We start from the raw sequence: 288,358 nt of genomic DNA, 5'->3' as shown, positions 1-288,358 counted from the left end.
AGAAGTATAGGGGCTTCTTAAACTCATGCAGGATTAATTCTGATTTACAATCCAGAAAAATACCAAAATAATTGGGCAGTGTTGGCAGGCAATGCTCACAGATTACTGCACACGCAGCCAAACAATTCCAGTCTGAGCATTCAAACACAGGTCACATTTAAGTTGGACATGTCTGTACCAAAATGATTACTGCATACAAAAGTGGTCTATATCTGATCTATATAATCTCAAAAGTTCTATTAAAAAAATCCAAAATAGCCAAAAATATTTTGCATCAAGTACTAAACACCTCGGCAACACTGAGTATTGAAGGTCAGGCTCTGCCAAAGCATTAGACTTTTTAATACGGTACCTTGTTTAAATAAAAGCATTATCTTATCAGTCAGGAAGCTTTGAAAAAGATTTTCTTTTGCTGTATTTTTTTAAATTGTTTATTCAGAAAACATATTCCCACTAAAACGATTTTTAGACACCACATTATTAGTAAATTCAACTGAACTGATTGAAGCAGCTTATTCTCCTACATCTCGTAATGGTAATAGAAAGCTCTTCATTCTACTCAGTGAGGTATTTAGGTTCAGGTCATTAGACTAAACGCTTTGGTCACGCTAGGATAAAAATAAAGTTTGAAATGGATGTTATTTCTGCTGGCGAGCGACGTCACGTGATGTCTGTGATTATGTCAAAGCCTGTGATCAGAGTGGTAAATAAACAGCTAGTGTATCCACTGGACATTTACAACCTGCACCAGTTCCAATAGACCATCAATATGGATTTCTTCACAGATCTCCTCCTTTCTAGCATTTCATGATAATTTTAGCAGTTGTAAATCTAGTTATGTTTTAGCCAAGGTTCCTCCTCTGGCTTGAGTTCAGGCTCCTTTCTAAGGTCCTTTTGGTTCATTTTTTATTATTTTGTTTATGTTTATATTGTTGTTCACGTTTATTGTCTGTATAATTATGTATTCTTCATCAGTATTGTTGCTCATTTAGTTTTTATGTGTCTATGTGTTTTCTATTAAGTTCCTTGTGTTTTGTGAGAGCTTCCAAACAGGCAGTGTTTTAAACGAGGAGTTCCAAAGCACATAATCCCAAAGAGCTGCAAAAGCCCTTTTAATAATGTCCACTAGAGGTGGATATACTGCCAAACTCTGGCTACAAAAATGGGTAAACAGAGAAACTTTATGTAAATAAAAAGGTTTTATTTCCACAAAAGATGCTCTGTGATACTGAGATGTTACAAAGAGCACAATGGAAAAATGGAGTTGCCTAAAACACAAGGCAATCCAAGCCAACAAAGTCCCAATACAGCAAATCAAAGAAAAGACCAAAATTCAAAAACACAATAATTCACACAAATTACACAGCATAGTAAAATACAGAAACTCACCAAAAACTCCCTAAAGCACTCCAAATGAAACGTTAGGAGCTATGGGAGGCCCTTTGGATTTATAAGGTGGAGAGTAATTAATGGTACTGATTGGCACCCACAAAACACACGGAACATAACCCAGACAGCTTATACAGAGCCAATCAAAAATAAAGAATAATGCAAATAATCAACTAAGGCAACATTAACATAAATAAGAAAATCAAAAACAATTAAAACGGACATAAAATATGAATCTGAATCCCAGCCAGAGGGGAATTCCGGGCTGAAACACAACAGGCAGTGCCACCAGTCCGTCAGCATCAAAGAACTGCCCTTGGCCATATAAAAGCCGAAGAAACCTAAAGCCTGTCGTGGTTAGTTTGCTCTTTATTTTCATAAAAAAATACAATTTAACTTTAACTGATTTCTTAAAGACTAATTTGCAAATGAACAGTGACTTCATGTTTCTCCGAATATTCTGACTGGAAATTCACGTGAACACACTGATGTGGGAAGCTGAAATGTCACAACTTGGAGCTCCGGATACTCCAATGGAATGTGAACAGGGATATTACGTCTGACATAGAGTGCCTAGAAAAACTATTCTTTGGAAGTTTTCACATGTTCTTGTTATATAACATTGAATCATAGTGAATTTAATTTGGCTTTTTTGATTCTGATCAACAGAAAGAGTTTTTAATGTGAAAGTGAAATATAAAAAATCAAATTGTTCATACAAGTATTCATCCCTTCAACTTGTTATTTAGTAGATGCACCTTTGGCAGCCATGATATGCTACAGTCTGTGTCCTCAGGTCTCTATCAGCTTTAACATCTGGATAGTACAATTTTTCCCCACTTTTCTTTGGCAAACTGCAAAAGCTTTGTTTGGTTGCATGGGACTCATAAGGGAACAACCACAAATGCTCAAATGGATTGAGATCTGGACTTACCTTTCCAGGATATTAACATTGTTGTTTTTAACCCATTCCTGTGTAGATTTGGCTTCATGCTTGTTCAGGTTTCCTGCAGATTGCATCAGGTTTTCCTCCAGGATCTTTTACCATTTGGCTGCATTCATTTTACCCTCTACCCTTACAAATCTTCAAGGTCCTGCTGCAGAGTAGCATTCCTACAGCGTGATGCTGCTCCCTCCCATCATGCTTCACAGTGGGGATGACGTGTTTTCAGGATGGTGTACCAAACTTGGTGTTTAGTCTAATGGCTCAGTTTTGGTATTATGAGACCAGAGAACCTTCTTCTAGCTGATTTCAGAGCAAATTCTAGAGAAGATCTCATGTGTGTTTTTTCTCTTAGACATTCTCCCTTAAAGCTGTGACTGGTGAAGTACCCGAGCAACAGTTGTTGTCTACTTCTTTAGAATTCTCATAGGTTCCTTAACAATCCTCCTCTCTAGTCTTTTTGCATGATCACTCAGTTCTTCTCTTGACAGATTTACAGCTGTGCCATACTCTTTACTTTTCTTAATAATTGGTTTAACTGAACTCTAAGGGATATTCAGTGACTTAGAACATAAGACCATAAAAAAATTGCCAAAGGAAAGGAAATTATTTATTCCATCAAGCTCCTTTATTTAGCTAATTGCTAAGTTGTTCCAATATCTCATCCAGTTATTTCTTAAAGCTTGTCAAAAGTTTTGCTTCAAACACATATCCTGGTGGTTTGTTCCAGATTCCCAAAACTCGCACTTCCACTTAATTTCCACTGGTGACTTCGGATATGTGATTCACCAGAAAGATCAAAGAGTTCTGCATGATGTACTTTATCCGTGCCTTTGAGGATTCTGAAGACGTGGATTAGGTCCCCACGCAGTCTTCTCTGCCTGAGACTAAACAGGTTTAATTCTCTGAGTCTGTCAGCGTACAACATGTCCTTAAATCCTGGGATGCAGCAGCTTGTTCTCCTCTGCACATCTTCAAGTGCTGCTATGTCCTTTTAGTATTGTGGTGACCAAAGCTACACACAATACTCCAAATAAGGTCACTGATGCATTATATAGTCTAAGCATAACATCCCTCGATTTACATACAACAGTTTTTTATGTATAATCTTACATTTTATTTTCTTTTTTTAAAAGCTTCTGCACATTGCTTAGATGATGTGTCAACATAAATCCCTAAATCCTTTCCACAGGTGTCTTCCTGTATGGCAGTGTCTCTCATCTTGTATTTATAATTGACCTTCCTTTTGCCCATGTGAAGCACTGTATTAAACTGCATTTTCAAAGTGTTTGGCCAGTTCTGAAGCATTTTAGGTCTTTTTGAATTTTATTGCTCCCTCCCTAGTGTCTTGCCATTCCTTTAATTTTAGTGTCATCTGTGAGTTTCACAAGTTTACTAACGACACCAGAATCCATGTCATTGTTATAAATCAGAAAACAGACCCGGGAGACTTTATTCACAACCTCACTCCATGTGTAGCATTTTCCTATTATTTGTACTCTTTGTCTCCTGTTGGTCAAACAACCTGAGGTCCAAATATTTTGATGCAAGCTGTGCTACCCATCTAAGAAGGGTTCAAATCTAAGTATCATGGTGAAACAGGGTGAGAAGCCTCAGTTGCACAAACCAGGCCAAGACCTTCACTGACCTGTATAAAGATGGCCTAAATGCAGGCAGCCTGACCCCAAATTCCACAGGCTGGCTTCAGCCTACACAAACCTGAAATGGGGAGCTGGTTTTAAAAGTTCATAAAGACTTTAAATGTTCAAAAATATATATCAAAAATGCCTTTTGGGGAGAGGATACACTATAAAATTTGAGGCTTGAATAACAAGACCAATGAAGAAACTTTAGAAAGGGAGGCTTTATTTAAAGCAACACTTCTTCAGCATTTTTTTTTCTCATGACCCAGTGGGTGGCAAACTGTGATCCATTTTGGGTTGGGACCCACAGCTTACAAAACAATGATTTAGAATAAACAAAAACAGAAAAAATCTAGAAAAAAAGGGAAAACATTCCTAAATATGATAATCCAAAGCAAACTAGTACAAATCCATAACCTAATACTCAGAATCCAAAGACAACAGGAAAAATTCAGAAAACGAGAAATATCAGTAAAATATTCACAAAGAACTTGTTATGTTTTGGCCAGGATTGCTTCCCTGTCTTATGTTTATGTTTCTTTTCCTTTTTCATTCATTTTTCAGTGCAAATTATTATTTTCATTAATATTCTTCTGTTCATTTCTCATTCAGTTAATATGTTTAATGTAAGGGGCGACACAGTGGCACTGCTGCCTCACAGTCCAAAGACATGCATGTTAGGTTGATTGGTGGTACTAAATTGGCTCTAGTATGTGATTTGTGTGGGTGGGTGAGTGAAAGTCTGTTCTCTCTGCAATGGGCTAGCACCCTGTCCAGGGTTTGTTCCTGTCTTGTACCCTATGCTAGCTAGGATAGGCCCCGGCACCTCCTGCAACACTATTCAGGAGTAAGCGAGTTAAAAAATGACTGACTGTTTATTGTATTATTGGTCTGTTATTTTTAAAAATGCCTTTATGTCCCATGTATTTTGTGGGTGGTTCCCCAAGAGGTGAGGCCACCTGTCAATCATTATTCAGGGACTGCTCCTAGCCATACAAAGACTCAAGTGATATGCAGTCCCTCTGTGCTACACACCTTGAGCATGGGAAAGGCGCTATATACTGTAAATAAAATGTATTGTTATTATTATTATTATTACACTGTGTATGCACTGGTGATATGGTGAGTGTTCCCGTTTTAATATTGCTATTCTTAGTATTAACTGGTTTTTTGACATTTTTTCTGTTTATGAAATTTGACTTGTGATTTATGTATTGGGACTTGGTTACTGTAGATTGCCCTTTTCAGCCAACTCTCTTTTAAACATTTGCATTTTTTAACCTTTTGTTAAAAAATCTTAATTTTATAAAGATTCCTTGTGGGACTTCTCTGTACTTCAATTGGAGTACACAGTTCTTCCACAGGTCAGAGAATTTTAAGAGATTTGCCTTTTTTTTCAATTTTAAGACTTATCTCCTTTTGAGGCCTAGTTAGGCGTTAGACCTCCCATTTTCCTGGGTCAGGCTTGCCTTTTTTGAAATCTTTTTTTGTGGGCATTTTTAATTGCCTCACCCCTTTACTATTTAGTGCAACCAGAAGCACAAGACAACTTTTTCTCCACAAACCTCAATATTTCATTGCTGGGGCTAATCTTTCTGACCTTAATACAAAGTGGCTGGCACGTAGCGCAGTGGGGGAGGGGGTAGGCAAGTGAAGCGAGTTTAATTAAAAAATTAAATTTGGCAGGGTGGTACATATAGGGCAGTAGGCATCTACTAAGGAAGGACATTTCAACATATCAACATTTAAGGGTAAAAACCCCAAAAATAGAAAACCTAAATACCCAAAATCTCAAAAAAATTTGATTTGATTGAAATTTGGTGAGGTTATAGAAAAAAGAAAATGAGCCAATGTATGTTTTTTTGTGTTTCTCGATATTTGTCAGTAAAAAGCTGTAGCAAGTGGGATATTCTTATGCAGCATGTCTCTTTTTTGTTTCTGTTGTGATCATGCAGAGAAATAAACACCACAAGCAGAACAGTGCAAAGTACAAGCAGAGGCTGTAATTGTGCAGAGAAATGGGGCTTCTGGTGAGTGAAAAAGGGGAAACAGCACTGCACAGGAAAGAGACAAGATGGCGAGCTGCATGAAATACGAGATGTGAAGTGGATGAAGAAAAGTTAGGTGAAACTCAAAGAAGATAAGATTAGCAAATGGCCTCTTTGTGTACATGCAATAGTTCCTATTCTGTAAGTTTCTCCGTACACCTTGCAACAAAATACATTCAAATTCAAGCCACACTGGATTGTTGAGCACTCATACACATAAACTTCAATGAACAAGATGGATCTGAGGTAAAATACATGCAATTTTGCAGAGAACTGGGGTGACCCTTTGGAGGTCAGATTGTGATGTGATGGTATGCTTCAGTTCACAAAGCAGAGGCAGAAACCTGAGGCCCACTTCAAGCCCTATGTACAGTACAAGCTGGGAGTGATGCCATGCCTTGGTTAGTTGCACAGCTCACTAAAGGGGTCCCCCACGGACAGAGCACAAAGGAGGTGGACATTCTGCATAGTTCAAGATATTATTTCATCTGTAGAATCCGCAAGACTCTTAGTTCATTCTAAGGGACATGTAAATATACAGTCTGTGAATGGCAATGCTCTACTGTATTAAATAAGTTAAAGGAAACCACGATTCAGTATATATTGCTTTTGATCTAAACTCTCCAAGACTATTCAACATTTCAAGCTTACAGATCAAAATTTTACATGCAAATCTGACTGAAGCTACCACTTTTACAGTATCTGCTACAGGGTGAAACTATACAGTATTTATGCTTACAATTCCTATTATTCCTACTGTTTACCTGCTTGAATTCAAAATAACACAGTTTGCTCTAAAATTGTGTTTTGCAATGGCCATCAACAAAAGCCAAGTTCACTCACTAGAAAAAGGAAGAATTGACCTACAGTGGGAAAGTTTTGCTCATGCGCAATTGTATGTCACATGTTCATGAGTAACAAGTGCCAGTGACTAACTTTAGCCCCTGGGAGGAAAAATAAACAAATATTGTATGCAGTGTGACTGGTGGCAAGAAAAGCAGTCAGGAGCAGGAGGAAATGGTGGGGTACCACTCTGGTAACCCCAATAATTGTAACAAAGTATAAAGCAAATGGGTGTGTGATGCTGATACAACTATCAGCCAGCTGTGCTCTCAGTGGTTCCTTCTTTGCCAGTTCTGTAGCTCTTAATGGACTTGGCTCCTGGTCGGTAATCAGGTACCACCTTCCTGACCTGATGTGTCATATGTCAGATTCACCAGAAGGTGGGGCCAGACTGACGTTTGCAATCAGCGGGAACCTTCCTGGTGGACTGCTGCCTGGCCTGGTCTGGCATTCAGAACAACCAATGAAATAAACTAGCAGTGAAATTATATCATGTTATTATACTGGAAAATGAGCAGGCGTTACTGCTCGGTAGTGGGCACAAATCCTTTAGATTTAATGTTGGAGGGTTTCTTTTCTGGTTTCTGGTTGGATGGTTTTTTGTTTTTGTTCAAGTCAAGTTTTGACTTTGCGTGCATCTCACGCTCTGACAATTAGACAGGAGCGCTATGATGAGAGGTGCATACGTCTGGTGCTTTTGTAATTAAAGTTGTACATGAAGATTGTTTAAAAGTTTATAATATAATTTGGATTATATTTGGATGTTGTATGGGTTTTGGTATTTGTTACTGTGTATTTATTTTGTTTTATTTTTGTTTCAAATTTTAATGAAGTGTAGCGTATGGTCAATTTTTAACATTTTCCTTTTTCTCTCAGAGTGACTAAATAGGCTACACAAAGTGTTTTATTTTATTTTATCATTGATGAAACACGTATGTGAGTGGAATGATTTGTGTTTTTAAATGTAACTGTTGTTCTTTATTTCATGATATGTTTGTTAATGCACATGTCTTGTTTTTACTTTATTTTAATATTTTTAAAGTGTGTCCCTCACGCTCTGACAGTTAAACCTTAGCGCTATGATGAGAGAGTGACTGAACAGGCTACACAAAATGTTTTATTTTGTTTTTTTATCCATAATACAGAATTAAACGATCAACATTTCAACAGTGGCGATTCATAAACAACTCATAAGAATAGTGCGGTGAGACCGGTGTTCGTGTAGTGACGCTACTGTTATTTAGAAAGAATTTGAAATGGAGTCAAAGAAGAGAAAGGATGGAGCAGAGAGGGAACAAAAAAGGAAGAAAAAAAATCTTGAAAAAGAGGCTGAAAGATGCACAAAAATAACAGATTTGTTCAGCAAGATGTCAGGTAAGAAGTGTTCATGCTGGCGATGACTGCAAAATATGAGCGTTACTAGTTTGGATGACCGGACGTTCAAAATAAAATGAATGAACTGGAAACCTATCATTTTTTTCCACTTATAGTACTGAATTGTAAAGTTATCTTTACCAATTTTGGTAGTGAGTGGTGTGTGCAACAATCGATTTCATTAACATCAGTTATCTATGTTGTCAATTGTTTTCATTTTAATGGTATGCACATGAACAAAGTTAAACTCAGCACTGATGCTGTGTGGAGAGTGAAAACTTTATAAAAGCAGAGTCTGCTTAAAGTTTTCATGTAATGCATATCTGTTTTTGTTCAATAATGAACGAATGCACGCATTATATTAAATTAATTTTACATGTGGCCTTTAATGTTGCAACGATGCTGTGTGAAGAATGCAAACTGGCCAGAAACAGTCAAATTTTCACAAAATGCATACCTGCATGAAACGTTATAGTTATGGTTTAGGGTAAAACTGTCTTTATTATATATAATGTTATTGTTTAAAGAATGAACGAATGCACAGAGTAAAACATGTTTTTGATGATGCCTTTTTTTTAAATAAATATAACTATTGGTGCCTGTGGCTTTTCAGCATTGGTTCAGTACCTTATTTTTATTACATTTAATGGAATACATACAAATGTTGTGCATTGTTAATAGAAAAGTATATTACATATCAAGTTTTTCTGGGCCTCTAGGGTACAAAGGGTGATCATGAAATGCATTAGTACATTCATTATTTTCATAGCCTACTTTAAAAAATTCCAAGACAAAATGGTGTTTGTTGGTTTTTTTGAGTCTGTGCCTGTACAAGAAAACTGATGTATATTGTGTGGCCTGGGTTATTAGACTTGGGATTCCGGGCCTGAATAAGCTTCCCAGTCCGGCCCTGCCAGAAGGGGTGGGGATGGCTTCAGATGTCACGGACGGGAGTTCCTGTCGGGGTCTTCTCTGGGCTGTGGAGAAAGAAGAAGATATCATTGGTGACAGCGCCCCCTCTGGCTCCAGAGTGGTAGTGCTTACCTCAGTCGAGCTTGAGGAGACCTCCGGATGCCCAAGTCTGACAAAACAGAAGTACTCAGTTTATGTAAATAGTACTTCTGACACATCCATTTAAGCATCTACACTATAACTGAGGCCCATTTTCCTAGACCAATGGGTAACACAGCTAGAAACAAATAACAAGCAAACCAAACAGAAATTATAAAAAGACCAGTAACGGCGCACTGCACGATAACGTGAAGTGAATACACTTGACTTGAGCATTCATAGTATTCATCCTCTTCCTCTGTACGTTTACCATTCGTTTGCTCAGAGGTTGATGTGCTTGCTGCTTCCTGAGCAGCTCTTCTTTACTCCACCCTAGCGGCCTGCTGCTTCTCTTCTTTTGTTGGCATCTTTTCGTGTTAAAACTGATTAAGTTAGTTTTTGTGTTGCAATTACTTAGTACATTTTCTTTAATTTTTCACTTAATCTGGCACTTAAGTCTTCAATCTGCCTCAAGAATGATTAGCGAAGGTGGCTGCGCGCTGCCGAGAGTTGATTCTACAAAAAAATAAAATAAAAATAAAAAGAGTAATAAAATCATCACCCCGAAACCAGATAGTAGACGTCACTTAGTATATGTGTACCAAATTTCAAGTCAATAGGTGAAACGGTTTGCGAGCTACAGGTGATTTAAAATCCTGGACAGACAAATGAACAGCCACCGTAGCATATTATAAAAGAAGATACGAACAACAATAATATAATAACAACAAAAAACAGAAAATAAATCTGCCTGAAATTTAACAGTTCTTAGTTAATTTTGAATATTCATTTGCAAAAATTATTTTTCCTCTGTTGCCTCCTTATTTTTAAGATTTTCCTTATTGTGTCTTGCGAATTTTATGATTTCTTAATAAATATTTTTACTGTAAATCTTCATCAGTTTGCATGTGTTATGAGTGGTATTGTGGCTTTGGCCTGCCCATTATGAAATTACTCTTAAAATGCAGGAAAATATCTTTCACTTGTAGAGCCGATGCCTGATCACAATTCAATCACACTCAGCTGACAAAACAAAGTGCATCTGTGTAGATGACTGCATTTTATGCCATATTAGCAAATGACTTGCCTAATTTCATCTAATATTAAAAGGATTTTTTTTATCCTCTGCCTGTTCATCCATCTGATTCATTTTGTGGCAAAGCTTGTATTTATTAAAGTACAGCTAAGCAGCCAGATGTCTGAGCTGAAGGATAATCATCATGTAGGAATATATATACAGCGTGCTAAACACCAGAAAGCCATTCTGATTTGAACAAGAAGCCCAAACAGGAATTTAACATCAGTGAAATTCACTACCCAACAGTACGTAAAACATTATCATTGAGTCTCATCTTTACATTTGTTTCCTGTGATATTTTTAGCTTGTTTGCTGAGCAATTAATTAAAAACCTAAATTCTCACAGAAAAGCCGGCACCACATGAAAATAGTACATCCACCTCATTGAAGAGCCAGACATATGTAAGGTACATATTAAAACAAACTATGAATGGAACGTAAATAAAGATGTGTATTTTTAAAATACCAAAATTCACACTAGTACATTTTTTTGAACTCCTCAATGTAAATGTTGCCTCCTCCATCTGTGTGCTTTGCATCTCTTGTGGCTGTTTGCCTTCACTTAAACACAGATGTGTGAGGTGGCCGATCTTTCTAGTGTTCACTCAACCACAACTTGCAGTTGCATAGCTTAGCAAAGAGATGTTCACTGGTCTGAATAAAACTGAGACTGTGGAATGATGAAGTGGGGTCATCGGGCAGATTACACTGCCCCTGCATGGTTCATAATGTGTTTAAAGAAAGGAGGTTTTCACTGGTCTAGTCCTGTATACAGGCTGCAGGCACAGCCTTAGCTATTTCATCATTATATTATCCAAAAAAATAAAAAAGATTTTATTTTCACAAAAAAAAAAAAAGCAATATCAGTCTTTCAAAAGCTAGTCTCAACTTCTGCTGGCATGGAGGTTGAAGAAAACATTGCGTTTAAATATTGTTTTTTTAAACAATCAAAGTGCTTTTTACATAGAGAGGGGAGCCACTTCAACCACCACCAATGTGCAGCATCCAACTGGATGATGCGAAGGGAGCAATTTTGCACCAGTTCACTCACCACACATTAGCTCAGTGCTTTTCAACCAGTGTACCGTGGCACAGCGGTGTGACATGAAAGCTACCCAGGCCATGGAAATAATAGTGTAGTGCATGTGGGTACAACCTGAGAAGGACAATCTCCTCAGGTGGTCGAGATCTTTCTGAGGAGGACAAGTTGCAACCCTGGCATGGTAGATGTCTGTCCTCTTCAGTTTCCCAAGGTGAAGTTACTGTAGTACTTCTGATTCTTTCTTTTATGGCTTACATGACTGAAAGTGGCACTACAAAAGCAGGCTCTCTAGGGCAGAAGAGGAAATCTGGAAAGGTGATATACCGCCACCTGTGAGTGGAATATTCAAGTAAGAATGTCACGGTATTCTGTACATGGGGCAATATGAATGCTAGTAATACTGAGAAGGGGAGCAATGTTTTTAATGTCACGCACATTTTGACCCTGAACTTTCTCCCAAACTGACGGTACCATATGAGGGAGTTAGCTAGGGAGACAGCTGTGCTGGAGGTGGCTATGCAAGCAAGCCAATGTACCACTTGATTGAAATTAATTAAAGTAATTTGTGACATCATTACATCATTATTTTGTGCATTTGTTTCTTCCTGGTTGCTGTCATTTTGTCATCTAGTTTCTGTGTGGTTGCTTGACAAGATGCAGTAGCCATGTGACAAAGGGCATTATGTTAGCCATGATAGTCACTCATTAAACAAGTGCTTCCCCAACAAAGAGAAAAACATTTTCAAAAAACTGAGTCCTCAAACCCTTGTATTGTTTTGCTTTCAGTTCATATTTTCAGAACGTACACTAAGATAGACCAAACGTAACACCTGAGAACACAGAAAAAACATTATTAACTGTAATGTTTATAAGTATCCATCTATCCATCCATTATCCAACCTACTATATCCTAACTGCAGGGTTGCAGGGGTCTGCTGGAGCCAATCCCAGCCAACACAGGGCACAAGGCAGGAAGCAGACCCCGGGCAGAGAGCCAGCCCACCGCAGATGATTGATTATAAATATTTAACTCACAAAATACCAATGACTGAATTTTGTATTAATCATGCTGCAGAGAACTATATGATTTTATAATTCTATAAGATTTTATCTGCATTTAGGTAGGAAATGAATTATGTTTATACACAGAATATGAGACTGATTTAATTTTTCTATGTGAAAGTGCTAACCTCTTGATATTAACAGAACACCCTGTGATGTTATAATTCAATGTGATCTTTCTTTATTATTGTTTAATATTATAAGAAAACAAGTCACTTATGAATTAATAAATAAGAATTATTAATCTAATCAAACAAATATAATCTAATGAAGATATAAAAAATTAAAAGAATGTAATCTCTTTATAATTAATGCAATGAACTTTGAGAAAACTGCTTAAAATGGGTTGTACTGAGACAGGCACATTCTTTAGATAATGTAGGAGCCTGGTACTGCTGTTGTTTTTCTGTACTCAATTGTCATAAATTTAAGATGTCCCCTAATCTATGGCTGACCTCAAAATGAACTGTTATGTTTTTTTTCTGTTCTCTCTTTAGCTAAATGAACAAGCTAGGTGATAAAAGGGGAAACACTTTTTTCTTTTGCAGTCTGCCTGCATTCTCCAACAGGGCAGTCTCACAGTTTTTTTTACTCACCAAGAATAAAGAACAAAAAAATAAAGAAATTGTTTTTTATTAAAAATTGGTTTTAGACTCCCATTGTTGATTTCCACTTCAGCGCTCACACACCTTAGAATTTTCACCTTTGTTTTTACTATTATGTGTTGGTTTAAAAGTATGCATTTTAGCTGCATAAAGGCCATTTTTGCCATTGCAACCCTTCTGTTGATTTCCTGATCACTTATTCCATCTTGTGTTAAAATATTTAAGTTCTGCATTTGTCATGGCAATTATTTCTTCACAATCATGGTGTGGGCTTTTAACCCTTGAAAAAACAACGCTGGAACCAAGAAAAAGGTTTGGGGATTGTCCCCGTATATTGCCCTATGACAATATATGAAAAAAAGAGATAAAAGTATTTTAAATTACAAGAACATTTGACAGTCTGTACTTTGTGAAAATGGTGGATTTATACAAAAAGGATTATGGGAACAGGAAATGGTTGCTGTTAGGAACCGGAACCGGAAGTAACGTCATCAAGGTGAGCCGGAAGTGATGTTATCTGGATGAGCCGGAAGTGATGTCATTGTGGATGGCCAGAAGTGACGTTGTTGCGGCCATTTTTATACCCGGAAGTGGAGGCAATCATTTTTCTTCTAGCTTTCTGTGGAAAGAAAAGATCCAGGTAAGTACCACGTGACCAACTCATATCTCGCGATAGTTTACTCACCTTTTGGCTCTTTGACTGCCTCCTAATCGCACGTGTGTGACAATGGTATACTGTGTATTAGTTTGCATGTCAAGTTGTGTTGTAAAGTAAAGTGCTATTTATAAATTTAAAATTGATCCATTTTTCAAAAATGTTATCAAGTATTGGTACATGTCTTCAGATTGCACACATATTGCCAAACAGTGTCACTTTAAGCAGGAAAAAAATACACAAAGCAAAGCACTGTTGTGACATTCAGCCATATTAAAAGGAGACTGTGCACTATACTCCATTGTTTGTCTTTTTCCATGGCGTCTTTCAGAGCCAGGGGTATACATTCACCTTGGAAAGATATCACCTAGAGCTGCTGTTGACACTGAACAGTGATACCTAGATGTGAATTGCTGTCTGTTTGTAGAAAACTAATAAATAAATAATTGAAAATTTTACACATATGATCATTTATATTCTTTTACTATACAAAAGCTTGTTTCACTACTTGAGGGGCTGCTTCCACGATGCAGCTACACATGCTCCCTCCTCACTCTGTCCATCTAAGGTCAGAGGCAACCCATATGTCATTTTTTTCCCTGGCTCCTCATCGGTGATTACACATCAGGAGCACAATCTCAATTGGCATTTGTCTACCAAACATGCAAACCTTACTAATAATCTGTCATGCATGGTACAGCTAATAGAGCCTCAAAAGAAGGCAGAAGAATTTGTAGGTTCAGCAAGTGCTGTGTCAGTGGCCCATGCACTTAACCTCCAGTCTTCGGCACTGGCACTGTTGCTGTTGCCACCGCTGCTCGTAGAGCTACTTTTATTCTGGCCCCTGCAGGTAGTGCAGAGCTGTCATTCCAGCCTCACAGCGCTTGGGTCTATATGAGTTTGGCATGTTCTCCCCATGTATTTACAGATTGATTAGTAGTTCTACAAAGTACAATGAAACTTGTATGTGCTGTTTTCACTATGCTGCCACACAGTGTGAATCTCGCTCTATAGGCAATGTAATGTAGGAAATATAATGGGTGAAAAGCAAGCACCATTTAGGACAAAATCTATTTATATATGATGTGAGCAGAGTGTCTCTTTGGCTCAAAAACTAATCAGCACATCGTCATCTCATAACTGGCTTAAGTGTTGAGTTTGGTATTTTTCTGTCCAGCCGTTTTAGCTCTAGACCAACTCCGGGCCTGGAGGGCCACTGTGGCTGCAGGTTTTCATTCTAACCCTTTTCCTAATCAGTGACCAGTTTTCACTGTTAATTAACTCATTTGCCCTTTTTTTTTAATAGTCCTGTTTTTAAGGATTCATTACTCTGAATTGATTAATTTCTTCAATAAATGACAGCCAAACAGAAATGAGATGCGAAACGAGCCAACAGATGACCAGCTAAATTGGGTCTTCAAACTCCAACCAATTTCACTCCAACCAATTTCTTAATGAGAAGCTGATTCTTGCTGTTAATTAAACGCTTTCTCTAATTCCATGGCTTGTTGCTGCTCTCATTCTGCCACAGCAGACATTTCCAAAATTGTCTTTTCTTTTTGTGCTACACTGCCCCAGGGAATATGCTGTCTATATGGAGCATAATTATTATATAAATATTAAGAGAATTAACGTAATAACACATATTGTAGATAACATTCTGATATTAATTCAATATTGCAGGCATCTAAACCACATCATTTACTGACATGCAGTAAAAACTACAACCTGTCGGTGCTTAAACATCATGCGAGTTCCAAAGGGTAAAAAATAATTAAATTGTTAACTTATTGTATATGTCTAATCCTCAAACAACACAATGCCATTCCATTGCACCATGTTTTGTACAGGATACTTCATTACAAGCTGAGAAGTTGAAATTCTTATTTTTAAAAAGAACAAATGAATAACAAACTAAAACTTGTTTATATCAGAAGCTGAGGTGCAAACAACAAATTTCGCCAATCATTCTTTATGCTGACAAAGTGGAATTGTGTCCAAAGATCTTTTCACAAACAAATGATTGCTGTTTAGTGTTTAAGAAAGCCTGTCAGGTAGGATGCCTTTGATGCTGTTTATGTGTGATTCCCACATTAGATATTTGATTTTTATTCTAAATCATGTTTTAAATCTTTTTTTCTGCAATTTATCATATTATATGGTGCAGAAATTATTAACCTATACCACTGCATTTTGGTTTATAAGGGAACTTTGACACCATTAGTAATAACTATGCCTTAATGAACTGATCAGCCTTTTGAATATTATTTTTAAATCACATTCTACAATTAAATTGAACAAAAAAACTATTAAATATATTACTTATTTAAAAATTCGCCTTCAGCCTCTGAACCAGCACTTTTCAGACGCACCTTTGACAATAACTTTGGCATCAAGTTACAGTATGTTGCATGATCATTTAATGTCTGGATTTGGACCTTTTTCCTCCTTGTTCCTGGTTATTATTGTGAATTTAGACAATGGTAGCTTTCAAACAAAATGTATTACTAGAGAAAGGACCCCTGAGTGAACAAATAACACATTTAAAAAAAATCTTTTCTATTGAGCAAAGGGCCATCAATGGCAAAAAAAAACCCCACCATTAAGGGGAATTAATTTCAGGTGTAATAAGAACGAGCATGACCATAAAACAGTCAAAAATACTGTATTTCAAGGTTTAGTTCAAACCCAAAATCTCCTACAGCTAACCCTTATGCATCCATGGGAGTACTGCTGTGATACCAGGTTAACAGACACTAGGTATCTTGATACACGTAGGCATGGTTCATGTTATTTTATTTATATAATAAAGTGGCCAGTTGGTGAACAGCAATAGAAAGAACACATGTAGGATACTATTTAGTAACCAAAATGAAAAGGGCAAAGACAATTATATTTCTCACTTTTACCACATGGTTCATAAACTCATTACTGTCAGACTGCAGTGAAATTTACCTGCATTTGCAGAATGACACTTTTTTGTTTGTTCCACTGGCTTATTCTAACCAACGCATTTACGATGAGTGAGACGTCACTTGCACTGCATATGCTAAACGACTGTATGTGGAAACCACATAGCCAGACAGAATTAAGTGTCTAAATAAGGTATACTATTGCTGCTACCCTGAATTTAAAATGTATCTCTCAGCAGCAGAAGAAAGATGACTTAAACGGGTTGAAAAATGTGTTAGTCATTTCAGAGTAACCAAAATGTACACATCATAAAAGTAAATAAATCATGCTTTATTATTTGATGCATAGAGCAAGGTTGTGTGCTTGGAAGTTTTCAAATAATTTGTAACTTTTTAAATAGTCACATCCATTAAAAAATACAAAAGGCTAAGCGAAACATTCATTAAGATTAGTCTGATATTAGCATGACATTGGTCTCTTGGAGGATTTATTTCAGAAACGAGAAAGAAGCTTAAAAATGAAACACACTTTTTACATTTTTTTTCATAGGTGGAATGTCAACACAGCTAGTGACTCAATGGATCCAACATACTGGGTTAGAATTTAATGAGTTGTTATTGTCTGTGTGGAGCTTGCATGTTCTCTATATGGGCTTTCCTTTCAGTTTTAAAAACTAGGGGGCTTTGCCCCCTGCTTGCTTCACTTGAGGGCCATGGAGGTAACACGCTGATAAGGCTGGACCAGAGTTCTCTGTCACTAACAACAGTATCCTTTCAGCTCCTGCAGATGAATTCATTGGTGCTTCCAAGTGAGTATAGAGGTAGAAGCCCACCAGATTGTCATGTATGTGTCTTTGGGATCTCCTGCCAATAAACCATGACCAATGCTTCAGCAAATCTACAAATGAACCTTTTTTCTGCATAGTCTAGTAAAAAAATAAATAAGTGGATGATTATTGTAAAGCTTTAGGATTTATACATTTTTGCTTTATTTTAGAGTTAGGTACAAAGGTGCATTTTTAATACTCTTCAGCAGTATACATCAGACTGTTGAAAAGGAAGGTATGGCATCACTCTGTTAATACCTGCTATTTTTAGTTTCTCTCCTACACTGTGGATTGCACTGAGTTGCTAATAAACATATAATTTTTAATTAACCTTTTTATCTTAGTGTACAAAATATAAACACAGATTTCGAAAGATACCTTCAAAGATACACCCCAACCATGAGTTGTGTTATGACTCACCTTCTTCACCTCTGGGCTGAGCCTGGGTGGTTGTTTTATATCAGGATGCATTTAAATAAAGCTTTTTGAATTTCTTGATTAAGTAATAGAAAACACACACTGTACACTGTATCAGTATGCTGCTGCTGGAATATGTGAATTTCCCCATGGGATTAATAAAGTATCTATCTATCTATGACCAAAAGGACGCATGCAATTACAATATATTCATCAAATACTTCATAAATAATCAACAGGCACTAAAATTAACATATTTCGACTATAAGAAATGTATTTTTGATAGCACCTTAGGTGATGTCAGGAATTATTGGATACATTGAAAGCCATATGATTGTATATAAACATGGATATCTGCAAAAAATTAAACATCCACGTAAGGCAGAGAGTTTTTCATCAAAAATCAGTTTATAGTGGGTAACTCATATAAGTTGATGGAATGACCTTAACTCTGGTAAGCTCTAATCTATCCATACAGTTGCATCCACACCCGCAATTCATGTGCATGTGGGAGTATAAAAAATGCTTGTTTTAAGCTGCTCCAGAATAATAAGGCCAGCCTACAGCCAGACCCTTGCAATTTCTGGTAACAGTATTAACATTTGTGTAATTGTTCATTTATATTTCATGAATCCTCATAAAAGACCTAAATGTGAAGTCTCCACATTGGGCAAGGAGAGATATGTTGATTAGAAAAGGAGTTTTTGGCCTCCCCTGTATAAAAAGATTTGATTGCATTTACCTGGACTGTCTTTATATGTATATGTAACTAACACATAAAGGGGAATCCCATAAGTCTGAAATTAAAAAATAAAGATAAAAGGAACTTCATTCTATTGACTTGCAGTTTGGAATCTGTCAGTCAGCGACATTTCAGTTAAGTTTTCTTACTTAAAGATACCTTGGGTCTACAAAGGAAAACATGAAGTAGTTATTTTCCTTTAATTTCCAGACTCAAGATACACTCTAAATATATCTGTCATGTCCAGGTTTGCATGTTCTAGTATCTGTCCCACACAAGACAACAACCACCCCTAGACAGGCTGCCAGCAGTACCAGTGCTAGGTTACTTTAGACCAAGCTCATTGGTGCGCCAACCAACTGTTCAGTAGCTAACCTGTGTGGCTGGGTTTCCCAGCATGATCTGTGCCCTAGCTGAATGCCTAATTTGCCTTAACAGCGGTGCCGACCCTGGATGCCAGTACAATATCTGGTACACTCAATGAACCCAGCCACACTTCAAAATACATAGTTGGAAGATATACAGTTAATAACTTTGTAAATACATCTTTTGTGCTGTGAATGTGAGATGAAAACTGGCATATCCACCAGAAACTTAAATAAATAAAAATAATTAAAAATAAAAACACAGACACAAGAATAACATGTGAACTCTACAAACTAACATAACTTGGATTCAACCTCTTCTAGATCTGTGAAGAAGCAGTGCTAACCACAGCACCATTGTAACCCATTACTGGTCAAACCAAAAGAGTAACCTCATTTTGAACAATGAAAATGACCATCACAGGAAGACCTGTGTCAAAAAAGGCTTTTTTGTGAGTAGTACATTTATAAACCTGTGTGCCCGCTCTCCTTTCCTGTCGCAAGCATCCTGAAATCTGACTCAAATAACCTTACAGAATCCATAAATTACACTAGGAACTTACAGTACCTTAAGAAAAGAATCATATTATCTAAGTTGTGAGCTGATGCTGTCACCTTCAACAAGAAACAGGGACTGCTGAATGCTTGGAGGGGTGTATATTCTATGAGCTATGGCGATCATTAGCGAATACAAATAAAACAATTAAGTATGGTGTATATTCTATGAGCTATGGCGATCATTAGCGAATACAACGAAAACAATTAAGTATTAACTGGTGAATTATTACTCAGTTCTCTCAACATCATGTAACTAACTGCAGATGAATCATTTGAACATGGGAACAAAGCCCAGCATTTGTTTTCTTCACACTGTGAAAGGCATTAAGATTTTAAGTGGTTCTGCTGACATCTACTGGTTTACTGATAAAAACTTAAAAAAAAAAAAAATGTCTTGTATGCAACTTCAAAACTAAAGCAAATTAATATATCTGTTAATAATTCGTATCTGCTATGTTATATGGGTTGGGGACAGGGGCACTGACCAGAAACAGGAGATAGCATCTTCTACTCTGCCATCTTCAACTCTAAGATTTGCACTGGGTGTGACGAGGACGGACAGAATTAGAAATGAGTACATTAGAGGGTCAGCTCAGGTTGGACGGTCGGGAGACAAAGTCAAAGGGGTGAGATTGCGTTGGTTTGAACACGTGCAGAGGAAAGATGCTGGGTATACTGGGAGAAGGATGCTAAGGATGGTGCAGCCATGCAAGAGGGAAAGAGGAAGGCCTAAGAGAAGATTTATGGATGTGGTGAAAGAGGACATGCAGGTGATGGGTGTAACAGAACAAGATGCAGAGGACAGAAAGATATGGAAAAAGATGATCCGCTGTGGCAACCCCTAACGGGAGCAGCCGAAAGAAGAATATTTACCAGTAAGGACTGAAGCACTCTATCAGAACCTAAAATTGTGGTAACCTGACGGCTTGTATTATTTAAACGACGGTATTTCGGTCCTAACATACTGAATAAAATGTCGTGTTACTTACAATAAATATGTTCTTTGTAGTATTTTAAAACTGGCAGTCACGAATTACCCATCCACTGTTTTGGTAAAACCAAAATTGTAACTGTCAACTTTTGTCATGTGAATCGGATTGTCACGCTCTGACAAACTCCATCATCTATGCAAAAAAACCAAAAGTGTACTTCAGTTATTCGACTTCAGTCATTTCGATGAATCTAAACATACCTTGATCAAAAAACACCTTTGACAAATCTATCTTGCCAAAATCTGTTCTGCCCTTGTTGGACAGTAAACACTAACAATAATACCTGGTTGTTCTGTTTGAATTATAACCTCACCCTGCTCAAACGACAACAAGATTCCCTCTGCTTCTTAAGTTAGGTGCTAGAACTGTAGTCCACCCAAGCAACGTAAACCGCAAGCAGGTAACACAACTTCAGATGGCGGTAGCTCTTCGAACTCGCCTTCGCAAAATGACACACAGGAAAGCTTCTTTGAGTGAAAAGATGTTTCTTTATTCTCTTAACTAGAAAACACGCCTTAACCTCTAATCTTAAGTGAACAGATTCAAAATGTCAACTTCTCGACGAGCCCAGCTCTCTTATAAGGCATGCGTACACAGGGACAGAAGGTCCGTCCTACTTGGACAGGGACGCGCTAAACGTCTTGACGTCACACGTACGGCGGTATACGCGAGGGGAAATTTGAAAACAGCCCTGTCGCGAAAGCTTGTAATGTTCTGAACGGTTGTGGCAGTTGTCTTCTTTTACTTACAGGTACATGTGTACAACATCAAAAGGAATTTTTCTTTTCCTAGTTTGTATTTGTAGAATTATTGCGTGCGTGAGAACATCGAATAAAACCCCTGAATTCTATTTATGGAAGCAGTTCTGTTTCAGAAAGGCCAACTGTAACTTTACCTTAAATCTTCATTGTCGTAGATTGGGAGAAAAAGTAAAAAAAAGTGTCACGGTGTATTTATACTTCGGAAAAGGAATATGTGGTATTTTATATTTGTGTTGTAATTATTAAAAATCTGCTAGAAGGTGTTCTATTGAATGCATGGAAGAAGACCATTTGTTATGGTAATAATTATTCCTCTGTCCGTTCTGGAAAGTGATCATTTTTATTTTTAATGAGCAGATCATTATTTGATATCCGATCCTATGGCGAGTGCATAGAACTATGTATATAGACTTCTTTAAGCAAGATACTTGTATGTTTTAGTCTTGATTTTAATGAGGCGGCTATATTTAAGTTGATTGTTGTAGTATACAGCATTCAATATTTTAGCAAAAGAGTAACGTGAACGCCTAACCATAAGGTTTTTTTGTTGACCAGGAGATTATTCAGGTATATAGTGGATATTTCGTACAGAAACAGCACTTGCTCCAATGTTCATCCTGTAGTCTGAATCAGTTGGCCCATTGTCAGTAGTTTTAACAGTATTGTTTTTAATCATCGTGCACTTTTGACACGATTACTCATTTCTTTGTGTTTATTATCACTGTTTTTTTTTTCTTTCTATGTTCTTTCAAATATTTCAGCTTTAGAGGATATTTCATTGATTTGGCTTCTTCTGCAACTTAACTTCATGCACCCCAGGTTCAAAGCAGCTGGCCTATATTTTCAAGCATTTTAATAGAGCTTGAAGCATTGTTGTGTGCTTTTAAGCTTGCAGAATGTACACAATGCATTCTAAAAGCTATGATAGTTTACTTAAGCAGAGCATTAAGAATGCACACATTGTAATGGATAAAATGCTGTTTTCATTTTTTCAGCATGGATACAGCTTCAAGTCTGAAGTCTTTGTTGCTTGCTATCAATCAGTATAAAAACAGCAAGACTGTACAAAATGCATCACAACTGCAGAAGCATCTTGATGTAAGTAAATGTTTTCTTTTACTATTTCAATTTAATGAGATGTTTACTTATCAAAGATTACACACTAAGTCATTAGGTTTATTTCACAGATGTTTTTGGCACTATCCAACTAATGAGGAGAAAATGTGCCAGCTACTATTGTCAAATTCTTCCATCAGTGTTTTATAGTATAGTCAACATTTTGCACACAACTGATCATTTTTTAAGCCAGATAAATAACATCAAAATTATGCACATATTTATTTTAATTAAAATTAAAACAGTTGAAAAATTCTATGTTGTTAACAGGTTATATATTTTCTTCTCAGTAGGTTGCTCCATCCATCCATCCATTGTCTCCCGCTTATCCGAGGTCGGGTCGCGGGGGCAGCAGCTTGAGCAGAGATGCCCAGACTTCCCTCTCCCCGGCCACTTCTTCTAGCTCTTCCGGGAGAATCCCAAGGCGTTCCCAGGCCAGTCGAGAGACATAGTCCCTCCAGCGTGTCCTGGGTCTTCCCCGGGGCCTCCTCCCGGTTGGACGTGCCCAGGGAGGCGTCCAGGAGGCATCCTGATCAGATGCCCGAGCCACCTCATCTGACTCCTCTCGATGCGGAGGAGCAGTGGCTCTACTCTGAGCCCCTCCCGGATGACTGAGCTTCTCACCCTATCTTTAAGGGAAAGCCCAGACACCCTGCGGAGGAAACTCATTTCAGCCGCTTGTATTCGCGATCTCGTTCTTTCGGTCACTACCCATAGTTCATGACCATAGGTGAGGGTAGGAACATAGATCGACTGGTAAATTGAGAGCTTCGCCTTGCGGCTCAGCTCCTTTTTCACCACGACAGACCGATGCAGCGCCCGCATTACTGCGGATGCCGCACCGATCCGCCTGTCGATCTCACGCTCCATTCTTCCCTCACTCGTGAACAAGATCCCGAGATACTTGAACTCCTCCACTTGAAGCAGGATCTCGCTACCAACCCTGAGAGGGCACTCCACCCTTTTCCGGCTGAGGACCATGGTCTCGGATTTGGAGGTGCTGATTCTCATTCCAGCCGCTTCACACTCGGCTGCGAACCGATCCAGAGAGAGCTGAAGATCACGGCCTGATGAAGCAAACAGGACAACATCATCTGCAAAAAGCAGTGACCCAATCCTGAGCCCACCAAACCGGACCCCCTCAACGCCCTGGCTGCGCCTAGAAATTCTGTCCATAAAAGTTATGAACAGAATCGGTGACAAAGGGCAGCCCTGGCGGAGTCCAACTCTCACTGGAAACGGGTTCGACTTACTGCCGGCAATGCGGACCAAGCTCTGGCACCGATCGTACAGGGACCGAACAGCCCTTATCAGGGGAGCCGGTACCCCATACTCTCGGAGTACCCCCCACAGGATTCCCCGAGGGACACGGTCGAATGCCTTTTCCAAGTCCACAAAACACATGTAGACTGGTTGGGCAAACTCCCATGCACCCTCCAGGACCCTGCTAAGGGTATAGAGCTGGTCCACTGTTCCGCGACCAGGACGAAAACCACACTGTTCCTCCTGAATCCGAGGCTCGACTATCCGACGGACCCTCCTCTCCAGGACCCCTGAATAAACTTTTCCAGGGAGGCTGAGGAGTGTGATCCCTCTGTAGTTGGAACACACCCTCCGGTCCCCCTTCTTAAAGAGGGGGACCACCACCCCAGTCTGCCAATCCAGAGGCACTGTCCCTGATGTCCATGCGATGTTGCAGAGGCGTGTCAACCAAGACAGTCCTACAACATCCAGAGCCTTGAGGAACTCCGGGCGTATCTCATCCACCCCCGGGGCCCTGCCACCAAGGAGTTTTTTGACCACCTCGGTGACCTCAGTCCCAGAGATGGGGGAGCCCACCTCTGAGTCCCCAGGCTCTGCTTCCTCATTGGAAGGCATGTTAATGGGATTGAGGAGGTCTTCGAAGTACTCCCCCCACCGACCCACGACGTCCCGAGTCGAGGTCAGCAGCGCACCATCCCCACCATATACAGTGTTGACACTGCACTGCTTCCCTTTCCTGAGACGCCGGATGGTGGACCAGAATCTCCTCGAAGCCGTCCGAAAGTCGTTCTCCATGGCCTCCCCAAACTCCTCCCACGCCCGAGTTTTTGCCTCAGCAACCACCAAAGCCGCATTCCGCTTGGCCTGCCGGTACCTATCAGCTGCCTCCAGGGTCCCACAGGACAAAAGGGTCCTGTAGGACTCCTTCTTCAGCTTGACGGCATCCTTCACCACCGGTGTCCACCAACGGGTTCGGGGATTGCCGCCACGACAGGCACCGACCACCTTACGGCCACAGCTCCGGTCAGCCGCCTCAACAATAGAGGCACGGAACATGGCCCATTCGGACTCGATGTCCCCCACCTCCCTCGGGACATGGTTGCTCCAGTGTCATGCAATACATAACAATTTCTTTTACTAAATGTAAAGTTAAATGGTATGAAATGTGCTAACCTTATTTAAGTTGCTATACATTCATTTAGTTATTTTTCCAACTCAGTTATGTTATGATCTTCAATGTAGTAACTTGTTTTTAATATAGTTTTAATTTTTGTTTAGGTCATATCTGGGTTCAAGTCCTCAAAACTCTTTGCATCCAACCAAGTCTTGCCTAATGAATGTTTGACCAATCTTGTTGAGCTTGTTGCTGACCCAAACAGCAATACTTCCCTGACTCTTCAGATTACTGGCCTGCTCTCACATTTAGGTACTTATTGGATAAAAACCTTTCAATGTAAACCTATTTCATAATGTTATTAAAAATCAAATGTAAATTTCTATAATATGTTTTCACAGGAATAATACATATGTGCTAAAAAAAATGCTGTTTTTCTGAACCTATTTTGCTGTTTAATCTTAGTTTTCTCTAGTAATAACCAGATCTACTCTCATTTAAATGTTTATAATTTCTGTGATATGTAAACAATGTCATACTATTTGTCCATTATATGGTTTTAAAATGTGTGTTTTTTACTTTCCAAATTTAGTTTCAGATGATGAAACTAGAGATACTCTACTAAATAGCTGCAATCTTATTAGTGCGCTTGCCTCTGCAGTTCACTCCAACAGTTCTACTCCTAAAGCACAAGTTGTGTTGCAGGTATTGCTTATTTTCCCTTTAAAGTAAAAGTGTTTGTTTTGAAATATTACATTATCTTTTATATTGTTTCCACTTCAGTTTAATTAAAGTTAAGCTAAGAAAAACAATTCCTCACAGTTTCATGATCATGTTATCAGAAAGCTGACTCTTGAAATTTCTCCAGATGCAGCAATTCTGACTACACCACTTTTTAAACTGTATTTTTTTTTAGTATTTATGTAGTCAATTTTAAAGAAGATGGTCTTTATCCAAAGATTAAAGGACAATAGAATACAAGTTTTATTGTAATTTTAATGAGTTGAATACAGACAGCCAAACATTTTAAATAATACCCTGGAGAGCCAGAGGAAAAAATGCAAGAACTGTAAACTGTCAATACATTAATGTAGAATGCTATGACATTTTAAAATGATAGTTATTTAAAATTTGAGGAGTATGTGATGTAGTTTCAGTAGTTAACATTCTCAGCATTGATCGATAATAGGATGATACAGCAAGTTTGTATTACAAACTTTTCTTTTAGCTTGCATGCTTTATTTCTTCAACAGAGTCTTCACCTTTTACAGAAAATTACATACAATGCACGAGTGTCTCATTCAAATGCTAATGTTGATGATCTTCTAACATTTTTGATGCAACACATGTAAGTAGCAGATTGTGATATTGTATATAATACACTTCATATTTGTATTGTTAAAATTTGCTTCTCCAAATCAGTCCAACACATACAGTATATACTGTACACTAGCATTCAAAATTTTGGAATCACCCAGAAGTTTATTATGCCTTTGATAGAAACATGTTTTTTTATTATTTAATCAAGGTACCATTATATATGATTTTTAATATAGCCATTACATTGCTAATGGCTGTTACTGCTGTAAAGGCCAGCCCTGACACAGACAGATGTAGGACACAAGTTCAAAGTACACAGGGCTTTTATTTTCTTTTATACCTTGTGGGCAACGCTTTCCCCATTCCCATTCCCACAAGCTCAACAGAGTCCAGCACAAGAACAGCACAATACTATAAGTCTTCCTTCTTTTCTCATTCTTGCTCCAAGCTTCGTCTTCCTCCTCCTGGAGTAGTGTCTGCTGGCTCCTTTTATAACACACCCCCCGGAAGTGTTCCAGGTGCTTGATGACGTATTTCCGGCAGCACTCCTGGGTGTAGCGGAAGAGCTGCACTGTAGGGCTAAGCAGCAGCTACAGCATTCCCTGGCGGCGCCCACGCTTCCCAACAGGGCTGCACCAAACTCCAACTCCCATGAAGCACTGCGGCAGTCCTAGGCACTGCTGCAACCCAGGGGGGCTGCCATCTAGCGTTCCGGGGAAGGTTCTGTCCTTACCAGGCCTGCTCCCCCGGTCCATACAAGGGAGAGGCGTCCCATTGGTCACACTGCTTAAATAACTAATTTATAAATTATTATTCACGTATAACTGGAAAGCTCCATTAGTTCCGTACATTTTTACATTTTACTGACTAAAAGTATAAAGCTGGAATGGTGCCTACTTTAGTGCAGTCTTGTTTAATAGCACATAAGCTGACAAAACATTTCTTAAATTTTAGCAAGCTGTTTATACCTGTACACTGCATATAGAAAATATTTAATCTTAACAAGAGAAAAGCCCATTGTATAGCAATGAATATTCATAATACTAATCACTGCAAAGCTCAGCAATCATTTTTGCAACTTGTTTAAAACATGTGCCTTCTCTATATTGTTTTAGTTATGAGTGAATATTCTTGTACCTCATTAATAATGTTCCAAGGACACTCGGCAATGACTAAAACATGTAGTTACCCTCAGTACAGTTTGTATATATTTCTGTGGAGTTTGTGTCCATTTTTCTATTTATGAACAGAAACTGTTCTACAAATCAATTTAGGTTTTCTGACATGGTAGTTATTTACAGTGGTTAACAGGGCCATGGAGTTGGAATTGGAAGCAATTATTGGGTTACTGGATTCGGATTCAGTAAAAATGTGCCGACTCTAACTAAATGTAAATTGTAATATAATGTGTTACATTTTCTGATTGCACATATGCTCATTTGATTAAACTATTTTTTTCTTCTAGACTTTTTTTATACAAATACAGGTTCTTTTTTAATTTTGTAAGTTTATTCTTGTGTTTTAATGTTACAGTGTTTGTAAACCAAAAGCATTGCAGGGACCTCCTCACTCACGCACCAACCTTGGGGCATGTACCTTACCTCCGCTTAGCTAGCGAATGAGAGAACTACTTAAGAGATTGTTTTTTTTTTTGTTTTTTTTCTATAATTTGCTTGAAAATTCCAATTGATTTTTTGACTTCTTTCATTGCTGTATCAGTTTGCTTGCCAGAGTGATATTTTTGTGCTAATCCGAGACAGAGGCTGTGGGCTGAGGGGAAGAGGAAGCGTGACGTCAGGAGTAGGGAGCCGGGCAGGGCCCTCCTCACTGTCCTGTTTCACAACTACGTGGGCGGAGCCACAGGGACGGCTAGTAGTAAATATATTTGATTCTTCTATTTTTCATTAGACTGAGTTGTAGTTGGTGTTACCATAAATTGAGGAGTCACAGTTGGAGTTGAATGTTCCTCAGCCTTGGAGGTTAAGCTACTGGTAAATTGTATCAAAGAGGCGAAAGCTTTATTTATTTTAAGAGCATTCAGAATACCTGAGTAGGGATGCAGCCGTTAAAATCTATGCCCTTTGCTTGATACAAACCTGTCGCCCTCGATTTTCTATTCTGCTTATCCTTGTGGGTTATGGTGCTAAATAGGCTGAGTAGAACACCACTTTTTCCAGTCCCAGAAAGTGAGAAAGTGTAGTGAATAGTGACTAGACTGATTCCAGGTCAGCAAGGTTTGAGGTATGCGCTATTAAAAAGTTTAAAGGTTTTGAAAGAAGAAAGTTATAGCGAACAAAAGTTAAGTGGTTACATGACTGATGTTCTAATTCTTAAAAAAATGTCCATGATTTGTTTCAATCTATTTATATAGTACTTATGTGAAACTGTTCTTAAATCTCAAGTACATTTAACCTCCTTAATGTTATGTTTATCCCAGGAAAAACAAGCCAATAATGTTACATTTTTTTTCAATACCAAAGCGTCAACATACAGTAGAAAAAGTGTGTCTCTTGTCCACTGCTGTAATGACGCAGATTTAGCACACTCCTTTGTGTAATATATTTTGATTTCAAGCTCTGTATAATGCATATTGTGTGAGATCTCCTATCAGAGCTTGGAACACCCATACAGATATCTCTATGACACTCCAGAGTAATACAACATGGAAGAAACTGGGCGCATCTTTCAAGGCATACTTTTTGAACATCGCATTTGAGCAATTTCTTAATTATGTATACCAACTCTTGTCTTTTTATTGAAGATTAGGACTTGAAGTGGACTGTTACGCACTAGTACGTTTTACTGGCATTATTCCATTTTTCACCATGGCATACCAGCATCTCCCAATCTGACTTTGAAGGGATGACAAGCTGTCTGATCTAATGTGCATAAATCATAGTAATTAAAACTCTGAGAGGGAACCAATCAGTACATAAAGAAATCATGTAAAATTTGCCAATCATTGAGAGGAGGACCAAGAAGAAAAATATTTTCGCGAATTGTTTGTGTTGTGTGTGTGGGTTTTTTTTTTTTTTTAATGACTTTGAGGGAAATGCATTTGATTCTGTACTACACTACAGTCCAAACATAAATATAAAATGTGGTTTCCATATTTTTTATATGCCATAGAATTGCATCTTCATGTCTGTAGCAGCCTGTCTAATGTGTGTAGAATTCATTTTGTAACATTGCCCCCTCTACTAAGTCATTTTAACCTGCTCATGAGGCAGTCTAAGTTAATATGCAAACTCCAAAAAGCACACTGCAACTGCATGTAGTCTTGGTCTTGGTCAGTTGCAGCCATGTCCAGTTAGTCTTGTTACAGTAAATATGTACTAAGAACAGAGCAGCACAGGATCATCCCCAGTTCATAGCACACTGTTTTCTTCATATACAGTAGATTAAAAGGTAATTCACAGAAATCAGAACAGTTTATAAACTGTACAAGAGAAACTTGTATGTTCTTAAATGTTTAGAAAATGACTGAATCTAAAGTGCAAATCAGCAAGGATACTTTACATAAAGACAAAACTATCAAAGTAGATGCTTGGTTTGAGTTACAGTAGTTTTAAAAGTACTTCATTACTCATTACGTACAAAAAAGTAAATATGTTACAAAGTTATATATTATAAAATGGAATTCATTACTTTTAGATGGATGTTCTTAATCATGCCATGTAACTGCTTTGATTAACATGGTTCTACCTCATCAAGTATAATTTTACTAGCTGTGTTTGCCCATCTAAGACTGGTTGAAATCTAAGTAATTAACATAGACCTCAGTGTTAACGTTTGCAGTGCATATGTCTGTGTTATATGCCATTTGGTATGGGATTCGTAAAAGCAGCCCTCTTGAATGACAGAACCATAACAACTGGGCAGACACACAGACACTTATTAGATTTTCTGAAGGGAACATACTCAATTCATTCAATGGATTAGTGTAACAGAAAAGGAGCAACTAATTTGATGTTTCTAGAGTCTGCTTGCAAAGTCTGTTTTGATTGTTAAAGATTGTCCTGGTAAGTGATGATTGTTGGCTTTATATATTTGGTGGTAATGTATTGGTATTGAATATTATTTATTATTTGTACTAGTTGAGGTCTTTGGTTTATGTGTATTCTGTTATGGTGTTTCTTCATTATGGTTATGGGTTTAACATGATTCGGTTTATGTAGAGTATGTTTATAAACACCCTGCAACTGTCTTAAGTACCTGCAAACGTCAGGGAGAAAAGCACCTATGAACACAGTTGTTCCATTTCTTTGCACTGTAGACAGACACCTGATGAAGATCTAATGATACCTTGTCTTGGACTAATGGCAAACCTCTGTAGGCATAATCTTTCAGTTCAAGCATACATCAAGTCTTTGGTAAGAATATCATTGTCTCGGATAACAAAACATCATAATCATTTGTGTTCATTTATGTTTTATGTTTTAAAATAAATCATGTAAAGCATTTCCTATTTGTGTGTTTTAATACTTAGCTGTAATCAGTTTTATATATTTTCAACAGTTTGAATACTCTTTATATTACGAGATGTTTTATTTGATTGAAAAAAGTATGCATTTTAAAAAAATTACAGTAGATCAATTGGTAATCTGGTTTTATTTGGTTTATAAGTCAGGTAAAATATTATAGGGTTAGTTGTGAAAAGGAAACCAAATGCTATCTGTGTTCTCCAAGTAAATTGTTTTTTTCAGTACCTCACATTTTTTGTGTGCTTTTTCTTGGGGATATTAAATCATTTTTGACCAACTGCACAGGAAGCCATTGTTAATGGCATTTGGTAAATTTAGTGAGTTTTATATTTAATGTAAGAGGGCTATTTTAAGTTAGTACTGTCAAAATCTGTAATAATGCTGAATTGTATAAATTGTTAACTTAATGAGAAATTAGAAATATACAGTATGCATTCAGGGTGACTTTTTCCCTCACCATACTGAAATACTAGCATCAAGCTAGAATTTACTTATTTTACAATACATTAATTATAATTAACTGTTAAAGAGTAAAGTTAACAATAATTAATGCTGTAATGCTGTTCTTTGTTGCCCACCACTTTCATTTACTTTTATTTGTTTTCTGTTGTAATTGTGTAAATCTGTGTTGTGTTCCATTGCCATTTTTTAGTTACTACAGAGCTATCTTGAGAAAAATCATTAAAGCAATGCAAAATTATACAGTGCTGTTTTCAAATTCAAATCTGTGTTGAGGTTTCCTTTATTTTGATTTGTTTTTTATATTTTTGCAGAGCAATGTAAAAAGTTTCTATCGAACACTTATCACTTTTCTGGCACATAATAGCTTGACAGTTGTTGTGTTTGCCCTTTCTATACTAACAAGCCTTACTTTTAATGAAGAGGTTGGTGAAAAGGTAAGCATTGTACAGTATATTCTTGAATAATGATATATTGTTTTTAAAATAGATTTTAAAAACATGTCTATAATTTTAAAATAGACATTTTCCTTATTTTCTTTATTTAGAATTGACAGATTTACATTTTGCAAAGCCTTTTTTTTTTGGCTCTAATGTGTTTGTTTTGGTTTCAGATCTTTCATGGAAAAAACATCCATCAAACATTTCAATTGATTTTTAACATTATTGTAAATGGGGATGGCACGTTAACACGAAAATATGCAGTTGATCTCTTGGTGGATCTTCTCAAAAATCCCAAAATTGCAGATTATCTTTCCAGGTAAATATGTTCAGTGTCATAATATTTAACCTACAGTTTTTAAAGACTGATGAAATTCAGTTTGTACTTTTCCCTCTGTGTATGGGTCCACACAACCCTGAAACAAAAAAGGTAGTTTCAGAAACTGGACAGATAAAACATTGTTTTCATCTGCTTTAAATATCAAAGAAACAAAACCCATTTATGGCTGATTTTGTTTTTATTAGCTGTGATAATATATTTCATACACTGAATTCTGTTGTAAAAGAAAAGTTAAACTGACACAAGAAAATAAAATTTAATTTGTTATTCATTTTAATTTATTTTTTTACTAAGATGTTGTTAACTGCATTTTTGGGGGAAAATTATGTAACCTCTTTTCTTTTTTTGTAGATATGAACATTTTAGTTTGTGCCTCTCCCAAGTGTTGGGCCTGTTACATGGAAAGGATCCTGATTCTGCAGAAAAGGTCAACTTATATAACATTTGAAAAAAAATTATTTGATCAGAATGGGGTGGTGCAGTGGGTAGCGCTGCAGCCTTGCAGTTAGGAGACCCGGGTTCTCCCTGCGTGGAGTTTGTATGTTCTCCCCATGTCTGTGTGGGTTTCCTCCCACAGTCCAAAGGCATGCAGGTTAGGTGCACTGGCGATTCTAAATTGTCCTTAGTGTGTCCTTGGTGTGTGTGTGTGCGCGCCCTGTGGTGGGCTGGCGCCCTGCCTGGGGTTTGTTTCCTGCCTTGCGCCCTGTGTTGGCTGGGATTGGCTCCAGAAGACCCCCGTGACCCTGTAGTTAGGATATAGCAGGTTGAATAATGGATGGATGGATATATCGGAGTACAACATAAATGTAATTTGAGTTTGTTTTCTTTGCTTTGTCCTGAGCCATTTTACTCATTTAGTAAGCATATCAGTGCTTGTGTCCCCCCATTCCTCCGTTGATATTTGTGAGGAATCTGTGAAATGAGTGGTTAAATCTATCTATAAATCTATAAAAGTGGTTTTAATCTATTGGTGCTATTTTGGGGGAGCATGGGTTCAATTCAAAAGGTATTGCCAAAAAAGTAATGTAAAGGTACAGCCATAATATAATTTAGAGATTTATAAATAGCATCAGTATTAGTTGACTTTTTGATGTAATTGTAGAGTTGTTCACCCATGACAAGTGGGCTTGTTATAATATGGCCATTGAACATGTTCATTGCTTTAATATCTGCTTTGAAATTTATATTTAAATTATTATTTTTTTTTATTTTAAATATTTGATAAAGGGCTCAATAGTTTACCATGCTATTAATAGTGCATCGATGGTCAACATTACATTTAAGAAAGGTTGCTGTTTCATTCTGTTCTCGTAAATATTTTTGTTAACTTAAAGGGATTCTTGCCGGCATATTTCAAAACAAAAATAAGACTTATTGTTTGTTGTCAAAACAGGCAATACAAAGTTTAGTGGTCCAAAGATATATTTGCTAAGTTAACATCTCACTATTTACCCCATTGTGTTCTTATAAAATCCTACATTAGAAGTCATACATTGGTGGTATCATTCTTATAATTTTTAATGTAAAAACAGAGCATAATACAACATACTGAAGTATTTAACTATTTCTAACAAAAGATCATGTTAACATTCAATTTACAAAGGTATTACTGACATAAAAAGGAGAAGAGTTTTTGAGATACATAGGATGGCATTTAACATTGAATGTGTTTTGTGCTGAGCAGGTAGCATAATCTTTTTAAACCATTTTGTAGAAGCAATGACTATGAAACTGATTTTATTTTTTAGGTTCTCCAGCTCCTTATTGCTTTTTGTTTGGATGGAAACCTGTGTAAGATTCTTTGCAAGACTATATTCGCAACTCGCATTTTTGCTGCAAATGATTGCAAAAAAGGTAGCAATGGAAAAGTTATTGAGCCTGTCATTTCACTTCTGCACTGGTGTAGCCAAGATGACCATCAGAATTCCTGCTTGCTTGCTCTGGAACTTATCAAGGAACTGTTGCTGGTATAGTAGATTTTCATACAAGACACGTTTTGATCACGATCTTGCCATTTGTAGGTCTGTAACATACTATACACATTCAATTCTGATATCTGCTAAGTTTGATTTTTTTTTTAAGTTCAAATCATGTTTCTGAACATCAAGGTAGATCTAATTCTACAAGACATTAATAATTCTTTTTTAGGTACTCCTTTTTTTAAGTACGTACCCTTGGAGTCTTCTCCAGGTCTGTTCTTTCTGAAAAGTGTTTATTACTGTTTTCTGTGTAATCTGTGGTCTGGGTGTCTTTTATATTAGTCCACTCAATGCTGAGACTCCATTTTCAAAGGCATTAGAAATTCATTAGGGAATCTTCGTAATTTCACTTTAAATAAGTACAGTGCATGCATTTTTTCAGTACTTGCTGCATATAGTGAATCTATTCTAATAATTCCTGCCATCTCTGCTTTCTGACTGTACCCAGCATGGAGGTGGGGTGGGTTCACTCAGGGGTTTTGTTTCCTGCTATTAAGTGCTGTCTAATGTTGATCATATTAATAAAGAAATGTTATCCACCGAAAAGAAGTAGAGGGTGATTCTCAAACTTTGACCTTGTTTTGTAAAATACTCTAATCCTTTAGATTACAAATTACTCCCTAATTTAGCCTATTACCTTTTAAAGTTCACATATATTTTCTCTTGGTAGAGCTGATATTGCATTAGTATGGTGAATAATGCATGAAAAATGTATAAAGATAATTACATCACATTTTCAATTAAGTAAATGCAGGGATCACAAACTTTTTTTTTTGCCATTCTATATGCTCAAACATAAAACTTATTGCAGACTTAAAGTGTTTTATAGACACTTAACAATAAAATAACTTTAACAGTACTGGTTTAATTGTGTAAGAATATTTTAGCATAAGTATGTATTTTTTTTTCTTAGTTCTTAAAAGTTGTCAGTCTCTTAGTCTGCTCAATTAACTCTCAACTTCTAAAATTCTTCCTCTAGCTGTTCAGTATGAGAAACTGACCAGTTCTCTGCTTGTATGTGCATATATAATATAAATATCCTTAATCTTTGTCTAGGAAGCAATTGATTCAACACTTTCAAGTTCACTGCTGCCTTTTGTTGATTTTTTGCTGCCTATTCTTCTGGAGCTCCTGCAGGTACCAGTTCAGCCACCACATGATTCTTCTGCAAAAAAGAAATGTGCAAGAACTGTCAGAGCTATTGATATTTTACTTGATATCCTTTTCTCAAAGCTTATTCATATATTTTTCAGAGCTAAAGATATAATAGAAATGAGCAGTTCCTTATCCAGTGTCAAAATAAATTGTAAACTTTAGCATATACTTTCAACCCAAATATACATTTTGTGTGTATATATTTTTTAATACATATATAGTTTTTAATCAGTCAGTTAAAGCTTTAATGCTGCCATTTTACAGCTAAGCTTCATGTGTTACTATGATAATATTATTAGACTGCAGGATTTTCACAGGAGTAAACATGGTGGGATTAAACACACTTGTTGTCCTCTTTAAATGTAGTAATTTAAAATGGAGATTTGATTACCATATGAAATATTTATTTGGTAATGTAGAATGTGGTGGCATATAATACAGTTTATGTTGTGATTATTTCCTTAATTTACTTTATCCACTTCTTACTGATGATGAATCATTTAAAATGAATATTGCTAAACGAATTACTGCAAACATGTGTGTGTCAATATTAGAATATCAGTTTTCTAGTAATTCCATGGAAATTGACTTTGGGAGTTATTTTTCTGTCTTTGGGTAAGTTTGTTTTGTTTTCTATGAATTGAAAAAAAAGACTATATATTTTGCAATGCAATGAAAGGTATTTTTTTATTAAACTAACTATTAAACTAGGACTAAGTAAAGTCCTTACTTTATGGCACACCAAGATAATGCAATGTCTTTGTAGTCTTAAGGTTTCACTTTCACAACCCGCCATAACTAATTCTTTGTTCTCACTCTGTTATGTTCTTGGTAACTTATTCACAGTTAGCTGAGGTCAAAAGTAAGGTTCTGTTCAAAGTAGCTCTGGTGCTACTGCCTTTTTGAATTCATACAAATTATTTTCTTATATTTTGTAACGAGCAAGCTTCTTAACAGTGCAGATGATACTAAGTTTGATGAATTTATGAATATTTTAAAAATGGCCACTTCTGAAGAGCAGGGTTATATTGAGATATAGGCAGATATTTGGCAAAAAGTGTAACATATGTAAATGTGAAGTCTTAAACATAATATTCTCAAATCATTATGACAAAATTAAGCATCATGGTAGGCCAGAGCCTATCCTGGCAGCATCGGAAGCTAGTCAGGAACCTGCTGTAGACTGGACACTGAGCCATTGTAAGGACCACTCAAGCACACACTCTAAACACATTCTCAACATTCTCTTATTTTGATGTACGCATTTTCCTGTTTTTTGGGGAATGCATATTTTCAAGCTTTAACCCACACAGAGTTTTATAAATGAGACCTAGGAAACTATACATTCTGTACTTTGTTAGGCAGAATGGGTATAAAAAAGCGATATAAAAAGATACGAGACTGTAAGTTACAGAAAATATAACATTTTCCTTGCCACAATTTTTAGATAAAGATAAATTATTGGTCAGTCTTAAGTTTAGTCATTTTCTAGTATTTTTACAAGTTAAGTACTGAATATGCGGTGTTTGTATATCAGATTGTTTTTCTTGGACCTTCTTGTTGCAACAGTACTAAAGGTAAAGCTAACCAACAGTAACACATTGCTCTCACTTTTTATTTATTTTTGTGCTAAAAAATGTGTGATTATCTTACACAAGAGTATTAGATTATCTGACATCTTTCACTGAATATCATCTGTGAACATTCCTGAATGTATTATATAATACCTATACAACCTTTATTAGTAAGAAAAAAATTAGAAACACATTTTCATGGTTTGATTATATCATTGTGTCTAAATTTAATATTGTGATGGTCCCTAAATGCTATGTAGTAGTATTTATACAGTTATTATAAATTAAAATGTAATTTTTTTGTTAAAAGTGGTCAAACTATAAATTAGCAGTGAGTGTTAATTTGTTGTATTTCATTTATTTTAATTTTGGAATGTAAATGCTATTGCATGCTTATATAATTATTTTTTTTTATCTGTTTTTATTAGCATAATTGATGCTGATATTGTGCTAAAGACTTTAAATCTAATGAGCAAGATAAAACATTTGGTGCCTAACTTGGAAACAAGTTTTTATAAAATACTTCAGGTAACTATACCCCATTTAGTCTTCCACTTTTTTGGTATAGACCTTTTTTTCTTTTTACTTCATATTCCTATTTATGAATATTTACACATGGAATTTTGTAATGAGAAGTTCTAATTAATAATTGCTTGTATTATTACAGTATTAAAATGCATTTATTTGCTTCATACAATGACTGGTTTTAACAGTCTGTATTTATAATTTATTACAGTTTAGGCTTTTGTATCTAAATATAGCACATATAGCATTTTATTAAATGGTCATTGTATTGATGATAAACATAATTGTGCTTGCTTTTTATTATTGCTTATTTATCTTATCAGATGTTACTGGTTAGTTTTTTGGTCAACAACATGTCAAAATGATCTTGTTATTAATCTGTGTCAACTTAAAGGTGTTTTTGTTTAATAGGATCAGCGCCTCATTACACCATTGTCGGCTGCTTTAACATCAGATGACAGACAGAGAGTTCAAACTGCCTTGAGGTTACTGTTTGAAGCTGCACCACTTCCTGACTTCCCTGCAATGGTGTATGTAAAAATGTAAAATTAAGTTTTGTATCAGTCAGGTGTTTTTTATGGAGATGTTAGGCATCTCCAGGGAAATCTGTTATTTTAAAATTAGATTATGAATGTCATATATCTTGGTTAAAGGAGTATCATTTGTTATTACAGTTTTATTATTATTATTGTCATTTTTTTGCCCCTAGGCTTGGTGAAAGTATTGCTGCAAACAATTCTTACAGAAAGCATACAACAGATATTTTAGTAAGAGGAAAGCCTTTACACGACTCATCGGCCATTATGCCTAAGCAGTGTTGTCAGACCTACAGTACTGACGGTCCACCAAAATCAAATATTCAAAACCTTATAGAAAAGCTACAGACAGGAATTGAGGTAGGTTTTTTTTTTCTTTTTCATGCAGTTAACAACCTCATCTTTAAATTTAAAATATTTTGTGTAAATGATAAATGTATTATCCCATTAAAGATATTATGTAATATACAGCTGCTATATTACTTCAGAAATTACTAATCAGTTTAGCAGATTGTCCCAGCTAGATCTTATGTCTAAGGAAGACACTGTGCTGTTGAAGTTAAGTTATTGGAGTTTACACCACAATACTGTATGCCAGTTAAGTTTTTGCTTCTGACTCACTCTGTGGCATGTTGCATAACCTGTCTGTTTTCTATAGGTATTTATTAAAAAAAAAAATTATACACTAACTGTCCCAGTTCATACATTATGAACTGTTGGTCTAGCATTTTAAACTAAGTGCAGAAGTATTATCTAATTGATATAACAGAATGTAACTGTAGTACCTACCTACAATCAAGAGTGTCATATACTGTACAACATACCAGGTTCAAGGCATTTGTCACCTCTATCATTTCAGCAGATGGTGTACACAACCAACACTGTAACATAAGGAAAATTTTAAATATAAATAAAAGACAGGAAATAATAAAGATTCATACAGAGACGTAGTAGAAGGGTATGAATGATTCAAGGTTGGGGGGTTACAAAATCTAATGCCCTCTTGGTAGCTTTTAATGATATTTGTTACACAATTTATTCCTGCTGTCATTTTTTGAAATTATTGAGGACATTAATATATGTATTGAACTTAAATGAGTTTAATACGCCCACCATTTATTTTTCTTGTATTTTTTTCTATTTAAACTTTCCTTTTAATAAATAACAGTGTCATTTTGTCTGTTGCCAAAAGTATATGGTGTTTGGTATAGGATTCTAATCCTCTGTGGTGACATTTGCAATGCCCTTTTTGGAATGAAAAATGCAGTACATTTTATGACTTGCATGCCTTTCAAAGTACATTTCAGCAGACGCCATATAACAAATGTTAACACAGATTATGCCCATCACAATATAACTGGCTAACAGACAGAAATCTGCATATAATGCGTGTGTTAATGTAGTAGGTTTTGTCTGTTAGTATAATTTGCATAGGTTTTGACAATTGTTTTTCTTGTGTAACTTTATTTGGCAATATTGTGTTGCATATAAATTTGATCTTTAACATTGTTAAATCTTGTTGTATGATGTTTAAGAATAAAAGTATTTTAATGTTTATTTTATTTTTGAATAATTTTGTTTTTTCACTTTCATTTTAAGTTAAAGGACCAAATCAAGGATAAAAGGGTCTCTGACATAATAGATGTCTATGAGCAGAAAATCTCTGCATTAGCTGTAAGTTGATTTTTTTTTTTTTTTTCCATTTTTATGTCAATACTTGATTTCATGCCTTTTTGAGGGAATTTAGATGTACTTCGGTTTTTTCTTTTTTAAATATTTAGCAATTTTTTTTTTTGTAAAAGGATTTTTAAAAATAAGCAATATCATATAAGATGGGGATTGAAAGAATACGAATTTTCCATAGTAGTCTTAATTCCTCTGTCATCCTGAATATTTTAAGTAAATTTGTAAATGTAAATTTCTGTGTTGTGGGTGTGGATTGGTGTCCTGACCTGAGATGGCTTTTATGGTCTATTCCTTGCTGCTTCTGTACTTTTGTAATGTAAAAAGACTAGATGTATATTTGTGTGTAGCTGGAGGTAAATAGGTCAGTGCTTGTTTTGAACTGTCCAGCTAAATACATTGTATTGAAAGTGTTTCATTATTCTTAAGAACAATTTTTTATATTTACATTTTATTCCTGAAAATCTTTAATTTTGTGTCAGAATTGGACAGAGAGGGAAATAGTTAAAAATGTGTTACTTTTTTTATGAAACCATATAACAAATACATAGTAACTACAATTTAAAGATATTGTAATTTATTTGCAAGTATAATTATTCTACAGTTTGTGTTATTTTGAAAAAAGTATTATTTGTATGTTCTTATGCTAATATGTAACACTTTGTATTAGTAAATACAGAAGCCAAAGTTCATATGGTTTTTAAAAAAACTGACCTCAGTTTAATTAATTTTTTTCCTAAAATCTGACAAAGGGTTCTAATGAGTCTTATGATTTTTGTTGGTTTTATAGTTGGAAGAAGGACGATTACAAGATCTTTTGGAAGCAAAAGCTTTAGCACTTGCTCAGTCAGACCGATTAATAGTTCAATACCGCTGTCAAAGGGTACAAGCAGAAGAGGAGGTATGAAAATATAGTAATACATTTCTCACAGTTATTACAATCAAGTCTGTTTTACAAGTAAAGGTTTTCACTTGAAATACAGATATTGTTAATCAAGTTGTGAAAATGGATTAAAAATACTCCCATTGTCACTGCAGGTGCGAAAACTGGCCAGTCTTCTGAAGGATGCAGAAAGAAAGAATGAAGAGTTTTCTGTACTACTTAATAATCAGCAGCTGGAGTCTGAACGTGCAAAAGATGATATTGAACGGCTTTACCAACATAACCGGAAACTGCAAATTGTTGCTGAGGAACATGAATCTTTAAAAATGTCATTCTCTGATTTGGCTAATACGTAAGCAATTTTATTCTAGTAATAACTTTGTTTCATTACAATGTTTTTCACTTAACTTGTATCAGTCATCTGTCTTTTTATATTTTTAAATTTTAGTTTACATTTGTTTGTGTGTATGTATATTTATATAATATACCATTTTGGTGGGGAGGGGTATTGGGAATGAGTCTTTTTTTTAATGATAGATTTGGCAGAAACCATAGTTAAACTCTGATATTGTGTTGCAACATTTTTTATGCTATGCATTATTCTATATAAATGCTGTCCCCCATTCAGGGTTAAGATAATGTTAAATAATAGATCCTCTTTGTAATTCTTCAGAAACCTTGTAGTTATTTTGACGTGATTATAAACTACATGGCATCTTCATTGGCTTATCATTTATCAAATACATTTAAAAATGCAGTAATCCATTATTTATCATGAAGAAAGCGGAAGCATTTTACCAGTGTGACCTTCATTATGGTGTGTGATGAAGGTGACGTTGTTGAAACATTGTGCCTTTAATATTCTTTCAACATATGTGTATGTTTTCATTCCTTATATACATTAACTCAACAATAGTAATTACTGATCTATTACTGTAATAAAATGGTTATATATATATATATATATATATATATATATGTATGTACACACACATACATATATATATATATATATGTGTGTGTGTGTGTGTGTGTGTGTGTGTGTGTGTATATATATATATATATATATATATATATATATATATATATATATATGAATGTAATTACCCCAATCTACATGCTGTCAAATGAATGAACCACACGCCGTGGCGCAACGTTAGAGGCTTTGCCTCTGGCGCTGATGTCCGAAGTTCAATTCCCCGAGAGGGGGGTGCAGTGAGTGTGTACGCCTGATGAGCCCAGAATTAGGGTGAAACACGTGTTGCATACTCTTTGCATTATTTGACAGTAAACTATTTCAACCATATATATATATATATATATATATATATATATACATACATATACAGCTGGAGATCCACGAAGGGAGAAAAAAGAATCACGTATCATAAAATGTTTTTTTTTTTAATTTTATTCCTGAGCTTTCAACCCCTATCAGGGGTCTTCATCAGAGGATAATGCTTAGACTTACAAGAATCATAATAAATAAACTATACAACCCCCCCCCCAATATCATACTGACTTAGTCACCTCCACCACCTCCCCCCCCACTGGATGTGTTGCTATATATTGCCTTTGATTCTTGTAAGTCTAAGCATTATCCTCTGATGAAGACCCCTGATAGGGGTTGAAAGCTCAGGAATAAAAAAAAAAAAAAAAACTATTTTATGATACGTGATTCTTTTTTCTCCCATCGTGGATCTCCAGCTGCAAATATGCAAACCGTATCACAGACCTTCTCTTCCATTCATATATATATTATATATTTATATTTATATATATATGTATAAATATATAATATATGAACCTTATTTTGGGGGGGGGGGGGGGGTGGATGGAGTTTGACATCTACCACTTTGAAATGTGATATTTTGTATTTCAGGACTACTTTTAATATTTGGAATTTTCTTTTCCTAGTAGTTTCTGTGAAGTTATTTCCCTGTGCATTATCCAGTTACCCATCCATTGTTTCCTCATTATCCTTTAGGTATCCTATCAAAATAATAGTTGTTAAGATTTAAATAATTTAGTTTTGGGCCTAATGTTATTTTAAATTGCCAAACTGCTCTGAATTTGTTTATTTAATATTTTGTTGAAATAGGTATGATGGAACTGAAAAACAACTAAAGGATCTCCAGGCTTCACACAATAATTTAAATAAACAAGCGGAGATGATAAAAAAGCAAAATGAAAACTTAAAATTTCAACATGATAAGTAAGCAATTTTGATAATATGCATAAACCCATGTAAAACTGGTATATTTTACTATAAATACATACATTTTCTTTATAATCACTTTCTTTCATCGTAAGAAGAATCTGAGGCATTTAGGTTAATTTTGAAAGAGTATGGTTTGTAAGTCTTATTTTACAAAATTCTGATCACTGTTTACTGGTGTTGGAGAATGTTAGTTTTAAAAGTAACTTAGTTGCATTACTCATTGCTTACAATAAAGTGACTAATAAATAACTACTGTATGTAACATATATATAAATGTAATGCTTTATAAACTGTGCATTACTTTTGCTTTACATTTTTTCTTCTTTTGTATGAAAAACTGCACAAGTCATTGGCCAACATTTGTTAAGTCCTAAACCCATTAACTTTCATAAAACTGGCAATAAAAGCAGCCCCCTGAGCAGCGGAGGGGCGAGTGCAGACACAGCACTTACAAAGCACTTTGAATCCTGTCTTCTGGCAGCTAATGCCTAACAGCTTCTTGCTTTACACCCAGTGCTGCTGCAGTGATCGCTGGCTCCCTGTGTCCCAGGGTAGACACATGCACAATGGCACTGAGCCCAGCAGGCAATATCTTTTGTGAAAAAAGCATTACTTCTGCAAAATAATGCGTTTTTTTTTTTGTTTGTTTTTTTTTTATTTTTTATTTTTTTTTTGGAATAAGTACAATAATTTTCTGTTCTATCACACATGTTTAAGCAACACAGATATTTTTATTTCAAGGAAGTGTTATGTTACATATTTTTAAAAAGTAATCTTACTGTATAATGCATATTATTTTTAACGTGTTACCCCCTCCCAGCATTGCTATCCACTAGTAAAAGCCAAGAGCATTGTGTGTATTCTACTTTCAATGGCATCTGTCACATTACTACCAAAAATTCTATGTTTTAACTTCTTTTTATTTTCTTTTTTATAATTGAAAATACTGATAATATGCCATACCATACAAAATTTTGCAGAAGTTGTAACAGGTTTGTTTTTGTAGTTCTAGACTGAAATTCATAATGAAGCTTCCCAAGTAGTAGTAATATTAGAATGATTACTTCCTCTTAATGACTGCTAATTAATGCAGAACATTACTATGTTGAGACCTCTGTCTTTTATAACAGGATGTAGAATCCTTGCACCAGCATTTGTAAACACAGTATATTTGTGTCCTTTCAGAACCTTAGCACAGTTATCAGAAGTGGAAGAGAAGCGTAAGGAGGTAATAAAAGAATTACAGGATAAAGATAATCTAATATCAAGTAAGTGATTCTACCAATTGCTCATCTAACTTTTAATTGAAAACCATAGTCCTCTTGATTTGAAAACATCATCGGTAGCAATTGGGATTTTTATTGTGTAATTTATTTTTGTTTAAGGTTTACAACAGAGAATAGTACAACTAGAGAGAAATGTAGAAATTAAAGAAAAAGAAAAGGAAGACATGGAAGAAACGATTGACATTCTAAGAAAAGAATTAAGTAAAACCGAATTGGCAAGAAAAGAGCTAAGTATTAAGGTTTGTTCAGAGCTGGTCCTTTTTGCACTTAGTTTCATGATATTCACACTTTTGCATATAACGAGAATGAATTAAAATCTTGCAGTTACTCTGAAGTCATCAATAAATAGCATAACCAGTAACTTTTCATCTGTTAAAAATTTTACACACTTAATACATTTCCTGATCACAAACATATGAAGCTGATTTTTGTCACAAATTGGAGTATAATGATAAAACTCCTCAGATGAAACCGTCGTCTGCCGTAGGTCACACACAGACATTGCCAAGCATGTAGTCATGCTGGGGCAATTTAGATCTTAGAAACTGAGTACATATATTTAGACTGGGAAATGAAACTCCCTATTAAAAAATAAATTTAATGGTGATTTTAAGAGATATGACAGAAAACCATTAATGCAGTGCAGGTGAGTTAATATCCAAATTCAGTTTTGGCAATGTGATATTTTGCATAAATATTACAATAGAAATTATGCATACGATGCATTAATGAACAGTTACAAAGATTAAATTGTTGAATATTTTATATAAATGGAGAGCATTCTGGTGAGTGTGAGTGCTCATAGGGTGATGCATAAACATCCAGATACATTTGTTTATTTTTAAAATGATGGAAAATTATCACGTAAAGGAAGAATTAATAATACAAAAGAAAAAAACATCACTCTGGACCTTCCATTTATTTTCTCCAGATTACCTCAAAAATACTCAACTTGCATATGTCTTCCCTGCTTGGTTCAAGCCATTCTTTCTTTCTCCATTAGGCTTTTCCTCAGATTTTTCCCCAACACATAATCCAGTTTCTGTTCTGATGTGAAACAGAAAACCCCTTTCAAGCAAATACTGAAATTACATCTTTTGTCAGCCACAAACTTGCATTAGAATCCCTAGTAGCTCCAGCACCTGCATCACTAAACATTTAGGGGCCTTAAAGAGGTGAAGTCTGCAGGACTGTGCTACCCCCTAATTTGTCAGAATGTTATGGCTGATGTCTTAACTTTAAAAGGGCAATAACTATTCATTGTTAGTTGCTTATATTTTGTCTTTAGCAGGAATTTTTTTCTGAAGAATATTCAAACAGCATTATTTTGGTTTTTATTTTATTTGCAGTTCTATTTCTGTTCTTTTCATTTTCCTACCTTTTAGTTTGTTTAAATATGAAAATTATATAGCTTTACTTTTTTGGAATCAATTGCTGTAACAGCTTGATTAGTTTAACCCTAGCTACTCATATTGCTGATTGGTAGTAATTTTAGTTTATTCATAGATTTAATTTTGTTTTCAGGAATACATCATTTTATGCCTTTCAATGTGAGAAAAAAAATCTCATTACAGAATATGTACATTTTTAAATATTTTTTTAGATATTTGCAAACTGAAATATTGTATATCATTTATTTTGTGCAGCAGTAGTATTTAAATTTCAACTCATTCTTGTTTACTCTCATTTTATTTCAAAGGCTTCATCTTTGGAAATTCAAAAGTCTCAGCTAGAAACACGACTGACAGAAAAAGAAACCGTGCTGAAGTCTCAACAGGAAGAGCTAAATAAACATTCTCATATGATTGCCATGATCCACAGTCTGAGCAGTGGAAAAATGAAGGCTGATTCAGTAAACCTTAGTCTGTAAAATTACCATTCTACAGTGTAGAACTTGTAAAGGATTTTTTATGATATAGTAAAATATAATCTATTTACATATTACCTTTTGTGTAATGAGACAAGTATCTTATCGATCATATGCAGAAAATAAGCAGCATATTTATGTATACAAATAAATGTTTTGCTTGGTCTATACTTTTTTGCAAATGTAAACAAATAAAATAACGTGTTTTGTGTTTTATTATCTCAGGTTTCATTTACAAAGGTTAGTGTCCTCAGTATAAATTTTAGAAGCCAATACATTTAAATGTATATGTTTTGATTTCCCTTTATAATTTATAAAAAGCAAAATGGCAAATATACGGCACAATGTTGTTTTGAAACTGTTTTGTAATTTTTTTATGAGGTTTTTATTTGGGAATTTTCATTAACAGTCTTCCATTTTTATATTTGTGTGTCTTGTTTTAAGTGTTTGTAATGTTAGTCCTAATAAACTGTCCTAAAAACCCATCATACATTGTTCTGCCTGTTTAAAACGGGGGGGGGAAGGGGAGAAAATAATGAATTAACATTGCATTGTGTTTAAGCACAATGTATTCTGTTTTTGATAAACTGACTCTGCAAGTATTATTTGAATGTTTATTTATTGATAGTTTTAAAATCAAATTATGCATTCTCTTTGTACCATGGCACCTCTAGCACAGTACATATAGCTTGTTCATAGTACTCTTTATTTTACATGAACTGGAGTTTATTAGGAAAAAACTGTTCATTGGCATCATTTACTTGTAAGAGAAGTGGGGAAAATTTTATTGCATAAAACACTGTTATTTCATGCTCAACAAAAATCTATATATATAATTCACTAAGCCGCCGACAAGTAGCCACCCATGGAAAGCACGCAAGACAGACACGCCCACCAGCTCTACCATTGGATACGACGACAACTCGCAGAGCCACGCCCACCAACTCGGACGCAGCAACTCACAACAGGGGGCGTCATTCACATTCGTCTCTGCTAGACTCCACATGCACCTCTGAGCCACGTTGACTTTTCATTAGTCAACCTCAGTGGAACCTCAGTTCACACACAGGCAGCGCGAGAGAGAGAGCCGCACACACACACAGGCAGTGCCAGAGAGAGACAGAGGCACACAGGCAGTGCCAGAGAGAGACAGAGGCACACAGGCAGTGCCAGAGAGAGAGAGCCGCGCACACACACAGGCAGCGCGAGAGAGAGACACGCGCACACACACAGGCAGCGCGAGAGAGAGAGCCGCGCACACACAGAGGCAGCGCCAGAGAGAGACAGACGCACACACACAGAGGCAGCGCCAGAGAGAGACAGACGCACACACACACAGGCAGCCCGTGAGAGAGAGACACGCGCACACACACAGGCAGCGCCAGAGAGAGAGGGGGCTGGACTCATAAGGTAGGAAGGCAGTTAAAGAATGCACTGGGCTTGATTTTGTTTTCACTTCTGTTTACAGCGATCGGTTCGTAGTGTGCATTGTTACAATGTTACTTTTCTTGGTGGTTTATTAAATTACGGATTTTTTCAAATGTTCATTTTTTTCCCTTTTACTTAAAACTCATTAAAAAAAAAAAAAAAAAGTGTTTTTAGCCAGCGGTTGGTAGCGCTATAGCGCAAACTATTGCAGTGTTAGTTTTCTCTGTTGTTCAAGGTTTTCTCAGTGTCATTCAATGTTTTTACATTTAGTTTACTATTATGCTGTGCATTCTATGGTTTAATTAACTATATTTGTGCTTAAAAACTTAAAATATATATTTACATACAGTTCGTAAAGTCTGGAACTGATTAATTGTATTTACATACAATCCTATGGGAGAAATTGCTTCGGTTCACGACCAAATCGGTTTACGACCAGAGTTTTGGAACGAATTATGGTCATGAACCAAGGTTCCACTGTATTCTTCTCGGTTATGACGCACGACCGCGTCCACCATTGCAAACTGTTTTACACGGCATGGTCTTAGAGTTGGTGGCCGGGTCTCCGTGAGTTTCTCTTGAGAGCAGGCACATGACCAGGCAGTGTGTATGCTTCGAGTGCGAGAGTGGACGTGACAGGACCATCTAAGAAAAATCATGTCGTGGATGTGAATCGCTGTATGCAGCGTGTAAAACAGTTTGTCGCAGATGTGAATCGCTGTATGCGGCGTGTAGAACAGTTTGCGAGGGGTATCCCATGGTCTTACAGTTGGTGGGCGGGTCTCTGTTAGTTGCTCTTGCGAGCAAGCACATGACCAGGCAGTGTGTATGCTTCGAGAGCGAGGGTGGACGTGACAGCACCATCTAAGAAGAATGATATTTGTCGCAGATGTGAATCGCTGTATGCAGCGTGTAAAAGAATTTGTCGCGGATGTGAATCGCTGTATGCAGCGTGTAAAACAGTTTGGGAGGGGTATTCCATGGTCTTAGCAGTGTCTATACTTTGATGTGAATCACTGTATGCAGCGTGTAAAACGCTGTATTGTATGTTGCCCTCTCCAGAGTTGCATCTTTTCATTCACCTACAGTCGTATCCTCAAAACCAACCCCATTTGGACAACTGTGTCTTTCAGGAAGTGTTCACCCATCAATACATAATTATGTGACGTATGCTACGCCGCGGGTTGGCTAGTATTTAATAAAGTTATATAAAGGTAATAAACATAAAATGGGAACATATTGTTAGTTGATCAGATGGAAGCAACTGAACATGAAACATAATTTAAAATAACTGAAATTCACATGTTCTGGGTGCATAAATCCAGGTAATGTGTAAATGTAATCATAATAAGTTATTTTTTTAATGGTACTTCTTTTATTGTGAAAAGAAGAAATGCCCCTATACTGAACCTTAGCTTATTAGCTTGTGTTTAGATCTACATCACGCAATACTCACCCCTGGAAACATCAGCAATAGCAGACTGCCTGCTGCTGGGACCCCAGCACACAATCTGCTTCAAGTCCTCCATCACTGTGAGGACAAACTCAGATGTGTCCCTGTTTTCAATAAACAGCACGGTTGCAGGGAAGCCAGACATACAGTATTAAATACTAGGAGTTAAACAGATGAAAACATACGACCTTAAGGATTTAAATCAAAGTCACACAGCAAGCTCTGTATTGGGTAGTTATCCTTTAGTTACAAAGTTCAATTAGTGTTCAAGTGTCAAGAGCCAGGAGAAAAGTATTTAGTTTCATACTGTAGTACTTCAGATACATCCGATTAACCAACAGCACTATAACGGGGCACATTATCTCTGGTGAAGCTTGACAACACTGGTAGTATTCCTTTATGAACACATCACGCAGATTAAATATTGTACGTCTTATTACCTTTGAAGGTGCCCAGGCAGGATGTTGCTCGTGAGAGAAGGAGGTCTCTTACTGAGAAGGGATGCCAGAATGGAAGAACAGCAATGGACTGGCATTCCATCTGGGGTGGGTATGAAACCCTTACCCGGACAGGAGGGCAAAACAAAAGAGCAGTAGGGAAAATGTTTATCCCCCTTCTGCTAGATGGTAGCATCCCAGGATGTCAGTAACTATGTGGACACCTGCAGGGCATAATGAGAGTTGTAGTGTTATGAGTCAGCCCTGATGGGTCCCATGGATGCTGCCAGGGGGTGCTGCAGAGATTCATTATCCCTGTTTTGTTGGACCTTCTGTTTGACCCAGATGTGTTTCCAAAGGGTTATGCCCTGGCACCGGATGTACTCCTGGGTCCAAGATAAAAGGAAGCTGCCAAGCCTCCTCCAGTTGAGTTGGAGTCAGGAGAAAGGAAGACAAAACTCGCTGATGGGAGGTGGACAGAGAGAGAAGAGAAGGAAGAAGAATATTGTTTGTAATTGAGCTTGTACAATCTTGGAGAAGCCTTTCGTGAGGTATTTTTTATTTCAAAAAACTCTGTTTTGAAGGTTAAAAATGAGAAATTTCTAACACAAGCATGTGAAGTATCTCTTTAGACTTTTTCAAGGTCAGCGATTGCAAATACAGTATGAGGATATTTTTGATCCTTTACTAGGATTCCATCCCTCTAAGTACCTCTATCAAAGGGTGAAAAATGAGAAATTTCTGTTACAATTGAGTGTTTAGACTTTAGTCATTGAAATTGAAGTACACATTTTAATGTTTCAAATATTTGATGCGGGGGCGGCACGGTGGCGCAGTGGGTAGCGCTGCTGCCTCGTAGTTGGGAGATCTGGGGACCTGGGTTCGATTCCCGGGTCCTCCCTGTGTGGAATTTGCATGTTCTCCCCGTGTCTGCGTGGGTTTCCTCCAGGCGCTCCGGTTTCCTCCCACAGTCCAAAGACATGCAGGTTAGGTGGATTGGCGATTCTAAATTGGCCCTAGTGTACGCTTGGTGTGTGGGTGTGTGTCCTGCGGTGGGTTGGCACCCTGCCCAGGATTGTTTCCTGCCTTGTGCCCTGTGTTGGCTGGGATTGGCTCCAGCAGACCCCTGTGTTCAGATTCAGCGGGTTGGAAAATGGATGGATGGATGAATATTTGATGCAAAATTTTTTGTTTATGGTGACCTTTTACCTCATGAAGTAAATCATTACATTTTTTATGAACACTCCCAAGATTACAGGTTCATTGAATTAACATGGTAATTTTATGCATCTCTAGTTTATTAAGGGCAGAATTAAAATGTAGCAATGAAAAAAAAGTAAGTGGTGTGACCATAAGGGGGCCCCAGAGAGCCACAGACACAGCAATGCCCAGAACACTTTTGGGTTCCAATAAAAGATGTTTGTTTAAACACAGCACCTCTCCAATAATCACCCTTTCAAAGATAAGCAAAATACACTAAATAAACAAATTCTTCCTACTTCCTTCCTCATTTTGAGTGTTGCCCACTGCCTACTGACTGTGACTCAACTATATAAGGCAGTGTTGTCCTTTTTGTGTTGGTCCCAGGAATGTTTCCAGTGCCACGCCATGTCTTTGACATAGCACTTCGGGCCATAAAGAAAGTAGGGAGGTCCTCCCTGACAGCACCCTCTCCCAATCCCCAGGGACCCTGATAGGGCTTCACTTCCAGACCCTTGCAGATGTCCCAACTGGGTCCCTCCATTAGCTTACACCAGCCAGGTACAAAGTTATTTATTTGTTCCACCCTCCAATCCAACCGCATCATCACACTGGCCACCCGTCTATTTAATGTATTTCTCCCCGTCTCATCTGGGGTGTCCATTCTCTTCCTACAATGTGGTTTTAGGAGTTTTTGCTATTAAATGTTCCAAAGTATTACCCTGGTGTATATTGGTAAAGGTTTTTGGTACATGACAGCAAAAGGCTGCCTCACCACGTCTTAAATGATTGACTCTTGGAATTATGAGCAGACCATGATAGAGTCTAAGGTTAAAATTTGAAACATATGGGGTCAGGTACTCCAATATATAGGAAGGAGCAAAATTATCTGAAGTATTATCTACCATTAGTATTTTTAAATTTCAGTTCTAAAGGACACCGGTAACAAACGTAATGATAAATTTGGAGAGATGTGTTCGGATTTTCTTTTCAAGTTTAAAATTCATTTTCATTTATTGAGAATTGGTGTAAAATTTAGGAGTAGTGGAAGTATGAGTAAAGAAGCAAATATATATTTACAGCAGTGATATTATTCTTTTCCACAAATATACACTGATGTGTCAAATGATCCAAAAAGTGTTCTAGTTTAGGAATTTTGTATTCCTTTTTTTGTAAGTTTGGGTCGAAGACTGAATGCTGGTTTATCAGTGTACATTGTGGAGATGACAGCATTAATTATTGGTTTGCAGTAGATGGCACAGTTCATACTTACTGCCTTCTTCTCAGTCCTGTCTGTGTGATTTATTAAGGGATGTTTTTCCATGTTGTACCCTGCTCTCAGATGGTTTCTATGTTTTTTGCAGATCCTATCATGTGTCCTTGTTTTTTTTTTTTTTTAATATCCAGGACTCTTAATTAACCAGCACCCAAACACTATTTTGGTGTAAAGTGAGTCAACAGATGATCAGGGATTCCCAAGGACCAGTGCTTGGTCCTCTGCTCTTCTCTTCCTACACCACCTCACTGGGCTGCATCATCCAATCCCATGGTTTCACACATCAGGAGAGAACAACTATGTAAAGCTGTGTTTAAGCTTATCACTTACAGGACATAGCTATACTTGTTGTTCCCTCCTGAGGAGAACACGTTATTGGCTAGAGTTTCTGTATGTCTTACTGATATTTCAACCTTCATGAAGGACCACCGGCTGCAGCTCAACCTTGCAACGCTGGAGCTTCTCGTTATCCCAGCCAGCCGGTCTATTCAATTCCCCAACTCTGTACTGCTTGACTCATACTATTTCTCACACATATCAATTCACTCAGTATAACATCTACAAAATTGGACCTTATCTCACTGAGCATGCAGCCCAACCTCTGGTCTGAGCTTTGGTCTAGTCATATCTCACACAATACAGGAGGAGCCTATGCACTAACAAGCCACTACAGGTGCTCCACAATGCAGCCACCCATCTTGCATTCAACCAACCAAGACATCTGCATGTCACTCTTCTCTTAAGGTTTTATATCAAGTTTAAATACTTGATTCTTACCCGCAGAGCAGTCAATAGGTCATCACCTGTGTATATGGAGTCATATGTTCCTTCTTGCCTACTCAAGCCTGCCAGCGAACAGCGTCTGGTGATACCACCTCTTTCAATCCACACTCTTTTCATATGTAGCTCCTCGTTGGTGGAACGAGCTGTCCATCTCCTGCTGACTCTGTCAATGGGTTTAAGAAGTAATTGAAAACCTTACTGTTCAATGAATATCTCTCTTAATTGTTAATTAATATTTTTTTCTCTCTGGATATCTGTCATATTGTTAATTGATCATTTTCTTTATTATGTTAGCTTTAAAGCTGTTCAGTTGTGAGATTGCGCAGGTGGTGTACAAGCGGAGGATAGGGAATGCTGCAGGGGTCTGTGGTATCTGGGATGAACTTCTCTAGGCTGGTGGTAAGGCTGTTCTTCTGTCATTGCAAGTAATCTTTGCTTCCATTTGGGAGACTGGTGTCATCCCAACTGACTGGAAAATGGGTCTTGTCATCCCTATCGGGAAAGGGAAGGGTGATCGCCTGGATTGCGGCAACTACAAGGGGATAGCCCTGCTCTTGGTGCAAGGTAAGGTCCTTGCTAGGGTTGTCCTCAATAGGATCCATGATCACTTGTTCACCTACCAGTGCCTGGAGCATTCTGGTTTTACGCCTAAGAAGTCTACCATCGACTGCATCCTGGCACAAAGGGTCCTCATGGAGCGCAGAGTAGCGGCAGAGTTTCTTTGCAGCCTTTGTTGATTTTTGAAAAGCGTATAACTCAGTTGATTGAGTTACCCTCTAGGACATCCTGAAACTTTGCAGAATGCCCTCAAGGTTGCTGGATATCATGGTTGCTGGATATCATAGCCGGCCTGTACATTGGTATTGTGAATGCTTTACAGAGTGGAGGCAGAACCTCTGTTTTATCCCAGTTGATTCTGGGATTTGTCAGGGGTGTGTTCTTTCTCTTACTCTGTTCAATGCTTGTATGTAGGGTCCATTGGCTCTGGGGCATCTGTTGGCGAAAAAAGATTCACTGATCATGACTTTGCCGACAATGCTGCAATCTTCACAGAGTCAATGGAGGCTCTGATCGGGTCTCTCGAAAGACTGAGTGAGTAGTCTGAGTGTCTGGGCTTGCGAGTGTCCTGGATAAAAACCAAGATCGAGGCCTTTACTGACCTCATGGACACAGCTTGGTGTCTGTCTGCAGAGAGAGTGTCGACATTGTTGAGAGGTTTACTTACCTTGGCAGTGACATTCTTGTCTCTGGTGACTCTTCCTATGAAGTCAGTAGACGGACAGGGAGTCATGAGGTTGCTGGAAAGAGGTGTTTGGTGCTCCGGCTCCCGATATCTATGCAAAAGGACAAAGGTCCAAGTCTTTAGAGTCCTAGTGTTTCCTGTCTTACTATGTGGTTGTGAGACATGGATGCTATCCAGTGACATGAGACAAAGACTGGATGTCCCTTCAAAGAATCCTTGGGTACCGCTGGTTTGACTTTGTGTTGAATGAGCGGTTGCTCACGGAGTCCCGAATGAGGCACATTACCTGCCTTGTGAGGGAGCGTCAGTTACAACAATATGGCCATGTGGAGTGATTACCCAAGGGTGATCCGGCTTGCAGGATCCTCATTGTTGAGGACCCAAGTGGCTGGACCGGGTCAAGGGGACACCCATGTAACACCTGGCTGCGGCAGATAGAGGGTCATTTCCGAAGGGTGGGACTGGACCGCACCGCATGTCTGCCTAGGGGGTTGCCAACCAGGATCCCAAGCTGTTTCGCTGTGTGGTAGGTGCGGCGACACGCAGTACTAATGCATGCTTCCCAACCTGACCTGACCTGACTTGACTTGTGGTGATCATTTGTAACCTGTCCTGCTGCATTTGTTTTAAACAGTCCCTAGAATGATGTTGCTTGATTATGTTGACCTTCTTTATAAGTCACTTTGGATAAAAGCATCTGATAAGTCAATAAATGTAATTTATAATGAGTGGGTATTTTAGCAGCAAACTCTGTTATTTGCCACTTTAAGCAGGACAGGAGATTATGACATGCACTTCAAATGACTCATAACTTCCTAAATTGTAAAGAGCTTTACTAGAAAAGTTAAAAAAGACAACAAATTTAATGAACATACTTGGCCTAACCTAACTGATGTATCCTGTGTACATTACAAATTACACTAACCTGAAAAACTAAACCATTAAAAACTGTTGCTCCATGTTCCTCTCCACAGTAATAACTTTATGTTCAACCCTCTGTACAGAATTAACGTTTATTGCAGGTCAGAGTAATGGAACACAGATCTTAACATAAATGGATCTCACAATTATAGTGGCCAGTTTAGTTTTGATCCTGCATGGGTTTCGGTAACGAAAAGGTTGATAGTGTTGTTGAAATAGTCATTAAAAGGCCAGAGGTGGTAGTGTGGGGAAGGAGGCAATAAAGTCTATTTTGAGGTTGGTTGTAGTTAATTGTTATGATTTTGACACCAACAACAGGTGAAACCTACAAAATTAAATAAGTAAAATTTATTTATTTAACAGGTCCCACCCCAAGCCAAGCCCCAGGCAAACTGGGAGGCTTCAAACTGAACAGTAGACTATTAAAGTTCAAAAAAATCACAAGACATTTCCCATAATATAGTGAAACCCTCACCGGAGGGAGGATGACCATAAACTTCCAGCTTGTAGGTGAAAGGGCAAACAAAGAATCTTTGGAAATTGATGATTTACCAACAAAAGTTAGGAAAATATATTATTGGTGCAGTCAGTGATGCATCAGATAATAGGCCAATTAAATTACAGGCTTTTTTTAAATTTAATTTTTATTTTATTTTCAAAAATTAAAACATTACAATGGCATGCTAGTCAGTCAAACAAGTAACTTTAGCTTGACAGATGGAGTCATTTACTTTTAAAAGGATACAAAATATGAAAAAAAAGCAAAACAAAATAAAATTCAAACCCCACCCAAGAGAATGAAAAAAAGAAGAGAGATACAAAAAAAAATACAAAGCTTGGTATGCTATACCTCAGGGGTCTCAAACTGAGATCCCGGAGCGCCACATTGGCTGTGAGTTTTCATTCCAGCTGTTTTCTTAAAAAGTAACCAATTCTGCTACTAACAGAACATTCTTCATTTGCCTTAAATTGAGTTTTTAGATTGGGAACGCTTATATTTTTTCTTTCTTTCTTCTTTAACCAGCACCCAATGAAAAACTCCAAAATAAAAAGAAGGAAACAGAAGAGCAGCAACATCTGCCGACCGTCAAGCACAGGTAAATTAAGTAAAAAAGAATGAGAACGAATAAGCAGACCAGGCGCTGAACCACACTCACAAGCAAGAAGTATCCTGAACAGAGAATAATGGAGCAGCCAACAAGTGCAGTGGCTCATAGGCATACAAGACAAAGTCCAGGATACGGAATTCAAGAATGTCCCAGAGGCAGAACCGCACAGTGAGAAGATTGTCAAATCTGGCCTCTTGTGGTAACTATTTACCAAACATGATAAGTATCAACAGCTCTTTATTTTTAACTTGTTTTTTTTTGCCTTTTACAGTATTTTAGGTTTTTTTATTATTACTAGTGAAACACATCCTAAGTATAAACCATGATGCAGCTGTGAATAAAAAGAGGGTGAAACAAGCAAACAGGAGTTCATCATAACACAGTCTAACAGTTCTTGTATCATCTAAAAAAAGAACAACGAACTGTGGCAGATACAAAGCTGAGCCTGGAAGTCCTGCCACCTTAGTTCTCGCACCCCTGTTTCAATCCTGCCTGTGAGGCCTTCAGAGTGAACTATGAATGAACTCCTCATATTCACATGAATTTCCTCACGGGAACTGTTGTGATGTAAGATTTTGCATATAACTTGATAAATATTTTGTATGTCCTTATTTGTAATTTAGGCAAAGCAATGTAATTTAGTGTTACATTAGTGAGTGTTTACCTCCCCCCCCTTTAGGAATGGGTCTTTTTGAATTTTATGACAGAGATGGGGGGATGTGCCCTAAACCAGTTTAGCAGAGAAACACTCACCAAAGTCTTTCAACCCCCGCAAGGAAGCCAAACTGCACCTTAACATATGGTTTTGGGGGATGGCAGGTGTTAAGATTGTCTTTGCCCCATTGGTCTGAAGCATGGCTGTTTGGAATTGGCTTCTATCAGAAGCTTTTAAGTACCATAATGTCCTATTGGCTGTAGGGGTTGGACAGAGAATCTATAAATCTGCTTGTTCAACCACATTCTCTCTCTCTCTCTTACCAACCTCTGATGATGAAGAAGTATCTCTCTTACTAACCAACATATGATGAAGAAGCATCTCTCTTACCAAACTGATGAAGACCATCACACCATGAACTGAAGAAGACAACACAATGGAGAGCACAACTCGGCAGCCATATTGAACAGGCTTGCGGCCTGTTCTGAAGAAAGCTGCGCACCAATGATGCTTTAACTAGAGACATTTTAAATAACAAGTCTGTGTGCCACCTGAAACTACACATCACCATTTAATCAGGTTGTATGGTTGCCAATATTCAAATGTACTTTGCATATTGTTATTATTTATGAATATTATCAATAATACATTATTTTATGTGTAGCTTAACTCCTGCTTGTCTTTTACTATAGATATAGAAGGGAAGGTGGGGATAAGTTATATACTATAATACCTTATAAACAGTGGTAAGTCTGGGAGATTAGGCATTCTGATAAAGGCTATATATTAATAATACAAAAGGGGAAAGTAGAGCAATATATTACTTCACCAAGAAAAACAGGAACTGTGTTTCCAAGCAAAGTTACAAACCAGGCCGTGTGATTCAGCCTCTGTGTGCCTGATGACATACCCGTGTCTTCTTTAGGCCTGGTATTCCTTGTGCCCATTTCTAAAGGGGTTAGCCTCTAAAACTCTGTGACCTTAAACAGCAAAGTGCAAGTATGGAGGCAGATGGATTGATGACGGAAGGCATGGTTAACATGGCGCCTGGGTCTGCAGCCTCTGTGATGCAAGAAGCTTAAGCAAAGCTGTGGATTAAAGGCATATGATGTGAACAGGCGACCTTCACGTGCTCTCAGTGAGGGAATTTATATACCTACGGCCTCAGTCAAAGCAGAACCATGTCTTCATAACGCTACTACCTGTGAAATACTAGCTGTGACGTTCACAATCATCTAGCTGGCACATAATATATTCAGGAAAATGGAAAAAGGCTAAAAAGAAACCACATAAATGAATTTTGTTTTGTTTTTGTGAAAAATATCAGTTTCTTGTTTTCTGTGAATATGTGGACTTTGTAAAAAAAAAAAAAAAAAAAAAAAAGACTTCTGAATTCCAACTTGCAGTCAAAGCTCAAGCTTTGAGTTTTAAAAGTTCAAAATATTCAAACCCAGTGGTCACAGCAGCTAAACTCTATTTGCCAAATTTTTTTTACATTTATTAGCATAATAAATGTTCCTTTAAGACAATTAACAGTGCATATAGTAATATAAACTGCAATTATATACTAGAACATTAGAACATTACAAAAATTGTGACAAGCGCCAGCCATTCAACCAAACATGCTTGTCCGTTATATTCAATGCTGCTATTCAATAATGCTGTACACAGGTTGTGAATATGAAGAAATTTTGCGTGCTGGCCACTTTGGGCTTCCTTTTTAATGTTAAGTTCATATTTTCTCTCAAAATTTCCACTTAGGTCATTTTCTGTGTCGAAAGGCACTTACTGTATCTGCTGTTAGGTAAATGGTAGATGCTGAATGGGACACCACCGCTTCACAAGGCAGACCAATGGTTGGATCGATCTCAGTCTAAATTACACTAAACATGACATGCACGTTTGGTTAACCAGTGAATCAAAATGGACCTGGTGCAGGTGTTCCTCTGACGGGATGTCTCCCCATCAAGGATTGCTTCCTACCCTGAACCTAACCGCTCTCAATCTTGAATGGAATGAAACTAATATTTGTGGCTGTGCAATAGAAAACCAAACGGGAGAACATCCACAAAAGAAATTTTACCAACTCCCCTCAGCCTGGGGGAGGAGAAGACTTGAAACTTGCAAAAGTTAGACCTCATATAACATTGCAAGATGATGAGAAATGAATGCATACTTTTGTTTTTAATTGACTAGATTACTGTATTGCACTCTTAACTGGACTAAGCTAAGAAAGATACTGACTGTTTGCAATTATTTCAAGATGCAGTAGCAAGAATATTAACCACAAAAAAGAATACCTGAGCACATCTCACCAGTCTTAGCATCGTTACATTGGTTACCAGTGTCCTTTAGAATTAACTAAGTAAAAATACTACTAATAGTATAGAAACATTTAAATAATCTTGCTCCTTCCTATATTTTGGACTGTCTCTCCCCCTGTATGTCGAGTCATAACTAATGACTTGACTCTAATGGCGGTCTGCTTATTATTCCAAGAGCTAAGTATATGGCAGAGTGGTGGTTCTGAGGCTAGGGATCTGCACTGGCAATTGGAAGGTTGCTGGTTCGAATCCCGTAAATGTCAAAAGGGACTCTGCTCTTTTGGGCCCTTGAGCTAGGCCCTTAACCTGCAATTGCTCCATCCTAGGTATGACGTTAATCTGCATCCATCCCTGCATGTAGGCCCTGCAGGGAAAAACTTGGGGGTTGGTGGCAGAATTGGCACTCCAGTCACCATTAAAAACCTCACACTGTCTCACTCCATCTGAACTTGTGTGGTGTTGAGGTATCACCCATTGCATGGCTGCACTTGGGTCCTAACCTGGGATCCTGAGTTGGTTTGCCATGTGGTGGGTGCGGCAATGCACTGTATCAGCGCATGCTCCTAACCTCCTCTCTCTAAGTATAACATAGATGGTGAGGCAGCCTTTTTGCTGTGTTTTTGCTTTGGGAATGGTAATTTTCCACCGATCCAGAGGCTGGTACTGTGTGATAGCATTCCCTCTTTTCTTCCCTTTGCAGAAAGAAAGATTGACAGTTCTCCTCCTCAGACATCACTTCCAGGACCCACCTCTTCCTGCCCGACACGTCATAACTGGAGGAGCTGCCATCCTAGTCAGTCACCTTGACAGGACTCTTGTCTGAGGGAGACTCAGCATGGGTTTGACACACTTTTTTTTTTTTGCATTTTCTTTATTTGAATTATATGGGCTTTGCCACAAGGTGCCCCAACACATTCACATGGCCTTGTCTTGTTGTTACACTGTTAAGCAGCAATATTCAAGGATACTTTATTAATAGAAATATGCCAGGCTAACACTGTGGAGTATTAAAAAAAAAGCTCCTAAAAACACACTTTTTAAATTTGCTTTTTTTGTGGCTGCATTTTAGTTCTGCTAACAGACTAGACATCTATAGAATGATCCTATTCTTCAATGAATTCACAATCATTATTAATCTCTACTTTTCTCCACTTTCTTTTCTGGTTTTTCTGAATGAAAGCGGATACCCCAACTTTCCACAAGACCCTCTGCGTCAAGTCCACTAAGACTGTGGTCCCCAAAACCTGGTCCTGGGGATCCCACTGTGGCTGCAGGTTTTTCTTCCATCCAGATTCACAATCAGTGATAATGATAAATAATAATTGATCTCATTTAAACAGTTTGTCTTTATTCTTTTTTTCTTTATTCAATAAAAGCACAGCAGTATGATTTTACATTTGTAAGACATTTAGAAATATTTTTATTTTTTCTTTAGCTTTATTTCTTAACTCTCCTTTTGTTGTTTTCCTATTATTTTAATAAAATTTTAATTTCTGTGTAGTTTGCTCCCTTCATTGTATCCAAATAATGACAATTAAAAACAAGCGCAGCAGACAACACTGAATGATGAAAGGATGCCACTATTTCAGCATCAGACCCACTCATTAGTAAATAACAAAAAAAAAATAAACAGACCGCCTGGAAAAGCAGAATGAACATCATAATGAAAATATGATGTTAAAAACTTCTTCTTCTTTCAGCTGCTCCAGTTAGGGGTGGCCACAGCAGATCATCTTCTTCCATATCTTTCTGTCCTCTGCATCTTGTTCTGTTACACCCATCACCTGCATGTCCTCTCTCACCACATCCATAAACCTTCTCTTAGGCCTTCCTCTTTTCCTCTTCCCTGGCAGCTCTATCCTTAGCATCCTTCTCCCAATACACCCAGCATCTCTCCTCTGCTCATATCCAAACCAACGCAATCTCACCTCTCTGACTTTGTCTCCCAACCGTCCAAATTGAGCTGACCCTCTAATGTACTCGTTTCTAATCCTATCCATCCTTGTCACACTCAGTGTAAATCTTAGCATCTTTAACTCTGCCACCTCCAGCTATGTCTCCTGCTTTCTGGTCAGTGCCACCGTCTCCAACCCATATAACATAGCTGGTCTCACTACCGTCCTGTAGACCTTCCCTTTCACTCTTGCTGATACCCGTCTGTCACAAATTACTCCTGACACTCTTCTCCACCCATTCCACCCTGCCTGCACTCTTTTTCACCTCTCTTCCACAATCCCCATGACTCTGTACTGTTGATCCCAAGTATTTAAACTCATCCACCTTCGCCAACTCTACTCCCTGCATCCTCACCACTCCACTGACCACTCTCTCATTTACACACGGGTATTCTGTCTTGTTCCTACTGACCTTCATTCCTTTCCTCTCCAAAGCATATCTCCACCAAAATATTGTTAAAAACTAAAACATAAAATTACATTATCCCCAAATAACTGCTTAGTACATTTTAATAATAGTTTTGTAATTTCTACATTGACCTTAAACCAGGGGTGAGATGGTGGCACAGTGGTACCTTTTCAATAAGTAGATCAGGGTTTGCATGGAGCTTGCATGTTCTCCCCATGACTGCGTGGGTTTCTCTTGGGTGCTCCGATTTCCATTTCACTGTCTGAAGACATGCAGGTTAGTTGAATTGACATTAGTGTGTGAGTGTGTGTGTGTTTGGTGTGTGCTTGTGTTCACCCTGCGATGGACTGGCACCCTGTTCAGGGTTTGTTCCTTCCTTGCAAACTTTGCTAACTACGCTAGGCTCCAGCGCCCCCTGTTTGGTCTGGATTAAGCGGGTTACAAAATGACATGACATGACCTTACAACAGCAGAAACTGTGAAATAACAGCTGACTTAATTAGGCGAGGAGTCCAATTAAAAATACAAGTTGGTTGGAACAGAAAAATGGAGCCAAAGTGGGTCCTCAGCACTGAATTTGTGAACCACGTCTCTAAGACAAAGCTTAAAAAACAATAAGTAATGACTTTAGAGTGTTTATGATATGTAGAATGTCCAGAGAGGGCTGGGTGGTCTGTTATTTTTTTTTTTCTCCAGCTTTTTTGAAGTTTTTTTTTGTTTTTGTCCTCTGTGGCCATCTGACCTTATCATCAGGCTCATCTTTAGAGATGTGATGGATGGCCGGCTAAATATTCCGGCCCACACCTCCAGGCCGCCAGGTGGAGCCCTCCCAACAGCATGGAGGTTCCCCGAATTCCAGCAGGGCTGTGTATACAAACTACAAGGTCCATAAGGCTACCTTGGGGACTACCGGGAGTCGCTGTAGGGAGGCTGTCGGACTCTTACGTGCCCTATAACCTGGAAGTGCGTCATGATCACATGACAAGAAGAAACGACGTGCTTCCGGGTTGAAGAAACGGACTTTTACCCTGACCTGGAAGTAATAAGGACTTGTGGATTGTGGGACAGGAACACCTCCGGGTCAGGGGGTATAAAAGGACTCTGGGAAAACCCAGATATTGAGCTGAGCTGGGAGGAACGGTAGCTAAGTGACTGGGAAAGGAGGAGTGATTATTGTATTTGATTATTGATTATTAGTATTTGTATGTGTAGTGTGGAGTTGAGGGTGCTTAGTGCACATTATTATCATAATAATAAAAAGTCTTGGACTTTTACCTGGTGTTTGGCGTACTACCTGAGGGTTCGAGAGGTCGATAACAGCCTCAACTGTTACAGAGAATTAAAAGTTATTCTATATACAGTATAAGGACTTTACCTTTCTCCTAACTACATATCACTAGCTACTTGTGGTCTTTGGGATAAAAAACACCCAAAGACTCCCTAGCAGTTTTACTACATTTTTGAACTTGGAGAGGCGTCCGCCGACTCTTAAGAATTACCCAGGGCAGAGGATGTAGGACACACCTGTGCTTGCTGCCTGACTGGCTTTCGTAAGAAGACCCTGGCGATACCATATGTTAGCTGTATCGCTGGCATATGAGTCATATTAATCCATGTCACAAGAACTATAAGCCTTACCCTTCGTTTGTGAGGTGTTTCACTTTCACGTGGTTGAGCTGCTGTAATTGCTTCGTTTCAACATCATGTCTCTTTATCTATGTCATTAGCGTGCAAATTAAAAGTGCATGAATGTGCCATCTAGTGGTTGAGCGTGAGCAGAGCAGACTGCTCTGTACAAAATACCACACACACACACGCACACACACACACAAAAAGGTCATTAGTTTACATATGTCTGATTTTATGTAAGTGACATCAGCATCGACCCGGTTGTCCCCATTTAATTTTAACAATCATCCAAACAAAACGTTTTCTCAATGGAGCTAAACAAACAATTGGAGTCCTAAGATGAGAAACCTTTTTTGGCTGGTAAAGCCTGTGAGAGCCTTGGTAGGAATGAGCTCCGTCCTGCAGTGCACAAGTGACGCCTCCTTCAGGGAACCACAAGACATGTAGCGGGGAGAACTGAAAGGGGCGGACTCAGTCTCACTCACTTGCTGTCTTCTTGGCTCTGTGGAGAAAAACAGAGGATAAGGTTAGTGCCAGTGCCATCTCTCAACCTGGGGTGGAAGTGCATACCTTAGAAGAGCCTGGTGCCAGAGCCGTCTTAATGCATGGGTATGCTGGCAGTTGCCCGGGGGCCCCATGCTAATCTATGTATGTTGTGACTTGCTGAGTGGTTGTGTAGGTAGGGCCCAGAGCTCTGCTTTGCCCGGGGGCCTATAATGCTGTTAAGATGGCCCTACCCAGTGGATGATCCACTGACGTGCATGCACGACACACTCTATACAAATGTACTTTGTTGATTATGCAGTGTCTTTAGACTTATTTAATGTAAATTTTGTTAGTGAATATTTGTTTAAAGAGTAAGGTCAAGTATTTCTCTATTGTCTTAATCTCTTCGTCAAAAGCTCTTGCATGTCCAAATAAGCAGAGTCCTCCATGAATCTTCCTTGGAATTAAACTAATGTAGGTGACAGACAGCTTTTTCTTTAATTTTATTATTGTTTTGATACTAATTTTGAGTCCCTCTCATGACTTGTTTAACTATCCGTGAAGCTTATTTACACCCCTTATTTTTACGTTGCATGCCATGCCCTGGTCTCAAAATCAGAATGCCCGTCTATCGCCTTTGCGCATTCTTTCCTGTACTTCTATGAGATTCTTCCATATTAGCCAGCGAATTAGCACTGTCTGGCTGCTCATAAATAAAGACTCCAGTTAATGTGGCTTGAATCTTTCTGGCTGCCAGTCTAATTTTACATGGCCAGAATACTTAACATTTCACGTTGTCTCGCTGTGTAAACCATTGTTCACATACCTCACTAAGTCATTCTAATGAGCTTCAGACTTGCTGCATGTCCCAAGTCAGAGAGTTCCAAGATTGAAAGCAGCTCATGGGAGATATGCAGTTTACTGCGTGTAATTTTAATTGATGTATCAATCATGGTCGCTGTGTTGGTTTTTAGTAAGGACCATTTATAAATTAGATAAGGCACAAAGTAGTTAAAAAATGAGTTAATCGATGCAGCTTATTTACCTTAACATTTTTTTAAATAAAATTTTTAAAATGAGCTCCACCATTAAAATACATTTTACTAAATGAGTTTGCAAATAGTTTCATATACCCCGGTTCCATTTAACAATTCAATTAACCAAGTAAAAATCAAACAAACAAATAGCAATATTATTACTAAAAAAAGTAAACACTATTTGTTTTTATATGGATGACCTGTAATTGCTCCGTCCTGGGTATGATATAAATCTGCACCCAGCCCTGCATGTAGGCCCACCAACCTGCAGGGAAAAACCTGGGGGTTGGTGGCAGAATTGGCACTCCAGCCACCATAAAAATCCTCCCACTGTTCCATTCCATCTGAACTCGTGTGGTGCTGCTGAGGTGTCACCCGTTGCATGGCTGCACTCGGGTCCTAACATGGGGTCCTGAGTTGGTTTGTCATGTGGTGGGCATGGCAATGCGCTGTATCAGCTCCTGCTCCTCCTAAATTAGAATTAATTTAAAACAGCCCTAATGGAGGATGTCTAATTTACTGCCTCCTTTAATTTTTTTTCAGATTCTGTTCACTCTAGTGCTGGCAATCTTAAACTTGCTGGTAGTTATCTAGAGATTTTTTATTTCCATTGTAGGTTAAGGTTTGTAGCTTTGACAATTCCACACTTGTCTATTATTTATAACAATGCAAACTGATTATTTTAGGATGTAACAGCACTAATTGTTTTGAGCTTCACAACCCAAGGGAGAAAGTTACTTGACCAGGAAACAAAACTGACAAAATGGCAAACAAATGAGGGGTCTTAAACATTGAAAAGATCAAAACCAGAATTAGCAAAAAAAAATCTGGCATCAGTTCAGAAAGTATGTGTCAATAATCTTAGTTAAAAAGAAAAGCAAATTAATTCTGGCTACCAAGAGCAGTCATTTAATTAAAATCACAAACAATTTTTTAGTAGAATTTTATCCATAAACCTAGACATCAACCATGCTGTCTTGCTGTTATAAATATGATTTGTTCAATGATGACACAATCTGTGACAATGGCAGTCACAGATGCAGCTGCTACACCCGAAATGACCATATTTGGGAAATTGCGTGTAAATTGACACATCTGACAATAAAAACACCAAAGTGATGATCTGGTGATGTCACTGCCATAACAATAAAATTAATAAACCATATGTTGTCGACCGATTAAACACACTGGTCACAGAGGAAATGTTGGAGCACCAACCAGGTTGCCGGTTTTACTATTTAAATTGTCCAAAAAATGAACAGGCACTTGATGGCATGTTGAATAAAACCAAAACGTAACACAGTGCAAAATAGAAATAAAAATGAGGATTCAAAGTTCTCTAGAGAGGTCAGTTCTCAAGTGGGATCGCCGTTCTTCGGTCTTCTCTCTCCAAAATGAGATGACCTTTTCTGGGATTGTCATGGCTTCATAGTGGAGGGACTGGAAGGGACAGAGTCAGTTGCCCTCAGTAGTCAGTTTTTCAGGGCTGTGGAAGAAAAAAAAAAAAGAGATGATACCATCAATGGCAGCGCCCCCTTGTGTCCCGATGTGGTAGTGCTTACCTTCGGAAGGTAAACCTCAGATGCTTTTGTGTGACACATAACAGAAAAGAAAAAACAGTATGCAAAAATCAGTTGAGAGCTGAAAGAAAATAAATACATTGTTGGCCAAAGCACATTACATACACAGTAAATATAATACAGTGGAAAAGGACTGGGATCATCACTGTAGGTCATTTTGTTATGGTCAGGACATTACCCAGGTCATATGATGCTCTCCTAAAATTTATGCTGTCACTGATAATGTTTGTAGCCATGAGAATAAAACTGGGTTGGCATTGCCAGGGGATCTACATCCCATAAATATGGCCAGAGCTCCAAAAATAGCTATCCAGAGCAGTGAGATAGTAGAAGGACCAAAGAAAACACCAGTTCATCGTTTTGGAGTCCCTTAGTCTGACAGGTGGAGTAGGATGGCCCTATTTGTTATGTATGACCCCCTGTAACCCAATCTACTTATGATCTGGAGGTTTTCTAACACTTGAACAGGGCACTGGTACTGTGGATTGCTAGGACACCTGGGGACACTAGGAGAAATAAGGCTGCAGGAGCTCCTGCATAACCAGAAGTCTGATAGCACGGTTGGTGAAGCATATACATTAATCAAAAGTCAAAGTCTTAAAGCCAGAAAGAAATGTCCAGAAGCCAAATAAACAGAATTAGAAATAAATAAAATTGGTAACCAAACATACACAAACTTTGTCCAGATCTTGGATAATTATAGAATGTGGCCTTCAACCTTTATATGGTTTCTCAAAACTCAAAATTATACAAAATGTTGAAATTCTTTGTAAAAACAATTTGGTGATGCAACATAATGATAAAAAAATTTAAAGTCTTTACAGAGATATTCTAGGACAAAATTAATATACTGCTCAAAAAAATTAAAGGAACACTTTTTAATCAGAGTATAGCATCAAGTCAATGAAACTTCTGGGATATTGATCTGGTCAGTTAAGTAGCAGAGGGCGTTGTTAATCAGTTTCAGCTGCTTTGTTTAGGTGCACTAGAGGGGCAACAATGAGATGACCCCCAAAACAGGAATGGTTTAACAGGTGACATTTTTCACTCCTCATCTTTTCTGGCTGTTTTTTTCACTAGTGTTGCATTTGGCTACGGACAGTGTCACTACTGGTAGCATGAGGAGATACCTGGACCCTATAGAGTTTACACAGGTAGTCCAACTTCTCCAGGATGGCACATCAATACGTGTCATTGCCAGAAGGTTTGCTGCGTCTCCCAGCTCAGTCTCAAGGGCATGGAGGAGATTCCAGGAGACAGGCAGTTACTCTAGGAGAGCTGGACAGGGCTGTAGAAGGTCATTAAACCCATCAGCAGGACCAGTATCTGCTCCTTTGGATAAAGAGGAACAGGATGAGCACTGCCAGAGCCCTACAAAATGACATCCAGCAGGCCACTGGTGTGAATGTCTCTGACCAAACAATCAGAAATGGAGTTCATGAGGGTGGACTGAGGGCCCGACATCCTCTAGTGGGCCCTTTGCTCACTTCCTGGCACCATGGAGCTCAATTGGCATTTGCCATAGAATATCAGAATTGGCAGGACCACCACTAGCACCTTGTGCTTTTCACAGATGAGAGCAGGTTCACCCTGAGCACATGTGACAGACGTGATAGGGTCTGGAGAAGCCGTGGAGAACATTATTCTGCCTGTAACATCATTCAGCATGACCGGTTTGGTGGTGAGTCAGTGATGGTCTGGGGAGGCATATCCATGGAGGGACGCATAGACCTCTACAGGCTAGACAGCAGCACCTTGACTGCCATTAGGTATCGGGATGAAATCCTTGGACCCATTATTAGACCCTATGCTGGTGCAGTGGGTCCTGGGTTCCTCCTGGTTCATCACAATGCCTAGCCTCATGTGACAAGAGTATGCAGGAAGTTCCTGGAGGATGAAGGAATTGATACCATTGACTGGCCCCCCACACTCACTTGCCTGACCTAAATCCAACAGAACACCACTGGGACATTATGTTTTGGGTCCATCCGATGCCGCCAGGTTGCACCTCGGATTGTCCAGGAGCTCAGTGATGCTCTGGTCCAGATCTGGGAGGAGATCCCCCAGGACACCATCCATCATTTCATTAGGATGTTGTCAGACATGCATACAACCACGTGAGGGTTATACAAACTACTGAGCACGATTTTGAGTTGCTACAATGAAATTTTGTCAAAATGGACTAGCCTGAGCCTTCATTTTTTCACTTTGATTTTCGGTGTGTCTTTGAATTCAGCCCTCTGTAGGTTGATAATTTTCATTTCCATCAAATGATGTGGCATCCTTTTGTTCCTAACACATTACCCAGTCCATATCAGTATAGATATCCAGCCCTGTTATTGCTGTTTACAGCACAATCGGCCTCTTCATAAACCATGCCATGGCCCTTGTTGAATCCAATCTTCTGTCCACAGATCAACTGCAGTTCCCTATTTAAACCCATACTATATTTATGTTACATAGGGGAGCTGCTCTTTTACCATTTAATTAGTTAGTGAGTCCTTTACAATAATAATGCACAGATGACATTAAGTCAAGTCAAATCAAGTCAGGCTTCATTGTCATAACATCAATACACAGCATTGTAGTATACAGTTGCACAAAATATACATACTGTAAACACAGGACAAGTGCAAGGCAAGTACAGAACTATACTATACTACAAATAGATAAATGGATAAATAATAGTTCAGTCAATTCAGTTTTATATATGTTTACATAATTGCTTTCCTTCTCCATTCATTTCAAGAAAAGTCACTTTTTAATTTGTTTTGCACTTTTATAGCTAACTTAGCTAAAGCAGCTGGAGAATGTTGCTGTCCTGTATGAGCTGCTTACCTGCATGCGCCCTTCCCAGCGTCTGACTCATTTACATCGGCCATCCGAGTGGCTGTCAGATGAGTAAAAGAGGAATATATACAAAATGTGCAATTTGGTGTAACTGCTGTGAAGGTAAAATTAAAACAGAAAACTAATTCGTAATTGCAGTTGCACAGAATGTTTCTCCATATTAAGATAGACAAGCTTGCAGATTTGTCAATGCTTTTAAATTGGAAATTTTGAAATTTCAAAGCTTTGTGCAGTGAATTTTTACTTAGTTTTATGTTGCTCAGCAGACCACTGATTCTCATCGCCTGTAGTGTTCTTCCTGGTCTGATGCTCCATTGATAGTGCAGAGATCTCCTGCACTACTAGAAAAAGCATGTAATACTTTGCAGAGTTAATTTCCAAATGCAGTATTTGATTGTTATGCCTGACAAGTGCACCTGACAAGTTATGCCTGACACCTAGATGATTGTCATGTAACTACTGACCTTGAATAGACATTTATTTGTTTGATAATGTAACTGAATAATTTTAACATGGGCACAGTGCCACAGTTGTTATAAATTCAGTTTGAAATTCTGTAAAGTACAGATGAAGTTTAATAAAGTTGCATGACGGCTGGACATGCAAATAGCAATTTCATTGTACTCTGTAAACATGATAAGATTACTAGTAACTGCTACCAGGAGTCTATTATAATGCTTGGATTGAAAAGGCAAACTAGAAATGACGTTAAAGGCGTCAGGAGATGGGCTAACTAAAATTGTTTGGTAAAGATCAGGCCAATGATTAAAACCAAAAGAAGAAATCTCTCTATTATAATAAAAGAATCCTGGGACGAGACGAGACTTTTTAGCCTGGGATGAGACGAGACTTTTTCTGAGAGATGAGACGTGACGTGACTTTTTCAGAGAGATACTTTGACGTCCTGTGAGACGAGATTTTGTGCCAGGAGATTTAACCACACCTGGGGCCGGAAATAAAAGACAAAGAGTGGATGACAAAGTAGAACTTTGTAAAGAATTAAAAAACATTGATGCGATACACATGCAGAGCAGGTTAGAGATAATGGAAGTACGAAAATTCGAAAGTCTCAAAAAAATGATAGTAAAGATCGCATTAGCACAAACAAATGGAAATTATTACTCTGTGAAATAATGGAACAGCGAAAAGAGATTGAATATATTGTTCGGATTTAAACTTTAAGTCAGAGACTTGTAGATCATCTAATTCGTTTTGCCATCACGGAAAAGTAGTGTTTCACCCAATGAAGATAGATAGATAGATAGATAGATAGATAGATAGATAGATAGATAGATAGATAGATAGATAGATAGATAGATAGATAGATAGATAGATAGATAGATAGATAGATAGATAGATAGATAGATAGATAGATAGATAGATAGATACTTTATTAATCCCAAGGGGAAATTCACATACTCCAGCAGCAGCATACTAATAAAGAAAATATTAAATTAAAGAGTGATAACAATGCAGGTATACAGACAGATAACAAATAACTTTGAATAATGTTAACGTTTACAACGGGTGGAATTGAAGAGTCGCATAGTGTGGGGGAGGAACGATCTCCTCAGTCTGTCAGTGGAGCAGGACAGTGACAGCAATAGAGGCGTATCCGCGAGAATTAAAAGATTTGTTGTTTGGTAAAAGTGAAATCCACATACGCAAGCAGCAGAGACGCAAGGTGGCGAAGCGAGCACAGGGTAAAGACCCCTAGACTCAATAAAGAAAACCCAAAATGCGATCTGACAAAAGAAATGCTAAGCGATGAAGACAAGGGACACTAAAACATTACTAAACACCACACATTTTGTTGCTTTCCAAAATCTTCGAGACTGGAAGATGTGTGACGCTGGCCTTGTACTGTCACATGAGTCTCACATGTCACAGCCTCGCATTATCACATGGTAGCAACGAACATAACAACCACAAAATAATACAAATCAAAATCCTTTTACACCTTTCTGTTCTCAAAACCTGTAATGCTTCCCACTTCAGAATTTCTGTAACATGCTGTCCTCCACCTTGAGACCTGTGGCACTTATGTGTTCGCCTGTGACAAGCCTCAAATTGACCTTGACCAATTCTATCTGTTTGGTAGCAGGACCTTCTCTCAACACCTCCACTTTCATGTAAATCTGTTTTTAGCAGTATATTATTTTCGTCTAAGAGCCTCAATCTTCAAAAGTTTTCATTTCTGGATTATTCATTGATCTTACTTTACTCCTCAAAGCATTTTGCCATCGGCCTGTCCCTGATCCCTATTGTCCTTACTGCCAGGAAATCTTTTTTGCACATGTTTTGAGAGTGTACCCCAGTCTTGGCTTTGTGGTTGACCATTGTGAAATTTCTCTTGACTGACTTTCATATTAACATTTTTCTTCAAAGTTTTCTCTTACTGGACCTCTCATCTCTCTTTCTCTCTCTTCTACCCAGCAGAAACTGTTTTGCTGAGGCACATCCTTAGCTTCTCGCTGGAAATCTGATGTTTCTATCTACTTTGCATTCTTTTTCAATCTTACCGTTCTGGAACTCTCAGTGGTGGTGATCAATGGGTCATCCACTTAATTTATTACAAAATGTACAGCTCTGGTGGAAATTCTGAAAAGCTACCTATCTATCTGTCGACCTTGGTATCTGGCAGTGTTGTGCAGTGGCTTGAGGAGATGCTCTCTTGTGTGCAGACTCTCTCTTTCGAGTAATAGTTTCCCAGGCTACGCACACAGACCCAAATTACAGATGATATGATTTGTGTAACAATAACATGAAAAACAAAAAAGGTTGTCATTAGTAAGGTCAACTTTCGGAATAAAGTGAGCTTCTCAGCACTTTGCACAACAATACGCTTTCTAACAGACTGTGGCATGTGCAGAACAAATATTTGAAAGCTTTCCTTATAGCTCTCTTGTCTCCAAAGTGGGTGGACATGTGCATATAATTTCAAAGAATTAGTATTTAATCCTTGCAGAAATGCCTGCCTACTTATCTGAGACAAGGGGCCCCAATCCACTCTATGCTGTCATCGGCGGTGGCTAAAGCACTTTGGTATTTTGGACGATACCTTTGTTCATAAATAGCACACGTTCAAAACAGAGACAGTGAGCTGCTTGCCCATCTGTGTCCATCTTAATGCTTATTACTATATTTACTGTGTATATGAGCATTTTTGTTTTACTAAATGGAGCTTTTAAAGAAAGTCTTGTTAATATTTTTATAAGGTTTAAATGGTGCTTGATTGAATTTCTATATATATATATTTCATTTTTATGTTGTAGCTATTATTTATATGCATCATCTTCCAGGGTATCAAGAGCTGTTAGCAAAATAAAAGACCAATACATCATGTTATAGCTGCATATTTTATACTTCTCATTTGATTAATTAACTAAACCTAACAAGCCATGTAAGTTAACGTAGAAACTTTGACAATCTTTAGGATGCACCTGGATAAGCAACTGGGATGGCTTAGTTATTTTCTAAACAACAAGCCTGATGCCCTGAATGGTCTCCTCTTGTTTGTCAGATTTCTTATATTGTTATGTTTTATTTTTTGATGACTGTGCCTGCCTTCAACTGGACCTCTTATGAATGTGTATGCCCTGTAAGTGACTGGCATCCAGATTACGGTTTGGTGCCTGCCTTGAACCCAGTGCTGCCAGGAATGGCTGTTACATCCACCACCACCACACGAATCAATGGATATGCCTGTTTCTTTTTGTAATGCACCATACGATTTGTATTTTTATTTTCAATGTATACGCTGATTGTGTTGTGTGTCATCCATGTTGTTTCATTTTTAATGTTTCTTCAAATGGTTTATCCAATTTGTTATTAGCCTAGGGATGTCTTTTTGTGTTTTGTTTTTTTATGCTTGCTGTTATTTATAAATTTATAGGGTCACCATTGTCACAAGTATAGTGAAATTCTTACTTGCATGCAATATGCCACACCTCATCCCTCTCTAGTGCCATGATGAGCACCTCTAAATTTCTGTGTTTGTAGCCTGAAAAATCTCAGGTCACATCTTCACAATCATTGTTTATTGTTTCTACGCTGTTGCTGGAAATTTTTGATAAAGATTATGTGACACACATTGTCGTTACATTCTGTTTATTTAAGAGGGCAACATTCACAGGGGAGCTTTTTTGGATCTGATGGTATCTGAATCTTAACTCCCTTGTTGGCGTCTTGTGCCCTCCTGTAATGTGTTTTAAATTTAACATAACGTCTCAGATCAGCATCCAGTGAATTATTACACATATAGAGAAGAGGTTTTGAATTTACTGACACACATATTTTTGTTGTAAAAACAGGGGGTGGTCTTAACACTCCTCTGGAGCCCCTGTAATAATGTAACCTGGCAACACCTTATGGTTTGGAGTTCACTAATGTATAGGTACATAAATACAGGGTGAGTCAAAATTATGTTAACATTTGAATGGTGGAAACAATTTATTCACAAAACATACTTCATATGTGCAAGATGATTTACAGGAATGTCACAACCTGTTCGCCATCATGTTCAACACATATACCATATGTGGCACATAAATTGTCAACAAAAATTGTATATAAGTATATACATAGCAGTACCATTAGTGTTAACATAATTTTGACTCACCCTGTATATGTTACCGCTAAAGTGCAGAAATCAGTTATTCTACAGATTATCTAGGTAATGTGCAGATTAACTAGGGTGATCCGTTAAAATGCCGAAAATTGTTTCATTTCTCAAATTACCTAGGTAATCTGCAAATTACCTACTAGGCACTCGTTAGAGTGAAAATGAGATCTTTGCTGGAACAACAGCAACGTTTCTGTACGCTTAAATTAACATAATGTTATTTATTTATTTTTCGATCTCTACAGAATCAAGTTAATACAATCAAACAATCAACAAATTAGTCGATAGAATCAATCATCAATCAATTAAAAAACTATAATACAAAGAATCAAACGGTTTAAAATATTATTACAATTAAGGAAATGACTTTGCAAAACATATGATACAATTATGCTTACTTATTAGTGCAATCTAAAGATTGGTGACACTTTGAATTACATAGCAATTGGTTTTTGCGACAAGCACACCCATTTGTGGTACATTTAGATTTGCAGTCACATTTTCTGAAACCCTGCCCAGTACCAAGGGATTGTTTTATTGCTGTTTGACGTAAAGATATTTCTACAGCAGGGACATCTTCTTTTCGTTAAAAATCTCTCTTTGCAAACACTGAATTCAGATTTTGCATACAATTGTTTTAAAATACCCGTATTAGTACCAAGTTTATAAAAGCCATCCTCTGTTTTACTAAGAACCACAGCTAAAATCGAGCGGGCATCAGTTTTTGCTCTGTCTGTCTACTTCAGGTACTTTAATTCTCACAGTGACACCTTCATCGACATTTGGGTGCTTTGCACTTGAAACTGCTAACATTTTCTTTGCTTGCTTTTTTAAACCTTTTCTTCATTTTACTCACCAATTCGGTGCTTGCTTGCATACTAGGAGTTAAATTTATCTGCTTTAAAAAAAAATCACGACACAAATTCACGCGCTAACAGGCAGAAACGAATTTCAAAACAGAATTCGCTATGCTACGCACTGGCAGCCGACGCAAATTATGAGAAATAAAAACAACCGGCGACGACAAGACGCTGGCGAAACTAAACTAAAAGTGGAGGGAGAGGGGGAAGGAGTAGGGAAAGGAAATGAGAGAAACAAACTTTTGAACTTTAACGATACGGAAGCCGTTAATGTGCACATTAAATAGGTAAAATGCGGAAAACTCTTGATTCCGCATGTTATCGGATCAAATCAGTTAATCTGCAGATTAGCTAGGTATTGTGCACATTAAATTGGCCAAAGCGGGAAATGTCCGGCCAAATCGGGAAATGGCCAATGTCGCTGTAAATTGACCGGCCAATGTCCGATCTTTTCCTCGATTTCGGGATTTGGCTAGCCAGTTTGCGAAATGGCATGGGGCGATCGGCCAAAGTCGGAAGGAAAAAGGCATAAGCAGCGATTTGTTGCGCACTTAGTAGTGCAATTGCGTTGAGTGTAGCCTTGGCGGCTCATGTTCAGAAAGCGGACACCACTTGGTTGTTTCACAATAATTAAGATCAGGTATATAAGTAGATTTCACATTTCTGTTATCATTTTAGCAATAAAATAGTGACTTAACATCAGGGACCTATTTTATTGACCTTAAGGTTAGTGTTTCGGCGAGGGGAAGGCCGTCTCAAGTGGCGTCCGTTTTGCTGAACAAGACCCGCCTCGAGCAGTTTCTCGTGTAGAAAGGAAAACTCACTTCTGAATCTGCATCTGAAAATTTTTAAGCATCTTCGCACCTTGAGCGGACAGTCTTACATCAGCACATCGGATTTTGACCAGGGAGTTCTCGCCACTTCGCGAAATGGCTGGCCAAAGTAGCATATATGCCGGTCATTTCTAGTACTTCGGACTTTGGCCACACCCATCCATCCATCCATTGTCTCCCGCTTATCCGAGGTCGGGTCGCGGGGGCAGCAGCTTGAGCAGAGATGCCCAGACTTCCCTCTCCCCGGCCACTTCTTCTAGCTCTTCCGGGAGAATCCCAAGGCGTTCCCAGGCCAGTCGAGAGACATAGTCCCTCCAGCGTGTCCTGGGTCTTCCCCGGGGCCTCCTCCCGGTTGGACGTGCCTGGAACACCTCACCAGGGAGGCGTCCAGGAGGCATCCTGATCAGATGCCCGAGCCACCTCATCTGACTCCTCTCGATGCGGAGGAGCAGCGGCTCTACTCTGAGCCCCTCCCGGATGACTGAGCTTCTCACCCTATCTTTAAGGGAAAGCCCAGACACCCTGCGGAGGAAACTCATTTCAGCCGCTTGTATTCGCGATCTCGTTCTTTCGGTCACTACCCATAGCTCATGACCATAGGTGAGGGTAGGAACATAGATCGACTGGTAAATTGAGAGCTTCGCCTTGCGGCTCAGTTCCTTTTTCACCACGACAGACCGATGCAACGCCCGCATTACTGCGGATGCCGCACCGATCCGCCTGTCGATCTCACGCTCCATTCTTCCCTCACTCGTGAACAAGACCCCGAGATACTTGAACTCCTCCACTTGGGGCAGGATCTCGCTACCAACCCTGAGAGGGCACTCCACCCTTTTCCGGCTGAGGACCATGGTCTCGGATTTGGAGGTGCTGATTCTCATCCCAGCCGCTTCACACTCGGCTGCGAACCGATCCAGAGAGAGCTGAAGATCACGGCCTGATGAAGCAAACAGGACAACATCATCTGCAAAAAGCAGTGACCCAATCCTGAGCCCACCAAACCGGACCCCCTCAACACCCTGGCTGCGCCTAGAAATTCTGTCCATAAAAGTTATGAACAGAATCGGTGACAAAGGGCAGCCCTGGCGGAGTCCAACTCTCACTGGAAACGGGTTCGACTTACTGCCGGCAATGCGGACCAAGCTCTGGCACCGATCGTACAGGGACTGAACAGCCCTTATCAGGGGAGCCGGTACCCCATACTCTCGGAGTACCCCCCACAGGATTCCCCAAGGGACACGGTCGAACGCCTTTAGCCTTTCCCCAGTGCAATGCACATTTTCTTGTAGCTGCTACTGCAGTATCTTTTTATATAATACGCTACCATGACTGTCCGTTTGTCTGACCAGGATTTTAAATCACCTGTACCTCGCAAACTGTTTGAACTATTGACATGAAATTAGGTACGCATATACTATGTGACGTCTACTATCCGCTTTCGGGGTGATGATTGACCTCCAAGGTTATTCCACTTTTTATTTTTATTTTATTTTATTGTAGAATCAACTCTCGGCAGCAGGGCGCCTGTGCAGCGCATGCGTATCTCATCCCTACCACCTTCGCCGTCTCTTCCCCTACCTCTTCAAATCTTAAATCATTCTTGAGGCAGATTGAACACTTAAGTGCCAGCTTAAGTGAAAAATTAAGGAAAATGTACTAAGTAATTGCAACAGAAACACTGACTTAATCAGTTTTAATGCAAAGAGATGCCAATGAAAGAAGAGAAGAAGCGGGTCGCTAAGGGTGGAGAAATAAGAGCTGCTCAGGAAGCAGCAAGGGCATCAACCTCTGAGCAAACAAATGCTAAACAGAGACAGAGAAAGAGGATGAAAACTAGGAATGCTCAAGTCAAAGTGTATGTGCAGTGCGCCATTACTGGTTTCTCATAATTTACACCAGCAGCATCACTGCTAGAAGTGCAAATATAAAAACAAATAAACAGGTGAATATGTAAGAGGGCTTCTGATTCCTTTAGTTGATTTTGTAGACCTGACAAATGCTGAAGACAGGAATTCAATAGTAAAGCATGCCATGGCAAGAAAACAACATGGTCAAAGCAAAAAGACATCCTATTTCAGTGTTAAATAAAATACTCACATGTATTTCAAATACCAATTAGGGTGTTGTACCGTGTTCACCATTATGGGTGTAGTGAGAAGTTAAGCAAAATTACACCTTTTCTTGCCTGAAGAACAAGCCTGAGTGGCCTTGGAAGTTTCCATATTGTAATCTTTCTAGTTACTCAATTAAAGGTGTCATTTTGCTTAACTTCTCACTAAATACCAATCAGAAATATTTCATGTTGGAAATGACCCTAGAAAGTTTTCCAAAGGTCAGTCCCATGCAGCATCATTTTTATAATGAGCTCTTCGGTTAAAGAAGCCATGTATGCTGATCTAGAGCTAATGCCTTGCTAAACCAGAAAGCCCACCCAAATATACTGGCTTGTTTTTAAGAGGGCTTTGTTGTTTGCACCATCTGATGAGAGTCGTTTGGCCAAGGCATTGTTATCCAGATGACAATAAACCTTTAATCTGGCTCATTAAACCTCAGACGGAGCTCAGAAAGCCGCTTTCACAGGTGTCAGTTGGGTTTCCACTGATCTTTTCTTGCAAATAGACTAATTCTGGCACATAACATGTAGCCTTTTTATTTTGTTTTAATTATTTTTTGATTGTGTTATTGTTGTTTCTTGGTTTAAGTGAAGTTGCGTGCATATCTCTAAATACAGAAGTACTATGAACATAAGAATGTGTGTTGGTTGGCCAGTCAACAGAGGCATTGCAAGTAGGAAAGGATGGCATACAGCCAGGTCAGGGCAGGGTTGGGCTACTATGCACCACCTGAGATAACACACGCACAATCACCCAGGGATGTCCCTTAAGGGCTGTAGATGGGGACTCGGGGTCTGAAGAGTGAGATGCAGAATGGCCAGATGATCCTAGAGAGACTGCGGCACCAGGCCAAAGTACTCTGCTACCACTTTAGATGTCACAAAGATTGTGGATTGAGGAGATGCAAGGCATTCAAACTTTTACAACTGCTCATCATAACAATGAATTCATATTTAGGTGCTCTGCAATGTCCCTGGGGACTGGGTGGTCTTTTGGCCTTGTTGGAGTTTGTGATTTCTTCTCCTCCCTGTCTATCTAGTCATAACATATGCAATGAAACTGGAGTCTGACATTTGCCATAATAACAATCATAATAACAATAAAAACTGCCTACTGTCAGCAGTAATGTAATTTATGCCTAATAATATTAGACACCATGTCCATTTTTATTTATTTGCTTATTTTCCTTTACTTGAACTGTATTTCTTGAAAAGCATTCAGAGTTATTCTTTTTGTATAAAAATGTGCTATAACCATAAATGCAATTGTTTTTGTACATTAATGCATTTGCTAGGAAGTCTTTATGCTCCTTATAGTGAGAGAGGCCATGGAAGGCCAAAGGAAGGTAAATAAACATTCTAACACTTTGTGGGAGGTGAATCTTGTTTTGCTTTTTGGTATTTTAATTATTATTGATTCTAAAATAAATTGTTGTATCTGACACATTATTGTTATTTGTTTGATTGAGTAGCATCTACTGTATATGCAACAAGTGATGGGTTGTCTCAATCTCACGCATTATATTAAAAGACAGAATTAATGAAGATGAAGAGAGACAGACAGAGAGAATGGTGGGTACATGGATGAGCCAACTCACCTGATTGATAATGTCAATAACAGTTTCTAGAATGTTTAGTGTTCTTTTTTAATTAAGAAAACAAAATACAAACCGTAATATACTGTACAATTCAGGCAATGATACGATCATACAACCAATTCAGTAAAGCAGACATTCCAAATAACAAGAAAACTGAAAATATCCCCCCACATTCTCTGCCCATTTCAGAGAGTTATAGTTCTTTGCATTTATACAGCACTTTTCCCACTACTCAAAGCGCTCGGCAATTGCAGGTTAAGGGCTTTGCTCAAGGGCCCAACAGAGCAGAGTCTCTGTTGGCATTTACGGGATTCGAACCGGCAAGTTTCCGATTGCCAGTGCAGATCCCTAGCCTCAGAGCCACCACTCCGCCTCGTGGAGTTATACCAAGTGATCCCAGTGTATTGTGGTTCATCACACACATATCTAAACAGCAAAACAAGATTTGGTGAACACGTGCTTATTTCAGAACAGCATTAGTGAATTCCAGCAAAATTCTAAAAAAATTCTAAAAAAATCTGAGCAGTTCCTGAACTGATACGATTATTTTCTTCCACTTTAAGATACTATAAGTGACACTTTCTCTTTGAGTTTTGAGAGGTGGGTTAGGATTATTCCACTTAATGAAGAAGAGTTGTACATAAGACACCCATTATAAATCATTTGTCATTGCACAATGTTCTGTGTTATTCCAAATATTGTTATTAAATGACTGAGAATGACTTCATATCAGAGACCCTCTAAGAAATTCATAAAATGTTTAACCAAAATGGCCTCACTTCTTCCACAAATAGTAGCTTATCCCTAATATATTTTAGACAAACTAGAGCAAAATTCCATTCATCATCTGAAATTCTCATCGACTGATCTCTTTCACATTATCCCAGGAGATCACCTTGGGGTTAATTTTTTGGTACTTTTTTATTATCGTGACGCACGGTTCAAAATCAGACAATCTACCCCTACCCAAATCCTAAACTTAACCTCACAGACGAGGCAGCAACAGTAACCTGAGTCTCTAATCTTAAGAAAATAACCCTCTGAAATCTAACCCTAATATTAAATTTAGTCTCCAAAATTCTAAGGCTGCCTGGCACATGGCGCCTTAATTTGCATCACGATAATAGAAAAGTGCCACTTTTTTTAATTGTATGTTCCTCATTTTGTTTTTTTGGTGCCAGTTATGTCCTTTTATATTCCATATTGTTTTACTTTTTCTTTCTTTAAGCCTCATGGGGCTTAATAGACAAAGTCAGTCCTTACGGGCTATACCATAGAGACTCTGGTAGCTCACCCTTCTGCTAAACTTAGTCATTGAAATCATAAACGGTCTCAATATATTCTGATGTTATTCTCATTCAGCTTTAATAGACCAGTAGCATGTTTTTTATAATTTGTGACAAACGGTTGCAACATTTACAATATTTAAATTGACAATACAGTACTTCCCCTTCTCTGATATTTTTTGGTCATTTCAGCAATCTTTCACTATTTACAAACATAGATGTTATATTTTTGAACACCAAACTGGCCAAACATGAGCAAGTTTGTTTTGTGAAAGACTAATACTCTGTCTAGATCTGTTTCTAGCCTGCATCTGATGCTGCCAGTGATAAGGTTTTGGTATTTCAAAATTTTGTAATATAAAATGAAGGCTGAATACCTTTTTAGAAAATGTTAATTATTATACAATATATGTTTAGAATGTAATGAAATGTAAGAGAGTGAGGAAATCAAGTGATGTTCCATCCACAAAATGAAACTGCTAAGGTCATGTAATGTGGAATTTCTTGTTTGATTTGGAGGGGTTGGATTTCAACCAGGGTCCAGGCCTAGACTAATTTTAGCACATTGTGTTTTGTATTATCCTATTTTACACAACCTATGGAGTGGGAATCATGGTGTCAGAAAGTGGTGCATGCTGTGTATCGGTCAAGCATGCAAAAAAGAATTTCATGACAATACACGTGGCAATACATCTGAACTGTACTGATTACACTGTCACTTTGGCCACATGCATGTGGTCAATAAGTTTGTAATACTAATTAGGCCTCAGCATTACATGCTTTCTGTGATATGGTGCATTGATACATGATAAGAAATATACAAAGGAAACAAAAAAACGCCTTTTTTGTGATATGGGTAATCCACGAGGTAAGAGAATTAAGTTCTACAGACCGGTTATAAATTTTTATAATCAATGCTAAATCTCTGTTGTTGATAACTTGGTAGAAAGAAAAATAAATACAATTGTAGACGGCATGTTTGAGTGAGTGAAAATAACTAATAAATTGTACTGCTTTTTGTGAGAAGCATTTATTTAAATCCATAATAAGATGTGACAATTATGCTTTTAGGCTTTCATACTGTACCAACGCAGAGTAGTGTTTCATAGCAATTTTAAATTAATTTTATGTTTTTTATAACATTACTGAATACCATTTCTTTACCTGTTTCCTGTGTCTGTGTCTACAAGGCCAGCCACCACCCAGCCTTGGTTCAGAATGGCTTCCCTGCTGCAAATGCTTTCCGCGGTCTATGACTAAGAACAAGGGAAAAACGAGTATTACAACCTGTAGTTGAAACCAGAATAAAGGGATATGTAACACCAGCACAAAACTGATAGATACAGGCAGAGAGTGTGAATACCAAATAAAAGTCTACAGTAGTGATTGTCAAAACCTAATACACTGAAACAAAATTCAAAGACAAAGAAGAGCTAACAAGAAAGCTCTTTAACTATCTTGAAAGGTTTTCCCTCCAAGTAAACTAAAAATATGTTTGTTTTGTTCTGTGAACAAATCCTATACACAAATGTAGTCAACTCCAAGCCACCATCTTAAATAGGAAGAATGTGATGACACAACAGATCTCGTGACTTTCATATCTGGTAATATAGATGCAGTCAATAAAGATGAGAGCAAAATTGCAGAACCCATGAGTAAAAAAAATGTTAAGATGACATTGAGATGATGTCACCTCATAATAAAATAAATTTTTAAGATCATGTTCAAATGCAATCTTTACAAACATAAAGATACAGAAATAAGAACATTGTATTAGGAAAGTGTAATTATGGCATAGAAGTTTTTTTCAGTGCTAGTTAAAGAAGAAATCTCAAAAGTATCTCCAGTTGTAACAAGCATGAGTTTGTGGTAATGGACTTACAAGGCTGAGTCAGTGGAAACATTTGTATTTTGTAAGGTTTTTTAAATTAAGATTCAAAGGTTAGGTTTTGGTTCCACTACTCTAAACTTGAATTAAGTTGGTTTTGTTAATGTATGGGTAGAAGGGCGACCATTTTTAGGTAAATTAAAGTGTGAAAAAGTTTGTTGTCCATTTTCCACTTTTCAAGTGGTGTCTTGAATTTAAAGATATAGAATATAATAAAATTACCTCTGTTGTGACATCCCCATATGTATAAGGGTCAGCATATGTGTGTAAATATCTGGAAAAGTTTAGTCCCAAAACCATAACATGTAATAACTTCAAATTAGCACAAAAACTCAGTAAGGACATTTATCTCATTACTTTTAAGACAGTCTTTGTCTATAAACATTTGCAAGATAACATATAATAAATATGTTAAAAACCACTCACACACACAAATTAGACCCATTTTTGAATAATGCATTTACATTAAAATATGCATAATTAAATATTTACTTAGAATATATAAAAATTGGAGGTTGAATTCTGTTTTGTTTTGTTAAGTTCAATTTGATTGAATGTAATGTTATCATCTTCGTTGTATAAGTTAGACATGTTCCTCAAATAAACAAAAAAAAAACTAAAAATCAGTCTAATGAAACAAAAAGTTTAAAATTTGATTTTGTAAAGCTAGTTACACTTATTTTGTATTTATTCTTTACAGAGTGAAAGGCATCCAGAAAAACTGAAAGCATATATTTTATACAGTGGAACAGCAGACAGGATATTTCATTTGCAGAGGGTCACAAAGTGACTCAGAGGTGGGAATTAAAGCTTAAGCACTAGGCTACACTTCACAGGCTGAGAAGATCTGCTGCATTATCAACAAAATTAGCAATGATGAATGCCCAGCCATAATCAGCATGCAAACTGAGTCCTTTTTTGTCCATCAGACAAATATGAAAACTCTTGACAGCTGACAGGTCAAATAGCCTATGCTGTGTGATTGACTGTGCCTTTATAAAAGCTAAATGACACATGTGGAGCAAAGCATCGCTTGAGTGCTTCATAAGGTGAGTGCAGCCCACTGATTCAACCTTCAGTGTTGTTCATGACAATAAAGACTGTTTTATTGCAATAAATGATGAATGTAATGAAACAAAAAGAAATAATTGAATGGAACATTAACATTTTATATTCTACAGGTGGTAAATATTTTTCTTGAAAGACAGTCTGCTACACGATATTTGTTTTAATGTTATAATTTATATGTTTTAATATTAAGACATATTGATTACTAATAACAATTGCAAAACACTTGGTTTGCTCTTTTAATTTTTCAGTGTATAATTAACACTAAAAATCAAATTTGCTTTCCTGTATTTGATGGTCATGTACTCAATGGTCTTTTTAAAAATATCAACTAATAAGTGTCAATTGTAAAATGTACTGTGCTTAAATACTAGAGAAGCATCTGTGTAAAGGCTGTTGAGAGAGAGGTAGAGAAATGTACTGCTTTTGATATAACACTCTGAAATATCTATCTATCTATCTATCTATCTATCTATCTATCTATCTATCTATCTATCTATCTATCTATCTATCTATCTATCTATCTATCTATCTATCTATCTATCTATCTATCTATCTATCTATCTATCTATCTATCTATCTATCTATCTACAAATTAATTAATTCATTTATAACAGAGATTGTTGTACTGTATTTGTTAGCAACTGATTCATCTTTTTTACATCATGTATGTTATTTGTGAAACTTCCTAATATCTGCAAGGGGTTCTTTTGTGTCAGTTTTTCACCCTAACACATCCCTGGAGAGATACTTTGGACTGCTACTTTATATCTGTGCCAGTCTTGTCTTAATTTTATATAGCATCCTTCTTAAGGGACTCCATCACAAGAAGCTATTTTTGAAATAAATGTCTTGAAGCAGACATGTGTTTTCCTCTAGCTATGCCATCTTCTCAGTCTCATCTCTTTGAAATTGCCTTCACATGCAGGAGTGTCCATTTCCTTGTTCTTGGTGGTATTGCTGAGTTTTATTGCAACGATGATTGTGGACGTGTCAGACCTTGGAGAGGCAGCACCTTTCCTTCGGAAAAGTGAGAAAGAGATTATGAAGATGCAAACCTTGCCATTTGATGGTAACCATTTTCATTGTTTTCTGCTGGGTTACAATGAACATCTCATATATTTAGCATTTACAATAAGAACTGATTTGAAATATATTTTTCTGAAAAAGGTTCTGTAGACAAATTAATTTTTAATTGTCTTTAATTATTATATATAATCCCCAGGTAGTTCACAGAGCGCTTCAGTCTAACTAAATAGCCACAGATGGAGGGGTAGGGAGCTGTCTTGTTTCTTCTGCTGACCAGAAAATACTGTAAACTCACATTAGAAGTTTTTTATTTATTACAATAATTATTTTTGTATTATTATTATAAAAAAAAAATCAATTTTTATTATTTATTTATAATTATTAAATAATAGCTTTCTTGCTAACCATCCAACTTAATTTTTTTTTGAATAGATAACTTTTTTGATGTTGCTACTGACCATTATGATAATGTAATATCAATATAGTGGTTTCCTTACATTGAATTGTGGCAGTTGTGGTAATATTTTACAGCTCACATAGTACTTCAGTATTTCCCCAACACCACGTATGATTTCTGACAGGATTTACTTTATGACTCGTTTTTCAGAAATGGACAACAGAAATGTGTATCCACATTAGGGAGATTACACGCTTGCTTTAGATTTTTTTTGTACTGTACATTTAATCTATCTTTGAAAGTCTTGTGTTACATGTTGTACTGTTTTCAAGGTCAGAAAGCTATATATAAAGATAAGCACTTTAAATAGAGCATTACTATTGCTGGTCTCATTGCATAAACAAAGCCTGTATAATTCTCATATAAATGCAATTTTAAATTTACATCAGAAATATTTTGAAGCAGGGCAGCTTGCTGGCACAGTGGTAGCATTGCTTCCTCACAATAACTAGACTAGGGCTCATGTCTCTGGTGCTCGCTGCTTGGAGCCTTCATGTTCTCCCCATGTTTCTATGGGTTTCCTCCTACAGTCCAAAGATATGCCATTTAAGTGGATTGGCATTCTTAAATTGGACTGGGTGTATGTATTCAGCCTGTGCTGGACTGGCCCGGACCCTGTAATGTTCCTGCCTTATGCCCCATGCCAGCTGGGAAAGACTCCAGCTTCGCTGTGACACTGCTCTAAATAAGCAGGCTAAGAAAATAAATGAATGGTTTGAAACTTAATTACAAAATTAATTGCATAAAAATGTGGCACAGTGGCCAGTACTGCTGTCTAACAAGTCCAACATCCTGGATTTGTATGTTCCCTTGTGGTCACTCATTGTCATTGAGGAGTTTTCATGTTCTCCTCATATCTGTGCTCATCTTTCAGATGTTTGAGTTTTCATTTAATATTTTCCAAGATGAACTCATTAAGCTGGTTGGTTATTCCAAATTGGCCCAGTGTGTGTGTGTGTGTATGTGAGTGTGCCCTGTGATGGACTGGGCGCCCTACCCAGAACTGTTTCCTGCACTGTGTCTAGTGCTGTCAGAATAGGCAGTGTCCCTCCATGGCCCCATATTGGATTAAGTTGATTTGAGAGTGTTATATCATGTTATTAATAGGATTAAATCAGGACAGTTTTCTTTTGTTTAATTATTAGATTTTTTTATTTGATATGTCTTGTTAATGTGTAATTAGTGACTGAAGTGGGAGAGTTATGACTGGTATTACTGTATATACTGGCACTTTCTGACTGGTATACCGGGCATATTTCTCTGTTTACCAGAAATGTTTGAAGTCAGCCAGGAACATACTGATGGCTCTCACAACCCTTTTTTTTTAAAAGACTGCTGTCTCCTAAGAATTTTAGGAAGCACCCCCCACCCTCCTTATGTTAAAGCATAAAATCTATCCAACATGAAACTTCTCTTTGTAAGACTGAACTTGCCCACTGACACAGTTTTTAACTGAAGAAACTGCCTCTTCTTTTTCGCCCCTTCAGTCACTGTATATAAATATGAGAACATCTGAATATCTGATGGCACTGCTGCCCCACAGTGCCGGTAATCCTGAGCTGCTCACTGTTCTCCCGTGTGTATTGTGGGTTTTTATTTGGACACTCTGGTTTTCCATCCACTCCTAAAAGACAGACAGGTTAAGTTAATTGGGGTCTCCAAACAGCCCGTTATAACTGAGTGTGTCCTGTTATTAAAGATTCACTCCTGTTTTGTGGCTGTTTGTGCTCCTTGTAAATCTAAAATTAGTTTAGGTAGGTGAAAAAAGTTTGAAGGAATATTCAAATTTTTAAATTTTGCAATCTGAAATATTCCCATGAGTCTCCATTGGATTGTGCAGATTTGAGAAAACGTACTTTAGAATATGCGTAGATAGGAGGCTACCTTTATGGTAATCTGTTTTGATTTAGATGCTGTGTTTATTTTTGTGTTTTTCTCTCTAGTCTGGTATATAAGAATCAATACATTAGTCCAATTGTATTCATTTTTTTCATAAAAACAGAGGGATTTAAGCAGAGAATAAGAATACAGTGAGAGCTGCAACATCACAGATTAAGATTATCTCATTCTGCCTCTGAAGTGCCTGTTGATTAACGAAGTGTTTGCACCATTTTGTGTGTTGTTTTGTTTTGTTTTATTATTATACATTACTTTTGTTAGGCTAATTACCTTGCATTGTTTCCAAGATGTTGCATGGTGGCTGTGTCACAAATGTGTCAGAATATGATGGCACAGCCTTATGTTCTCATATAAAATGGAGCCTGAGAACACAGACCAGCTTTGTGCCCCTTCTGATCCTATTTTGGAATTACTTTGCTTTGACTGTCAGAAACTCACCTTTAAGTTGGTTATTTTGCTTTACTCTTAATTTTGTTTATTTCTTACTGTTTATACATTTTATTGCGTTGGTGATGTCACAGCAGCGCCATTTTGTGTGTTTTTTCAGCAAGGCTGTTGTTGTACTTCAGGTTTTGGGATCCCTTTTCTGCATTTTTTGCACTTTCTATAGATTTGTGGACTGTTCTTGCACTCCTCAATATACATTAGTGTGGTTATGGAGAAATAATTGCAACACTGTTTGTTTCTTATTGTGGGGTCTGCTATTTTATGCTTGTTTCTCATGGCTGCAGTCATTCTGTTTATGCTGATGGTGTCTGTTTCTGGCTTCATGATTTATTATTACCATTATCTGCAAATTCGTCATACACTCTCTATTTCAGACTGAAGTAAAGACTTTAGCCAGATATTGGATTTTACTCAGAAACAAACTCAAGTCTTTTGTAGTTTAGTAAGAGGAAAGAAAATCTAAACTTTATATTCACTCTCTTTCACCTTTGATTTTTGCTTTAGTGTTTTGGGTTTTAATGTCTTTCAGGTAATCTGACTAAGTTGCCTGTCCCTCACTCTGTCTCTGCTCTGTTCTGCCTTTTTTCATCCTCCTTAGCATTAGAAGAAACTAAAACGTGCTTCAATAAAGCCTTTAGCTTTAGGACCCTTCATTGTTTCTTCACTAAGTTCTTGTTATGTGTTTTTGAGTAGTCAGCTTGTGTTCTTCTGTCTCTCAGTAAAATTCCTTCCTGCCTCTTTGACTTTGATTATTGTCTCTTCCATATGGTGAGATCTCTTGATCACACCACCTCCTTTCATCTTTCTGAGATCAGAACAAGGGCCATTGTTTTGGGCCTCTAGATGTGTCACATATTTATGGTTAAAGCTGCAAAACTGAATGAAGTGATTCATTATCAAGCTGATGTGAATAAAGATGTCATCACTAAACAGAATATCCAAGCTATAATGAAATAGAATCCTAGAAAAACTTGCCTGAAAAGAACATGTTCTAGGAAAAGGTTTCTGATATTGCTTTTGGATTTGTTTTCACATTTTATTTTGTTTTACCCTTTCTGTTATTGACAATTGATCCTGAATTCCTCTACACCAACTCTTAGCGCTGTTTTTGATTATGTTTTCTCAACTTATTAATGCATCACCTCTGTTTTCATTAAAAGTAATAGAATTCTGATCCTATCACCATGACACTGTCATGAAGAGTTTACAACCGAAAGCCAACTTCCATCCATCCATTATCCACCGCTTATCTGAGGTCGGGTCGCGGGGGCAGCAGCCTAAGCAGGGAAGCCCAGTCCTCCCTCTCCCCGGCCACCTACTCCAGCTCCTCTGGGAGGGACCCCGAGGTGTTCCCAGGCCAGCCGGGAGATATAATGCCTCCAACGTGTCCTGGGTCTGCCCTGTGGCCTTCTCCTAGTGGAACATCCCTGGAACACACCCCCAGGGAGGTGTCCAGGGGGCATCCTGACCAGATGCCCGAACCACTTCAAATGACTCCTCTCAATGTGGAGGAGTAGCGACTCTACTTCGAGTCTCTCCCGGATAACTGAACTCCAGCCACCCTTTTGAGAAAACTCATTTCGGCCGCTTGTATCCGTGATCTTGCTCTTTCGGTCACTACTTAAAGCTCGTGGCCACAGGTGAAGGTAGGAACATAGATCGACTGGTAAATTGACAGCCTCGCCTTTTGGCTCAGCTCTCTCTTCACCACGATGGACCCTTGCTGAGCCCGCATTACTGCAGATGCCGCACCGATCCGTCTGTCGATCTCCCGCTCCATTCTTCCCTCACTCGTGAACAAGACCCCGAGATACTTGAACTCCTCCACTTGAGGCAGTAATGTGTTCCCAACCTGGAGAGAGCATTCCACCCTTTTCCGGCTGAGAACCATGGCCTCGGATTTAGAGGTGCTGACTCACATCTCCGCCGCTTCACACTCGGCTACAAACTGCTCCAGTGAGAGCTGGAGGTCACTGTCCGATGAAGCCAACAGAACCACGTCCTCTGCAAATAGCAGAGACGAGATTCTGAGGTCACCAAACCATACTCCCTCCGCTCCTTGGCTGTGCCTAGAAATTCTGTCCATAAAACTTATGAACAGAATCGTTGACAAAGGGCAGCCCTGGCAGAGTCCAGCTTCAACAGGAAATGAGTCCGACTTATTACAGGCAATGTGGACCAAGCTCCTGCTCCTCCTGTACAGGGACTGAATGGCTCATAACAACGAGCCTTGTACCCCGTACTCTTGGAGCACACCCCACAGGATGGAAAGCCAACTTTACATCTGTTAATGTTAACCTTTCATTTTTTTTGTTTGCTTCTGTTGCTTTAACACTGTAGATAGATAGATAGATAGATAGATAGATAGATAGATAGATAGATAGATAGATAGATAGATAGATAGATAGATAGATAGATAGATAGATAGATAGATAGATAGATAGATAGATAGATAGATAGATAGATAGATAGATACTTTATTAATCCCAAGGGGAAATTGTAGTGTTGTCTTGGCCAAGTAGTCATGCTAACCATCCATGTTTAGATGGGCAAAGCAAGCCCTTGTGGGTTCCACCTTCACAGTTTTAGTTTTGCCTCCTTTTTTACGACTCTTGCTTTAAGGTTTGGTGTTGTTTTATCTTTTAAAAGTGGAACAGTTTCATAAAAACAGAGCAAAAGGTCAAATCCAGAACAAAAAATCATAAGCAATAGTCACAAGAACTCACCAACAGCAAGAACGCATTCAGTGAACCGCTAGAGTCTTTAGGTTTTCCTCAAAGTTTATGGAGTTGAGGGTGGTCCCTTGACAGTAATGGGCTGGTAGCTCCACCTCTTAAGGGACCCCCCCATAAAATACATGGAACACAATAAAAGTGAAACTTAACATCTGACAGGGGTCAATTCTCCATTGACTTACACCAGGCCAATTTAAAGGTATTGGTCAACCTGTGTGAATGTCTTTGAGTTGCAGGAGGAAAAGTCACTTGGTGCAAAGCTCCACACTGCAGGGAAACTTAACAGGACATGAGTGCTGATTGAAAAGCAATGCAAGGTTGCGATGCTGTATTTAATACAGAATATTATGAAACAAGTGGTACAATCTCATCACAAAATATGCACATTTAATATGAATTCTAAGAAGCGTACAAAGTATTGCTGAAGCACATCATTTTACAAATAGTAGTAGTACAGTTTCATAACGGATGTACAAATTTCTAATAATTCTAAATTTTAACTATATTGGAAACTGTTGGTGAAAGATTTTAATCTTCTACTTAACTTTATCTTAATGAAAGCAATATACATTTTATTTAAATCTTAACATATAATTCAATTTTGCTTTGGCATTGTGAGCAGGAAAACATAAGAAAAATGAAAAATAAAATTTCACACAGAAAAATGACAGGTTGTTGGTCCTATGTCAATCAATGTAATATGAAAGTGGTGTGAATAAGTGAAAAGAAGAAACCTGAAAAGAAAAACGCAGGTCTCGGTGACTTACATACTCTTTTTTGTTAATAAATAGTGACTTGCACAGCACATTTCTCCAAAATTCTATTCATCTTGTAGAAAAGATGTAATCAACACATTGTTTAATTCTCATTACATTATAGAAATGGCCAAGTGATTTTGATTTTGCATACATATTATCCATGGATTTTTATTGTGTAATAAGACTACAGGAGACAGTGATAGTCTTTGGGCACCTGTGGGCAAACTCCGTATAACTGAAATGGCTTTGATCAAAATCAAGTATGTGAAAACGCAAAAATCGAGTCTTCTCAGACCGGAGTTCTATTCATACTGCCCAAGATGGCGCTTCTTCCAGTCATATGGCTGCTGAGAAGAAAGGTAGGTCCAGGTGGGCAGACACCGGAAGTGACGTCGTTGGAGGAGAGCTGACAGTCTTCCAGTCTGCAGATGGAGGAAGAGACAGTGTGTTATCACACAGTGCCACCCCCTGGATTGGTGGAGAATTACCATCACCTGAGCCCTTAAACCAGGGGTCCTCAATCACAGTCCTGGAGGGACGCAGTGGCTGCAGGTTTTTATTCCAACTAGTTTCCTAATTAGAAAGCAGTCCATGCTGATAATGAAACTTGGTATTGAGCCATTTAGCTTGTTAATGCTTGCATTTATCCAAGAGCAATTTTAATTGCACTGTAGAGTTTCCTGCTGTGAGAACATTATCCATGTGTTGTGTGGACTAGAATAGATTTAATGGTCCTTCCAATTCCCCTCTCATTCATTTCTACACATTTTTTATAACAGATACTTCCTGGTAAGCATGTTAACTGGAGAGCTGCTGGTTTATTGGTTATCTGCATCTCATTATTAACTAATGTCTGATTAAGAAAACAGGCAACAATTAAAACTTAAATGCAGCTGTTAAAATCTAAAATAGGCAATTAAGGTTTCTGAAATGTAACAGGCAAGAGAACTAAAACTAAACCCAAAAAAGTATTGCATTAGTAGTAAATAAAAGGGTCCTAATTAAGAAATTGGTTAAAGTGAAAACCTGCAGCCATAGCAGACCTCCAGGACTGTAATTGAGGACCTGTGATCTATAAAGTAGCTCAAATTTGTCTTTGATGAATAAAGGCACTAACAAGGCATAGTGTTAAACACCACCTTTCATTATCAGGAAGGACTGAGTTCTAATTAGGACACAGGCTGGAATGAAAACCCGTAGCCACTGCGGCCCTCCAGGACCGTGATTGAGGACAACTGCCTTAAATTGTCTCCTATGCACATGAATGTGACAATAGTAAAAGTATTGTGATGAGCTTTCAAAAGTTCTGTATTTTTTAAGATCCTTTAACATGATTTGGTCTGTTATGGTGTGATGTCTGTTTGTGTCAGGATGTGACTCTGTGAATGTTAATCCAAAAAGAGTGACTTATTCAGACTGAAGCTTGACACTCTTAGCAGCATTGTGCAGTGTTGCAAGGTTATTGACTTTGACCAAAATCATTCCAAAACGTTGTTAATAAGATATGATAGTTCCATTTCATTTCCCATGGATAAATTTTTAGCCTACGATGTTTTACAGATAAAATCCTACCTTTATGTTGGGAATGTTAGGGTGGGGCACATCAGATTTGTTAATTATAAAGACTTCTTTCAGGGAATTATTGTTATGGTGTAGCTTGGCCCGGCTCCTGCAGCTAATATATGGCAGTGAATCATATCTGGGATGTTGAGAAAAAAGAAAATAGCACAGAAATATAATCTTTAAGGGTTGAGATATATTTTTGAATGCTTGACTGAATTACAGTCCTTGCCTTATGTATCTTGTCTAAATAAAGAGGAGAACTTATTCCTCTATCAGTAATTTAACTCGATCCACAAATTATAGCCTACAAATTTTGCTAATTAGCAATGCATTATTCCGAAGCCAATAGTTCCTTTTAAAAAGAAACACTGGCTGCATCCTCATTCCTGCTGGTGTAACCCTTGTCATTTCATCTGTGTAGTTATAAACAGTAAATTAAATGAGACATGTTGTAAAGTGAACAAGAAAGCTCTTAGAAATGGAAGAGATTGTTTCTTTATAATGACTGTTTAAGACAGGGGTAGGCAACGTCAGTCCTGGAGGGCCGCAGTGGCTGCAGGTTTTCATTCCAACCCAATTGCTTAATTAGAAACCAATGATTGTCAGTCTCAGACCTTATTTAATTTTATGGCAAGTTAGTCTGCAATGTAATGCTCTTTATATCATACATTTTTTTTTACCTTTCCAAGGAAATCATAAAAATGATTTGAAACCTAAAAGAGATCATTTTCAATGTGTTACATTTTTCTCTTAAGAGTTTTATTAAACAAAACAGTACATGATGAGTCCACACAGGTGTAAATGGAAACAAGTTAGACGGAGAACTGCTGTCTTCTTTGTCATTTGCATCTTATTGCTTAATAAGGAGCAATTTAAAACAGTGAATGTGGCCATTTAAGACTAAAATAAGCAATTAATGGTATGGAATCTTAACAAGTGAAACCACTAATGTCATTTGAGCATTAAGTGCTTCATCAGCAATAATTGACATCTCATTAAGAAACTGAGTTGGAACAAAAGCCTTCAGCCACTTTGGCCCTCCAGGACTGAAATTGTCTGCTGCTGGTTTAAGACAATGATGTCTACAGCCAATACAATGCTAACCATTTGTGATCAGCATCAATCCCATCGTGTTCTGATCCTCCCGTTTGTATTTAGCCATGTCCTTGTCCTCTGCTCTACGTTTTGAGATGGCCTTTAGCAATACCAAGTAAGAATCAGCTATCCACATACTGTAAGTGGGCCAAAGAGCAAACCATTTTATGAGCTCTAATCTGAGTCAAAACACTTGAAATGGTTTATCTCTAAATTATGCCAGTGCTTTAATATGACTCTCCTTTAATTGCTAATAAAGAACAAGTATAAATTTTAAATGGCTAAACAAAACCTCTAACTATTTTTTTAGGGAAGAAAAAGTGTTGGATTCCTGACGAAAAAGAGTCTTACACAGCTGCAGAAATTAAAGAGATCAATAATGGCAAATTGACTGTCGAGACTGTAGATGGAAGGGTGAGAGACATTTATATTGCACTACCACTGATCCTGCATTAGCTGTATTTATTACAGGCCTCTGGAGCTAGTATGTCTTTTTGTAGTGTGCTGACCAGAACTGCACCCTGGACCCCAGATGTGCTCCTATTACATTCTAAGATATATTTAACAATGTTAACAGAACCTAAAATTTTATTTGCATGTTAACTTGCTTCTGCACGTGGGAATGTTGCCTCAAAGCAAACCCATAAATCCTTTTCAGAGTTTGTTTCCTGTGGATTTGTGTCATCTGATTTGAATTGACAGTGTAATTAAAGTTCCTTTTGTACAAGACTCACCATGTAAACAATAACTCCATTATTGTTGTAAAGACAGTGTAGATGTTGCACACCCCTAAAAAAATCCCAATTAAAGAGCCCCCCAACATTTTTCTTTATTTTCCTGTTAGGTGTCGGTTTTATGGTCTCAAGGGTAGCCTGGGTGAGCTCGATCTCTGATGGGGAAAGGCTGAGTTGCTTGTAAGTGCTTAGCAAGGGAAACAGGCTAAATAGCAGTAGGGGATGAATTCTTCTCTGTCAAATTCTAGGCCTGTGCTGGTTTCTGTATCCATTTCATCTCATGGAGACACCTTCCAGAGGCACCTTGTGTGCATTTGTTAAAGTTGGAAAATAGCTGACAGATTCAGAAATAGTCTAGGATAAAAAATATGAGGATTCCTCATACAATGTGTGTGGTCAATTTTCACCTTTCTTTTGTCATGGTGAGTGGAGACTGTGCTGCACTGAGTTCCAGGGACCTCAGCCAAACTCCACCTGAGGCCATAGCCAGTCAAGGGTAGGCTGCAGTTTACAGTCCTAAAATTGGAAATGCAGAAAAGCTGGCATTTGTAGAGTGCTGTGTGGTTCGTGATTATGACATGTTATGAAGAAGAACAGATAGGAATCATTAGCCTTCTGCCAGGTGAGCTATAAGTCCATTTTTAGGGTCTAGTTCAATGTTTCCCTTCCCCTTATTTTTCCAGGGTTACCCAGGTGAAGGAAAAAGGACAGAACTGGGCACCATTATCAGTTATCAGTTAGTCTATCCCAGTCTATTATATCAGGTCCTGGCCACACTGCTTAAGCCCAGGTGGCCCTCATGAGCCATGTTCTGGATACGCCATTGAAGGCAGTCAGAGCAACACTGCAGTTGTCATGGGTGACATTCTGGATAGAGAGCTCTGCCCTCAGTTGGTAGTATGGAGATACAATGTCCTAACTAACACTGCTACATCACAGCTCTGGCAGCTTTTGCAAACAGTTTTAATGGACTCATGGGTTTTCCGTTAGTTATCTAATTCATGCCAAATATGGGTGGATTAGGTCAACTAATGAATATAAGGAGTGTGTGCTTGAGCGTGAAAGCATTCTGTCCATGGCTGGCTCCATGGGCATTATAGACATCAAATTTCTCTGAGCCTGAGCTGGAATAAGCTGGCTGATAAAAGGCATGAATGCATTTGATACATTTGATAGCACCCCTCATGCACATTGTAATTCTCAGTTGCTCAGTTAAAAAAAAAAAAAAAGAGCATAGTCTTAATAATCTAACGGATTAGAGGAGGAAAATGGATTGATTCAAGAATATAACAATACTAACCCATTTCACACATGAAAGCATGGTTTGTTTTATTTTTTGCAGATGGTTACTGTCAAGGAGGATGATATACAACAAATGAATCCCCCAAAATTTGATATGATTGAAGACATGGCCATGCTTACGCATCTCAATGAAGCCTCAGTTTTGCACAACCTGCGCCGCCGCTATGCTAACTGGATGATCTATGTAAGTTTTTACTAACATGGATTTCTTACAGATTACTGAATATATTAAAAATCAACTAGGAATGAGAGCTGTGAAAATATGTAAAACTAGCTGTGATATCCATCTAAGAAGGGTTGAAATCTAAGCAGTCAACAAAGACCTCAGTATTAAAGTTTGCAGTGCACCATGCAAGGCATATGTCTCTGTTATATGCCATTTAGTATGGGATTGTAAAATCAGTGTTCATGTTTGTGATACACCATCTTCTTGAATGACAGCTGCAATGCAAGTTATTGCTAAAAATGTTTGAGATGCACCATCTTTTGGAATGGCAGAGACATAGCAACCAGAGGGACACACAGACAGACACATAGAGACTGTTCTTCTCTTATTAAAGTGGATACCTTAAAAGTTTAAAATGAACAGGGAAAGATGAGTACATCATTTTGTATTTTAATTTTCTGTAAACATATTTTATGTTCTAATTTTATCTTGCATTGTTAATTTTCTACTGATTCATCACAACAAATCATGATACTGTATACTGCAACAACATAAAGATAAAGTGAGAAAAATGTATTGCATGGCAAGTAACATTTAGGTTTCAAAGATTTGGCAAATATCTCTCTATTATGAAAGAAAATCTTGAGACTAGATGAGACAAGACTATTGGCAAGAGTATTTTTCAAGTTGGTAGCCGGGGTCCCGCCCTCCTCCCAACCATTTCCGGTTAACCTCCCACGCTCACGGTCCTCTCACCTATCATTCGTGTGAATGCTTTTGTCAGACACAGTTCCTGCACTCTCAGCTCTTAGAAATTTTAACGTTTTCCTCACTTTAAGTTCCCAATTAAAGAAGACTTATTATGTTCAAATCTTATTGAAGAATTTCATCCCAAAGGGTTATCAACAGGAGAAATGAGTACACAGGCAATCCTAACACCAAGAAACGATGAAATCAAGTGGATTAACATGAAAATTGGCATATTGGTTAAACGTGTGTCAATAGACTATGCTGAAACAGTTAGTTGGTGGTGATGATGCAGAAGATGAAAACATCAATTTACAATATCCCGTAGAATATCTACAACTGTTAACACTGTCCGATCTTCCACCGACCGAATTACTGTAGGAAGAAGGATGTATCGTAATGTTACTGCGTAATTTATGTATGAGTGATGGGCTATGCAATAGGACAAGATTAGTTGTATTCAAAATTGGACGAACAATTCTAACATGTAAAATTTTAACAGGCGACAAGAAAGTTAATGTAGTACATTTTCCACGGATAACATTAGACACCAAAGGAGATCTTGATAAGCCATTCATATTAAAATGTTTACAGTTTCCCGTTAGAATAGCTTTAGCTATGACAATTAACAAATCGCAGGGATGAACATTCAAAAAAGTCAGTTTATTTATTAGAGAGAAAGAAACAATATTCACTCACGGGCAGTTATACCTTGCGTTGTTACGATGTAAGTCCAAACACGGAATCAAAATTCAGTGCAATATTGACAAAAAGATAATTCCAAATATTGTTTTTACTGAAGTTTTACAGTAAAAGTGTACGTTTAAAAAGTATTTGCGTGCTAATTTCAAAGCCAAACAGAACGAAAACGTATAACGCAACGAATAACTCTAATGCAAAATGAAACATAAATTTCTTTCAATTTATTAAGTTTTACTATTTTTTATTAGGGTTAATTACTTGTTGAAATGTAAAATAGTTTGTTATTTTCATAGGAATTGTCACATTTTCATAATAAAACTATTTGTTTAAATTGTACATCCGCTTCCCCATATGCGAGCGGCAGATCCGTGAAGTGGCTAATGCGTAGCAACCGCCTGGGGGTTGGTGAGCAAAGCAAGCAGGGGGCAGAGCCCCCTAGTTTTCTACAAAATACAGTTTATGACGCAATTATCTGCATTTTTGAGTAGTTGTAACAACTACACAACACTGTCAGATTGTGTTTTTAATTGGTTGAATGTCCAATTAATGATAAAAGATATATGTTGCTGCTTCTGATGCTCATATGATTATACAGTATAGTATAGATTAATTTAAAAATAACAACAAATATGGATCATCTGAAGAATGAATAAACTGAACATATGAACCTAATATACAGTATATGGAAAGACAGATACTACTTTGATACTTTGATACAGCTATTTGAAAGCAATTTAAAATCTATCTATCTATCTATCTATCTATCTATCTATCTATCTATCTATCTATCTATCTATCTATCTATCTATCTATCTATCTATCTATCTATCTATCTATAGAAATTCTTGGTTATTGGCAAACAACATAAGGATCAATATCATGGCCCTGAAAAATTTCAGTAACTGTGGAAAATAATGGAGGAAACCACACTGATGTTTCACATGTAATCATCAATCTTAGTGCTGAAATGCATCACTTACATATTAGCACAGATAAGCAGCATGTCCATCTGTCTTACTTATTTTATGTTTTGTATGCAAAAATTGTTTATTACTATAAAACTCTTATTACAGGAAACATTTTTCTCACATTGCTCTCAAAATGTAAGATTGCTAGACCATTCAATCATTGCTTCTGTATGTTTCTTATATGCTAAGATATGTATTTATTTTATAATATTTTATTGGCTGGAAGTATAATAACATCTTTGGATTTCCTCAACATTGTTAAATGAATTGATTTAACTAGACAGGGCAAGAGAATGATCCATATTCATAGTGTGTCCTACATGGAATAATGCTGTCTAATGAAAGTCTGTAGCTATCCAAACTGCAGCAGCATTTGCAGACTAAACATTCAGTGTTACAACTAAACTCAATGGAAAACTTGCCACTCTACAGGAAGGAAAATTATAATTGAAACTGTAGATATAAGTAAAAGAAATGAGAGTGCATAGATCTTTTGTTGTGGTCCACTGGATTGGCAAAACTAGTAAGCCTAAGAACTTGTCTGAGTCTTCCTATGTGCTAAACAGGTAGCTACACTCACGTTTGTCCATGGTGACAAAATAACAATTGTCCTCCTCTCAAATGTCACTGCTACAAGGTTGATATGAAGAGTCAGTTAATAGCAAAAGTTAAAAGCACTCTTCCCACAATTAAATGGGTGCTAGATAATGTAGTTTATGCCGTTAATGTCATCAAGATGAGTGAAACAAGTTCACCCACATTCAAAATACAGTACTATGTATAGAGATGGTACCTGAACACCACAAGGTCCTTCCTTAATCACAGCAGAGTGAGGTGGCTATCTCAAGGAAGAGTTTTGGTTCATTTATTTGATAGAATTCTCCTTGCAGGCAAACACTCAACACTTTGGAAATACAAGGATGCTGGCCCTGTTGACATATCTTGCCAACTTATTTGATCAATTTAACGTGCTCAGTTTACACACATGACAATGACATAAATGTGTCTGTACTTAAGGATTAACTTGAGAGCTGGATTTGGAAATTGTACCTGAGACACTCTAATGCATAAAGTTAAAGTGTTGAACCATTTCCAGTGCTGGATGATTTCCTGAATGAGACTGATCATGAGCTGAAAGAGATAATATGCATTCACTTAAAGGGATTTCAGGAGCAATTCATGATCTGCTTTCCTTGTGGATGGCAGAAGGGAAGATGGATGGATCTGAAACCCATTCAAAGTCAACAGACTTTCCAGCTCTCTGATTCTTTCTGAATATGTGGCACTCAATGACCTGTGTGAGGAGGCACTCATCGTCTCCTTTTGCAAGTGTTTGGATATCAATGGGTAATGAATACCCCAAATTGTCAAGAACCATACAGAAGGAACAAATACCTTTGCATCTACTTATTTATGGAAGTCTGAATTTTCTGCATTACCTTTAATTAGTACAAAATATAGGTCCTGAAATTAAGGATGAATTCTGCCTCTTTGTTAGTAGCGTCCAACCCCACACGACCCCAAGTGACTTGCCAGGCCTTTTCCCTTCAAGCACACCCTCCTCAGACTCCTCGATCATAGATTTACAGTCTGGGATATGGTCACAAATAACCTAGTGCCATTTGATTTGTGAAATCAAATCAATTTTTACTGCAGCAGAATGTGACAAATAGATGGGATTTTTTAAAAAATTACAAAAAATTTTAAGAACCACTGACATACACTAGGGGTATCTTCAGGGCCAGATCTACTATGAAGCTAATGAAGCTTAAGCTTCAGCACATCTAATTCCAGAAGTGACGTTAGTCCACATTGCTTAAAAATGTGGGGGGGCCTACTGTATGAGAAGGTTTTTTAAAAAAATAATAATATTACCATATACACTTGCGTATACAGTAATTCGGGTCTTGAAACCTGAAAAATCGAACATAAAATCAGACTCCGACTTATATGCCCTTTCAAAAATACGTCACTTACTTTTTTTTTTTTAACATCTTCTTGCCTCCTCTAATCTCACACTAGTTTCTTAGACACATCGAATTTTGTTGCAGCAGCGCTGTTACCAATTTCTTTTGCCACTTCAATGACTTTTAATTTAAAATCCAGCTTTATATTTCCTTCTGATTGAACACTCAATCGTAGATAAGGGATGCTCTTACGAAAAGGTGTATGAGGGTGTGAGATACAAAAAACACAAGACAGTGCAAATGTCATTTCAGAATAGGTTGGGTATTACCGTGTGGTCATGCAGGCACAACACATAGAAAACAAAAGTCAGTGTGCTCCATGGTTACTCTCTCAGGTGGGCGTTAGCATGTCATAATCTCTTGGACCAATACCAGGAGTTTTCCGCATTCAACTTATATGACCGACATTATAAAATACTGGGAATTATATGGTAAAATCAAGTCCCAACTTATCTGTAGGGGAACTTAAGCGTGAGAATATACGGTAATAATATAATGTAATTCAATACAAAATAATAGTAAAAAAAAATTTGAAAGTTTATTAAAGTATCATGTAGGGTAGCTGTAAACAAATCAAGTTGAAATTTATGTTTCATTCTAAACATATTTTAAGTTACATAGGAGTGAAAGGGCCCCAATAACAGTTTAAGCTTCAGGGCCATAAAAATGTAGGTCTACCACTGGGTATGTTAAATCCATCCATCCATTGTCCAACCCGCTGAATCCGAACACAGGGTCACAGGGGTCAATCCCAGCCAACACAGGGCACAAGGCAGGAACCAATCCTGGGCAGGGTGCCAACCCACCGCAGGACACACACAAACACACCCACACACCAGGGCCAATTTAGAATCGCCAATCCACCTAACCTGCATGTCTTTGGACTGTGGGAGGAAACCCACGCAGACACGGGGAGAACATGCAAACTCCACGCAGGGAGGACCCAGGAAGCAAACCCAGGTACCCAGGTCTCCCAACTACGAGGCAGCAGCGCCACCCACTGCGCCACCATGCTGCCCCTGTTAAACCCTCTGACTGAAAATACAAGTACAGAAAATGTATTGATTGATGAAGGGATTATAGCAAATTGAATGTAATATAAAAAGATGTTTTCACTTTGGCTTTGTATTCACAGACCTACTCTGGACTGTTCTGTGTAACTGTGAACCCTTACAAATGGCTCCCTGTTTATAAAACAGAGGTAATAGCTGCCTACAAAGGTAAACGGCGCACAGAGGCCCCACCTCATATATTCTCCATTGCTGACAATGCCTACAACGACATGCTTCGCAGTAAGTAGCTGAGTCTTTGAATGAATTCAATTTAACAGAAAAATGGAGAAATGACTATTGACAGTAGCAGGAAACAAACTAGAATTGTAACATGCAGCTTACTGTACATCTTCTGAAGATATGATTCATGTATGCGGACAACAATTTAGATGATCCGATGCGGCAACCCCTAACGGGAGCAGCCGAAAGAAGAAGAGGATTATCATCGCATCTCTGTTTGAAGTAGACAAAACTTTGAATCTAAAATAAATGAGAATTACAATAACTTTACTGCCATATAATACTGGAAATGATATTTATTTTCATTTTTACTTTGCCTAACATAACATTCTAAATCCCAATTACAGCCAATTCAGGGTCACAGCAGCAGTGCAGGCAAAGCAGGAAGGTGACAGGCCCCCTCACACACAGCTGCACACACACACTTACAGAGGGCCACTTTATTATTCACTTTGAACCTAACCTGAATGTTGTTAGGGCTTTGTCTTGATTATAAGCTCTTGACAAAATGAAAAACAAACAAACAAAAAAAACCTTTCTTATCTTGACAAAAAATCTGATTTTACAAAAGTTAATAAATTTCAGGTGAATTTAGTTCAACTAAAAATCAAGGCTTTTTGTGTTAAGAGTATTTAGTGTTACCATATTTAAGAGTTACCAAACATTAAAAGAACTTGTTTATTCAAATTGTAAATAATAATCAAGCTAAATATGTTACTGAAGTAATGGTAGCCAAATGAGTAAGCTGCATTTATTATATTAAAGCAATTCTTTGTAATCTTAGAATTTACTTGCAAATATGCTCTCAGGATATGTACAGTATAGTATGCAACTATTAATATATTAGATCATTGTGTTTCAAATTTACTTTGCTGGTAAGAAATTCTGTTTTATCTAAAGAAGAGGTGTTTCAAACCATCAGTAAAAATTGATCTTACAAAGCTGTTTTGATTCATTCCCATGAATTGGGCAAGAACTTCTCTAATTTGTAGTTCTGCTCTGGCTTGTTTTATTCTCAACAGATCGAGAGAATCAGGCAATGCTTATCACGTAAGTAATTTTTCATTTTTATGGGTCAAAAACTTTGTACTGCCTTTTAAAACTTTAAATAAACCCTTATTCAGAATCTCTATACTGCTTTATCTACATTTACTTTATGTAGCATTTTGTACTTGTACTTGTACAGAATGCTTTCCACAATAATCAAACACTGTTTTATTTGAGAGTATAATAATAATAATATGAGGTGTGAAAGGATCAGACTCGACACACTTAAAAAGGTTTGGGGAAGCCATCCGTATAATATCCCTGGCTGCAATGGGTTTTGGAAGTAAGACAGTAGTGTCTTTGATGGAGTCCAGACAAGAACTGATGATTAGTGGTTAAGATGGCGGCTTTAAATGCCAAGACCAGAAGTGATGTAAGGGAACCGGAAATGACCTCCTTCTGACGTTGCAACCAGAAATGACATTTTTCTAGGTGCCGGAACTGGAAGTGACGTTCTTCTAGGCACAGGAACAAGACATGATGTTCTAGGCGCTGGAACTGGAAATGACCTCCTTCTGACATCCTAACTGGAAGTGATGTTCTTCTAGGCACCGGAACCAGAAGTGACGTCTTGAGGGACGAGTCAGACAGGTTTTCCCGTGTTTGGTCTATAGAAGTAACAGAAGAAGTTTTAGTACACCCCTCCACCCCCCTGACCTGGTGTGGAATTACCCTCACTTGGTCCATACAGCTTCCTCCTACTCACACGTGTGTGACAGAGGATAAATTAAAAAGTAAAGGTAATTAGAAATTTATGTTGTAACTGCAATGGATAGAAGGTGATGTAATGCAATACATTTGTGATGACTTATGGGTAGTTTGAACACACACGACACAGCTTTGTGCCACTGGTCTAGTTGAAGTGAAGGTCAAATGAACATGGACATTCTGCTGTGGGATTGCCCCATTTTGAACATCATGTCATAGTGAGAATTTATTGGGCAGAGACAGGTAAACCTGCTGAAATTTAGTGAAGGATATTGGCTTGTGCAGATCAGTACAGTAATCCCTCACTATGTCGCGCTTCGCCTTTCGCGGCTTCACTCCATCGCGGAATTTATATGTAAGCATATTTAAATATATATCGCGGATTTTTCGCTGCTTCGCGGGTTTCTGCGGACAATGGGTCTTTTAATTTCTGGTACATGCTTCCTCAGTTGGTTTGCCCAGTTGATTTCATACAAGGGACGCTATTGGCAGATGGCTGAGAAGCTACCCGGCTTACTTTCTCTCTCTCTCTCTTGCGCTGACGTAGGGGTGTGTGATCAGGGGGGCTGTTCGCACACCTAGACGATACGGACGCTCGTCTAAAAATGCTGAAAGATTATCTTCACGTTGCAATCTTTTGTGCAGCTGCAGCTGCTTCCTGAAACGACATGCTGCACGGTGCTTCGCATACATAAAAGCACGAAGGGCACGTATTGATTTTTTTATCTGTCTCTCTCTCTATCTCTCTCTCTCTCTCTCTCTCTCTCTCTCTCTGCTCCTGACGGAGGGGGTGTGAGCTGCCGCCTTCAGCAGCTTTGTGCCGTGGTGCTTCGCATACTTAAAAGCAAACAGCCCTATTGATTTGTTTGCTCCTTTGAAGACGAAGATATGTTTGCATTCTTTTAATTGTGAGACAGAACTGTCATCTCTGTCTTGTCATGGAGCACAGTTTAAACTTTTGAAAAAGAGACAAATGTTTGTTTGCAGTGTTTGAATAACGTTCCTGTCTCTCTACAACCTCCTGTGTTTCTGCGCAAATCTGTGACCCAAGCATGACAATATAAAAATAACTATATAAACATATGGTTTCTACTTCGCGGATTTTCTTATTTCGCGGGTGGCTCTGGAACGCAACCCCCGCGATGGAGGAGGGATTACTGTAATCTGTTTGGGTGCCCATCTTGCACAAACTTTACGGTACACTAAGTCATCATTAACTAAGGCATCTACAGTTTCATTGCTGATATCCAAATGTACAACAGCATTGAACAACATAATCCATTGGTCTTTTCTGATGAAGATATTCATTACAGTATGTCGATGTGGGCTTATGTGTGTGATGTTGATGGTCGACTAGATTGAGCTTCATTGTTTACACTTTGTACCCATTCATAAACTTTTCATTGAATCATGCTGTTTTCACTTCTGTTCTGAGCCAACATCTTTTGGTGAATTCAGAAGTTTTCTCTCGCTCTTATCAAAGAAATCTCACTATGGTGAATTGTACAACAATGGTACAATCCCCAGTAGAGGATTTTCATGTTCATTTGACCTTGTCTCCAACTAGACTAATGGCAGGGCACAGCGCTGTGTGTGTTCGAAATACCCATTAGTCATCGTGACCTGGTTGTATTCCGTCAGCTTCTATCAATTGTGATTACTTTGAAATGTTCACATTACATTTACTTTTAGACTTATACCTGTACATTCAATAGACATAAAAATAAATGACAATTCAAATAAATATTTTGAATACATACCTTTCATTGGTTGTATTACCTGCAAAATTTTCAGAAAATTTGCCAGTATTTGCACTGGTGTTAGCAATTGCAATTTCTTAATCTAATCTGTGCCAGTAGGAGGCAGCAAAGACCAGTTCCAGAGACTGAAAGTATAAATTAAATGTAGCGACTCTTGTTAATTATTCAACAATAATTAAACAGTACATATGCATATCAAGTGACAAAATGGAAGTGTTGCAATATCCTTAAACAATCATCTCCAAATGAAGACCTTTTTATAATTCAAGGCTAAACTAGTACTTGTTTGATAGGGAGGTGTATCTTTAAAGAAGAAATATCTACTGACATAAATTATTTTAAGGCAAGTATCCAAAACTGCGACAGCTTGTCTTAATTAACTGGCACTATAAGTGACTCATATAGATCCCCACTAAACGGTTCAGGCATTTCTCCTCTGTATAAAAGTACAGTTTGGGATTTTCAGTTTCACCTCACTCCATTACCACTTCTGTTTCTGGACAATTTCAGCACTTTTACCACTGAGCAGTTGTACCTTTTTAAATGATAGATTTTACAGTTGTATCTTGTTTTTTTTAGTTACTTATAGAGGTGTCTGCTGTTGTTCTAATCCCTGAGAGGTTCTTATTTCCCCTCTCCTTGCTTGATTCACACTTCATTCTGCTCAATGTCCCCTGTGGTCACTTCCCATGGCTCACTCTGTACTTCTCTCTTTATCTCCAAGCTTGTGCTGTGCACTCTCCTCCCCTCCCGAGGCTCCACTGAACATATCATATTTCAGTAATGTTTTCTCTCCGGCTTGCTGTCTAAATTTAACTTCACATCTGAACCTCAGTGGAATTTCTCTTTGTAGTGAATTGTGCATCTTTAGTTGAAGTGAAATGAGCCTGAAAATCAAAGTGGACCTATTTTTAATTAACTCATTTGGCAAATTACATTTACATTTTATATTCAGGTGGTACTCCTTTGAGCTTAACAGAAGACCAACTAAGTCAGGATCTCAAACTCCAACCAATTTCACTCCAACCAGTTGCTTAATTAGGCTCTGAGTTTTGCTGTTAATTAAACCCGTTCTTTAATTTCGTGGTTTGTGCTGCTCTCATTGTGCAATAGCATACATTTCCAAAATTGTTGATTTTCTCTTTTCTAAGAGCACTGTTAAAATGTTTTGAGGTCCTGAACAGATCAACTTTCCTGAGACCTTCACCTTTCTTTATTTTCAGATATTATATGATCGACACAGTTTGCTGGCCATGTTTTGGTTAATTTTGTATGTCATTATTGTTTGGCTGCTAATTAAGGAAAAAGAAACAATTAAGGGGTCTGAGTCTTCAAGAGCAAGTCAAATAAAATTAGTTAAAAATAAGTTAATTAGCAGCCAAAACAGGTCACTAGAAAAGGGTTAGAATGAAAACCACTGGGGCCCCCCAGGACTGGAGTTGGGGACCACTGCCTTTGATCTTTACCATTTTACACTTTTGAAAATGCGGTTCATTTCTAGACACGGTGTGTTCTTTCCTGTTTGCTTAAACTAAGTGGAGATCTTTGTTTTTCACTTGAGTTTCTAGTGATGTTGCCTTACTTGCCTGAGAAGCCTCCATTCAGTTCACATCCTGAGTATATTACGCTCATTTTAATCATGCCCAGGTCCTCTGGTTGAATCCTATATCCAAACAAAGAAAAACTTAGCTTATATGATATTCCAGATTCACTAAAAATTAAATTACTGTAACCAATAATGGTTGACTGATGCTGCTAGAATAAGCTGTGAAAACCCATAACTTTGTAATAGAAAAAGCTGAGATATTGGGACATTTTCACAGTTTGCTAAATAAATGAGCTTGATGGAGTGAATGGTCTCCTCTCAATTGTCATATTTCTTCTGTTCTTTAAAACATAATTTTAGAAAATGAAGAAAGGTGGATAGAAGACTTACAGATATTCAAACAGATGCAGTGAATACTGCTGTAAATCCTGGATTGCAGGAATATTAAACGGTCATTTTTATCCACTTTAAGTTGAGATTGTTTGTGATAGTAAACTGCATCTGGTTCATAAATATCATTTCATAAACTTCATAGTCTCTTGTAGAGAAGTATTTGTTACTTTGGTGAAGCAATAATTAATGTAATACATAGATTGCATTTTATCTGCCACAAATCTGCCCACGCCTGTATGATGTGCAAGTCCCCCTGTAATGATTCAATGGATTCCAGATTATTTGCCAATCCACTTATCTTGGTATCATCTGCTATCTAAATCATTTATATATATATATATTAAAAATAGAAGCGGCTCTAGCTCTGATCCCTATGGACACCACTCTTAACTTCACCCAATTCTGATAGTGTTTCTTGCACCATAACCCCTTGGTAGCCAGTTATGCACCCATCAACAAATGACACCCTGAACTCCCACTTCTTTCTCTTGATGCACCTTATGAAATGCTTTCTGAAAGTCAAGATAAATTATATCTTTTGCTCCTCTTTGATCATACACTTTTGTTGCTTCCTCATAGAATTCCAACATGTTATTAAAACATGACCTCCCTCTACTGACTGTTCAGTAAAATGCCTGTTCTTGACATGTGTTGCTCAATCTTTCCCCTAATACCTCCTTCCATTAATTTTCCTGTGATGCAGATTAAGCTGACTGGCCTATAGTTGCTTGGCTCTGCCTGATCACTCTTTTTATATAATGGGGTAATATTTGGCATTTTCTAGTCCTTTGGTATTTCCTCAATGCATAGTGATTTCATAAATATATGCGTCAAGGGTTTATATATGTACCTTATTAAGCACTCGATGATAAATATTCAGGGATCATTCATTTATACTCACCACAGAGAATGGTTTTGCCATTGCCAGAACTGCTACTTAGCATTTTTCAATGTAGAGAAATATTTCAGATTGATGTGTTTTCAAAAGTACTTGCTTGGAAGTTTTGAACCTCTCAATTAATTTTGATCCTTTCAAAAAAATATCACATCACTAGCGAAAAGCTTTCATATGCAACTTGCCACATACCTCACCATCTTCCATCTCATGCACTTAAGGGATGTTTATATCATGCTTACCTAAATCAAGTGAGCACTGATGCTAGTTTGGATATCTATGAATTCGAATCATGTGGCATAGACGTGTTCTCACTGAGAGTGATCAGAATGATGAAAAACTTGCATGGCCCATAGGCCAGAATTTTTAACCTATCATGCACAGAAGAGAGACAGAAATAGATGAACACTAAGAAGTATGTAATGAGTATGAAAAATCTATCCAAAAGTGTTTTGAGTGTGTGTTAAAAAGAACCTGCCTATTCTCTAGGAAGGTAGCAGAATAACATCAATATTATTTAGGTGAGGTACATTTAATAAAACAAAACTGAAACTAATCAGTCAGTACAGTAGTGAATGAGGAAACCTCAAAGAACCTGAAATAAAAAAAACTGGTCTGGCAAAACTGGCCCTAGATGGTCACTTCCATAATTGTCCATAAAACTAATTCCAAGATGTCCTCTGCAGGGGTGAATCAGGAGCTGGTAAGACAGTGAACACCAAGCGTGTCATTCAGTACTTTGCTACTGTGGCTGCTCTTGGAGAAATAACTGGTAAAAAGCATGTAAGTAAAGTTTACTTTTTTTCTGTCTTTCTTGTACATCACATGCTGGTAGAAAATGAAGCACTTCTTGGAGACACCTAACTATGTGTGATGCATACTGTATGATGGTATCACATGCATATTCCAGTTAGAATATTGCCTTATAAATTCAATGTAAGTTATTGTAAATACTATTTTCATTAGTAAAGACCTTAACTTTGAGAAACTATAAGACAGGATATGTTTTATAAAAGAAGAGTAGCAGTTGGTGAAATTCTCATAAGTTACTGATGGGAAAGTTAACCTGTGCCTTGGCAGTTTGAACACCATCTCTTAAACCAGTAAACCATACATTTGTTTAAATTCTAAAGCTAAGACAACCCTCAGATTGTTCTGACTTCTCAAGGGTTATCCGGCCAGGTTTGTCCATCAGATCTCCCACCAGAATTCTGCTGAAGAACTGTCCTAAGCTCTAGATTACTATTCTGATTGGCCAAAAATCTCTATAAGAACATCCTTCTGCCCTTCCACATTCTACTCATCTGCATTCTGTGCAAGTGCTTATCTACTAAGACAGAAGGTCTAAATTATTAGGATTCACACCATCTTGATGCATCTCATTACAGCTGCAAGACCTAATACCAATGAATCATCTGTTTATCTGATCTCAGCATTTCAGGAGGCATTCTAGGTTTGCTTGGCCTGTACAAATCTTGAAGAGAAGGCCATAGTGATTAGAGAAGCATTCAATAGCAGTTAATATTTGATTTCTGCACAAATTGTAGTACTAACCGCTGACCTCCCAGTCTGTCTTGAAACACCACAGTGCTAATTCCAGTATTGCTTGGATTGGTGTCCACCAGTGATGGGCATCTGGGATTTGGTAACGTTGACACAAATAGTCAGTTAAAAGCAAAGGTGTTAGACTGTAAACTTCAAAGCAGCCAGTTGAGTCCCAACCTGTGATTCATATTCTTGTACACTATTTAAAAAAAAACATGAAAAACTTCACCTTAAAATAACATTTGTTTCATTGACAGACACTTTTCAATCCACTCAAAGATGTAGCCTGTAGCTATTAGATGAGAAGTGGGATTGGAAATGTCAACTGTTTTCTGAATCAACTGCCAGGAACATTAAATAAGCTTTGATGAGATGTTCTGGCTCGTGTATTTAAAAAATAGTGGACACCACCTCAGCCACCCATCATATGCCCCAAGAACTCCATTTCCATGTGGGACTTCAGGTCTGTCCTGGATTTAAATTCATCCCTTGGTTGCATCACATGCTCATTGGTACTGTTAAAAATACATCCAATGACAGCAGTCTTTATTAGGCAATCCGTTGAGAGCTTGGAAGTCCATACATGATCACAGTCTGTCCCTTCTAGAGACCATGTCAGAATATCAGAATTTCCCCTTGGGATTAATAAAGTATCTATCTATCTATCTATCTATCTATCTATCTATCTATCTATCTATCTATCTATCTATCTATCTATCTATCTATCTATCTATCTATCTATCTATCTATCTATCTATCTATCTATCTATCTATCTATCAAATGCAGTCAAACTGACATGATGAAATGAAATTGTCCAAATATGCGTGGCTAAAAAAATTCTGCTAAGTCTAAAGGCCTTCAGTGATATAAATGAAGCCATATGAGAGTAATATAAAATAAACCAATTTTATTGATTTCATAAGTTTAGCAAATACAAGCTTTATTAACTAGATAGATAGATAGATAGATAGATAGATAGATAGATAGATAGATAGATAGATAGATAGATAGATAGATAGATAGATAGATAGATAGATAGATAGATAGATAGATAATTAAAGTTGCAACCTTAACATATTATCCACTAGTCAACTTCAGGCCTTCCTTTGGCTGCACAAATTTCAGTTTATTTTTGTTATATATTTAGTTTTCTGTGCAACTGCCCTGATCAGCACACTTCCCATGTAGCTTCTTGGCTATGTAGGGCATTTTTTAGTTTTTATTGATAATGAATTGTGCTGTTTTTTCAAAGGAGTTTTAATCTCTTTGGAAGATTCCTGAAGCTCTTGTTGTGATTGGTGCATTTCAATTGATTTATTATGATTAGGCTTTGAATTTTGTGTGTTTTGATGATTATTTTGTTAATCAGCTGTGGGACTTGTGGAAACTGCTCACAAGTCAACTCAGTTCATCTACTTTTTTGCATAATAACAAAGAAGATAAATACTAATATAATCTGTTTTGTATTTTAATTTATAATTAATTCAGAGAAATGTGCATATTTTTTACATATTCCCTTTACCTCTTTATTGTTGCCCGTGCTGAGTCCCAACCAACCTAGCAGACTAGGAGAAACAGAAATGTGAGGAATCAAAGTTACATTTAAAAATATTTCATACTCTATTTAAAATGTTTAAAAATATCTCAGCTTAATCCTTAGGCCTATGAGAGTGCCTTGGTTGACTATTAATAACAACGGCACTTGGGCAGGTTTTATGAAAAGCCTAATGTGTAAATCCCAGATGGAAAATTGAAATTATTTTTGTTTTTACTTGCAGGGGACTCTGGAGGATCAGATCATACAAGCTAATCCTGCCCTGGAAGCCTTTGGGAATGCAAAGACCCTGCGGAATGATAACTCCTCTCGATTTGTTAGTACAGCTTTAGAAACGTTTTTGTGATCAATTGTTTATTTTGTTCAGGAATGAGTGCAATTAATAGCAACAGGTAATATAATAAAAGAAAATATCATAATCCACCCCATCTCAACATACACTGACCATCGATTCACAAATTGCAGTGTGACATATCAAGTTTAACCGATAAGGTTGCAGTATCATTAGAGAAGTCCTTCATTCATAGAGCAGGCACACACACAAGGCAGAGAGCAGATCTGGATTGCTTGTCAGTCTAGCAAACACCCACATATGGCTGTAATAATTCTGATAAAACATATGAAAAAGGAAAAATGAAGAATGCATACACTATACACAGTTAGTGACAGGTTGTGATTTTCACCCTAGACTGTTGTGCCACCAAGGGAAATTGTTAATATTTTAAATCATAAAGTAACACAGATCAATTTCTGGAAATATTTTTATATTGTCCCACTGTTAATATATTGAAACATTATCTCAAAAATCACCATTATGAAAAAAAGGTCAGAAAATAATAAGGATAAAATTCTTAACCTTTGAGTCACTTGTTTTGAGTTGTGAAAATTGTAGTAAATATTGAATAAATCCTTTCCAAAGTGAAAGGAAAATAAATGTCAGTTACATGTTCTTTGTGTAGAATTTTTGTTTACAATATTTACGGTAGGGTGGGTTGGCACCCTGCCCTGGATTGGTTCCTGCCTTGCACCCTGTGTTGGCTGGGATTGGCTCCAGCAGACCCCCGTGACCCTGTGTTCGGATTCAGCGGGTTGGAAAATGGATGGATGGATGGATATTTATGGTAGTTAATATAAATTTTGTCTTAGATGCTTCTCTTTTGGCTTGTGCTTTAATGTGTCAGTACAAGTCAATTCAAGCCGTCAAGTGGCTTTATTGCTATACCATTCATACATCATATTGCAGCATACAGTGGCAGGAGTGCAGGACAACATATACACAAACCCAGGACAAGTGCAACACAGATCTATGCAATACTGTAATAGATAAATAATTTTAAAAAATGAATAATTGAATAGATAGTAATAATTTTAAATAATTAAAAGTCCAGATTAATTAAAATTAAATTAAATGTTTCAGAGAAATGTTTGTATTTCATTAAATAAAGTAACAGACCACTTTTTAGATAAAAATGTGATTAATTAGTAGGCATACTGCCTATCAAACAAAGACACCTAGTAGGTGCTGATGAAATGTGTTCATTAAATCAAACTGATTAACAGAAACAGAAACTGGTGTAGAAGGAGTCAAACTGGTGAAGGGCAACCTACCGAAAAGACCGAAAAGTGTGGCAGATGCGATACTTTAGCATTCAAATCATTAATTCTTACACCATAGAGTAGCAACAAGACCCAAGGCGGCACTCCTTCCTCAGCAAATTCTCTCTGAAGGGGAAATTTCAAGGCCAACAGAAGTATGAAGATATGCTATCCAAGCCTTTCTGAAGAACCACAAGGATCAGGAAAGTCTAAAGACCAGAAACATAGTGGTCAGCTGTGGAAATTGATTGCAGCAGATGAGAGAAACATCAACCTGACATTTGTTCAAAATCAGAAGAGGTCCACCATGGCTGTCAACTGTGAACTCAGAAAGCACTGGACTCCAAGTACACTCCCTATATCTTGTCAGAAGTGGTTTCCATGGAAGACATGCTACCAAAAATCAAAGAAACAAAGCCAAGAGACTAATCTACACACAAAATCACACTGCCAGCAGTGCTCTGTACAGATGAGTCAAAATGTGAAGTTATTGGCACAAACAAAACATAGTTTGAATGTAAAAGAACTGGAGAGTGCCACATGCATGAGAATCTGCAGCCAACATTTAAGCACGGTGGAGCTTCTCTGCAAGTCGGGTGGTGCATTTCTGAAAATGTAGTTGGTAATCTACTCAGAATTAATGGAATCCTCAGGGTTGAGAAGTACAAGCAGATTATCGTTCATCAGACAATATCCCAAATACTCCAAAGTAGTCAAATTCTGTTCAGGGACATTAAAATAAATTAATATTTTGAAAAATCAAGTAACGAAAGTAATATAACATTTTAGAAATTACGGATTTGTTTAGTTTAGTTGTTTTATTGCTCAGCTGTTAATCATAATGTAATACATATATTTTACCTGTCACTGGCTTTATGCATCTTTTACACCACAATCATATTTACATTCATACAGAACATAAAGTGTGGCTTGTTGGCACAGAGGTTAGTGCTACAACATCACAGCACTTGTGTTCAGCTCCTAGCTCAGATCCTGCCAGAGTGGAGTTTAGACTTTCTCCCTACATTCCGATTCTTTTTTTTTTTCTGCACATTATTTTTCTCCTTCAATCACAAACACATGCTGTTAGATTAGCTAACGACTCTCCACAAGGGGGTGCTGTAGGACAGACTGGTGTCCTATTCAAGGAGAATGTCTCTAATAAAGGCTGGGACTCTGCTCAACTTTACAGTATAATGTTATAAGCAGCTGCAAAAAAATTAATGTAAGTAAATATTGTTTGTTTTTTCTTTTAAAAGGGGAAATTTATAAGAATTCACTTTGGCCCAAGTGGTAAACTATCCTCTGCTGATATAGAAATTTGTAAGTAATGATTTTGATACTTTTATAATGGAGTTGTTTTGTGCCAACATGTATTCACATACCTGAACTTGCATGTCTGCCTTGCAGTTTTTCATGAATTTGTGGAAAATATTGAATTCCTATGATGCACTTCATTTAGCAAAAGAAAACATTCAAAATATAAAACATTTTTAAAATGTAAGTAGGAAAGATGAAACGTTATTAAAACAAACTCTTCAGATCTTATTCAAGCACAACATTGAGTAATTGAAAATATAATTTACTTATCAATATATAATGTGAAAACTGCAAAACTTAAGGTCTGTTCCTCAAATTTGCCAGTTTTGTTACAGTGTAATTTCTTATTATGGTATTAATATTACAATATTAATAATATTGTAAATTAATATTATTAGTAATTCCATCTTTCCCTTTGATTTTACAGACTTGCTTGAAAAATCTCGAGTCATTTTTCAACAGTCAGGTGAAAGAGATTATCACATTTTTTATCAGATCCTGTCGGGAAAAAAAGAGGAATTGCATGGTAAGTGTGGTGCATGTTCGTCCAGATACACTGTGACTTAACCCCTAAGGCCACGCATTGGAGGTAAAATGTATATATCCCCCAAAACCTGAAACATCATGTGTTTTTTGCAATTAAAATGTCATTTAAATTGTAGATATGGCATCTTCACTGCTCTTTCTCAAGCTTTCAAAGTGGATAAGCTGTTGTATTAACTTGGGAAAGTTTTAAGTACAGAGTTGGCATGGTGGTGCAGCTGGCATCACTTAAGATGCATGGCCAGCTGCTGTCTGTGCTAAGGTGGCATGTTCTGCCCTGTGTCTGCATTGGTATTTTTCCAGGTACTCCAGTTAAACTAAATTAAAATGTAACTGTACATCAGCTCTGTGTGAGGACCCCATGATTGACTGGCACTCCTTACAGGGTTGGTTGCTGCTTTATACCTGTTGCTACTGAGAAAGGCTGTGGCACACCAATGATTTACAATTAACTGAAATAAATGGGCCCTTTTTATGATTTTATTCATTTATGTGCTTATAAACAGAAGAATAAGGTGCCATTTTACTTTGTGCCATAAATGGTGACTGAAAGTACTCTAGTACTGTTAATCTGACTTGGAAAAATTGAAGGATGGAAACTGGGGAACAATGAAAGAACCAATCTAAAGCTGAACAACAAAATGATGTTTAGTATTTAGGAAAGATTCAAATACATATCTGTAAATACTCACGCTGGTAATTATTATTATAAAGATCAATCTTATTCTCAACAGGATAAATAGCATCAGAAATGTATCTCACAATGCAATCAATGTAATCAACTTTATTTCTCTTCAGAAATGCTGCTTGTGTCTACCAACCCCTACGACTACCATTTTTGTTCTCAAGGTGTTGTGACTGTTGACAATTTGGATGATGGAGAAGAACTTATGGCCACAGATGTAAAATTGTGTTTAGCTTTCTTTTCTCAAATTTAAGTTCACATTTTCCCCGGAAGACAGCTCATCATCATTTCTTTTTTGTCCAATAGAAAGCAATGGATATTCTAGGGTTTAGCCCTGATGAAAAATATGGGGCCTACAAAATGACCGGTGCTATTATGCACTTTGGAAACATGAAGTTCAAGCAAAAGCCAAGAGAAGAGCAAGCAGAGACAGATGGGACTGAAAGTAGGTTGAAGTTTTAGACTTTGGGTTAGTTTTTTTTAAGCAGGAATTGGTATTTCATTCTTGTATGCATCCATCCATCCATTTTCCAACCCGCTGAATCCGAACACAGGGTCACGGGGGTCTGCTGGAGCCAATCCCAGCCAACACAGGGCACAAGGCAGGAAACAATCCTGGACAGGGTGCCAACCCACCACAGTCATTCTTGTATCTTTTATTCTATTTGTGTTATCTCAAAAATACACATACTCGCTTTCAGTACAATACATACATGTTGGGTTTTGCTGCATCATTCTTCTGATCTTGACATCATCAACATACTTACTGTAAATGTAATTTGCTGTTTCTTGTCACCTAAAGTTTTCTGTGGAGGTATTTTGTGAAGAAGTAACACCAAATTGTCCCCTTTTAGTAACCTCTGAGAATAAGGTGAAGTCAGCCTTTGTTTGCTGGAGTGTTAGCAACTAAAGTGTTGGGTGCACGTATCCCGGGTTGTTCATGTTTATGCACCCACACGCCATTCACACCAGACTAGTTTGGAATCAACAATAACCCATTCCACATACCTTGAGTGTCCAGAGAATACCCACACAGTGTCCAAGCCTGGACAACCCAGACTTCAAAAGCACTTTATCACAAGCGATAGAAATTTGTATACTTCTATCCAATGATCATCAAAACAAATGTTATAGTTTTAGGGTTGTGGTTAGGGGGAACCGTAACCTATCCTGGAAGGAGTCAGTGAAATGCCGGAATCAGCCCTGCATGGGCTTTCAATCTATTATAGGCCCCTCTCTCAGTGGGTAAATTTGGAACAACCAACTAACCTAACCTGCACGTCTTTGAAATGCAGAAGAATGTGACAAAACATGCGGACTTCATAGTGCCCAGGCCAGAATTCCCACCAAGGGCTCAAGTGAGGAAGTAGTGCATTGTGTTCAATAGAACAAATTTAATAATCATCTCAAGTATTTTTTGAGGATAAAGCAGAAACATAGTCATGGTCGTTAATGAAGGTCAAAACTCAGAAGTCATTATATCATTCAGCAGAATTTCAAAAGGGAAAGGTCCAGGCAATGGTCTTTTCATGCCTTGACTATTGTAATTCTCTATTAGCAGGAGTACCTGCATGTGCTACCCAGCCCTGGTAGATGAACCAGAAGGAAGCAGCACAACTTGCATTGAACCAGCCAAGACGTTGGTGCATGTCAATCCTTTTTCAGATCCTTGTAGCGGCATGCGTTAGGTTTAAATTCTTGATGCTTGCCAACAGAGTACGCAGTGAGCCAGCAACTGTGTGTATGTAGATGCTCGTGAGGTCCTATCCTCAGGTTGACTAAAACAGGGCATCTGGTGATAGTGGGCATCACATCTCAACCAGATTCTTTTTATGTGTAGCTCCTAACTGGTGTAATGAGCTGCCAGCCTCCATCTGAACTGCTGACTCCCTCAGTATGTTAAAGAAGTGTTTAAAGTTTCTCTTATTCTCTGAATATCTGTTTAAATAATATTGGCTCATACAACTAAGAAAAGTGAATTAGTTCTGCATTTGTTCAGTTTAAGCTCTTCACTTGCGATGATCAGTTCCATAAGCTTGTCCTGTAGTACCAGCATCAAAACTGTCCCCAGACTGGTGTTTACTCGATTATGTTGATCTCTTTTGTAAGTCACTTTGGATGAAAGTGATAAAAGTATCTCCTAAGTGAATAAATGGAAATGGAAAACACCTAAATCAATGTAGAAATAACAGAAAATTAAAAAAACAGAATCTTTCCCTGGGTATTTTGACTATTTACTTACATGCTAGACTTAATTAAATCAAATTTGGAATGATACATAATGCATGCCACCATCTTCTAAAATGCAAATTTGAAGACATCATGCAATTCGTGTATCACCTGCCCGACAACAGGCCTAGTTCCAAAATGACGGTTCCCATGAAAGCAACCTTACAAAATGGTGGTGCTTACAGAAAAAAACATTTACATAATGGTGATGCAACAAATTGGGAAAGTGGTCAACTATATAAACAAACAAGGTGGAAATAAATAAGTTATCATAACAAAACAAATGTCAAAAAATGAAACATTGATGTGTTTATGGCGCAATACTAAACACTGTGCTGCTGTGCTGCCCACAGTTTGGTACACTGTGAATACTTACCCTCATATTGTTCTTTTAATTCAGCCTGTTTGGTCCTGAAGGTGGGATTTTAAGGTGTAAATCATTTAAGTGTTCAACAAATGAAATCAAACTAATGGAGGGAAAGCCACCTATGTAATTTCAAACCATTTAATATATTTTAGGGTCATGGGGCTCCATTACTTCCTAAAATGTTTATTCCTTGTAATAATAATATATTTTAGGTAAAAACAAATGGTGAATAAACCCTATGAGTGGTTTTATTATTAAGTCAGACTCAACAATGTCTGTATTTTACAGCACCATAAAAATTCCTCCCAAGGTTTATTTTCATTTTACACTGTTGAACTAAACATTAACTTATCTCATCTCTTTGATTTTTTTTCAGATACCGACAAGGCAGCATATCTTATGGGAATCAGCTCCGCAGACCTTATCAAAGGCTTACTGCATCCAAGAGTCAAAGTTGGAAATGAATATGTGACCAAAGGTCAGAGTGTAGAACAGGTAATGTGGACCGCATTCTTTATTATGACAGTTGTTGATCAAGGGCCAAAGGATTTTTTTCTTGATTATTTCCTTTGACCTTTGATATCCCTTGTGCATATAAGAATTACTTAAGAACATTCTGAAATCAGTTAAGTGAAAAGAAATCACTGATGCCTCCTGACTCAGCGGTATGAGAAAACTCCCACATATGATAACACTGTTCGACTCGTCTTGATGTTTAGCTATGCAAAACATTGAGCTTTTTGGGGTTCCCCCTATTTTTTCCCACTAGACCTGAAAAGCTCTCATTTCTAGGCCATCGTTGGCCCATATTTTGTGCAGGAAATTGCACCTGTATGACGAAGAATAAACCGATAGGTATCTTCAGCAAAAATAATCAGAAGGACTTGAAGTTGTGCTTGCCATATCAACCAACAAACAGAGTTTAGCACCTCCAATGAGATGTAAGGAGTCAAAGTTACTCGTTTTCACAAAACTTTGAAAAAATGGGGATTGGTAATATAAGCACGTGGAGGGTCATTTTGTGGTATTTCAAGGTTGCTGATTATGAATATGATAATATTTTTGATGTTTGATTCTTTACCAGTGGTCCTGGCCCTCTAAGAGCCAGTCCCAGAAGGTTAGAAAATTACAAATTTTAAACACAGACATGTGGGGTGTCTTTTTAGACAATTGCAAGGCCAGTGAGCACAAAAATTATGCCATTTTTGGGTTTTTCCTTTTTCAATCAAGAATATTTTGACTTTAAATAATGAAAATGAAGCACACATTATAAAATTACAAATATTTAATGTAATAATTTTTGTTTATTAAGTAGTTGTTCTTCTTGAAGAAAATCATTAAATTTTTTGAACACCCCAAATTAGGGCAGCTTATACTAATTCAGCCTTATTTTAGGGCAATTTTGGTGAGTAACACAGCTGATCTAAAATGTCTCTCAAAAGACTTAATGCATTTTGAAAGTTGGGCAATTAAATGAGACGGATGACCTTAAAGGTGAGCAAAAGGAACAAGTGGGCTTCTGTCAGTGAAGAGCAGTGACTGTGCCAGGGTACCTTGTCTAAGTCTCTGTTGTACATTTTCTCTCCAAATCAGCTGGTGTCTTTTCATGACATGTACCGTACATTTGTTTTTATTTCTCTCCATTTGAATTTTTTTCTGTATGTATACATATTATTAAAACAAAAAGATGAGATGTAAGAGTTTTCTGAATGGTGACTGCTTGTTAAGACACATACAGAATTTCATTTATTTCTCTAATCTCCTGATACCATTTTTAATGTCACTGGTGGCCAGAGCTCCTCACAGCAGTGTTAGATGTAAGATATGGCAAGTTCACACACACATACACACACATGCACACACCCACACACCCACACACACATGCACATGCACATGCACACAGACACACACATACTCATACTTACTTTCCCAGGCCAATTTAGACTCATCAGTCCACTTAATGTGAATATCCTAAGTTGTGATTTCAGCAACCCCAGAAAAACAATTCACAAGAAGACAGGGAAAATGTGAAGACTCCAAAGAGTCAGTGACATGGATGACGACTGGGTATTGAAAGTTTATTATGGACAGTATTCACAAGTTAATGTTGAAATATGGGAACTGTGCAAATAGTAAAACTCACCAACTGACCCACAGACTTGGAAGTTCAAATTTTTTCAAATTTGAAGTTTCAAACATATCGTAATTCTGTACTGTAGATAAGCTAGAGACACTGAGTCCATTAAAAGTGCATCCTGCTCTAGTAGTAGTAGTAGTAGAAGCAGTATTAGTATTAGTATTGTCACACATAAAGAGTACAGTGAAACTATCTCTTGCATGTGCAACCAACTTGCAACATGTTGCCACTCATTAACAGGAATGTAGCAGAATACATAATGTCATTTTATTTACAGTAGTAGAAATCATAAATTAGCCATTAATTGATTTAACAATACCTGGAAACTGTTCATCAGCTTTTCTAATCTTGCGAAAGACAGAAACCAATCCTCAGTTTATCACAGTCTGACCCATAATGAGCCATCTTAGGGGAGCCAATTAAATATATAGCAGATTTCTTTACGTGCATTGCCAGCAGTATATCCTGGCAGCACCGGCTCCAAGGCAGTAGGCCATTCTGAATGGTGTACTGGACCAAGCTCTAGATTCTGAATGATGTACCAGGACACTCTCACGCATGTAGCTGAACTCATCTCAGAGTTGTCAGTTAAGCCAATCTTCAGGAAATGGGAAGTGAACCGGAAAAAAGTTAATGGACAAGAAAGGAACACATGTCACCTCCAATGAGAGTGGAGTCTGGATCTGTGTTTAAATATATTGTGTTTTAATTATATTGTGAATGACTGAAATAGAATAATAAAAAATATAAGATAATGTCAAAACAATTCTGTGCTTCAGTGTCGTGTTTATTTTCTGCATTGTTTTGTAGGTTGTCTACGCTGTAGGCGCTCTATCCAAAGCTGTGTATGATCGGATGTTTAAGTGGCTGGTAACCAGAATTAACCGCACGCTGGACACTAAACTCTCCAGGCAATTTTTTATTGGAGTGCTCGACATTGCAGGCTTTGAAATATTTGAAGTAAGTAATTCAATCATCAATCTTAAAATTCTTAAATGAGCTTTTACTGTAAGTTTAGTTGCTTGTTAATGCACCTCCTCTTTCTTTATTAATCCAAATTAGGGCCTATCCCAAAAGAAAATCAAAGCACCAGTCCATTGCAGGACTCACTCACATACACTGCCACATTCACACGAGGTCAGTTTGGAATCAATAATTAACTAATCTTTGTCAATATGAGAGAAAAACCAACAACGCAGGGAGAACATGTAAACTCCTCACAGATGTTGTCTGCACATGAGATTCAAACTCACTGCATGGAACAGTGCGTATCACGTATCTGGAATTAAATATATTGTAATGAGCTATTTTCTCAAGTAACCCCCTGAACTGGTCAAGGGTAGGACTTATAGGCGTTGATTACGATGTAATATATTTTATCTCTTTGAAATGTTGCATTGATTTTATGTATTGTTATTTTATTTTTACAGGATTGTTTGCCTGGCTGTTTTTTTTGTAATGCATATATTTTGAAACTAAATAAAACTATTTGGATATACCCTTATTCATACACAGTAATACCAATTGCAGTTCTGCCTGGTTTCAGAGAATTGCTAAGGGGCGAAATGCCACAAAGCATCGCTCCTCCAATTGGATGCTATTGGTGGAGAGACAATTTTCATTGCAAATAAATATGTTTTGAGTCATTAAAAATCTAGGGGTTAATAATCACTGATTTTATAGCCACCTTTGGTCCTTCTATCATGCCTTACATTTTACAATTGTACAGTATATTGTCTCATTTATTATGCCCCCTCTTTCCTTATCTTATCCCTGCCATTTTTCCATTACCATATACTGTAACTAACAAAGTGATATCTAAAAATATAAAAAGCACATGGCCATAACACAAGGTTGTGCTGAAATCAGTGGTTAATTGTGATTAACCTACCAAATAAGAGTGGGCTCGTATACATAACTGGTCATATATTTTCTTGGCAGGATCTTCTGTCACTATGACTTTAATTACATTTTACAAGTTTATAGGAGGACAGAGAAGTTCTTCCCTGCACTTGCTAATCTACATGCAACACACCAGCACTCTCCAGTACCATGATTAGTGTGTGTAACAGCCTTAGCTCAAAAATTTCTGTCTTATTTATGTGTCTACCATTTACTGATTCATTCAAATGCTGATCATGCTTGTCTGTGTTTATCAATAAAACTGACTGACAATCATAATAATAATGATAATCATAGCTGTACACAACAACCATCTTGGCAGTTTCTGTACTAAGGTTGAATGTAGTACTTGATAATATTCTTTCTTTCTTTCTTTCTTTCTTTCTTTCTTTCTTTCTTTCTTTCTTTCTTTCTTTCTTTCTTTCTTAATTCAGATTTACACACAATGCCCTTTGCCATAAAAAGCTAGCGCTAGCACACACTAAACTATAGATTAGATTAGATAAACTTTATTAATCCCATGAGGAAATTCTGATGCATACAGCAGTATAAAATCAAAAAACAAGGATACAGACTCACAGGACACATAATACAGCCAATCAATCAATAAATAAAAATAAATGTATATTGTGCAGATATTTCAAAATTAACTTAATGAATACATTGGGATAAAGCATTGAATTTCCTGATAGCAGAGAGTGCCTCCTGGAGGGGATTTCTCATGATGGCATCCAATTTTGCCATCATCTTCTTTACCACCACAGTTTCCATTGTGTCCAGGGTTTGCCCTGTAATGGAGTGGGCTTTCCTGATAAGTTTGTTCAGGCTTTGGGCTTCTTTTGTGCTCAAGTTGCTTCCCCAGGAGACTGATGTGTAGAACACCACACTGGCTACTATGGACTGATAGAACATTTCCAGCAGCCTGCTGCAAACATCAAACAACCCAGGTGTCCTTAGCAAGTGCTGTCTGTTCTTGTACAGTGCCACTGTGTTTTTAGATCAGTCCAGTTTGTTGTTCATGTGAAGCCCCAGGTACTTGTAGCTCTGCACCACTTCCACATCCTCCACCTGAATGTTGACTGGTCTCAGAGGCGTCTCAGCATGCTGGAAGCCCACCATTAGGTCTTTTGTCTTGCTGATGTTAAGTTGCAGGCTGTTGTCCCTGCACCACAAGACAAAGTTCTTTCCTATGATACTGCTAAGCAATCTCTTACTTATTGGCACTACATATCATGTCTGATAGCAGTTTGACTAATGGAAAGAAATTATTTAAATGAAAATCAGTGCTAAATAGAAAATAATGCATTAAAACTAAAATGATTTGGTTGCTTACAATATTTAATCTACACTATTACACTCCCCTTTTACAAAATGTGCATTTTGCTCAAAGTTTAAGGATTCCCATATTAATATTCATTTTAACATATATTTGAATATGCTATACTATTAACATATTAAATATGTTAATAGTACTTGTAAATGTGGTTTACTGTTTTAGCAACTTATTTGCTAAATCTATATAAACTCTCTGAGCCTTCCTTGCATGAAGAATTATATAGGAATAAACAAATAAGTTGTACAAAAAGAACTAACGAATAATATGCAAAAGACAAATAGAGAGGGGGGAATTTAGCAAATATAACATACTAGGGAGCTTTGCCCCCTGCTCGCTTCGCTCGCCCACCCTGTGAAGGGGGGGAGCTGAACGCACCCCAAGGAAACGTTGCTGCTCTTCCGAAACCCCTCTTAAACGGTGATACAATGGGAAACAAATGCAGTTTTTTTTTTTTTACCTCCTCTTTGCTCGATCAGCTGCTGACTTGCTGCTGCTGCCATGCCGCGTGATCAGCATCTTGTGTAGCACTTCGAATGTTTAAAAGCCTGTACAGCAGCTGTCCTACTCTTTGTCTCACTGCCTTGTCTCTCTTCTCCCCGAGACATCTTCAAACACTATTTGATCTCTTTTCGCTGTTCCGTTATTTCACCGGGTGATATTTTGCATTTGTTTTATGCTAATGCGATCTTTACTATCATTTTTTTTGAGACTTTCGAATTTTCCTACTTCAATTATCTCTAACTTGCTCTGCATGTGTATCGCGCCAACGTTTTTGAATTCTTTACGACATTCTACTTTGTCTTTTTCCAGCCCCAGGTGTGGTTAAATCTCTTTGCACAAAGTCTAGTCTCGCGGGACGTGAAAGTGTCTTTCTGAGAAGGTCACGTCTTGTCTCTCTGAACAGGTCTCGTCTCGTCCCAAGTTTTTTTTATATAATAGAGAGATTGTAGTATGCACAGCAGCTCAATTTCAACTTTAACAATGATGAAGCCACATTATCAGACATATCATTTGAACAGAGTCCCAGAGTTAGGAGCCACTGAACTGGAGTTCACCGACCACTTAGTTTGAGGTACCAGCATTAAACAAAGAATTGCTGTTATTGATGGAGTCTGCCAGTAGCATAGATTTGTTGGGTTTAATAAAAAATACTGTAGTGAATCTAGTTTAGCTATATTACAAAAATTGTATTTTAAATATTCAAAACTCGATAAAAAATGCTACAAAATCATTAACTTGACCTAATCTTAGATATCCGAAGTTGATCACATGTTTAAAGTAAGTTTTGATAACAATGAATTCTAACAATAAAACAAAAAGTTAGCACTAATTGCAAATGAGCTTGTAATCCAGTCTAGGGTGTTTTTTTTTCCCATTACATCCAGTAGAGGCTAATGCTTTCAGTAATTATGGTGACTTACAAAAGCTGGGCAATAACCAAACGTGTGCTTGCAGTCCTGACTATAATCGTAGTGGTTAGTGCAGTTCTAGTTCTGCTGCCTTGCAGTAAGGAGACCAGGGTTTATATCCCGGCTGCTCTGTGCCTGGAGTTTGCATGTTCTCCTTATGACTGCATAGGTTTCCTTGCACAGTTTAAAGACGATGAATTGGCATTGCAAATTTGAAGTGTGTGTGTGTTTCAGTTCACCCTGTGTATCTCCCGCCTTGTGCACAGTGATTTCTGCCCCATGACCCTGCCCTGGATAAGCAATCGATGGATGGATGATTATAGTATATTGACCATAATGTGTTCTGTTATAGGTACTACTTGAAAGCTCTTTTAGTCATAAGAAATCCTGAAAATGAAAGCAGAGAATCAAAAAAAAATATCTTGTTGTTTGAATGTCTAGCCCATCTAAACAATGAAAGTTTTGTTTATGATCAAATTTACTTCACTTTGTAGGAAATAGTGAATAATGGTTTACTAGGGAGATGTTACCTGAATGGTCATCCCCTGATTGTCAGTCAGTCCTTTTCTAATCCTAACCCAGCTAGCATAGGGCACAAAGTGGGAACAAACCTTGGACAGGTTGCCAATCCATAGCAGGGCAGACACACACCAATTTAGTATCACCAATCCACCTAACCAGCATGTCTTTAGACTATGGGAGGAAACCCATACAGACACGGGGAGAACATGCAAACTCCATGCAGGGAAGACACAAGATGAGAACCCTGGTCTCCTTACTGAGAAACAACAGCCCTACCACTGTGCCACCTATCTCCTGATTGTGCCAAAAAATACTGAAATATAACCAACAAGAATTGCATAACATTTCTGTTTTATACAGGTATCTAATATCAGGTCCTTTGCAGGAATTTTTTGATGTCACCTTGATGCATTTTTTAAAACATTCAAAAAGGTGTTTATGCATTTAATATATATTACAGGTTATAGACAAGTCAGAAATGCTTAGCTAAGATTTTTAATTATAACAGCAAAAACATAATTATGGTATTTACTGTTCATTCTATTTAATCAGACTGGACTTTTCTTACCATCCCAGTTATTATTCTTGAAATGAATTAAATTGTCCGAACTGTTGTATCACCTTTTTTTTTTATTATTTTTTTTCTTTCATTGATCTGCTCACATGTTTCATTAAGCTTAGAAATAATGTAAAATAAAGGCCATTTGTTAAGAAATAACTGTTGTAATGCATTGCAGTCAGGCCATTCCAACTTAATTCTTTAATTCAAAATAAGATAGCAAGGATCATAACTAGAGCTAAGAAGTACACCTATATAACACCAATTGGCTCAGGGACTAATTTTAAAAATACACTTCTTGAATATAAAGAAATAAGAACCTAATTAAAAAGCTAATTAATAGGGCAGGTTCAGTTATGGGACGCACTCTGGACCCCCTTGAGTTAGCAGTAAGTAGTGAATTTAAACAGAATGGATTGCCATTGTGAACAAAGCTGCATATCCTCTGTCTGACACACTAACACTGAGGACTGCCAGCCAATGAAGTATTCAGCAGATGTGTGTCAAGAAATGCGACTGAGGCTCCTTTATAGTAACAGCAATATGCCTGCATAATGGCTCACTGTGGCTGGGACTGTCAAGTCTGAAGTTTTATTTATCTTCTTTTTAAAGTTGTCTTCCTTTTGAGTCATTCTGGTGTGTGTTCAGACCATAGTATGAACCTATACAGTATATATATTTATTTTTCTCTCTATTTATGTATTTATTTATTTAAGGAGTTTCTGTAAAAAGCCAAATTTTCCCCTAAACAAATAAAGTATCTATCTATCTATCTATTGTAAAATGATCCAGAAAACACAGGAAAGAGGTTTGGGAGCAGCTACAAATATACTTGAAATTGGCTGCCAAAATTGTAGCAAAAGATATGGTTCAAGTGGTGCAGATGAGTCCATAACCAAGAACAAAACAAACAGGCAAACATGGAGGTTATATAGAGGGAAAAGGGAAATGATGTCATCAGAGAGGAACCGGAAGTGTCGTCTTTTGAACAGAACCGGAAGTGACGTCATTGGGCCCAAGCAGAATTTTCCGTGATTGGTCTGTCAATGGAAAGGAACAAGGATTAGTGCACTCTGCTGTCCCCTGGTTTGGCGAGGAATTACCCGTCTTTTGAGCCTTTAGCTGGCTCCCATGTGCACGTGTATGACACTGTCTATCTATATCTTTTGCCTGCTTTTATGTTGCATTTCTTTTAGTCTTATTTTATTAATAACTAGTTGATTACCTAGTGGCTTCGCTCAATGAGTGCATGGGAAAAAAATAAAATGTAGTCTATAAGTTATTAAACAGTAAAACATTAACATTTAAGAAGTAAAGATATATTGAGCACTACTGGAGTGGTTTGGGGTAAACTACATTTTAAAGGCGCTATAACACAACAGGTAAGTAGTACTAACAGTAGCTAAAATGCATTTGGATTATCACTCAGTAGTAGATCCCTTGTGAAAGCGCTACACGACGGCTGTGGTATAGAAATTACATTAACTACGTGCCTGTGATTTACTTCTTAAAATAATTCATCACAAAAGGAACTTTGAATGTTGTGTGGTTTTAGTGACCCGAACTCACCTTAAGGAACAGTAAGTAGTAGTGCTGGGTAATTTACAAACAGAGTCTTGCTTTGATGGTGCCGATTACACTCACCCGCAAAGATTTCCACTCTCCCAGGAGCTGACGGGGCACTTGAAGTGCCACAAACAGTGAGAGAAGAGAGGACACTGCTCGAAACTGCAAAGCTCTTGACCCCATGGAGCAGCCCAACATTCCGTGCCTCCCAGTGTCCACTTTGTTCTCACGCACATTGTTTACAGCTCGCCGCAGTTAAAAATTAGAAAGACGCAAAGCTGTTTTCCTGATCTCTTCTACTATTAAATACTGCCAACTAAAAAAAAGTTACAACGTGGCAGTTTCCCCGACAGTCACGTGGACGAATAAATAAAACTTCTCTGTCAGAACGTGCTTGGCGGCGGACGGGTCAGCGCTGTAGTCCAGAGAGGAGGGCTGGGAGAGGACGATGCAGGGTGTACTCCTATGGGATAGATCGTCGTGTTTGGGTTTACTTCTTTTCAATATCAGTAAAATAACTCTCACACAAATAATAACAATTCATAAAGATGATATAAAAATGGCGTCCACAAACGAAGTGATTAGTTCCTGTATTATAATATGTTCTGTGGTCATATGTAATTTCCATATCGCGTGGTCATACGTAATTTCCGTTCATACATAATTTCCATATCGCGTGGTCATATGTAATTTCCGTTTCAAACGCGAAAAGAATTTTATATATATAGATTATTTAGCTTGGCACTAAATAAGAAAAATTTGCAATTGAAAAATAAGGTATTATATGAATAGCCTGAGTTAGACGGTGATTTCTCTGTTTGCTTTCTTTCTCCAGTATAACAGCTTTGAACAACTCTGCATTAATTTCACTAATGAAAAGCTGCAGCAATATTTCAATCACCACATGTTTGTTTTGGAACAAGAAGAGTACAAGAAAGAAGGGATTGACTGGGTGTTCATTGACTTTGGGCTCGACCTGCAGGCCTGTATTGATCTCATTGAAAAGGTAACACTAGCTTTGATTTCTTAAGTTCCTGTAAATAAAAAGAAAGTTGGTGGCCCAGTGGCAAGCACCGCTGCCTCGTACTGTAGTTCAAATGCCACTCAGAGTTTGAAAGTTATCCAGCATAGTGATGGGATTTTTTGAGATACTTGTTTCCTTCCACATCTCAAAGATGTCCAGAATGAATTGATGGATGTCCCTAAAACTAGTCCAGAGCGAGTGAATGTGAGTGAGTATGTGAGAGAGTCTGCTGTTAAACAATCAACTTGTCCTGGACTGGCTCCCCATAAACCCCTCATTCCCCACATGAAATACTTATCAAAATGACCATCTGCAATTGTTACTAGTCCCTTGTGTTTGACTGCACATTTCTAAGATGCGCTTTTCTTTTTGTAGCCTCTGGGCATCTTATCCATCCTTGAAGAGGAATGCATGTTTCCAAAGGCCACTGACATGACATTTAAAAGCAAGCTCTATGACAACCACCTTGGGAAGTCTGCAAACTTCCAAAAACCCAAGCCAGACAAGAAGAGGAAATACGAAGCCCATTTTGAGCTTGTTCACTATGCTGGAGTGGTAATTTTTGTCATTTTACTTTTTAAAAAAATTAAAATTACACAATTTGCATTTAGTGCTTGCTTAATCATTATACATTTTCCTACATAAATTGACTGTATTGTTTAATTTTAATTTGAATGATAATTTATCATCTGTCATTCAATTATTTTATCAGTATTATTTTTATAATCTACTACTATTTCATTTTGTTTTGTTTAATTGTTTAGTTTTACAGACAATATTGACAAGATAACAAATAATTTTCTTTTGAGGTCCCTTATAATATAATTGGCTGGCTGGAAAAGAACAAAGATCCTCTAAACGAAACTGTAGTTGGGTTGTTCCAGAAATCAGCGAACAAACTGCTTGCAAGCCTTTTTGAAAACTATGTTAGTGCCAACTCTGGTATGTATTACACAGGTTTAGCATAGCGGCCTACAGCATGTTTGAGTTTTACAAATGTGAAAGTATGGTTTCTAAAAATGTATCAGTTACATAACATACATTTTATCATTAATCCAGAGACATATTTAAATTTTTTTTTTTCATTTTTCAAAGTGACACCTTAAACATAGAGTGTTACGTTAGCTTCCCTTACTGATTTTGAACATTCATTTGTAGTAACAGCCTCATTTGTAGTAACAGCCTTCCATGCTTTCATGCTTAGTGTTCAGCATAATGTTATCTTATTGTGCTTTTATCATCAGACAGAAGTGGTGAAAAGAAAAGAAAAAAGGGTGCATCCTTCCAAACAGTGTCTTCAATGCACAAGGTAATTTTATAACCATTGTTTTGACAGCATTAGATCTTACATAAATATATGTCGTGGTAGACATGATTGTGTCATTTATTACTGACTAGCAAAATACCCGCGCTTCGCAGCGGAGAAGTAGTGTGTTAAAGAGGTTATGAAAAAAAAAAGGAAACATTTTAAAAATAACGTAACAGGATTGTCAATGTAATTGTGTTGTCATTGTTATGAGTGTTGCTGTGTTTTATATATATAAAATACACACACACACATATAAACATATATATACATATACATATACACATATATATACATATCTACATATATATATATATATATATATATATACATATACACATCCACATATCAACATATATATATACACATATATACACACACACACGGTTTATGGGTGATGATTGTTTTACTCTTTTTATGTTTATTTTATTTTATTGTAGAATCAACTCCTATCTGCGCACAGCAGGGCAGCCGTGGGCGGATGCGTATGGTGTATTGACTCCATGTTATCGTGCATTGCGCTGTCAGTGGTATTTTGATAAAAGAATTTGAACAACATATAAGAAGCGTACAAATTATTAAACAGTAAAACATTAAATTTAAGAAGTAAAGTTACATTAAGTACTACTGCAGTGCCTTCGGGTATACCTCATTTTTTGTTTGCCCATTACATGCTTAAATGTATAAATTTTTTGGTGCACCTACCCGAGAACACGCGACATATAACAGAGCGTGGGAGAAGCATGGATTTTAAACACGCGTTGAGTTCATCTGCTGGTCTCCCTCGTGGAATAACTGGTAATGTTTGACTAAAATGTACAGCGAGTAAAACGACATTACCTCCTATTTTTTTTTTTTACGATCTCTGAGATCTTGCTTTTTTCGGTTCAAGGCTTCATAAGCTCTTTTATGTTGTATGGTGTACTTATCCCAAACCATCATCTTTGAATGTTGCAAGACTTTCGCCTTGTATGTAGATCGGGGTAATTACATTCATTGCATTCCTAGTCTGAATCACAATGTGATTGTATGGGTGGTTACCTGGCACTGTAGGGTTGCCACCCGTCCTTTAAAATACGGAATCGTGCCGCATTTGAGAATGAAATTGCGCGTCCCGTTTTGAATCAATACTGGACGGGATTTATCCCGTATTTTTTTTTATCATTTTTTTTTTTAAAGCAGCGTCTCATGCAAATCATCCCACACGCATTTTTTGAAGATGCCTCCTTTCCTAGTTTTGATTGGGTAATACTTGATGTCATCGTTAGTTTGATTGGTGTTTTTAACTGTCCAGTGAGGAGGGCGTGTCTTTTAAGTACAGTCTGCAAAGTGTTGGCACTGAGATGTGGCGTCAGCGCCATTGTTGAAGCCCCTAACGTTGCGGTCAGCAAGTCGGCTAACATCCGCCATGTGCCGTCTTTCAGTTGCGAGAAGCAGATCATAGAATGGTTGAAACTGTTGCCCCTAACGTTGCGCCACGGCGTGTGGTTCGTTTATACCTCGTGTCTTCTCATTAAACTTTTATCTCGCGAATATGTTATTGCAATCCGCAGCAGGAGCGTTTCTATAAACTTAATTTAAACTTACGTTTTACACCGTGCTTTGTTTCCCTTATGAACATGCTTGTATGCTTAACTCGCTCCGTTCTCAATTGTTTAATAAATTTTTTGCTCTTCGCTGTTTGCGGCTGTTCCTCCATTTCCCCCTACTTCGTTGTTTTATCTCGCGAATATGTTATTGCAATCCTTAACGGGAGCGTTTCAATAAACTGATTGAAAATAGTTTTGCATTTACCTTTTTAGTAAAAGGCGAGCTTTTAAGCCTGAGAAATCACCGCGTAAATGCACACGTTTAATTGGACATGTGTTAATATGTATGGTTACACAGTATTAAAAGACAGTGAACAACGTCAGTTACCTTTGTTCCCGCGTTTGATAAAAGGTGAGCTTTTAAGCCTGAGAAATCACCCCGTAAATGCACACGTTTAATTGCACATGTGTTAATATGTATGCTTACACAGTATTAAAAGACAGTCAAAAATTAACGTCATTTACCTTCGTTCCCGCGTGTGACTCGTGCTGTAAATCTCTTCCTTGTTTTCAGTTCACGTGATTACGTAGGAGGCGTGATGACGCGATACGTGACTCCGCCTCCTCCATTACAGTGTATGGACAAAAAATATGTTCCAGTTATGACCATTACGCTTTGAATTTCGAAATGAAACCTGCCTAACTTTTGTAAGTAAGCTGTAAGGAATGAGCCTGCCAAATTTCAGCCTTCCACCTACACGGGAAGTTGGAGAATTAGTGATGAGTCAGTCAGTGAGTGAGTGAGTCAGTCAGTCAGTGAGGACTTTGCCTTTTATTATTATAGATTGGTATTTCATCCATCCATTTTCCAACCCACTGAATCTGAACACAGGGTCACGGGGGTGTGCTGGAGCCAATCCCAGCCAACACAGGGCACAAGGCAGGGAACCAATCTCGCACAGGGCGCCAACCCACCGCAGGATACACACACCCACCCACACACTAGGGCCAATTTAGAATCGGCAATCGACCTAACCTGCATGTCTTTGGACTGTGGGAGGAAACCGAAGCAAACGGGGAGAACAAGCAAACTCCACTCAAGGAGGACCTGGGAAGCGAACCCAGGTCTCCTTACTGTGAGGCAGCAGCGCTACCACTGCGCCACTGTGGTATTTCAGTCATTGTGAAACCTACAAGCCCATACTCTCGTGAATAAAAAGATGATGCTTAATACCCACCATCATATTTGACACATGTACTTCATTAAGGAGTGACACACAATCCTCATGAACTACCAAGGCTGTCAAACAGTTTAATCAGGCATAACATTTTGCGTCTGTAAGTAGTTAGTACTGCTGCCTCACAACTCCAGCAATAATGAAATGAAGTGAGAGGATCACTGACTAAAAGTCCTCGTTACCAGAGCCGAGACGTAAAACAAACATTATGGTCAGACTCAAAAAAGGAATTTCTCTTGATCCCTGGATCACTTCATTGATAGAATAGAAAGGCCCTCAGTACTCCAGCAATACATAAGAAAAGTGTTTAGCTAAGACACCTATGGAGAATGACAAGCAAGATATTTTTCTTGTTCTGTAATCATGGATATGCTAACAATTCTTTGTTCAGACAAAATTTTATAGACATGAGTATATGAGAGCATCTTTAGCATATAGGTGATAGCGTGAAAATTGCAGACAAGTACATTTACCCGAAAAGGTAAGTGAGGAAAGTCATAACACTTAGAATGGAATACATTCATGAGGCTGAGACTCAGGTTCAGAGGTAGCTTCCTAGAGAAGCATCTGCACACTTTAAAGCATGATATATAGTGCCTCTGTTGTATCTTAAGGCATCTTTTCAAGGATAACTTCGACACACTGGCATCTCTTAGAATAATGCTTGTTTATCTAAAACAGCCAGAAAAACCTTCTGAGCCTAAGAGTCCAAGATGCTAAAGGGTTGTGAAATTATCTCTAGCATAACCAAAGAGCCTTTTAGCAAGTAATAATAACGCTAGAGTTTTTGGTTGAATCCACAAATCTGGAAATACCCAAAAGTCCAAGGAGGTGACCTTTGTACCCCTCGCCCTCTGATGTCATTCCATACCTGACCCATGATGTCACCACTAACAACCACATAGCAACTGTCAATACTAAAGTCCAAAAATGGTGATGTACACAGAAAAACAAGATGGTGCACAAAAAATAAATATCATAAGTAAAGATGTGTAGAAACAAAAATAAATATGACCATTAGATTGCTGGATCTTAGAATCCTTCAAAACGATGTATAAATTATTTTCAAGCCCCAGGAATCGTAAGGAAAACTTAAAATTAAGAGTCAAATCTTGACACCAGCAGATCCTGGTCTGGTCACCAATTCTAGAGAGGTTGTTGTGCAGTACATTCCCACCCTGCATGTGTGGGCTTTGCTCCTGGTCCTCTTATTTTCCTTATACATCCAAAGAAGGATATATGGGACCCATGGTTGTGGCTCTGGCAAGCAAATCTCATTATGGTTGTTGGAAATTATGACATAGCTGCTGTTATTTATTTGTTTATTAATTTGCAATTGTTAAAGAGAGGTACAACAAATGCACAGCACTCAGTTGGAATGGCAGTATCGTTCAAATCTTACTGCACATAACATGTCCTTTTTTTTTTTAAGGAAAATCTTAACAAGCTGATGACAAATTTGAGATCCACAGCCCCTCATTTTGTACGCTGTATAATTCCTAATGAAACTAAAACACCAGGTAAGCTACTGGGAATTTTTTGTGTTATTGGTATTTTGTGACAGGTGTGTAGTTTTTTGCAGAACCAAAGATTAATGTGACTTCAACAAGTAGGGAAGTGTGCTGAAGATTACATTTTGACATCGCTGCTTGTTCCCATGATAGAAACAAAACCAGGCCAAATCATGTGTTTTTTAATGCCTGATATGACCTTTCCATTTATATTTTTAAGGATTATGTGGATTTACAGAGCAAATCTTGTACTATAGAAAGTGAGCGGATTATGAAAATGCCTATTTGAGAATGATTTATTTTCCTGCATTGACCCCTGATTGAAAGGAAACAAATGAAGTATCTGTGATTACATACTGTTAAAGTCAAGAACCTCTGTGGAAGAAAAAGGTTTGAAATACCTGGGAAGCGTGCCAATTTGAAACATTTTTTAGGAATAAGATCAAACTACAGTACCTTGCAAGCCTTTTTAAGTTCAAGTTTCTCCTAACATAAATCTTTTGACCTATTAAAGTCTTCAAAACATGGAGGGATTAGTCTTCGTTGTAGGTCTTATTTGGAGAGCTAGATGTCATCCTATTGTGCTTCTGGCACATTCAATTTTTAACATGTGCTGTTTTGTGTTATTTGTTTTGCTTTGCCTATATCCAGTAACTTGTGCTTCTTGTTTACTTTGGTCTTGATTTACCATTTCTCATGTGCCCATTTAGAAGGTACCTTGTGTAGGTCGGCATTCACTCTGATGACAAAGGGTGAGGTGAGGAAAGCAAGCCCCTGTGGGCTCAACGATATCTTTATCAGGATCATCTAATTAATTATTTTATTTGTTATTTATTTTCTACCTTGTTAATTTATTGATAACATCTTTTATGTGTTGTGGTTTGGCTTCCTTGGATGCTTTCCCTGTTACTGTTGTCATTGTTGATGATATCTTATTTAAAAGTGTTGGGCATCACCTGTACTTTCTACAAATAATGCAATTTAAAAGACTTAAAATAAATCACAATAATCATTGTTTCCAGAACTACAATTTCTAGTATTGCCCAATATAAAGATGTTGATCTGATGCTTGCTGTATATTGCTGTATATATAGATACTGCTCAAAAAAAATTAAAGGAACACTTTTTAATCAGAGTATAGCATCAAGTCAATGAAGCTTCTGAGATATTGATCTGGTCAGTGAAGTAGCAGAGGGGGTTGTTAATCAGGTTCAGCTGCTTTGGTGTTAATGAAATTAGAGGGGCAACAATGAGACAACCCCGAAAACAGGAATGGTTTAACAGGTGACATTTTTCCCTCCTCATCTTTTCTGACTGTTTTCTCACTAGTTTTGCATTTGGCTACGGTCAGTGTCAGTACTGGTAGCATGAGGCAATAATCTGGACCCTACAGAGTTTGCACAGGTAGTCCAACTTCTCCAGGATTTCACATCAATATGTGCCATTGCCAGAAGGTTTGCTGTGTCTCCCAGCACAGTCTCAAGGGTATGGAGGAGATTTCAGGAGAAAGGCAGTTACTCTAGGAGAACTGGACAGGGCCATAGAAGGTCCTTAAACCCATCAGCAGGACCGGTATCTGCTCCTTTGGGCAAGGAGGAACAAGATGAGCACTGCAAGAGCCTTTCAAAATGACCTCCAGCAACCCACTGGTGTGAATATCTCTGACCAAACAATCAGAAACAGACTTCATGAAGGTGGACTGAGGGCCTGACGTCCTCTAGTGGGCCCTGTGCTCATTGCCCGGCACCATGGAGCTCGATTGGCATTTGCCATTGAATTCCAGAAATGCAGGTCCACCACTGGCGCCCTGTGCTTTTCACAGATGAGAGTAGGTTCACCCTGAGCACATATGACAGACGTGAAATAGTCTGGAGAAGCCATGGAGAATGTTATGCTACCTGTAACATTGTTCAGTATGACTGGTTTGGTGGTGGGTCAGTGATGTCTGGGGAGGCATATCCAAAGAGGGACGCACAGACTTCTACAGGCTTGACTGCCATTAGGTATTGGGATGAAATCCTTGGACCCATTGTCAGACCTTATGCTTGTGCAGTGAGTTCTGGGTTCCTCCTGATAGATAGATAGATAGATAGATAGATAGATAGATAGATAGATAGATAGATAGATAGATAGATAGATAGATAGATAGATAGATAGATAGATAGATAGATAGATAGATAGATAGATAGATAGATAGATAGATAGATAGATAGATAGATACTTTATTAATCCCAGGTACACGACAATGCCCGGCCTCATGTGGCGAGAGTATGCAGGCAGTTCCCCCCATGTCAGGCATGCATACAAGCACGTGGGGACCATACAAACTACTGAGTACGATTTGGAGTTGCTGCAATGAAATTTCGTCAAAATGTACCAGCCTGCAACATCATTTTTTCACTTTGATTTTTGGGGTGTCTTTGAATTCAGCCCTCTGTAGGTTGCTAATTTTCATTTCCATCAAACGATGTGGCATCCTTTCATTTTTAACACATTACCCGTCCATATCAATATAGATATCCAGCAGGATTTTTTTCCCATTGAGATCTGATGTGTTTTCACAGTGTTCCTTTAATTTCTTGAGAAGTTTTCTGACAAAAATTTTGGATTTAGATGCCTACCCATTACATTTTTGTCATGTCTTCTGCATCCAATCCCGTGTGTGGCCGTATCATCACCAGACTTAAGTTATTGGAAATTAAGATTCTTTGTACAGATGAGATAATGACAAGACTATTGCATACAGCTAGTTATGTACTGAATGAAAAACGTTTATGGGTAGTAAAGTTCAGAAAAATATTTTAATAATTTTTAATTACTTTCCACCTTTCCACTTTCTCATGTGGGTTATACCAGGTTACTCATCTACTTTGAGCTAAAGGTCATTCACCTTAGAAACCAGTTGTTTTTGACTTTGACACAAAGGTAGCTACTATGTGTTAGTGCCAGGTCAAAACAGTTTTTGACTCAGTTCCCCAAGGGTGAACATTTTTGTGACAGAATTAGGAGTGAGGAGAGCTCTAAAGGTAAACTAAAAGAGCAGAAAAAACTAGGCCTAATTTGCTATCGGAAAGGTCAAAACCAGTGATCAAAACCCAAAATGCTAAGCAAAAATCAAGGTTGAATAAACAAATATTAAAAAGGTATGTTACATAACCAAAAAGAATTGCAAGGAAAATGGTGGTAGTTTTTGTCTTGAACTCAAAGTTATTTCTATTTATAGTCTAGGGGGTAATCAAGTCACATGCAGAATGATGTAGGTCACACGATGGCTTCATGGAGGACAACTTTAAACAATATGTCCACATCACAAACGAAACAACACAAAATGGCAGTGGCATGAAGAATAATTTGAAATAATGTTAGTAAAAGAAAATAACTTTAGCAATAATAAAATTAATACAAAATAAAGGCCACAAAGCTAGTTATTTTATGCCTCAACATTGTTTGATACCTACGACATTGAATGATACCAGAAAAAAACCTCGTGAATAATCATGAACATTGTGTCCAACATGGGGCCCATGCTCTCTGCGAATGTGTTCTTTTCAGAAATGCAGCTCATAGTTTGAACCTGTATACTCTATCTATCTATCTATCTATCTATCAAATCCAACATCAGTCTGTCTGTCTGTATGGTTGTCCCTTTTTATGAGAGAACTATTTAATGGATTTAGATTGGGTTTTTTTAAATATAATTTGCTTGAACATTCCAGTTGATTTTGCAACTTCTCTCATTGCACTAAGTATCATAGTTCGCTCGCAGCAGTGATTTATTCGTGTGAATCTGAGAGAGAGGTTGTGGGCCGACGGGAGGGAGAAGCGGGACCTCAGGAGTGAGGAGCTGTGTGGAGCCTTCCTCATTCACATGTCAGCCTCCATTTGAGTTGGTCTACCTCTCGCCATATGTGGGAGCGTACCTTTGCTCTGCTTAGTTAGCAATACCTGTTTGTTCAGCAGACATTATCATCTAGAGATTGTTAAGAAGTAACATTTGACATTTTTGAGAGAGATCAGAGCTACGTGTGTTTTAGAATTACAGTTCTCTTCGCAGGACACTCCCATCAGACTTTGCCCGTCATCCCAAGAGGAACTTGTGCTGATGTGGTGGATGCATGCCTTAAGTGCTCATCTATCTGGAGTGAAATCACCAAGCTGTCACTGACCCTGAATAGCTGAGCATAGCCATTGGAACAGAGCAATAGTCATTTAATTCTTCAGTGAGGGTCATTGATGACTGTGGTTCCTTCTTTCCGTGGAATGGGGACATGGTTCTTCTTCGCACAGACTTGATGTCACATTTGCACCAACAGACCTCCAGATTGAGGCATCTTGAGAGGCCTTAAATAGCCACACTTTAAGTATATTCAGTGAGCTATTTGTATTAATGTCAGGTATGGCTATCTACCAACTGAGCTATTTGTATATGCTATGTATAGATTAGTCCCTCTAAGACTCCAATATAACACATTCTTTCATTATCTATGAACAGTGCATCTGCTCTAACCACTTAAAAGTCCCTGCCTGAAAGACCTGTCCTTAGTACATAGTTAGCCCCAGAAATCACAATATCAAATAGTTATTTTTCATTTTTGATTAAGCAGGGTAGCTACTCTAGAGATACAGTAGTAAGGTAAAAGGGATGCGTATGTATACAATAGGGAGACAGGGCAGATAATTGATAAAGGATTAAAAAAAGGCTTAAAGGATTAGTTAAACTCATCTGTGGGCTAAATTGATCTTTAACTCAGGTCCCCAGCTCATTATTATGAAATTCTAAATATACATCTGTGCAAGTCATGGGTGTTTTTATGATAGTTCTAAGTTATGGCCTATGTAGGAATGGCCCTATTAAGGCTTAAAATGTCATATGTGCTTCTTCGATAATGGTATTAAATACAATGTAATCATTATTGCAAAATGATCAGCACTTTGCTTAAAATATAACTGACTTTTATTTCAAGGTGTTATGGATCCTATACTGGTACTCCATCAACTACGGTGCAATGGTGTACTGGAGGGAATCCGAATCTGCAGAAAAGGATTTCCAAACCGCATCCTGTATGCTGACTTCAGACAAAGGTTCACAGACATACTTTATTTAATGAGTCATTGACCTGGAGAATAGTTTATTTTGTCAATAACTATGAGGTTTTCATTTATTACAAGTACAGAAATCTATGGGGAATCACCAGATTGTCTTGTAGACTAGGGTAAGACTAGCTGTTACAGAGCTGCTTTAACTAGAGTATCAGATTGCATGTGTTGTCTGGTACACAGAGCACTTGAAGATTAACTGACTTGCTGAAGATTAGCTAGTGAGGTTGGCAGTTCAGATGAAATTTTGAAAACATTTGTGTAAATAATTGAATATTCTTTTTTAGTTGTTGTGCAGCCACAGTTCTGTCTTTAATTGTTGATTGTCTGTGATTCAGGTACCGCATCCTTAATCCAAATGCTATTCCAGAAGATAAATTTATGGACAGCAGAAAGGCAGCTGAAAAACTTCTGGAATCCTTAGACGTTGATCATACACAATACCGTTTTGGATTTACTAAGGTTAGCCTATTTCCTAATGTAGTTATTCTTAAAAAAAGTTTACAGTTTGTATCAGTTTAAAGAACAATCATCTGTGTAATCAGTAAGTATATAATCAATATGTTTTTATAGTGCTAGAAAGATCTAATTCACACTTCTTGACAAGATTAGCAAGCTTTTATCAGTGTCAGTTTTAGTTGGCCTAAATAAGTACACATTTAACATCTACACCCAAAATGGCAGATTAGATATTTTCTCTGTTGCAGGACTGAACATCATCCTCTAACCTGCTTATCCAGGTCCAGTAACACATTTAATATTCAATGGCATATGAGAGCTTCAGAAAAGTAACAACCTACTGTATTATGATAGAGATGGTTGAGGCCTAAAAAAATCATAATATATTATGTGCTGACTGAATACCCAAGTGGCCTGTTGAAGCACAACAATCTGTATTACCTTGATACAAAACCAATCCACGAAAACACAACAACATTATACTGAGTAAGTGTTAAAATGTTCAGTGTTGTTTAGCTTATTCTATAGTTATACAGTGTTTAAGTTAAGTCTAAACCTAATTATGTAGCTGAAGCTCAAATATTACATATCTGGTTGAACCAGGAGCAAGGTCTGCATGTCAATAAAATAGGTTTTGATGCCAGATAGCCATATGTAGTCACCCTGGCCTTATTTGTATAGCCAAGACCACAGAAGAATAATCATTTTGGAATGTCAAATATTGGGTGCTCAAAACTTTTAATTATTTTAAAAGTCCTGGGCAACAGGTTTTCAGAATTGAGGGAGGGTGGATGAAGGATGAGAAAGAGGGAAATATGAGAAAAGTGAATAGGTCTTGAAGCCATGTTAGGAACAGGGTCATCTTTTCAGGGGACTCTAAGGGTGACCCCATCCAGTAGCCAATTGAATGTAGCGTCAAGAGGACATACGATCCACTGACAAGGATGAAGGACAGAAAGACTCTAGGCAGAGTGTGGGAGTTAAGTAAATCTGCTTTGGCTCATTGTTGTGAATGGTAAATAAGTATCATGGTTTTTATTTGTGTTTGTTATTTTAATAAAGTATATGTTATGTATATTTGACTGTTTGGACATCTTTTTTAGGAATTATGCTGTCACACAAGTTACAATCGCACAGTACACACATCCTTATTTTTTTAATCATTTAAAAATATTTCTTGTTGTTCGCTTGAGTCATTTAAAAATTGCATGAAAACATAACATAAACAACAAAAATGTCTCCTGTGTACTCAGAATTACTGACTAAATTAACTTAATTATTGCTGTCCTATGTTTTTTTACACTTACATCTTTCATTGAAGGTCTTCTTCAAGACTGGACTTCTTGGCCAACTGGAAGAGATGCGAGATGAGCGGCTGGCCAAGATCCTGACCATGATTCAGTCACGAGCAAGAGGAAAGCTGATGCGAATGGAATTCAATAAGTTTTTTGTAACAAGGTAGTGGTCAAACTGTAAGCAAAAATCTACTCCCAAAACACCTTTCCTAGGTCTTTAAACTATTATAAAACACAGGGATGGATTTCCAGGTTGGAAAGATGACTTAGGCATGAAAGAGGCATAAGAAAGGAATTCAGCAAGAGATGGGGCTGGTAAAGTCCATATTGTGAAAGAGGAGTCCACACTGGAAACTGTAGAAACTCTTCAGGTGCCATTGTAGATAAGTAGCCATCATGGTGCAGTTTACTCTGCATGCTAATGGAACATTAATTACAATGAAGGCACTAATGCAAAAGAGAAGTCATAGGTGATGGTCTGAAGATAGGTAGAGTTGCCCCAGAACTGCTGGGTGGCATCAGAGAGCTCCTTTGTAGAACAAGTGGGTTCTGCTGCATGTTTTGAAAGACATGCAGTATTTGAACCATCAAGCGTGCCTGGTCCTTTAATTGTATATCGTGTCGTTGAGATGCAGAGATAGTTAAGGATGACAAAGAGAACTCTGGAGATTGGACCCAGGTATTGTCTGAGAACTTTCCCTGACAACAGAAGTATGCAGACATTTGAACTTCATGAGCCTTAAACGCTACTCCCTATTAGTGCCCAGCTGTTATGAAAGTTTAGGTCAGTGCCTGACTGTTGGGGGCATTTAGTGTGAGTAGAGTGAAGAGGGAGAGAAAGAGAGAGAAGGAGTATTTGAAAGCTGAACAGAAGAGTATTATTTTTTTATCATTTTTTTTTGGTATTATTATGATTATTAAAGGCATTAAGACCAGAAAAATAGTTGAGTGAAATTCAGGAGAAAGAATGGAGTCAGAAGCAAATAAAGGTTAGAGAGTCAAAAAAAGAGTTATCAAAACCAACTTTAAATGGTGTGATAGTAGCTGGCGCTATACCAGCACTTAACCCGACACAGACAGACGCAGGAGGCACACTTATGACAACACAAATGTTCTTTATTTTATTCTTCACTCATGTGGAATGTCTTCCCTGTTCACACGAGCCCACAACACAGTCCAAGCACCAAACGCAATACTTTACTTTGTCCTCTCTTTTCTCTCTCCTCCACTCCTTCTCGTCAAGCTTTGTCTCCCTCCTCTTGACTCTGGCTCCCGGAGTGGTGGCTGCTGGCTCCTTTTGTACCCCACCTGGGAAGTTCTCCAGGTGTTTGATAACCTATTTCTGGCAGCACTTCCAGGTGTGGCTGAAGAGCTGCTTTCCAGGGATCAGCAGCAGCTGCAGCACCCCCTAATGGTGCTCATGGATCCCAACTGGACAGCACCAAACTCCAACTCCCATGAAGCCCTGCAGGAGTCCTAGGCACCACTGCAACCCAGGGGGGCTGACATCTAGCATTCAGGGGGAGGTACTGTTGTGACTGGGCTTGCTCCCCTGGTCCTCCCAGAGAAGAGGCGTCCCGGCCAGGCAAGGACCCCAGGAAAACAGACGACACAAATTCCCCAAAAAGGCAGCTGCATAGTCAAAGCAAAAATGGCACTGGAAAAGGCATGGAGTATATTTATATAAGTATATATAACTGAACTGTCACAATGGCAGGAATCAATTCGATAGGTATTAAAACCCTAGAAATGACACCAAGATCATTTTTGGCCCATTTGAAACTTATAACAATTTAATAAAAAAACAACAATTATAGCAGTTATGAATTTAGTGTACTTCTATAATGAAAATAGTGAAGGCTTCTAAAAAAATCTACAAACAAGGCCTACCCAAGGCAACTTGGCCCCATACTCCACAATCCGGCTTTGGCCTACCAGGAGTAAAAGTCGTAAAAATACTTCTTTAATATTCAAAAATATACCACCAAAATACATAAAAATGCCAGACAGAAACTTTGGCTAGGAAGAACAGGGCAAATTAAGTATTTTTATAAATGCGAAAAATTATTTAGAAATAAAATGAACAGTAACTTCAACTTTCACACCTCCTATTGTGTATTTAGTTGTAACTTTTTACTTCCTACATGTGATACACACAATCCAGTTTGAAACATAGCACCTGCTTGATGAGGAGTGAAACCTTCACAATCAGGCTCAGTCAGCAGATTGGTTTTCCTTTTGTTCGTTTAATACTTTCATTTTCTGCATTTCATTATTCTTTCCTTGATTATCCTGAATCATTTTTGCAAAGTTTTGACTTTTTAGTGCTATTTGTTATGAGGCATACAAAGGCAGTCCCCTTTGAAATATATACACATGTTTACCTTCCAAGTTTTATAATCAAAAAACTTTTTCAGTAAAGTGTCCCACTAAATATTAGTCAACTCATTTGAAAGAAGAATCATGAGCATTAAATAAATAAAAAGCAGGATAAAAAGAAGTCTTTATTATCTACCACTGACATTATTGTAAAGAAGCAGAGAATGTTGCAATAACAGTCTAAAATGTGATAATGTTAGGATTATTTTAAAACAATATTTAACAGAAGATTTCAGAAGATTTAAAGTAATGAGAAAAGACAAATGAATAAATAATGAGCTGATTCCAGACCACTGAAGGCTTTGTAGTCACCTCTAGAAGATTTCAGCTGTTAGGTAGGAATATTTATGGCTCGAGGCTCAGGTGCTGTCTTTCAGAAATTTCTGAAGCAAAAATGATCAAAACATGGTAGAGACAAATAATGTAGCTGAGTGGCATGAGCAACTATAGTCAAGCCTTATTTATGTCAGGTACAATTGTCATCTTGAAATGCTTCAAATTTTTATGTTATTGAAAGGATACGTGCTGTAATCCAGTTAAGGGGTATGGAAGTAGTTATAAAGATCACAATGTGTCTGAATTCGCTGCAATTAAATGTATTATGATGCCTTTTGGGGTACATTTTTATTACCACGCTTATTTTAACTTCACCTGTTTGTTGTCTGGTACAAATCTTGTAATCGATATTTAACCCACTTCCTATTGTCCAAATGACTTGAAATTTTGAACAATACGTAAATCAAAAATCAGTTTCACTAATTGATCAATTAATCCATGTTAATTAAGAAATGGAATTTTCATATGAAGAATAGTTAAAGATTTCACCAACATATGGCGCTAGTAGCAGATAGAAATATTAAAGGAAGTGTTAAAATATTGATTACAAAATTATACTAAAACAAACCCAAGACTAAAAAGTTGAAAATAATATATATAAATACTTTTTAAAAACCATGCTTATATTAAGTTAAAATGTGTACTAAAAAGTAAAAACTAAGTCTCTCATACATCACTTGTAAAATAAAAGCATGGGTGCTTTAATTTTTGTTTCTGATCTTCTGGTGTCACAGTCTTACATTTTGGATTACAAAGTCACTTTCTTTTCTTCCATTGCTCTGCATGCATCAGTTTATGACAGTGCATTAAGACTCTGTGTGTACTTGAAAAACTAAAGACACCTTCATAAAACTTTAAAAGGCTTTGTTAATAAATTCAGGTTACAAACTTAGTTTTCTTTTCAAGCAAAAGGATAACAGTTCAGCATTTTCAAATCTCTGATTTGCAAGAGAAATTACACTCATTTTTCATTGGAAAGGTGCTTTGAATGCCCACTGCAGAAAATGAAAATGTATATCATAATGTAAAATGCAAAGTGAAAGAGTTAAATGTTTAGAGTTAATATAGAAATCAAGAAGAATGCAATTGAGTGATTCTGATGTTTGATTGAAGATATTTTTCGTGTGGTTATAATTAAATGAGATGATACTGTAAGTTTTGAATTAGCTGTGTTGTGACAGAAGGGGTGGACTCCAGTTGATGGCCTTGCTTCTATCATATTCAGTCTTAACAATCAGAACTCTAACTCTAACCCTAATTTCATCTGGCCTGTGGTACCTTGTGAGAAAAGGAAGAAATGCTTTCACTAATAACTTCCTATACTGTTGAATTCATTCATTTTCCACCGCTTATCCAAAGCCAGTTCACAGGAGTAACAGTCTTAACAGTGAGGCCATTACGTTCTTTACCTTAGCCAAACTTGCCAACTCCTTCTGTAGGATCCCAAGGCATTCCCAAGTCATTTCAATCAAAATAATAAATTATAGGAAGAACACAGAGATAACAGTTGTGTTAGTTATTTGACACAATTGATATTTTTACTTTTATTACAGCTTTTTGATTTTGTATTTTAAAAATTGAATCTTGAATTTCTTGAACCTTCCAAGGGATGCTATGATGATCATTCAGTGGAATATCCGAACCTTTATGGCTGTGAAGAATTGGTCCTGGATGAAGCTGTTCTTCAAGATCAAACCCTTGCTGAAAACACGCGACACAGAGAGAGAGATATCAGTTATGAAAGAAGAAAATCAGAAACTGAAGGAAACATTGAACAGATCAGAGTTCAGAAGAAAGGAACTCGAAGAGCGCCAAGTGACCCTAATACAGGAGAAAAATGACCTGCTTCTGCAGCTGCAGGCTGTAAGTTGATATTTATAAGTACTTTATTGATGCATTTTCCCCCAAATGAAATTCACATCTCAAATCTTCTTCAGTAAATTAAAATCAGATTTTCTGTTTAATGATGGAGCAGTCAAGTGTTGCAGCAAGTGGTTTTACCACTTAATCCCCTTTGCGTCCCCTCAGTTTTCATGCCAAGCACTTTCTTGAGAACCTTAAACATTTGCCTTATTTTATTTTTAGCAAGTGCATGCCAGGGATGAAACAGGTATGGGACAAAGACAGGGCCTTATGCAGTCACATACCTTTGCATAAAGAATGTCACCACTGGAGATGAACCCTACTGAAGCTTGACCAAAAACAGGGAGTACCAAGTCAGGAAAGCTGAGATCACACTGCCCTTTTAAGAATAAGATCTGGAAGGATTGGCAGGAGGCTAATCAGCATTCTCCAGTTTATTAGATAATAGGCCTTCTAAGACAGTTTGGCCTAGAAGCTATTAAATAAAGTTGGCATTTAGGGGCTTTTAGGCTTCCAGAGTGCTATGATTCAGAGGCTGCTAAGGTAGGACCTGGCTTAGTGTCTGTGATGGTGCGGGTTTGCTCCATGCACCCACTCTTCTTTGGGAGCCTCTTGAACCCGCCACTGTCGAATCCATAACCAAGAAGAGCCAGGCAGATGAGGACACATACATCCAGACAAGGGGTAGGTGCGTAAAATGGCAGTGCTTTAATTTTTAATCCAAGGACAAGTCAGTGTTCAATGTTCATTCAGACTTGCTTGTGTCCCTGCCACCTATCCCATGGCATTCCATGGGGCACTGTGAAGCCTCCGCTCACCTGACTCCCGCTGCCATCTTCGGCATTGCAGGGCAGTCCTCTTGAAGTACGTTAGTCGCTCTGGCTCCCATGCTCAGCAGGACAGCCCCCTCAAATGTCGGCCACACGCTCCTCTCTTGGGGCTCACATCCCATCTCCCCTTTTCATTCATTTTTACACCAGCTGTCTCTTGTTCATGCCCTTTTCTCCATCCATAACTCTCTTTCATTTTCATTTTCTTTTTCCCTCCTCATCTTTCTTTATTTTTATTACCTTTTGGTCCTGTGCAAGTTCTTTTTATCCTGGCTGTTTAATTGGGTGAAGGTGATAGTAGGACAGCATCATTGAGGCACCTACCTGATCTGGTCCCCACCACAAATGTATGCGGCACAGCCTGCCAGCACCTCCATTAACTGCAGTGTGAAACACACTTTCTTGGGGGGGGCGATTATTTATTTTAAAATTAGTCACCTATTGCTGTGCCACAGAACCGCTATACCACAATGTCCCTGTAACAAAGAAGTGCCACTCCTGACACTAGAAGTGACCCCAGGATTGATTAAAAGTTTATACCCAAAGTCCTACTGAACAAGGAAGAGAGTAAACCACTGGATGGAAGAGGCTAGAGAGTAAGTAGGAGAGTGGTATTCATGGTACTTTAAAGTTTAGTAATTTGGAAAGGCATTCCACTTGAGAGGAGGAACTCCTATAGTGTTTTTGGGACACTACACATAGTTCCCCCACACTGGCACATGCAGAATGTCTCCTTTGGCTACTGTGGAAATTTTCTTTTCCTGGGGATATATAGATATAGATATATAAAAATAGATATATATGTATATTCATGGCATTCGTAGTCTGAATCACAATCTGATTGTATGGGTGGTTAAACTTTGCAATATATATATACAGTGGAACCTCGGTTCACGAACGTCTTGGTACACATGCAAATCGGTTTACGACCAAAAAGTTCACCAAACTTTTGCCTCGGTTCACGACCACACACTCGGTATACGAACAAGCCAGTTTCTCTTTCGGTTTGTACATGTTCAGTCTCTCCCTGTGCATTTCCTGTGCAGCAAGCAAGAGAGAGAGAGCGCACACACACAGGCAGCGTGAGAGAGAGATGCGCACACACACAGGCAGCGCGAGAGAGAGATGCGCACACACACAGACTGCGTGAGAGAGAGAGAGATGCGCACACACACAGGCAGCGTGAGAGAGAGAGAGATGCGCACACACACAGGCAGCGTGTGAGAGAGAGAGAGACACGAACACACACAGGCAGCGTGAGAGAGAGAGAGAGACACTAACACACACAGGCAGCGCGAGAGAGAGACGCGCACACACACAGGCAGCGCGAGAGAGAGATGCGCACACACACAGGCAGCGCGAGAGAGAGATGCGCACACACACAGGCAGCGTGAGAGAGAGAGAGATGCGCACACACACAGGCAGCGTGTAAGAGAGAGAGAGAGACACAAACACACACAGGCAGCGCGAGAGAGAGACGCGCACACACACAGGCAGCACGAGAGAGAGACAGACGCACATACACAGGCAGCGCGAGAGAGAGCTGGACGCATAAGGTAGGAAGGCAGTTAAAGAATGCACTGGGCTTGATTTTGTTTTCACTTCTGTTTACAGCGATCGGTTCGTAGCCTGCATTGTTGGAATGTTACTTTTCTTGGTGGTTTATTAAATTACAGATTTTTTCAAATGTGCTTAAAACTCACTAAAAAAAAGTGTTTTTAGCCAGCAGTTGGTAGTGCTATAGCGCAAAGGTGGCGCAGTGGTAGTGCTGCTGCTTTGCAGTAAGGAGACTGTGGAAGATTGTGGGTTCGCTTCCTCCCTGTGGGGATAGTGCTTTGAGTACTGAGAAAAGCGCTATATAAATGTAATGAATTATTATTATTAACTATTGCAGTGTTAGTTTTCTCTGTTGTTCAAGGTTTTCTCAGTGTTGTTCAATGTTTTTACATTTAGTTTACTATTACGCTGTGCATTCTATGGTTTAATTAACTATATTTGTGCTAAAAACTTAAAAAATATATATATTTTCATACAGTTCGTATGGTCTGGAACGGATTAATTGTATTTACATACAATCCTATGGAGAAAATTGCTTCGGTTCACAACCAAATCAGTTTACCTCCAGAGTTTTGGAACGAATTATGGTCGTGAACCGAGGTTCCACTATATATATATATATATATATATATATATATATATATATATATATATATATATATATATATATATATATATATACAGGATATATGATTTTTCTCTAAAGAGTTCCTATTATTATCTGTTGGTTATACATACTAACTTCTGGTGAGGTTCATCACATGCTTTCTTCTAAATAAGGTGCTCACCTAAAAAATATGCACATAATAAATCACTCTTGATTTTATACACCTTTCTTTATTGTGAACATTATCCCAGATACAGTATGTATAGTATAACATTTCTTTATATACATATTTTCACACAGGAACACTCTTAAAAATAAAGATGCCAGAGTGGTTCTTTAGAGCGATGCCATAGCGGAAACATTTTTGGTTCCCAAAAGACCTGTGCACATGAAGGTTCCAGAAGGATCCTTTATTTATTTAGATCCATAACAGGCTCCATAAAGTAAATAACTATGAATAGATGGTATGAGATTTGTGACTCGTGATTTTAAAAGGACTCTGCGACACACATAACACAGGCTAAGTCCAGGCATTCTTTATCTGTTAATCCTGTAACCCAACATGCATTAAAGACTTTTTTTCTACGTATTAGGAATTTTTTCAAAGCACAATGAACCAGCTTTATATGATAAGAACCCTGCTGACAATGAAATGGTGTTTAGTCAAGCATTAGAGAAATGAGAAGCCACCCAACATAGTAGAAAACCTTATAGTGCCATTAAAAAAATGTTATTTTTCAGAGTGGACCACTAGTAGGAAGGTGACTATGTGAGTGCCTTGGACCCTCATGATAAATTGTAAGAGGGGATTAAACCTGTAACCTTCTTAGCCACAGATTTCAATGTACAACCCAAAAGGAAAACTGGCTAAAATGCTGGTAGATTTCTCTGTTTTTCAGCAAGGAATTAATGCTACCTTTTTCCATTTTATAGATTTCATGATGTAGCCATACTCCATAAAAACATAACAATTAGTGATAAAATATTTTTGAAAGCATATACTGTAGATTAACTAGTATTTAAAGCAGACAATAAAAGATTGGATTTTCTGGTGATACTCATAATATCTTCATTTTAAATAGTCCTTGGAAAGTTGCAACATAGCAATACCATTGCAGATGTTCACTTTATTCTTCTTTACCTGTATATTTACTTTACTTTGACAGGAACAGGATACCCTTGCAGATGCAGAAGAAAGATGCGATTTGCTGATCAAGTCAAAAATTCAGCTGGAAGCCAAGGTGAAAGAATTTGCAGAACGTCTGGAAGAAGAGGAAGAAATGAATTCAGAACTCACTGCCAAGAAAAGGAAACTAGAAGACGAATGCTCTGAACTCAAAAGAGACATTGATGACATGGAGATGATGCTTGCTAAGGTTGAGAAAGAAAAGCATGCCACAGAAAACAAGGTACTATTGAATGAAATGGCTTATTAACTTCTGTTCACTTCATTAAAAAGGGTTAAGCTTATGTTTCAGTGCAAAAATAACAAGGAGCAAATTTGCAAACATTTCTGAAATTCTGCTTTCACTTTGTCATTTTGTAGTATTAAGTGTTGTTTGAAGAGGGAAAAATGAATTTAAATGATTTGGTGCAAAAGTGAAGGGGTTTGAATACTTTCTGAATCAACCAGTGCCAGGGGAGCATATACAGACAGACAGTAAATCAGATCAGGGTGGTAAGTTAACAAAATTGGTAGAAATACAATAAGTAAGTTTAAAGTAGTACTGTAAAATTCAACCTTGGAAGGATATGTAGAATAAGTTTTATAATAAATAATGACAAAAATTAATATCCCTGTATTATTAAGGTTTATAGTAACAAAAAAAATTGAAAACGTCTATGGTATGGAGTGAATACTTTTAATATCTAATACTAAAGATCACTGAAATGCCTTGATAGCACTGAACACATTTAATCATTATAAAATTAAAAGCTGGAGACTTAAGGAGCATCAACTTTTCTTATGCCAGCACTAATGTTGCTCCTCACAGTTCATTACAGTTGTTCTACTTGGTGTAGTATAGCTGACATATGCAAGGTGTTATTAGGCTTTTATCTAACTGTTACGACAAAGCTCAGCTCCCAGCAGAATTTATTTACAATGTATTTACAATGTGTTTTTCCATACTGCTATCTATCTGTGTAAAATTTTTAAAAATTACTAAAACTTCAATTTCTTATTCTTTCCTGTATATTTTATTTGCTTAGACTGTCACTCTTTTCAACATCAAAAAGGTGTCACCTGTAGAATTCACTTATTAACACACAGTGCTTTCCACCAAGGTCAAGAATCTGACTGAAGAACTGGCTGCACTTGATGAGAATGTGGGGAAACTGGCCAAAGAGAAGAAGGCTTTGCAGGAAGCAAACCAACAAATTCTTGATGATCTTCAGGCAGAAGAAGATAAAGTGAATACCCTTATAAAAGCGAAAGACAAACTTGAGCAGCAAGTTGATGATGTAAGTTCCCATACCAAGAGTACACCGAGTTTTTACTTTGCAATGCAGCACCTGAAACTCCAGAAATTAATATTATTAAATGATATCAAACAACCCCATGTCAGATATACAGTACATAGGAATAACTAAAAAGATAGCTAAAGATAAAAAGGGCAGCCGCAGTCATAGTAAGGCATTATACAGACGTATTGCTGTTGGTATAAAGGAGCTCCAGTAGCGTTTCCTGACACACTTTTGCTGAATAATTTGTTAGCTGAAAGTCCTCAGTGTTAGTGTGTCAGAGAGAGGATGTGCAGCACTGTTTATAATGGCACTCAGTTTTGCCTTCATTCTTTTCTAAGCTACCATCTCCAGTGGGTCAAGAGTAATGAAGTTATTTGTAACTCTAGCTATCTAAACACCCAGTTTGAATTAATATTGAGGTGTGTGTAGAAGTGAGAGTGCCCTGCGACTGACTACACCCTGGCCAGCTTCACCATGTCTTTCCCAATCACTAGTAATGACACAAGGGATTGCATGCTCTATGTCTTACTACCTGCTACCCTCAAATAAATGAGTGAGTTAAAAAATACATGGATGGATGGATAGATGTGACAAAGACACTCCTCTGGTCTGACTTAACCGTCAGATTAGCCAGGAGTTTGTGAATGTCTCTGATAGTAGATGGACATCACATCCTGGGTTGGGTTGTGCTTTGAACCTGTTTCTCTTTTGGCCTCTAGCTCCTTATGACCCTGTTATAGAAGAAGCAGCCCCGATGAATCAAAATAACTAAATAAATGCATGTTATTTAGCAATTCTACTTTTATTTTAAATAATATTCTTTACAGATAAATATTTTCATTTACCAGTCACTGTAAGCTTATAGAAAAGGCAGATTTATGGACAAGCCATAATTGCTCCGTCTTGGGTATGATGTTAATCTGCATCCAGCCCTGCAAGTAGGCCCTCCAACCTGCAGGGAATAACCTGGGGGCTGGTGGCAGAATTGGCGCTCCAACCACCATAAAAAAAACTGACACTGTTCCACTCCATCTGAACTTGTGTGAGGTGTCACCTGTTGCATGGCTGCACTCAGGTCCTAATCTGGCTTCATGAGTTAGTTTGTTATGTGGTGGGTGCAGCAATACACTGTATCAGTGCATGCTACTAACCTCTCTCTCTCTCTCTCATAATCATCTCAACTTTTTGAAAGTTTTAAATGTGAAAAAGCTGACCAGTTTTTTATTGCTTGCTTTCTTTAGTTGGAATGTACTCTTGATCAAGAAAAGAAAATACGAACCGATTTAGAAAGAGCCAAACGCAAACTTGAAGGTGACTTGAAACTGAGTCAAGAATGCATCATGGATCTTGAAAATGACAAGCAGCAGCAAGAAGAAAAACTCAAGAAGTGAGAGTAATTCAATATGTGCCTTTCTTTTTTTTCTTCAGTTTTTTCAAGTAGATATAATTTAATATGGTGTTGAAACTTTTTCAGAAAAGAATTTGAAATCAGCAACCTGAACTCAAAAATCGAAGATGAGCAGGCCTTAGTGGGGCAGCTTCAGAAGAAAATCAAGGAGCTCCAGGTGAGATAATTCAAACACTGTGTACCAGGGTTAGCACAGCCCCAGAGCCCTGGGTTCAAATCCAAGTTTGGTTATTACCAGACATTAGCGCTGCAAAAAAATATCTACACGTGACAGGAAATGAGTCTGGTGACTTTTTTCACTTGACATTTTTATTTTAATACTACAGACAAGCAGACATATGCTGAATTAATGCATGAAAGTGCTTCAAGTCTGGAACTAAACTCTTTTCTCCTTTTGTCAATTGCAAATTTGTTTGTGATGCAAAACATTTAGTTCAACTGTGAATTCAATTTTGCACAAATCGTTATGCCCATCCCTAGTTATTATCAATGTTTACAGTTTGAACATTCTTCTGGTGACTGTGTTGCTTTGGTTTTCCTCCAGATGTATTAAGAAGTGACTTTCATTTACAATGTCCAGGTGTCTTTCATTTACTGATAGAAATTAGCCTTTATACTAAAGTATTTCTTATATTTAATGGCATGGTTTGTCCTTTTATACTTTAACATGTTCAAATCCAAAAATGGAATTACTTGTTTGTACAGGCCAATACACAGCACAAGTGTTCACAGAGGAGGAAGGTGGCAGCATTAGTAAGACAGCCCTCACCTAGTAGATTGGCTCTAATGATGGCAGCCTATGTCTAATGTCTCTAATGTCTAATGGTAATCAAATTGCAAAATCCATCTTAGTGCAGTTAGCTTAGATGTTTTGCAAAGAGATAGACAAACTGGAAAGAAAGATGATATTTTTCAAATGTCTTAGGCTCACCTGCATGCCATAAACACTGCTAGGTCCTTAATACAGATGTATTGTGGTCTTTACAGGGCTCTGATGGATGGCACAGGAGAGAAGCATGAGATGTGGGCCTTGTAATAACATTGGTATCTTAAATCCAGAGTTGGGAGTAATGCATTTCTAATATAATGAATTGTGCAATAAAATTACTTTTTCTATCAGGAGTAACATAATGTACTCCTTTTGAAAAATAAGTTACAATATTGCACTTACCTTGACTTGAAAAGTAGTAATATTAACACTTTAGGAAACTACTTAAAATCTGCACTGATTTTCATTTCCTCAATGTACAGTATTACCATCAGTACCCAACAGTCAATATTCCTTTAATGTTATATTATATTCTGTGTAAAAAGGAGAGGGCAGCAGACATAAAAAGGGTTTGGGGATGGCCACCCTGTATACTTGATAAACGGATAGCAAAAGAAAACATGTCTTTACAGCCAGGAGTCCAAAACAGAACTGAACTAACAAAATGAGGCTGGTCTATAAATATGACAGAAAACAGGAAGAGGTGGGATCAGGGAGGCTGGGACAGGAAGTGATGTCATGGGTTCTGGATGCCTGTGGTAACATCATCAGAGAGTGTCAGAAGTGACATCATCAATGGATGCTAGAAGTGATGTCATCAGTGGGATGGCTGGAGGTGACGACATTGAGAGGCATGGTCTTCAGCTGGTCTGCAGAGGGACAAAAGGAGAATGGATCAGATGACAGCACCAACCCCTGGTCCGGCTGAGACTTAACACTATTTGAGCCCATAAACCATCTCCCATGCACACATGTGTGACAGCTGTCATCAGTCACAAAGTAACAAAACATAGTTTATATTGCACCTTCTCTTCTATAAAAACATATTTCTTTGTATTTTGTGGAGGAGTTGCAGCCCACATCAACTAAAAAGTCACAACTGCTTCAGATATCACTTCTCGAAGTAAGTCTCTGACAAAAAAACATTCCCTAAGTACCTTTATGACACTTCTGACATTTTGAGGAGCTGCATTTCATTTTTAGTACTGCAGACATTTGGCCTGCGTAAAATGAAAGTTTTTTTTAGAACTCAATGCCCACTGGATTGATTCTAAACTATAGTACAAAAAAGCCACCACATGTATAACAGAAAAATAAATGAGGTGCATACTTCATAATCCAGGCTTATCTGGAAACTGCAACCAGTGTGGAATGCTACTGATTTCTACAAAGTCAGCATGTCTTCTTATGATACAACACACCAGACTCTTCTAGCGCTTCTGTTCAAAGACTGCTCAGTTATGGAAGTCCTAGACTCAACTCACAGTTTCAGATTTTCGTTTTGAAAGACTGCTTCTTATAAGAAATAATAATGATTTCACATTTTTCAAAGAATAAATATGAACACATACTCTAGTTCCCTGATATTTTGGGAAATCTGAGCTAGTATTTTTGCTTCGTTTTCACTTTTGTTGACTAGGTAAAAGTTTATTTGGCTGCAAAAAGTAAGAAATCTGTCACATAACTTTGAAAAGTTCACAATTACATAATACAATAACAGTGTCAATTTTAAATTAGTTGCATTTTAATATTTAAAAATGAGGACTCCCTTGTATGCCAGAGTTCAGCAGTGCTCATTTAATTTAAGACCAATAATGAATCCTTTTATTTATTTATTGCCTTGTTGTGATTATATTGAAAATAGATATAATTGCTACTGTGTACTTGTCTGTGAATGCACATTCAGTTTGTGTCCACAAATCTGTGCTGGTACAGTATCTGGGAGGTTGATGGTTCAAATCCCATTCCTGCCAGATAGTACACTACTCTGTTGGGCTCTTGAGCAAGGCCTTTAATTGCTCCAGGGATACTGTACAGTGACTGACCCTATGCTGTGGCCCCCAAAGACAATGTGAAAAGACAATTTCACCTTGGGAATTATTAAAGCATTTCTTCTTCTTCTTTCAGCTGCTCCCGTTAGGGGTTGCCACAGCGGATCATCTTCCATATCTTTCTGTCCTCTGCATCTTGCTCTGTTACACCAATCACCTGCATGTCCTCTCTCTTTTCCTTTTTCCTGGCAGCCATATCCTTAGCATCCTTCTCCCAATATATTCAGCATCTCTCCTCTGCACATGTCCAAACCAACGCAATCTCGCCTCTCTGAGTCTGTCTCCCAATCGTCCAACTTGAGCTGACCCTCTAATGTACTCATTTCTAATCCTATCCATCCTTGTCACACCCAATGCAAATCTTAGTATCTTTAACTCTGCTACCTCCAGCTCTGTCTCCTGCTTTTTGGTCACTGCCACCGTCTCCAACCCATATAACATAGCTGGTCTCAATACTGTCCTGTAGACCTTCCCTTTCACTCTTGCTGATATCCGTTTGTCACAAATTACTCCTGACACTCTTCTCCACCCATTCCACCCTGCCTGCACTCTCTTTTTCACCTTTCTTCCACAATCCCCATTACTCTGTACTGTTGATCCCAAGTATTTAAACTCATCCACCTTCGCCAACTGTACTCCTTGCATCCTCACCATTCCACTGACCTCCCTCTCATTACCACACGTTTTCTGTCTTGTTCCTACTGACCTTCATTCCTCTCCTCTCTAGAGCATATCTCCACCTCTCTAGGGTCTCCTCAACCTGCTCCCTACTCTCACTACAGATCACAATGTCATCAGCAAATATCATAGTCCACGGGGACTCCTGTCTAATCTCGTCTGTCAACCTGTCCATCACCATTGCAAATAAGAAAGGGCTCAGAGCCAATCCCTGATGTAATCCCACCTCCACCTTGAATGCATCCGTCACTCCTACCGCAGACCTCACCACTGTCACACTTCCTTCGTACATATCCTGTACAACTCTTACGTACTTCTCTGCTACTCCCAACTTCCTCATACAATACCACATCTCCTCTCGAGGCACCCTGTCATATGCTTTCTCCAGATCCACAAAGATGCAATGCAACTCCTTCTGGCCTTCTCTATACTTCTCCATCAATACCCTCAGAGCAAACATTGCATCTATGGTGCTCTTTCTTGGCATGAAACCATACTGCTGCTCACTAATCATCACCTCACTTCTTAACCTAGCTTCCACTACTTTTTCAAATAACTTCATGCTGTGGCTCATCAATTTTATCCCCCTGTAGTTACTGCAGTCCTGCACATCCCCTTATTTTTAAATATCGGCACCAGTACACTTCTTCTCCACTCCTCAGGCATCCTCTCACTTTCCAAGGTTCTATTAAACAATCTGGTTAAAAACTCCACTGCTATCTCTCCTAAACACCTCTATGCTTCCACGAGTATGTCATCTGGACCAATGGCTTTTCTATTCTTCATCCTCATCATCGCTGTCCTTACTTCCTCCTTGCTAATCCGTTTCACTTCCTTATTCACTATCTCCACATCATCCAACCTCTTCTCTCTCTCTCATTCTCTTCATTCATAAGCCTCTTAAAGTACTCTTTCCATCTGCTCAACACACTCTCCTCGCTTGTGAGTACATTTCCATCTTTATCCTTTATTACCCTAACCTGTTGCACATCTTTCCCAGCTCGGTCCCTCTGTCTAGCCAATCGGTACAGGTCCTTTTCTCCCTCCTTAGTGTCCAACCTCTCATACAACTCATCATATGCTTTTTCTTTAGCCTTCGCCACCTCTCTCTTCACCTTGCGCCTTATCTCCTTGTACTCTTGTCTACTTTCTGCATCTCTCTGACTATCCCACTTCTTCTTTGCCATCCTCTTCCTCTGTATACTCTCCTGTACTTCCCCATTTCACCACCAGGTTTCCTTTTCCTCCTTCCTCTGTCCAGATGTCACGCCAAGCACCCTTCCTGCTGTCACCCTTACTACATCTGCTGTAGTTTCCCAGCTGTCTGGTCACTCTTCACTGCTACCCAGTGCCTGCCTCACCTTCTCCCTAAACTCAACCTTGCAGTCTTCATTTTTCAACTTCCACCATTTGATCTTTGGCTCTGCCCTCACTCTCTTATTCTTCTTGATCTCCAACGTCATCCTACAGACCACCATCCTATGCTGTTTAACTACACTTTCCCCTGCCACTACTTTGCAGTCTTCAATCTCCTTGAGATTGACTCTTCTGCATAGGATACAATCTACCTGTGTGCATCTTCCTCCACTCTTGTACGTCACCCTATGTTCCTCCCTCTTCTTAAAATACGTATTCACCACAGCCATGTCCATCCTTTTGGCAAAATCCACTATCCTCTGACCTTCTTCATTCCTCTCCTTGACACCATACCTACCCATCACCTCCTTGTCTCCTGTGTTGCCTTCACCAACATGTCCATTGAAATCTGCTCCAATCACCACTTTCTTTCCCTTAGGTACACTGTTCATCACTTCATCCAACTCACTCTAAAAATCTTCTCTCTCATCCATTGCACACCCAACTTGCGGTGCATATGCACTAACAACATTCATCATCACACCTCCAATTTCCAGCTTCATAATCATTACTGTCTGACACTCTTTTCACCTTCAGAACACTCTTGACATACTGTTCCTTCAGCATAACTCCTACCCCATTTCTCCTCTCATCCAGACCATGATAGAACAATCTGAATCCACCACCAATCCACCTGGCCTTACTCCCATTCCATTTAGTCTCTTGCACGCACAATATATCAACCTTCCTTCTCTCCATCATATCTGCTAACTCTACCCTCAGTTCCAGTCTCTTTACTTTCCTCCTCTCCTCCTGCCTCCGGACACGTATCCCCCCTCTTCTTCTCCTTCTTCTTCTTTGGCCAACAGTAGCCCAATTTCCGCTAGCACCCTGTTGACTAACAGTACTGGTGGCGGTCATTGTTAACCCGGGGCTCGACCGATCTGGGATGGAAATTTGGGAATTATTAAAGCATATGCAGAAAAAAATGCATTATTTTAAATATATTTTAAAATATACATTTTAAATTTGCTTGCTTAATATTTTTTTAAAGTTTCATACTTATTTCTGAAGTAATAAAGGTAATATGATATGTATATTACACCACTTAATGAAAAGTAACATTTTGGAATACTTTGTATTAATTTTTCTAAAATATATAACTATTTAAAAGTAACTCACCCAACACTGCTTACCTCATCATGCTAGTAAAAGAAAATAAGTAATACAAGTTGGCTGTGTGACCAACATATGGGTTGAGAGCCCTGGAGCTAATAAGTCTGTTGGTGCGGAAGGAAAACAAAGGTTAAAATAGTGGAAGGACAAAGGAGTGGAAGGCAGCCACGTGCAGAATTCACTCAAGCTCCATATGTGCAAAGTATTCAATTATTCAACTTAAAATGTTTTAGCGAGCACATCTATCTTGTTTAAAATTGACCAAAATGTTTCCAGGTTAAGATCCAACCTGCGAACATTGCAATCGAGCTCCATCTTCACTAGGCCACATGTTTTGGGAGTGTACCAAATTAACATCATTCTGGACAAACTTTGTAAATGCCTATCAGACAGCCTTGGTGTCACAATCCCTCCTAATCCATTAACAGCTGTGTTTGGGGTACTTCCAGATGGGCTTAAAGTGGAGAAGGACAAACAAACTGTGATTGCCTTTACTACACTATTAGCATGTAGACTTATCTTGCTCAACTGGAAGAATCCTAACTCACCTCTTTTAAGTCAGTGGGTAACTGTTGTGATATATTATTTGAAATTGGAAAAAATCAAATTGTCACATAGAGGATCTGTTCAAAACTTTTTTAAAACCTGGCAGGATCTAATCAATAACATTTTAGAATAAGCATTTATTCTTACTCCTTTATCTCTTTACTACTCTCACAAGTTTTACTCTGGCTGTTAGATTTTCTCTCTTTCTCATGGGTGGGGGTTGAATTGGATTTAGTTTTGTTATGTTTGACTGGATTGTAAGGAATGTTACAGGCTTTAAATAAGTTCAATAAAAGTTAAAAAAAAAAAAAAAGTGGAAGGACAGAAGTCCACTTGCTCATTACCCAGAAAACAAGCTGACATTTGGCCAGTGTAGGCCTGGTGAGGACAAACATATTGGCCTGATGTGAGCAGCTAACAATGGCTCAATTAGGATTTGTAGATCGGGCAACATTGGCCCTAAAACACTGTCTCATTGTGGGCAACAGTCAGGTAGCTCAAATTTGGTCATGGACCTGAAAAAAGTCTGTCTATCCTTCCCTGCTTATTCAGGGTAAGGTTGCTAGGTACCTACAGCCTATCCCAGGAAGCAATGGGCACAAGCAGGAACGACCCCTGGACAGGGCACCATCCCATCACAGGGTGAACACACTCACTCAAACAGCATAGGGACAAATTAGCATCACCAGTCCACCTAACCTGCATGATTTTGGACAATGGGAGGAAACCAGAGGACCCAGAGAAAACGTGCCAGCTCCACACAGGAAGGACCTAGAATGCGATCCTTGGCTTCCTTACTGTGATGCTATGTTATATACTGTGTGGCAACATTAAAAAGTGGGCAACTTTGGGGTAGTGATTACCTTGGCCAGCGTTACCAAACCATCACTGGGCCAATGAGGGACTTACTGAACTTGCACTGCCAGCCATTAGTCCATTTTGGGCCACCAGGGGAACTTTGCTAAGGTCTCACTTTGTAACAGCCTCATCATTGGGCCAATGTGGTATTTAATTGAGTTTTCCAAAGCTCACACTGCCCATGGTCCGCCCACAGGGAGCCACTCTGTACTTGTTTGCTGGGTACACTCTTAAATATAACGGTTCCAAATTGGCAGTTTACTTGGTTGTGTGGACTCTTTCATTCTGGGAATGGCTCTCTGCATATGAAATTGGTTCTTTGGGCTTTAAATGAGTTTCTAATCTGTGGACAAAACAGAAATCTTTAATGTACAGCAGGCTACCTAGCAGTATACTCACTGACTAAAAAAACTGAGCTTATACTTTGTTATTGTGTTTAGTAAGAGTCCTGTTAAAATCACAAACCTATTGGTATATCACAAAATGGTGCTTGTTACAGGTCCAAATAAATAAAGGTTCTTTCAGGAGTCTACCTGTGGATGGTTCTTTTGGAATGTTCTCCTATGGCATCAATCAGATGAAACACGTTTGCACCTTTATTTTTAAGTGTATGTGGAAGCATAGTGGTCTGATGCATATGATGGCAGACAGGTTACCATAGTTTTAATAGTAGGGCAAGGATGTTTAATTAGAAGCTGTGGCTCATTATTTCTGGGAACACTTGAGCCACCATAGCAGATCTGTGAGGATGACCCTGAGACTTTTACGTGGTGCTCCTTACCTTAAAAGTGCTCTAGGGTTTTCCTGGGAGGTAACCCTGAGGTAGGGTGTAAAATCCATTTTAATGGCCCAGTGATGGCAGAGTCACAAGGTGAATTAAGGACTGGTAAGAGAAAGAGAAGGAGAAGTCATGAGAAAAACAGGGCTGCAGTGATTGGTGTAATTCAGTTGAAAGTGGACTGGTCACCCACCTTTGTACATAGGGTGACCAAACGTTTAGGAAAGATTCTGAGAGGAAGGGGGATTTGTGTTCTCTCCTGCTTATTTAGTTTAACCCGCCCTGTGTGCTCATTCCTGTCTAATGCATACACATTTATGGTCCCCATGTCTTTATTTTGGGTCAATGAAAATGTTTTTATGTGAAATGTTTTCATACATAAATGAAAAGATCTCAATGAATAACCAGATTCAGAATGTTTTTTTTAATTTTGAGCTACACTGAATTTATCAAACATTTTTGTATACCCATTTTTGCAATGTCCAACTATATCTTACACAATGCTAAATGTTTCTAATTTGTTTTTAAACACACTATACACTAATCAATACTATGACCTTGTTAGCTTGCAAGTCTATAGTATCCATACAGGTTACTGCTACTCTTATATTTTTTGCTGTACAAATTCAATTTTGCAGGGTGTTTTATCATGTAAGGTCCTATGGTGACCCTAATTTCCCTTTTTATACTCTGTTGTGTAGACCTTAATAAAATGTCTAAAATCCCATACACTTACCATTCTTATTTTACTCACACTCTTACTTTAGCACTTCCTTCCCCATTACCTTCTACATCTGTAACTTAGGCAATTAGACAGAGTAAAGAACCAGGCAGGAGTTAAGTCACACATTTAATTATTTATTATTGATAATAAAGCTCAAAAATATCAAGTAAGCAGCATACGATGTGTATATTGGCACCATACCCTTACAGCTTAAGTATCCATGAATCTTGCGTCTCTCAACTTATCTTCAGTCTAGCTTGTTTTGCTACAACATGGCCTTTGAATGGAGTATTGAAACAAAGCCACATGATTGTCTGAATATGGCTGCCAGATAGAGCTGCCTTCATCATGGTCTTCTCTTCATGGTCAGATGGTGAGAGAGAGTTAAAGGCAAGGTGACCAACATTATACCATTCTTAAACCAATAGGGTGTTGTAGTAATGAATGGCCTCCAATTTAAAACCAATCATAAACAGGCATACTTTAGACCAATAGAATTCAGGTACAACTCATCCCCCAGTTGCTTTGTTAGTCAGTTTATGGCCTTCCTGCAGGTGATGGCTTACAGGCTGTAAATCCAAACACGGTCACCTTTGCTATGCTGGTTTGACACATGCTCTGTTACCCTCACCATAAACATCAAAGCACTGCTGTTCTCATCAGTGACGTAAAACAGTCTGAAACACTATCTAATATTACATTTGCGTTGCCTAGCTTACAAATAAAGACATACAAAATATTTATCAACTTATATGCTAGAAATCAGTGCACCACAGAGTGCATTCAGTTAGTAAGTTTTTAATTTTATAGAAGGGAACAGTAACAAAAACTTCATACCCCTTGAAATTTTACCAAATGCATTTTGCTTCTTGCCAGGCACGAGTTGAAGAAATAGAAGAGGAACTCGAAGCTGAAAGAGCGATGCGTGCAAAGGCGGAGAAGCAGCGAAGTGATCTAGCAAGAGAACTGGAAGAGCTCATTGAGAAGCTCGAAGAGGCTGGAGGCAGCACTGCAGCCCAGATTGACATTAACAAAAAGCGTGAAGCTGAGTTTTTAAAACTGAGACGCGATCTAGAGGAAGCTAATCTCCAGCATGAAGCCATGGCTGCCGCTTTAAGGAAGAAGCATGGTGACAGTGTGGCTGAGTTCAGCGAGCAGATTGACAACTTGCAAAGAATCAAGCAGAAACTGGAGAAGGAGAAAAGCGAGCTGAAAATGGAGGTGGATGATCTCTCCACTAATCTTGAACAAGTCATCAAAACAAAAGTAAGACGAGGAATGTTTGTCATTCACCTTTTGGTGCAGAGCTGTGTTATCTGGTAAAGCAGTGGGATGGTGCTTCTCTGAAAAGGTGGTCACCAAACTAAGCAATGCTACTAAGTATATTGATTAAGAGAATCCTTATGACAGCAACATTTTATTTTTTTAACAAAGAGGTCTTGTGTTGGATAAGATTCCCTAATAGCTGGTCATACTACTGGTCAATATAATGATAAACCTGGATGACAATATTTTTCTTAGTTTCTGGAATATACTTAAATATATGTTTCTATTGATATAATTTTTAAACTATTTTTCTAGATTTGGGTTAGTTGCTTAAGTATCCAGTGTCATGAGTTTGATTCCAGGGCCCTTTTATGGTCTATGTGGAGTTTTTAGGTTTTTCGTCACCTTGACATGGGTTTTCAATTTCTTGTGAATGACTAAAGGTTTTTGTGTAATGGGTGCCTTTGAATAAGGGCTGGTTCTTGAAAAAATAATGTGCTCATTTTATAAAGGATACTTTCAGACACTTTTGTTTCTAATAAACAGAAGTTAATCAGGGTGTAAGTTATGTGCTGAAATCTAGAGGAGCTCATGTCAGACTATTTTCAATGGTGGAGTATGGTGGAATCTCAAAAAGTATAAGGTAGGCTATGAATGTGTAGGTCAACCCAAAAGAAAACTCTAATTTTACAAGTAAATTAATGTCAATTTCAAGCTCCTTCAACTTCATTTCTGTGATCTCATTTGCCTTTTTAAGTTACATTGATGTCACAGTCCTTATGCTTTAGATTATTTGTCCTACAGTATTTTCTCTGCATGGCTGTTTTCCTTGGATTCGACAAGTTCTGAGGGAATCCTCTTCTTCATAGCAATAATTATAATTACTATATTGTAAATACAGGTACGATGACAAGGGTGGATTCAGAAAGCATTCCAACACCTTCACTTTTTTCACTTTTTATGTTGCAGCCTTGTGCTAAAATTGTTTAAGTTAATTTTTTCACCCTCATCAAGCAATACTCAATCAACCTTGGAATAACAAAGCCAAAACTGGATTTTACAAATTTTTGCAAACTTATTAAAAAATAAAAAACTGAAATATCACATTGACACAAGTATTCAGACCCTTTTCTCAGTACTTAGTTGAAGCCCTATTTGGTAGAGATCACAGCCTGGAGTCATCGTGGGTATGACGCAGCAGGCTTTGCACATCAGGATTTGCGGATTTTCTGACTTTTTTTGTTGCAGATTCTCTCAAGCCCTATTAAGGTTGGCTGGACACTGTAAGTGGACAGCTATTTTCTGGTTCTCTTCAGATATGTTCAAGTCCAGGCTATGGCTGGGCTACTCAAGGACATTCCCAGAGTTGTCTCTAAGCCACACTTATGTTGCCTTTGCTGTAAACCTGGGGATGTTGTCCTGTTGAGAGGTAAACCTTCAGCCCAGTCTGAGGACCCAAGCCCTCTGCAGAAGACTTTTATTAACAGCAACTCTTTACTTTGCTCCATTTACCTTTCCCTCAACCTTGTCTAGTCTTCCAGTCCCTGCTACTGAAAAACAACTCTGCAGCTGCTTCGCTATTGAAATGGTATTTTCACAGGTGATGAGCGGGGCTTGGTTTCCTTCAGACATGACACAAGTTTTGGTTTCATTAGACCAGAGAATCTTGTTCTTGAAGATCATTTAGATACCATTTAGCAAACTCCAAGTGAGCTTTCATGTGTCTTTTACAGAGGAGATAACTTCTGTCTGGCCACTCTGTCATAAAATCCAGATCGGTGGTTTCCTTTTGGAAGTTTCTCCTATCTTCACACAGGTTCACTTGAGCTCAGTCAGTGTGACCATTGGGTTCTTGGTCACCACTCTTACCCTTCTTCCCCGATCATTGAGTGGACTGCCAACTCTTGGAAGAGTCATGGTTGTTCCAGATTTCTTCAATTTAAGAATTATGAAGTTATGAAATTCCATCCATCCATCCATCCATTTTCCAACCCGCTGAATCCAAACACAGGGTCACGGGGGTCTGCTGGAGCCAATCCCAGCCAACACAGGGCGCAAGGCAGGGAACTAATCCTGGGCAGGGCGCCAACCCACCGCAGAGTTATGAAATTACGAATGTTAAATGCTGCAGAAGTTGTTTTTTGTTTATCCCTGCCCAGATCTGTTCCTCAAGACAATCCTGTCTCTGAGGTCTGCAGACAATTCCTTGTGTGTCATGGCTCTTTTTTGGCTCTGATGCACATTGTCAACTGTCAGACCTTCTATAGACAGAATCATGTCCAATCAAGATGTAGAAACATCTCAACAATGACAAATAGTAGCTGTAGGCAATGTTGGTCCTGGAGGGCCACACTGACTGCAGGTTTTGTTCCAACCCAGTTTCTTAATGAGAAGTCAACTATTGCTAATGAAGCACTTAATTTTCAAGTGACATTTTTCAGCTTCATTTTAGTTGTCTCGCTTGTTAAGGTTCCCCATCCTTTATTTAATGAGATATTTCATTTTATATCTACTATGTAATAAAGCACTAAGGTCTGTGTGACCAGTCCCACTGAGCAGTTAGTATGGCTTTGTTGTGATTAGTCAGTTTGGATTTAGTGACCCAAAGAAAGAGGAAATGCGAGTATGAGACACACAACGAGGAGTAAAGGCTCAGGCTGAGAGAGTCGCTGTCAAAGATGGAAAGTAGAAAACCAGGAAGTTGGTGAGAAAGGCACCTTGAAAATAAGGAATGAGTCTGAGAAACAGGCTTTAATGGGACGTACTCAAAAGAGGGAACACCGGTGAAGAGTAGTTAACACACAAGCGAATACAGAGAAAAGGCGCTGAATTGTACATGTTGAACAAGTAATAGCAAATATTTTTTAATTATTCTGTTGCCTGTCTTTGACAGGCACCATGACTAGTTTTTAATATATAAGATATATAAATGGAAAAATTCCTAAAATCCTATTTTTCCATAGTCATTCTGGGCTATCAAGTGTTGCTTGATGTGGTGAAAATTGAATTTAAATGATTTTAGCAAAGGACTGTAACACTGAAAATATAATGAAAAGTGAAGGCATCTGAATACTTTCCGAATCCACTGTGTAAGCTGGTGTAAATATATTAACATATTACCTACTTGTGTGCTGAGACCTTGAATTTTATTTTAGTAAAACATCTTATAATAATTGGATCTACTGAGTGCCTCAATATGGCTCTGCAGAATTTTTCTATAATTTTTATCTATGACCTTGAATTTTATTAAGTTTGAGAAAGTTATATTGTGTTATATTATTTTACAGTTATTTTTTACATGTGGCTTTAACCTTAGTTATGTTTTCACAGACTACTACTGAAAAACTCTGCCGTTCATATGAAGACCAACTAAATGAATCAAAATCAAAACTTGATGAGCTGATTCGACAGATAACTGACCTCAGTGCCCGCAAGGCATGGCTTTTAACAGAGAATGGTAAGAGGGTATTAACAATTAATGAATTTGTATTCCATATTTCATGATTTACAGTATTGAGTGAGCCATTACAAGGTTCCTTACAAAGCACCTAAGAAAAATGCATAAAATAAAAGATACTCTAGCTGATAAGTTTTAAATCCTGACCCAGTCAGCACCTCTGGATTTTGCATGTTCTCCCCATGTCTGTGTATTGTTCACACATGCTCATAGTCGCTCCTTAGTTACATATATTGTCCTGCTTTGAATGGATGTGAGTGTGTGTGTGTGTGTGTGTGTCTGTGTAAATGTGTCTGTGATGGACTGGCTCCCCCCTTCAGGACTGCTTCCTGTCCCACTCCCAATGCACCCAGAATAAGCTCTACTCATCCCCATATGTCTCAGAACTGGATTAATCAGGTTTAATAAATGTGAGTGAGATTTTTAGTCCACCAATCATTCTTCTTGACAGGTAAGTGTTCTTTCTCAGCAATGAACAGAAAACAGTTTACCAAGAGTAATTTCTATGATTTTTATTCAGCTTCCTTTTTTCCACCCTCACATCTAAAAATTCTGCATGTCGTTTTGAGGTGTCACTGGGATATAAAATTATTAGACAGCATCAAATTAAATCAGAACATTACAACTGTTGTTTTGACATGGAATAACTCTGGAATCCATCCCAAGTCAAATTTTTGTACTGATGGTGGCCAGCCATAAAACCACAATGCCTGGAATACAAAGGCCTTCACAAGTAGCGCCTTACAGCAAGAGGTAATAGATGAACTCTTGTTCTCAGAATGCCAGTAAGCACTGCGAATGGAACGCTTCCTGGTGATGTCAGCTGAGCTCTCTGTCTCACTCAACTCCCAGTTTTCTGTCCAGCCCCTCAACTACACAATGTGTGTTTGGGTGCTTGTACTCATGTTCTCACTTCTTCACTTACAACCCTGGGCTTGCAACCTTGAGGATGGGAGACATATTGGAAAAGAAAAGAACTTTGTCCAGGATCCTCCTCTTCCCTATCATAGTCCAACACAGTAGCCACAATAAATCGGCCACCTCACTGATGTCCTGGTCAAGCTCAATTTTAATCTCAATCTCAACCGTTACTTTAGAGCAAGATCCTAAGCTACATAAACTCCTGCAGTGTAACTGTTGCTTTGTTATCACCTGTAAAGAAAAGGAACCATTTGGTTTTTTTTAAAAAGATAATCCCCATCTTGGTTTTGGTGGCCATTTTCAGACCTGAAGCATGGTAATGGTGTCAGCCCTTTTTATCCTCTATAATTGCCAGACTCTTTATGGATTTACAGGTTAAGTCTTGGTTGTGTTTGTTCAGTTCTTGAAAATTCTGAAGAATCCTTTGCATCTGTGACAGGGCATTTTGTACATTCATTGTTTTTTTATTTTTGTAGCATGTTTTGCTGTGTGCTACTGTTTATTTGGCATTTCTCTTTTTCAGGACTGTAGTGTCTAGTTCTATTAGTACATACTAGGCATTTTCATGGCAATTAAGTAAATTCATTGTTGATGTTTGAAAATGTTTATTTGAGGGACAGCGCTATAGTGGTTAAATGATATTATTTAAATATATACCACTGCAATGTCCTTCTTTAATATTCACTATTTTTACAGTAATCCCTCGCTATATCACGCTTCGCCTTTCGCGGCTTCACTCCATCGCGGATTTTATATGTAAGCATATTTAAATATATATCGCAGATTTTTTGCTGGTTCGCGGATTTCTGCGGACAATGGGTCTTTTAATTTCTGGTACATGCTTCCTCAGTTGGTTTGCCCAGTTGATTTCATACAAGGGACGCTATTGGCAGATGGCTGAGAAGCTACCCAACTTACTTCTCTCTCTCTCTGTCTTGCGCTGACTTTCTCTGATCCTGACGTAGGGGAATTGAGCAGGGGGGCTGTTCTCACACCTAGACGATACAAATGCTCGTCTAAAAATGCTGAAAGATTATCTTCACGTTGCTACCTTCTGTGTGCAGCTGCTTCCTGAAGCGACATGCTGCATGGTGCTTCGCATACTCTCAAAGGGCACGTATTGATTTTTCACTGTTTGTTTTTCTCTGTCTCTCTCTCTCTCTCTCTCTCTCTTCCTGCTCCTGACGGAGGGGGTGTGAGCTGCCGCCTTCAACAGCTTTGTGCCGGTGGTGCTTCGCATACTTAAAAGCCAAACAGCCCTCTTGATTTGTTTGCTCTTCTCTATCTCTCTGACAGTCACTGCTCCTGACGCGCACTCCTTTGAAGAGGAAGATATGTTTGCATTCTTTTAATTGTGAGACGGAACTGTCATCTCTGTCTTGTCATGGAGCACAGTTTAAACTTTTGAAAAAGAGACAAATGTTTGTTTGCAGTGTTTGAATAACGTTCCTGTCTCTCTACAACCTCCTGTGTTTCTACGCAAATCTATGACCCAAGCATGACAATATAAAAATAACCATATAAACATATGGTTTCTACTTCGCGGATTTTCTTATTTCACGGGTGGCTCTGGAACGCAACCCCCGCGATGGAGGAGGGATTACTGTATTCACTATTTAATAGCAGCATATGTCAAGCTCTATGTCACTCACTTCACAACTGTTACATATATTACAGGAAATCTTTATATATAATATATCCATTCATCCATTATCCAACCCGCTGAATCCGAACACAGGGTCACGGGGGTCTGTTGGAGCCAATCCCAGCCAACACAGGGCACAAGGCAGGAACCAATCCCGGGCAGGGTGCCAACTCACCGCAGATATAATATATCAATATATCAAAATAAAGGTTGAAAATAAAGACCACATTTTTATTTGTTAATTCATTGTATTAGGCTGTGAACAAAATGCATCACATTCAGTGACTTCTGTCTAAATATGACCCTGTCATAGGAGAGCTCATCCGGCATGTAGAAGATAAAGAAGCTTTAATCAACCAGCTTTCCAAAGGGAAAACTTTATTCACGCAACAGATTGATGATCTTAAAAGGCAGCTTGAAGAGGAGACAAAAGTGAGTAAAGAATAATATATTTAAACTCAACATATTTTCTACAAAATCTGGCTTCTGAATGCCAATACTAATCTCTCTATTATAAAAGAAAATCTTGAGACAAGACAAGACTATTGCCAAGAGATTTTTTCAAGTCTCGCCCTCCTCTCAACCATTTACGGTTAACAGCCCACAGTCCTCTTACCTCTCATTCGTGTGAATGCTTTTGTCAGATACAGTTCCTCTTATAAATTTTTACATTTTTCTCACTTTAAGTTCCCAATAAAAGAAGACTTATTATGTCCAAATCTTATTGAAGAATTTCATCCCGAAGGGTTATCAACAGAAGAAACCATGGGCAGTCCTAGCACCGAAAAAGCAATGAAGTCAAACGAATTAATGCAAAAATTGTTGATCGGTTACATGGCAAATTGGTTAAATGCGTATCAGTACAATTGGTGAAACAATTGGTGATGATGGTGCGGAAGATGAAAACATCAACTTACAATATTTCGTAGAATATTTACAACCATTAACACCGTCCGGTCTTCCACCAGCCGAATTACTGTTGAAAGAAGGATGTATCGTAATGTTATTGTGTAATTTTTTTTTACGAGTGATGGGCTATGCAATAAGACAAGATTAGTTGTATTCAAAATTGGTTGAACAATTCTGACATGTAAAATTTTAATAGGCGACAAGACAGGTAATGTAGGACATCTTCCACATAAAACATTAGACACCAAAGAAGATCTTGATATGCCATTCATATTAAAATGTTTACAGTTTCCCATTAGAATAGCTTTGGCTATCCAGAGAATTGTGTAACTCAACCAGAGACACCATTTGAGACAGCACAGTCCAACAACCCAAGTCATTGGTCTAAATGCTATTTTGCAGACATACATGAACCCCTCAGATCATCTCAGTAATCAACAGTATATTGAATTGGAAAGTGAAACACACCAGACATTTGCGCTCAGTCCCACTGTGCAGTTTCTGATAGCTTCTGAAATGTGTGTACGAAGCTTAACACACAAACATCAGTACAAATGATCGTGTATAGATTATATCTTAATTTTGCATTCCTGCCTGCAATCCAATTCTTGCATTATAATTTTATTTGATATTTCTGTGCATTTTTGGTTTCTTATGTTTAGGCTAAAAACGCTTTAGCTCATGCCTTGCAAGCATCTCGCCATGACTGTGATCTTCTGCGAGAGCAGTATGATGAAGAACTGGAATCAAAGGCTGAGTTACAGAGATTGCTGTCAAAAGGAAACTCAGAAGTAGCCCAGTGGAGAACAAAATATGAGACTGATGCCATTCAGAGGACTGAAGAGTTAGAAGAAGCAAAGTATGCTTTACTGTGCTAATTTCTTTTTAATAAGCTGTCTTTCATTTTTTCACTTGCCATTTTCTTGTCATCAAGCTGCTTGCAATTTAAAAACATCTTTACAAAAGTTATAACTCACTGTATTACTCTCGATCTTGTAAACTTTACTATATAATCAATTTGTTATTCATGGACACAGGAAGAAGCTTGCAGCTCGACTTCAGGAAGCTGAGGAATCCATGGAGGCGGCTAATGCAAAATGCTCATCTCTGGAGAAAACCAAAAGCCGGTTACAGAGTGAACTTGAAGATGCTATGGTAGACCTAGAAAGATCGAATGCCGCAGCTGCCATTCTTGACAAGAAGCAAAAGAACTTTGACAAGATTATCGCTGAGTGGAAACAAAAGTATGAGGAAGCTCAGGCTGAACTGGAAGGCTCTCAGAGAGAGACTCGTACCTTATCTACTGAAATGTTCAAACTCAAAAACACTTACGAAGAGTCTTTAGAAAATCTGGAGTCATTAAAGCGAGAAAACAAGAACCTGCAAGGTAAGTCCAATATTATATGGTTTTGTTTATCATTTTAAGATTTATTATACAATATAAAATATTAATTTTCCTCCTCTTTGACTGAAACCTTGTTGTGGTGGGGAGACTTGCATGTCTCAAATGTCCTGATAGCTACAATGGTGGGGGCTTTGCTGCTGGCACAGTCAACAGTTTTCAGGGTAGAGACCACAAAAATAACCACTTCTGGTCCTGCAGGTTGGGGATTGAGCGTGGTGCTAACAACTTCACCGTAGTTGCCTATTTAAACCTTTAAATATATTTGTGTATATCTTGAAAAAAAAAGTGAAACTTAACAGTATGTGATCTATTGTAATTTTAATTTACCATATTATATTCAATTGGCTCTGTGTGTTACAGTTTAATAACTACTATATATAGTAACATAAAAGAAAAAATGCTTTGTTGAACATAATATTAAAATTTTCTGTACAAAGACAACATCTTTGCATCCTACAAACAATTACACCCCAAATTTAACTTTCCAGCAACACATTTCTTTCACTACCTTCCAATTAGAAACTTTGTTAAACAAAACCTACTACCCAATTTCCCTCACCTTCCACCTACCTCTATAGCGGAAGAAATATTGATCAATCTTGGGGACTCAAACAGCATTTCTCAAACATATAAAAACATTTTAAAGATCCCAGAGTACAGTGGGAAAAGGATCTCTCACTCATCATCTCAGAAAAGGAGTGGAAGTTAGCAATCCAGAGAATTCACTTGAGCTCCATATGTGCAAAGCATAGAATTATTCAACTTATATTTTTAAAATTATATATATTATAAAATTATACATCGAGCGCATCTCTCTCGTTTAAAATTTCCCAAAATGTTTCCAGGGCAAGATCCAACCTGTGAACGTTACAATCGAGCTCCATCCTCACTGGGTCACATGTTTTGGGCCTGCACCAAATTAACACCATTCTGGACCAAAATCTTTAAATGCCTGTCAGACAGCCTTGGTGTCACAATCCTTCCTAACCCACTAACAGCTGTGTTTGGGTTATGTCCACCTGGGCTTAAAGTGGAGAAGGACAAACAAACTGTAATTGCCTTTGCTTCACTACTAGCATGTAGACTTATCTTGCTTAACTGTAAGAATCTTAACTCTCCTCTTTTAAGTCAGTGGGTAACTGATGTGATATATTATCTTAAATTGGAAAAAAATCTAATTCTCACTTAGAGGATCTGTACAAAACTTTTTCAAAACCTGGCAGGATCTGATAAATAACATTTTAGAATAAGCATTTAAATTGAGGAAGTGGATTCTCCCCCCTCTTTTTCTGTTCTATTTTTATTCATTTATTTATTTATATATGTTTACTCTTATTAAAGTGCTACTCTGTTGGCCTAGCTCTCTTTCTCATGAGTGGGGGTCGATTTGTTTTAAACCAGTTTTGTTAAACTTGATTTACACGTATGGAATGTTTTTTGATTTAAAAAAAATAAAATATTAAAAAAATAGTCTTCTATACCTACTTCTGATCATAATGCAGCTATTTTTTAAAGGTGCAAATAACATCTTTTATCACATCACTTTTATTCTGCACTGTAGGATTCTCTCACTAGTCAGTCTGCTAAAACAAAAAAAAACAGTAAAATATAAGCAGGATCATTTGGGATTTGATGGATGAAGCTTTTTCAGAACAATGTCCAGATCAGGGGTGGTCAACTCCAAAGCTGGAGAGTCGCAGTGACTGCAGGTTTTTGTTCCAACACAGATTGTTTAATTAGAAGTCAATCCTCAACAATCACAGATCTTATTTAGTTTCATATTTTGTTAGTGTTTTAACTCTACCATGTCAGTTCATTCTTAAATCATAGATTTTTTTCTTTCCTTTCTAATGATGCATGTACAGTATCATCTAAGTGACTTGAAGCCTAAAATGGATGAGTAATTTTCAGTTCTTAACTTTCTCTTCAGTTTCCTTCTGAATGTTTAATTAAACAAAATACTCAATAGTGGAAATGGAGATAGGTGAGATGTAGAACTGCTGGTTCCTAGTTTTTTGCATCTTATTGCTAATAAGGAACACTTAAAACAATGAATACAGATGTTTAAGACTAAAATAAGCAATTAAGAGTTCAAAATCTTAACAAGTGAGACAACTAAAATGAAGCAGAAAAATGTCACTTGAGCAATAAGTGCTTCTTCAGCAATAAATGATTTCTCATGAAGCAATTGGGTTGGAACAAAAATATGCAGCCACTGTCGCCCTCCAGGACCGACGTTGCTCAGCCTTGATTTACAGGTTCTGCATCTTAAACAGCAAATAATTTAAATGAAGTTAATTAGTAGCAAAACTTGTCACTAATTAAGAAAAGAGTTGGAATGAAAACTTGTAGCCACTGTGGCTCTCTAGGATTTTAGTTGGCCACTGCTGGTCTAAATATTGTATATAGTCGCTGTTGCGGAGACCACCAGCAGACACCAGGCACTCTGCCTGTTGAACACCACCTCATAATAATTTTTAAACTGTTCACTTACTCATTTCATTTTTAGTTAGTCTCTCTATTTTTGTATTTGATGACTTACAGAGGAAATTTCTGAATTAATGGAGCAAGTCAGTGAGAAAAACAATTGTCTACATGAGATTGAGAAAATGAAAAAACAACTTGAACAAGAAAAGATTGAAATTCAGACAGCGTTAGAAGAAGCTGAGGTACTCAAGGCAAATAATAAAATCTTCAGATGTTAGTCTTAAATTGTACTTTTTTTTAGTAATTTTGTTTTTTTAGGGAACATTAGAACATGAAGAAAGCAAAACATTGCGTATCCAGCTTGAACTTTCTCAAATTAAGGTCGATTTTGAGAGAAAAGTTGCAGAAAAGGATGAAGAAATGGAAAACTACAGGTACAAAATAGTTTATTTTTTGTTCTACTTACTTTCTTATAATTGATTCAAATAAATCAGTAATTTTGTTGAGTGTATGGCCAACACATTTATATTTATGGGGACATTTTGGGTACTCTGGCTTTCCTGCTACATCACAGAGATGGAGATAATGGTGAATGTGAAATGGCACCATACAGACATGTGCATGACCGGGCCCTGCAATGGACCGTTGTCTGTTGATTGGTTCCTGTCTTGTAGTAATGGCCCAGGATTGGCTGTTTACCTGTGACCGTGAATTGAATTAAGTATTTCTGAGAATGTTATGCTATATATCTTTTGAGACTCAGCTACAGTACAGTAATCAGGGCTGCTGCCATTATTATGTGAATTAGATTTACATTCTGATAAATGGCATGTAGACATCTGAAGGAATAAGAATATGAGACTTATGAGTGACCTCTTTTTCACAAAGTACATTGAAAAATGTTTTTTTGTTTCACTTTATGAAAAAAGACATTTACATTGGATAATTTGCATTTAATATAACCCATTTTTTGTCTTTTAATGCCTAACATATTTTACATATTGTGATGCCGTTTAACACTCTGCTGATATATTGCATAAACAAAAACAAATGAAGGAAAAAAAATAAATGAAAGTACTGGTTGAGACAAATCAGATATTAAAAAACCTGCAGTTTAAAAGGCATGCAGTGTAATTAGTGAGTGACTGAAGGGATGGTCGTCACTTGCTGTCTAATGAAGGGATGCACAGAGAAGCAGTTATTTTGAATAGAGATGTAATCGGAAGATGGATTTATAATAACTACAGTAGACAAGGTCAAAACTGGTAAGAAAAGATTTAGTAAAAACAGCCCAGGACATGTGAGGAGAATCTTTAATAGAGAAACATAGCACAAATTGAAATAGTGAAAATTAATTCCAAAATATTAGTTGTGAATCTTTGATGTGTGGCAGAAAACAACTCAAAGCCAGATATTCTTCTAAATGCTTAAACAATAACACTAAGTGTTAGGTTGTGTCCACAAACTTGATTATATTGCTGGGTGTGACTTTGTCGAGATGTCACCTGGCATCCATAAATGCATCCCTAACTAGTGGAGCTCAAAATTTTGACAACCATGACAAAAACATGGTTGTGCATTGGTAGAATGTATTTAATTTTCACCACCATAAAAAAAAACCAAAACAAAATAATATGATGACCAAGTTCTCTAAACCCCAGAGCCAAAGAGAAACTGTAAAAAAGTACAATTAAATGCCAGATCATAACAGAGTGGTATAAATCCACTGTTTATTCATTTTCCTATCATTATACTTACAACTCTTACTTGGTTCGTTGTTTCAGCAGTCGTTAGTAGAACTAGAAAAATATGATGATAGCAACGTTAGCAACATGCAGGAAATCTGAAGCTGAGCATGGAGGTTTTGGGGAAAGAGAAGGTCTTTGTCAAAGCACTACCAGGGGTTACTGATACCAGAAGGAACAGAGGATTAGTTCAAAATTCAGTTAGAGAGATTCATAATTGGAAGAACAGAGCAAATTTCAAACTAAGGATAAGAGTCCTAACCAAAAATAAACATAAGCATATAAAGAAAAAAGGTTTGAGCTGAATGCCATGCTACCATTTTCAATGGCAAATGTGTAATGATGTCACGTGTTCCATTGTCATCAGTCCCATGATTGGAATCATCCTAGAGACAGGTAAACAATATGGCTGTGAATATTACAAATTGTCACAAAGTGGCAGCTTGAATGTTGAAACAGGCTTTAGAAATGGTAGTAGAAAGATGCAATCATCACAACTATTAAAAAACACAAAAATCATGAAAATCATTAACAATAGTTTAAAAAAATACAAAAAAATGATCAAACACAAAGCTTATAAGATTCAAAATATATATCTTTTGCTCTCAAGTGTCTACATGGCTTTCCAGTTAAGTTTTAGGCTTATTTAGAAACTCTCCTTCTAATTCGTAAAACTGTTATGGTTTTGCACCTCATTCCCTAACAAAGTTAATAATTAGTAGTGTAACTTTTAAATTTAACTTGCATTAATTAATGTAATCAAATCATTGTTTTACTTTTTTCTGTTACTGCTATTATTGTTAAAATGTATACAAATGCTCTGAACAAATCTTCAAAGAAAAGCACAACTCACAATTTTGGTATGTTGAAATGAGCAGAATTCGATAGGATCCTGAAATAGTTTCCAGATACAGAAGGCTGACTTGGTTCAGATGCACTGAGTGTAGTATAATGCAGTATAGCAGCGGGATACCCTTTTGCAAATTTTACTATTCAGTAAACAGAGACTTTTGTATAGTATCATTTACAATTTAAATTGTGGTTTTGAGAGTCCATTAGATGAAGTTTTTTTCTCTGGCACTTCTTTTAATGTACGCTGTATTGTTTATAAAAGTAATTTGTCCTGTTTACAGACGAAATTTCCAGAGAACGATCGAATCACTCCAGACGTCCTTAGAAGCAGAAGCTAAGAACCGAAATGAAGCAGTCAGACTGAAGAAGAAAATGGAAGGAGATCTTAATGAAATGGAAATTCAGTTAAATCATGTCAACAGGCAAGCATCTGAAGCACAAAAGGCTGCGCGTAATTTTCAACTTCAAATTAAGGTACATAGAAAAAATATGTCTAATGCTAGCTGTAGACTTTATTTTTGCTAGTAATGCTCTCACATGTCTGATTATAGCGATTCCAAATGAATGGACATTTTTGCTTGGTTTTCCCTTTTGAATATTGCTAACACTAATATTATTTATTTGCCTCTTTTTGCCTTTTTTGCTTTCTTTTTCACTTATGTAACAAATGTCCATTATCCTACCCATTTGCAGAACTCATCACAATTAGGGTCAAGGATACAGAGAACTTTTCAGCAGCATCTGGGTCAAGGTAGAGCTCAACCTTATGTGTTCAACACTGAGCTGCCAATTAATCTAACATTTTGTACATGTCTTTAGAATGTGGGGGGAAAACTGGAGGGGTTAAAAAACACACACACACACAGAGACTCCATACATGTCAGTGATCTGGGCAGGATTCACACACTGGCAATCTGCCATTTCACCTCTGCATCAGATTTAATGGGAAATAGTGATTGATGCAACAGAAAAGGCTAAATGCAATAGCACATGGGAACTGGCCAAGGAACCTGTCTCTACAGTATATTCCATTACAGCACCATGTAAAAATCATGTGTTTTTTATTTTTTTCAATATTTTCATATTTTCAACAGTTATCATGGTCATTTTAGCACACTGTTGATTTGCTTCACATCTCCAGACACCTAGTTGACTGTTTGCATGGAGTCTGCACAGTCATCTTATGTTTTATTCAATTTTCTCCATAAACTTTGGTTTCCTCCCACATCCCACAGATGTGAAGGTTATGCAGATTGACTTTCAATTGGCCCAGTTTAAGTCAGTGTGAACGGAACCTGTGATGTAATGGTGTTCCTCTCTTTGTTGCATCTTGTGCCTCGTGCTGCTGCTGGAGATTTTGACTTCAGATAAGGCTGCAATAGAAATGTGGGTTAGGAAAGCAGATAAATGAATGGATTGATGGATTTCAGTTAAACTAAAACTCTTATTCATTTTGTAATATCTGCAAAGAATGTCTGATCTGTTACCTCTAAAATATATATATTTACAATATGAAATAGAGGAGAACTCTTTAAACAATAACTGGTCCACTCACTTCTTACTGCACATACATTTGAAGCCTTTACATGTTTACTTTGATTTAAAAGTCTTAGGCAGAATATTGGATGGGCTGATTCAAAATCCATAATGCCTCTGTGTTCTAACATATCAAGATGAGACTGGGAGAAGAGAAAAAGTGAGATTCACAAACAGGGTGGGAAAATTGATGTGAGGCCTGCACAATGAGACCATAATGGTCGCTTCTCTCTTTGATGATTCTCAAAAATGGAAATTATATGTTGTTTGTTTCACATAGTGCAAAAGAATCCTACATAATAATTATATTTATCATTGATGAAAATTGTCCTCCTTCGTGATTATATTATACGGGGATCATTAATGTGGAACTGTCTGAAATGTATACTATCAACAGGCAAATGTTTACAATGGATTTTACAGAAGTGCCATTTACTAAGATTCAGCTGCAAATGTTGATACCATTCATATTTCAAAATATTAAGGCCATCTGCAGCAGGGCCGGATTTATATGAAAAGAGGCCCTAGGCTATTCCACTTATGAGGCCCTTTCACCTTCCATTTTTAAGTTTGTAAATTACATGAGAGATAATAAAATACGTAATACGCGTTGATCTTAACCAATACATTTTTATGTTTGTTTATTAGTCATATGCGTAGAATTTCTCCTTATTTTCGGTTCCATGTTTTAGTGTTCACTGTTTTTAGAATAGTGTAATTTTAATTTTGCTAACAATTTGAATGTAGGCCCCTCTTGATTTTGAGGCCCTAGGCTGAAGCCTAGTTAGCCTATAGGAAAATCCAGCCCTGATCTGCAGCCACCTGTTATGAGATAATTTTGTTTCAAAAATTTCTTAGCCTTCATTTAGAGTATCTGTAATCTTCATATATCTATATTGTCTATGAAGTCCCAATATTTAGGAAGTTTTTAAAGAAAAATGTTATTTCATTTTTTAAAAAACACTCAACACAGTTTCTGACACCATTTAAATTTTCTTACGGGCACTGCCATTTTGCAAATCCCATTGTCAGATCTGTGGTTGCGGAAGTTAATGTGATGGGTTTAGAGATCGGCACTGATGGCCATGTTTTCTTCCAAATTCGTGAATAGTTCCCTTACGACTCAGTGCTGTTCTTTCATTTCATACTCTCAGGCTTATAACTTTTTGGCAATTTTGCTCTTACTATAATTTCTGAATTTTGTGTTTGGTTTGGCAAAAGTGCGATTTGATTTTTGATTTCAATTTCTTCTTGACTGCGGTGGGTTGGCACCCTGCCCGGGATTGGTTCTTGCCTTGTGCCCTGTGTTGGCTGGGATTGGCTCCAGCAGACCCCCGTGACCCTGTGTTCAGATTCAGCGGGTTGGAAAATGGATGGATGGATGAATTTCTTCTTGTGTTTTAACTATATCTCATTTTCTGGTTCATCCCTTTCAAAATACTGTCTCCCTATTTGAGTCAGTATACCACCATGCAATGATTATCCATATTACTAACCGAGAATGGTAAACCGGATGGACGCAGGGACATCCGGCCATGGGCCGTGGACGCAAAAGACGTACTGCGCAGGCGCCCCCATAAAACCTCCCTTCCAAGCAACGGAAACCGGATGGAAAGCAACGTAAAATTAGAAATGAGGCGCCCATAGCACACAGAAAAAAGGAGTCAGACGCCGGCGCCGCACAAAGCCCATGGCAGACGAAACGGAACACACACAAAGAAGAGAATTGAGACCCACGACACACAAAGCCCCCCTGCAGTAACTGAAATAAGAAATGAGGCGACGCGCCCCTAGAACACCAAAAAGAAAGGAGTCAGACGCAAGCGCCACATAGCACACGAAACTCTACGCACACAAAGAAGAGGATTCAGACCCACTACAAACAAACACTCCCTCCACTAACAGAGATAAAAAAAGTGAGGCAACGCGCCCCTAGCACACAAAAAAAAAAAAAGAAGTCAGACGCGAGCGCCACACAAACCCATTGGACACAAAACGGGACAGACTACGGACATAGCACAAGAAACATACACAAAAAGGAGGATTCGGACCCACGACCACACTAACATAAATAAGAAATGAGACACAAAGCCCCACTAGGGTTACCACTTTTAATACAAAAAAATAAGGGACGCATACTGCAGCGGGGGCCACATCCCAGTGCCAACACTTTGCAGACTCTACTTAAAAGACCCGCCTTCCTCACTGGACAGTTAAAATGACCAATCAAACTAATGATGACATCAAGTATTACCCAATGAAATGTAGGAAAGGAGGCATCTTCATAAAATGCGTGTGGGATGATTTGCATGAGACGCTGCTTTAAAAAAAATGATAAAAAAAAAAATACGGGACAAAACCCGTCCCGTATTGATTCAAAACGGGACGCGCAATTTCATTCTCCAATACGGGACGATTCCGTATTTTACAAGACGGGTGGCAACCCTGCCCATTACTGAACGAACCGTCCGTATTAAACATACGTCATCTCAACACATTCAAATTAGGCAGCATAGGTTGATCTCATTATACTGATCCACTATTAACCGTTTAACCACAGAAAAGGCTCCATATTAACAGTGAGTGCGATCCTCCTTATTACTTATCCATATCTCTAACGCTGAAGAACAAACAAGTAATGAATTCACGATCACAGGTACAAAACAATATGGCTCGAGTGACGGGACCAAACACACGAACCCGCATGAAAAAAAACAATACACGTCGGCTACAACGCGCTTCTGAAACTCCGGAAGAAAAAATGTCTCGGCTCCAAAAACGCAAAGCTCAACTAACACATTAACAGAAACGAGCGCATATGGACAGACACAATGAACGTACACGCATACAGCACACGTCTCAAAGTGCTGCATCGAAACAGGCACGGATTCAAAATGAAACACCTCCCTTCTCAGACATACAGAAACGGCAGCAAAGGGACAAAATAAATAAACGTAGACGTCTACACCGCGCATCTGCAATGCCGGAAAACAAGCAGGCAAGGCTCCAAAAAGAGAAAGCTCAACTGACCGACATACAAAAACGAGCAAGGCTCAATACAAACAATGCACGCAGTACACTACAACGGGCTTCTCACACAGCACAGGCAAATCGATTACAGCTCCAAAACAACACGTCCCAAATACTGCACATACAACAACGCACCTCTCAAACGGCACAAGCAAAAGATACACGTCACGGACATCAACGACAGACACCTGCTAAACACTTGCGCCAATTAGCTGACAACGCGTTCAATAATGAGTCCACTATTCAGGAAAATTCATTGGGATTAATGAATGTCATTTGCAATCATTGTCATTCACTTAACTTCCCTGAAGAAACAACTGGCAATACAAGTAATGAATTTACACGTTGTTGTCAAAAGGGTCAAATTAGACTGCCTCCTTTACATTCATATCCTGAATATCTACAGAACCTTCTAACTAACGATGTACCTGAAAGTGAAAACTTTATGAACTGCATTACATCCTACAAATCTTTATCCACTATGAACATGAACAGTAGCACTGCACATGACATCCGTCTTGCAAAACTGTTAATTATTGATGAATGTACAATGGCATCCAGTCACTTACTCAACACCATTCATAAACTTCTACAAACATTGATGAATAATAATATTCCCTTTGGAGGAAAGGAACTTTTATTTGGAGGAGATTTTAGACAGTGCTTAGCTATTGTTCCACATGCCATGCGCTCAGCTATTGTTCAGTGCACCTTAAAATACGCAGACAATTGGCATTGCTTTCAAAAGATACAGTTAGTACAAAACATGCGATGTCCAGATCCAGATCATAACAATTGGTTATTACATCTGGGAGATGGTACACTCACCAATACAGATAGACTTCACCCAGATATTAGTACAATTCCTCAAGCCTTTATCTGCGACGACTTAGTTACAGAGATATTTGGAACAGCAATCTCATTAGACCAAATGCCCCTTTTAACACAACGCGCTATATTATGTCCAAACAATATTAATGTGAAAAACATAAATACCCAAGTCATTTCATTACTTCCTGGAGAGACACAACTCTTTCTAAGCTCTGACAAAGTTGACTCTGATCACGACAATGACCATCTTCATTGACCTTACAAGTTCTGACCTGAAATTACCTTTTACACTTAAAAGGCGTGTGCAAAGAAATTTTCCAATAACCCTTTACACTGTGCCACACACTTTATTGTTTGCTTTCTATTTGCATCATCTACACCTTCACACTATTCTATATCTCATTCATACATCACGCTCTTTGTCATTTCCCAACACCAGGGGTTGGCGAGCGAAGCGAGCAGGGGGCGGAGCCCCCTAGTGAATAACTAAAATATATGTGAAAGTGAATTTAAATACTACAGACTTCCTTGATTACATAATTTAAAAATGTAATTACAATTTTAAGGAGCAAAATACAGTAGTTGAATTTGATAGTTTTGGCTTCAATGTATAAGTACATATAGTGAGACAGATTTTATGGAATAATACATTTTATTCAAAATAATATTGTTACTACTACTGTAAGTGAGGTGAGGTACATTAGTATTGCATTTTGCCAAATCTTTTTATATATTGATACAATCCATTAAGGATTTGAATTGATTCAGTAGTCAATCCAAAACTAAAAAAATCTGATGTTTGAGAGTGCATCTAAAATTTTCCTGTTATCTTAGTGTTGAAGTAAGTGAAATGTTAATTATTTTAACTATAGTTTATTGTGTTTTATTAAAATTATATATATATTGTAAATGTGTATGCTCCTCCGGAATGATAAAATAACCTGTCCATTAACTACTAGCTCTTGTAGTTTCTTTTTATATAGTATTTTTCTCCCTTATATACCCACTACCTGACACCTGAAACAATTTCACATTGCAAACTAACTGTGTTGTGTATTACAGAGTGCAGAAAAATAACTGCTCAACAAATGAATGTGCATTATGTGTTCATTATCACATATTTTATTTGCAGTGAAATAAAACATAAGCTTTATTACATAAAAGAGAGACAAGCCCCATGCTTAGGCTGTCCAAAATAGCTGAAACAGGTCCCATTTTAAAGAGGACTCTGACATAATTGTAAATAAGCCACAAAGTTTTGTGTTTCGCATTTGAAACACTCTAGATTTTAACATTTGAATGCTAAGCTTTTTAATATTAAGACTGCACATGTATGGGATTTTTAATTCCAGATTAATCATATTCCTTTGAGTTGAAGTAAACAAACAGATGTCCAACAGAATGTGTAATGGTGTTACATAACAGTATAATTTGTTAAATTCATGAATCTTTAACAAATATGGCAATTTTTCACTTTCTTTTATTTGTAATGTCCATCCATCCATCCATTTTCCAACCTGCTGAATCCAAACACAGGGTCATGGGGGTCTGCTGGAGCCAATCCCAGGGCGCAAGGCAGGAACCGATCCCGGGCAGGGTGCCAACCCACCGCAGGACACACACCCGCCCACCCACACACCAAGCACACACTAGAGCCAATCCACCTGACCTGCATGTCTTTGGACTGTGGGAGGAAACCGGAGCACCCGGAGGAAACCCACGCAGACACGGGGAGAACATGCAAACTCCACACAGGGAGGACCCGGGAAGCGAACCCAGGTCTCCTCACTGCAAGGCAGCAGCGCTACCACTTCACCAACGTGCTGCTATTTGTAAAGTCTGTATGTGGAATCATTTTGTTGTATTGGTTATCTGTGTTCAGAGTCTTTTTGCAAAATTTCATTGTAATAATTTAATAGTAGTTAAATTTAATTTTTTTACATAAAATATATTTCATTAGAGAATGGGGGCCTTTCATTTTTTTCCTTTAAATCTTTGTCTTTGGATTGTGGAAGGAAACCAGAGGACCCACAGAAAACCCACACAATCGTGACAAGAACTGGCAAGCTCCAGACAGAGAGGACTCAGGACATGCACTCCGGTCTCCTTACTGCGAGGTAGCAATGCTACCACTGTACCACCTTGACACCTCAGTTTTATACTCATATAATTTAAAATACTGTATCATTTAATGTACTATACAATTGAATGTACTTACCATTCTGCTAGTAAGAAATCAGTGTATAGACAGTCCTTGAGAAAACTACTGATCTCTCATTTGTGTGTATACCATACATGTTTGAAACCACTTCATTGTAATGTCTGCTGTCTAGTTTGGGGTTATTTTCCTTGTGGTAGATGGATATCTCTGAAGTCCAAGGCCTTTTGCTCAAAAAAGATTTTCCACTAAGATTTATCTGTTCCACCACCATGCATCAGGGTGGGGCTGGGGTCCTTAGAAATATGTACAGTGTCATACTTTTATCAAACACAGTGGTTAGCATTAATGCTAAAAAGTGCAGTGTGGTCTCATCATATCAGACTCTTTCGTTTAGTCACATTATCACAGAGTCCCTTCATGCTTATGGAGAGTTGCAATTTAATTTGAGAATAATTCCAAAAATGAATTTTATTTGGCAGCATTGTCCCACTTTTGTGATGAACCTGGCAAAATATTGTCATAGTTCACAATTTGCCCTTTATCAACAGTGCAATACATTTACACTCTCAGATTAGATTGTTGTGTAGGATGCTATGTTCTACACAAAATCACAAATGCATTGTGTTTCTTCTATTTATTATGTATCACACAGCATTTGGGTGTCAATGCCTTGAATATTTTCCTACACTTTTCTTCATATTGGTGAATTTAAATATTTTTATTCCATATTGGCTTGTATACATTAGCATAGTGATTCAGAGTCTCAGGCATGATGAAAGGGTGTGAGGCCATAAGCTTCACAAAACTGTCTAGATGTGGCCTTACCCCAGGAGAGCAGGCTTTAAAAGTTTAAAATATTAAAAATATCCCAGAAAAGTACAAAAATTCCCAACAAGAGTGAGGGTGGCTATAAACCCCTGGCTTACTGAGACAACCCAAAATGCAGTATCTTTATAAATGAAGAAATTCACTGAAATAAAAGTAAGAATAGTCAAAAACCAAATAGGAAGTGAAAGGCCTTTTTCCTAAAAGGCAATCCGAAGCAAATAAGTTTCAATATGAATTCCAAACTCAATAATGTATGTACTGTAACAGAAGAGGAAAGACCACTAAGTCAGAAATAGTAAAGAAAAGCTATGCTCACAAATGAACTCCTACAACACTCAATGAAAACCTGAAAGAAGTCATCTCATCCACCAGAATATAGAGGACGGCCCCTCAGGTGTGACATAATAGTGGCCCTGTCGCCACCAGTCCACAGAATACAAGGTATTACAATGATCCATTTTTCTTTATTTTGCCTTCTGTAGGAGATCTGAATACATGTGGTACAGATGCTATAGAAGATAAGGTTTTGGGCCTCAATGATTCTCACATCCATTTTAGCCTTATGCAGTATTTTCAAAGTTGTAAACATCTTATAGTGATACTGGTTTCTTTATGAATTGGGCATCACTTTTTTTAGGGATTGCATCAGCTGTTGTCATGGCAATCTTTCCAAGAGTCACTCGGGTGTGTGTGACATGTAATAGTATACAGAGTATATATAATATATATATATATATAATACTGCGGTGGGTTGGCACCCTGCCCAGGATTGGTTCCTGCCTTGTGCCCTGTGTTGGCTGGGATTGGCTCCAGCAGACCCCCGTGACCCTGTAGTTAGGATTCAGCGGGTTGGAAAATGGATGGATGGATGGATATATATATATATATATATATATATATATATATATATATATATATATAATATATTGTGAGAACCCGGGTCTGAACACCACCAGACAAACACCACTTCTTTATAAAAAAGCATGTTTATTTCTCTGAACACAGTCCCACACAGCACACAGTGCTTCCCAGCACTAACCACCTTATACACGGGCCTTTCTCTCCCTGTCCTTGGGCCGCCTTTACTCTCTTCACGGGATCTTCGTCCTGCTCCCACTCTCGACTCTAGCTCCAAAAGAATGGCATCGGTTTTAGAATACAGTATTATATTTTTTCAAACTTCATATTTTTATTCCATCAGAAAACTAATAAAAAAAGGAAACTATATTCAAAAGTATGTATCTTTGACAAGAAAAAAAGTATTTGATTTTTAAATTGATACTATTGACATCTTTGAATTTTAAATTGTCTTTGAGTACCCAGTGTTACTTATAATGCTCCAGATGATAACTTTTTAGTACTTCTGTTAAAAAGATTATTTATTCCGAAAGTCTCCAAATTATTTATTAATCTTTACAAACTACAAATGCTTTGCAGTTATTTTAACTCATTTAAAATTAAGTACCCCCACTTTCACATGATTTATATTGTATACTGCTGACGTTGTAATGCCTGTTTATATATTACACTGCAGTATGTCTTATGACCTGTCAATATAATGTTACAGGAACTTCAAGGCCAGGTGGATGAAACTCTTCATGAAAATGAGGAATTGAAAGAGCAAGCGGCCATAATGGATAGACGCAATAACCTACTGCAGTCAGAGCTGGATGAGCTGAGAGCAGCCTTGGATCAAGCAGAGCGCAGTCGCAAACTGGCCGAGCAGGAGCTCATGGATGCAACTGAGCGGGCCAATCTGTTACACTCCCAGGTAGGCCTCATCAGTCTCCTCTAAGTATACACAGATGGTACAGTAACAGTAAAATATAAATCTGGACTACATTCATAAGAGTCTCCATGACTTGTCCATAAGTGGTGTTGCATGACACTCTTTAGTTTTATAAACAGTATGTCTTGGACTCTTCTGAAGTTAGTATAAATATAGCTCCTTTGCAATGTGGAAAAAGAACAGCCCAAAAATGGCTAGGTTAGATGGACCAGGAAATGAAGATAGTTTCAATGGAAGAGACAAAGAATATTTGTAAATCAGGTAGGGGTTGAAATCCGAAGAAAAAAAAAGTAACAAAAGCAAAAACAAAATTAGAAACACTGAGCGCATTAACCACAAAACATTATCCAAAAATCAGTCAAAATTTTCAGTACCTTGTGTATGTTCTTTCCCTGATACCTAATGCAATAATCATAGAAAAAAGGAGTCTTTGATCTGATATGTGGATAAAGGGTAAACAAGCTGCCAGCTTCTAAAGGTAAGCATAATGATATTGAGATTGACAATAGAACATCATTGGCACCAACGACATGTCAGTAACTGCAGCAAAACAAAAAACATGAAGATGTCATCATCATATCAGTAGAGAAAATTAACAACACTACAATCCAGTCCACAATAGTAAAGTGACATATAAATGAGATCCTTATGTAAAACCTTGGAAATACTACACTTGTAGACACTTTAGTAAATTAATATGAAACCGTATGTAAAAGTCAAAGGCAAAACCACATAAGAAGTATCAGTGATTGTGCATCGTGAATCACATTTCTTGTGCTTTGCTCTACTTGTTCTCCTGTTAATAACTCAGATCAATTATATAAATTCAAATACCCAAGCTCTTGACTTGATAAAATACTTTGCATTTTTTCATGATTTTAAAAGCTATTTGTTCTTAGCTTCTTCTTCTTCTTTTGGCTGCTCCCATTAGGGGTTGCCACAGTGGATCATCTTTTTCCATATCTTCCTGTCCTCTGCATATTGCTCAGTTACACCCACCACCTGCATGTCCTTTCTCACCACATCCATAAACCTTCTCTTAGGCCTTCCTCTTTTCCTCTTACCTGGCAGCTCTATCCTTAACATTCTTCTCCCAATATACCCAGCATCTCTCCTCTGCACATGTCTAAACCAACACAATCTTGCCTCTCTGACTTTGTCTCCCAACTGTCCAACCTGTGTCAACCCTCTAATGTACCCGTTTCTAATCCTATCCATTTTAGTCACACCCAATGCAAATCTTAGCATTCTTTAACTTTGTCACCTCCAGCTCTGTCTCCTGATTTCTGGTCAGTGCCACCATCTCCAACCCATATAACATAGCTGGTCTCACTGCCATCCTGTAGACCTTCCCTGTCACTCTTGCTAATACCCATCTGTCACAAATTACTCCTGACACTCTTCTCCACCCATTCCACCCTGCCTGCACTCTCTTTTTCACTTCTCTTCCACAATCCCTGTTACTCTATATTGTTCATCCCAAGTATTTAAACTCATCTACCTTAACCAGCTCTACTCCCTGCATCCTTACCATTCCACTGACATCCCTCTCATTTACACACATGTATTCTGTCTTGTTCCTACTGACCGTCATTCCCCTCCTCTCCAGAGCATATCTCCACCTCTCCAGGGTCTCCTCACCCTACTCCCTACTCTTGCTACAGATCACAATGTCATCGGCAAACATCATCGTTCACAGGGACTCTTGTCTAATCTCATCTGTCAGCCTGTCCATCACTATTGCAAATAAGAAAGGGCTCAGAGACGATCCCTGATGTAATCCCACCTCCAACTTGAATGCATCCGTCACACTTCCCTCGTACATATCCTGTACAACTCTTACGTACTTCTCTGCCACTCCTGACTTTCTCATACAATACCACAAGTCCTCTCAAGGCACTCTGTCATGTGCTTTCTCCAGGTCCACAAAGACACAATTCATCTCCTTCTGACCTTCTCTATACTTCTCCATCAACATCCTCAGTGCAAACATTGCATCTGTGGTGATCTTTTTTTTTGGCATTAAACCATACTGCTGCTCACTAATCATCACCTGTCTTCTCAACCTAGCATTCAATACTCTTTCCTATAACTTCATGCTGTGGGTCATCAATTTCACTCCCCTGTAGTTACTACAGCTCTGTACATCACCCTTATTCTTAAAAACTGGTACCAGTGCACTTCTTCTCCACTCCTCAGGCATCCTCTCACTTTCCAAGATTCAGTTAAACGATCTGGTTAAAAACTCCACTGCCATCTCTCCTAAACACCTCTATGCTTCCACGGGTATGTCATCTGGACCAACATCCTTTCCATTCTTCATTCTCCTGATAACTGTCCTTACTTCCTCCTTGATAATCTGTTGCACTTCCTGATTCACTATCTCCACATCATCCAGACGTCTCTCTCTCTCTCTCATTCTCTTCATTCATCAGTCTCTCAAAGTACTCTTTCCGTCTGCTCAGCATACCCTCCTCACTTGTGAGTTTGTTTCCATTTTTATCCTTTATCACCCTAACCTGCTGCACATCTTTCCCAGCTTGGTCCCTCTGTCTAGCCAATCTGTACAGGTCCTTTTCTCCATCCTTAGTGTCCACCCTCTCATACAACACATCATACGCCTTTTCTTTAGCCTTTGCCACCCCTCTCTTCACCTTGTGCCTTATCTCCTTGTACTCTTGTCTACTTTCTGCATCTCTATGACTAACCCACTCCTTCGCTAAACTCTTCACTCTTCTTGCTGTCACCCTTACTACTTCTGCTGTAGTTGCCCAGCTATCTGGTAACTCTTCACTGCCACCCAGTGCCTCTCTTACCTCCTTCCTGAACTCAACCTTGCAGTCTTCCTTTTTCAACTTCCACCATTTGATCCTTGGCTCTGTCCTCATTCTCCTCCTCTTCTTGATCCCCAACATCATCCTACAGACCAACATCTTATGTTGTCTAACTACACTTTTCCCTGCCACCACTTTGCAGTTTCCAATCTCCTTCAGATTGACCTTCTTGAAAAGGGTGTGCATCTTCCTCCACTCTTTTACGTCACCCTATGTTCCTCCCTCTTCTTAAAATACATATTGCACCACAGCCATGTCCATCCTTTTCGCAAAATCCATTATCATCTGAACTTCTTCATTCCTGTCCTTGACACCATACCTACCAATTACCTCCTCATCCCCTCTGTTACCTTCACCAATATGTCCATTGAAATCCCCTCCAATCACCACTCTCTGTTCCTTGGGTATACTGTCCATCAATTCGTCCAAATTACTCCAGAAATCTTCTTTCTCATCCACTGCACACCCAACTTGCGGTGCATATGCACTAACAACATTCATCATCACACCTTCAATTTCCAGCTTCATAATCATTATTCTGTCTGACACTCTTTTCACCTCTAAAACACTCTTGACATACTCTTCACTCAGAATAACCCCTACCCCATTTCTACTCTCATCTACACATCCACACCATGATAGAACATAAAAAAACAACTAATTGTAGCTAAATTCTATGACATTTGCATTAAGTGGCTATAATTTCTCTCATTTTACAGAATACCAGCTTGATCAACCAAAAAAAGAAATTAGACAGTGACATCTCCCAGATGCAACAAGAAGTGGATGAAGCTATTCAAGAAGCTAGAAATGCAGAGGAAAAGGCCAAAAAGGCAATTAATGACGTGAGTTCTTCCGATTTATTTTTTAATCCAGAAATTAACATTTCTACTCTATTTTTCTCATGGTTGCCAAAACTCGGTTGTGTTGTACGACTGCACATCTGTATATCAAGCAGTTTATGAATACATTTGAAATGCAGGCTATTGAAACTGGAAATGTTAAATTGCTAGGTTAGATAGATAGATAGATAGATAGATAGATAGATAGATAGATAGATAGATAGATAGATAGATAGATAGATAGATAGATAGATAGATAGATAGATAGATAGATAGATAGATAGATAGATAGATAGATAGATAGATAGATAGATAGATAGATAGATACTTTATTAATCCCAATGGGAAATTCACATTCTTCAGCAGCAGCATACTGATACAATAAATGATATTAAATTAAAGAATGATAATAATGCAGGTAAAAAACAGACAATAACTATGTATAATGTTAAATGTTAACGTTTACCCCCCCGGATGAAATTAAAGAGTCGCATAGTTTGGGGGAGGAACGATCTCCTCAATCTGTCAGTGGAGCAGGACAGTGACAGCAGTCTGTCGCTGAAGCTGCTCTTCTGTCTGGAGATGATACTATTTAGTGGATGCAGTGGATTCTCCATAATTGATAGGAGCCTGCTGAGCGCCCTTCGCTCTGCCACAGATGTTAAACTGTTGAGATCTTCTTGATGTTGTGCACAATGAATATTGTAAAGATCAAACCGTTATTCACAGTTTAGGTAATAAATGATTATTTATTACGTTATATAACATTTATAAACTGTCTCAGTCAAAATTCAAGTGACATATAGCCACATTCAGAGAAAGGCAGGAACCAACCCAGGGCATGACACCAGTCAACTGCAGACATTTATTACATTTCTTCTTTTAATGTTTTGGGGCAAAATAAAATATATCTTATCAAAGATTTCAAAATTAAATTAATCTAATTCAGTTAGCTTTGAGAAACAATTTTGGATACATCAAACAAGGTAGGAGGTAGCCTTGCATGGGATGCCATACTCACACCCAGAGTCTCACCTGCTAACACTGGGCCAATTTAGATTTGGCAATCAAATTAACAAAATTGTCTTGAAAAAAAACCTCATAAGTGGACTCCATGAAGACGTTGTCCATGTGAATAAGTCAGGTTGATACCAGCTGTGAGATTAAAATATGCTGTTCAAGAAGGATACATTGGAATAGATGAATGCTGGTAAGTATAAATTTCAACATGTTAAAAACTACAAAACATTCTCAGCATTGTTTTGGACAAGTTAGATTAATAAAACATGGTAAACTATGTAGAACTGAATGGTCTGCACTCATCAAAAATATTCTTATTTTCTTGCATCCCTATATTACAGGCAGCTATGATTGCTGAGGAGCTTAAAAAGGAACAGGACACAAGTTCCCATCTGGAGCGAATGAAAAAAAATATGGAACAGACTGTGAAGGACCTGCAGATGAGATTAGACGAAGCAGAACAAGTTGCTTTAAAAGGAGGCAAACAGCAAATCCAGAAGCTGGAATCCAGAGTAAGAAAGCACATTGGAATATGTGAGTATGTTTATCAAATGGTTAATTGCTTAAAGAATTAAAATAATCTTTTTATGGTTTAGGTCAGGGAATTGGAGAGTGAGCTGGAAAGTGAGCAACGCAGGCACAATGAGGCCCAAAAGGGACTTCGCAAGTATGAACGCCGGATCAAGGAGTTGACCTTCCAGGTAGCTAATTGTATTTTTTTAACACTTTTTGGCAGTCAGTACATTTGTTCAAATATAGTATCATGGGGTTATGGAGTTTGTCCTGGCAGCATCATGCACAAAGCAGGACATAATGTTGGGTGGAGCAACAGTCCGTTGCAAGGCACACCCAACACTCAGACCCACACTCAGTTATCATGGGCTAGTTTAACATCAGCACTCAACTTAACATGCACATTTCTGGGATGTGAGCAAAGTACCTGGAAATAAATCTGTACAACTATGGTGCAAATTCCATTTAAAATATCTGGGCCAACCCAAGACAGTGGGACTATGAGATCACAGAGTACAGAAACTGGATTGTTTTTCTCTTAAGACAGAGGAAGATAAAAAGAATCTCATGAGAATGCAGGATCTGGTTGACAAGATGCAGCTGAAAGTGAAGAGCTACAAGCATCAGGCCGAGGAGTCTGTGAGTGCTGCTTTCCTTTTTATTCTTTCACTCTCTCTGTTCCTTTCTTTGTATGATTTGCCAAGAGACAAAACATTTTAGTTAATGTTGTATATTTAAAGGCTTAAGTTAGGCATGCCACAATGCATCAAAGAAATTTTGCAAGGGTTTATGATTAAAAGCTTCTGATCTTATGTAAAAAATAAAATTTTTAATAAAATGTGCCTGAAACAAAACAGTGACCATCACATTTTTAGTTACTGCTTAATCCCCACAGAAGCATCATTTTTAATTACTTTGTTTTTTTAGTCTGTTAGTCCAGTAGTCTATTATTAAAGCTGAACAATATTTAGATTGTAGTGAGGGCCAGGTCATATTAGATGACTTTTCTAGCAATTTTTAGTTGAGGCTAATTTGCATAATCTTAGTAAGTTGGAGGCAGTCATCAGCGTACACTGTGAATCCAGTCAGCTAATGTTGACATACCCAGCAACACATTCCTACTAATCCACAGCCCGCTCTCACAAAATCAAACAGGTTTGATTTTTGTCTTTAGTTGTAGGGTTGGGTTCTGTGTGCACAAGAGCTTACAATCAATGAATGCTCATCTGGAAGTACAATGCATATAAAACAGCAATGAGGAGTAAGGAACAAGGGTGTTTTGGACCTCACAAACAGAAGCGAATCTGGTCTGTCTGATGTCTCATGTTTTATATACCACGATAGAAGACGAAAAGTAAAAAAAAGAGCAGAGATTGCAGCTGAATTCACGTACATGTAAAACCTTCAAACAGCACCTAATCCGTCAGGCAGCACGTCATTGGATGTCACAAAAGTGGCGAGCATGCCTATGCTAGAAGGTAGGCACTCAGTCACTAAATGTGGCATTCCCAGCAATTTTCAGTCATTTAATTTGAAATGGTCCAGCGACAAGGTCAGCAACTGTATTCTGCAAGTCTGATATACTTAATGACTAGAAGATGCATAATATGACATTGATTTAAGTTACAAGCATATGTAATTGGTCATCTATTTTGACTCTCAATTTTACATCATGCCTACCTCCATCTTGCTTTATTTGTTTATTTGAGTTTGATAATTCTAAATGAGTGAACGCGAACTCTGAGTGGCATTTTTGGAATTCTGTGGAGGAATATGAATTAATAGCAGGAAAATGCATTCTGTTTTACATAATGTGCTAATTATCTATGCATCATTGTATAGCTAACAACATGTACAGTACAATAATAACAATACAATGGCCTAGAAGTAACTTCATTATTGACATAAAAAGAACATCCATTTATGAACATATTTTAAATTACTACATCCAACAGCTACACACATCTGAAATCTATCCAGAAATAACAGAAACCTGCAGTGTCAAAACAGATATTTAATTAAATAAATAAAGCAGAAAGATTTGTAGCCCCACAATACTCACCAAACTACAAGACAGGATTTTCCGATGCAACTTTCATATTATTAGATTAAAGGAAAACATTGCAAATCACAATACCACTGATTTTTTGAGAAGGGAGTTTCTCCCTATGATAAAAAGAGAATGTGTTGTAGAACTGCTGCCCTTCTTCCTCTGGCTCGCCTCATGTTATCTCACAGCATTGCTCAAATCCTTCTTTGACAATCTACAGAAGGCTTCAGAAGTTCTTGACAATTTCCAGGCAAAAGGATTCTTTTCTTGTAACTGTTTTTATTGGCTTCCTGATCTTTGAACTTGGTGTACCTTTGCTAACTCTTCTACAGTCTGATGCTGCTGGACAGGAACAATTCCAGATCACTGACCAGTCTTTTTTTTAACTCAAGAATTATAAATACTTAAGCATTCAAAGTGGCTAAATATCAATACAGGAGTAAATCAGAAGCAGAATTTAGCAGCTGTATTAATTTACACACATCTTGGCAAGGATTAGAAAAGCTTAAGAACTACATAGTCAGATATAACCTAATTGTATGTTCTGCTCTCTTCCTGACTGTGTGGCCAGAACAGCTCCAACTCCACAACAAAGTTAAATTTGCTGATGACATATCTGTCTTAGCCTGATCACCAATAATGATGAGCTCACTTACAGAGAAGAGGTCTATCTATGGATTTGATCTCACCCTTAAAGAGCTGGTCAAAGACTACAGGACCCAGAAGGCAGACCATGATGACATCTACATCGGAGGGGATGCTGTTGAAAAGGAATGCAGCTTTAAACTTCATTTATGAAGTGAAGTGGACTGAAAACATTTCATCTTTTATGAAAAACCTCCAATTCCTCAGATGCCTCCATTCTCACTCGCTGATTCATATCCTGCTATGGCACCTGCTCATCTCAGGATTATTGAGCCCTGCAAAGGGCGGTGAAGACAATAAAGAATATTACTAATGCTCATCTACCTTCAGTTTAGAACATACTGTATACAACACTCCCTACCTTAGAGAGAGAAAAACAAAATAATTGTGGACCTCGGCCATCCTGCGCAGCTATTTTTCAAACTTCATCCTTCTGGCTACCAGTACAGGATCACTGGTGCTTATACCAGTAGATTCAGGGATGGTTTCCACCCACATGCATTTAAGATGGTTAAAAAAATATTTGTCTGATGGAGTTGGTAAATATATCAATAAACTAAAGGTTTAAAGCCCAGCGCCTTAGACCATTATGTATATATTTATGAGACTATAACTGTTATTTTATTGTTTTACATGTTAACCATTAGTTTTCATTTCCACTGCCATGCTATTGATGGTAACAGCGGCTGTTGCTGGCCACGAACTCCAACTGCTGTGTAAAGCCTGATGTAAAAGAAAAATTAACTGCTTACAAGCTACTTAGGGTTAATAGCTGACGTTTTGCTATTACGGCAGGTTATTCATACAGGCGTCAGTCATAAGACAGGGTTCAGTAGGCTGACCGAGGACAATTTCCATTTTCTTACGAACGCGCCTATTTATCACAAGAGAGTTGACCTTTCCTTCTTTAGGGTCTATCTGATCAGTGAAAAAAAAAATAAGAGCAGATGGCCCATAAGTGTAATAAAATAAAATGCTTAAGTAAACGATATTATGTTTATCTTTAAGAAATAAGGGAAAGGGGGAGGAAGAAGAAATTATAAAAAGCCAATAGAAAAAAATGTAACTTTGCTCTTTTGATTTGCAGCGTAGAATCCAGGTACTCATCCTGTCTTCCTCGGGTTTTTTTTGTCTTCCACACTGGCATCATTGCTGTGCCACTTTAAAATGTGGTGGTGTACACATATAATACTGATGTCTTAACTGGACTATAAAAGCAAAACCTCTGATAGCATAGTGCTAAAACAGTGCAGAACAAATTAAAGAAATTTAATAAGAGTGCTATTCTGATCTGAATTTTAATTAAGGATTTTGCTTTACATTTTGTTTCTGCCAAAAGGCTGTTTATGAGCACTGCCTGGTAAACGACTATTCCTTTGAGCAACCTAAATAAATAAGGCTCCTTCTCTCTGCCACTCAAACTCAAACACTCAAAGTCATTACAAGGTTTGATAAATATTGCTTAACTACAACTGTCTACCATGCCATGTGTCTACAGTTAGTGTATTTGTGTGAAGGAAAACCTTCCAACATTTGTACAAAATATTGCCATACCACTTCATTTAACCTAAATATTTACTTTTTCTCTACAGGAAGAACAAGCAAACCAGAATTTAACAAAATACCGAAAACTGCAGCATGAGCTGCATGACGCTGAGGAGAGGGCAGAGTTGGCTGAATCTCAGATTAACAAACTAAAAAGTAAATCACGAGATGCTGGCGCTAAGGGTGGACATTCGAGTATTTATCCCCTTAAAATTCAACGGGTAAGAAAAGAAAGCAATAATGAAAATACTCTTCTCATATAAAATCTCAGTGTCTCATGTTTTTATTTTTTTCCCTAGATGCACGCAGAGGAGTAGGAAATGCAGGCACAACCTGATTACTAGCAGTATGGGTGCAAATTTAAAGTTTGAATTTTACATAAAGATGGCAGAAAAAAGAAGCACAACCTTCAAAACCCCTTTTGTTAATCATTTTATTTGCTGTTGTTAAACAAGTAATTATTTGATGTTTGTTGTTGCTTTCATGATTTTTTCCAGTGTGTAGTTTAGATAAGATGCTGTGAGCGACTGTCCATCTTTAAATGACTAGACCTACAAAAACAGAGTGTGCTGAGCTGCAGTTGTATGCATGGAGTTGCCACGCCATCCTCATGTGCTCATTACTATTAGATTGTAAAATTCATTAATGCTGCAGATGGCAAAGCATCCATGGAGGTGGCATGCATTTAATGGGAAAATATTGCTTTATGTGTTGTTACATCAGTACTTCAGCTCTTTTTTTAATAAAACACAATAGCTTTTTTGGAAACATAAAGTCAAAACTCATTTATTTTTGTCCTTTGTGCTTTGTAAACAATTTGTTGTGTTTTTAACCTGATACTGTATATGCTAAAGTGTAGATTCCTTTGAACAAATAAATAAATAAGAACTTATAAAAAGTTATCATTTTTTTATTTTTGAATGATTGGTTTTCTTTTTAAATAAAAACAGATAGTTTGTCCCATTTTAAAGTTCCTGGTACCACAAAATCATTTGTATAAAACATGCCTTGATTTATATAATTCTACAAAAAAAATATTTCTATCCTTCCATTCACTTACTAAACTTTCATTTTATTTTACAGTGTCTTTGAAAGCTTAGGCAAATCTGTACTTAGAGAAGGCCAATTTAATATCATTTGGATGTTTATATATTATATATAAATGAGGACATCCATTAGAAGATCACATAAAATATTGGAATTCATGATGGTCTGCTCACCGTTGTCAAAAAGTGAAAACTGATATGCTATGGCTACATCACCAGGTCATCAGGCCTTTCTAAGACCATCATGCAAGACACATTCGAAGGAAGGAGGAAGCATGACAGACAAAAGAAGAGGTGGAAGACATCATTAAAGGGTGGATAGGCCAGCAGCTTAGTATCTCCCATGAAGCTGTGATAAACAGGGAGAGATGGAGGGTGGCCATGAAAAAAAACAACACTGACATCAAATGAGTGTTGTGTGAATAGCAGAGCAATACTGCAACTGTACCAGCACCAGTTATATTTATTACTGCATTTTAATATTTATTAACATCCCACAAAGCATTAATATTTTCTTATACATTGTTGTAGGGATTTTGTTTGATTAATAATCAGTAAGATGGCCACCTAGCAGAATGTCATAATAATGTGGGATTAATTCAATAATGTGGCAACACTCCTACTTTATGTCCCTTACCTTTCTCTGTTGTAGGAGGTGGGCTTCTGGCCTTTAGACTTATTTCAAGGTAACTGAGGCACACCCATTTTAAGAAACAGAATAATACAATGTATTGATAAACATAAGGGGTGTAGAAGCGTGGTAACTTCATATATTTTGACTTATAAGACTGAACATAGACAGACTAGACAGACAGATGGCATATAACACATAGGCTTGCTCTTTACTGGTATTTAGAGTTCTACTTTATCTTGAGGGGCGGCACGGTGGCACAGTGGTAGTGCTGCTGCCTCGTAGTAAGGAGACCTGGGTTTGCTTCCCGGGTCCTCCCTGCGTGGAGTTTGCATGTTCTCCCCATGTCTGCGTGGGTTTCTTTCCACATTCCAAAGACATGCAGGTTAGGTGCATTGGCGATCCTAAATTGTGCTTGGTGTGTGTGTGTGTGTGTGTGCCCTGCGGTGGGCTGGCACCCTGCCCGGGGTTTGTTCCTGCCTTGCGCCCTGTTTTGGCTGGGATTGTCTCAAGCAGACCCCCGGTGATCCTGTGTTAGGATATAGCGGGTTGGATAATGACTGACTTACTGATTTTATCCTGACAGAAAAAGCGGTTTTATGATACCAAGTCTTTAGGGTTGATGTATGATGTTGTGTGGAGCTGTTGCTTTTTTGTTGCTCTGGGTTCATCATGCATTGGAGTGCACTCTTTCTCTTTGCTACGTGATCCTTGCCAATGCTGTGGTGATGCTTACTCAGCTGGCCTTCTGCTGTTTTTTGCAACTTTATTGGGAACAAGGCATTGGTCTTTCTGGCCAAATAGTTCAGATGCTGAAGTTCCTTTCTTGAAGTAACAGCGGCTCCTAAGCAGAGCTCAGTGCTCAACTAGACAGTCTGGATCTAATTAATTAGCAGCAAAAACTGGTCACTAAATAGGAAGATGGTTAGAATGAAAACCTGCAGCCACTGCAGCCCTCAAGGCCTGGAGTTGGACACCCCTGCTATAGAGGAACCCTACAGCAGGGTATGACTACAGATTACTTCATTTGTGCAGATTTAGCGTAGTGCTAATGGTCAGTTTCATTTGTTCTTTTTTGGAACCGTCTGGATTTTTTTTTAAATGCTTCCGATCTGCTGTTGTAAAATCCACAGATATGGAGGGCCGACATATTAAAGTTTCTTTTGACTTTAACACTTTCTGAGCTGACACTCTATTTGGTATAATAATAATTCTTTATTTATTTGTCACATACATAGTTATACAGGACAACATGCAGTGAAATGCATCTTTTCGCATACCCCTTGGGGTCAGAGCACAGGGTCAGCCATTGTACAGCACCCCTGGAACAATTGAAGGTTAAGGGCCTTGCTCAAGGGCCCAGCAGAGTAACATCTCTTTTGGCAGTGACAGGGATTCAAACCGGCAACCTTCAGGATGCCAGCACAGATCCTTAGCCTCAGAGCCACCACTCCACCCTTGGTATGCCACATTACAGTGATTTGATGGCCTTAATAAGACCTGACACTGTCATGCCACCTTTTCTTGTCTGGCACCCCAAAAGAGCCTCCTGAAGCTGCTCCTTTTGTTTGTTTTTGGAATATAATTATTAACTAGCATTTCTCTAAAAGATGTGTTTTTGTTATTACAGTGTATTGTTGCAGATGTTTCTTTATTCTGCCTTTCATCATTGTTTCGTTTCCTTCTGCCTCCTCTCTTTCTGAGACTTGCAGCAGATGATTTGTTCAGCTGAGAAAATCAATGGCTGCTGTCTCCCAACAGTAAGAGATCTGTTCATCACCAGAGCGAAAAAGAGAGCAGGAAAGATTGCAGACAAAATAAACGTGCATTGGGTTACTCCTAGATGTTTCTGCAACATATAACTAGTAACTGTGCTGTTTTTCTATTTGTAAATACTTCATACTTGCTGAAATTATACAATTTGATGTCTGTTAACTATTGAAGTTTGTAAATGTTTTGTTCAAGAAATTGTTGCATTTGTGTAGTGGTTTGGACCGTGTCAGGTTAATGGTGGGTTGAAATGGTGATGTCTTGAGTTGGTTATGTCTTGTATCCCATGTCTTGCACCTAACCAAAGTCAATTCTGTTATGTTTCACATGCTAGCAATGCAGTGATTCTGATTCTGATCAATTATGTGCCTGCCATTAGTGGTACATGACTGGATTTTCAAATATAATTTTCACTTACCTGTACTTTAATCACTGTTTCTCAGATGATCAGTCAAATCTACAGTATGGCTTGCTATACTAAGCCATTACTATGTCAGTGCATCACAAAGCATCACTTCAGTTTCACTTCTCAGTTCTACCAGAGGGATTTTACTATTCAAGTTTTTGAAAATTTGAAGTCACACGTTGCCTTGTGACGGACTGGCTCTTCATTTATATTTGTCTGATGCTGCTGGGATGAACTTTGTTTGTCTGTGATTTTGAATTGTGGGTTCTGGTGGGTTTCATAATGAATGTGCACTTTGCCATATTTAAGTACTTATCAACATTGGCAAAAACATCAGCTTTTACAGGTAAATGTATACAGTAATGTGCAGTGTTTACAGTAGATAAAATATAAAAGTATTTTTAATATATGAAAAATCATTGTATGTATAATTTGAATTTAACAAAAAAAAAAAACTTTGTTTATAATAAGTTTCCCAAATCATTAGTCATACAGCCATCCAGTGGTTTTTTTTTTGGTTGTTAAGTTATTCACTTCTTAATTTTTCACTCACAATACTTCAGTGTTGTTTCTTGAAGTTTCACTTCGATTTCTGACCATTTGTTTTTTGATCATCAGAATCTAAAAAGGAAATTCCACAGGTTTATCCAATTCACTGTGATACACAACATTTAAGAAGTCACACTAGGGATGTTAATATCCAAGAAGGTTAGCACATGTTTAGTGTTTAGGCATTTAGATGTTTGCACAGAATTTGTAACTTAATGTCACATTAGAGCAGCTCAGACTTGGCCCAGTTAATTTTGACAAACTCTTTATAGCCTCTGACTTGGCTTTGATTGATTCATTTCTAAAATTCTGGACCCTTAAGCCAGTAGCATTAACTGAACTGTCACTGTGTCTCACTACAATATTTATTTGTTGCTTAAAACTCAATTCAACTCACAGTATTTTTGAATAGCATGACTTTCATAAGGCAATCTCTGAGAGCTCACTTAGATTTACACATTTAAAACAATAACCTCCACCATCATGTAATTTTATAGTGCATACATACCTATAGTATAGCCATTTAAATGTATGCTAATAGAGAGATCTGCATGTGTTCAGTTTATTACTCTCTGATTATTCCATTTGAATGCATTTATGAAAAAATAATGAATAATAAAAATATTTACTTGATTTTAAAGGTGTACTTTCATATGACTCTGCCTGAAAAAGAAGATAGAATTGTGTACCGTAAGATAGCAGACCAAATCAGTGAAACAGTAGTTGCTTTCAAAAATGTAGTGTATCTAAAATAAAGGTAAATAATCTTAAAAACATACCCCATTTTTGTGTTCACTTTGATTCTTTTTATTCTGGAGAAACAAACAAGGAAAGAAAATTACTGTGCTCTGTTTTCCAGCTTTTTGTTAAGTTTGAAAGTATTGATATTTAAAACTTTCAAGCTTATACAGTACAGTATTGAATTCCTCAGTCACACTTGTCTCTTACCTTCTTTCTACAATAAAGAACAACAGCAAGAAGCACCACAACCACAACCACAGCCACAGCAATGACTACTGTGATAAGGGGTGTGGAATTGTTGGCCTCACCTGTAAAGAAACCTCACTCATTAATAAACTAAAACACAATCAAAGATTAGCAATTTCAACATAACTTAATTCAATTTGGTTATATCTTATTTTTCAATTACAGTATTCCTTTTTTTATAAGCTGCTTAGTGACTCATAGCATCTTTTTTATTTATTTCTGCAGGAAAGATGACTTAGGTGAATGTACATGAAGTGTTTCATTGTCAGATGTGCAAAGAAAACCCCTTAACAATAATCAGTCAAACATGGGAGAGCCGACTGACTGCACATTGACACCCCATTAGTGACAGTGGCCATGTCAGCACATGTCTGAGGCTGATGTAGCAAAACACTTGTATACAAACCTGAAAGTTTAAGTTTATAGCTGCCTTTTCATTGTAATGAATTTCTGCCAGGCTAAAACATAACATTCAATATGCCCTTTCTTTAGCAAATTATTTTTTTAATTGTTTGGCAGTGATAATTAGTTTATATCATTCTAACTTTGTACGTTTTTAAGTGGGTGGCACAGTCAAAAAGTAATTGCACATTGCTGAGCTTGTGTCCTAGCCGGGGCACTACCCCTGTGGACTGTATGTCTTGTCTCTTACCCACCTGGGTGCCTGGGCAATCATTGCTCTCCCCTTGTCTTACCCACCCTGTCCACAATACTGTACAGCACTCCACTGTCCACACACACTCCCCCTAATTGTCATTCCCACTTCTACATACCAGCTGCCAGTGTCTCTCACTATTCCATTAACCACCCCAGCTACCTTGGCCTGACTTTCAAAGAGGATCAGATGAAATAAAACTGAGACAGGGTAAAGTTGGCCCTGATGGTGTCAACCAAAAGGTACTGAAGAAGAACATTAGGCAACTGTGTGCAGTCCTTCAGCGTATCTTCAAACTGAGCCTGAGTCTAGAGGGGGTTTCAGCTGTAAGGCAAACATTTTGTGTGTAACCAGTCCCTAAGACAGTACAGTCTGTGCCTCTGATTTTGCACGTAATGAAGACCCTTGAGAGGATAATACAGGTTCACTTACAACCCCCAAAGTTTGCCTACTGTGATCACATCAAAGTGTGTGATGCTGTCATCTACCTGCTTGATATAGCCTATTAATAATAATTTAAATTTATATAGTTCTTTTCTCACTACTCAATGCATTTTACATAGAGAGTGGGGAGCCAGTTCAAAATGTGTAGCACACACCTGGACGATACGATGGCAGCCATTTTACACCAGTACGCTCACCACATATGAGCTATTAGGTGGTAAAAGGGTGAGAGAGATACTTAGATAATTAGGCACAGGTAATGACTAGGCCATGGTGGACAATTTAGCACTGGACATCAGGAAACACCTTACTCTTTACAAAGGATCTTTTATGACTGCAGAGAGTCAGAACCTTAGTTTTATGGCCTGAAAAGTATGGCACCATTTTTACAGCAGGTCAGCAGGGTGCAGATCATGTTTTTTGATTTCACTAGTGCATTGACACCATACAGTTATGGAGATGCTCCAGTCAGTGCTGTCTGAGACCCCCACTGTGTTCTGGATAATGGACTATCTAACTGGTAGACTACAGCTTGTGCAGCTTAAGAACTGTGTATTATACATGGTCACAAAGAGCAAAGGTGCTCCACTGGGAACTGTACTGGCTCCCTACCTGTTTACCGCAAATAACTCAGACTTGATAAAAAATGCTGAATCATGACATATATAGAAATGTTCCAGTGGCCCAGCCACTTGAGTGTATCAGCAGTGGGAAAAAGAATAACCACAAAGCCCTGGTGAAGGATTTTGTTAAGCAGTACAAAGTTGACCATTTGAATCTGAACATCAGAAAGACAAAGGAGATGATTATGGATAGGAGAGCCAAACCCCCACTGCCCTTGGTTGCCATTTATGGAGAAGATATTGGAGGTGGTGAGGGCATGTAAGTATGCTGAAGTGTATCTGAAGGACAGACTCTGGCTGAGTACCAACACAAAGGCCATATAAAAGAAGGGTCAGAGTTTCCTTAGATGGTTGAAGTCAGTTATTGCATACAGGTGACTCTTACATATTTTTTACTATACTCTGTTATTACCAGTATCATCGTCTATGCTGTAATGTGCTGGTAAAATGGCATTAATGTAGGTGAACTTAGCAAATTGAACAAATTCATTAAAAATGTTGTCTAAGTGCTAGGAGACTTGGACAATGACTCTCACCCACTGTGTGTAGCCTTGGCTTAACAGAGAAGCACCTTCAGTAACTGAATTACTCCAAAGAGCACTCAGTGAGGCTGTTATTACACTGGGCCACCAGGCTCTATAATGAGCCCCTTGAAGGCTGGTACAGAGCTTTTGTAATGCACATCTTAATAGATAATGACAAACCGTAATATTCTGAGACTAACATGCTGTATATTATTATTGCCATAAAGTTATAGCTTATAAGTCTACTACAGTTCTAATCAGATGATATTATGGTCCACTCCTAATGACTTCATTATAACTTACTATTCACACTTTCCAAATGCTTACACTTTGTTAATATCTTTGTAGGCATAGACAGTTCTTGTTATATGTATATCTGGGACTTTCTTGCCTAACATCTCCATTGGAATTAACAGAGTCTATCTATCTATCTATCTATCTATCTATCTATCTATCTATCTATCTATCTATCTATCTATCTATCTATCTATCTATCTATCTATCTATCTATCTATCTATCTATCTATCTATCTATCTATCTATCTATCTATCTATCTATCTATCTATCTATCTATCTCCTTATGAGCATTTCTCCTCTTACACTGCTTTGTCCTCACACATCACAAACAGATGTATGTTAGGATAATAGTAGACTGTAAGAGTGAGTTTGGGTGTGTGCATGACTGTGCCTTTGATAGACTGATGCCAAATGCTTCTGAGATAAGTAATGGTCCCCTGTGACCCTGAACTGGATAAGCAGGTTTAAAAATAGATATATGGGTGGATGGATGGATAGAAGGATGGTTGAATGGATTTATGCATGAAAAAAATGTGAAATCATGCCCAGAGGAAAGGACACCATAACAATGGCACACAACAAACAGTAGTTCCAGAGGAAAGAGGGTGACTTAGAGAGATCAGCACACTGACAGTAGTAGAGGTCTTCCATATGCCATTATGGAAGGACATGGGTTACTAAAGAACAGCAAGCCTGAAATGTGTAGTTGGTGGCCCAAGTGGGCAAAGGCAATATAATAAATGCAGAAGATGAATGAAGCCAAGTAGAAGCATGTAGTCTTGTGGGGTCATACATGAATCTCAAACAAGAATATGCGTATGGGGACAACCTGTTTACAAAGTGCATACTTAATAGCAGAGAAATCCTGCACTTTTTAATTCTTGACCTACAGGACTTCTTCCTAAAACACCCGCCTGTGACGATGCGGGTTTGCTGCATGCTTCCGTCTGCTGTCCGGGAGCCCTTAACCCGACACCATCAGTAATGTTACCGATGAGCTAAGCAGTGAGGCAACAGCATAGCAAGGGGATGGTACAAAAGTGTCAAGTGCTTTTATTAAAAATCCAACAAAACAAGGTGTTCAAATTATATAAAGTGCAGTGCCTTCCAAAAAGTCTTCATTCTTAAATAAATAATCCATTAAAACAAACGTGAAAATGTGGAGGTTAAAATATAGAAAAAAATCTTCTAAAAACAACGAGGTTAAAACCATACAGAAAGCAGTCCTTTAAAACAGTTACAGAGCCTGGTGCTTCTTTTACCCTAGCGTCTCTCCTGCTTCTCCCGTTTGGGCCCTGCAGCAGGCGAGTCGCTCTCTCAGCATCTGACCTTCACTCCGCTCGATCGGTCTGGAGGCCTCCCAATTCCTGACTTCGGTCATCCTCATCCCAGCCCGAGACTTGATTTCCTTGATGACCAGGATGCTCACATCAAGGACTTCACCCACCAAGCCTCCCGACTCCCGCTGCCTTCCCGGCCTTACACAGCCAGTCGTCCTTCTTCACTGGTCACTCCCGCTACATGATCACTCAGCGGGAGCAACCACTACTACTACTCCCGGGTGTCGGCCCAACACCCAGGCTTCCCATATAGCTGCATGCGAGCCTGCACTCGCTTGCTCGCTCTCCCACACCGGCTCTCTCTCTCTCTCCCCTGCATCCTGCTTTCTCCTACAACCTCCGTTTCTTCTCTCTCCTTTCTTTTTTCTCACTCCCAGCCAACTCGCGCTTCTATTTTATTAAGAGGGCATGGCAGCTGTAGCAAATTAGCAGCCCCAGGAACAATCACGGATGCGGGTGGTCTCTCACCTGTGCACTTAGGTAAGAACCGCCCACCCTGCATATCGCCCTGAGAAGTGCTTCAGCCACACAACCACCACTCCCCCTCGCTAAGCCGTGAGCGCTGTGATTATTTATTAAAACTGGCCTTTAATGGGAGCTGGGGACCCGCTATACCACACCGCCACCCCCAGTTTCTCTGGTCCGTGCATTTTAAACCAACACTAAGGTTTCAGGGAGAGAGCAAAAGACACGACAAAAGACTTAATGCTGAGAGAAAGTGAAAAGCTAAAATTGCATTGCTGTTATTCATTCAGGACCTCAGTAGCATAAGGTAACTGAAGATTAATAATTAATTTCCACATTGTAATGAGCACTGCGACAGTGGAAACAGACACACACACACATAGACCACTAAGTGTCTGCTACAATTAGCTTTCTGTCATTTAAACTATTGCATCACTATATGCTATAGTTACAGGAAATGGTTTAGATAAGCATTGTGGTCTATCGATATTCAATGTTTTAAAATGCTGCAACTATTTTATCATGGCATGTTTGCCTTTTTGATTAGACAATAATGTTAGATTACTTTAGTTATTCGTTTGGACATGCAATCAGAGGGGATGTTGTTCAGCCTCATCTGCGCATCTATTGGCATTGTTAGGTACAGTATATTTGTTGATTCAAGTGTTTTGAGTACTGAAATCTGCATCTACTGTGGCTGCTTCATTATTAGCTCTCTTAATGGCAGTGCTTTTAACAGTGTGACATACTATTTACTTAAAATGCGTATTTTCCAGTTTTTCCATTCTTTCAAACCTACATCAACTCTTATACTATCGTTGTAGTGTTGAATAACAGAAAGCACAAACAGCACCTGCAACAATATATTGTGCACGTTTACCATTTATCCATTTATGCCGTTGAATGCCAATGTATAATCTGATGCTATAGAAAGGTATTTTTCTCTTTCATCAGGTTATGTTTATTTTTAAAACATGCCATGTGCTCTCTGCTTACACAACACACATTTACATGTCTAATAGTGTTTTTTAGGAGACTTTTTGACTGTAGATGTGTATCCAGCAGGGTGCACGTGCTCCCTGGGAATAGATTTTGTTAGAGATTGCACCCTTTACTAAACCAAAAGTCTATATAAGGAAGAAAATATAAGGAAGAATATACTTAGCTTCTGTTTAATATCGGCTTAACACTCACAATAATACAATATTCAAAGGAGAGCTACTGGCAAAACTATGATGCAGTTGGGGTTTCTGTCCACTTTGAGAGAGAGTGAGGAAGGCATATTGTGCTAGATATGGGCTGGAGTGATGTCTTCCATCCATCTGTAGGTGAGCTCTAAGGTACAATGTAGTTGCCCAAGCTGTATACGTTTTCAGGTTCCAAAATAAGAAAATGCATTTGTCAAACATGGAATTCATTCAAAGGGAAAACTGTAAACAGCAGGCATTGGCCCCGGCCCTATACTTATCATCCCCAAATAGGGCACATCAGCACTTCTAAATAGCCTGCCTGAGTCACCTTCCACTTGTTTCTTCCCATCTCCCTATCAGGTTCTCTCTGTCAGCTGAGTTGTGTGGTTTCAGCTATATTTATTTATAGCCTCAATTACCCATTTTTAATAAAATAATGTGTTTGAAATAAATCTCACAGATCACAGTGGCATGCCTCAAACCTTTGGCTACAAGATGGTTTATCGTAAACAGAAGTTTGCTCTCTGATGGAGCAAGTTAACGAGAACTCCTTTGATCTTTGCAGTTCAACATCACCACCCCTACTTGGAGAGCCATCTTTATGAGGTACTGGATTGGTTTAGCAACGTGATCATTCCCACCCAGTTTTTAGCAAACTTCTGTCATGGTTGTCACCAGGTATATATATTACACTGCTGGCTTCAGTGAGACCAGGAAACATGCAAAGTTTCACCAGAACACTAACAGCCCACTAGATGGCAGCACATGGTTAGAGACTGGAAGAAGCAACACTGTGTTACCTCTTTAAGGCAGACAGCTTTCTTGGAGAGCCGTCAGTTTAAGATCTACCGAGTGCTGAAGAGTACTGGGAGACCAGGAGCCCAGGGACTTCAAGACTGCTGTCCCAGGAGCAAAGCTAGGACCGCCTCAGTAGTGATTCTAAGTCTTGGTCAGAAGTGACCTCAGGAGGGGACTTAAAGTCACATCATTGCAGAATACAAGAATACATATTTAGTCTGGAGTCAGTAAGAGAGTTTCAGGTGAAGACCATCGGGAAGGAAGAGGAACTGAGAGACGGAGTAATTTTAAATAATAACAATAAAACTTGGTAGCATTTTAAAAATGGGATAGTGCTTAAGCTGTTTAACTAAATAAAAGAAACTTAACACCCACTTAAATATACCCAGAGTGGTAGCTGATTTTTGTTTTGTTCTGTTCATTTACTCTGTGATCTCCCTTTTGTGTTTTTGTCGTTTGAGTTTTATGCATTTGATACATTCAGCCTCCTTCATTCTAGACACAAACAGTCACTACAAGGTTACTCTAATTATAATTAGAGACAAAGATATCTCAAAATTATTAGTTTAGGTTTTTAAAAATGTTTTTAAGGTTGACTTTGAACACAGAAAACAACATACAATTAGAATAGTAATAAAAAAAACTTACCAGGAATTACTATCAGTTTTATTTGACACACTTTTGTAACTTCTCCATATGTACAACTACAAGTGTATGTTCCATTATCAGTTTCTGTTACTTTCGGCACATGAAAATGGTCATCTTTCAATAGAATGTTGTTAGGAATTTCAGATGTATTACTTGGTTGTTTACACTTCTCAAATGTGGCAGTGACTGTGTTCGTATTTGATGTTTTCCAAGCCAGTTTGCAATTTTGGGGACCGACATTAGGCAGCATACAAGAAACATTCCATTCCTGCCCTTCTTCAATCTGCTGTTCTGAAATACAAATTTACAAAGGTAGCTTGTGGTTTTTCAAAATATTGATTTTTTTTAAATACATCCATCCATTTTCCAACCCGCTGAATCCGAACACAGGGTCACGGGGGTCTGCTGAAGCCAATCCCAGCCAACAAGGCAGGAAACAATCCCGGGCAGGGTGCCAACCCACCACAGGACACACACAAACACACCCAGCATACACTAGGGCCAAGTTAGAATCGCCAATCCACCTAACCAGCATGTCTTTGGACTGTGGGAGGAAACCGGAGTGCCCAGAGGAAACCCACGCAGACACGGGGAGAACATGCAAACTCCACGGAGGGAGGGCCCGGGAAGCGAACCCAGGTCCCCAGGTCTCCCAACTGCGAGGCAGCAGCGCTACCCACTGCGCCACCGTGCCACCTTTAAATACATAATAAATATATTATACTGTGAAGAGCTACTATGACCAAAGTCTTTATCATTCTAATGGACACCCTGAAGTGAATTTACTTGAGGGTATCTGAGACTGAGAAATCAAGGGGACTTGTATAGGGGAACTAGACTATTGCATAATCCTCATCTTGGGCCATGGTGCCCTTCTTAGGGCAGTGACTGTAAGGACTAACAGGAGGCCTGTCAGAGCTCACTAGACCATTAGGTAGCAGCACACTGGTCCCAAATTCAAAGTGTGAAATCATATTACTTGTTAGGGCAGGTAGATCAGAAGCTACCCAAGCCCTTCAGGGAGCTACATGGAATGTAGAGTACAGAGGAACCAGGGACCACAAAGAAAGTACCAGCCAGGTGGGATGTGATTCTGGAGCAATTTCTGAAAGAGATCCTCTTATTTCAATATCTGGTTAATAGGCAACATGAAAATAACCCTGGCATGGGATTTCAAGCAACTCGGAGCCAATGTTGTGAGTCTTCAGCGCCATGGTGCAGGGTACAAAGGCCCAAACTTAGTTGGAAGAGATAGCATGATGAAGACAGAGAGAGAGGGACACAAGGCTGGAAGGGAGGATGCTATGAAATCAGATGAGCAATCCACTCTATCTGGCAGACACACAGTGGCCAAGTACCTGTGATGGCAGGCTCAGTTAGGCTAGGCATTTGTTTATTTTCTTCTTTTGTACTTTGTATTTCTCTCTGTTCTAGTCCCCTTGCATTTAATGGTTACAATAATCACATCCATGTTGGTATGTGTAGTCAAGTGTCATTTACATTATTCAAAGTTTGGAAATACTCAAGGAGATTGCTTGTCATTCACAGTATAAATATATTTTATAACTGATAATAAACAAATTTTATCTGAAATATTACAATTTTACTTTATATACAGACTTTGTTATTTTAATTAAACTTTAGGAAGAACAGAATAAAATAACCTGGAAGGATAAAATTAAGGGTCATTACCTTGTCTTGTTAATGTTGTCTCCCATTGTGACTGCCAAGTTTTGATTTTACAGCTGTAGTTACGAACATTTGTGTTGTTTTTCATCCCCTCTTTTGTTAGTTTACTAACAACAGAATACAATTTGTTGACATCAGTGCTGCTGGTGGTGAACTCCTTATATGATTCATTTGTAGGATAGGACCACGTTACAGAGGGAGCAGGGTAAATATCAGATGAACGACACACAATCTCTTCTGTGTTTTCCGTTTCTTTTGCCTCAATGTATACGTATGTGACAGGAGCTGAAAATGTAGAAATTTGCAGTATATGAAAAATTCAAATGGCATTAATGTCTCTATACAAAGAACTATGTCTTTATACATAGAATACATTTCCAAGTAGGGTGGTAGGCAGTAGGAATTAGGAACCTTTAAGTCTTGATCTGATAATATTTTTGGAAAATCTGGTCAATGGGATTAGCAAGACTTGTTGGGCTGAGTGTCCTGTTTTCGACAAAATGTTCTAATGATAAAGTGAAATTTTCTTCTATCTCTTAACCTTAAAAAATCAAGTAAAGCAAAAGGCATAATTGTTCACATGAGCCCACTGGGACTAAGCACAGGGGACATATTACAGGGTTGTAGAAGAGGGCCAGAATATTTACATATTCCTCTGTTATTTGTCCAAGCACTGAAGTTGTTGATCAGAAAGAAGATCTGTGACTTCACTACTAGCTCAACCTCAGCCACATGTTTTATCTTTAATGGGACTCTGAGAGACTCATCAGCTGTTTCATTATGAAGAGTGGATGAAGACTTGTTATTTATGTGCTGTGTGTGTTTAGCCAGCACTGGTGGTGTCTTTACAAACTTTACCTAAAACCTTCATTAAACACGGTTTTCCTCATGGAACTTCAGCCATTTCCTTGTATTTTTTTCTCATATTTTACACTTCACTATGAAAATTAAATGACTCACATGCCACCTTTAATTCAATATATGTGTCATAGCTCCCTTCAAAAGTCCCAACGTAACAGTGGTAAGATTGTTCATCATCAATCTGAAGGTTTCTTAGCAGCAAGGAGGCGTTTCCCTTCTGCAGCTCATCTTTAAACAACGATGTCCTGTATTTGTATTGTTCCTCTTGTTGTTTCAGTTGATCGTTGCCATTATAAAAGCTGTGCACTACTTTACTTCCAATCTGCCAGTGTATTACCACATCAGTACCAGGGTTATATGAACATGGCAAAATGCAGTCTTTGGAGTAAAAGCAAATCACAGGCACACCTGAAAAAGAAACATCATAATAAATAAAAATCCACCAATTGTTCAAGTTAGCAACACCTGGTGAAGTTAATCACATGATGTCTCATAGCGCAGACCACTGATGTGGGGAGTTGGTTGGCTTGGTAAGCTGCAGCAGAAATTTCAAGGGAGTTTTCACCAAATAGTGGAATTTAAAAAGTAATTTACTTTTGTCCACCACATTACATGATCACTCTTCTATTTCTTGTACATATAAATGGACAGTTACAGAATTCCTTTAAATTGTAAACTGAAAAAGGAATTCCTTTCTAAGAATCCACCAACTAAGTGACACTTTAAAAAAGTAGATTTCTGTTATTTGTAGAATTAGAAATATTTTGTATGTTTCGTAAAATGCCCCTGATTGCTTAATAAAATGCCTCTGGTTTTCAGTAAGGGAATCATAAGGAAAATTACCTTGTCAGGACAGTGAAAATAACTTATTTCCTCTCACAAGTAACAGTGTAAACTACAAAAATGAAGCTTACAGATTTAATGTCCTTTCATCTTATTTTAAAGTACAATGCTGACCTAACACTTCAGCTTGAATTAAACAAGTATATGTTTCAATATGGGAAGGTCTGATGTAATTCCATGTAGAAAAAGTGAAAATATTACAAAGGGGAATCTTTGTCATGCCAGCAGTGCTCTGGACATTGTAAGGGCATTCCATAGAGACAAGTTCATCATCTTTATTATTGTCATCATTTTTGTATATTCCATGCTAATATAACTTTTTAGCTAACATTAATGAAACTGTTAGGTAGTGTCACGCACGTGTGTTTTGGAGACAACCAAAGGGCTTGAATACATGTAATTCCATGCCAGACCAGGGGGTGGTGAAGTGCACTAACTTTCCCTCTCGATCTTTTGCAGACCAGTCTAGGGAAATCCCGCCTGGCTCTAGGGCAGCCAATGACGTCCCTTCCGATTCCGGTGCTGATGACATCACTTCCTTTGCTGGCCTTTAAAGCCGCCATATTGCCTGAAGAGAGTCAGTTCTGTTGTGGACTCTGTTGAATAAACATGTCGCTACTTTTGAATCAGTTTTGCAGCCGGGAACTATTAAATGGGTGGCTGCCCCAAACCTTCGCAATGTCTCATGGTAGTTATTGCGACAGTAGCTAAATAAGACCATTCATAAACCATCATCAAAGATATTAGCCATCACTCATATTCAGACATGTGAAGCTTTGCCATTTAGTGCTGTAAAGTGGATCTTTATATGTTTTCACTGTTCTTCACAAATTCATCAGAAATGGTGCTTGTGACCCTTGCCATGACTTTGCAATAATTGAAACATATATATTTATATATACATATACAAGGTTTGTTCAAAAAGTTTCCACACTTTTATATTTTCATTGGAAACGGTAATGGTAAAATGTTTTTTGCTGATGGCATTAAAAAGCTGGTACGACGCTGGGAAAATTGCATTGCAAAGGAAGGTGACAATGTAGAAAAGTGAGGTAATTTGTTTTTGAAATTCTTAATAGAGTTAAAAAATGTGCGGAAACTTTTTGAACGACCCTTGTATATGTATACTGTACATTCACAGCATTCATAGTCTGAATCACAATCTGATTGTATGGGTGGTTCTGGCCCATGTTGACACCGTTTCTGCAGATTTGTCAGCTGCACGTTCATACTGCATACCTCTAATTCTACCACATCCCAAAGGCATTCTATTAGATTCACATCAGGTGACTTGGAAAGGCCACTGAAGAACACTGAACTCATTATCATGTTCATAAAACAGTTTGAGATGACTTTTGCTATGTGACATGATATATTATCATGCTGAAGTATCCATTAGAAGATTGAAGTCTTTAAGGGATGCACTTGTTCAGCAGCAATACGCAAACAGGCCCTGGCATTCAGTTTAGTTGGACTTGTTTGTATGCAATGTATTTTTCTTCAAATACAATTTAAAAAATGGAGAGAGAAAGACTGAGAGAAGGAGACAGGATATAAAGCAGGCAAGACCACCAACCTCATAAGTAAGTAAGCCTAGAAGAGCAACAGGTTATCTTTGTACTTTTGTCGATTTTGTCCCTTTACTTCTCCCTTTTGTGTAATCCTCCATGCTGTCTATTTTATGGTAAAGGAACTGCTTTAAATTCTTTTTTTGACTTTGTTTTGCCTTTCTCCCATTATTAACAAAATCAGTGCTCCAACTGTAAATAACATATGTAAATAAACTTGTAAAATCCTGACCACTGTAAGTCACCTTGGGTAAAGAAATCTGGCAAATAAATTCATAATATACAAATAGTTCAGAATATGACTAGGACCAGGTTATTATTATTTAAGTCCTGACATGTAAAACCTTATAATTGAAAGAAGGTGTACATTCTTTTTCACATGACTGTCAAATTGCATTAAAAATGAGGAAAAATCTTATAGACACTATATTTTTACATAGTTTACACTGTTACATTTTAAAGTCGCTGGTCACTTTACACTGGTAAAGACTGGATTTACACACTTTAGATTATGAGTGACAAATTGGAATGAATGACCCCCATGTGTCTGTCGTCACTTTTCACAATAGAATCTTTCACATATTCTTCCCTTCTTAGTATAAGACATAAAAGTCCCACTGTTATTTTTTATGTAACTTTACTGCTATTTGCAGCACAAAATGAGTGGCAAAACAGCAGTACCTTGACAAGTGTAAAATGGCAGTGCCAAAATCCAAAAAAGACAATAACGACAGGCAGAGATGGCACTCATCCTTTTTTTCTCTTCATGATGTTTCACTTCTCTTCACACATCTTGTTGGTTCTCAAAATGTCTGTAAAATATCAAAAACAACATTAGCACTTTGGTAATTAATTTATTAGGAAGGTTGACTTCTTGTCTTCCCATAGAAGACTTTTGGTTTATTTTATTTCAATGTAATCCAACCATCTTTTATTAAATACTAGCAGCATAAGATGCAAAGGTGAAAACCAACTTGGTTGCATGTCTGTTGAAACTGAATCAAACTGTTACTTCTGCTAATAAATTAATTGAACCTTGCTAATGTTTCATCATGGACGTGAGACAACACAGATTACCTGTTGATCATGTTGCTATGATTAATTCTTATCTGATTTTTAAAAAATAATTTGGTTTCATATCTTCTCATATACTCATACGCATGGCTGCATTAGATGCTTGGCAGGGCATCACCACAGAAGATGCTCAGCACCTGGTGATGTCTATGAATCGCAGACTTCGAGCAATCATTGATGCGAGGGATATGCGACAAAGTACTAAATATGATGGCTTTAATGGACCTGCCATTATTGTGTTCCAAATATTACGAAATGGGGGGACCATGTACAAAAAGTATTGTATGGAAGCTCAAGTCATTGGCCACACCTCCTGGATCAGGTGACAGTCCATCGCAGAGCGAACACACACACACACACACACACACACATACACATCAGGATTAATTTATCGATTCCAGTTCACCTAACTGGCATGTCTTTGGAGTGTGGGGGGAAACTGGAGCACTCAGAGGAAACCCACACCATCACGGAGAGACCATGTCAGCTCTACACAGGGAGCACCCAGCATGCAAACCATGATATCCTTATTGCGAGGTAGCAGAGCTTCCACTGTGCCATCCATGTCATATTACATTATAGTATGCTGTGTTGTAGAAGTGTGTTTGGAGAAAATGGCTTCAGATCTTTGACCGGTCTGTTGTTAAATGTGTGATAACAAAGCAGTTTTTATGAGTGAAAATTAACTTTAGTCTTTGTGATTATTTAGCAAATTGTTTTGTACAGTCATTTTTTTAATTGCTATATTTACCTTGTAGTTTGCTATATTATTATATCAGTGTGCTTATAGACAAAGACTTCTGATCTTTGACTGGTCTGTTGTTAAATTTATGAGAGTAAAGAAGTTTTTATGAGGTATTGAACTTCAGGTTCTGTGACTATTCAGCACAACTAGATCAGTTAGTATAGGCAATTTTTAAAAATGCTAGCTTTATAGATTCAGTAGTTTAAAAAGAGCTTTCAGTCATAATGCCGTAAGTACTGTAGTTTAGGCAGAACTGCTGACCTACAGTATGTTAAGAAACATTCACTCTCGCGCTACTTAAAGTAAGGAGCCAAAGTAGAGCCATGTAGATTTATCAGTTCATGTTTAGAGATTGTGTTCAAGTGCAATTTGAAGACTGGACGATAACTTTTATGCTGCCTGCTCTTTACTAATACAATGAAAGAAATCCACTTTCTGTAGCCACAGCACTTCTTATATCAGGCAGTCATCTGGGGAAAGTGACATCCATCCATCCATCCATTTTCCAACCCGCTGAATCCAAACACAGGGTCACAGGTGTCTGCTGGAGCCAATCCCAGCCAACACAGGGCACAAGGCAGGAACCAATCCTGGGCAGGGTGCCAACCAACCGCAGGGAAAGTGACATATGTGCTATAATATGGTCATAGGAGCCTACTTATATCCCATCCTCATACGTAGACATTACTGTACTGTTAAAGAGCCTGCCTTTTGTATGCCTGCAACATGGTAGGAGTAGACATATGGAACTCTGGTCACTGTGCCATAGATTTACAGTTCTGTAGTGGGCAGTGAGGAGCAGGAAGGTAGACAACAAGCAGACACAAAAAAGCCATTGTGATTTATAGGTATGATAAATTAAATAATAAAGAATCTAGATAAATATATATTAATATGAATAGAAAAATATATAGAAGGCATATCCATCCACTTTTTGCAATACAGAGGCTTGTTTTTTTTTTTCTCCATCTAACCATCTTTCAGACCCACTCAGTCCAATTTAGAATCACTGAGGATGCTGCCAACTGTTCAGAGTTGGGCAGAAGGCAGAATGCAAGCCATATTAATACTCACAAGCATTAAGCCTGTTAAAAATCAAAATGCCTTGGGGATATATGAGAAAAGCTGAGGTACACAGAGAAAAACGCATACAGACATGTGGGGAGCATGAAAACTGGGCCGGGAATCGAAAACCAAGAGCCCAGATTCAAGGAAGCAGTAGCAGAGTTTAACAGTGGCTCACCATGCACCCGCTAGTCAGGCTGTAACATTTAAAATCTAAAGTGGGGTTTTATGTAGTGTGACAGACGACCGCCTATGGACTCCGGTCGTCAACCCCAGGCCGCTAGGAGGAGCCCTCCGGACAGCATATTTGCGCCCCGAGTTCCAGCAGGGCCTCATGGACTTTGTAGTGTTTTGACACAGCCCTGCTGGATACCTTGGGGGCCGCCAGGAGTCGCTGTAGGGGGGCTAGTAAGCTCTTGTGTGCCCTATAACCCGGGAGTGCATCCCAGTCACGTGACTGGAAGAAGCGATGTGCTCCCGGGATGAAGAAAAGGACTTTGCCCTGACCCGGAAGGAAAACGGACTTGTGGGTTTGGCTTGGAGCCACTTCCGGGTCAGGGTCTATAAAAGGACTCTGGGTAAGCCCAGACACTGAGCTGAGCTGGGAGGTAGGGTGGCAACGTGTCTGGGAGAGGAGGAGTATTGTTATTATTGAGAGTTTATTGTATATGAGTGTGGAGTGGAGGGTGCTTTGTGCACAGTATAATTATAAAATAAAGAATTATTATACTTTCACCTGGTCCGAAGAGTGGTACCTGAGGGTTCGAGAGGTGGACAACACGCTTATCTGCTACAGTAGTAAAGATGGATTGTTTGAAAGGGAGAGTTGCATTCCCTGAGACCACTGGTCATGTGGTGACTAGGAAAAAGAACTGAAGAAACAGAAATGTATACTACTTTCTTTTAATTAAACTCCATATTTAAAAATCTATATTATCTACCTATGCACTTACAACTTTTTTCTTTCCAATGCTCCAATTTTAATAACAAAATGAAAATAAAACTAGGAAGTGTCTGCCACAGACTGAGTGACAGCAAGCAGACCCACCCGCACAGGTATAATTCAACACACCCAATCTCAAACATTTTTAGGAAATGAGAGAAACCACAGAATCCAAATGAAAACCACATAGACATGGGGACAATGTTAAAATGGCTAAGCTGGCAACTCATCCAGGGTTTGTGGATCTGTGGGACAGCAGCACTACCCACGGTGCTAACATAATGCTCCCAACTGTTCAATGAGTATTTTAATTTACCACTTCTACCACTTTGTGTGTATATAATGTCTTCTTTGACATTCATTGGCACAGTTTCATGGTGAAAAATGGCAACTACAGACTCCAATGGATAGAAGCAAGCTAAGGTATCTTATGGCTGCACTAATAAGGCAATGAAACACACCTGAGTAATCACTATGGTGCCATGAAATGGGGGGACAATGTATAAAAAGTGTTGTAATTTCTACATGCTGTGACTGAAATGTATGCAAATACCCTTAAATTAAAGTCATGGACTGGAATCCCAGCAGGGGTGGAGGGTAAGTGTTTGCCTGGCCAGAAAGCCACAATGGAATGACAACAAAAATGGTGATGCAATCCAGCTGGGATGGTTTTTGGTTTGCATTCAAGTTAGGGTAAAATTATAATGGATGGACTGGGGTAGACATATCCAAAACAATTCATCCCCAGAACGAGAGGTAACATAGCTCCACTGGCTTGATCCCAGTTTGGACACCCACAGGGTTACCTGGGACTTGTAATTTGGAAGGGCAACCCTGTCAAGAACCTTACCTGGGTGGCCACCTACCAGGTAATGCCTGTGGTTAGTCGGCCAGTTGGTAGACATCTGTCATGCTCTCTCTGTTGCAAGAAGTGTGAGAAGTTGAGGGTATCGAAGAGTGTCACAATGTCTGAGGCTTTACCTGGAACGCTGATGTCCGAGGTTCGATCCCAGCTATGGGAAGCAAAGGTGTGCACACCTGATGAGCCCCAAGAAGGGCAGAACAGGTGTGATGTACCCTTCATATTATTTAGCAGGTAATACAGTTGACCCCCGTGAAGCCGCAGTTCAGAGTTCACAGCCTCAGTCGTTCGCAGATTTATCCTTAGAACCTAACTAATAATTGCTTGCAGAAACCGCAAATATCCTCCAAAATTTTTTAATGGCATTTTTCGTGGCAAAACTTGTACTGTAGAGAGAACACAAAGCAACCATAGAGGAAAACGCGGCTTGGGATGGTGAAATACCCCTGTACTCAGAGGCGGGAGGTTTGAAAGTAGCCAATCCGAACAATCCATGTACTGATACACCTTCTCTCCATCTTCCGTTCATCCAGCCGAGTGTTGCTTGCTGTTTCCTAACTCTGATTCTCAAAGGCAGTAGGCCCTTTTTAAGCAGGACCCGGGACCTGCTTCTGGTACCATGATGCCTCCAATTGGAAAGAAAGATTTGAATTGTCTTTGTAGGCACACAATTGTCCAAACATTTTTTGTTGGAAACGATGATGAATTTTACATACTCATTCAAATCTGATCTCTAAACATGTCTCAATTTAAACAATCAAAGCAATCCTGTGGCTTTTCCCTTGTTTTTTTGATCCAGCAATGATCAGACTGTCCAAAGTATTAGGCACAGCACTGGGTTGTAGTGTTTTTTTATCGAGGTGTGGCGGTGATCTTGTGTAATCCTAGTGGGGCAGGTGACATGCTGGTGATATTTAGGGAAGAAATCCATTAAATTTGCTTTTTTGAAGTCCCCAGCAACAGTAAATAATTTCTTTAAGAGGTAAGCACTCGTATTCTACAATAAGAGTATACAGATCACTGAGTGCATTGTTACTACTGGATTGAGAAAAAAAATAAACAACAACCAGAAAAACCCTGAACAGCATCCTCAGAAGATAAAACAGACAAAACTTGATCAATAGATAAAGGAATCAAATCTAACTTCAGTTTGTCAATGTACCTAACTTCTAAACTTTGTTGTGCTTTCCTCATCTGTTTTCATGTACAATGCATTGGTTTTTTAGAGTAGGACTGAATGTAAAAAGCAACATAAATACTCAACATTATTTAAAAGTAAACAAATTAAAGTACCTTACAAAAGAGAATTCTAGTTTTTTGCAGATAATGCCTTTTCCAATCCATCCACTCACCCATCCATTTGCAGACTATTTTGTTCATTATAACAGCATGGAGTGTAAGGCAGAAACCATCCCTGGATGGGACGCCAGTTCATGAAATGCTAGACAGATGCACAGAGGGCTAATGATGGTGGGGAAGGAGGAACCCCAATTTTCACTGTCAATTACTATCTTATATTCAGGGTGCAGAAAGGCTACACAGTGTGTGCTCTTCATTTGTTTTTATCAGGAGACTCCAATTTGAGATGAATGAAGATTACTAATAGTAAATGCAATAAAATAATATAAAATGACTAAAAGAATACTACACACCAGACTGTTCAGAAAAATAAGCAAAGCATCCAAACATAAGGATTAGAAAACCACTTCTATCACACAGGATCATTTTAGAACCAACATGCATATCTTTGGCATTTAAAAGAAAAACCTGATCACCAAGAGCCAAGTAAACTCCACGCAATACAATATGATAGCCAGATACATTTAGCTCCTGAGCAGTCTTAACTTTACTTACATAATTTATAAAATTGATGTGTCTCTTTTAATATTCTGAAACAGACTTTGTTTTTTAAGTCACATTCCTATTACTATAATAATGTTAACACGATAGTACATACAGGATGAGACACATAAGCCCTTTATAAGATGGGTTTGTTTTTTAATTATTTTCTAAAGTTTAAATTGTCTTTTTCATTATAATTAACTGCCCAAACACCAACCTAAATAACAGAGAGAGAGGAAATGTCCACTTTTTCTTTATTCATAACAAATATTAAGTCATTGCAAACTTTATCTAAAAGTCTCATAGGGTAAAACTACTTGATACTTTATTTCAGGCATTTCTTTATAAAGTCGGCAGAGCTAAAATTAATTTCAGCCAACAAAGACTTACCCTGCTGCAAGTCAGTACCTGCGTCAGTCCATTCCTCTAGTTAATCAGAGTTTCCCTTGATTTTTGTTGATACACACAGAACAAATAAATATCAACTACAGCGACTGTGTTGGAAGTAAAAGAGAAAATACAAGGTCCAAGACAGGTAGGGTTGCCCAACCAGAAATTCTGGATGAGCAGTTACTCATTAACTAAGGAATTTAAAGAATGAACAACATGACTTGAAAATAACTTCAGTCTTTTACTTTCATAGAAGCTGAAACCTTACTTGTGCTTCACTGTTTTTTTTAATATGCAAAATGCTATTGATATAATGGGATTATCAGAAAACATGTTGAAGACTAATAAGAAAATCAAAGCCACAGGTCAGAATTATTACTAATAATGTTATTTAAATCAGAGTACCTTAGTGTTTATCAGTTCTACTTCACAGCTCCTTGGTTTAACTGCTGGCCTGTGTGGAGTCACCATGTGAAAGGGAGTGAACACCACAGAAGTGTCCACAGCGGTCCCAGAAAGTGACCTCACTGCCGTCATCTCTGTCATTTAGTAATACCCTCCTTGATTAGTGATCTTTAAGAATAAACTGTTGAAATGAAACTAAGTCCATGAATTGTGTATCTGGAAGCTGAGCTCAATTTGAAACAAATGCTTCATCTGATATACTTTAACTCATGCATCTTGAAAGAATGTGCCAGGTTTTGCTAGCTATATATATAAAATACATGTGTAGTGTATATATAGTATATAGTATATATATATATATATATATATATATATATATATATATATATATATATATATATATATATATATATATATAATATATATAAATATTCAAAAGTTAAATGATAAAATAAACTATTCTTTTAAGACTGACCAGACATGCTGTAGAGAACCTTGCTGTTCACATGGCATGGTTTCAGCTGTAATAAAGGATGCCCATTTTGGAGTTTATTTGTAACAATAGCTCAAGATTTATTCTTTATCTACTAAGTTTTTTCCACAACATCAGCAGAAATGGAAACAACCGAACTACAGTGAATTCTTGTAATAAAAACATAACATAGCTTGTATAATGAACACTACATTAGGTAAAAACCTTAAGGCATCATATATAAGAGAGTAAAATCTAACAGGATCACTTTAATTAAAAAGTATTTGCTGTAGGATATGGCTGGCCTGTCACCCCGGCCAATACCCCCAGGCCGCCAGATGGAGCTGTCCCTGCGGCATGGAAGTGCCCCGAATACCAGCAGGGAATCATGGACGATGGAGTTTTCCTTTACAGCCCTGCTGGATACCACAGGGGCCAACAGATGACGCTGTAGGGAGGCCCAGAGAGTTATTTGTGCCCTATAACCCGGAAGTACGTTGTAGGCAAGGCAAAAAAGGAAATGACATGCTTCCAGGATGAAGAAAAGGACTTTTTATCTGACCCGGAAGTGATAAGGAATCACATGGACTGTAGGGTTGGAACCACTTCCGGGTCAGGGAATATAAAAGGACGATGGGAAATCCCAGACGCTGAGCTGAGCTGGGTGTAAGGGTGGCAACGCGTCTGGGAGTGAGGAGGATTAGTGATTTATTGATTGTTTATTGTATTATTTGAGTATTGTGGAGATGAGGGTGCTTTGTGCATGTTTTGCCTAAATAAATATAATATTTGGACTTTTACCTAGTGTCTGATGTGTAGTCTGAGGGTTCATGGGGTCACGGGGACCTTTAATCTGTCACATTGCCTATATACTGTACTATCAGGATTTCATCAAGAATAAAAGCAACTTCAAAACACACAGACATACAAAATAATCTTTGATCATTGGACGACCCAGCTTCTGTTTGGGTGGCCTTGGCCCACTCTTTAGTAGATATCAAGCAGGTGTGTGGTGTATGCTAAGGATGAGAGCTTACAATCTACAACCATTAACTTTAGAAGTGTTACAAACAAAAAGAAGGAAAGTGATATACATATTGGACCCTTTAAATCAGTCATCATGGCAACTCACTGACAGTTTGTATGATGCAAAATACAAATTCTAAGTACTAATACTCAAAATATGTTTAATAGTGCTCCCTGGAGTGCTGTACTACAATTAGCCATGTGTCGAAAATGCTCCTAAATCAACTAGATTGATTATAGATAAATGACTTGTATTGTTATGCACTCTCAAAATAATAAAACAGAGAAACAGAAAAAAATATTAACTATTGTTTTAATATCAATGAAATTAATCCTGCATTTTTCTATTGACCAATCCACATTATTACATGCAGTTCTGGGATAACGGTCACCAGTTAAGTCCTGAGCCACACTCTACATCATTTGTGAAAAAGGCAAATCTCTGAGAAAAAATACTATTCTAATTTCACTCAAAATTCTAAAAAACATTAATATTTCAAGAAATGATCAATGATAAAATTAAAAGTAAACCAAAAAGAGTGTTCATATAAAACAATGTTGACAAATGAATTCTGTTCTGCAAGGAATATGAGCATCTGAATATGTTGAAGGACAGGAAACATTCTGGGACAATACAGAGAGACCTGTTCCTGAGCAGGTAAAACATCTATCTTCATATCTGAAGATTGTATGCTGTTGAGACTCAGCATCAAAAACATGCCAAATCCCACCTCTACCACTATTACTATTTAATTTATCCGGGGTATGGACTTTATATAGCTTTGTTTGCCAAGTAGGCAGTGTGAGAAGCTGTCACAGAACCTAGTCCAGCAAACATAATATAGCATTGCAAAAAGGTGTCATTCACTCACTACCAGTAAAAAACAAATAAATAAATAAAACATACAATTGTACATACCTAAAGATAAACATTTACTATACATTGACTATACATTTGGAATGAAGAAGCTGAGCTGCATATTTTTAACATCCTGATTCAGCTCCTCCTTATAAATACTGACTTTCTTCTGCACTACTATCTACAATCATGCAGCTGATTCTCATATACAGTATTTAAAGGTTAAGGTCAGCATACTCTCACCAAACCAGCTCATTCTTGCATAGCCACTGAAACCAACCAGGTAAGGCTAACAGACGTGGCTTGCACTGGTTTTACAAAAAGAAAAAGCATTGCAGCAGTTTAATCTCAGCTTTAAAACAAAAGACAGTAAAGCAGATCAATAGTTGGTGTCATGTGTGTGTTAAAAAAATGTTTAGGTGAAATGTAAGCATCACAATGACAAAAATGTGTAAAGAGCAGAGATTTCAGACTTGGGATCAGACTGCTGCCAGTGACTAAGTTTATTTCTGTCTTTGGTTTCTAAAGTTGCCAGTGGTTAGCAGTACTTCTTCATGGATCCAGAGTCTTGTGTTTGAATCCTGCTTAGCTGTGTGTAGTTTCCAGTTTCCGTCATTGTATAAATAGTGTAGCGACTAAGGAGGGTGAGACACAATACAAGTGCTGGAAAACATGGTGCTCCAAAAATGTTGAGTTTACTAAACAAGAACTGAACGGAACAGCCATAAAAACTTCCCCAACCCGCTGTTTTTTGGGTCACTAGACACACCTCCCACACACCCCCTTCCTTCCTGTTTCCTCCCTCCCCCTGCACACGCACCTTCTGTATTTCTATGTAGTTATAAAAACGCAGAGCCTTCCTTAAACAAAGTAAACAGAAAACATTAATTACAGTACGTCACAATAGGTTCTCATCCTATATCACCAGAGATGCTCCTGTTAGGTTAAAATAGCATCTTTAAACTGACGCTGAAGGGTGCAACTTGAGTGCTGTGCAGGGCTTCCTCCCATCTTGCGCTCTGCTTTGAGAAAGTCATGTTATAGGCTGAAAGAATCTATGAAAGTCCTCCAGGTAGGAGATCAACTGAGAAATCACTTACTTTCTAATTAAGTTAAACAGCACATGTGCTACAATTTAGAATTTACTGTTTGCAAATCTCTCTATTATATAAAAAAATCCTGGGACGAGACAAGACTTTATAGCCTGGGACCAAACGTAACTTTTTCAGAGAGATACTTTTGTGTCCCACGAGACGAGAGATTTAACTACACCCGGGGCTGGAAATAAAAGACAAATAGTAGAAGACAAAGTAGAATATCGTAATGAATTCAAAAACATTGGTGCGATACACATGCAGAGCAGATTAGAGGTAATGAAATTACTAAAATTCAAAAGTCTCAAAAAATGATAGTAAAGATCGCATTAGCGCAAACAAACAGAAATTATTACTCAGTGAAATAACAGAACAGAGAAAACAGATCGAATATATCGTTCGGATTTAAATGTTAAGTTGGAGACTTGTAGATCGTCTAATTCATGTTGCCATCAGGGAAAAGTAGTGTTTCTTCCCAATGAAGGGGCGTATCCGTGAGAATTAAACGATTTGTTGTTTGGTGAAAGTGAAACCCACATAAACGAGTGGCAGAGACACGAAGTGGCTGGCGTGTAGCACAGGTCAGCGGGTTGGAGAGCGAAGCGAGCAGGGGGCTAAGCCCCCTAGATTTATCAAATTTTAAAACATAATAGCAGGTATTAGAGTCGTAGCCAGAGATTGCTTTCTTGCACAATGAGAAAGTAAATGAATTATAATCAGTGTGACTACTGAACTAATAAAATATATTTCAGTGTGGGTTCAAAGCTAAACCCCCCCCACCCTCAGATGACTATGCCTATGGTAGGTACCCCTTAATGGAGTGTCTTGTGTTTTGATGCCATTATGAGGTAAATTCACCAGGTGAATTTAGAGTCACCTGCCATTTCAACCTGTAGATCTCTGGAATGTGGAAGAAAAGTAATTGATAAAAGTTTAAATTCAACACAGACAGAGTTAAGGACTGGGTGGGTGGGAATTGTAGGAACTATGATGCAGCAACACTAACCTATTAATCATTGCACAGCCATGCTGACCTAAGAAAATATTCATATTTGAGTTTTTAATTTTTGATACAGTATGCCTCTTTATTAAATGTTAGTTGCTAAACTCTCTTAATGAGATACAGAAATACACTCAAGCATAGCAATCTATAAATATGAAGCATGAAGAAGACTTTAGAAGGTCATCTGTTAACTAACATACTTTATGCTTTCCTCATCATATTATTGAAGTACTATTTTAGTTGCACTGAACTTTACAACTCCACAGAAAAAGTTGAAGAAATAAGACTACACAATAAAAACTACTGCTGTATCTTTTTTCGAGGAACTCAATAAGGATGGCGATACTCAAGACATTTTTTTGGAGTTAACAAAACCTGGAAAATGTAAAAAACAAAAACATGTTACCCCATCCAGATGCTGGAATCAGCACTCCATCTGAGAATATCTTTTGACAACAAGAGTGATAAGTTGGGTCTTCAGTTTATGATTTGAGTGCTGAGACCGATGGGACATCAAGATCCACTTGTCAGTATGAAGGCTGGAAAGAGACTTTCAGAAGGGAGAGACCACAAAACTCAACGAACATTCATTCAAAGCCCTGCTACAAATCTTCTGGACTGCAAGAGAGTTGGCTTTTAAGAAGTTCCAGCTGGCCAGATAAAGACTTGAAGAGTCACTTGGCATGTATGCTAATATTAATATGATTGTGTCAATGAAAGTTCACTGTTTACAGTGCACACATGCTAGGTGTGTTTAGGAACCTTACTGTTCAAAATATAATGGTATCTAACAACAAACATTCAGGGGCTGTTTAAGTTTGTTTAAGTAAGGATTTGGAGCTGCTCACCATTTAAGTGTAACAATTTCACTGTATGTGTTCAGAATTAGATTAGCAGACATGTCATCTTATAAACATTTGTCAAATCTGGCAGATTGTAATATGAATATGCAGCTTACGTGATAATTACTTAATAGAAGATCCATATCTTTAAAGTACAAAAACATATGTGAAATGAGGCTGAAGGCACTGGTAAGTTTTTATGTGCATCTTATCTGCTCCTCTCATAATTTCATAGTAACAATTGAAGGCCAGTTAGTTTTTTTGTCTGAATTTTAGTAAATTCATTAAACATTAGAACCTTCACATGATGTTCTCAGAAAAAGAAAAATCTGAAATATCAGAAATGGTTAATGCAATTAAATATAATTAAAAGATATAGGAGTGGCATGGTTACACTGCTGCTTTACAACAAGGAGACCAAAGCTCAAGACTTGGGCACTCACTGTGTGGAGGTTGGATGTTCTCCCTGTGTGGTTTTCATCTGGGTACTCCGGTTTTCTCCCACTGTCTACAGGTTAGGTGGATTGGCAGTGCTAAATTGGCCTCTGAATTCTCTTTTGTGTGTGTTCAACCTGCGATGGGATGGGATCACCCCTGCCTTGCACATGACATTTGCTGAGACAGGCTGCAGCTTTGCTGTGACCCTATTCTGGATAAACAGGTTTAGGAAAAGGGGTAACTGAATGATGGATTAAATGACACTGTTGATTAATAGCAAGGATTGATTCTGAAATTGACAGAAAGCCAGTGCCAGAGCCACAGCCACAAGGGCCCTACAAGAAATGAATTTAGTACCAGCCAAACGGAGCATCTAAAAATTTCACACTCAACTTACTACATGTCAAAAACCTACACCTCCACTTATGTTTAGTAGATTATAGGTCAAATCTCAGATAATATTAATAATTCTTTACATTTATATAGCACTTTTCTCAGTACTCAAAGCACTCTCCACACAGGGAGGACCCTGAAAGCAAATCTCCTTACTGCAAAGCGGCAGCACTACCACTGCGCTAAGAATGGTACTAATTTATGGATTTGTGATCAAAGTCTTGTGATAGGCTGGTGCACGGTCCAAGAATAGTTCCATAAATAATACAGGTTTATTGTGTTTGTATAGGAATGGGGTTAATATTTCAGTATTTTACATTTTCACTTTCCTGCAGGGTAAGTCTAAGGCCACAGGGCGTAGCACAGTTGTCTAAGATGTCTAGGGATGTTAACATTCTTCTCCATTCATCTTAGCATCCACACAGTATAATCTTAACACACTACATATTCAGTGTTCATCCTCTTTCTCTTCTGCTCTCTAACTCTTCCCATCTAGGCTGGATTACTGACCCTATCAGGTTGAAGAACCTCCACCTGCTTTGGACCCTCTTCCATTAATCCAGAATGTTGCTGCCTGCTGTATTCTGTTAATACTTTTGTCCTCCATTTGTTCCTCTGATTGCTCTTCAAATCTTGTCCTGACCCACAGGTCCCATATTCCTTGCTGCCTCCAGTCTCCCACTAAGAAGTCTCCATTCTTCATCAACTAAACAACTGTACATTCTCTTATCAGACATACCAAAAATGTTTTCTGTTTTTATGCTGTGGGAGGAACTGTTTGTAGTCTACCAGTGTTTAGGTGTTAAATACAAATCTTCACAAAACATCTTAGGATTGTTAACAACTTTTACTGCTCTGCATATTTATATTTTTGTTTTGCTCTTTAAAAATTCATTTTTATGATCATGTTCATGTCAATATTCCAGTCTACTTCTGGAAAAAACTGCAATGATAAATTTTTTATACTTTATATAAATTTTGTTTATCTTTGCCTTTGCACTGTCATACTGACTACTCAGTATATTAATCGTGATTTTTGAAAGTCACCTTCATAAATAACAATAAGAGGTTTTCATGATATTGAGTAGGTACTGTTGCTGGCAAACAGCATTTGGCACTAGGCCTGGTCTCTGTATGTATCACCTTTAACTCCCCACAATCCAAAGACCTGTATATCACATAATGAATGACTCTGAATTAGATCAGTTCAGATATGTAGAGGTGTGTGTTTGTGTGAGTGGAGCCTGTGAAGAACATCCAGGGTTGATACGAGTCTTTGACTCTCGGCTGAAATCTACTATTGGACTAAGACGGTCTAAGAAACGGATGAGTTTATAAATGAAGCTTTAATGTCATGCTGAAAAGTTAACACAAACACAGAAGTGTGACTTTTCTGCTTTTGGTCTATTTTTGTGTGTCCTAGAATGGAGACAAAACAAGCAGGTAAAGGAGGGGGTCACTGAAGTAAGGAAAAGAACAGAAACAAAGCCAGAGGAGATAAGAAGAGTAGAAAGCTGCCATAGCTGTTCATCTGCACTCCTTACACACTTTATAAAGGCTCAACATGTAAATCATTGTGATTCTCCCTTTATGTGTATTTTTCAGAGTAGAATTAACATTCTGTTGTTGCCTCCTTTGACAGATGTTCTCAGTCCTAACCCTATTTTACTTTAATATGTAAAAAGAGCTATTTGATAAAAGTGTTTCTTGAATTAAAAGCAATAACCTTTTTATATGCCAAATACAATTCTGAAAAAGTACTTATCTCCTCAAAGTAAAGATAAAGGCTGCTATGCTGGTTTAGTGACCAGCTGAGAGGAGTTTGCAGGCTCTCAGTACACTCATGTGGCAGTTTCCTGGGGATTTTGTTAAATGAGCTTTGGCCTTCTAAGTTATTCCACTTGTGGATGCTGGCAATTTGTGTCTAACTCAGGCATAATGAGTCTGAAAATCAGTGTTTACATGTATTTTTCTACTTGTATAAAGTATAAATTGAGTTGAGGTAGTGCAACAATATTTTACAGACTATAACTGTCCACATTGTCACAGAACATCTTATGAAAAGTTATGGTTTTGTTGTTGGAACTCAGGCAGATTAACTTTTAATCTGAAACAACGTTGTCCCCATATCTGTGCACATGAAAATACTAATCTTTAAAACCCAAACTATTTGTTTAATAATGTCTACACAAAAAATGAAGAAATCTGATTTTGTCAAAACATAATACAGGTAAAATTCCGTTACAACAAACTTCCAGGGACTGAAAAAATATTTTGCTGTAATGAAAATGTTGTTGTAATGAGATTCTGTATTTGTTGCTATAGTGCTTTCTTTAACTTGCATCCAGGCATCTGCAATCATTTCAATAGCTTATTTTGTGTTAATTTTAGTCTCCTCCTGCCTACAAGTTATGCTGACGAGAATGTTTCTCAGCATTTCCTTGCGATAATACACTTTCAGGGTGTGAGAATGATACCCAAACCTAATGGCTGAAGCACTGCCGTGCAATTGGGTGGCAAGAATTCAATGCGAACATTATCTAAATGTGGAAGCATGTTGTGGGCAGCACAGTTATCAATCAGAAGCCGAATCATCCTTTTGCTCTTCTTCATTTTGTGAGGTTTCTGAACTGTTTTGGGACCCTGCCAATTCCCCCACCCCCACCCCTACTTAATGGGAACGTCACGCTGAAGTGCGTCCCGAAGCGTGATTTCCACATCTGTGTAAGATTGTTTGTCCATCGCTGGGGCAGAGAAACAGCAGGCTCACAGCGGTGCAGTGAGGCGCCACAAAAGCAAATCCTAAAAGATCGGGGTCGGGCTATAAGTCACTGTCTTACACCCCAAAACACGAGGCTGAGTCTCAGTACTTTAGCAAAACTAGCTTTATTCAGCTTGAAACAGGAACAGCACAGTTATTTATTGTAGCGGGATCAGCCATTCTCCTATAAACAGACACAGCAGTCAGGCAGGGTCGTGGCCAGGTTAATGGCTGTTGCCCCGGCAACATATAAACACTCTTCCACAGACGTGGTGATCGCACTTCAGGACGCTCTTCGGCGTGCTGTCCAGTTGTGGGAGGTCCCAAGAGAGTTTAGAAACCTCACATTTTCTTGAATGAGTGCCACATTAATAGGAATGTTTCTTGAATGAGCATCACTGAACCACATAAAAACTGCTTTTTCGACATCTTTAAATGCAGCACTTCGCATACATTTGCAAACCTGAGATTTTTCTTCTTTTTTTTGCTCGGTCTTTCAAGAATGTTAACAGTGTCGATGGTGAAATCCCAAATTCACTGGCAACGTCTTTTTTCTTTTTGCCACAACCGAGAGCTGCAAAAATTTTTCTCCTAATATGAACTGTTACCGTTTTTTTGTGTCTGCCATTTCTATAGGAGGGTGACAATGAGTTAAATTCCAATGGATGTTTTTCAAATGTTGACGGGCAATAAGCAAAAGGTATCACTGAAAACCACTGAAAACAAAAAAAGCAAAAAAAACAGTATGAACAAAATTCGAAGAAAGAAATTTTTTTTACAATGTTTCTGCTTCTGGATCGCTGTGCACAACTGAGCTGTGACCACAGAACTATCTGAATGTACTTCATAGTAACGAGATTTCTATAGACTCGAGCCATATGGGGAAACAGTTGGGAGAAACTGTTGGGACCATAAAAATACTTCATTGTAATGAAAATTTCATTGTAAAGATATTCGTTGTAACGGAATTTTACCTGTATATAATTACCCTTCTTGCTGTGGTACAGGATGAATTGGAAAAAGGAACACAGCAGAATTTTGCCCTCAGTTTCACTGTGCAGTTTCTGATAGGTCTCTGTTTCTATGTTATCGGTGGATAGCATAGAAGGCTGTTGTGCCAAATCTTTGCATGCAGTGACCAAATTAATATTGTGCCACACACAATCGCGCACAATTCCCAACAAGAGAGGGTCCCTTGCATGACATTAAAATTGATTTACATGCCATTACAGGCATTTCAGACATTGTTGGTGCAGTGAACAGAATGCTTGTATCTATTTATACTTTCAGCTTCTTGATTCAGATCTAAACCTCTCAAAAAGGGTTTTTGGCATTAAATGTCCATGGGCCTCATGTATAAATGGTGCTTACGCACAAAAATGTTGCGTATGCCCTTTTTTCTTGCTCACATTCCATTGTATAAAAACTAAGCTTGGAGTAAAGCCACACACATTCTCACGCCATCTTAATCCATTGCGTATACAAGTTTTCGGCTCGGTTTTGCAAACTGCCGGCACCCAGCGTCAAAGCAGTGCTACTGTTCCTATGTGGTTTACCTTTACTTTTTAAATTCACATCCCTCACGCTGCTTTATCAAATACACTGAAATTAACTGCATATCATTTTTTAGTTCAAGGCATCTGATTGTAATCAACCTGTAACCATACAATGGTGCACGAAATGGCCAAACTTTTCCAAATTCCACAGCTGCTTTAGCGTTGTCACTCTCAATGCACCACTCAGAGTATTTCAACCCACTGTATCAGAGGGTGGAATCACAGCTGTACAGCAGCTGATCAGAAAGCTCGACTGCTGACTGTGTCAAGAGCGGGGAGAAATATGGGGGTACATTTTCTAGCATACACTGCCTCAGCCATGAGCACAGTCTATTTGAACTTCTCACATTTGGCAAATGCTTCAGAGCCATGTCATGTTTTGAGTCCATGTATAGATTTTCAACTAATAGGTTAAATTAATTTGATTGTTATTTTGTGTGCTTTCATATGTTTTGATTGATTTTTTAATTACTTTTCCTTTTAAACATTTTGATGTTTAGTGTGACAATATAATGTGTATTTGACAACTGAAACACAAGGCATTGATGTTCCCGTTATCATCAGTCTGTGCTTTGCTTTCCTGACATGGATGCTGGAGAGAAGCCAACAAAGAAGTACATTAAACTCATTTGCTAAAAGTCATATAACAGAGGGCTGCAGGAAACATAAAACTCACTTGTTATTTACTTACAAATTTTGCCATCTTGTTTGCTGTTCACTAAGAGTGATTGTTTTTGGGAAACACACCTCTGCATGGTATGAACACCAGGAATATCAAAGTGAGTGTGTGATAAAGCTAGTGGTCTATTTGCTGGAATGGTCTTGCCATAATACTGTTGGTAGTCACAGACCCCAATGTGAACTTTACATTGAAGAGAAATGTTTTAAGTGGTATCAAAAGTAGTGGAGAAGAGAAGAGAACAGATACAGCATTAAGACCCTCTAACTGGTGGCTCCACTTCCTTCTATGTCTCATTTAAATGTGTAACGAACTCCGTTAGAATGTCCTTATCACAACATATATATGCATTGTCACACACGCATGATTAGGGGGCAGCCAAAGGTCCCAACGGAGCGTGAAAACGGAGTTTTCTTACTAGGAAAAAGGAAGAACAAAAACATCACACACCTTGAATTCTACTCACGAAAATGCCATCCTGACACATAAAGAACATTCGTGTTTTCATCCGTCCATCCCTGATGACTTCACTTCCAGTTGCCCTCTGATGACATCACTTCCATCACCTTCTACTCATGTCACCCCCTTCCTTCCACCTACAGATTACATAAATTGCTCCGTTTGTCCTTTCTTGTTTACATGAACACTGTTTACATGAACTTGACCGTGATATCAGTGTATACTAATTTGTTTATTGCGTTACAACAGTATATAGGGAAAGCTCCCCAACCCTTAATCTGTCTCTCTCACATTTATTTCTTCATAGCATATATACATTTCTGTGAACATATTACATCATAATGTAGCAGTCCGGTGCCACTAAGATTCACATTGTCGACAAGACTGTAATTTTTTTTTTGTTGGAGATTCCAGGGGCGCACCCAGCTTTGGCCCGACCTGCACACACTTCTTCACAGAGACAAAAAAGCAATAAAACAGCAACTAAAGAATGTATTAAATGAAAATAAATGAAATATAGGCAAACTACAACAATCCCACCCCAGTTCCCCTTACGGAGATGTACAATAAACATGAATTCAACAATAGCAAACAACTAACAAAACCACACACTATGAAGTCCATGAAAATGGCAACTGATGAAATGAAAAGATGGTAGATAGTCCAGAGATCTGTATATGAATGTATAGGTCAGTCCTACCGGTATTTCCTGATGAGATGATGGCATATGAATGGGATCAGGAGCGCTCCTTTTTTCGCAAGATAACAACAAATTTGCAGACAGTCCTCATGCAGCAGGAAGACACCAGTCCATACACCCATAAAAGAGAACAATCCAGGACAAAACAAGAATCCACAAGTATCAAATGGGAAGGCAAACAGACAGGCAATTCAAGACCAAAACACAAAAGACGTCTCCTTTTGTGTCACTGGTCCCCTTTTAAATGTTAAAACGGCCTCCTTGTACCCAGCAGCCCCTGCACCCTCGGCAGATAACCAATCAGAGCCACTGCAGGGACTGCTAGGAGTTTAAGTTTCAATCGCCAGTAACACCGCTATAATAATGTTGTGTTTGGTGTTATTTTTCTGATTTGTGTTCTTGATGCATGTATTTTTGCTTTAATTTGACTATACTGCATTTGTCATAGTGTTCGGCATCCTGAGAATTTTAGTTATTGTGATTTTTTATAAGCATAAATTTATGTAAATTGAACTGAGCAGCATTTCCAATGCTCTTCAGTTCAGACTAATGGGTTTGAATCCTATCCCAGGCACTGACTGTGTGAGCTTTGCAGATTTTTCCCATTTCTTGATGGAATTTCCTCCAGGTGCTCTGATTTTACTCCCACAATCCAAAGATGGCTGTAATAGTTAATTTGGAAATGGAAATTTGATCTAGTAAATGAGTGTGTGTGCATGTGTGTGTATGAATCTGCTGTCAAAAGGAAAGTCAAAATTGGCCCAATGAAGAACAGAATATGAGACTGATGCCATTCAGAGGACTGAAGCATTAGAAGAAGCAAAATAAGCTTTACTGTGTTAATTCCTTTTTAACAAGCCACAATTCATTTTTTTCACTTGACATTTTCTTAGCATTAAATTATTGCCACAAGTGGAGGAGTCTAAATACCTGGGGGTCTTGATCAGGAGCAAGTGGAAAAGGGTTGGTGAGATCAACAGACAGAAAGGGGCAGTGTGCATAGATATGTGGTCACTCTACAATATGTAGTGGTGAAGAAGGAGCTGAATCAGAAGGAAAAGTTCTCAATGTACCAGTCGATCTACGTCCCTACCCTCACCTATGGTACTGAGCTTTGGGTAATGACTAAAAGAGTGAGATTGCAGGTACAAGCGGTTGAAACGAGCTTTCCCCACAGAGTGGCTGTGTTCCCCCATAGAGCTGCTGACCCTCTGCATTGAGAGGAGCCAATGGAGGTGGTTCGTACATCTGATTTGGATTTCTCAATGACTCCACCCTGTCAAGGTTTTATGGGTACAACCATTTTGGTGGAGACGCCAGGGAAGATTTCATCTCCGAGATGGCCGGGAAACCCCTTGGAATCCCTCAGTATGAGTTGGCAAGTGTTGGCAAGACTGTTGCCCCTTCGGCCCAGTCTCAGATAAGTAGTGGAGAAAGAATGACTTAAAAATGCTCTAAATCAAAAAAACAGACCAGACCATTAAATTCATCCATCCATCCAATTCATTGACCTCTCAAAACCCTCATAACACTACCTTCTTTATTTTTAATGGCCAAGGAAAAGATTGTCAAAAAATTAATGAATACGATAAAAAACAATGTCCAGATTATCATGACACTACCAAAGAAGGGACCGTGCTCTACTTGTTCTCCTTTCAATAACTCAATTATATAAATTAAGGTACCTAAGCACTAGACTTGATAAATTACTCATATTTTTCATGATATACTGAACTTTTTGTTCATTGCTTCAAGCCAAATAACTGCAGCTAAATTCAATGAAATATGTATTAAATGATCATCCTGCTTGATCAATCAAAAAAATTAGACAGTGATATCTCCCAGATGCAGTGGACCAAGCTATTCAAGAAGCAAGAAGTACAAAGGAAAAGGCCAAAATGGCCATTAATAATGTGAGTTGTTTTGATTTAATTTTGATCTGGAATTGAACGTTTGTACTGTTCTGTGTACTGTATTGTATTGACCCCCTTCTTTTGACACCCACTGCATGCCCCACCTACCTGGAAAGGGGTTTCTTTTTGAACTGCCTTTCCCAAGGTTTCTTCTATTTTTCCCTACAAGTTTTTTTTTGGGAGTTTTTCCTTGTCTTCTTAGAGAGTCAAGGCTGGGGGCTGTCAAGAGGCAGGGCCTGTTAAACCCCATTGTGGCACTTCTAGTGTGATTTTGGGCTATACAAAAATAAATTGTATTGTATTGTATTGTATTGTACTCCATTCTCCTTATGGTGTCCCAAACTGATTGGAATGTTGAAGATTATAAAAAGATTTAAAATGCAGGCTATTGAAACTATGGAACTGTGACAATGTTAAGCTGAAGGTAATGATTGTTAGAATTGAACCACTATTCACAGTTCAGGTAATATAGCATTATTTATTACATTACATAACATTCTCAAACTGTCTCAGTCAAATTTTGGATGACATGTAGTCAGTGTACTGGTGTCACTGAATTTCCTGTTCAGTTATCTGACAAGCTAAACACCTTCATGCAATAATTACCATCACAAAATTAATTACTTAATTACACAAGTGAGGCAGGAAACAACCCAGGACAGGAAAGACATTTATTACATTTCTTCTTTTAACATTTGAGGTGATATAAAGTATATCTTACTAAAGAATTCAAAATTTAACTGAATCTAATTCAGTTACCTTTGCAGAAACAATTTTGGATACATCTGTTCATCCATTCAAATATTTTCGAACCTGACGAATTGAATTAAGAATTGTAAGGGGAACCATGATGTCAGGAATATGGAGCCAGGCAGGGCTCTCCTCACTGTCTTGTTTCACTTCTATGTGGGCAGAGCCACGGGGGATGGCTAGTATATAATATATAAATGAGGAAATCCATCAGAAGATCACACAGGTCACTGGCATTCATGATGCTCTGCTCACTGTTGTCAAAAATGAAAACTGAAATGGTATGGCTACATCACCAGATCATCAGGCCTTTCAAAGACCATCATGCAAGGCACAATGCAAGGAAGGAAGAAGCATGGCTGACAATAGAAAAGGTGAGAGGACACCATTAAAGAGTGGATGAGCCAGCGGTTTAGTATTCAGACATCAAAGAGGTTAAACAGCAGGCCAGCAGGATTTACTTAAGAACAATATTAATGAATGCTTTTCATAAAGGCGGCGGGCTTGCAGTAATTACCAGAGCAGACTTAAACATTAAACGAATCCCAATTGACTGTCCATTGTCTTTTGAGTGCCTGGCTCTTAAACTAATAACGAAATCAGGTCCTGTCTCACTCATTGTTCTTTATCGTCCCCCAAAATACAATGCATCCTTCTTATCCGATCTGATTGAACTTTTGACCCACCTAAGCTCTTACTCTCAGAGAATTATCCTTCTTGGTGATTTCAACATCCATATTGACATCCCCACATCTAAACTGAGAAATGAATTCCTACCCTTACTGGACTGTTTTGACTTGACACAACATGTTGATTTTCCCACCCACTCTGGTGGTCATATATTGGATCTGATCTGTCCTTCTGGACTATCTGTTACCAACATTTACTGTCTACATTTACAACTTTTAATGTCTGCACCTATTCCATCAACACTAGATAGTTTTGTTGACCACTATAACTCAGCCCTTCATTCAGCATTAGATAAAACAGCTCCTTTAAAACATAAGGAGGTTTCCTTTAAACGTTCAGCTCCTTGGTATAACTCAGAATTGCGATCAATGAAAGCAGCTGGCCGACGCCTTGAGAGAATGTCACGTAAGACTGGCCTCACCGTGCACATCCAGGCTTTCTCTGACCACCAAAGAGCTTACAGAGAAGCACTAACTTCTGCCAAGAACACCCATTATGGCAGAATAATAGAAAGTGGCCATGATAACCCAAGGGTTTTGTTCTCTGTAGTTAATAAACTACTCGAACCCGCATCTGGTCCAACTACCTCTTCTACTGAAGTCTGTGAGGAATTCCTCCACTTTTTCCGTAACAAAATTAAAGATCTAAATAATTCAACTAACATAAATATATCATCTGTTTATATCTCTCCCTGTTTTCCCACTCCATCCAGCTCCTTCTCTAAGTTCTCACCAGTCACATCTGCATTTGTTAATATCCTGCTTTGTAAGATGAGGCCGACTACTTGTGTACTGGACCCCATATCCACCACACTACTTAAATCCTGCCTTCATGCCATAATCCCGACTGTTACAACAATAATAAACTCATCCCTTGACACTGGCTCTGTGCCGCTCACTTTTAAAATCGTTTCTGTAACCCCAATGTTAAAAAAGTCTGGTCTTGATGCTGACAATCTTAACAATTTCCGGCCTATTTCCCACTTAACTTTCCTGTCAAAAGTTCTCCCAACTCACCAATTACCTAACCTCTAATAATTTGATGGAACCCTTTCAGTCTGGTTTCAGGGCGCGGCACAGCTGTGAAACTGCTCTGCTACGGGTAACCAATGATTTGCTTATGGCAGCAGACTCTGGACAAACCAGTATATTAATTCTGTTAGACCTCAATGCAGCATTTGACACTGAGAGACATGACATTCTACTGTCCAGAATGGAGAACATGCTGAGTATCTCTGGCACTGCCCTCCAGTGGTTCAAGTCCTATCTGACTGATAGGCAAGAGTTTGTTAGTCTTGGCAACAGCAGATCCAACTCAGTGCCAGTCACACAAGGAGTTCCTCAGGGCTCTGTCCATGGCCCTCTTCTCATCTGTATTTACATGCTTCCCCTTGGCCATATTATCCGTAGCTATGGACTGGGTTATCATTTTTATGCAGATGATACTCAACACTACTTCAATGTTTAAAGTGGAACTTTATCAGACCTTTCTCAGCTCACAACATGCCTTAGTGAAATTAAAACCTGGATGGAGCAGAACTCTTTAAAATTAAATTGCAATAAAACTAAACTCCTGCAAATTGGGACTAAAATGCAACTTAATAAAATGAGCTCCTTCCCAGTCCATCTTGACAGTTATCTCATCAGACCTGCCTCTACTGTAAAAAATCTTGGTGTCATTTTTGATTCCTCCCTCTTATTCCGCCCACATAAATCACATTAAGAAACTTTCTTACTTTCACCTCCGTAACATATCCCATGTTCACTCCTTTCTCTCCTTTTCTAATGCTGAGAAACTTGTCCATGCTTTTATCACATCCCGGATCGATTATTGTAATTCCCTACTGGCAGGTGCCCCTTCTAATCTGATATCACAACTCCAGCTTATTCAAAACTCGGCTGCAAGAGTCCTTACTCGAACCAGCAGCAGCGATCACATCACACCCATCCTGCTCCGCCTTCACTGGCTCCCTGTGTCTTACAGAATCGAATATAAAATCCTACTAATAACCTACAAAGCTTTAAATAACCTCACGCCAAACTACATCAGTGACCTTCTCCATCACTATGTGCCTGCCCGCCCACTAAGGTCCTCTGATTCTGGTAATCTTGTTGTGCCCCTCACTAATCTACACTCCATGGGTGACAGGGCCTTCAGCTGTATAGCGCCCAGACTCTGGAATGACCTACCGAAATTAATCAGGTCAGCTGACTCCATGAATTCTTTTAAAAAACAACTCAAAACTCATGTGTTCAGGAAGGCTTTTAGCTCTACTTGACTTTATTACCCTTCTCTCAGTTAACCTTTATGTCAAGATGCTCATGTAATCTGTGTGTGTGTGCGAGACCATCAATTATGTTGTCTGTTTTTTTTTTTGTTTTTTTTCAGAATTTACTGTCTTAATCTTCTTTATTTATTTAACTGGTTTGTACAATGCTATATACTGTATACACTGCTGTTCTTTATTATATTCTGTAAGTGCCTTGAGCATGGGAAAGGTGCTATATAAATAAAATGTATTATTATTATTATTAATTCGAATAAGTTTTAAACTGCTTCCCATAGAAAAACATTTCTTTTTTTCTTGTAATAAATAATGGAAAAGAGATGTCTTATATTGAGTTGGAGGGTTTATTAGGATTCCTCCAAGTAGGAAAAGTCAGTGCACAAGCAAATGTAATGTAGAACCAATTTTGTGCAGCATAAAGTTATTCCATCTGACGTTACCTCACTGAATGCTTTTTAAGGACACTAGCACGATCAAAGAGACAAACTGTTTTCCCAAAGTAGTGTGGGTTTGGGACATTTCCAAATCATATAATCTAGTGAGGCAAACTCTTGATAACATCATTCACAATTTTAATCCTGTCCTTGATGAATTATTGATAACTTGAATTATTAAAGGTGTGTGTGATGTAGAATTATTGTGCACATATTAAAGAAGAATGTATTTTTTGATGTATAAATTCCATTTCTTATAAGAGATTTTAATTCATAGATCCCAGTCACATCATTGCCTTACATCAGATGGGGCTGCATGCCTTGAAATAAGATGAGCCCAGAAATATTGCCAATACCTTCAGCATTACTGATTAACATTGTTTCAAGGAAACATATTGATGAAAGTATAGTGAGACTGGACAAGCTTCTTTGACAATGATTTCTAATTTGTACACAGAAAATGCTGTGTGCTACTGGAATATCATATTGGAGTTTTGTTTTAGACTTCAAAACTTTCTAAATTGACACTTTATTAGTTATGCTACCTTATAGCTCTCTGATGGCCTTGATGAGCCCTGTTGCTGTCTCATGTCACTGTTTCTTGTCTGGCACCCTAACACAGTTTCCTTCTTTTGTTTGTTTTTGGCATATATTTACTAATTAGAATTTCTCTAAACATATACCACCTTCTATTTATAATAAAGGTATTTTTGTTACTACAGTGTGTATTTTCAGATGTTTCTTTATTCTGCCTTTCATCAATTATGTGCCTATCATCAAGGAGTACATTATTGCATTTTCAAAGATAATTCAACACTTACCTGTAGTTTAATCACCGTATCTCACGTGGTCACTCAAATCTCTGTCTTGCTAAACTAAACCATCGCCATGTCAGACTTCACTTCATGTGACATATCATAAAGCATCACTTCAGTTCCAATCCTCTGTTATTCCAGAAGGACTTTACTATTCATTCAAGTTTTTGAAAACCTGAAATCACACATTGCACTGTGATGGGCTGGCAGTTTTTAGTCTATTTTTAACTGATGCTGCTGGGATGAACTTTGTTTATCTGTGAGTATGAATTGAACAAGGTGAGTTTTATAATGAATAAATAGACAAATGGATATTTCAATAGAGGAGGTTTGCCATTACCATTTAACAAGAGTTGATTTTTTTATTCACTGTTATGTTTTATCCGATACTCTTCATTATGTTATTTCTTCCCTTAGGATAAGATCAATGTAAAGAATGTAGTGTAATATGAATTTTACCATATTTAAGTAGCTGTTAACCTTTACAAATCATCAGCTTTTACAGGTAAAAATCTTTAAAGTATACAGTATTGTGCAGTGTTTACAATAGAACAATACAAAGTGCTTTAATATATGAAACATTAAGGTAGGCATAAATTGCATTTAACAGAAAAAAAAAACTTTGTTTAAAAAAAAGTTTGCCCAACACATTAGTCATCTTCATTTTTATCGTCTAGCAAGCAGCTTCAGTGAGTTTTTTTTGTTTGTTAATTTATTCACTTGTTGACTTTCATTCAGTTCACTGTTGTTTTTAAATCTCATTTTCACATTGATCACCATCTATATCCGAATGTCCACTTGTTTTTTGTTCATCAGAATCTAAAAAGGAAATTCCACAGGTTTATCCTAATAACTGTGATACACAACATTTAAAATGTCACACTAGGAACTTTAAATACAAAGAAAAGTTTTAAATGTTCAGTATAAAGCATTTACAGGTTTGCACAGAATTCTGAACTTGATGCCAAATTATAGCAACTGAAACACAGTAGAGTTAATCTTAGCATTGCCTTTGATTGATTCAATCCCGAAGTTCTGGACCCTTAAGGCAATAGCACTAACTGAGGTGTCACTCCCTAAGATATGTATTTGTTTTTGAAAACTCATTTCAACTTACATTATTCTTAAATAGCACCACTTTCAGAAGGCAGTCTCAGAAAGTTGACACAGATGTGCAAATTTTTAACAGTAACAGAAACCTTCAACATTATGTAATGTCATAATACGTAAACACCCACTGCCACTTAAAAGTAGGGTAAGAGAGATCTGCATGTGTTCAGTTTATTACTCTCAGATTATTCCATTTGAAAGCATTTATGAAAATTACACCTGTGAATTAATAAAAATACTTGATTTCAAAGCTTTAATTTCACATTAAAAATAAGGTAAATTGTATGCCATAAGCTATCATAAAAAATCAGATTTACAAATTTAGAACAATAGCAAAAAGCTCCAACATCATGCAACCATTTAAATGTATGGTAAAGGGGAGATCCTGATGTGTTCAGTGTATTACTATCAGATTATTCCATTTGAAAGCAGTTACAAAAATGTAATGAATAATAAAATGACTTACTTTATGTCAAACTTTCAATTTCATAGAACCTTAAAAAGAAGGTAGAAATGTGTACTGTAAGATAGCAGACATTATCAATGAAACAGCGATATTTAAAAAAAAATGTTGTGTCTCTAAAAAAAAGTAAAACAATCAAAAAAAACATACCCCATTGTTTCTTGTATTCCTATTACACTGAAAAAACAAACAAGGAAAAGAAATAACAGGGTAACTAATGTGCTCTGTGTTAAGATTTAAATTATTGCTATTTAAAGCTTTCAAGCTTATTCAGTATTGAATTCTGCTGTCTGTCTTGTCTCTTACCTGTGTTCTACAGCAATAAATACTACAACCAAGAACAATCACCATAGCAATGGCTACGGCTACTCCTGTGATGACAGATGTGTAACTTTTCTCGTTGCTCTTACCTGTAAACAAAACTCAATCATTAATAGACTCAAAAACAACCAAAGATTACAAATGTTAACACAATTCAATTGGCTAATATCATATTTTTCAATTACAGTATTTCTTCTTTATAAAGTGCTTGGTGACTCATAGCATCTTTCTCTATTTAGTGCTTGTGGGGAAGAGGATTTGTTTTGAATGTGCATGAAGTGTTTCATTGTCAGATGTGCAAGGAAAACCCCTTAACAATAATCAGTCAAACATGGGAGAGCCGACTGACTGCACATTGACACCCCATTAGTGACAGTGGCCATGTCAGCACATGTCTGAGGCTGATGTAGCAAAACACTTGTATACAAACCTGAAAGTTTAAGTTTATAGCTGCCTTTTCATTGTAATGAATTTCTGCCAGGCTAAAACATAACATTCAATATACCCTTTCTTTAGCAAATTATTTTTTTAATTGTTTGGCAGTGATAATTAGTTTATATCATTTTAACTTTGTATGTTTTTAAGTGGATGACACAGTCAAAAAGTAATTGCATTTTGCTGAGCTTGAGTCCTAGCCAGGGCACTACCCCTGTGGACTGTATGTCTTGTCTCTTACCCACTTGAGTGCCTGGGCAATCATTGCTCTCCCCTTGTCTTGCCCACCCTGCCCACAATACTGTACAGAACTCCACTGTCCACACACACTCCCCCTACTTGTCATTCCCACTTCTACATACCAGCTACCAGTGTCTCACTATTCCATTAACCACCCCAGCTACCCTGGCCTGGCCTTCGAAGAAGATCAGATGAAGAAAAACTGAGACAGGATAAAGTTGGCCGTGATGGTGTCAACCAAAAGGTACTGAAGAAGAACATTACACACCTGTGTGCAGTCCTTCAGCGTATCTTCAAACTGAGCCTGAGTCTAGAGGGGGTTTCAGCTGTATGGCAAACAATTTGTGTGTAACCAGTCCCTAAGACAGTACAGTCTGTGCCTCTGATTTTGCACATAATGAAGACCCTGGAGAGGATAATACAGGTTCACTTACAGAAGTTTGCCTACTGTGATCACATCAAAGTGTGTGATGATGTCATCTACCTGCTTGATAGAGCCAAAAAATAATAATTATTTAAATTTATGTAGCGCTTTTCTTACTACTCAATGAACTTTACATAGAGAGTGGGGAGCCAGTTCAAAATGTGTAGCACCCACCTGGATGATATGACGGCAGCCATTTTACACCAGTACGCTCACCACACATGAGCTATTAGATAGTAAAAGGGTGAGAGAGATACTTAGATAATTAGGCACAGGTAATGACTAGGCCATGGTGGACAATTTAGCACTGGACATCAGGAAACACCTTACTATTTACAAAGGATGCCCAGGGATCTTTTATAACTGAACAGAGTCAGAACCTTGGTTTTATGGCCTGAAAAGTATGGCACCATTTTTACAACAGGTCAGCAGTTTGCAGATCATGTTTTTGATTTCACTAGTGCATTCATCACCATACAGTTAGGGAGATGCTTTATTCAATGCTGCCTGAGACCCCCACTGTGTTCTGGATAATGGACTATCTAACTAGTAGACTATAGCTTGTGCAGCTTAAGAATTGTGTATTAGACATGGTCACGAAGAGCAAAGGTGCTCCACTGGGAACTGTACTGGCTCCCTACCTGTGTAACGTGAACAACTCAGACTTGATATAAAATGCTGAATCATGACATACTGTATATAGAAATGTTCCAATGGCACAGCCACTTGAGTGTATCAGCAGTGGGAAGAAGAATGACCACAAAGCCCTGGTAAAGGATTTTGTTAAGCAGTGCAAAGTTGACCATTTGCATCTGAACATCAGAAAGACAAAGGAGATAATTATGGGTAGGAGAGCCAAACCCCCACTGCCCTTGGTTGCCATTTATGGAGAAGATATTGGAGGTGGTGAGGGCATGTAAGTATGCTGAAGTGTATCTGAAGGACAGACTCTGGCTGAGTACCAACACAAAGGCCATATAAAAGAAGGGTCAGAGTTCCCATAGATGGTTGAAGTCAGTTATTGCATACAGGTGACTCTTACATGTTTTTTACTACTCTGTTATTACCAGTATCATCGTCTATGCTGTAATGTGCTGGTAAAATGGCATTAATGTAGGTGAACTTAGCAAATTGAGCAAATTCATTAAAAATGTTGTGCTAGGGGACTTGGACAATGACTCTCACTCTCTGTGTGCAGTCTTGGCTTAAGAGAGAAGCACCTTCAGTAACTGAATTGCTCCAAAGAGCACTCAGTGAGGCTGTTATTACACTGGGCCATCTATCTATCTATCTATCTATCTGATTGTATCTCCTTATGAGCATTTCTCGTTTTGCATTGATTTGTCCTCACACATCCCAAAGAGATGTATGTTAGGGTAATTGTAGACTATAAGAGTGAGTTTGGGTGTGTGCGTGACTGTGCCTTTGATAAGCGGATGCCAAATGCTTCTGAGATAAGTAATGGTCCCCTGTGATTCTGAACTGGATAAGCAGGTTTAAAAATAGATATATGGGTGGATGGATGAAAGGATAGTTGACTGGATTTATTCATGAAAAAAACGTGAAATCATGCACAGAGGAAAGGACACCATAACAATGGCACACAACAAACAGTAGTTCCAGAGGAAAGAGGGTGACAGAGATAGATCACCACACTGGCAGTAGTAGATGTCTTCCATATGCTATTATGGAAGGACATGGGTTACTAAAGAACAGCAAGCTTGAAATGTGTAGTTTGTGGCCCAAGTGGGCAAAAGGCAATATAATAAATGCAGAAGATGCAGAAGAAGGCATGCCTCAAACCTTTGGCTACAAGACGGTTTATTGTAAACAGAAGTTTGCTCTCTGATGGAGCAAGTTAACGAGAACTCCTTTGATCTTTGCAGTTCAGAATTACCACCCCTACTTGGAGAGCCATCTTTATGAGGTACTGGATTGGTTTAGCAATGTCATCATTGCCACCCAGTTTTTACCAAACTTCTGTCATGGTTGTCTGGCTTCAGTGAGACCAGGAAACATGCAATGTTTCACCAGAACACTAACAGCCCACTAGATGGCAGCACACGGTTAGAGACTGGAAGGAGCGACACTGTGTTACCTCTTTAAGGCAGACAGCTTTCTTGGAGAGCCGTCAGTTTAAGATCTACTGAGTGCTGAAGAGTACTGGGAGACCAGTAGCCCAGGGACTTCAAGACTGCTGTCCCAGGAGCAGGACCTACTGAGCAGGACCGCCTCAGTAGTGATTCCAAGTCTTGGTCAGAAGTAACCTCAGGAGGGGACTTAAAGTCACATCATTACAGAATACATATTTAGTCTGGAGTAAGTAAGAGAGTTTGGGGTGAAGACCATCTGGAAGGAAGAGGAACCGAGAGAGACGGAGTAATTTAAAATAATAGCAATAAAAATGTGATAGTGTTTGAGCTGTTTAACTAAATAAAAAGAAAATTTAACACCCACTTAAATATGCCTTTGATTTGATTAAGCATTTGATACATTCAACCTTCCTTCATTCTAGACACAAACAGTCATTACAAGGTTACTCTAATTATAATTAGAGACAAAGATATCTCAGAATTATTAGTTAAATTTTTTAAAAATGTATACACATTTGCTAAGGTTGACTTAGAACACAGAAAAGAACATACAATTAAAAGAGTAATAAAAAAAAAAACTTACCAGGAATTACTTTCAGTTTTATTTGACAAACTTTTGTAACTTCTCCATATGTACAACTACAAGTGTATGTTCCATTATCAGTTTCTGTTACTTTTGGCACATGAAAATGGTCATCTCTCAATAGAATGTTGTTAGGAAATTCAGATGTTTTTTTTGGTTGTTTACTCTTCTCAAATTTGGCAGTGACTGTGTTCGTATTTGATGTTTTCCAAGCCAGTTTGCAATTTTGGGGACCGACATTAGGCAGCATACAAGAAACATTCCATTCCTGCCCTTCTTCAATCTTCTGTTCTGAAATACAAGTTTACAAAGGTAGCTTGCAGTTTTTCAAAATATAGATTTTTTTTCTATACTAGAGGGCTCTGCCCCCTGCTTGCTTTGCTCGCCAACCCCTGTGCTAGTCATTTCCCAGATCTGCTGCTTGCGACAAATCGTGCTGTGCTTTTGGATAAACACAAATATCAACTCTGTCTTTGATATCTCCATTTTCAAAACTATTATTGCTGACAATTCGTCACATGTTGGTTTATTATATATGCGAGTGTGATCTTTCAGGTTCATATAGAAATCCAAGAAAACTTCTTTGTCCATGTTTTTCAGATAAATTTTGTGAAAAGTGTAATACTTTTGGACGTATGGATTTGTATCCATTATTGGCTGTAGAATTTCGAATACATCCGATCGTTTAACTCTTTCAATTTCATGTTGCATTGCTTCTCCATGATCATAAATATAAACCTGACCGAATTGTGGTTTCTTTGAAATTCAGCTTGTAGTAACTTTAATTGTTGTGGGACCACAGATTCTCATAGCGTATGGTCCTGAATCGTATAAATCTACGTTTTGAGCATTGTATGATGCAAACACAAACAGATTATTGTAGATTCGGATATTTTGCCTGTAGTGTTTGTGGATTTCACTTTCACCAAAATAACGAATCTTTTATTTCTCGCGGACACACCTCTTCATTGAGAAGAAACTTTACTTTTCCCTGATGGCAACATGAATCAGATAATCTACAAGTCTCCGACTTCAAAGCCATACAATATCTACATACTTCTATCATATCACCTATGTCCATATATTCGATCTCTTTTCACTGTTCCATTATTTCACCGAGTAATAATTTCCATTTGTTTGTGCTAATGCGATCTTTACTATCAGTTTTTTGAGACTTTCAAATTTTTGTACATTCATTATCTCTAAACTGCTCTGCATGTGTATCATGCCAACATTTTCTAACCTCTTACGACATTCTACTTTGTCTTCAACTCTTTGTCTTTTATTTCTGGCCCCAGGCTTGGTTAAATCTCTTGGCACAAAGTCTTGTCTCGCGGGACTTGAAATTATCTCTCTGTAAAAGTCTTGTCTTGTCCCAGGTTAAAAAGTCTTGTCTCATCCCAGGATTTCTCTCTATTATAAAAGAAAATCCTGCGACGAGACGTGATCTTGAAGAGAGACAGAGAGACACTTCGGAGAGGCAGAGACACTTTCACTTCCCATGACACAGTCAAGTCACGGTATACTGACATCCATTGGAAGCATGTTCCCATGAGACGGTGAATTATCAAACAAGATCACGGTCATGTAACCTCTCAGTTGTTACCCCGCCTTACTTACAACCATTTGCCCTACTAACAACCATTTTCAAACAAGATCATGGTCATCTAAAAAGCGAAGAAGAAAGAGCAGCGCATCGAAAAAAGACCCAAAAATGCTGGAGACACAGTAGAACTTCATAAAGATGTTCAAAAACAGTGGCGCCATACACATGCAGAGCAAGTTCAAAAATATGACAGTACTAAAATTCAAAAGTGTCAAAAAAAAGACAGTACAGATCGCATTCATGCTAACAAACGAAAATTATTACTCGGGGAACTAACGGAACAGCAAACACTGATTAAATATATGGACATAGGTGACATGTCGGAAATATGTAGATATGCAAGGCTTTAAAGTTTAAGTCGAACACTTGTACATTGGTGAATTTGTGTTGCCATCATGGAAAAGTACTGCTACTTCCCAATGAAGAGGCATTTCCAAAAGAATTAAAAGATTTGTTGTTTGGTGAACAGGAAAAACACAAGCACTACAGGCAAAATATACGCGTTTACAATAATCTGTTCGCATTAGCATCATTCAATACACAAAACATGGATTTACATAATAATGGACCATACGCTATAAAAATCTGTGTTCCCGCAACAATTAAAGCTACGACAAGTTTAATTTCGAAAAAACCACAATTTCGTCAGGTGTATATTTATGATCAGGGAGAAGCGCTGCAACATAGAATCGAAAGAGTTAAACGATCCGACGTACTAGAAATTATACAGACAATAATGGATACAAATCCATGGGTCCAAACGTATTGCACTTTACACAACATTTATATAGAGAACACGGACAAAGAAATTGTCTTGGATTTCTATCTGAATCCGAAAGATCACAGTCGCATTTATAATAAACCCACATGTCATGAATTGTCAGCGATTATAATTTCGAAAGACAGAGATATCAAAGACAGAGTAGATATTCGTGTAAATCCAAAGGCAAAGCACAATTCGTCATTTCTGTCAAATACATTCGGATCCTTTACTCTTTTCTTTGCTTTACCCATGTGGCGAAACAGGATGGTCGTACAATATGAAACAAACACATTCAGAAAAATGTGTAACACCCACGCAATATTTTGGGTCCAAATTAGCGATATGTTCCCATGTATTTAACCAACTTCTATCATCTCAACATCTATCGCAGCATTACATTATTATTAATGCATATCTAAAAGTCAAAGCTAATCGTCTTTTCTTTCTTAAATCGAATCAAGTTTAACTTAGAATGGAACATATGCAAAGGCTCATTGATCATGTTACAAATTCAAAATAGGTAAAGAAGTAATATTACCTTCATCAAGGTAGTCCAAGAGCATTGCAACAGTTGTATCATGATGCAATGGCAATATTTCGAACTATCAGTCGGCCAGATTTATTTCTTACAATGATGTGCAATCCACAATGGACAGAAATCCACAGATTCATGACAACAATGCCACCTGCTACATCGGCTTTGGATATTCTCACTTTTGTAAGTAGATTGTTTTATCAGAAAGTCTTATTTTTATTGAATGAATTCGAAACGGTTTTCGGGCAACTCAGAGCATATATTTACACTATCGAATTTCAAAAACGGAGTTTGCATCACATGCATTTATTGGTTACTTTCCATCCATTTTCCAACCCGTTATATCCTAACACAGGGTCATGGGGGTCTGCTGGAGCCAATCCCAGCCAGCACAGGGTGCAAGGCAGGAGCAAATCTCAGGCAGGGCCCCAGCCCACCTCAGGACACACACACATACACCAACCACACACTAGGGACAATTTAGGATCGCCAATGCACCGGTTATTTTGCAAAATAAATTATTAACTGCTGATGATGTCTGTGCTGAGATTCCAAATAGAGAAACCTGTTCTGAATTATGGTGCAAAGTCATTAAGCACATGTCTCATGGACCACATTTAAAAGATTCAGTATGTTGGAACTCAAAAGAACAAAAGTGTTTAAATAATATTTTTACAGAAGTTTTAAAATAAAAAGTGCACATAATAGATATGTAACAAATCCCTTGAAAACAATATAAATAAATACATTGTATTTCCACTGGAGAAACCCAGGGGTTGGCAAGTAAAGCAAGCAGGGGCAGAGACCCCTAGTTTTTTATATAATAGAGAGATATAATAAATATATTATACTGTGAAGAGCTGTCTGGATTGCCAGTGTTGTCAGATATGCTATTGGCATGGGTTGGTACAGGACAAGGTAAGACAAACAACAAAGAGAAAGTGGAAAGTGGGCACTTTTTATACCAGCAAAATCTTCATCCTCCTACAGGAAGAAGTCACTACAATGACTGAAGTCTTTATGGTTGTAATCGACACCCCAAAGTGAATTTACTTAATACTCAGATACTAGGATATCTGAGACTGAGAAATCAAAGGGACTTGGATAGATGCATAGTCCCCATGGTGCCCTTCTTAGGGCAGTGACTGTAAGGACTAACTGGAGGCCTATCAGAGCTCAACAGACCATTAGGTAGCAGCACACTGGTCCCAAATTCAAAGTGTGAAATCCTATTACCTATTAGAGCAGGCAGATCAGAAGCTACCTAAGACCTTTAGGGAGCTACACGGAATGTAGGGTACAGAGGAAACAGAGACCACAAAAGAAAGTACCAGCCACGAGAGATGTGATTCTGGAGAAATTTCTGAAAGAGATCATCTTATTTCAATGTCTGATTAATAGGCAACATGAAAATAACACTGGCATGGGATTTCAAGCCAGTCACACTCAACGTTGTGAGTCTTCAGCTCCATGCTGCAGGGTACAAAGGCCCAAACTTAGGTGGAAGAGACAGCATGATGAAGACAGACAAAGAGGGACACAAGGCTGGAAGGGAGGATGCTATGAAATCAGATGAGCAATCCACTCTATCTGACAGACACACAGTGGCCAAGTACCTGTGATGGCAGGCTCAGTTAGGCTAGGCATTTGTTTATTTTCTTCTTTTGTACTTTGTATTTCTCTCTGTTCTAGTCCCCTTGTATTTTATGGTTACAATAATCACATTCATGTTGGTATGTGTAGTCAAGTGTCATTTACATTATTCAAAGTGTGGAGATACTCAAGGAGATTGCTTGTCATTCACAATATAAATATATTTTATAACTGATAATAAACAAATTTTTATCTGAAATATTAAAATTTTACTTTATATACAGACATTTTTTTATTTTAATTAAACTTTAGGAATAACAGAATAAGATAACCTGGAAGGATAAAATTAAGGGTCATTACCTTGTCTTGTTAACATTGTTTCCCATTGTGACTGCCAAGTTTTGATTTTACAGCTGTAGTTATGAACATTTGTGTTCTTTTTCATCCCCTCTTTTGTTAGTTTACTAACAACAGAATACAATTTGTTGACATCAGTGCTGCTGTTGGTGAACTCCTTATATGATTCATTTGTAGGATAGGACCACGTTACAGAGGGAGCAGGGTAAATATCAGATGAACGACACTCAATTTCTTCTGTGTTTTCTGTTTCATTTGTCTCTATTTGTACATATGTGACAGGAGCTGAAAATGTAGAAATTTGCAGTTTATGAAAAATCTAAATGGCATTAATGTTTCTATACAAAGAACTATGTCTTTATACATAGAATGCATTTCCAAGTAGGGTGGTAGGCAGTAGGAATTAGGGACCATTAAATCTTGATTTGATAATATTTTTGGAAAATCTGGAGAATGGGATTAGCAAGACTTGTTGGGCTGAGTGTCCTGTTCACGGCAAAATTGTTCTAATATTCTAATGATAAAGTGAATTTTTCTTCTACCTCTTAACCTTAAAAAATCAAGCAAAGCAAAAGGCATAATTGTTCACATGAGCCCACTAGGACTAAGCACAGGGGACATATTACAGGGTTGTAGAAGAGGGCCAGAATATTTACATATTTCTCTGTTATTTGTCCAAGCACTGAAGTTGTTGATCAGAAAGAAGATCTGTGACTTCACTACTAGCTCAACCTCAGCCACATATTTTGTTTTTAATGGGACTCTGAGAGACTCATCAGCTGTTTCATTATGAAGAGTGGATGAAGACTTGTTATTTATGTGCTGTGTGTGTTTAGCCAGCACTGGTGGTGTCTTTAAAAACTTTACCTAAAACCTTCATTAAACACGGTTTTCCTCTTGGAACTTCAGCCATTTCTTTGTATTTTTTTCTCATATTTTACACTTCACTATGAAAATTAAATGACTCACATGCCACCTTTAATTCAATATATGTGTCATAGCTCCCTTCAAAAGTCCCAACGTAACAGTGGTAAGATTGTTCATCATCAATCTGAAGGTTTCTTAGCAGCAAGGAGGCGTTTCCCTTCTGCAGCTCATCTTTAAACAACGATGTCCTGTATTTGTATTGTTCCTCTTGTTGTTTCAGTTGATCGTTGCCATTATAAAAGCTGTGCACTACTTTTGCTCCTATCTGCCAGTGTATTACCACGTCAGTACCAGGGTTATATGAACATGGCAAAATGCAGTCTTTGGAGTAAAAGCAAATCACAGGCACACCTGAAAAAGAAACATCATAATAAATAAAAATCCACCGATTGTACAGGTTAGCAACACCTGGTGAAGTTAATCACATGATGTCTCATAGCGCAGACCACTGATGTAGGGAGTTGGTTGGCTTGGTAAGCTGCAGCAGAAATTTCAAGGGGGTTTTCCCCAAATAGTGAATTTAAAAAGTAATTTACTTTTGTCCACCACATTACAGGATCACTCTTCTATTTCTTGTACATATAAATGGACAGTTACAGAATTCCTTTAAATTGTAAACTGAAATAGGAAATCCTTTCTAAGAATCCACCAACTAAGTGACACTTTAAAAAAGTAGATTTCTGTTGTTTGTAGAATTAGAAATATTTTCTATGTTTCGTAAAATGCCGCTGATTGCTTAATAAAATGCCTCTGGTTTTCAGTAAAGGAATCATAAGGAAAATTACCTTGTCAGGACAGTGAAAATAACTTATTTCCTCTCACAAATGACAGTGTAAACTACAAAAATGAAGCTTACAGATTTAATGTCCTTTCATCTTATTTTAAAGTACAATGCTGACCTAACACTTCAGCTTGAATTAAACAAGTATATGTTTCAATATGGGAAGGTTTGATGTAATTCCATGTAGAAAAAATGAAAATATTACAAAGGGGAATCTTTGTCATGCCAGCAGTGCTCTGGGCATTGTAAGGGCATTCCATAGAGACAAGTTCATCATCGTTATTATTGTCATCATTTTTGTATATTCCATGCTAATATAACTTTTTAGCTAACATTAATGAAACTGTTAGGTAGCTAAATAAGACCATTCATAAACCATCATCAAAGATATTAGCCATTGCTCATATTCAGACATGTGAAGCTTTGCCCTTTGGTGCTGTAAAGTGGGTCTTTATATGTTTTCACTGTTCTTCACAAATTCATCAGAAACAGTGGTGCTTGTGACCCTTCCCATGACTTTGCAATAATTGAAACATATATATTTATATATACATATACAAGGGTTGTTCAAAAAGTTTCCACACTTTTATATTTTCATTGGAAACGGTAATGGTAAAACGTTTTTTGCTGATGGCATTAAAAAGCTGGTACGACGCTGGGAAAATTGCATCGCAAAGGAAGGTGACAATGTAGAAAAGTGAGGTAACTTTTTTTTGAAATTCTTAATAGAGTTAGAAAATGTGCGGAAACTTTTTGAACGACCCTTGTATATGTACACTGTACATTCATAGCATTTGTAGTCTGAATCACAATCTGATTGTATGGGTGGTTCTGGCCCATGTTGACACCGTTTCTGCAGATTTGTCAGCTGCACGTTCATACTGCATACCTCTAATTCTACCACATCCCAAAGGCATTCTATTAGATTCACATCAGGTGACTTGGAAAGGCAACTGAAGAACACTGAACTCATTTTCATGTTAATAAAACAGTTTGAGATGATTTTTTCTATGTGACATGATATATTATCATGCTGAAGTAGCCATTAGAAGATTGTAGTCTTAAAGGGATGCACGTGTTCAGCAGCAATACACAAACAGGCCCTGGCATTCAGTTTAGTTGGACTTGTTTGTATGCAATGTATTTTTCTTCAAATACAATTTAAAAAATGGAGAGAGAAAGACTGAGAGAAGGAGACAGGATATAAAGCAGGCAAGACCACCAACCTCATAAGTAAGTAAGCCTAGAAGAGCAACAGGTTATCTTTGTACTTTTGTCGATTTTGTCCCTTTACTTCTCCCTTTTGTGTAATCCTCCATGCTGTCTATTTTATGGTAAAGGAACTGCTTTTAATTCTTTTTTTGGCTTTGTTTTGCCTTTCTCCCATTATTAACAAAATCAGTGTTCCAACTGTAAATAACATATGTAAATAAAGTTGTCAAATCCTGACCACTGTAAGTCACCTTGGGGAAAGAAATCTGGCAAATAAATTATAATATACAAATAGTTCAGAATATGACTAGGACCAGGTTATTATTATTTAAGTCCTGACATGTAAAACCATATAATTGAAAGAAGGTGTACATTCTTTTTCACATGACTTTCAAATTGCATTAAAAATTAGGAAAAATCTTATAGACACTATATTTTTACATAGTTTACACTGTGACATTTTAAAGTCACTGGTCACTTTACACACTTTAGATTATGAGTGACAAATTGGAATGAATGACCCCCATGTGTCTGTCGTCACCTTTCACAATTGAATCTTTCACATATTCTTCCCTTCTTAGGATAAGACATAAAAGTCCCACTGTTATTTTTCATGTAACTTTACTGCTATTTGCAGCACAAAATGAGTGGCAAAACAGCAGTACCTTGACAAGTGTACAATGGCAGTGCCAAAATCCAAAAAAGACAATAACGACAGGCAGAGATGGCACTCATCCTTTTTTTCTCTTCATGATGTTTCACTTCTCTTCACACATCTTGTTGGTTCTCAAAATGTCTGTAAAATATCAAAAACAACATTAGCACTTTGGTAATTAATATATTAGGAAGGTTGCTTCTTGTCTTCCCATAGAAGACTTTTGGTTTATATTATTTCAATGTAATCCAACCATCTTTTATTAAATACTAGCAGCATAAGATGCAAAGGTGAAAACCAACTTGGTTGCATGTCTGTTGAAACTGAATCAAAATGTTACTTTTGCTAATAAACTAATTGAGCCTTGCTAATGTTTCATCATGGATGTGAGACAACACAGATTACCTGCTGATCATGTTGCTGTGATTAATTCTCATCTGATTTTTTAAAAATAATTTGGTTTCATGTCTTCTCATATACTCATACGCATGGCTGCATTAGATGCTTGGCAGGGCATCACCAGAGAAGATGCTCAGCACCTGGTGATGTCTATGAATCACAGACTTCAAGCAATCATTGATGCGAGGGATATGCGACAAAGTACTAAATATGTTGGCTTTAATGGACCTGCCATTGTTGTGTTCCAGATATTATGAAATGGGGGGACCATGTACAAAAAGTATTGTATGGAAGCTCAAGTCATTGGCCACACTTCATGGATCAGGTGACAGTCCATCGCAGAGTGAGCACACACACACATCAGGATTAATTTATCGATTCCAGTTCACCTAACTGGCATGTCTTTGGAGTGTGGGGAGAAACTGGAGCCCTCAGAGGAAACCCACACCGTCACGGAGAGACCTTTCAGCTCCACACAGGGAGCACCCAGCATGCAAACCATGATATCCTTATTGCAAGGTAGCAGAGCTTCCACTGTGCCATCCATGTCATATAACATTATTGTATGCTGTGTTGTAGAAGTGTGTTTGGAGAAAATGACTTCAGATCTTTGACCGGTCTGTTGTTAAATGTGTGATAACAAAGCAGTTTTTATGAGTGAAAATGAACTTTAGTCTTTGTGATTATTTAGCAAATTGTTTTGTACAGTCATTTTTTTAATTGCTACATTTACCTTGTAGTTTGCTATATTATTATATCGGTGTGCTTATAGACAAAGATTTCTGATCTTTGACTGGTCTGTTGTTAAATTTATGAGAGTAAAGAAGTTTTTATGAGGTATTGAACTTCAGGTTCTGTGACTATTCAGCACAACCAGATCAGTTAGTATAGGCAATTTTTAAAACTGCTAGCTTTATAGATTCAGTAGTTTAAAAGGAGCTTTCAGTCGTAATGCCGTAAGTACTGTAGTTTAGGCAGAACTGCTGACCTACAGTATGTAAAGAAACATTCACTCTCGCGCTACTTAAAGTAAGGAGCCAAAGTAGAGCCATGTAGGTTTACCAGTTCATGTTTAGAGATTGTGTTCAAGTGCAATTTGAAGACTGGACGATAACTTTTATGCTGCCTGCTCTTTACTAATACAATGAAAGAAATCCACTTTCTGTAGCCACAGCACTTCTTATATCAGGCAGTCATCTGGGGAAAGTGACATATGTGCTATAATATGGTCGTAGGAGCCTACTGATATCCCATCCTCATACGCAGACATTACTGTACTGTTAAAGAGCCTGCCTTTTGTATGCCTGCAACATGGTAGGAGTAGACATATGGAACTCTGGTCACTGTGCCATAGATTTACAGTTCTGTAGTGGGAAGTGAGGAGCAGGAAGGTAGACAACAAGCAGACACAAAAAAGCCATTGTTGTGATTTATAGGTATAATAAATTAAATAATAATGATTCTAGATAAATATACATTAATATGAATAGAAAAATATATAGAAGGCATATCCATCCACTTTTTGCAATACAGAGGCTTGTTTTTTTTTTCTCCATCTAACCATCTTTCAGACCCACTCAGTCCAACTTAGAATCACTGAGGATGCTGCCAACTGTTCAGAGTTGGGCAGAAGGCAGAATGCAAGCCATATTAATACTCACAAGCATTAAGCCTGTTAAAAATCAAAATGCCTTGGGGATATGTGAGAAAAGCTGAGGTACACAGAGAAAAACGCATACAGACATGTGGGGAGCATGAAAACTGGGCTGGGAATCGAAAACCAAGAGCCCAGAGCTCAAGGCAGCAGTAGCAGAGTTTAACAGTGACTCACCATGTACCTGCTAGTCAGGCTGTAACATTTAAAATCTAAAGTGGGGCTTTATGAAGTAAAGATGGATTGTTTGAAAGGGAGAGTTGCATTCCCTGAGACCACTGGTCATGTGGTGACTAGGAAAAAGAACTGAAGAAACAGAAATGTATACTACTTTCTTTTAATTAAACTCCATATTTAAAAATCTATATTATCTACCTATGCACTTACAACTTTTTTCTTTCCAATGCTCCAATTTTAATAACAAAATGAATATAAAACTAGGAAGTGTCTGCCACAGACTGAGTGACAGCAAGCAGACACACCCGCACAGGTATAATTCAACACACCCAATCTCAAACATTTTTAGGAAATGAGAGAAACCACAGAATCCAAATGAAAACCACATAGACATGGGGACAATGTTAAAATGGCTAAGCTGGCAACTCATCCAGGGTTTGTGGATCAGTGGGACAGCAGCACTACCCACGGTGCTAACATGATGCTCCCAACTGTTCAATGAGTATTTTAATTTACCACTTCTACCACTTTGTGTGTATATAATGTCTTCTTAGACATTCATTGGCACAGTTTCATGGTGAAAAATGGCAACTACAGACTCCAATGGATAGAAGCAAGCTGAGGTATCTTATGGCTGCACTAATAAGGCAATGAAACACACCTGAGTAATCACTATGGTGCCATGAAATGGGGGGACGATGTATAAAAAGTGTTGTAATTTCTACATGCTGTGACTGAAATGTAGATAGATAGATAGATAGATAGATAGATAGATAGATAGATAGATAGATAGATAGATAGATAGATAGATAGATAGATAGATAGATAGATAGATAGATAGATAGATAGAAAGATAGATAGATAGATAGATAGATAGATAGATAGATAGATAGATAGATAGATAGATACTTTATTAATCCCAAGGGGAAATTCACATACTCCAGCAGCATCTTACTGATACAAAAAACGATCTCCTCAGTCTGTCAGTGGAGCAGGACAGTGACAGCAGTCTGTCGCTGAAGCTGCTCTTCTGTCTGGAGATAACACTGTTTAGTGGATGCAGTGGATTCTCCATGATTGATAGGAGCCTGCTGAGTGCCCGTCGCTCTGCCACAGATGTCAAACTGTCCAGCTTCATGCCAACAATAGAGCCTGCCTTCCTCACCAGTTTGTCCAGGCGTGAGGCGTCCTTCTTGTTAATGCTGCCTCCCCAGCACACCACCGCATAGAAGAGGGCGCTCACCACAACCGTCTGATAGAACATCTCCTGCATCTTATTGCAGATGTTGAAGGACGCCAGCCTTCTAAGAAGTATAACCGGCTCTGTCCTTTCTTACACAGAGCATTAGTATTGGCAGTCCAGTCTAATTTATCATCCAGCTGCACTCCCAGGTATTTTAGGTCTGCACCATCTGCACACAGTCACCTCTGATGATCACGGTGTCCATGAGGGGTCTGGGCCTCCTAAAATCCACCACCAGCTCCTTGGTTTTGCTGGTGTTCAGTTGTAGGTGGTTTGAGTCGCACCATTTAACAAAGTCCTTGATTAGGTCCCTATACTCCTCCTGCCCACTCCTGATGCAGCCCACGATAGCAATGTCGTCAGCGAACTTTTGCACGTGGCAGCACTCCGAGTTGTATTGGAAGTCCGATGTATATAGGGCTGAACAGGACCGGAGAAAGTACAGTCCCCTGTGGCGCTCCTGTGTTGCTGACCACAATGTCAGATGTGCAGTTCCCAAGACGCACATACTGAGGTCATGGACTGGAATCCCAGCAGGGGTGGGCCAGAAAGCCACAATGGAATGACAACAAAAATGGTGATGCAATCCAGCTGGGATGGTTTTTGGTTTGCATCCAAGTTGGGGTAAAATGATAATGGATGGACTGGGGTAGACATATCCAAAACAATTCATCCCCAGAACGAGAGGTAACATAGCTCCACTGGCTTGATCCCAGTTTGGACACCCACAGGGTTACCTGGGACTTGTAATTTGGAAGGGCAACCCTGTCAAGAACCTTACCTGGGTGGCCAGCTACCAGGTAATGCCTGTGGTTAGTCGGCCAGTTGGTAGACATCCACCATGCCCTCTCTGTTGCAAGAAGTGTGAGAAGTTGAGGGTATCGAAGAGTGTCACAATGTCTGAAGCTTTGCCTGGGACGCTGATGTCAGAGGATCGATCCCAGCTATAGGAAGCAAAGGTGTACACACCTGATGAGCCCCAAGAAGGGCAAAACAGGTGTGATGTACCCTTTGTATTATTTAGCAGGTAATACAGTCGACCCCCGCAAAGCCGCAGTTCAGAGTTCGCAGCCTCAGTCGTTTGCAGATTTTTCCTTAGAACCTAACTAATAATTGCTTGCAGAAACCGCAAATATCCTCCAAAATTTTTTAATGGCTTTTTTCGTGGCAAAACTTGTACTGTAGAGAGAACACAAAGCAACCGTAGAGGAAAACGCGGTTTGGGATGGTGAAATACCCCTGTACTCAGAGGCAGGAGGTTTGAAAGTAGCCAATCGGAACAATCCATGTACTGATACACCTTCTCTCCATCTTCCGTTCATCCAGCTGAGTGTTGCCTGCTGCTTCCCAACTCTGACTCTCAAAGGCAGTAGGCCCTTTTTAAGCAGGACCCAGAACCTGCTTCTGGAACCATGGTGCATCCAATTGGAAGGAAAGATGTGAATTGTCTTTGTAGGCACACAATTGTCCAAACATTTTTAATTGAATCCGATAATGAATTTTGCATACTCATTCAAATCTGATCTCTAAACATGTCTCAGTTTAAACAATCAAAGCAATCCTGTGGCTTTTCCTTTGTTTTTTTTTGATCCAGCAATGATCAGACTGTCCAAAGTATTAGGCACAGCACTGGGATGTAGTGTTTCTTTATCGAGGTGTGGCAGTGATCTTGTGTAATCCTAGTGGGGCAGGTGACATGCTGGTGATATTTAGGTAAGAAATCCATTAAATTTGCTTTTTTGAAGTCCTCAGCAACAGTAAACAATTTCTTTAAGAGGTAAGCACTCATATTCTACAATAAGAGTATACAGATCATTGAGTGCATTGTTACTACTGGATTGAGGAAATATATAAACAACAACCAGAAAAACCCTGAACAGCATCCTCAGAAGAGAAAACAGACAAAACTTGATCAATAGATAAAGGAATCAAATCTAACTTCAGTTTGTCAATGTACCTAACTTCTAAACTTTGTTGTGCTTTCCTCATCTGTTTTCAAGTACAATGCATTGGTTTTTTAGAGTAGGACTGAATGTAAAAAGCAACATAAATACTCAACATTATTTATAAGTAAATAAATTAAAGTATCTTACAAAAGAGAATTCTAGTTTTTTGCAGATAATGCCTTTTCCAATCCATCCACTCACCCATCCATTTGCAGACTATTTTGTTCATTATAACAGTATGGAGTGTAAGGCAGAAACCATCCCTGGATGGGACGCCAGTTCATGAAATGCTAGACAGATGCACAGAGGGCTAATGATGGTGGGGAAGGAGGAACCCCAATTTTCACTGTCAATTACTATCTTATACTCAGGGTGCAGAAAGGCTACACAGTGTGTGCTGTTTATTTGTTTTTATCAGGAGACTCCTTTGAGATGAATGAAGATTACTAATAATAAATGCAATAAAAATAATATAAAATGACTAAAAGAATACTACACACCAGACTGTTCAGAAAAATAAGCAAAGCATCCAATAAGGTTTAGAAAACCACTTATTCCATGTGACAGAAGACCAGACCTGGACAGTGTGCAAGTCCTTCACAGGGACCCTTCTACCATACACGATCATTTTAGAACCAACATCCATGTCTTTGGCATTTAAAAGAAAAACCTGATCATCAGGAGCCAAGTAAACTCCACACAGGCAGTAACTGGAGACCAATACAGTATGATAGCCGGATACATTTAGCTCCTGAGCAGTCTTAACTTTACTTACGTAATTTATAAAATTGATGTGTCTCTTTTAATATTCTGAAACAGACTTTGTTTTTTAAGTCACATTTATTATTATTATAATAATGTTAACAAATAAGCCCTTTATAAGATGGGTTTGTTTTTTAATTATTTTCTAAAGTTTAAATTGTCTTTTTCATTATAATTAACTGCCCAAACATCAACCTAAATAATAGAGAGAGAGGAAATGTCCACTTGTTCTTTATTCATAACAAATATTAAGACATTGCAAACTTTATCTCAAAGTACCATAGGGTAAAACTACTTGATACTTTATTTCAGGCATTTCTTTATAAAGTCAACAGAGCTAAAATGAATTTCAGCCAACAAAGACTTACCCTGCTGCAAGTCAGTACCTGTGTCAGTCCATTCCTCTAGTTAATCAGAGTTTCCTTTGCTTTTTGCTGATACACAAAGAACAAATAAGTATCAACTACAGCGACTGTGTTGGAAGTAAAAGAGAAAATACAAGGTCCAAGACAGGTTGGGTTGCCCAACCAGAAATTCTGGATGAGCAGTTACTCATTAACTCAGGTATCTAAAGAATGAACAACATAATTGAAAATAACTTCAGTCTTTTACTTTCACAGAAGCTGAAACCTTCCTTGTGCTTCACTGTTCTTTTTTTAATATGCAAAATGGTATTGATATTGTATAATGGGATTATCAGACATGTTGAAGACTAATAAGAAAATCATAGCCACAGGTCAGCATTATTACTAATAGTGTTATTTAAATCAGAGTACCTAAGTGTTTATCAGTGCTACTTCACAGCTCCTTGGTTTAACTGCTGGGCTGTGTGGAGTCACCACATGAAAGGGAGTGAACACCACAGAAGTGTCCACAGCGGTCCCAGAAAGTGACCTCACTGCCGTCATCTCTGTCATTTAGTAATATCCTGCTTAATTAGTGATCTTTAAGAATAAACTGCTGGAATGAAACTAAGTCCATGAATTGTGTATCTGGAAGCTGAGCTCAATTTGAAACAAATGCTTCATCTGATGTACTTTAACTCATGCATCTTAAAAGAATGTGCCAGGTTTTGCTAGCTATATATATAATAAATGTGTAGTGTATATATAGTATATATAGGCCTATATATATAAATATTCAAACGTTAAATGATAAAATAAACTTTTCTTTTAAGACTGACCAGACATGCTGTAGAGCAGGGGTCCCCAACCCCCGGTCCGCGGCCCACTACCGGGCCGCAGCCTTCTGACAGCCGGGCCGCGAGAGAACTGCCGGCAACGGAGACTCACTCAGACTTTTCAGAACGCTTGGCGGGCGGGGATTTGCAGCGGCCCAGAGAGAGGAGAGAGACCGAGGTGAGAGAGTATTACAACAAAGTATTTTATGGTCCCGACAGTTTCCCCATATGACACGAGTCTATAGAAACCGCGTTACTGCGAAGTACATTCAGCAGAAACTTTCATTACAATGAAGTGACCTTGAAATGCTTGAATGAATCATCCACAGAGCAGTTAGATCTGTGGTCACAGCTCAGATGTGCACGTTTGCACAACGATCCCCAAACAGAAACATTGTAAAAAAAATCTCTTTCTTCGAACTTTCCTCGTACTGTTTTTTTTTTGATGTTTTTGTTTTCTGTGGTTTTCAGTGAAAGCTTTTGCTTATTGCTTGTCAACATTTGAAAAACGTCCATTGGAATTTAACTCATTGTCACCCTCCTATAGAAACGGCAGACACGAAAAAACGATAACAGTGTTAATGTTTGTGATGTGCAATCTGTTGGAATGACAAATGCAATGCATATGTCTTTGTTATATGCAAAAAAAAAGAAAAATCACGGGTTGCAAACGTATGCAAACTGCTTAATAACTTCATAATAATAGAAATGTAATGTAAATTGTGTATAAAACTGCCCTACAAACCCGTCCTGAATCCTCAATCCATTAGCCATGTGTTGAAGATGCTCCTAAATCAACTAGATTGATTATAGATAAATGACTTGTATTGGTATGCCCTCTCAAAATAATCCATCCATCCATCCATTATCCAACCCACTGAATCCGAACACAGGGTCACGGGGGTCTGCTGGAGCCAATCCCAGCCAACACAGGGCACAAGGCAGGGAACCAATCCTGGGCAGGGTGCCAACCCACCGCAGGACACACACAAACACACCCACACACCAAGCACACACTAGGGCCAATTTAGAATCACCAATCCACCTAACCTGCATGTCTTTGGACTGTGGGAGGAAACCGGAGCGCCCGGAGGAAACCCACGCAGACATGGGGAGATATCAATGAAATTAATCCTGCATTTTTCTATTGACCAATCCACATAATTACATGCAGTTCTGGGATAACTGTCACCAGTTAAGTCCTGGGCCACACTCTACATCATCTGTGAAAAAGGCAAATCTCTGAGAAAAAATACTATTCTAATTTCACTCAAAATTCTAAAAAACATTAATATTTCAAGAAATGATCAATGATAAAATTAAAAGTAAACCAAAAAGAGTGTTCATATAAAACAGTGTTGACAAATGAATTCTGTTCTACATGGAATATGAGCACCTGAATATGTTGAAGGACAGGAAACATTCTGGGACAATACAGAGAGACCTGTTCCTGAGCAGGTAAAACATCTATCTTCATATCTGAAGATTGTGCGCCGTTGAGACTCAGCATCAAAAACATGCCAAATCCCACCTCTACCACTATTACTACTTAATTTATCCAGGGTATGGACTTTATATAGCTTTGTTTGCCGAGTAGGCAGTGTGAGAAGCTGTCACAGAACCTAGTCCAGCAAACATAATATAGGATTGCAAAAAGGTGTCATTCACTCACTACCAGTAAAAAACAAATAAATAAATAAAACATACAATTGTACATACCTAAAGATAAACATTTACTATACATTGACTATACATTTGGAATGAAGAAGCTGAGCTGCATATTTTTAACATCCTGATTCATCCATCCATCCATCCATCCATCCATCCATCCATCGTCTCCCGCTTATCCAAGGTCGGGTCGCGGGGGCAGCAGCTTGAGCAGAGATGCCCAGACTTCCCTCTCTCTGGCCACTTCTTCTAGCTCTTCCGGGAGAATCCCAAGGCGTTCCCAGGCCAGTCAAGAGACATAGTCCCTCCAGCATGTCCTGGGTCTTCCCCGGGGCCTCCTCCCGGTTAGACGTGCCCGGAACACCTCACCAGGGAGGCGTCCAAGAGGCATCCTGATCAGATGTCCGAGCCACCTCATCTGACTCCTCTCGATGCGGAGGAGCAGTGGCTCTACTCTGAGCCCCTCCCGGATGACTGAGCTTCTCACCCTATCTTTAAGGGAAAGCCCAGACACCCTGCGGAGGAAACTCATTTCAGCCGCTTGTATTCGCAATCTCGTTCTTTCGGTCACTGCCCATAGTTCATGACCATAGGTGAGGGTAGGAACATAGATCGACTGGTAAATTGAGAGCTTCGCCTTGCGGCTCAGCTTCTTTTTCACCACGACAGACCGATGCAGCGCCCGCATTACTGCGGATGCCGCACCGATCCGCCTGTCGATCTCACGCTCCATTCTTCCCTCACTCGTGAACAAGACCCCGAGATACTTGAACTGCTTCACTTGGGCCAGGATCTCGCTACCTACCCTGAGAGGGCACTCACCCTTTTCCAGCTGAGGACCATGGTCTCGGATTTGGAGGTGCTGATTCTCATCCCAGCCGCTTCACACTCGGCTGCGAACTGATCCAGAGAGAGCTGAAGATCACGGCCTGATGAAGCAAACAGGACAACATCATCTGCAAAAAGCAGTGACCCAATCCTGAGCCCACCAAACCGGACCCCCTCAACGCCCTGGCTGCGCCTAGAAATTCTGTCCATAAAAGTTATGAACAGAATCGGTGACAAAGGGCAGCCCTGGCGGAGTCCAACTCTCACTGGAAACGGGTTCGACTTACTGCCGGCAATGTGGACCAAGCTCTGACACCGATCGTACAGGGACCGAACAGCCCTTATCAAGGGGGCCGGTACCCCATACTCTCGGAGTACCCCCCACAGGATTCCCCGAGGGACAAGGTCGAATGCCTTTTCCAAGTCCACAAAACACATGTAGACTGGTTGGGCAAACTCCCATGCACCCTCCAGGACCCTGCTAAGGGTGTAGAGCTGGTCCACTGTTCCGCGACCAGGACGAAAACCACACTGTTCCTCCTGAATCCGAGGCTCAACTATCCGATGGACCCTCCTCTCCAGGACCCCTGAATAGACTTTTCCAGGGAGGCTGAGGAGTGTGATCCCTCTGTAGTTGGAACACACCCTCCAATCCCCTTTCTTAAAGAGGGGGACCACCACCCCGGTCTTCCAATCCAGAGGCACTGTCCCTGATGTCCATGCGATGTTGCAGAGGCGTGTCAACCAAGACAGTCCTACAACATCCAGAGCCTTGAGGAACTCCGGGCGTATCTCATCCACCCCCGGGGCCCTGCCACCAAGGAGTTTTTTGACCACCTCGGTGACCTCAGTCCCAGAGATGGGGGAGCCCACCTCTGAGTCCCCAGGCTCTGCTTCCTCATTGGAAGGCATGTTAATGGGATTGAGTAGGTCTTCGAAGTACTCCCCCCACCGACCCACAACGTCCCGAGTCGAGGTCAGCAGCGCACTATCCCCACCATATACAGTGTTGACACTGCACTGCTTCCCCTTCCTGAGACGCCGGATGGTGGACCAGAATCTCCTCGAAGCCGTCCGAAAGCCGTTCTCCATGGCCTCCCCGAACTCCTCCCACGCCCGAGTTTTTGCCTCAGCAACCACCAAAGCCGCATTCCGCTTGGCCTGCCGGTACCTATCAGCTGCCTCCAGGGTCCCACAGGACAAAAGGGACCGGTAGGACTCCTTCTTCAGCTTGACGGCATCCTTCACCGCCAGTGTCCACCAACGGGTTCGGGGATTGCCGCCACGACAGGCACCGACCACCTTACGGCCACAGCTCCGGTCAGCTGCCTCAACAATAGAGGCACGGAACATGGCCCATTCAGACTCAATGTCCCCCACCTCCCTCGGGATGTGGTTGAAGTTCTGCCGGAGTTGAAGCTACTTCTGACAGGGGGCACTGCCAGACGTTCCCAGCAGACCCTCACAACACGTTTGGGCCTACCACGCCTGACCGGCATCCTCCCCCACCATCGAAGCCAACTCACCACCAGGTGGTGATCAGTTGACAGCTTCGCCCCTCTCTTCACCCGAGTGTCCAAGACATGTGCCCGCAAGTCCGACGAAACGACCACAAAGTCGATCATCGAACTGAGGCCAAGGTTGTCCTGGTGCCAAGTGCACATATGAACACCCCTATGCTTTAACATGGTGTTCGTTATGGACAATCCGTGATGAGCACAGAAGTCCAATAACAAAACACCACTCGGGTTCAGATCGGGGAGGCCATTCCTCCCAATCACGCCCTTCCAGGTCTCACTGTCATTGCCCACGTGAGCATTGAAGTCTCCCAGCAGAACGAGGGAGTCCCCAGAAGGTATGCCCTCTAGCACCCCCTCCAGGGACTCCAAAAAGGGTGGGTACTCCGAACTGCTGTTCGGTGCATACGCACAAACAACAGTTAGGACCCGTCCCCCCACCCGAAGGCGAAGGGAGGCTATCCTCTCGTCCACCAGGGTAAACCCCAATGTACAGGCTCCAAGTCGGGGGGCAATAAGTATACCCACACCCACTCGGCGCCTCTCACCAGGGGCAACTCCAGAGTGGTACAGAGTCCAGCTCCTCTCAAGGAGATTGGTTCCAGAGTCCAAGCTGTGCGTCGAGGTGAGTCCAACTATATCTAGCCGGAACCTCTCAAATTCGCGCACTAGCTCAGGCTCCTTCCCCTTCAGAGACGTGACATTCCACGTCCCAAGAGTCAGCTTCTGTAGCCGAGGATCGGACCGCCAAGTTCCCCGCCTTCGGCCACCACCCAACTCACACTGCACCCGAACTCCTTGGCCCCTCCCATAGGTGGTGAGCCCATGGGAAGGGGGACCCACGTTGCCTCTTCGGGCTGTGCCCGGCCGAGCCCCATGGGTGCAGGCCCGGCCACCAAGCGCTCGCCATCGAGCCCCACCTCCAGGCCTGGCTCCAGAGTGGGGCCCTGGTGACCCGCGTCCGGGCGAGGGAAAACGCCGTCCAAAATTGTTTTCCATCATAGGAGGTTTGTTTAACCGCTCTTTGTCTCATCCCTCACCTAGAACCAGTTTGCCTTGGGTGGCCCTACCAGGGGCATAAAGTCCCAGACAACAGAGCTCCTAGGATTCATCCTGATTCAGCTCCTCCTTATAAATACTGACATTCTTCTGCACTACTATCTACAATCATGCAGCTGATTCTCATATACAGTATTTAAAGGTTAAGGTCAGCATACTCTCACCAAACCAGCTCATTCTTGCATAGCCACTGAAACCAACCAGGTAAGGCTGACAGACGTGGCTTGCACTGGTTTTACAAAAAGAAAAAGCATTGCAGCAGTTGAATCTCAGCTTTAAAACAAAAGACAGTAAAGCAGATCAATAGTTGGTGTCATGTGTATGTTAAAAAAAATGTTTAGGTGAAATGTAAGCATCACAATGACAAAAATGTGTAAAGAGCAGAGATTTCAGACTTGGGATCAGACTGCTGCCAGTGACTAAGTTTATTTCTGTCTTTGGTTTCTAAGGTTGCCAGTGGTTAGCGGTACTGCTTCATGGATCCAGAATCTTGTGTTTGAATCCTGCTTAGCTGTGTGTAGTTTTCCAGTTTCCGTCATTGTATAAATAGTGTAGCGACTAAGGAGGGTGAGACACAATACAAGTGCTGGAAAACATGGTGCTCCAAAAATGTTGAGTTTATTAAACAAGAACTGAACGGAACAGCCATAAAAACTTCCCCAACCCGCTGTTTTTTGGGTCACTAGACACACCTCCCACACACCCCCTTCCTTCCTGTCTCCTCCCTCCCCCTGCACACGCACCTTCTGTATTTCTATGTAGTTATAAAAACACAGAGCCTTCCCTAAACAAAGTAAACAGAAAACATTAATTACAGTACGCCACAATAGGTTCTCATCCTATATCACCAGAGATGCTACCGTTAGGTTAAAATAGCATCTTTAAACTGACGCTGAAGGGTGCAACTTGAGTGCTGTGCAGGGCTTCCTCCCATCTTGTGCTCTGCTTTGAGAAAGTCATGTTATAGGTTGAAAGAATCTATGAAAGTCCTCCAGGTAGAAGATCAACTGAGAATTCACTTACTTTCTAATAAAGTTAAACAGCACATGTGCTACAATTTAGAATTTACTGTTTGCAAATCTCTCTATTATATAAAAAAATCCTGGGACGAGACAAGACTTTATAGCCTGGGACCAAACATAACTTTTTCAGAGAGATACTTTTATGTCCCACGAGACGAGAGATTTAACTACACCCGGGGCTGGAAATAAAAGACAAAGAGTAGAAGACAAAGTAGAACATTGTAATGAATTCAAAAACATTGGTGCGATACACATGCAGAGCAGATTAGAGATAATGAAAGTACTAAAATTCAAAAATCTCAAAAAATGATAGTAAAGATCGCATTAGCGCAAACAAACAGAAATTATTACTCAGTGAAATAACAGAAAAGAGAAAACAGATCGAATATATCGTTCGGATTTAAATGTTAAGTTGGAGACTTGTAGATCGTCTAATTCATGTTGCCATCAGGGAAAAGTAGTGTTTCTTCCCAATGAAGGGGCGTATCCGTGAGAATTAAACGATTTGTTGTTTGGTGAAAGTGAAACCCACATAAACGAGTGGCAGAGACACGAAGTGGCTGGTGTGTAGCACAGGTCAGGGGGTTGGAGAGCGAAGCGAGCAGGGGGCAAAGCCCCCTAGATTTATCAAATTTTAAAACATAATAGCAGGTATTAGAGTCGTAGCCAGAGATTGCTTTCTTGCACAATGAGAAAGTAAATGAATTATAATCAGTGTGACTACTGAACTAATAAAATATATTTCAGTGTGGGTTCAAAGATAAACCCCACCACCCTCAGATGACTATGCCTATGGTAGGTACCCCTTAATGGAGTGTCTTGTGTTTTGATGCCATTATGAGGTAAATTCACCAGGTGAATTTAGAGTCACTAGCCATTTTAACCTGTAGATCTCTGGAATGTGGAAGAAAAGTAATTGATAAAAGTTTAAATTCAACACAGACAGATTTAAGGACTGGGTGGGTGGGAATTGTAGGAACTATGAAGCAGCAACACTAACCTATTAATCATTGCACAGCCATGCTGACCTAAGAAAATATTGATATTTGAGTTTTTAATTTTTGATACAGTATGTCTCTTTATTAAATGTTAGTTGTTAAACTCTCTTAATGAGATACAGAAATACACTCAAGCATAGCAATCTATAAATATGAAGCATGAAGAAGACTTTAGAAGGTCACCTGTTAACTAACATACTTTATGCTTTCATCATCATTCGGTATTATTGAAGTACTATTTTAGTTGCACTGAACTTTACAACTCCACAGAAAAAGTTGAAGAAATAAGACTACACAATAAAAACTACTGCTGTGTCTTTTTTCGAGGACCTCAATAAGGAAGGCGATACTCAAGACATTTTTTTGGGTTAACAAAACGTGGAAAATGTAAAAAACAAAAACTTGTTACCTCATCCAGATGCTGGAATCGGCACTCCATCTGAGAATATCTTTTGACAACAAGAGTGATGAGTTGGGTCTTCAGTTTATGATTTGAGTACTGAGACTGATGGGACATCAAGATCCACTTGTTAGTATGAAGCCTGGAAAGAGACTTTCAGAAGGTAGAGACCACAAAACTCAATGAACATTTATTCAAAGCCCTGCTACAAATCTTCTGGACTGTAAGAGAGTTGGCTTTTAAGAAGTTCCAGCCGGCCAGATAAAGACTTGAAGGATAACTTGGCATGTATGTTAATATTAATATGATTGTGTCAATGAAAGTTCACTGTTTACAGTGCACACATGCTAGGTGTGTTTAGGAACCTTACTGTTCAAAATATAATGGTATCTAACAACAAACATTCAGGGGCTTTCTGTGTGCCTCGGTTCTTGACAATGTTTATGTAAGGATTCAGAGCTACTCACCATTTAAGTGTAAAAATTCCACTGTATTTGTTCAGAATTAGATTAGCAGACATGTCATCTTACAAACATTTGTCAAATCTGGCAGATTGTAATATGAATATGCAGCTTACGTGATAATTACTTAATAGAAGATCCACATCTGTAAAGTATAAAAACATATGTGAAATGAGGCTGAAGGCACTGGTAAGTTTTTATGTGCCTCTTATCTGTTCCTCTCACAATTTCATACTAACAATTGAAGTCCAGTTAGTTTTTTTGTCTGAATTTTAGTTAATTCATTAAACATTAGAACCTTCAAATGATGTTCTCAGAAAAAGAAAAATCTGAAATATTAGAAATTGTTAATGCAATTGAATATTATTAAAAGATATAGGGGTGGCATGGTTACACTGCTGCTTTACAACAAGGAGACCAGAGCTCAAGACTTGGGCACTCACTGTGTGGAGGTTGGATGTTCTCCCTGTGTGGTTTTCATCTGGGTACTCCGGTTTTCTCCTACTGTCCACAGGTTAGGTGGATTGGCAGTGCTAAATTGGCCTCTGAATTCTCTTTTGTGTGTGTTAACCTGTGATGGGATGGGATCACCCCTGCCTTGCACATGACATTTGCTGAGACAGGCTGCAGCTTTCCTGTGACTCTATTCTGGATAAGCAGGTTTAGGAAAAGGGGTAACTGATTGATGGATTAAATGACACTGTTGATTAATAGCAAGGATTGATTCTGAAATTGACAGAAAGCCAGTGCCAGAGCCACAGCCACAAGGGCCCTACAAGAAATGAATTTAGTACCAGCCAAACGGAGCATCTAAAAATTTCACACTCAACTTACTACATGTCAAAAACCTACACCTCCACTTATGTTTAGTAGATTATAGGTCAAATCTCAGATAATATTAATAATTTTTTACATTTATATAGCACTTTTCTCAGTACTCAAAGCACTCTCCACACAGCGAGGACCCTGAAAGCAAATCTCCTTACAGCAAAGCAGCAGCACTACCACTACGCTAAGCTGAATGGTACTAATTTATGGATTTGTGATCAAAGTCTTGTGATAGGCTAGTGCACTGTTCAAGAATAGTTCCATAAATAATACCGGTATATTGTGTTTGTATAGGAATGGGGTTAATATTTCAGTATTTTACATTTTCACTTTCCTGCAGGGTAAGTCTAAGGCCACAGAGTGTAGCACAGTTACCTAAGATGTCTAGGGATGTTAACATTCTCCTCCATTCATCTTGGCATCCACACAGTATAATCTTAACACACTACATATTTAGTGTTCATCCTCTTTCCCTTCTGCTCTCTAACTCTCCCCCTCTAGGCTGGGCTACTGACCCTCTCAGGTTGAAGAACCTCCACCTGCTTTGGTCACTCCACCATTAATACAGAATGTTGCTGCCTGGTGTATTCTGTTAATACTTTTGTCCTCCATTTGTTACTCTGATTTCCTTCTGTGCCAAGTGTTTGCTCTTCAAATCTTGTCCTGACCCACAGGTCCCATATTCCTTGCTGCCTCCAGTCTCCCACTAAGAAGTCTCCATTCTTCTTCAGCCAAACAAATGTGCCTTCTCTTGTTAGACATATCAAAAATGTTTTCTGTTTTTCAGCTGTGGGAGGAACTGTTTGTATTCTACCAGTGTTAAATAGAAATCTTCACAAAACATCTTAGGATTGTTTACAACTTTTACTGCTCTGCATATTTATACTTTTGTTTTGCTCTTTAAGAAGTCATTTTTAGTGATCATGTTCATGTCAAGAGTCCTGAGTCTACTTCTGGAAAAAAACTACATTAATAAACTTTTTGTTCTTTATATACATTTTGTTTATTTTTGCCATTGCACTGTCATGCTGACTACTCAGTTTATTAATCGTGATTTTTGAAAGTTACCTTCAATAAATAACAATAAGAGGTTGTCATGATATTGAATAGGTACTGCTGCTGGCAAACAGCATTTGGCACTAGGCCTGGTTTTTGTATGTGTCACCTTTAACTCCCCACATTCCAAAGACCTGCAGAGTACATGATAAATGACTCTGATTTGCATCAGTTCAGATATATAGAGGCATGTGTGTTTGTGTGAATGGAGCCTGTGAAGAACATCCAGGGTTGATACGAGTCTTGAGCTCATTGATTGTAAAATATAGTCATTGCCTCTCAGCTGAAATCTACTATTGGACTAAGAGGATCTAGGAAATGGATGAGGGGATAAATGAAGCTTTAATGTCATGCTGAAAAGTTAATACAAACACAGAAGTGTGACTTTTCTGCTTTTGGTCTATTTTTGGTGCGTCCTAGAATGGAGACAAAACAAGAAGATAAAGGAGGGGTCACTGAAGTAAGGAAAAGAATAGAAACAAAGCCAGAGAAGAAGAGCAGAAAGCTGCCGTAGCTGTTCATCTGAACTCCTTACACACCTTATAAAGGTTCAACGTGTAAATCATTGTGATTCTCCCTTTATGTGTATTTTTCAGAGTAAAATTAACATTCTGTTGTTACCTCCTTTGACAGATGTTCAGTTACTTTCATATGTAAAAATAGCTATTTGATAAAAGTGTTTCTTGAAATAAAAGGAATAACCTTTTTATTTGCCAAATACAATTCTGAAAAAGTACTTTTTTCCTCAAAGTAAAGACAAAGGCTGCTATGCTGGTTTAGTTCCCAGCTGAGAAGAGTTTGCTGGCTCTCCATACGCTCATGTGGCAGTTTCCTGTGGACTTAAATTTATTCCCATAGTCCCAAAGTGTTTTGTTAAATGGACTGTGGCCTTCTAAGTTATTCCATTTGTGGATGCTGACAATTTGTGTCTAACTCGGGCATAATGAGTCTGAAAATCAGTGTTTACATGTATTGTTCTACTTGTATCAAGTATAAATTGAGTTGAGGTACTGCTACAATATTGTACGTACTATAACTGTCCACATTGTCACAGAACATCTTATAAAAAGTTATGGTTTTGTTGTGGGAACTCAGGCAGATTCATTTTTAATCTGAAATAATGTTGTCCCCATATCTGTGCACATGAAAATACTTACCTTTAAAACCCAAACTGTTTGTTTAATAATTTCTATATAAAAAATGAAGAAATCTGACTTTATCAAAAGATAACATATAATTAGCCTTCTTGGTGTGGTACAGAACGAATTGGAAAGAGGAACACACCAGAATTTTGCCCTCAGTTCCACAGTGCAGTTTCTGATAGCTCTCCGATTTTACGTTATCAGTGGATAGCATAGAAGGCTGTTGTCTCCAAATCTATGCGTGCAGTGACCAAATTAATATTGCGCCACACACAACTGCGCACAATTCCCAACAAGAGGGTGCCATGCATGACATTAAAAATGATTTACATGCCATTACAAGCATACTTGACATCGTTGGTGCAGTGAACAGAATGCTCATGTCTATTCAAATTCTCAGCCTCTTGATTTCCATCTAAACCTGTCAAAAAGGGTTTTTGGCGTTAAATGTCCATAGTCCTCATGTATAAATGGTGCGTACGCACAAAAATGTTACGTACTCCCTTTTTTTCACACTCACATCGTGATGTATAAAAACTAAATTTGGCGTAAAGCCATGCACATTCTCACGCCAGCTCAATCCATTGGGGCACCCAGCATCAAAGCAATGCTACTGTTCCTGTGTGGTTTATTTTTTAAATTCACATCCATGACGCGGCATTATCAAACACACTGAAATTAACCGCATATTGTTTTTAGTTGAAGGCATCTGATTGTAATCAACCTGTAACCATATAATGGTGCACAGAATGGCCAAACTATTCCAAATACCACAGCTGCTTTAGCGTTGTCACTCTCAGTGCACCACTCAGAGTATTTTAACCCACTGTATCTGAGTGTGGAATCACAGCTATACAGCAGCTGATTGGAAAGCTCTATGGCAGATTGTGTCAAGAGCTGAGAGAATTATCGGGATACAACTTCTAGCACACGCTGCCTCAGCCATGCGCACAGTCTGTTTGAACCATTCCCATTCGGCAAACGCTTCAGAGCCTTTCCTGAACGGACCTCGCAGTTCATAAACAGTTTCATCCCAAGAGCTATAAACACACTCAATCAGTCCATCAAGTGCTCCCGGTAGAACTGCTTGTACTTACAAGTACAATTACCTCACTGTAAACTTGTATTACAGTTGTAATATTGCACAACCTGAACCACTTATGGCTTTCATATTGTATATTTTTCAATATTTTTTATCGTATTATTATTATTATTATTGTTGTTGTTGTTGTTTTTGTTATTTTACCATTTTAAAGGAAAATAAGTTTATGGAGGATTTGCAAATTGAATCTCATTGTACCATACAATAACAATAAAGAAATTCAGAGCACGTATTTACAGATGATGGCGACTGGCTTCTAAGTCGATTTAGATTTCCAGGTGCTATCTTCTTGGAGCTCTTGATTTCACATATTACATTATACAGATACATTTTTAACTTCATTTAAATAATGTAGGGCAGCACGGTGCGCAGTGGTAGTTAGGAGACCCGGGTTTGCTTCCCGGGTCCTCCCTGCGTGGAGTTTGCATGTTCTCCCCGTGTCTGTGTGGGTTTCCTCCTGGCGCTCCGGTTTCCTCCCACAGTCCAAAGACATGCAGATTAGGTGGATTGGCGATTCTAAATTGGCCCTAGTGTGTGCTTGGTGTGTGGGTGTGTTTGTGTGTGTCCTGCGGTGGGTTGGCACCCTGCCCGGGATTGGTTCCTGCCTTGTGCCCTGTGTTGGCTGGGATTGGCTCCAGCAGACCCCCGTGACCCTGTGTTCGGATTCAGCGGGTTGGTAAATGGATGGATGGATGGATAAAAAATGTATACTGTTAATAGTTAAACATGTGGACATGCTGGACAGCGGTAGCGATGAACTGGCTCCCCATTCAGGGATTGGTCTTGCCTTGGGGTGTATGCTTGCTGGGACTGGCGTGACCCTGGATGGATAGTTGGATGGAATAATTAAATACAAAGATATTTCAATGTTCCTTAAAAGGTTTGAAGAATCGGCGTTCTGAGCTTACAGATGGCTTGACATTTATTAAAGAGCTGCTTGTGTGGCGATTGGGTACTTGGAGAAAGAAAAGGAAGGACGGGAATTGGACAGTACTGTTGCATTAAATTATTTTATCGAGGGTCACGCACGGCACAGCAAGCATCTTTTGGGAGGCAGGAACAATCTCTGGACAGGATGCCAGCTTGTCACTACCACTTCCCCATGTTTTACACATGCTTTAATTCCTATCATCATGAAAATGATAACAAGTATACATCTTAGTATTTAAATTGTTCAGAGAGCTGTAATATCATGAATGTAATGTATTCTGTGTCCTGTCGGCATAAGAGAAAGCCCGCTTAAGAAGCACGTAGTGATTCACAAACACATAGAGCACATAGAAGAACACATAGAATACAAAGCATTTAACGTGCTGCTTTAGTTACGATGGGATTTAAGAAACTAGTAAACTATTTTAAGATGAAGTTTATGACATTCTACTTTAATGACAAAATAAACTACCTGATTAAAGTGGAAATTTCCACTGTCTCCCTGTTTTTTTCCTTTTCTCTGTACCCTAATATGCTTCCATATGACACTCAGACAGTGTGCAACAACTCACCTTTTCATGGCGATTTTGATATTTGACCACTTCTTTTTTATTCTGGGCACTGTGAGACTTTCTGAACTTGGACTTTGGAGTTTCTCCACACTCTGTATCACTCGATTGACTTCCTTTTGTTGTTTATACCACTGCTTAAGCCAACAAATAATATGTTTTCCTTGCCTCAACTTCGCATTCACTGAATTTCTTTTTTTCACGCGCTTTTTCCATTGTCTTTTAACCAAACAATGAATGGAAAGAGCTGTTTATATTTATTTGCATATTTAAATATGCAAAATTCTGGGAGGAGTCGTGGTGGGGGCGGCAGGCACATGCACTAGCATTACTTTCATGCTGACCGGGATTTATGTAGTGGAAGTGCGTGGAAGTTGGCTTATGCACTGTTTTGTGCATCAGAATATTTTTGTGCATACTCACATTTCCACTTTTGTTCATATGCCACATTTTAATGTGACGCACGCCGTTATGCATGAGGCCCCAGGTGATGTGCAACCATCAGGAACTTTTTACAGACATTACGGCCAAGTGGTCTGGAAGTACACATGATGCTTGTATCTGGTCCAATTCTGACGTGTGTCAGATGGCAAGGAATGGTGCGTTTTCTGGTGGCTGGTGTCAAAGATAAAGTCATTTTGGGATAAGCAGAAACCTTTATTTTTATGCACATGGAGTCATCTGTGGAGCAGTGAAGGCAATGGTTGGATTACAGCTGTTGACTGCACATCTTAAACACCCAGTTAATTACAGGAGGTAGTGGGCGTTTCTCACATCCTTGGAGAGAGAACGTCTCCTACTTTTGCTTACACAAGTTCTTATCACTACTTAACCTTGCATATACTTGGAGCAGCAAAGCACAGCTGAGACTGGGTCACAGATCAAAAGGATTTAACATACTTTCTAAGAGTGCTAGGAATAAAAGCTGATAGTGAAAAGGTAAATAGTAAAAAAGGTTATAATAATAAAGGTTATAAATATCAATATAATAACTAAATTGTAAATATCATATTTCACAATGCTGGCTACTAGTAGACAATGTAAATCCCCTTTGCAAATACCTGCTGACTCCAGACCTCAGTCCTGCACAAGTCCTCAGCCTTGGAAAACCACACTTCTTTATTTTTTGCTGCCTCCTCTATAAGTTGTTTTAACTCTTTTGTGAAGTGATCCTTCCTCTTCCTTTCATTGCTTGCCATTGTCCTTTTTTGCAAGGAATCCATGTCATGTTTTGAGCCCATGTATAGATTTTCCACTAACAGGTTAAATTAGTTTGATCGTTATGTTGTGCGCTTTCACATAATTGATTTTTTTAATTACTTTTCTGTTTAAACATTTTCACATTTGGTGTGACAATATAACATATTTGACAACTGAAACACAAGGGATTGATGTTCCCGTTATCGTCAGTCTGTGGTTTGCTTTTTTGACATGGATGTTGGAGAGAAGGCAACAAAAAAGTACATTAAACTCATATGCTAAAAGTTGTATAACAAAGGGCTGCAGGAAACATAAAACTCACATGTTATTTACTTACAAATTTTTCTATCTTGTTTGTTGTTCCTAAGAGTGATCGTTTTTGGGAAACATACCACTACATGGTACGAACACCAGGAGTATCAAAGTGAGGGATCCAGAAATTGTAAAGTGTGCGATAAAGCAGGTGGTCTATTTGCTGGAATGGTGTTGCCATAATACTGCTGGCAGTCACAGACCCCAATGTGGACTTTAAATTGAAGAGAAATGTTTTAAGTGGTTTCAAAATTAGTTAAGATGGTCTAGCTGGTGGCTCCACTTCCTTCTATGTCTCATTTAAATGTGTAACCAAATCTGTTAGAATGTCCTTATCACAACATATATATACATTGTCACAGACACGTGATTAGGGGGCAGCCAAAGGACCTGACCGAGCGCGAAAACACACTGGAGCGGGGTTTAACACAGCGTATTACAGTAATGCTTTTCTTTTTTCCTCACTAGGAAAAAGGAAGAACAAAAAACACCACACACCTTGAATTCTGCGCACAAAAGCGCAGTCCTGACACATGAAGAACTTTTGTGTTTTCATCCGTCCATCCCTGATGTCTTCACTTCTAGTCGCCTTCCAATAACATCACCTCCATTATCTTCTACTCACGTCACCCCCTTCCTTCTGCCTACTTCTGGTTCAGATTACATAAACTGCTCTGTTTTTTCTTGCTTGTTTACATGAACACTGTTTACATAAACTTGACCATGATATCAGTGTATACTGATTTGTTTATTGTGCTATGACAGTATATGGGGAAGGCTCCCCAACCCTTAATCTGTCTCTCACACATTTATTTCTTCAAAGCATATACAGTGATCCCTCACTATATCGCGCTTCGCCTTTCGCGGCTTCACTCTATTGCGGATTGTATATGTAAGCATATTTAAATATATAGCGGATTTTTTGCTGGTTCGCGGATTTCTGCGGACAATGGGTCTTTTAATTTCTGGTACATGCTTCCTCAGTTGGTTTGCCCAGTTGATTTCATACAAGGGACGCTATTGGCAGATGGCTGAGAAACTACCCAGCTTACTTTTCTCTCTCTCTCTCTCTCTCTCTTGCGCTGACTTTTTCTGATCCTGACGTAGGGGGATTGAGCAGGGGGGCTGTTCGCACACCTAGACGATACGGACGTTTCTCCGCAATACAACAACAAATCCGCAGACAGTCCTCATGCAGTAGGAAGACGCCAGACAGTCCATACACCCAAAACAGAGGATGAAACAGGACAAAACAAGAATCCATAAGTATCAAACAGGAAGGCAAACAGACAGGTAATTCCAGCCCAAAACACAAAAGATATCTCCTTTTGTATCACTGGCCCCCTTTTAAATGTTGCGCTGGCCTCCTTGTACCCAGCAGCCCCTGCACCCTCAGCAGACGACCAATCAGAGCCACTGCAGGGACTTCTGGGAGTTGAAGTTTCAATCCCATGTAGCACCACTACAAAAGTGTTGTGTTTGGTGTTATTTTTCTGTTTTGTGTTCTTGATGCATGCATTTTTGCTTTAATTTGACTATACCGCATTTGTCATAGTGTTCAACATCCTGAGAGATTTAGTCATTGTGATTGTTTTATAAGAATAAATTTATGCAAATTTAACTGAGCAATATTTACAATGCTCTTCAGTTCAGACTAATGGGTTTGAATCCTATCCCAGGCACTGACTGTGTGAGGTTTGCAGATTTTTACCATCTCTTGATGGAATTTCCTCCAGGTGCTCTGATTTTACTCCCACAATCCAAAGACGGCTGTAATAGTTAATTTGCAAATGAGTGTGCCTGTGTGTGTATGAATCTGCTGTCAAAAGGAAAGTCAAAATTGGCCCAATGGAGAACAGAATATGAGACTGATGCCATTCAGAGGACTGAAGCGTTAGAAGAAGCAAAGTAAGCTTTACTGTGTTAATTCCTTTTTAACAAGCCACCATTCATTTTTTTAGCATCAAATCACTGCCACAAGTGGAGGAGTTTAAGTACTTCTGGGTCTTGTTCACAAGCAAGGGGAAAAGGGATGGTGAGATCAACAGACAGATAGGGGCAGCGTGCATAGTTATGTGGACACTATACAATCTGTAGTGTTGATGAAGGAGCTGAATCAGAAGGAAAAGTTCTCAATTTACCAATTGATCTACATCCCTACCCTCACCTATGGTAATGAGCTTTGGGTAATGGCTGAAAGAGTGAGATCGCAGGTACAAGCAGTTGAAACGAGCTTTCTCCACAGAGTGGCTGTGCTCCCCCTTAGAAACAGGGTGAGAGGCACCAACATCTGGAAAAGGCTCAGTGTAGAGCCACTGACTCTTCTGCATCGAGAAGAGTCTGATATGGATTTCTCACTGACCCCACCCTGTGGAGGTTTTATGGGTACAACCATTTTGGTAGAGACCCCAGGGAAGATTTTATCTCCCAGATGGCCAGGAAACCCCTTGGAATCTTTCAGTATGAGTTGGCAAGTGTTGGCAAGACTGTTGCCCCTGCGGCCCAGTCTCAGAAAAGCAGTGGAGAAAGAATGACTGAAAAATGCCCTAAATTAAAAAAATAGACCAGACCATTAAATTCATTGACCTCTCAAAACCCCCGTAACACTACCTTCTTTATTTTTAATGGCCAAGAAAAATACTGTCAAAAAATTAATGAATAAAATAAAAAACAAAGTCCAGATTATCATGACACTACCAAAGAAGGGACCGTGTATGTCTTTTCATTGTGACTTGTTCTTCTGTCAGTAACTTAATTATATAAATTAAGATACCTAAGCACTAGACTTGATAAATTACTCGTATTTTTCATGATATACAGAACTTTTTGTTCTTTACTTGAAGCCAAATAACTGCAGGTAAATTCTATGAAATATCTATTAAATGGTCATCAATTCAATCATTTTACAGAAGTCCTGCTGGATCAATCAAAAAAAAAAATTAGACAGTGACATCTCCCAGATGCAGTGGGCCAAACTATTCAAGAAGCAAGAAATACAAAGGAAAAGGCTAAAATGGCAATTAATGATGTGAGTTGTTTTGATTTCATTTTGATCTTGAATTGAACGTTTGTACTCCATTCTCCTTATGGTTTCCCAAACTGATCGGGATGTTGAAGATTATAAAAAGATTTAAAATGCAGGCTATTGAAACTATGGAACTGTGACACTGTTAAACTGAAGTTCCATCCATCCATCCATTTTCCAACCCACTGAATCCGAACACAGGGTCATGGGGGTCTGCTGGAGCCAATCCCAGCCAACACAGGGCGCAAGGCAGGAAACAAACCCCGGGCAGGGCACACACACACACACACACACACAGTACACACTCGGGATAATTTAGGATCGCCAATGCACCAAACCTGCATGTCTTTGGACTGTGGGAGGAAACTGGAGTACCCGGAGAAAACCCACACAGACATGGGGAGAACATGCAAACTCCACACAGGGAGGACCCGGGAAGTGAACCCAGGGTCTCCTAACTGCAAAGCAACAGCGCTACCCACTGTGCCACCCTTCAGGTAATATAGCATTATTTATTACATTACATAACATTCTCAAACTATCTCAGTCAAATTTTCTAATGACATGTAGTCAGTGTACTGGCATCACTGAATTTCCTGTTCAATTATCTAGCAAGCTAAACACCTTCAAGCAATGATTCCTGGAACCACGAAATGATGTTGAGAATGTTTAATTACACAAATGCTGTGAAACTGTAAATACAAATACAAACAAACACTAATTAAAGTACTTGTATAAGAAACATAAAGTATATACAGCAGCATTTATAACTAAGAGCTTAACAGCCGAAAGCTCAGTAAATTTAGGTGCTGAAATGTATAACATTTACTTTAACATTTTCTAACCAAAGTTAGTTAAACAAGAGCTACAGTACTGTGCACAAGTTTTAGGAAGGTGTGAAAAAATGCTGTAAACAAAGAATGCTTTCAGAAATATAAATAATGATTGTTTATTATTATCAATTTACAAAATGCAAAGTGAGCGAACAAAACGAAAAATCTAAATCAAATCAATATTTGGTGTTACTACCTTTTGCCTTCAAACCAGCATCAATGCTTATAGGTCCACTTGCACAAAGTCAGGGATTTTGTAGGATTATAGTCAGGTGTATGATCGACCAAACAGGTGCTAATGATCATCAATGTCACACGTAGGTTGAAACACAGTCATTAACTGAAACAGAAACAGCTGTGTAGGAGGCTTAAAACTGGGTGAGGAACAGCCAAACTCTGCTACCAAGGTGAGGTTGTGGAAGACAGTTTCATGTCATGGCAAGATTGAACACAGCAACAAGACACAAGGTAGTTATACTGCATCAGCAAGGTCTCTCCCAGGCAAAGATTTCAAAGCAGACTGGGGTTTCAAGATGTGCTGTTCAAGCTCTTTTGAAGAAGCACAAAGAAACGGGCAACGTTGAGGATCATAGACGCAGTGGTCAGCCAAGGAAACTTAGTGCAGCAGATGAAAGACACATCAAGCTTATTACCCTTCAAAATCAGAAGATGTCCAGCAGTGCCATCAGCTCAGAACTGGCAGAAACCAGTGGGACCCAGGTACACCCATCTACTGTCCGGAGAAGTCTGGCCAGAAGTGGTCTTCATGGAAGATTTGCAGCCAAAAAGCCATACCTCCGACGTTGAAACAACGCCAAGTGACTCAAGTATGCACGAAAACATAGGAAATGGGGTGCAGAAAAATGGCAGCAGGTGCTCTGGACTGATGAGTCAAAATTTGAAATATTTGGCTGTAGCAGAAGACAGTTTGTTCGTTGAAGGGCTGGAGAGCGGTACAATAATGAGTGTCTGCAGGCAACAGTGATGCATGGTGGAGGTTCCTTGAACTTTTGGGGCTGCATTTCTGCAAATGGAGTTGGAGATTTGGTCAGGATTAATGGTGTTCTCAATGCTGAGAAATACAGGCAGATACTTATCCATCATGCAATACCATCAGGGAGGCGTATGATTGGCCCCAAATTTATTCTGCAGCAGGACAACAACCCCAAACATACAGCCAAAGTCAATAAGAACTATCTTCAGCGTAAAGAAGAACAAGAAGTCCTGGAAGTGATGGTGTGGCCCCCACAGAGCCCTGATCTCAACATTATCAAGTGTGTCTGGGATTACATGAAGAGACAGAAGGATGTGAGGAAGCCTACATCCACAGAAGATCTGTGGTTAGTTCTCCAAGACGTTTGGAACAACTTACCAGCCGAGTTCCTTCAAAAACTGTGTGCAAGTGTACCTAGAAGAATTGATGCTGTTTTGAAGGCAAAGGCTGGTCATACCAAATACTGATTTGATTTAGATTTCTCTTTTGTTCATTCACTGCATTTTGTTGATTGATGAAAATAAATGATCAACACTTCCATTTTTGAAAGCATTCTTTGTTTACAGCATTTTTTCACACCTGCATAAAACCTTTGCACAGTACTGTATAAAACCAGAAAAAAGGTACCTTACAGGGAGTGCCTTCACAAGGGCTAACTAAGCAGGATGGTGAAGAATTGTTTGAGAGAACAAACACAACAAACGTACTGCTGCTGCACTCACTTCCTACTTCCTGTTACATTGGCTTCATGTTTCCTGCAGCAGCAGCAGCAGCATTAGGATTTTTATGTTAGGGTTACAAATATTTGCTAAATAGTTAGAACATAACTGGCAGTGCTAGAACAGTCAGATTCAGAGAAAGGCAGGAACCAGCCCAGGACATGACACCAGTCAACTGCAGACATTTATTACATTTCTTCTTTAAATGTTTTGGAGCGATATAAAAGATATCTTACCACAGAATTCAAAATTTAACAGAAACAATTTTGGACACATCTGTTCATCCATTCATATATTTTTGAACCTGCCAAATTGAATTAAGAGTTGTAATGGTGTATGCTAGAGCCTATGTGAGGTGCATCAAACACAAAGCAGGAGATGGTAGCCCTGCAAAGACACCACACTCACACACACAATCTCACTTTCTAACACCTGACAAATTTAATCACCAATTGAATTAACATAGTTTTGTTGGGTGAGGAAAAGCTGGAACTCCAAGAAAAAACCTCATGTGCGGACTTCACAAAGATGGTGTCCATGGGAGTAATTAAGGCTGATGCCAGCTGTAAGTTTAAATATGCTCTTCAAGAAGGATGGATTGGAAGAGATGAATGCTGATAAAGTGTAAATGTCAACATTTCAAAAAGTTTAAAATATTTCTTAGTACTGTGGCTTCTCAACATTACTTTGGAGACGTTAATAAAACTTGTAAAACTGTGTAAAACTGAATGGTCTGGTCACATCAAAATATTCTGATTTTCTTGCATTCTTATATTACAGGCAGCTATGATCACTGAGGAGCTTAGAAAGAAACAGGACACAAATTCTCATTGGGAGAGAATGAAGAAAAATATGGAACAGACTGTGAAGGACCTGCAGATGAGATTAGTCAAAGTGAAACAAGTTGCTTTACAATGGGGCAAAAAGAAAATCCTGAAGCTTGAATCCAGAGCATGAAGCAATTAAAGTAATCTTTTGATGGCTTAGGTCAGGGAGTTGGAGAGTGACCTGGACACAAGGAGATCCAAAGGGATTTTGCACGTATGAACGCCGGATGAAGGAGTTGACTTTCAACGCAGCTGTGTTTTTAATACTTTTGGCAGTCAGCACATTTGTTCAAATGTAATATCATCGAGGTATGGAGTGTGTCCTGTGGCAGCATCAGGCACAAAGCAGGACATAATGCTGGGTGGAGCAACAGTCCGTTGCAAGGCACACCCAACACTCAGACTCAGACTCAGTTATCATGGGCCAGTTTAACATCAGCACTCAACCTAACATGCACATTTTAGGGCTGTGAGAAAAAAACAAAGTATATGGAAATAAATCTGTACAACTATGGTGTACAGTCCACATAAAATAAAAGGGCCAAGGTTTGAACCCAAGACTCTGGAACTATGAGATCACAGTGTCACTCATCATTAAGTACAGAAACTGGATTGTTTTTCTTTTAAGAAAGAGGAAGATAAAAAGAATCCCTTGAGAATGTAGCATCTGGCTGACAAGATGCAGTTAAGAAGAACTACAAGCATCAGGCCGAGGAGTCAGTGAGTGCTGCTTTTCTTCTTACTCTTTCACTCTCTGTTTCTTTCTTTGTATGAATTGCAGCAAGACAAACATGTTAGTTATGTTGTTTGTTTAAAGGCTTAAGTCTCAATACACCTTAAAAATTTTGCAAATACTTATGGTAATCTATCAATAGTTAGATCCTAGTAAGGGCCATTTCACAGTACGAGACTTTTACATGCTATTGGCTGTCACAAAAAGTAGGGAGCATGGCTATGCTAGGAGGTAGGCACTCAAATCACTAAATGTGACATTCCCTGAGATTTTCAGTCGTTTAATTTGAAATGGTCTGGTGACGAGATCAAGGATCAAGAAATTCCATACTTACTTGGACTACCAGGCTACACTTAATGTGGCTTGGAGATCTTCTAATTTGACTTATGAAGGACAGTGCTGGAGGTTTTTCTTCCAGATATTTCAATTGTCACTCAAAAGCAAAAAAATGGAGTTTCTCCCCGTGATAAAAAGGGAATGTGAAGCAGAGCTGCAGCCCTTCTTCTTCTTCTATTTGGCTTGTCTCATGTTATCTCGCAGCATTGCTCAAATCCATCTCTGAAAATCCAAAGCAGGCTTCAAAAGCTGTTGACAATTTCCAGGCAAAAGGATTGTTTCTTTGTAATTGTTTTAATCAGCTTCCTGATCTTAGAGCTCGGTGTGCCTTTGTTACTTCTTCTGCAGTCTGATGCCTGGAGAGGAACAGATTCAGCACACTAACCAAACTTTGTTATTGATTTTTTCAGGTTTTAACTTGTCCTTATTGTTCACTCTGTGTCAAGAAGTTTATGCACTCCATTTGTTATCTGGATCTAACTCATTTGACTTTTGTCTCCAATGTGTTTATCGGGGGCTTATTAAACGTTGATCTGCTACTTGGACGATGACTGACTGACTGCTTTTTCCATAGTGTTGGGGGACTGATAGGGGAGTCAACTGGAGACAGAATTGAGCATATGTAATAATTCACACACACCTTGGCAAGGATTAGAAAAACATATGGAATGCAAAATCAGTTATAACCCAATTTTATTGAAATTTCTCTTCAAGACTGTGTGGCCAGACCAGCTCTAACTCCATCATTACATTTGCTGATGGCATAATCTCCACGGGCCTGATCACAAATAACGATGAGATAGCTTATAGAGTAGAGGCCTCTCTATGGACTGAATGGTGCCAGATCAACAATCTCATCTTTAATATCAATAAAACTAAAGAGCTGGTCATAGACTTCAGGAAGCAGAAGGCAGACCTCAATGACACCTACATTGGAGGAGATGCTGTTGAAAAGGAGTGCAGCTTTAAATTTCTTGCCATGATCGCTACTGATAAAGTACACTGAAATCATTTCATCTCATTTCAAAAAGTCTCACCAATGCCTCTACTCCCTCCGATGTCTCCATTCTCATTGTCTGCATCACATCCTGCTATGGCAGCTGTTCAGCTCAACATTGTAAAGCTCTGTAAAGGGCGGTGAAGACACAGAATATTACTGGTACTCATCTACCTTCAGTTCAGGACATACTTTATACAACACTCAATGCCTTTGAAAGACAAAACAATTTAATGAAGGACCACAGCCACTTTTCTCACTGCCTCCCTCTGGCAAACAGTATGGGGTCATTGGTGCTTCTGCCGGTAGATTCAGGGATGGTTTCTATCCACAGGCATTGTAGACAGTTCATAAAAATATTTGAACACTTATAATACTGGTGTCTAAACTTTGAACTGTAAAAACAAAACCTGTGATAACACAGCATTATAGCACTGAAGAACAATTTAAAGAAAATATTATATTTAATAAGGGTATTTAATAATTTTGCTTTAGATTTTGATTAAAGGTTTTGTTTCTGCTGGTAAATGACTATCAATTTGTGCAACTTAAATAAATAAGGTGCCTTCTCTCTGCCTCTCAAACAACTTGACTTGTTACAAGGTTTGATAAATAACACTAAATCACTACTGTCTCCTATGCCACTTGTCTATAGTTACTTTATTTGTGTGAAGGAAACCCTCCTAACATTTGTGCAAAAACATGCCGTTAACTTTTAAACTGCACTTCATTTAACTTAAAATACTTTTTTTTCTACAGTAAACATAATCAAACCAGAAATTAACAAGATACAGAAACTTGCAGCATGAGCTTCATGAAGCTGAAGAGAGGGCTGAGTTGGCTGAATCTCAGATTAACAAACTAAAAAGTAAACCATGAGATGCCATCACTAACAGTGTGCATTTGCAAATTTATCCCCTTAAACTTCAACGAGTAAGAAAGGAAAGCGACATTTGCTCATTTGAAATCTCAATGTGTGTCATGTTTTTATTTTTTTCCCTAGATGCATGCAGAGGAGTAGGATATGCAGGACCAGCCTGATTACTGGCAGTTTGGGTACAAATATAAAGTTTGAATTTTACATAAAGACAGGCTGAAAAAAGAAGCACCACCTCCAAAATCTCTTTTGTTAATCATTTTGTTTGCCGTTATTAAACAATTATTTGATGTTTGTCATTGTTTTTCATGACTTTTTCCAGTGTGTAGCTTAGGTAAGATGCTGTGAGTGACTGTCCATCTTTAAATGACTAGCCCTACAAAAACAGAGTGTGCTGAGCTGCAGTCATATGCATGCAGTTCCCACGCCATCCTCATGTGCTCATTACTATTATATTGTAAAATTCATTAATGTTGCAGATGGCATCCATGGAGGTGGCATGCATCATGCAGAAGTGACTGGTGTGCACTTAATGGGAAAGCATTGCTTTAAGTGGTGTGAGGACCAGGCATCTTCAGTCTGTTTCCAATAAAACGTAATAGCTTTGTTGTAAACAGTCAAAACTAATTTTTCTTCTTTGTGCTTTGTAACACAACTTGTGTTTTTAAACAGATATTAGCTAAACTATGGATTCCTTTGAACAAATAGGAACTATTTCCATTTGTTTTTTGTACTTTCTAAATATGACAGTTGGTCTCCTTTCCTGGTACCTCAAAATCAAAATCATTCAGACATCAACGAGGTGTGGAGACTGGCTTGGACACAGACAGGCAGACACACTCATGTCACCCAACACACGTTCATTTATAATATTTACAAAGTCCATATTGTGCTCACAAACCCCAAAGACCTGGCCACAACACAATGCCTTCTCTCTCTTCAGGCCACCTCCTTGCCGTCCTCCCGACATCATCTTCCTTCCTCCCAACTCTTGTCAATGACTGGAGGGAGGCGGCCCCTTTTATACACACCCGGATGTGCTCCAGGTGCTCCCCGGCAATCTTCCACCGGCACTCCCCAGTGTGGTGAAGTGTCGGCTGTGTACCCGGAAGCACTCCGGGTGTCCCTTCTTCTCTTCCCCCCAGCACTTCCGGGTGTGGCGGAAGCACTGGGGTCCAGGGTCCCCAAGGCATCACGGCACCCCCTGGCGGTGGCCCCCAATACAACCAGGGCGGACACCCCCTCGCGTTCTGGAGGAGGAATGAGCCCTCCTCCTGGCCGTCCCGGCTGGGCGTGAGCCCCGTTCGGGTGCCACAGAGGTAAAACAGCAGGATATACTTAAGAACAATATTAATGAATGCTTTCCATATTTGGAAAAAGTTTAAAACTTTGAAGCAGTTTAATCTTTTTCTTATTATAAATGTAATGGAAAGGAGATGTCTTGCATTGAGTTGGTTTATTAGGATTCCTCCAACCAAGTAAGATAACTCAATGCACAAGAAAATGTAGTGTAGAACTGATTTATTCCATCTGACATTACCTCACTGAATGCTTTTTAAGGATACTAGCACGATCTAAGGCATATTGTTTCCACCAAAGAAGTGTGGGTGTGGGACATATCCAAATCATATAATCTAGTGAAGCAAACTCTTGATAACATCATTCACAATTCTTGATAATTTGAATTTATACAGGTGCATGCGATATAGAATTGTTGTGCACATATTTAAGAAGAATGTATTTGATTATTTTTTGATGTATAAATTCCATTTTCTTATACGAGAGTTTAATTCATAGATCCCAATCCCATCATTGCCTTACATCAGATAGGGCTGCATGTCTTGAAATAAGATGATCCCAGAAATATTGCCAATACCTTCAGCAGTACCGATTCATATAGTTTCCAGCAAAGATATTGGTGGAAGATTAGTGAGATTGGACAGACTTCTTTAACAAGGATTTACTTTTTACATAGAAAATGCTGTGTGCTACTGGAAGATCATATTGCAGTGTTGTTGTTCAAAGTTTGCGAGCACATTGTCTATATTCTGTTCTCTAAAGCACCAGATGGTGGCTTCCATGTATTAAATTCTGCAAAGGTTATACTGTACTTCACATATTGTAAAATATACCAATACCAATACATTTTATACATATAAAAAAACTTTATATAAAGGTTTCTTTAGACTTCAAAACTTTGAGTTGACACTTTATTAGTTATGTCACCTTATAGCTCACTAATGGCCTTGATGAGTCCCGTTGCTGTCTTGTGTCACTTTTTCTTGTCTGGCAAACCAACAGAGTTTCCTTCTTTTGTTTTTGGACTGTATTTACTAATTAGAATTTCTCTAAATATATACCACCTTCTATTTATAATAAAGGTATTTTTGTTAATAGTATTTTCAGATGTTTCTTTGTTCTGCCTTTCATCAATTATGTGCCTATCATCAAGGAGTACATTACTGCATTTTCAAAGGTAATTCAACACTTACCTGTAGTTTAATCACCGTTTCTCACGTAGTCAGTCAAATCTCTGTCTTGCTATAATACGCCATTGCCATGTCAGGCTTCACTTCATGTGACATGTCATAAAGCATCACTTCAGTTCTACTCCTCTGTTCTTCCAGGAGGACCTTACTATTCAAGTTTTTGAAAACCTGAAATCACACATTGCCCTGGCACTTTGTCTACTTGTATCTGATGTTACTCAGATGAACCTTGCTTATCTGTGAGTTTGAATTGAATAAGGTGGGTTTCATAATGAACAGATAGACAAATGGATATTTTAATAGAGGAGGTCTTCCATTACCATTTAATAAGAGTTGATTTTTTTTCACTGTTTTGTTTTATCCGATACTCTTCATTATGTCATTATTTCTTTTCTTAGGATAAGATCAATGTAAAGAGTGTAATGTAATACGCATTTTACCATATTAAAGTACCTATTAGCCTTTACAAATCATCAGCTTTTACAAGTAAAAGTCTTTATTTATAAAGTATATTATATTATAGTATATTAAGTGCTTTAATATTTGAAACACTAAGGTAGGCATAAATTGCATTTAACAGAAAAAAAATGTTTAAAAAAAAGTTTGCCCAACACATTAGTCATCTTCATTTTTATCGTCTAGCAAGCAGCTTCACTGTGTTTTTTTTTGTGTTTGTTTGTTAATTTATTCACTTGTTGACTTTCATTCAGTTCACTGTTGTTTTTAAATCTCATTTTCGCATTGATCACCATCTATATCTGAATGTCCATTTGTTTTTGGTTCATCAGAATCTAAAAAGGAAATTACACAGGTTTATCCTATTAACTGTGATACACAACATTTAAAATGTCACACTAGGGGTTTTAAATATCAAGAAAACCTTTATATGTTTAGTATAAAGCATTTAGACGTTTGCACAGAATTGGGAACTTTATGTCAAATTACAGCAACTGAAACACTTTACAGTTACAGACTTGGCTTTGATTGATTCAGTTCCAAAATTCCAGACCCTTACGGCAATAGCACTAACTGAAGTATCACTCCCTAAAATATTTATTTCTTTTTAAAAACTCATTTCAACTTACAGTATTCTTAAATAGCACAACTTTCAGAAGACAGACTCAGAGAGTTGACACAGATGTACAAATTTAAAACAGTAACAGAAATCAACAACATTACGTAACGTCATAATACGTACACACCCACCACCATTTAAAAGTAGAGTAAGAGAGATCTGCATGTGTTCAGTTTATTACTCTCAGATTATTCCATTTGAAAGAATTTATGAAAAAACAATGAATAATAAAAATACTTACTTGATTTCAAAGCTTCAATTTCACACAACTCTACCTGAAAAAGAAGGTAAATTGTGTACAAGATAGCAGACAAAATCACATTTACAAATTTAGAAAAGTAGCACAAAGCTCCAACATCATGTAAACGTTTAAATGTATGGTAAAGGAAAGATCCTGATGTGTTCAGTGTATTACTATCAGATTATTCCATTTGAGAGCAGTTACGAAAAAGTAATGAATAATAAAATTACTTTATGTCAGACTTTCAATTTTATATAACCTAAAAACAAGGTGGAATTGTGCACTGCAAGACAGTAGACGTCATCAACGATTTTTCAAGAAAAAAATTTGTGTTATCTAAAATAAAGTGAAACAATCGAAATAACATACCCCATTGTTCTGTTCACTTGTATCCCTTTTATACTGAAGAAAAGAAACAAACAAGGAAAAGAAATAACAGGATAACTACTGTGCTCTGTGTTTTCCAGTTTATTATTAAGAATTTAATTATTGCTATTTAAAATCTTTGAAGCTTATACAGTAATGAGTTCTCCTGTCCGTCTGTCTCTTACCTGTGTTTTACCATAATAAATAACACCACCAATTACAAGAACAATTACCACCATAGCAATGGCTACTCCTGCGATGACAGATGTGTAATTTTTCTCGTTGGTCTTACC

At 38.3% G+C, this 288,358-nt stretch overlaps 2 protein-coding genes across 2 annotated transcripts; both read left to right on the top strand.

Annotated features, from left to right (window-relative positions):
* Positions 1 to 21,168: 21,168 nt before the first annotated feature.
* On the top strand, positions 21,169 to 46,027 carry cip2a (cellular inhibitor of PP2A). The gene is made up of 22 exons (XM_028799476.2): positions 21,169 to 21,296; positions 22,302 to 22,404; positions 24,964 to 25,111; positions 25,392 to 25,504; positions 26,053 to 26,147; positions 30,396 to 30,492; positions 31,377 to 31,499; positions 31,676 to 31,821; positions 32,194 to 32,269; positions 33,591 to 33,809; positions 34,878 to 35,037; positions 35,456 to 35,591; positions 36,979 to 37,078; positions 37,487 to 37,605; positions 37,785 to 37,971; positions 39,211 to 39,285; positions 40,085 to 40,195; positions 40,333 to 40,529; positions 42,279 to 42,392; positions 43,584 to 43,666; positions 43,784 to 43,923; positions 45,384 to 46,027. Exons 2-22 carry the CDS (start codon positions 22,303 to 22,305, stop codon positions 45,552 to 45,554), a joined length of 2,712 nt encoding a protein of 903 aa, XP_028655309.1. The 5' UTR covers positions 21,169 to 21,296; position 22,302; the 3' UTR covers positions 45,555 to 46,027.
* Positions 46,028 to 83,528: 37,501 nt separating this feature from the next.
* On the top strand, positions 83,529 to 284,407 carry LOC114651090 (myosin-7-like). Its single transcript, XM_051926523.1, has 41 exons — positions 83,529 to 83,668; positions 92,890 to 92,993; positions 94,656 to 94,799; positions 100,301 to 100,457; positions 101,480 to 101,507; positions 107,493 to 107,613; positions 110,131 to 110,223; positions 112,763 to 112,826; positions 113,251 to 113,349; positions 114,165 to 114,268; positions 114,358 to 114,496; positions 117,024 to 117,142; positions 119,595 to 119,744; positions 126,914 to 127,084; positions 127,478 to 127,657; positions 127,912 to 128,044; positions 128,347 to 128,411; positions 132,608 to 132,695; positions 137,651 to 137,768; positions 138,122 to 138,245; positions 139,564 to 139,700; positions 143,860 to 144,115; positions 148,276 to 148,518; positions 149,396 to 149,572; positions 150,817 to 150,962; positions 151,050 to 151,140; positions 160,796 to 161,185; positions 164,516 to 164,642; positions 167,522 to 167,640; positions 168,780 to 168,976; positions 169,155 to 169,504; positions 172,067 to 172,191; positions 172,268 to 172,383; positions 174,828 to 175,020; positions 184,500 to 184,703; positions 188,275 to 188,400; positions 189,759 to 189,929; positions 190,014 to 190,118; positions 190,474 to 190,569; positions 194,218 to 194,391; positions 284,021 to 284,407. The coding sequence occupies exons 1-41, from the start codon at positions 83,575 to 83,577 to the stop codon at positions 284,036 to 284,038; spliced, it is 5,856 nt and encodes a 1,951-aa protein (XP_051782483.1). The 5' UTR covers positions 83,529 to 83,574; the 3' UTR covers positions 284,039 to 284,407.
* The last annotated feature ends 3,951 nt before the right edge of the window (positions 284,408 to 288,358 follow it).

The sequence above is a fragment of the Erpetoichthys calabaricus genome, chromosome 4 (genome assembly GCF_900747795.2).
Source record: "Erpetoichthys calabaricus chromosome 4, fErpCal1.3, whole genome shotgun sequence".
Taxonomy (NCBI): Eukaryota; Metazoa; Chordata; class Cladistia; order Polypteriformes; family Polypteridae; genus Erpetoichthys; species Erpetoichthys calabaricus.
The sequence above is the reverse complement of the archived record's forward strand: the minus strand, read 5'-3'. Positions and strand labels throughout refer to the sequence as shown.

Coding starts and splice junctions, on each gene's coding strand:
- cip2a (XM_028799476.2), top strand. CDS start 22,303: ATGGATACAGCTTCAAGTCTGAAGTCTTTGTTGCTTGCTATCAATCAG. Junction 31,500..31,675: donor ATGAAGAGGTTGGTGAAAAG/GTAAGCATTGTA, acceptor TTTTGGTTTCAG/ATCTTTCATGGAAAAAACAT. Junction 40,196..40,332: donor GGGTACAAGCAGAAGAGGAG/GTATGAAAATAT, acceptor TTGTCACTGCAG/GTGCGAAAACTGGCCAGTCT.
- LOC114651090 (XM_051926523.1), top strand. CDS start 83,575: ATGATTGTGGACGTGTCAGACCTTGGAGAGGCAGCACCTTTCCTTCGG. Junction 113,350..114,164: donor AAAAAAAGAGGAATTGCATG/GTAAGTGTGGTG, acceptor ATTTCTCTTCAG/AAATGCTGCTTGTGTCTACC. Junction 119,745..126,913: donor CAGGCTTTGAAATATTTGAA/GTAAGTAATTCA, acceptor TTCTTTCTCCAG/TATAACAGCTTTGAACAACT.